Genomic DNA, 251,495 nt, shown 5'->3' on the forward strand with positions numbered 1-251,495 from the left:
TGTCCCGCAACACACTGCAGCTTATGCCAGCCGCCTCCTCTCTCTGCGCACCCTCTGGGGCCTCCTGGAGCACCCAAGGTTCTCCTCAGATGCCCGGGCAGTCCCTGCACAACTTTAAGTCCCACTTCTCGCCTCCTGTGTCTGAACATTTTGCCCTCAGGCTGGTCCTGCTTTCTCCCCAGGAGTGGGGCACGGATGCAGAAAGGGAAGCCCCACACCTCAGCAAGGAGAGGGAAACTGAGGCATGGATACGTCCAGGTGCCCCTGTCCCCAGGTCTATCAAGAGGCCGAGAGCTGCAGGGAAAGGCAGCAGGCAGAGAAGCGGTGCTCTTTTCTTAAGCTCTCAACTGGGAATGAGAACACCAAATCCTCTTTGAAAAAACAGAAAAGGGATTTAAAAAATATCAAGATATTAACCTTATGAAACTGGACATCCCCCATATAGAGATTAACTTCTTTCCTAAGCAGTTTTTTTTTCTCATTTCTATAAACATCTTAATTCACACTCACATCACGGCCAGCCTGGATTAGGGGTGGTGGAGAGACGCACGCCTCACCTTGGTCACGCATGCGCGCGTGGACACGAATGTATGCTCTCAGGAGTGTGAGCGCGTGTGTGTGCATGTGTGCCCCTGGACTAGCAGAAAGAGCATCACAGGAGGGACCTAAGGCCTGGGCCAGCTCTGCCACTGGACCCTGGACCTCAGTTTGCTCATCTGTAAAGGGGGTGTTCGGACCCGCCGTTTCCTTAGTATCCCAGCCCGCTCTCTGGAACTGCCTGGGCTGGGGGCGGGGAGGGGGAGGCTCCCTCTCACTCCTAGTCTCTCAGGGCCCTGCCTCCTTCTTCCAGAACTTCTCTGACAGCCTTAGAGCCTGAATAGCAAACACTGGGAGGGAGCGGTGGGGAAGCAGAACTCAGCTCTCTGTGGGCCCAGGGACTCTGCAGAAACCAAATCTGTTTCAAAGACACCTGTTCTAAGGATCCCGGGAACCTGTTCCATGGATCCCAGGAAACTGATGACTTTCCAGACTTCAGAAAACCAAGGTCAGGGGCAAAGCACCTGGAACAATGCCCAATGCCATATTGTGGGACTGGGCCCAGGGGTCCCCCTTGCTGCCACCACTGGGCACAGAGCTTTAGCTTGTCCGTCAACTCCCCTGGGCCTGGACGCCGCCTCTAGAACCGTCACCATGGCAACTCTGGACACAGCTGTAGCTGCTGCCCACACCCTTGCCAGAACAGGCTCTGCAGAGTCCCTGCTTCTTTGCTTTATCAGTCTGGGATTGATTCAAAGTTGGGGAGACGTCTCATTGGTGGCGGTCAGCGACTGGCCCCTGACCCGGGAGAGGCTGGACAGTGTGAATCAGACACTTTAGCTTCTGACTGGGAGGCGGCCTCGCCTTCAAAACACCGGGAAATTTTCAAACATAAGAAGGGAGAGCAGAGGCTGAGTGGCCCCAAATGAATGAAAAAAGCCCTCGGCACCTCCTTGGGGGTTGTGATGCTCCAAGCATCTGGAGATACTTGGGGGCAGATACTTCTCAGCAGGGGTGGGAGACACCCCACGTTTATAACATCCAGGTCTCTCCCCACTATTGCCAGTAGCACCTCGCTACTGTGACAACTCAAAATGCTTACTTCCATTGGCCCTGAAGACAAAGTCACGCCCAGCTCAGAGCCTCTGTTCTAGACCTGCGGGAAACTTGAAGATAGTTGGAGCACCAGGACTGATTTCATCTGGTTTCTCAAACGCCTTTGACCTTGAAACAACTTTTTCCTCTAACATCCTTTGGCTTTATTTCATAGAACTTACTCTGGGAAATGCTGGACTGGGAACCGGTGGTTCCCAATTCTAGGTGGTTCACAGAAGCAGGAGGTTGCACAGGCCCAGCAGCTCTCAGTGTCCCTGTCATCGCTGTCGTCACCAGTCCACCTCTCTGGACAAGGTGGGAGCTCCTGGAGGTCCAGCTCTGTGCAGACCCACGCTTGGAGGAACTCGTGATCACTCCAGGAAATATTCCCAGGCCCAAGGAGGAGCCCGCAGAGTCCCCTTCCATTGTAGAGTCAGTCCTTCTTGCTGTGAACCTGCCTGCAGACACAGCTGCTGTCCTCACCACGAGGGATGCTACCTGGGGACAAACCTCCTGCCTACAACTGCCTATGAAGTCCCTGCACAGGTCGACAAAAAGCTGGTAAGACTCAAGCTCCAACCCACTTGGTCCCCCAAATGTGGATCCAGCTTGTCTGTCTCTATTGCACATGTTCTCCAGGTCAAGGCCCTTACACATACTCCAGACACCTGGGCCAGGGTCAAGTTTGCCCACCTCGGGAAACACACCATGGCTGTGATGTGGGAGGAGAGGTCACCATCCTTGAAGGTGGGGTCACCACTACTGGTGTTGCTTTTGAGAAGGTACTCTTGGAGCTGCTGGGCCAGGACAAGGGTGGGGGCGGGGGGGGGAGAGAGAGAGAGAGAGAGAGAGAGAGATCAGCAACTCAGCTGTCCATGCTGGGGACGCCCTGGGCTTACGGTGTTTCTCAGTGATCTTGGCTCTTAACCTTGGGGAAATGGAAGAGTGGAAATATAATAATATCAGTGGTAGACAAATCTGGGTTTGATCTTGGTTGCCCCACTTAGAGATGGCGTGAACTTGGACATGCCACCCTTCTCTCTGAACTTCAACTCCATCTCTGTATAGATTTTTTGAAAGTACTTCCTGCTCCTACGTTCTAGAATTCTTTATCTTGGGTTCTAACAAGGACTTCTGGGTGGTGGAAGGTGTACTCCCTTGAGAATTTAGGGACCCAGGCACTGGACCTCGGGGTGCATCTTCATGGGACAGGGGAGACAACCGCAATGAGAAAAAAAAAAAACCCTTAAAAATGCCTTGGATCCCAACCAGCTAGAGGATGCGCAAATGGAAAATTCCTGCTGTGTGTCAGAGGCCCACCTGGCCCTGGTGACTGACAGGCAGCCGAGCCAGACTCGCAGGCCCCACTGCGTGTTTAGACAGCACTTTCCTGCCCTGGCCAGAGTTCACCCTGGCCCTTACCAACCCTGTCCTGGGAAGGCAGAGAGGGCCGTGGGTCCTCGCACCAGCTCAGGAGAGCTGCCTTGTCTAGGTATCTGTGCTGGGGCCAGGGAGAGGTAGAGGGAGCCTTGAAAGGAAGCATTTTGAGTTCAGGTTCCATGCCAGTTCCTGCCCTGAGCCTTCCCCGGTACCCAGGAGCGGCAGGACCTCCTGGTCCTCAGGGTCCTCATCTGTGTCATGCCTGGGTGGACAGGGGGTTCTGTAGCTGTGTTTTGGGCAAGGCCAGGGCCCTTCCATGGGCAGAGACTGAGCTTCTCTGCCACAGAGCAGTGGCCGTGTTCATCCGAGCCACAGAGACCGTGTGTGCCCTGCCTTGATCCTCTTCAGCAGATGAGTTGGTTGAGGCCTTGGGTTAAGAGAAGCTAAATGGTATATGCAAGGTCTCACATCTAGAAAGAGGGGGAGCCAGGATCCCAAACCCCACCTCTGATTTAAGTTCATTGTCTTTGAGCCAGGGAAGCTGGTGTGGTCGAGGAAGGGGCTTGAGTGTTCAGGCAAGCAGCTTTCCATCTCGCCCGGCTAGTGCGGACTGTGTAAGTTTGGGCAGTTTCCAAATCTCAGTTTTCTCATAAATAAAGTGAACAGAGGCAGTGATGTGCTGGAGTCAGCTCATCTTGGTTCCTAAAAGCCAATTGTGTGTATTTCTTTTCAATTCCGTTCTCAGTAACATGAGGTTGGTTAGCGTGAAACAGGCCCTGGCGGAAGTCTTTACACCGCAGAAATGAACAAATGCTACAAGTCAGGGCTTTTCTTCCCAGAGGGCCGGTTGTCAAGCTGGTTGTTTCCAGAACACCACCAGCTACAGTTCTCACTTTCCACAACTGTGTGACGTCTGCACAGAGCTCACCACACCACCTAGGCTAGAGCGGATGCCACGGACGAGTAGATTAGCAAGAGCCCATGTTTTGCCTTTTCTTCTTCCTTATCATGGGTCACCCTGTTATTCACTCAGAAAAGTCATTTGCGCCCATTTTAAAGATGAAGACATGGAGGCCCCAAGGGCCTGGATGATTGAGTACAAAACTGGTCAGGGGTGAGCCTGGATCTGGACCCAGACCTCTGTGCTCCTCACCCTGGACCACAGCCATCACCCTCTGCTGCCCACCCACAGTTCCGCTGCTTCAGAGTCCCAGGAATACATCCATCTTGAGCCGGAGGGAATGTTTGGAACTGTCTGTCAGAAGTCCAGGTCCCTCATGTCACAGATGAGGAAACTGACACCCAGAGCGGGAAGAATGTGACAAGGTCTCTCAGCCAGTTTGGACTGAGCCGGGGACGTGGAGCCCAGATCTCTGCATTCCCCATCTACATCTTTCTCCACTGGACCCACCTGCCTTTAGACTTCTGAACTGGGGATCATCCTATCTGGAAAACATGACTGATGCCCAGTGAGGAGGGGATAGGATGGTTACTGGAGGCGATGGCCATTTGGGGAGAGGACATGTAAAATAGTGTTATCTCTGTGACTTTTGTGAGGCTGCCTTGTCCATGTAGAAGTACTTCGTAATGCAAATCAATGACATTTTATCAACCGGCAAACATTTAGGAGCCAGAGGCCCACAGAAGCCCACAGGCCAACCTCTGGGCTTCTGCAGGCAACAGAAGGCTGTCTTTGATGGTTCAGGACTGATCCAGCTCCATAACCCCCATGGCCCTGCTCATTTCTTCTCTCTCCTTTCTACCCCACCAGCCTCCCTACACCTTCCTTCCTTCTTTTTATTTAACAAACTTTCACAGATTGCTAACCTTCTGCCAGGCCCTAACTTGGTGCTAAGGAAGCAAAAATAAGGTAAAGGCTTTTCCTAAAATGTTTCATAGAAGAGAAAGAGAAAACAAACGTGAAAAAGAACTACCAGGAGTCTGTCCAGGGACCAGAGGGCCTCCAAGGCACTGTGGTGGTCAATTAGGAAAAGGAAAAGATACCTCTTTGCAAAAGCAGCAGCTTCCAATGCAGCAGGGAGATATGAAATAGCCTGGAATGTTCTGGAAACTGTAAACATGGACTTGGGATTAAATGTCTAAATTCTGTTTTGGAGTCACACAGGCGGAGTTTGGAAGCCTGGCTGTGCTGGGCACTATCTGTGCAAGCCTGGGCAAGTTATCAAACTTTCTTGCCGATTTGTAAAACGGAACAATAATTTTTAGCTCACAGGGTCATTGTGAGAATTGAGTTTATTTATTCAGCAAATTATCTTTCGGGTGTTTACTATGTGCTGGGCATCACTGCATGGGTGAGCACACTCGGTCAGGTCCCTGCCCGCATGGAGCTTGCCTGCTAGGGGAAGGGAACGGACAGTGAACCAGTTAAATCAGTGAAGTGGTCGGTGACCGTGAGTAATTGAAAATAATAAAACAGGTTTTTGGGATGGGTTTCCCAGGAGCATTCCCTGAGGAGGTTTGTGAGGGGGCTCCTTGTGTCCCCCAGGAGCATAGGGTTCAGGGGACAAAGTAGCTGGGCAGCATGGAGGAGGCCAAGCTAGGCTGTAGGCAGACACAGAGACACAAAAATACAGCGGCGGCCTAGGCCTGATCCCACGGGGCCTCTGGAGTGCACGTTATGCTAAGAGGGGTGCCAGGCAGACAGAAAGACTCTGCGAGTTAGTATGTGCTTAGGAAGGCTCCTGCTGGTCACCACATGAGGACCCCTCTGTCCTCGTCAGCCATGTTCTCTGCACCCACTCCCTGCTGCCTCTGCCTCTGTTCAGAACTCCAGAACAACTTGTGATTTCCCTGAACACTCCATGTCCTTCTCACACCAGGTACCTCTACCCACGCCGTTCCCTTCCTGGAATGCCACTGTTCTCTCAGGAAAATTCTTAGTCATTCTTTAAGCCTCAGTCCAAAGGCTGCCTCCGTGTCTGTGAAGAATTTCCCTGGCACTCCTGGGGGTTTTCTACTGTATAGCCTCTGGTCAGGACCAACGAGTCCCACCATTTTGCAAATTTTTCTTGTTCTCTCTAAGACAGTAACAATTTTCTCTTTTTCCAATTCATTAGTCCAGCACAGTGCTGTGCTTTCAAGCTTCGGGTCTACTCCCAAGCTATTTAGCCAGTCCCCAATACGAATGGGTGCTGGTAAAGATCCAACATTGTGAAGATGCAAATTCTCTCCAAATTAATCTATAAATTCAGTGACATCCCAATAAAAACTTAATAACAGTTTTAAAAATGGAACTTTACAAGCTAATTCTAAGTCATGTAGGAGAGAAATGGACTAGGATAACCAGGCAAATTTTGACATAGTAAAAACAATGAGGATATAGCTCTTCCACATAAAAACATTTGCAGTCACCTCCATTATCCATGGGGGACGCATTTCAAGACTCCCAGTGGATGCCTGAAACTGGGTAGTACTCACCCCGTGCACAGTATGTTTTTCCTATACATAAATGCCTATGATAAAGTACCAGATTAACAAGCAATAACTAATAATAAAATTGAGCAATTATAACAACATATGTAAAATTTATGTGAATGTGGTTTCTCTCTCTTTTTCTCAATATCTTGGTTGACCACAAGTAGCTGAAACCATGGAAAGTGAAATTGCAAATGTGGGGACTACTGTACCATAGAATGGTCAATATTGAGTGATATTGGTGTAAGAACATGTAATCCAAACAATGGAACAGAGCAAAGAGACAGGTCCAGGAAAACCTAGTATATGCTGAAAGGGCATTTTAAATCACTGGGAAAGGACTGATTATTCAAGAATGTTTTGAAGACAATAGATTATCCACTTGTGAAAAATAAGTTAGATGTTTTAATAACATCTAAAAGAGAATTCATTTTAGCTATTTTAATCAGGAAGGAATTTATGGAAGGTATGTATAGCTGCTGGAATTGTAGGGGGTATTGGAAAAAAAGATTTTAGGTCGAGCATACCAGAACAACTTCCAAAGCCACAATTTGGAACTGAGCCACAAAGAAGATGGTGTTGTTGCTACAATCTGGAAGCTGCCAGAAGGCAGGAAGTTTTTGCTACAGATGCTGTTCTAAAATCACACCACCTTTGCCAGGATCTGTGCTAGTAAGATGGGGCTTGGGCTGCCTGTTTCCTCCCCATTTCCAAAGCTTCATGTGAGCTGTATCTGCATAAGTCTTCCAGTAAGCAAACACTGGGATGCAGTTAGAAGACTGGAAATTTGGGGGAGGGTAAAGTTTGTGAAAAATAAAGGGGGTGGGGGACAGGAGTGTCATAGAAAGCTTTCAAATGTGTTATGGGTCTGATACCTATGAAAGGAAAGGGAGGACAGAATGTTGGGCAGAAAAATCCTCATATTGGTGCAGCTTTGAGAAAGTCTTGTTTGTCACAAGGATTGCCCATGGAGGAACCCTTCTGGGTGGGGAATAAGTGACCATGCACAAGTTCCCTCTCTGCGCTTTGTCACTGGAGCAGATTCTGAAGGTTCTATCTGGGGGAATCCCCATTACATCTGGTACCCTAGCTGCAGGAGAGTCTCTGGAAGATGGAAGACACACCAAAAAAGCATTGATAAGAATTTTGATCTGTCCGACCTATTGTATCTATCTACTACAAACTCCTACCTCACACCATGTGCAAAACAAATTTCAGATGGATTGAAGAGGTGCAGTTAAAAAAAAACAACAAACCAAACTATACAATTATTGGGAGAAATCAAAGAACATGTAAAGATCTATTTCTATAACCTCGGAATAGGGAAGACCTTTTTAAGCAAAATGTAAAATCTAGAAAATATAAGAACATTTTAAATTATTGTTTTTAAGAATAATTAACGCTAGCATTTTTTAAAATAAATTTTATTTTTATATTCCCCATACAATTGCAACCCCCTTATTTTGACCCCAATCCCTCCCCTCCCCACACCCTACCCCCCATAGAGTGTCTCTGGTTCATAGTTTTTTATTGATTTTGATTTTCACTTTCTTACAGTTATTCATTTTCCTGGTCCCTTATTTAGGTTTTCTAGATTCCTGCTATGCGTGAGACCATCCGGTATTTTTCTTTTTCTTTCTGGCTTATTTCGCTGAGCATGATCCCTTCCAGCGCCATCCATGTTGCTGCAAATTGCATGTGTTTATCTTTTTTGAATGCTGAGCAATATTCCATGGTGTATATGTACCGCATCTTCTTGATCCAGTCATCTATTTTTGGGCATTTGGGTTATTTCCAAAGCTTAACACTAGCATTCTTAATTGTGAGAAACCAGATGCTTTTCCTTTAACATTGGGAACAAGGTAAGAATATCTCCCCTCACCATTCCTATTCAACATTGGGCTGAAAGACCTACTTAATGCAGTAGAACAAGAAAAGGAAGTAAAAGATATACAGAATGGGAAGAAATAACACTGTCTTTGTTTGCGATCACGCAATTGTCTATGTAGATCACAAAGAATCAACAAAAAACTCCTGGAATGAATGTTTATAGCAAGATTTCAGGATGTGAGGTTAATATACAAAAAGCCAATTGCTTTCCTATATATCAACAATGAATACTTAAAATTTGACATTAATAATATGATACATATAAATCTAACAAAATATGTGCAGGATATATATGAAGAAAATTAGAAAACACTGATGAAAATAAAGATCTATATAAATGGAGAAATACATGCTCGTGAATAGGAAGAGTCAATATCATTAAAGATGTCAATTCTTCCCAACTTGATCTATAAATTCAATACAATCGCAAGCAAAAATCCTATAGAGCTGTTTTTTAGATATTGATAAACTGATTCTGAAATTTATGTGGAAAGGCAAAAGACCCAGAATAGCCAACATACTATTGAAGAACAAAGTTGGAGGACTGAAACTACTTGAAGATTTATTACTGTAAAATTACAGTAATAAAGACATTGTGGTATTGATGAAAGAATAAACAGAATAAAGACGCTACAAATGGACCTACAGTCTTAGCAAACATCTTTGATCAGCTGTCTCTGATAAAGGAATTGATCCAAAATATACAAAGAACTCTTAAAACTAAACAATAGGAAAACAACCAACCAATACCAACAGTGGGCAAAAAATCTGAACAGACAAGTCAACAAAGAGGACAAACATATGGCAAATAAGCATATAAAAAATGTTTGAGATCATGTCATGGAAATGCAAATTAAAACAATAAGATACTAATATATATCTCTAAAATGATGAAAATCTCAAACACTGACAACACCAAAGATTTAGTTAAAATATGGGGCAACAGAAACTGTCATTCATTCCTGGTGGGACTGCAAATAGTACAACCACTTTGGAAGGCAGTTTGGCAGTTTCTTGCAAAACTAAAATAGGCTTATCATAAAATCCAGCAACCATGGTCCTGGGTATTTACTCAAATGAATTGAAAACTTTATTTACATAAAATCTTGCACACTCATATTTATAGCAGCCAATAATTGAATGCAACCGTGATATTCTTCAATAGGTGAGTGGATAAACAGAATATGGTACATGCATACAATGGAATATTATTCAGCAGTAAAAATAAAGGAGCAATCACAACCCAAAAAGACAGGAACCATAAGCACATACTTCGAAGTGAAAGAAGCCAGTCTGGAAAGGTTTGATCCCAGCTACATGATATTCTAGAAAGAGCAAAACTAGAGAGACAGTAAAAATATCAGTGGTTGCTAAGGATTCTGAGGAAGAAAAGAAGGGATGAAAAGATGGAACAGAAGGCATTTTTAGGGCAGGGAAACTTCTCTGAATGGCTTGGTAATGGTGGACACATGACATTGTGCATTTGTTAAAACTGATGAAACTATATCAAAGCCCATCCTAATATAAACTATGGACTTTAGTTAATAATAATGTATCAACATTGGTTCATCAGTTGTAACAAATGCATGACAATTATGCATAATGTATAAGAAAAACACTGTGTGTACATGGCTATTAAAATTTTCATAAGTAATTAATATACCTGGAGAAAAATTTGGCAGCAAACATGACAGCAATGGTTGGATGGCTAATGGTCTAGTTTTCTTGGGATATTTATGGCTTATACCTGTTCTATGTTCTGCCTGGTTTTGTGTTGTCATCAAAAGCATCTTGGTTTAAATGGTAAATTAGATGGCCACCATCGACTGAGCTTGGTTTTTTTTTTATTGATAGTAGGCAAAAAACTCTTTTTTTTTTTTTTTTTTTTTTTTTGTGGGACCCTCACGGACAGCCAGGGAACGAACCGGCCCTGCAAAGGCTGCGGGCAGACTTGCAGCCCAGCACTCAACTGCGGCGCCACCAGGGGAGGCCCAACAGTAGGCAAAGAACTCTTATAAAGCCAGAAGGAAAAGATAATCTAGGTGAATAATGGATGGTATATATGAATGGGCATATTTGTTTGCCAGGGCTTCCATAGCAAAATATCACAGATCGAGTGGCTTAAACAACAGTTTTTTTTTCCTCACAGTTGTCAGGTTTGGTTTCTTCTGAGACTTCTCCCCTGGGCTTACAGATGGCTGCCTTCTCACGGTGTCCTGACATGGTCTTTCTTCTGTGTACACACAAGTCTGTGTACTAATCTCCTCTTCTTATAAGGACACGAGTCACGCTGGATTAGGGCCCATCACATGATCTCATTTTACCTTAATGATTTCTTTAAAAGCCCTGTCTCCAAATATAGTCACATCTGAGCAGCTTAGGACTTTAACATATGAATTTTGGGGGGACACAGTCCAGCCCATAACCATGGGCAAAGTCACAGAAGTAGTACAAGTGGTCAATAAATACATGTCAATATGTTTAATATCACCGACACCCACAGACATAATGATCTTCCTGACCATCTTCCCCAACAGAATAACAAAAACAATAATAAAAGAAGGTTGATTCTTTCTAGGGTTGGCAAGGTGCAGAGAACTGCTATTTGTTAGTGGAATAAATTGATACAGCTTTTTTGGAGTGCAACTTGACAGCCCCATGAAAAGTGTATAAACTTTGATGTAAAAGTTTCCCTCTGAGCCCTCACCTTACAGAAATACAGATGTACAAAAACACATACATAAAGATGTTAACTGTATCGTCTTCAAAATAATATTTAAAAACTGAAAAATTATTTAAATTTCTATTGATAGATAAACTATGGTATATCCATACTATGGAATACTATACTGGGGATAATAAGGATGAGGTAGACCTATAGTGAATATTGTATGATATTCTATGAATAAAGTAGACCATTGATAAAATTGAATCATAAAACCTTTTGGGAACTTTTTAAAAAAGGAAACAGAACAGAAAGAACAGATGGGATATATAAAACACAGATGGAAAGTGATAAATTTGAACTCAGCGATATCAACAACTGTATTAAATGCAAACATTTTGAACATCCCATTTAGAGGCATAGAGACTGGATTTTTTTTTTTTTTTGAGCATGATCCAGCTGATGGGATTCAGGGCAGGCTGCCCCCTAAACATGCCACGTTGATATATTCATCGTTTTGAATTATAGTTACTTGAGGAACTGTCTGCAAAAAGGACACTCTAACCCTTTGAAAGGAAGAAATAAACTTCTCATGGGAAAAGTCTCTTCCCTCTACCAGGAGTTAGAGACTCATCCTTATCATTAGAGACAGGGATTCAGGGCTGAGAAAGCTATGTAAACAGACCCTGCTTACTTCTTTACTAATTAGAACCCAACCTAAGTCTCTCTTTGTTGTCAGTCTCACAAAATTATGGTTTCCTAGTCAGAAAGCTACAAAAACTTCCTGCTTTTGTCACTTGTCAGAGCTCCATATTTCTGGAATCCTTGTATTATAAAATTAAAATAGTTTTTTCTCTAATTAATCTATTTTGTGTCGATTTAATGATTAAACCAGCCAACGAACCTAGAAGGGACTGAAGGGAAAAGATTTGTCCCTTATATAACTATATTGCTTACAAGAAACCCACTTTCAATACAGCCAGAAATGGGCTAACACTATTCAAAAGAAAATGACTGTCTTACTAAAATGCAAATCAGATTTCAGAGCAAAGAATATTTCCAAGGGTAAAGAAGGTCATTTCATAGTGGTAAAGGGATCAAATGAACAATGTTTTCCAAAATATATAAAGAACTAATAAGAATGCTTTAAACACACAAAGCAAAACAGAACTGAAAAGAGAAAAATCCCAAATTATAGCCACAGTTATAAGTACTCTTGTTCTTATTTCACAACATTCCGTGGGCCTTTATATCTTGAAACTCTTTTTTTTTTTTTTTTTTTTTAAAGATTTATTTATTTATTTATACAAGCACTGGGTACAGTCAGAAGTGAGGGAGGGTGAGAGAATTCACCAGAGCCAGAGCGGGGAGCAGAGCAGGCAGAAGGACCGAAGTACACTGCTGAGGGGAGCAGCGGGCGGCAGGAGAGGTCTGCGCGCCATGTGGGACCCTCCTCCAGTGGCCGGGGAGCAGCCGGGGATCGAATTGGCGCTGCAGAGGCTGCGGGCAGCTTTGCAACCCAGCGCTCAACCGCTGCGCCACCGGGGAGGCCCTATATCTTGAAACTCTTAATTAAATTTTAGGTCATTATGCAGTCTCTAGTTCCCCTGGTGTGAATACCCTCATTTGTTGGGTCAGTGAAATAGTTTCCCTTGCCACTGGACAGGGAATTCTAGAATTTTTTTATTGCTTTATTTTTTTTTTTATTGTGAGCTCATCAGCAGCAGGTGCTATTTTTCATAAGAGTGTTATGATTCCTTTGAGTTATTTTTTTTTAATTTCTTTTTTTTTTAATAGAGGCATGTTTTATTTATTTATTTATTTATTTATTTGTTTATTTGTTTGTTTATACATGCACTGGGTACAGTCAGAAGCGCGGGAGGGTGAGAGAATTCACCAGAGTCAGAACAGGGAGCAGAGCAGGCAGAAGGACCGAAGTACACTGCTGAGGGGAGCAGCGGGCGGCAGGAGAGGTCTGCGCGCCATGTGGGACCCTCCTCCGGTGGCCGGGTAGCAGCCGGGGATCGAACCGGCGCTGCAGAGGCCGTGGGCAGCTTCGCAACCCAGTGCTCAACCACTGCGCCACCAGGGAGGCCCTCCTTTGAGTTATTAAGGTCTCCTGCAGGTGATTTCACCACGGCCTCCTTTTTGGGGATTTGCCCCTTCTTACTCTCTAGTGGATTGTAGGTTTCTGTTTCATTTCTGATGCCTAGAAATTTTATTTTTCTTGATTTTTGAGCTTAGTTGTGTTTTAAAATAAAATTTTAAAGAATTATGCAATATATCACTCTCTGGAGCAGGTCTGGAAAATTCCCATGACTGATTAGTTTTTGGTTTTGATCAGATGTCTCAATGGGTCTCCCATGACAAAACTTTGTAATTTGACTTTACCCAATCTCTCTCCTTGTTGTCCTTTGTCCTGGAACTATAAATTACTTTATAACGAATTTATAAAAAGTTGGCTTTTTTAAACTGGAAAAAATCATTTTAGGATTAGAAGTTGTTTGCCTTTTAGGATGTAAAGTAAAATTTGCTTTATGGAAGGTGTTCCTTTGTTTTGGAATATACTACTTGAGTTAGCCCTTTCAGCTATGCTAATATAAAGCAAGGAGCTGTCTATCATTCTTGGTGAGTGTGGGAGAGCACTGAAAGGGACCTAAAGGAGATTTCTTACTCTGAGAAGTTAATATCTTTTAGTAATATACATTGAATGAATTTGTAGAATTTTACCTCTGAGCATTGTTTTATTTAGAGCACCACTACTATCCCCTAATTTGGAATCAAACTACCCTATGTCTGAAACTGGCATGTTCTTACACGTGGTGAACCAGTAGCTGTGGCCAAAAGATTAGGTGCCTTCCCTGGGGTCAGTTTTTTGCACAAGATGAGGAGCTAGGATGGAGAAGTAGGTGGGAGAGAAAGAGCTTCCCCACCCTCATTCACAGCCCAACCCAGAGCTGGTCTTTCCCACGTGGAGCTACCTGGTTATAGTTTGAGGCACAGGACCCAGCCAGGTAGAAACAGGCAGTTGGAAGAAAGACAAAGATCCCTGAAGACATTGTTGAGCTACTGGATTCAGCCATTCCTGAAACCTTCAAAGTCCTTACTTTTACATGAGCCAATCATTTTTTTCTTGCTTAATCAAAGTTGTTGCATCGCTCTCACTTATGAGTTTTCACTAACGATTGTGTGTTATCTCTAATTTGTTCTTCCCTAGACTTGATATTCCCAATTCATTTGGCATTTGAGGTAGTTTCTGGATCCTTCCCTGTTCCCACCATGGTCATCTTCCTCTGTGCACGCCAGTGTCCCCAGGGAGCCTTCTCCCCAAGGGTTGTACTACAATAAAATACATGAGGGCTTTCTCTGGAGAAATGATAGTTTTACACCCATGGATCAGGTGCTGGGGGGAGTCCTTGGGGGGTAATCCTGGTCATGGTAACATGTGATTTGAGTATTCACCCTTCTATAAAGAACAGCAACTTGGGGAGTTCTCAATCAGCACCGAGTTACTTCGTTTCTAAGTGGGAGGGAAAGTAGGAAGGAGTTTGTCCTCGTTTATGGCCAAAAGGACCCCGGGGCTGCCCTGAAATATAGATGAAACTACTTAGTCATCTTAACTGGCCATTAATGAGCTGATCCATAATTTAGAGGAAATGGCACAAGGAGGGGGGCGGGGAGACACTTGGGTCAGACAGGCCCTTATCGGCAGTTGTGATGAGGGTGCGTGTGTGGGCGTGTAGACGGGAAGAGTGAGCTCACTCCTGCCCGATTTCACCTTGGTCAAGGTGAGCCAAGGACCTGCCTCAACAGGCCAGGCCTGGATTTAGATTCCCAGGTGACATCTCAGTTGCTCCTAGCGCCCTTTCTGAACCCCAGCAAGCCTTGCTCTGTCTTTCTTCTCCCGATGCCTTAGTAAGTTACATACACGTTTAAAACACTTAAATCTGCAAGTTTGGATGCCCCCAATCTTGTGGTCTCATGGAGTCACCTGATCTTTAGTACCCCAGAGAAAATGGATCAAAGCTTCAATCCATAATAGAGGGAACCCCAGGGGTTCCTGCAAAACTTCTCGGGATTTGTTCCCAATCCCCTCTTAATCTGTTTTAATGAATTTCCTCCTTCCATTCTCCCCTCCTCTTCCCCTTCTTCCTTTTATTCTCCCTCCCCCTGGCTGTTTTCTTCTCTGTCTTGTGTCAAGACAAATGTAAAACTCAGATCCTTTCCCTTGATTTCCCCAAAGTAGCCCCTCCAGCTGTCCACAAATTTATGAGATATTCTGGGTTATTCTTCTTTCTAGATTAGAAAGTCTACATAAGTCTGATCACAAAGCCATCCTGGTTAATATCCTTCAATGGCTCCCCATGGCCTACAAGATAAATTCTGGTTGCTTTCAATGCCTTGCTGAGCCCCCTTGGCCCCAGCTCCCTGCTCAGGTCCCCCTCCTGTTCTTCTCTGCCCAGCACCCTCCCCTCAGCACCACTGCACCCAGAGCCAGGCCGTCCTCAGTGCCTCTGCCCAAAACCTGGGCCAGGCTCTCTCCTAATAGGGCACAAGGCACATGAGACACATTTTCCTACATATACTTGGGAAAGGTGCATTCATCTTAGCACAGAAAATGCCTTGAAGATGAATATGAGATATTTCCTTGGCCACAGCCTGCCCCCACCCCCCAACCATCACGTCTCCTTGGGCACACACAGGGCATCACTCGCTCCAGCAGCAGCCTGTCGCTCTTCTCCCCGCTGCCTCTGGGCCCATCTCTGTCCAGAAAACATTAAACCAGCTTTGAAATGACTTTTTGCTTTGACACAGATTATTTGACTGAACAACTCCCCCTACCCATCTCTTCAGGCATGTAAAGATTCCTCATCCCTTGGAAGGCTGAGTGGCTAGGATAATTTTGTTAGTTGTTTAGCTCACAGATTTTCCTCCCCTGCCGCTCAAGTTTAACTCTTACCCAGAGCCCTTTTCATCAGCTCCACCTGCCTGATTTGATATATCCTGCCACTGGCTCCACCTCTCCCTTGCTAGCAGCCGCAGTCCCTCCCTACCTCCCCAACAGCCCAGGCCCTTATTTCCCAGATCTTGCTCTGCCCAAGCTAGCATGGCACTCAGGCAGTCTTGGAGGAAGGATGGATTGGGGGTGGGGGCATGCTCACCAAACTGTAGCCAGTTTAGGTGATTGAGGTAGGAGCCCCAGCCTCCCTCCCAGAGACGTCAGGTAAGACCTGGCGTGGGAACAAAAGCGGGAGAGCCACAGCTGGGCAGTGGCACTTGGCTTCCCACTGGATCATCTCAGGGGCAGGACACCCCAACTGTCAGTGGTCTGACCCCCCGAACCGACTTCATCGGCTGCCCCTTCTCTGCAGCAGTGAACAACAGCTCCCAGCTGGCCCATCAAAGCTCAGGAACCCTTTCTTCTGAGAGGCAGTTCACACTTGGCTTGCTCTGCTCCAGCTCCCAGAGGCCTTTGGGTTGATTTGCTGCCTTGGGGCCCTACTGGCCAGATCTGTCAGGTGAGACTTAATCAGCTGGGTTTAGGACTGGAGTAGCAGCAGGGTCCCGTGGAATGGGGGAGAGAACTGCAAAGAGGGCCTTGGTGTGAGAAGGTGGGCAACTTGCTATATAAAATTTAAATCCTTGCCCTAGTTGCTGCCAAGAAGAGAGAAGTGGCTGATGAAAACCATATGTCTCTGAGTAAGTGGAACGAGAAGCCCTGCTTTGTGTGCGCGTGTGTTAGAGATGTGACTGTCGGTCTCCCATGCAATGGAAAAATCTCTATTTTAAAGAATACAATGTTAAGAGGCACTCTGAGACAAACCACATTTCGCAATTAAGTAGTTTACAAGGTCAGCAAAGGAAGGACAGAATAAGCCAGCTGAAAAAAGGTCTTGCTCAATACCAAAATTTGTTTAAAAGTTCAATGTTACAGTCCAAAACTGTTACATAGGCTGGTCTTGTAGATTTTTTTTTAAATTAGCCAAAAAGATGAAACTCTTCCAAGATACAGAAACAATGAAACATTCAATACTGGTACGGACGTTGCATTTTCTGTTTGGGGGAAAAGAAAAAAAGGATAATTTAATGCAAACGACACCACTTTTTACTTTTTCTGAATTGACCCCAGCAAAGTGAACAACAGAGACACAAACATAACTACCGTCCACTTTGCTGGGTAGACCTCTCCATTTCTCCATCGGACACCTCAAATTCCAAGCAAATGTGCTTCCTTCCCCCAGTGCCTTCCCCTGCTGTCAACACACACACACACACACACACACACACACACACACACCACCCCTCCCCCACCCCCAACTCTCCATCCTGATGCCCTTACCTGCCCCTGGGGTACCCTTCCTCCTGGCTGTCTGCAAAAACAGTCATTCTTCAAGGGTATGAATTTCTATATTTTCTCCATTCCACTCTAATTTTCAGTGACCTCTTTTGCATAGATTCTGGTTATCAGGTGAAAGTCTTCACCTTGTTCTCTATTTCCTTGACCATGGTAATCAGTTATTTGAAAGTCTGCATCAGATGCACCAATATCTGGATCACCTGTGGGTCTGTTTCTATTATGGAGATGCTTTTTTTTGGCTCTGGCGGGGTTATTTTTCATCGAGAGGATTTATTGTGGCTTTCCGGAAAGCAGTTCGAGTGTCGGAAGGCCATCCCCTTCCAGCCGGGGCTCGAGCTGGCTTGAAGCTTGTTGCCAGGCTCAGCAAAGGCCACACTGTTCTGTCCCTTCCCCAGCACCTCACCCTGGGGGCCCGGGGTTTTCCAGGAAGTGTCTTCTTTGGTGGGGCTGTGGTTCCAGGTTTGTTCCCTAGCGCCCTCCAACTGCCCAGCTCCGGCCCCTCAGCTGCACTTCCTGCTCCACCCTTCATGGCTTGCCTGGATGTTGCCCATGAACTGACTGATGCCTTCTGGGATAAGGGCTTCGGAATTTTGAACTAACCTAATGTGCTTCTCTTCACCCAGACTTCTTAGCTCCAGGTCTGGTTCGCCAGGGCATTTTGGCCTCCAAGTTTGTCTCTGTACCACGAACTCCCCCAAACCTCCAAGTTAAGTTCTTGGTTTCTTCTCCACTCTCAATTTGGTCTTTAGTCTCTTGACCCCAGGGATGTCTTAAGAGGAAGAATATCACGGAATTTCACCCCCATCTGCAAGTCCTGGTTGCCTGCAGATAGCTTTTGACTTTGTCCACCTCGTCCTTGGTGAGAGGCCTGGTCTCTAATAAGTTACTCTGACCGAAAGCGGCTCCTCTATCAACTCTATAGAATATAAACCCTCTGAGGGCAGGGGCTGGTCTCCATCACTGCTGGGATCCCTGGCTGATCTCGTCCTGTGCTTTAAATTTTACCTACCTCACACTCCAAGACATTGGTCACTGACACTCAGATCCTAAAACTTGGGGTGAAATTCAAGGGGTGTGCAATGCAGTTCTGTTGCCTCCCTGGTGGCTGGAGAGCAGAATTCAGGCACATGAAATTGACCTCAGCCCCTTTCCCCTGAGTACTGGCTAGCATAATTTTAGTCTTAAGAGAAGTACATAACCTTGCCTACCCCCTGACAAAACCACCCAACCCTCGAGACAGCATCACTGTGTTATTGTTAACCCAGGAGCCAGGCTTCGTTTGCGTGTTTGCAATGCCCTGCATGTGATGTCTGGGGAGCCACGTCAGTCCTCTGGGGGTGACTTCAGCCATAATGTGTCATAACTGCAGTCTTCCTCAGGAAGAAAGGAACCAGTGAGTCCAAGAGCCCTTCTACTCTCTAAGTGTCTTTGCAGGTGAAGGTGTCTCCGGCTGAAGGCAGGCCTATCCCAGCCAGTACTTGGAAAAATTAATACATAAATTCCACCTCTACCTGGCCATTCCTGATGTCTACCTCAGCCAGAGCTCTGTGCTGAGCTTTTAGTCCCACGTGTAAAATGCCACTGGTTATCTCCATGTGTCTGTGGCACAGAAACACCACACACCCAAACCTTCTCCCCCCTCTTCAAATCTGTCCCTCTCTCAGGCTCCCAGCTCAGGAAAAGGCATCTCCCTTTTCTACCAGCAACAATTTCTGCCAGAAACCCCAGTCACAAGGACAGTACCTACCACCTGTCTCCCACACCCAACCTCCCTGAGACATTCCACTTAAAATGTCACATGACCTCATGCAGCTCCATGCTCACCACCCCAGCCCCACCCAGGACTGTTCTCTCCGTGGCTGCTCAGTAGTCTCCTTACATCCCTCCCCAGAGCCGGCTGGCCTCCTTCCCACAGGTGCACCAAGCACCCTAGGACCAGTGAGCCTTTGAAAACAAAAGGCCAATGAAGTCATTTCTCCATAAACACCTTTCAGTGCTATCCCTTTGCTTTGGAGAGAAAGTTTCGAAGGTAAGACCTCAAGGACCCAGGCCCAGGCTGGGCCACCCAGCCTCAACTTGCCTTACTCTTGTCCTTGACACACATCCATCCTCAGGGTCTTCTAAGTCCTGCCGGCACCATGAGCTCCTCTCGCCCCTGGGGTCTTCACACAGGCCTTTCCCAGGCAGCAAACACCTTCTCTCGTGTCTGCCTCTTTTCTGCCTCATTCTTCAGGTTTAAAAGTCCCCTCCTTGGGGGAGCTTCCCTGCCCCCCAGGATTTTTCAGTTGCCCCTGAGAATTCTCTGTGGGTGTGACCTGCCCTCTGACCCTAGCCCTTGGCCAGCAGGATGGTGTAGTGGGCCAAGTGGTCATTGAATGTCTCTCTCCACTACACTCCAGGCTCCTGAGGGGGACTCTGGGCTTGTCTGCACCACTACCGTAGGTCTACCACTAGCAAAGTGCCTGGACATCTCAGAAGATTCATAGATTTTTTTTTGAATAAGTGAATAAAAGAACGAGGAGGAAAACAGGCCACACCCACCCAGCCCCAGGCACCCAGCAGAAAACAAGATAGGGAGTGCTCGGTGGAGAGCGGGCAGCTGGGGTGGGATTGCTGGTTAGCAAGTCTCCAGGTGCTTGACCATGAAAGTAAGGAATCCCACGTTGCTGCCTAACGCGGCCTTCTGCTCGCCGGGTTTAACGCTCTGGGCCGGGAGCCGGGGCTGGGTTCCAGCCCCACACCTAGTACCAGTCATGACACACAGCACTTTTATGATGCTCCACAGTTTGCAAGTCATTTCCACAGAAAGGATCTCCTTAAACAGGCTCCGTGGCCTCAGGCAAGCAGCTTTTAGAGGCTCGTTGGAGGAGGAGACCAGGAACCCAGCGGGCATCGCTACCCACGGACTCTGGGGCCAGTTTCCTCTCTGGCTGAGTCTCCTCATCTGTAAGATGAAGGGGTTCAACAACCAGGGTGCACCTTGTGGGGTGCTGCTGGGTGAATAAGTCAAATTGAGAAATACGATGCCGTGTGATTTCAATCCTACATGGAATATAAAGAAACAAAGCAAGCGAACAAACAAAACAAAACAAAACGAAACCCTTGGATACAGAGGAGAGATTGATGGTTCCCAGAGGGGACGGGGGCTGGTGAAAGGGGTCATTTACATGGCGATGGATGGAACGGAGACTTTTGGGGGCGGGTCATGACGTCCTGTATACAGATGTTGAATTATAATGTGGCACACAGGAAACTTAGATAAGGTTATAAACCAATAAAAATTTATTTTGAAAAAATAAAGGGCCTAATGAGGTGATCTTTAAGGTTCATCTTAGAATTTAGAATTAAAAATTCAGGACTGTTCCAATCAGCAAATAAAGTCTTTGAGGTGCCCTTTCATCTCAAACATCTCCTCCCCACTGTGAGCCCCAGTAGTGGGCAGTGCCCCCAGAAGCCCTGAAAATCCCATGGGTACCGCAGAGAGGTGAACTGAAATCAGGGCTTTGGAATAGGTGGTTCATTCGAGAGCCAGGCCCAGGACAAAGTGAGACAGGGAGAGAGGCCAAGGCCGGGAGGGAGTGTGCCCAGGTCACTTGTCTCCAAGGGCCATGACCTTGCCAGGCCTGCTGAGAAGCCACAGAGCCCCTCCCAGAGCTGGTGCCCAGAGCAGAGCTCCCCTCCCCACAGGGGACAGCCACCCAGCCGTGTCACCCTGAACTTCTGGGTGTGTTTACTGGCAGGCTGAGGAGGCTTCTTGGCAGAGAATGCAAAGAGAATCCTGGAGGTCACACCTGGAGATGGACCAAGCTCACTAAGGCCTCCCCCAGGAGCAGCGACTGAAGTCAGGCTGGATGGGGTGTCTGAGTCAAGTCGTAAAGGGCCTGGGGCACCCCTGTCCAACCCCAAGCAAGAAGGGGTGCTGGGACTTTCCTCCCACCCCCACCAGTCCTCCACTCTGATTCCTCCCTCCTCTCACTGCAGAGCTTTTTGGTGGCCTGGACAATTGAAAATGGGGAGAGGGCATAGTCTCTCAGCTTGGGGGATTCAGATGGGGCTCAGCAGAATCTGGGGAACAGTAGTTGTGGCTCTGCTGGGCCACCCTTGAGTGATGTCGGGCTAGACTGGGGCCCCACAATGAGGAAGCGGATGGTTCGTGAGACTCAGTCCCTGGGAAGTGAGAGGTGCTCCCGCAAAGGCACTGGTGTGCTCCCCACCCAGCCCCCGGTGGCATAGCGCTTCCTCTCTGTTGTTTCATGAAACTCAGACCTGCTTCACTTTTGAGTCCAAAGTGTGTTAATTAAAAAAGGAACACTGGCCGCTTCTAGTTTTCCTCCTCAAATCTACTTCTCTCCAGGCGATAAGGAATGGAAATTAAAGAGAAGAAAGCCTCTCTTGAGAAGGTGGAGAAGCACAGAGATTTTAATTTCAAGATATTGTCTGTCCACACTCATCCTCTGGGGGAAATTTTTAATGCCCAAATAAAGTTCACTCTCGTCGGGAGAGAATGGGGGACTCTTAATTTTCAAAGGGTTGGGTGGAGATCTCAATTTCTCTAGCTGCACCTCCCTCACCCCAGATTTCCTAGTGTTTATAATGAAGAATTTGGGTGGCTTCTGTCCCTGGTTCCTGGGAGGTAACCTCTAAATCCTTGGGATTTCCCAAATCATAGAAGTCTTTGTTATTCATGGTGGTCTGCTAGGACCTCCGCTGAGTCCCCACTGATGAGGTGACTCAGAATGGGGGCTGCCTCGCCAGGAAGACCAGCCTGTGATCAGAGGGGCTGAGTCAGATGGTGATGTCAGCCTGGCCTCTGGGGAGGGGAGGGAGGCCAGGGATGAAGCTCTATCACATGACTGATGATTCCATCAATCGGGTTTTCATCATAAAACCCTAATAAAAGCTCTGGACATGGGGGCCCGGGTGAGTTCTTCCTAGTTTGATGTGCCAGGACCCTAGGGCACCTCTGAGACCCTCTGAGGTCGCCTGCTCCGTGCCTCTTCCTTCGGGGGCCCTGATTTGTGACCGTTATAATAAAACTGCAGTCACAAGCACAGCGCTGCCCTGACTTCAGTGAGTCACTCTAGCAAACGAGCCCAAACCTGTGGGGATAGCGGCCACTTGGTCAGAGTTATGGGTGACCTGGGAACCCCAGGCCTTGCAACTGGAGTCTCAGGTGAGGGGAGTCTTATGGAGGACAGTGATGCTATCCCCTGTGAGGTCCCCGCCAACGCAGGTAGTTGGTGACAGCTTGCATTACACCTCACTATAGCTCTCTGCTTCTTGATGCTGCCTGGGGAGCCCTCATCTGCCTGGAAGCTCTTTCTCCTCCAAACACAGGCACATTCCTCAGCCTCCCCCAGGAAGCCAGACCCAGACAAGAACACTGTCCTTGACGCGGACCTGGTGGGTCTGCTTCAACTGGGGAAATCCAGCGAAAACCTCACGGCCCTTTGGAGCAGGGCAGTGATCGGCCCCAGCACCTACTAACGCAGCAGATGGAGCTTCCAGCTACGAGATTCACAGCTGACAAAGCCCTGAAAGCACTTCAGTACACAATGCCTCATTTCCCTGTTCTTCTAATAATATTTTTGGGGGGATCGACTAAGTCTCAGGCACTAAGTTAGGACAGAAACATTCATTGGAATTATTTTTAATAACAGTTTTATTAAGATACACTTGATACACCACACCATTCACTCAAACTGTACGAGTTAATAGTCACAGAGCTGCACGATCGTCGCCATCATCTAATTCTGGAGTATTTTCATCACCCCAAGAATTATCCATTAGGAGTAACCTTCAGCCTCCCCTCCCCCAGGCTCCTGACAACCATTAATCTATTTTTGTCTCTATGGGTTTGTCTATTCTGGACATTTCATATAAATGGAATCTTAAAATATGTTGCCTTTTGTGACTGGCTTCTTTTATTTAGTGTCGTGTTTCCAAGCTTCATCCGTGTTGTGTTACGTATCAACACTGCATTCATGTTTATTGCCAAATAATTCTTCACTGTCCCCCTCCACTCCCTAGAGGGCTCTTGCAGGGGCAGATCCTGCAGTGGAAGGAAACCTGGGCCTGTTCACGGCTCAGTTACACGCCTTTCAAACCCCTGGGAAGAGGAGCCTGGGGGGATTTACTGGGCTGCAGCAGGGTAGAGATGCTGGTGGGTGGCAGGATTACAAGGGGGTTTGTCTTTCCTTTTAAAGGAGCTTTGGCTTTTGTTTCTTGAGCAAATAGGAAGGTACAGAGAAAAGCATTTGTAATTACAAAAGGATATGCAAATATAAGGTGATATTATTACCATTGTTATTTGTAGGAACCAATGAAAACCCTTTCCAGAATGAAATCATAGAGTTCATGCATTGTGATTGTGTGTGTGTGTGTGTGTGTGTGTGTTGGGGTTGCTGGGGGGTAGAATGTGAAAGGATGAAAACTAGAGGAGAAAGGAGGAGAGCAGATTTTGCAAACCTTGCTTATGAGAGAGTTGTGGGCAGAGTGATTTCTAGCATATTCCTTTACCACCTGGATAATTATTATTTTCCTTTATGTGAGTTCCTATTGCTTTTCATTAAACAGATACATTTATAAAGGAAGGTTTATGTCACATATGTTAAACGGCAAACCTGTATCATTTACCAACTGTAAGATACCCTATGAACAAATATAATGAAAACCAAACAGTTATTAAGTTCCAGCTGATACTGTTGCCTTGTGGGCCTGGAAGATTCTCCCAACTTCTCAGCCCAGCTCACCTGTCCTTGTCATTCATGCGTCTGCTTACATGGCACCTCCTCAGGAAGGCTCTCTGCCCACCCCTTTCAGGATCCTCTTCCTTGATTAATGTCTTTGAGGGTACCATGGCCAACTAAGGTATTTTCTCTGCATATGTCCAGTTCCAGTTCCAGGGCAGGGCCTGGTCTATCTTATTTACTCTCCACGGCCTACTTCAACAAATAGCAGCTAAAGAAGCGGCAGAAGCACTGGGCTTCAGGCATTAGCTCTGGTGTGTTTTGGTTATCCTTTGAGTGAGCATCTGTTCGTGGTTCAAGAATACTGTGGGCAGCGCCAAGCTGCCACTTCACTTCCGTATGGCAGGAGGACTGAGCAAGACTTAAGAAGGAAGCAGCCTTGGGGGTGTGATCCATGGTTCTGCCTGCACTATGGGGACCCCCAGGCGGCAAGTGCCATCCAGGCTTCTGGTTCTCCCTTGCCCACTTCCCAACCAACGGTGAACCTCACCAGCTTCTAAGCCTTCCCCAGAATAAAGGGGCAAGTCCTGCTGACCTCACAGAGGTCACACTGTGAGCCTGGCAGGCGACAGTTGTATGGGCACACCTGGCAGAGACAGTCTACTCGATAAACAAGAGGAAAAGCTCAAAGGCCTTAGCAGAAGATGGGACTGAATTACTGACTTGCCTTCAAAGTTCCACCCTTTCTTCCAGACCCAACTTTAAAAGTAATATTATTCACCCACTATTGAGAACTCATTGTGTACCGGGTAACTTGCTAAAGAATAGCTTTATATTTTATCCTTGCAGTAATCCTACAAAGATTGGTTGTCCCCATTTTACAGATGAGAAAACTGAGGCTTAGAAGTTTTATGACTCATGCAAGATGAAGCAGCCAGACTGCAACAGGAAAAACCGGGGGGACCAGGTGTGACCTAGTAGGTGGGTTCTCACTTATGGGCTTACAACTGTAGGACGGGACACAAAAGCAGACACAGAGAGAAACAACAATAACTGATTTACATAGGGGTAAGAAGAGAGAGAGAGAAATTGACTGCCATGTGGCCATATGACTGTCACTTGGCCAGGTATCATTTGCTGAGCAGAAACCGAAGTCCAAGCCAAAACCTCATGCCACAGGCTGGCTTCTCCATGGCCACCCCGCCTCACCAGTGGTTTAACTGCCCAGGTGCCAATCATTTACTGCCCAACCCCTGTGGGCCTTACCTGACAAAGTGCCAGCCCCACCACTATTTCCCATCAGTCTCACTCAGGGGTGCGAGTCTAGAAATCTCCACCTTCTACACTGGAGTCAGCAGTGAGCACTACCCATTGGCGTGGAGGTTACTCCTCACTGTTCCTCTTAGAAGACAAATTCTTCCATTATATGTATTTATATATATCTCAACCACTTCAATGACACCACCTACAAGAAGACTTCCTGCTGGGCAATCTAAAATTTTCTATATGCTCATAACTGCATTGTTACTCCCTGATGACATCTGCTCCATCTCCCGGTATGTGTGCAAGTGCTCGTGCATGTGTGTGACATTTGTGCACAGGCTCACTGCAGACACTCCACCTGTCTCAGTGTCTGAGGGCTCCTGGGTTTCTTCTCCATCTTCCGTGCAGGACTGACGAAGGAAAACTAGCAGTTGCACCTCCAGAGATACAAACGAGCTCCTTCAGGAAGGCCTGGATGTTTACTGGGAGAGTAAGTGGAAGGAGCAGTTCAGAGGGTGACTCGCAGGCCTCCAGGGAGGCAGGGGCTGGAGAGGGTTTCCAGAGGCCTCGCCTGGCCTGCAGCACTAATAGCTGGGAAGGGCCACTTCTCTGTCTTTCTAGATTGACTTCCTCCCTGCTCTTTGTTACAGCAGGAGATCTGCAGGGGTGAGAGGAGAGAGACACTGGGCATTTACTTCCAGGGTTAGTGGGGACCCTCCCCTTTGCTCTGTGATTCTGTCAGACTCTGCACTCTCCTCTACACCCAAACTTCACTCTGGGGCGTTCCCCCAGGTCAAGTTTGTAGCCCCTCTTCTAATGCTCCTAATTTGGTTGTGCCTCTGCCCCTGCTCTATACTGTTGGGGTGCAACATCCTTGTCTGTGCTCTTTGGGTCACCTTGAGGTCAGGTTCTGTGCTTGTCTGCATCCCCACTCCTGGCACAGCGCTTGGAATGTGGTGCTACCAGCCAACACTGACTGAGCATTTGATGTACCAAGCATTGCGCCCGTGTTGACTCAAATCACCCTCAAAATTTCACAATCATCATTTCCATTTTACAGTTGAGGAAACTAAGATGCAGAGGTTCAGTGACTCGCCCATAGTCACGCATCTGGTCAGCATCTGGTAGATGGGGTGGGAACGCAGCATGACTCCTAAGCCAAGAGTCTGCTCTCAACCCCCTGCTGGGCTGCCTTTCTGCTGGTTGTTTGGGGGATGAGGGGTGATGTCTTCTGTGTTGGGAACCAAAAGGCCCTGTTTCTTTGCCTACTCTGGAGCTCAGGTAGAATGTGCAGAAGGTGGAATGTAGGTCACCATGGCAACCAGATCACCTGGTCGCACATACCAGGCACCAGTTGGTGAGCCCTTGGGCTGAGATTCTGCTGCTGGCAAGAGGAGTGGGGTCGGCATGGGGCAGTGTCTACGGCACCAGATGCACTGGGAGGACCTGGAGGAATACCAGGTGGGCAGGCCAGGGGGTGGCTCTGGGCAGAGATGGGAGTTTCCTGAGGTGGCGGGATTGTTATAGGGCAGGGAGAGGGGCAGCCCAAACCCCGCAAACCTGCCTATTCTAAATGGGTTCTGCCATCCGCCGCATCACCATGCGCCTCCTCCAGGTCTCTTGGCTCCATCCTGCTTCCTTCCTTCCTCAGTCTCTTCTGCAGCTTCTCTCTCCCTGCTCAGCTCCACCCTCCCTTGGGTGGGGCAGGGAACCTCCCCCTTTCCTGGGGACCACCCTGTTACAGGATGAGTGGAACAACTCTTGCTTGAAGGTAGTGTAGGCCCCTGTCTCTGCTAAACCTGCAGCCCTGGGGAGCAGGCCAGTTCTGAGACTCCCTTCCCTCTGCCTCCTTCTCCTGAGTCCAGGATTTTGGTCTCGTCTTTGATCCCCTCTCCAGGTCTGTGCCAACATGTTCCTTCCCCAGGCCATCAGGCACCAAATAGGTGCCTCCATTTCCCTGGCTGTGGGATGACAACATGGGCTTTTCCTGCCCAGTCCCCAAGCTCTCCACTCTCCGGGGGTCGGGAGAGGGCTGCATGGAGTGGGCAGGTCACTCTGTGTGGTTTCTTGTAGGCTCTGACCTTCTTGACCAGAAACGAGATCCTGTGGTGAGTAGAGGGGCCCTTCCCCTTCCCCTGAGCTGGGGTCCTGCCCTGGTGCAGTCCCTGCTCAGAGTCACCGAGCCCTGGGCATGAGCTGGCATAGGTCAGGAAGAGATGGACCCAGCCCCAGGGTTCAAGGTCATGATTCCCAGCCTGACTGGAGTTGGGTGAAACCTCAGGCTTTGGGCTGCTGTGGGATCCAAGTCAGGGCCTCCTTGTAGAACAACAGGGGTGAACAGGGCCTCGCTGGGATGAGAGCAAGATCAGGAGTGAACTTGAAAACAGGTCTGAAGCCCATCCTGGCTGTTTCGTGGCTGACTCAGCACCTCCCCTCCTCAAACCTCTCTTTGGGGCCTGGCATATGGCAGACACTGTGAAGCCGCCGGGAGGACCACAGTAGACAGGGCACAGGCCCTGTCCTCAAGAGGGCTCTGTCCAGTGGGGAAGCTCCAGACCCAAGTACTGTCCCAGCAACCCCTCCCAAGGGCGGAGAAAGTGAATGGTGTGAGGTGTGTGAGGGCCCAGCCTGGCCCAAGAATTTGGCACGAATCTAGGAGCTCACCAGGACATGTTGGGTGGGGGTGGGGTGAGAACATTCTAGACCCTCAGGCCTGGGACCGCTCCCCTCATCATCTCTGCTGGGGCTCACCCTCCCTAGCCTGGAAGTCCCACTTTCCACCCTATTCTTGGGCAGGGTAATGCCTTTGCTGCAAGCTCCACCTGCCGAGGGATGGCGGGGGCCCAGGGGGCTCTGGTGACCAGAGCCACATTGTTTTAAAAATACTATTCACTCATTTTTTTTTAAATATAGAAAATGATGACAACACTCAAAATGACTCATATCCTAATATCCATATAACCCTCATTGATATTTTCTAAAAAGTAGCACTTGAATAAAGATGAAAATTTGAAAGTAATAGGTAAGATGGCTAGAACATAGTCTAGAATGTCCCCCTGGAGCACTGGAAGATCAACCGGGGAGAGGTTATAGTTTGGCTTCCTGGAAGTCAAAGGTCTGTGTTCGAGGCCCAGGTTTGCCACCTATTAGCTCCGTGACCAGTTCTGTACCCCCATGAGTCCCCATGTCCACACCTATGAAACAGTGTGATGTGAGGGTGATGGCTCTCACCCCCCCGAGTTGTTCTGAGATCAGATGATCACATGCATGGCGGGAGCACGTGGGTCATTTTCATGCTATTATTTCCTTCTTGCCAATGAGACCAGCTCAGAGAAGTGATGTGGTTCGCCCAAGGTCACACAGCTTGGAAATAACAGATCATGGGACTGAAAGCCACATTTTCAGACTAAAGATAGAGCCATTCATAAAACACCTGCAGGTTATGCTACCCGGCAAAAGACTCTAGACCCCAGGAGTGGGGGTGAAGCAAGGTCCCCGCGCCCTGGCTGCGATGAGAGGCGTGGAACTCCAGGCTTGCACGGGAGCTGTGTTCTCAATCCTGCCCGCTTCATACAAACCCGGACTTACAGAGCCGATGGTGGCCTGGACCCCACCCAGCCCAGAATCTGCAGGGTGGGGGTGGCATAGATCCTTTTCAACACGCCCCCCCCCACCACCCCCCACCCCGCGATTCTCAGATGGGACCCAGGAGACAGTCATTGAATTAGGGAAGAAAAAGGCCCAGGAGGGGCTTGGCAGGTCCAAGGTCCCCCAGGGTTTGAGCCTCAGACCTGGTCTCCTCCCTGCCCCAGGGCCTGCAAGGCCTCAGGCAGCCCCACCCCTCAGCTGGGCTAGGTGTGGAAGGCAGCCGCAGCTCGCACTGCTGGATTTCTGGCAGGCAGAATGTGTGAGTTTTTCAAATGGCTTTGACTTTTGAGTCCATTAGTGATTAATTCAGAGTTCCATTTAGAGCCGGCTGATCCATATTTAGAGGAGAACATTTCGTGGCAGCCGGAGATGCAGCCACGATTCATCTGTGTGCAGCCCACCCACTCGGCAGCCTGGAAGGCCTGCAGCCTGGGCAGCCCCCTCCCTGCAGCCCCCCTCCCCGAGGGCCCTCTGGCGTGGGGCCAAGACTCTCATCCGGGTGGTGGTCCTTGGGATCACCGCATACCAGCAATTGACAGTATTCCCCAGATCCCTCCCCTGAAGGCTGCTGGACAGCCCCTATGATAACATGATGGCTCCGGGCCTCCCTGCTGTCCTTCAGTGTCAATTCCCCCGCGCCCCAGCCAATACTCTTGTGGAGAATGTTACTCCTGTTCTACACCCCACTCTTCAACTCCTTCCCAAGCTTGTCACAGTAGCTCTGGTCGGGACCCCTCAAACTTCCGCCACTACAGGTCCCATTTGTCAGGCCCTTCTCACAAGGCAGCGTGGCGCCCCGGATGGGGGTTACTTCCCTTGGACCAAGTCAGATCTTAAACCCAGATCTGTCTACTTAGAGCAGCCAGACAACTCGCCTTGGGTCTCACAGCCAGCAGGACAGGGGTCTGGCCCACTGATGTGGCAGCGTCCAGGCAGGAAGTAGGCAGCATTCAGCAGAGGCTAGGCAAGGTCCAGGCACTAGCCAGTACCATCTCTAAGATCCGAGGCACGCTGTGGAGAAAGAGGTGGTGCTGTGGAAGACGGCCACGCTGTCTGCAACAGGAGGGATACAATGGGACGGACACCCCAGCACCTGCTGAGATGGGGAGGGGGAGGGAAGAGGGGGAACCCTGATCTCTCTCACCGCCTGCAGCCTCCGCTGTGCCTCACTTGGGCCAGAGTCATCTGGAAGCCAGAGGCAGCGGGCGCCGGGATGCGGCCAGGAGACATGAGTGGAGAGGCTCAGCGCGGGGGTCTGGGAGCTGGGGAGTTAGTCTGGTGAGCACACATGCTGACTTCCTGTCCATTCTCCCAGGGTTGGGCCCTGAGGGACATCTTTCCATTCAGCCATGAAAAGATGAGTGGCCAGATGGGGAGCAGGTGGGGGCTCTGGGTTCTCCTGGAGCTGGGTCCTGGAAGGGTCCCCTCCTCACCTCCACATCTCTACTTGTAAAATCACCCTCCAAATTCTGTACTTAGTCTCATGTCCCTGAACCCCACCAGAGATTCATCTGAGGCAACAAACCTGGCAGCGACAACGAGGGGCCTTTGGTCTCTCCCTCCTGAGTCTCGTTTGATCCGACAACTTGTCTGGTTGGACGGAGGAAGGGGAGAGGGGACAGAGTAAAGGAGAGAGAGCTCGTTGCGGGGCATAAGGGCCATCGGGGAGAGACGAGCAGGCCCAGGCCAGGTGGGACAGCTCCCACCATCATGGTTCAGGTGTGGACAGAGGACGCAGACACCTGGCGCGGGACAGGAACCCAGGCAGGGGGCAGACAGGCTCGCCTGAGGGCCTGTGAGCTACAAGCACTCATGTGCCAGGCAGGTGCTGGCGTTTGGTTCCCCTCCTCTTATTTATGCCTCATATCTTGTGTGTGTGTGGGGGGGGTTATTAGTCCCCTTGTAGGGAAGAGGAGACTGAGGCTCGGGGGGAGTCAGACCTGCACAGGGTGTCAGCTCTACCAAGGGGCAGGGTTGGGCTTTGAACTTTGGCTCTAGATGCCGTTTTTACCTCTCTCCTCCCACCACACACGCACGCGCATCCTCAAGTCTTGTTCCCATTGAGCTCCCGCCACAACCCAGCTCCACGGGAGCTATCGCTGGTGCCCGTTTCCGAGATGGTGAAACGGAGGCTCAGGAGTGAAGTGAGGTCACCCAGCCCTGCAGGATCTGGAGTCCTGGCCTCCCGGGTCTCACGTCACCACGTCTCCTCTCCGGCTGTCACTGGTCCCTCAGACCCCAGAGGCTGGGAGTGAATCGGGAGCTGGGTCCAGGGTGGGGCCGGAGGGACAGAGGTGAGGGCTCGTGCGCGCTGATCCGAGGCAGGCTGGAGACGGCCCTTTCCCTCTCAGCGGTCACACGGCCTTCCTGCTCTCCGCCTGTCATGCAGACAAAATGCCCCAGACCGTGTGAGACTGAGACCCCTTCCTCCGCAGAGGGCCGGCGGGAGAGGGCTTCCTGCCCACTCCGCCTCACCTCTCTCCTCAGCATCCACGACACCTTCCTGAAGCTCTGTCCCCCTGGGAAATACTACAAGGAGGCCACACTGACCATGGACCAGGTCAGCTCCCTGCCGGCCCTGAGGGTGAGTCCCAGACGCCGTGTGTGTGTGTGTGTGTGTGTGTGTGTGTGTGTGTGTGTGGAGGGGGTTGGGGGGGAGGTGCCCAGTCGCTGGAGTCTGCTGAGCTGCTGAAGATGGGGAGGGGCGCCTGGTGCTGACCAAGGGGCTCCTAAGCCTCCAGGTGCAAGGGCGCTGGCTTCCAGACACTCCTCACATGCCAGAGGCAGGACAGGTGTGATAGTGTCACCACTTTTCAGGTGAGATGCTGAGCTGCACAGAGGTGATGGGACTTGCTCAGTTCTTGCAGTTGAAGGTAGTGGCCTCAGCTGGAGCTTCTCACCAGCTCTGCCTTCATCCCCATTTGCCTGCAACCCCCTTTGAGCTCAGCACGCAGCGCCCGCCCCCCAAGTCTCCTTGCTACCCATTTAATAGATCCATCTCCCAGCAACCCTACATGGGCCAGCTCCCTTTGCTGTCTTTTGCACCCCAAACTAGGCTAGTAGGAAGGTAGGGGCTCCCTACAAACCATTCAGGCCTTGGGGAAGCCTAGCTGCCAGGCCAGGCCATCTGCCTGGCCCCTCCTCAGTCTTTTCTTCTGCTCAGGGTATCTCTGCGGGATAGGGCTTTTCTAGAGGGGTGGAGAATTTTCTCAGGTTCTGCCCTGAGAAACCGGGAGTAAGACTTGGAGCGTGGGGACAGTCCTGCTAACCTGTCGCCACATGTGAGGACAAGAAAGGACACCCAGAAGAGGAAGCTCTTTTCTCTCCCCCTTCAATCCTCCCTGACTTAGCCTGTTAGATAAGAGGACTGAGTTGAATGCTCATATCCCCCTTCTGAATTTCCCCACGTGTTTGCTGAATCCTATAACCACATACCCAGGACACACACGCCCTGCCCTTGCTGTGAGGCTACCCTTGTGCAAATCACCCTGGGCCTCCATTTCCTGACCTGTGCAATGAGCGAGGTTGTGGGGATGACAAGGTTGTGGGGATGACAAGGAGTTTGCACTCGCTCCTGAGGCCTTCTTGCACCCTAAGGGGGCTGTGCTTGGGGGAACACCTGCACCCCATGCTTTCGGGACATTCTCTGAGCTTGTGTCCTTATTGTCAATAGGCCTTGCCCTTCCCCCAACAAGCTTGGAAGTGCCCAGAGGCGCACAATAAAAGAGCTCCCAAATCACTCCTGAGGTTTTTAATTAAAATGTGGGCTGCGCATAGAAAGGCGATGTCAGGTAGCAAATCACAGCCGTGTCAGGCTTCCTGGTTTATCAGGATCTCAGTGAAATAATGGTTTGAATTTGTCGTTGTGCAGTGAAAGCTATCCTCACCCCTGTCTGGAACAAGATGGGCTCAGAGAACTGTGGGCACCTCTTGGAGGGGGGCCAGGACCAGGGTGGGGTGTCCTGCGGGAGGTGGGAAGGTGCAGGGGTCTAAGATAGAGGCAGGGCAGAGATAACAGAGGGCTGAGAAGGGGTGTGGAGGGAGGAGGGGCAGTGGGATGGGAAGGAGTAAATTCCTCAGAAAGGTGAAATAACTGGAGAATGTGCCCAAGTATAATGTGGGGCGTGGATCTCTGCTACCTGCCCGCCCAGCACACACACATGCCCCCACCTCATGCACACGTGCATACATACATGTGCTGAAGCATGCCTCCGCCAGTGGGGGGACTTCTCTCCAGGCCAGCCTATGGCCTCAGAGACCCTGGGCTGGAGGCAGCCCAGAGGGGACACGGTGTGTCAGGTGTGGAGGCCCACACCGAATGGGGGTCTGTGCCACTGGTCAGACTTAGAATATCTGCATGTCCAGCCTGGGAGGAGACTCAGGGCATGCAGTCTAGTCACTGCAAATGCTCCTCGCTGGAGTTTTACCCACCAAAGACTGAGGCCCTGGAAGGGATCAACTTCATCTCCCCGGGGTCCAGGTGGTGGCAGGAGGACCCTGACCCCCCAGGTCCTGCCTTCCACTTCTCATGGGCTTCTCTGGGCTTGGCTGGATGCTGCTGCCTGGAACTTCAGGGTCCCTGAGGCCACCAAGAGAGGGCACTACCCTGGAGCGTGGCAGGTGGCCCCAGCACTTGGCATGCCCTACCTGGGAGGGTGTGAGGGTGGGTGGGCTGGCACTGGACTAGGATCAGGAGAACCGGGTCTGGGCCCAGCTCCCTCACACTCCATGATGACACATCGCCCCTCTCAGCGTCGTTTCCTCTCTGTGAAACAGTCTGTACCGCTGTGCTGTGCAACAGACGGCGCAGGGGTGAGGCATCGTCCTCCTGACCGCCCACTCCTCTCTTCATCTGGGGGAGGGAGTCGTGTGGGGTGGGGGCTGGGGGCAGACCTACCGGAGAGGCCTGGGGTCTGCAGCGGGCGATCAGCAGGGGGTCAGGCTGCTCTAGAGAGAGGGTGAAGAACCATTCTGGGGGCTAGAGCAGGCCATGACCACAGGGCGGGGCTGGGATCTGGGGGGCTGGAGCCCCAGACCCACAAATGCTTGTTCTCTGAGGTGAGGCTGGAAATTGAAAAGGGGTCTGGGGCGAGATTAACTGTCTTGTCTTACTGCATCTCTGATGGTCACGGTTTTCACCTAGCAAGCCAGCAGCTGCCGTTGTAGAAAAACTGGAAAACACAGAAAAGCAGCAATACAATAAAGATGATAAAAATCCTCCGGTGGTCAGGACCATTCTGCCTTATTTCTTTCTAGATCCTTTTTTTCCTATGCAGAAACATGTTTGCTGGGATCACATTGACTTTTTGTTTGTGGCTCTCTTTAAAAAATGTGGTTTCTTTTTACCTTTCTAACTGGTTCTGAGCAGCAGGACCCCGCTCATGAAATTGAGGGTGTGAAGGTTGCCCACTAGGGAACACAGCAGGACAGCGTCTCTGGGGTGGCGCTGACTTGCTGAGAAGAGATCCCAGGTGGGTCACTTCACAGAGAAGTGATTGGGGTGGAGAGAGGGAAGGGGAGGCAGCAACTAAATCCAGCCAAAGAAATTGGGGGGAGAGGTTGGGGGTGGAGCCTGTTTTTCTGTGCAGAGAAGAACAGAGCTACCTTCAGGTGCTCCAGGCAGACGCCCTGTCCCTGTCCTGGAACGCAGCTTTCTTGAGCTTCCGGTCATTGAAAGGCATCGAGGGAGGGGAGTAGACGTCTGGCCCCGCGTGCAGCACACGCTCACACCTCAGGGGACGACTTGCTGCGCTTCTGGGCCCAGACTTGATCTTGTTCTGTGTCAACTTATATCCCAGACTTTGGACTTTCCAGAGCCCAATAAAATTGCCCCCACCCCCACCCCAGCCACCACCACCCAATTTCTTTTGGAGGAAGGACTAGAGATGCCAACTTTCCAATTTTGCCAATTAAGGGCACTTAAAAAAAAAAATGTCATCCACAATCACCATCATTTTACTTTTTTCCAAAGGTTCATTTTAGAACAAAAACGTAAGGCAGCTCCACTCCCAGAAGGAAGAGAGTTCTTTCCACACATGTCCCTTTTTGTCGCTATTTTTCTCCCCTTGTTCCTGGTTATCAGGAACTTTGTCACTGGTGGTCCCTGATCCTCAGACTGGCTCTTGGGAATTTAGAAGCAGCTCTGACGCTCCTTCTGGTGTGTTTCTAGGCCTGCGCGAAGCACAGAGCTTGCGTCCCAAGAAGAGCACGGACAGGCTGGGAGGCGGGAGCCCGAATGTCCCTGTGTCCTCTGCAGCTCCGCGCCTGTCGCTGCATGAGTCACACTGCCCAGAACACATCTCTGGAAAAGACTTTGCGAACTGGGCCCCAGGGAGCAGTGGGTGCTGCTGTAACTTGGCTCAGGGGCTTGAGTGGTCTGGGAAGAAAGTTCTGTTTTCTTTACTTGGGTTCACTCATGTGAAAAGTGGGTTGGTTGATGTTGGGAAGGGTCTGCCTATCGGGGGCGGGGGGCTGACCCCCAGAGCGTTCCAGGGAAAGTCTGATGACAAGAATGCCTTGCTGGGCCTGTCTATGGTCCCCTTTTCTGATCAGAAATTTGTTTTCTTTTTACTGCTCTATTCGGTGTTTTTAAAAGTGAACTAGCTTAGTGTTTCTGTTCTTGTAAATAACGATCTTGCTTTCTGTAAACATGGTTGAGTAGTGGCGAGTGTGATCTGTTTCTAGTTTCCGGTCCAGGATGGTGGACGGCAGGACCTGAGGGAAGGCCTCAGGGGCTCAGGACCAGCCTGGTGGAGGCTTACATAGTGGGCCTTTCCCAGACCCTCTCGCCCCCTTTGGGTCTCCCGCAGACAGACGGTCAGTGCGCATGGTCAGTGTGAGGTCCACCCTCTACCACGTTTACCTGAGCATCAATGCTGTAGATGTCCTGAGAAGTTTGGAAGCCTGAGCTCCCAAGTTCATCCTGCTTGCTGTCTATCCCCAGTTTTTCTGAGCTTTTCTGAGGCCTACTTATTGGCTGGGTCCCTCTGCTTAGAATAGCTTACAAAGGACTCACTCCCAAAGCTTTCACAACAAAAAGTCCTGACAGTTATTCAGCCTCTTGGGAAATCACCAGGGTGGAACAGAGTAGAAGGGGTAAGGGTAGAAGTGTACTTTTAAAAAAATTTTAATTTGGGGGGTAGTTTTTAGATCAAAATGGTTCATACATGCCAAGAATCAGGTTATCCTAGCAGGGCTCCTCCTACCCCTGCGCCCCCTTTCTGGGGGCAGCCACTTCAGCTCTTACCTGAGGCTTGGTATTTGCCTCCATACATCTGAAGAGCTCACTCGGATCCCCCTTCTGGATGTCTCAGCTTTTTTGATTCAGCTCTTTCCCCTTCCCCACGTCCATCACCCCCATCCCCTCGCCATCCTCCTGTCCTCTGAAGCTCGTTGTATAACCACCTCGGATAGATCACTCTTTGGTGCTTACATCCTGATGACTGCAGATGCTTGCAGCACTGAACCATGAAATAAACTGTGGTTACTTTTCTCTTTCAGTACATTTTGGGGGTGGTGTTTTCTTTCCTGGATGTAATCATTGTTTTTGCTTAGTGTTCTATGAGCTTATCACTAAGTCAACACCAAACCTCTGCCAATCATCTAAGTCTTCTCTAGCGCACTCGGTAGTGAGGTGGTTTGTACACACGACATTTTCTTGGCAGGATTTTTCTTGGAGCCTTCTAGCAGCTGGGCTGCCTCTGGGCCTGGCCCTGGCACACATTGTCACCCTGAAACCTTCCACTGCCATCCAGACTCTCTGTCCTTGGATCTTCCATTTCCTGTGTTCTTTTCTTTTTTTTTTGTGGAACCCTCGCCGGAGGCCGGGGAACGAACTGGCGCTGCAGAGACTGCAGGTAGCCTCGCAGCCCAGCACTCAAGTGCTGTGCCACCAGGGGAGACCCTCCTGTGTTTTTTTCTTTTTGTTTACACCCTTGTTTTGATGGAGCAGATCCTCTAGTAGCTTCCTGATAAAGGATGTATGTTTTGATATCTTAGATATCTGAAAGTGTCTTTAAGATTCTCTGCTCACACTTACGCGTTTACATGGAGTTCAGTGATAGGTTGGATATCATTTTTCTTCTGAATTTGGAAAGCACTAGTATTGTATGTTAGCTTTCACCGTGGGAATGGAGAAGTCCAAAGCTACTCTATTCCCTGGGTTTTTGCTTGTGTGTGTGTGTTTTATTTTTCTTTTTCCTTTCTTTCTGGAAATTTGCAGACTCTTCTCTCTGATTCCAGCATTCTGAAATTTCCATCGATGTGAGTTGATGCGGGTCCTTTTCCTTGTATGCCAGGCACACAGAGGACCCCTTTGGTAGAGAAATTGGGGAATATATCAAACTATTTTCTTGGATAATCTCCCTTCTGTTTTCTTTGTTCTCTTTCTGGAATCTAGGATGCTGATGTTGCACATCTTGGTTGCTTCACTTTTCTAGTTTGGGCTTCACTTTTTGCTCTTCTCTGAGTTTTCTTCAACTTCATTTTCAACTCTAATTCAGTTTTTCACTACCGCCGTCATAATGTTTAACTTCAAAGAGTTCATTTTTGTTTACTCTTTATTCCCTTTTTAAAAACAGCATCCTCTCCTTCTTCTTGGACACAGTGTGTTCCCTGATCTCCTCTCCAACATCCTTTTTTTCAAACTTGCTTGTTTGGGTCTCTGTCGTGTGGTGCATTCCCTGGATGGTTCGTAACCACCTGCTCATAGTCAATAGGCAGGGCTGGTTGCTAAAAACCCTCTGTTTTAGCTGGAGTCTCTGGGTGGGGTTTATTGACTGGGAGCTTCCCTGGAGAGTGAGCCAAGGAGCCAATTCTTGGAGGAATCCCTAGAGAAGCAGGGAGCAAGCTCTGGCTGCCAGTGCCCTAGAGCTAGGCAGGAATGAGGGCAGGAGGGGCTCTCAGGGTTCAGGCACATGTATTGATTGACTCTACTTCTCCGTGTGACTGACAGGCCCAGCGCAAAAAGCCTGTCTCCTCAGACAACAACCCTCCAACCTTCTGCAGGAGCTGGGGAGAGGCTGGGGCTCAATGAGATATTTCTTAAAACTACAACTGCTTTTCTACACGTTGAATCAAGCCTTTTTCAGTTGACCTGCATTTCTAGTGGGACCAGGTATCTCCAGTTTAGAATCGTCTGGAGGACTCTGGGCTGTAGAACAGTTGCCACCACAGTTCCTCGGCTTCCCCTGTGTGTGTCAGGGCTGCTGGCTTTGTCGTTCATGCTTCCAAAATCCCTCTAACTTTAGGGTCAGTGTCAGAGGAAGCGAAAAAGATGCAATGTTCAACCTGTGCCCTGACCCAGGAGAACTTAGCCGATGTCAGCGGGACATTTCAAAAACACCCTGTCCGCCAGGGCTGTCTCACAACCTCCACCAGACAGCAGCTGCCCCACACCACCTCCCTCCCAAGGACTGCTGGGACCTGGCTCTCCTTGTCCCATTGATTTCACTGTCTGAGAAAAAGTTCCAGAGATAAGAGACGGGCAAGCTGACCCCAGATCTGAGGCACACAGCAGGGGAGGGGGCGGGAAAGGGGCAGAACAGAAGGAAGGAGCACCAGGGACTGTGGTGATGGACCACGGGTGTGTGGTGGTGGGACAACCACAGGGACTACACCTGAGGGAGAAACCCAATACTGTCCCCGGATGACCAGTGATGTAAGGAAATAAACAATTTTTTTTCTAAAAGGGGATATTTGTGGAAGCAACCTGGTAAATAGGGTTCTTGTCCACTCCCCCTCTACGTGGCCCTTTACTGTGCTTTGTGCATGAAGTCAGGTCTTGGGAGCCTTTACTCAGAAGACTCTGGGCAAAGGACAAACAGGAGAATCACAAATGCCAGGCCTTTGCAAAGCTCAGGGGTTTGTTTTGGATTTTGCTCTCCTTACATTTATTTTTATTGAGGTAGCAGCTCTGCACATGTTCTAGGAGTGCAGGGCCACGCCTCCTCAGATGGAGGTCGCCACACCACACCCGCACCAATACCAGCCCCCTCCACCACAGCCCACCAGGCCGCTCCTCTGCTCCCCCTACCCCTTCCTGTGGCCTCAGTTCTGCAGCCAGATTCCAACGGCTTGTTTTGGTTTGGCTTTCTCTGTTCCCACGCCTCACTTTTGTATTCCACATATGAGTGAAAGCTCATATTCTTGACCCCAGCGCCAAACACCCAGGCTACCCGGCGAACCCCATCCTTGTAGAGAGACCCAGCCCGAGACACCGTGGCCATGCCCATCAGCATCTGCTCCCCGCTTCTTAGGACACAGAGTGGCAAGTCTGGGGTAGCATATATCCCTGAGGCCCCAGAAGGAAACCCCAGTATTGTCTGTGGCTGGGCCGGGGCTGGGCAGGCCACAGCACACCTGCTCCCAGCCCTCCACGGCCTCAGCCGGCTGAGTTACCCGCACCTCCAGCTGGGGAAGCAGAGGGTGAGGGGGGTTAAGCGCTTCACCCAGAGGAAACTCTGCTGTTCTGAATGACCATCCTGCTGCTTGCAGAGGCCGGGCTGGAAGGGGCCCAGGAGCTTTTGGGTTTCTGAGCCCCTTTGGCATGGAGATGGCACCGCTGGGGAGACAGTGCTGGGAGGGGAGGCAGTACCTGGCTCTAGGGGTCTTCTTGGGGCATTTTTGGATCAACTCTGTCCGAGCCTTTTCATGGCCACCACTTCACTGCACCTCACAAAGGTTGGGAGGCATTTACAGACGAGAGGCCTGCAGACAGGCAGGAACCACTAGGTCTCAGAAACTTCAGAGGCTGAGCCGAGGCTTCTTCCATGCACCATGTTCTGGGCTCCACCATGTTCTGAGGGTGCTTTGAGGCAAGGCTCTGGCTGCCTGCTGCTAAATCTGCCTCCTGGCTCCTAGCCTCTGAGCCACTTTCCGCCAGAGGGCAGAGCGGATCACCAGGGCAGGGCAGCAGCCCAGGAAATTTGGGAGGGTGGGGAGGTCCTTTAATCACCGCAGCGCAGGCCCTGACAGCTGGACCTGGGATAATCCTCATTGTATTTAGGCCACTGCCTCACACTCAGATATTCTCCTGGGCTTGCTGGAAAAAGTAGCAGACTGGATGGTCAGAACGATTCTCCAAACTTGTGAGATGACCTCAAGGTCACCCAGCAGGCAACATGTGCATACACGTACGTATATGTGTCTGCATGTATACGCACACGTGTGGCAGGGGAGGCAGGAGGGGAGCAGGAGAGGTGGCCTGCACGGCTGGTGACCAAGGGGGACTGGCTCTCCTAGCTCTGGCTGGGACGCCCGGCAGAGCCTGTGCTTGAGCAGCAGATTGCACACGTAGGTCTGTATACTGGGGCATGGGGAGCTGTACCTCACTCCATTTCACTTGGCAGAGACGCCCCATCTCCCCGCAAGCCTAGCCTCTCAGGCTCCTGTGGCAGGCCTGGGAATCGTCTGATTCCCAAGTCCCCAAACCCGGCCCCAACCTTAGTGCCCAGACTCCCGAGTGAACAAACATTCTACTGAGAGAGGAGAGGAGAGAGGACGGGCCTGCCAGCCTCCCAGGCTCCCACCTCGAGGGCCTTCCTCCCAGGGCGGGGGTGACCCCAGCCTTTCATCCCCTGGACAGATGCACACTGGCGCTCCCAGCACCCCTCTCCCAGGAGAGATACTGGGGCGAATCAGACACCCAGCGCCTCCCTGAGTGGACATGGTGAGCTCAGCTCCCGCTCACACAGGGCTGTGGGCGGGGCCACTGCAGTCCAGCCGGACACCTCGTCCATCCCACCCTCCCAGGCTGCCCTGAGATCTGCTCTGTGCCGGCCACTGCGCTCACTTAACCCTCCAAGTGACCATGGGAGGAGAGGGCTACGAGCCTCATTTGCAGCTGGGAAGCAGAGGATCAAAGGGGTTAAGTAACTCTCCACTGTCACACGGTTGATGAAAGGCAAGAGTCTCAACTTCAGCACCTCCCAACCCCCTGGGGGGGGGTCCGGTTCCCTGATGCAGAGTCAGAGCTGGGAGGGCAATCTGGCAGCTGGCTCACTCCCTGCATTTTCAAGCATCATTAGATCTTTTTCTGACAACTTCATCAGTTAGCAGGGCTCGGAATTGGCAAAAATCCTTATTTAGACATTCAGCCAAAGAATTAAGAAGTGGTTAGTTTCAGAAAAAGCTCGGTGATGTAGGACGCAGTCGCTGCTCTGGGCTAAGCAGTCAGCAGCAGAGACAGGCCCTGGCCTCCCACAGCAGACACGGCACAGACACTGGAAGCCGGGCCCGGCCCTGCTCTTGTCAGGCCTCAGTTTCCTCATTTTCCAAGTGATGCCTCCCAAGCGGGTAGCTAGGAAAGCCTGGCCAGCCAAGAAGAGCTCCAGGTCCTTGCTTAAGTGTTTCTTCTGCCTTGGCTAATTCCTTCCTTCTCGTTGGCCTCAGTGTCCTATCTGGACCCTGGGGCAAGGCACAGAAGACCTGTGGCCCTAAACTGGGGTTGATGAGGGTCCGAGGGCCTGCAGGGATGGTCAAGGGCAGCTGTCTCCCCGAGCATCCTGGAAGGAGAGTTCTGTACCTGCTGCCACCTAGGGGTCGTGCTCCTAGAGGGGGGCCGCGTGTAGGATTCCCACTATTTGCTGGGTTGTAATTTGCTCAGTGGTGTTTTAACGCCTCTGTCAGCAGAACTGGAGAGGGGTTTGTTTGCACTGGCACAAAGCTTGATTGTTCCCTGCCACCTCCCAAGTCCCACGGGACCCTCTCATTGACCCTGGGAAGTAGCTATTTATTGTCTGCTTTTCAAAGAAGGGGAATTTTGGGTGTCTCAGTGACCTGCCACGGTCACCCGGCAAGTAAGCGCGAGGACCAGAATCAAACCAGCACTGCGGTCCTCGTATCCCGCGCTCTGAGCATCTTGCCACACTTTTTGCTTCTTGGGAGGTATTTTTCACTCAGCCAAACCCACTCAGGCCGCTAATTGGTTCTGTCAATGATTCATGATTTCTCTCCAAGCTCCCAAGAGCAGGATGTCTAATTCTTGCTTGGAGCACTTGAGAGGCAGTTTGGCAAGTGGAAGGCGGGTGGGCTCCTCAACCAGATGGGCCTGAGTCTGATGCTTTGCGTGCGGGCAGGCGAGTCCCTCAACTCCTCAGAGCCTTGGCTCCACCTCACCTTTAAGACAGGGATGACAAGCCCCCTTTTCAGGACCCCGAAAGGATTCAGTACCCACCCACCACCACCACAAAGCTCACATCATTTCGTTGCTTCTCCTTGTGGAGGTTCCTGGGAGGCAAGGCAAGAATGACCGGTCCCCTACAGATGAGGAGCTGGAGGCTCTGGCAGGTGGTAGAACCAGCAGTGCCAGGGCTGGGATGGGGCCCTGGGGAGCTCTGGTTCCGCCAGGAAAACCATACATGTGCTGGAGGTGAGAAGTGAATCTGGGCTTCTTTCCAAAGGTGGAGCCTTCTCCCTACAGACAACACTGAAGGGATCATTTTAAAACTATTGCCCACGCCTGAATTCCCCAGTGGCACTGAGGGAACAGGCTGCAGAGGGCTCAGGGACAGGCATGCCCAGCACCCTGGCCCCAGTCCTGCGTGCTCAGAGTACAAGATAAACAAACCCCATCTCAGATTTTCAAAAGTCCTGGTCCCAAGGGCCCTTCTCAGCCTGCTGGCTTGAGGCTTTATTCCACTCATGTCTTCTCTGATAACTTCATTTGTGCCCCCAGAGACCTCAGACTTGTTAAAAATAGAAAAATAAACAATATTGTTCCTGACATGCCCCCTCCCTGCTTTGGGCCTCCTAACGAGGTGCTGGCCCGGCTGCCTGGGGCTCTGTTCCCAGGATTCGCAAGCCTCTGTAGGCCTTGAGCCTGCTGCTGCCTCCATCCACAGGGACAAGACAGCCGCAGCCCAGAAGGACTGCCCAGGGGCTTGAGCCCTGAGGTGGGGCAGCTCCGGGCCACCTGTCTGGAGGGTAGGCAATGTCAGCTCTGCACGGCTGGGATGTGCTAGAACATTCACCAGGAGCAGGACGGGCCCAGCCCAGCACAGGCCCAACCATGGAGGGACCTGCCAGAGGCCTCCTCCTCTTAGCTCTGGCCTCAGCCCCAATGAGCCAGGTTTCTGTGGCCGGCACTGGATGAGGCCCCCAGGACACAGCCCCTCTAGCCTCCCAGGCTCTTGAGATTTGTTGCTGAAAGTCCTGGACTGTAGTCTGCAGCATGTGCGTGACCTCAGTTTCTCCCAACTGAAAATTGGGCCTGATAATAGCAGCCATGCCTGCTCCTGGGGCTTATGATAAGAATGGATGTGAAGGTGCTAAAGCCTCCTGGGAGGAGAACAAGATTGAAGTGTTGGGGAGCAGCGACTGGAGGTGGGGGCAGGGGGCAACACCCCCAGGAGTGATGGCCGGTCCTTAGATGTATCAACTTTATACTGGAAGGTCAGAGGGAAGGGGCCAGGGTCCCTAAATTGCCACCTGGCTGGTTGGTGGAACCCAAAACCGCACCACTGGGAAAATGACTAAGAGGCAAGGGGTGAAGGGAGGCAGGGGCGTTGAGTCTGAAGACAGACTGAGGAGGACATGGCCGTCTCTATGTCCATGCTGGTGGGTAGAGGAGGAATTAGATTTGACCGAACAGTGGTGCTAATGCGAGTGGGAGAAAGGACACTGGGGTCAGTTTCAGTTGGCCTGCAGGCAAAAAATTCCTGAACAGAAAGCACGCTGGAAGCAAGACTGGGCTGGTTCAGAGAGAGCAAGCTTCTGTCCCCGGAGGCCCCCTGGCAGAAGCTGATGGCACAGTGCAGGGGGTGCAGGCTGCAGGTGGGGGCGGCCCACTAGCCCCGGATGTTGCCTCAGAGCCTAGAAGCAGAAATGAGAGGTGTCCATCCATCTGTTGAAAGTCCCTGCATGCAGAGCCCCCGTCAGGTTCTGGGAGAGGATTCACCCTCCTCCCCCTTTCCAAATGCCAGAGGGAGGTGCTCCCAGTGGCCTTGCGAGCATCAGGGGGAACTGACGCATATGCCGTGACAGCGCATCACCGCTCAGGCAGCAGCGAAGGCCAAGATCAGAAGTGACTCCCCTTTGAGGACTAGAGAGACCCATTTCATCCTGCCCAAGCCCTTGCTCACCTAGAGCCCCCCTCTCGTCCCGCTCCCTATCGAGCCCCCAGGACTCACGCAGCAGCCGTACAGCCCCGCCATCAGGGAGAACAGCCGGCGGGGCAGCTCTGGGCCATGAGCACTGTCCGGCCAGCTGCCCCTGCCCTTTCTGTCCTGGGCAGATGGTCTCCAGGAACAGGGGGGGGCTCACTGGGGAGAGGGGAGGCTGCCCCACCAGGCCAGGTGGTTGAGGTGGCCCCGCCTCCACCCTCCAGTGCCATCCTCTGAGCCAGCCAGCACCCTCCCCAGGGAGAAAGGGAGGCTGGACCCATGTGTCTCCAAGCCAGGAGGGCAGGATGGAGGCTCCAGAAGTTGGTGGAATTATCAGGAATAGAGAAAGGTGCTCACTGCTTGCTGGTTACCAACCTGTGGCTCTGCCCCATGGAACGTATCTGGGGAGGTACAGAGACCGTCTGGTCTTCCCTTCTCCTGGAGCAGCTTCTGCCCGGCCAGCAGAAGAGCCTCCCCATATCTACACACGGTCTGGAGCCCCCGACCAGGTTTGTTGGGCGCAGACCTCCTCGCCCCACAGAGAGCAGAACAGAAAAGAACAGCAAGAGCGCCTGCCTCCACCCCGCTAAGAAGGAAAGTCTGATGGCCTAACAATTGTCTTTGGAATGTACTTTCTTTTTGAACTTGTTTTTATTTATTGTTAAGCCAGTATGTCAGCATAAAGATACATTTTCTTAAAAGTAATTCCTCAGCAACCAACCAACCTCACATACGTTTTTATTTTTCCTATTTCCTTCTGCCAACTTTCCCAGGTCACACTTTACATCAAGGTAAACACATACATATAATTTTACTTTGCTTTTTTCCCCATTAGGCATCAATTTTTTTGGTATTGTTTCATAGTCTGTGTAATTATCATTTTAATGGCTGTGTAATTGCATTGAGTTCTGATTTACTCAACCATCTCCTCCTCCCAAGACATTAACATTGTTTCCAGTTTTGGGTTGATTTTTTTCTTTTTGCTACTATAAATAATTTTGCAATAAACATCCTCATGTATTTTTTCTTCATTTTAAAAACTTATTTCCTTAGTTTAGATTTCTAGGTTCTCCTTGGAGGCATGAGATAGATAGGGTCGTCCATTCTGGGAATTTGAACTATGCAGCCATTAACATGGCAATTATACTGATTATGTAGCAACATGGAAAAACTTTTATGCCTCATGAGAGAAAGAAGCAGAAAATAAAAAAAAAAAGCTGGGTTCGCAGATAGAGCTAAACCAGGAGTGGGAAACCATAGAGACCTGTGATATTCCACTGGAGATCCGCTCCAGGCGGACACAGATGCCTCAGCAGGACTCTGCATGTCCTTCTCCAGGAGGCACTTGCACGTGCGCACCTGTGTGTGTGGCCCATTCCATTTCCCCACCCTCCACGTGCAAGGGCTCCCCCCAACTTGCAGAGCTGCAACTGCACAGCACCCCGCCCTGCGGGCCCCGGCTGTGGCAGCTCCTGGATCTACACTGGGTCCCCTCCTGGCTCTGCTGTCCAGCTGGCGCCGTTCTAGAGAAGCTGCTGGGGACCCGGGTGCAGAGTGGCACGTGACTCCTGCCACCCAGCCTCTGGGCAGCCTGCCCCTCCCAAATGTGGGCTGCTCAGGGCAACTCTCACCCCTCCTGCAGTCCTCCTGGCGCCGGTCGGTACTCGTGGCAGCTACCCCTGGGCGCGCAGCCTGGGCCCCTCGCTCACCCAGGAGCTCGACACCCCCATGTGCATTTTTCCTATTTCAATGAAGCATCTTCCTGGAAGCTTGGGGTTGAGGGTCGGGCAGACGGGCATGAAATTCCTGCTCTCATTTGCTTAAGTTATTTCACCTCTCTCTTCTTCGGTTTCCTTCATCTACACAGTGACTTTCCCAACATCTGCCGCCTGGGTTGCTGTAAGGAATAAATTGGGTAATGTGTGTGATTGTCGAACATTGACTGTGTCGGCCACGAACACTGGTTTCCCGCCTGCCCACCTGTGGCCAGGAGCAGGGCCTAGAGGTCTGGCCTAGAATGCCTGGGGCTGTTGGCCGGCTGGCAGGCCCGACAGGCTGCTGCGCCTGGGGCAAGGCTCCCAGGAGGCAGGACAAAGAGAACGCGGAGTTGGGGGTTTCAAAAGCCCAACTGCGCAAAGTGTCTGGGACGGAAGCCATGAAGGAGCTTTGGTTTTGGATTTCATGGTGTTTGAGGAGTCACTGCGGTGTGGCTGTGGGTCGACTCCAGATGCACGGTTGTCACTTAGATAGACAAAAGAGACATGTTTGTCCCCACACAGAGAGGCAAATGACGCGCTCACAGGGGAACATGTTCCCAGGGTGTCCTGGGGTGGGGGGGTCTCCCCAGCCAGCTGCAAAGCAGCCCTGACACCAACCAAATGGCCGCTGCTTCCAGACAGGAAGGCTGCTTATAAACAGCGGCCGAGCCGGGAGCGGCGAGGGGCGAAGCAGAGCCCTCTGCCCTGCGCAGTTCCCTGAACTGTGGGTGCCTGGTCTGCTCTGGTGTCCTCACTATGTTAGTCACCACTTCCTGCTTTCACAAAGTGCCTTTAAAGTACAGGTACAGATTGTGTTTTAACGGGTTTTTATTTGGCTGCTGGGAACTTGTTTGCATTTTCCACAGAGAAGTGTGTAAACTGTTGTCAGGTTCCCAGCCTGAGCCACAAGTTGATGCTACTTGTGGGGCAACAGTAAGAAAACAGTCCTGCTGCAATACTCAAGCAGCCCCGGTGCACCCAAAACCAGGTCCAGGTGGCTGGGAATCGCCTCCTTTCCACTCTACCCTGTGAGAGGACAGAGCTCTCCTCCATTTTTTTTGGGGGGGGGCCTTGCATAGGACAGGAAAGGGGCTCCTGTGACTCCATGGCCCATCTGCCTCCATATCCTCCACATTTGCTTCACTTCCCATGTCCCCCCACGGCTTCTTGACTGATGCCCACAAACACTCCACCTGTGCCTGGCACTGTATGAATTTGGGGGAGCACCAAAGAGGGAGGCCCATAGAGGAGGCCCCCCCTCTGCAGCCCCAGGAGTGGGGCAGAGTCTGATGTCCTGTGACTCTGACCTGGCCACTTAGTCCTGTCTCAGGATTGGCTACATCAAACCCACCGGGGCAGCTTGCTAAGGTAGATTCTTGGGCCCTCCCCAGAGGTGCTGACGCAAAGCCCAAGGTGGGATTCAGGGACGTGAGAGCCTGGGTGGGTGCTCAGCCCATCTGCCCAATCCTACTGCACAGCCGCTCATCACCGGAGTTGCTCTCCTTTGAGTCCTCTGGAGAGCCGCAGGCACTTGAATGTTGGATGTGTTGCAAGGCATCATAGAGTTGATTGCAAGCTGTAGAAAGTGGTAACGTGCAACTGTAAATATTGATAAACAAGGGGGGCCAATTCATCTTTTTGGTTCCTTTTTTCTTTTGCCTGCGCAAGTTGTACTATTGAAATGATGACATGGGATAAGCCCCAAAAGTTGCAAGTTATCAATATATTGTAGAGGTCAAATCAAGAGTTTATATACTAAGCTTTTAGAGTCAGTCTGGCTCCAGGGCTTCTGCTCCTTCCACTCCCTACCCCAAGTCTCCCCCAGTACATCACTGAGCCCCAGTCCCCAAAACTCAGGCCCTCAGTCCTCTGAGTACCTCTGTCCTGGCAGGTTGCCCTTCTGGAAGGTTCCTCAGAGTATTGGCAGGTACCCGTAGGCCTGGAATCTGGGGAGAGACTGGTCTGGTGGGTGTGAGCCAGGTTCAGGCCACGTGGTCCCATAGATGTTTAATAATATTTAACATTTTTACTGCCTTTCTCCCCTATTTGTTCCATTAGTGATCTGTCTCCAGCTGCCGGCAGGACACATCCTCAGCCTGTCCCTGCCAACCCATCTGTCACCAGGAGACAGCTCCCATACGGGCCTCTCTGTTTTTAGACTTCAGGAAGGTTGATCATCTAAAACGGAGACTGTCCCTTTCTTATAAACAACTGGCAGGAAGGGTGCCTCGGGGCCAGCCAGTGGAGGGTTGCATTCACCTAAATGAACTCTCATTCCCTAGATTCCTGCCTCCAACTCCCCTGAGAGGAGAAGTCAAGGCTTCTCTCCACCTGCTGAAGATCACACCAACCAATCTGGCTCTTGGAGGGGCTCCAGAATCCAGATTAAGCACCGCCATGACCTCTCTCCCCCTCAGTTGACATTTTATCCAAGTAGGAGGCTCTGTGAAGAGGGACAGGAGAGCTCAGGAAAGGGGAGTCCACCTGCCCTGCCTGTGTCCTACTGCCTGGCCCATGGCACCCCCCATCTGGCCTTGGTTCTTGCCTCTACCTGTCTTCTGGCTGGTTTCTCCTTCCCAGCCCTTGTGGGTCTGGCTCCCAGTAATGCTACCTTATCTAGTTATTGTCATGTCAGTTTGCTTGTACTTGACACAAGCACGTCCCCCACTCTGCCTGTTTCTAGAGATTTCTGTAAGCAACTAAGCTGAGTCCCGTGGACAGAGACAGTGTCTCCACCTTCGCCCTGCACCCAGTTCAGTGCCTGGCTCACAGTAACTCAGCCTCATGCATTTGCTACAAGAATTTAAAGGTCAGGTATGAGCTATGTGTCTGTCGTCCCAGCTGAGGCAGTCAGTCCTGCTGGCTTGTTATCTGAGTAACTGCCACTGGCAAGGGCATGGCCCTTGGGGTAATGTCTCGACCTTGATATTCTATATGTGTAGTCATGTGATTTTGAGATACTTTCTTGGGAAAAATATCATACACCTTTTGTGCAAGTATGCACAGGGCAAATTCACTATGGATTGGGGCAGACAGATAAAGGAGGGGCCTAGTGGATTTTTCAGGCTTACTGCTCTCTTGGGGAACCAGGTACACAGGCACGCCAGGCAGGGAGGCTGGCATGCAAGGAGGCAGGCACAAGTCGGGTAGGGGGGCTGGGAGACAGAGGCAGGCAACTGGGCCTCCCAGCTCCCCACAAATCTCCACACTTGTTTTCTGCCATTCTCTTGTGGTCTTTTCCCTCTGTAGTCAAACAGCTGCCCTCTCTTAGCCACCCACCTCTGAGTGACGCCGTCCTTATAGCCCTGACTTTTAAGCCGAGGTGTGCACACTTATGCATGCCCACACCCATGCTCCAGGTATCCACATTCACGGACGCGTGCCCCGTGCCCACGCTCCCAAGCGCCTCCTGCAGCAACACGATCAAGGCTGCAGGTAATAGCCACAGAGTGGTGAAAAGCCTGATGAATTCCATTTACCCTACAGTACCCCATGGAGTCCAGAGTAGCTCTGTAGACAAAGCACTGAGTTAGGAGTTTGAGTCCTCCTTCCCAGGCTTTAGCTTCCTCTCTAATGGTAATGGTTATCCACCTGCCTGGGAGACAGTCACCTGCCTGGGAGACAGTCACAGCCTAGCCCAATGCTTTTGCACACAGTAGGCGCTCACTCAATGTTGGTAAACGGACTGTCCCACCCCAACTCAACATTGCCACCTTCTGGTAGAGTTACTATAGTGCAGAAGGTGATGGCTCAGGTCCAGGCCTTGGGATTCTTCCTGGCAACAGGATTGCAGGGAGAGCAGCCTCCGTGCAGGGGTAGCCTGTTCATCTGCTCTCAGTTATGCCGGAAGCGCCAGTCATCTGACTTCCAAGCAACTGCCCCTTTATCAAGCTCCTGCATGTGCTCAGGGGTAGTTACTTGCCAGATGCAGGCTGTTGAGGGGCAATTAGAATGGGCTCTTCCTGAGTTGACATGCAATTCCTGACTTCTCATTCCTTCCGGGGACCAACTCACACAAATGAATGAGGACCTTTTATTCACTGGCATAAATACTTCACTCCTTTCTTTTCTAATATAAACACTTAATGCTGTTCGTTCCCCTATATACGCTGCTTTCACCGAACACGACCAGTTTTAATATGTTGTGTGTTCACTTTCACATACTTCAAATTATGTTCTAATTTCCCTTGTGCTTTCTTGGAGGATTTAAGATATCTTTCCATCATTGACTTAATTTTTTTGTGATCAGATAACATTTTTGTATTAATTTTACGTTTGTTGAAACCCGCTTTATAATCCAGAAAACAGCCTATTTAGGGAAATGTTCCAAGTGCACTTGAAAAGGATGTGTCTACTACTGTGCTGAGTGTTCTATAAAACGTTCAGTAGGTTGAGTTGGTGGGCAGCTTTTTCAAGCTTTTGATATCCTTGATATTTTGTCTACTTGTTCTATCAATTATTGACAGAGGGGGCCCTCCCCAGTGGCGCAGCGGTTGAGCGCTGGGTTGCGAAGCTGACCACAGCCTCTGCAGCACCGGTTCGATCCCCGGCTGCTCCCCAGCCACCAGAGGAGGGTCCCACATGGCGCGCAGACCTCTCCTGCCTCCCGCTGCTCCCCTCAGCAGTGTACTTTGGTCCTTCTGCCTGCTCTGCTCCCTGCTCTGGCTCTGGTGAATTCTCTCACCCTCCCGCGCTTCTGACTGTACCCAGTGCTTGTATAAATAAATAAATCTTAAAAAAAAGGTAAAAAAAAATTGACAGAGGGATGTTGAAATCTCCAGCTACACATGTGTACTTGTCTAGTCGAAAGGATTTAAAATGAGAGAAAAAGGTCTTTTTAATTTACATGCTTAGTTATCATTTCTGGTGTTCTTCATTCTTTTGTACAGATTCAAGTTTCCTTTTGGTATTTTCCTTTTAATTTATATATAATTAAAATATAAAAATTTCCTGTGAGCTTCCTTCTAGTCAGTTTCTCCTCCTCCACCAACAGCTGGCAAGTACCAGTCTGTTTTCCACCCCTAAAGTTTTGCATTTTCCAGAATGTCATACAAGTGGGCTCACACAGATGTAGCCCTTTGGATCTAACTTCTTTTACTTGGCAAAGTGTGTTTAAGAATCACCCACATCATTGCATGAATCAATAGTTTGTTTTTTATTGTTGACAAGTATTTCACTTTCTGCCTGCACTGGTGTTTATCCATCCTCATATTGAAGTACACATTGATATAACTAGCCTTTTCATTCTTTTAGTGATATTTTCTGAACAACAAATTCTCAATCTTAATATCCTCCAATTTATGAATATTTTCCCTCATGATTAGTGTTTTTTGCATGTTGTTAAAGAACCTTTGTCCCAAATCATGAAGATGTTCTCCTATGCTTTCTTCTAAAAGTCTTCTTATTAGTTCTCCACATTAACAATGATCAATCCAAAACTGATTTTTTTATATGAGGTTGGAATAAATATTTGTTATTTTTCCTCCTATGGATAGTACTAAATCCATCACTGCCTATTGAAAATACCCTCCTCTCCTCAAATCCATTGCAATGTCATCTTTGTGACAAGTCCAGTAGTCATAAGTGTGGGTCTGTTTCTGGAACCTATTATAGACATTGTCTGTCCTTGCACCAACACCACAGTGTTAATTACTGCAGCCTTAGCACGGATCTTGGTATCTAGCTGGCTAAAAACTTCAGCTGTTCTTCTCCTTTAGGATTGCCTTGGCTGTTCTTGATCCTTTATATTTCTAAAGATTTTTTTAAATTTTATTTATGCAAGAACTGGGGTACAGGCAAGAGGTGCGGGAGGGTGAGAGGATTCACCAGAGACAGAGCTGGGAGCAGAACAGGCAGATGACCGAAAACACTGCTGAGGGGAGCAGCGGGAGAGACAGGAGAGGTCTGCCGCACCATGTGGGTATCTCCCTGGCAGGCTGGGAATCGAACCCATGCTGCAGAGGCTGCGGACAGCTTCACAGCACTGCACTCAACCCACTGCACCACCAGGGAGGCCCTTGATCCTTTACATTTCTATACAAAATTTGGATCAACTTGTCAATATCCACAAAAACAATTGGAAGACCTGAACTAGAATCATTAACTCTAGGAATCAATTTGGAAAGAATCAACATCTTAATATGAGTCTTCCTATCCATAAATATGGTATATCTGAGGGGAGGTAGTTTTGTTACACCTCTCCCAGGACAAGGGGCCTGCTCACCCAGTCTTGCATCACTCTCAAGCAGCACCTTCCTCAATAAGATCCCACCAGTAAGCTGAAGCCTCTACTCAAGACCTAAGAGGGACTGACCTCTTAAGTACCCCCACCAAAAAACACCTCCATCCACTCCTTGACAGGTGTTTAGAATGCTTAAAAATATGAACATTAATCATATTTTAATAAGAGTAGCAGACAAAATGAACAAAAGCATTATTCACAAATAAGCACTATTAGGAAAGTAATTAGCAATGAAAAATGTTAAATAATATTGTTTAACTTTAAAAAAAAAATCTTAAAAATCAAAGTACATCAGTGATGTCATTATTGAGTCACTGCGTATCTTTGTGTGAATTTTTTCCAGCAACTGTAAAAAGCTCTTTTTACTATGTGCTAGTTGGAGAAATGGTGAGGAGATATTTTTAAGCTAAGTCCAAATATTTTCCTTCTGACTTTCATCTTCAAATCAAATCTCTTGTTCAATAACTTTGAGAAGATCCTTTTTAAAAAGCTTTCGGATTTTGGCAGAGACTGCAATCTTTATTGTCAACAAACTGTAGTTTCTGTTTCCAAAAAAGTCCCCAGCATTTGGAGGTTATTTTCATCGTTAAGTTTCATCATGCAGAGATGGAGACTGAGCTGCTGAGTTACCTGGATACATTTCTACGCCCCGACATTTAATATCCCCCTTGATCTGAACACCGTCACACTAGGATACACCTTATTCTTGAATCGGAAGTGTTGCTTTGTCAACTGTCATCTTCCTCCTCCTCTGGAGGATTGAAGGCTTCTAAATGAGTGTGAAATTGAAGCCAGACTATAACTCTCTGGCTGGGGCCCCAAATGTATTGGTTCAGATTTCAGATTGTTAAAGTAACAGCGACAAAAATCTGGAACACAGTAAACTGTGGTCACTAATGAGCCTTGCTCCCTGCCTCTTTCCTGCTGTTGCTGTCTCACTGGCTGCTGAGCGGGACTTGAGGACAGGGCGGAGCTGGCGCTCAGCTCAGGGTGGAGAGCAGGAGGAGCAGCGAGGCAGCCTCTCCCACGCCCTCAGACACTCTCCCTGCAGCACCTTCTGGTGTCCCTTCGCTTGTGCTGCATATGTGCTAAAGATACGTCGTCACAGAGAGGTCTGTGCCAGGGCCCCTGGTGACCCAGCCGAGCCCTGTGGCCCAACCTCTGCCCCACAGCCCTCTCAGGAGCAGCCTGCCCTGCTCCTCACCCTGGTTCCCCCACCACCCCAAGCCTGATGGTTCCAGGGAGCAGTCATCTTTTGGCTTCTCCCTCCCCCTGCATTTCTCCTGTCCTCCTCCAGTGAGCCCCACACTCTCAGTGGCCGCCATGAAGGGACAGACACAGCTCTCCCAGGGCACAAGCCACTTCTTCCACCTCAGCCGAGAATCCATTTTTGCACTTTGTGTCAAAAACGCTTTTAAAATTAAAGAATTTTAAGAGGGTTCCACTTCCAAGGTTTTCTGCATTTTAATGGTCATAGGTTTGGTCTCCATCACCAGCTTCCTCTGGGAGGTTTATTAGACACACCACTGGAGCTGGGGTGGGGGTGGGGGGTCCTTAGCTGGCCCTCCCACTTGCTTGCTGAGTGACCTGGGGCTCATCACCCTGCTTCCCCCAGGGCCTCAATTCTACCTCTGTGACACGAGGGGTTAATTTTGATCCAAGATCTCCTAACATCTTGGATCATGCACCCCCCAGCAGTGAAAAAATGTGCATAGGGCCTCCCTGGTGGCGCAAGGGGTTAAGCACAGCACTACGAAGCAATCCGAGCCTCTGCAGTGGGAGTTCGATCCCTGCCGGCTGGCCAGAGAGAAACCCACATGGCGAAGCAGACCTCTGTCTTGCCCGCTGCTCCCCTCAGCAGTGTCTATCAGAAAAGCTGCCTGTTCTGTCCCCCACTCTGTCTTTGGTGAATCCTCTCATCCCCACATCTCTGGCCTGTACCCCAGCTCTTATATGCATAAATAAATCTTTAAAAAAATGAAAAAATATGCATATATTTATACTCATATCCTTACCACAAGGCTAATATAAACATACTGAAACAAATTAAAAGTTAAGATTACATAAAGTATTTTTCAAACACATTATTTTGTATAACAAAATTTCTACCTCTCATTATTTCATTGTTTACTAACAATTGACAATTGTGTCAGGGAAAGCAATGTCACTGAATGCCACTTGACACTTTGCTATCAAGCTGTTCATAAGTCTGGTTCTAGTGGAGTTTATTTTTAATGGCTGTCAGAGCTGATCCAAAGAGAAGAAATGTACCATGGCTGCATGGATTAAATTATGGTCTTTATTTGCAGCCCCATTCACCAATTAGAGACTTTTTATTGAAACTAAGCTAGTAGATGTTCATCTTCCTTTATGTCAATCAGTGGCTCTTACAGACTTATCAGAAGACATTATATTTTTATATTTTTAACCAATAAACTCGAAATCCATCAACACTCTTCCTTTAGATGATTTTCAAACAGATTAGAAAAACCTTTCTGCCATATTTTCAGATACGTGGATATCAGCATTTTTATAGATAAGATTTTTGTTGTTGAAAATGTGTTATTTTCAAAATACTCTCGTGAAAGCATGAGTTTCTTTAGAAAAGTGAGGATGTGCTCACTCATTGTTAAAATAAATCACTTCCACTTTGAAGAGTCAGAAGAATTTGAGTTCATTTTTTGGTGGATTCTGCTGGGTCGAAAACTGCCAACAGCCACTTGTCATCATTAAAAAAACCCTACAAATTTGAAGTGCTTGTCTTTTTTGTGCAAGAAATGCAGATGATTCCTCTTGGAGCCTGATTATTCCTCTTTGAGCCTCTTTAAATGCTCTGTCAAGAGATCACCAAAAGATAACCTCTTTGATCACCTACCATCCCCAGCAGTGAAAAAAATGTCATTCATGCTTCTGTGATATGCATATATTCATTCATCAATATATTTCATTTTGATGAAACTTCTGAGTGATTCAAAATTTTCATGGTCACTTCCTTTCTGATTAGAAATCTGTGTGTGAGCTAAACAATACTTCCAACTCTTTTTCAAAGAAACTAACCACATCAGTGTAGCACTTCAGACACTTCTGGATGTAGCTTTGTGACTGCAGTAGTCTGCAGGAAATTCTGCAGGAAATTAGATTCCCTCCTGTTGCCATCCCTGCTCCTTTCCCGTCTCTGCTCATCAAGGGGCCCCCCTCAGTGATCACACTGAGGCAGTTTTCCCATAAATGGTGTTTTTATAAAAGCAGTAACGCACCGCTTAGTCCATAGCGCCTCTTTCCTTCCGTGCCTCACAGAAATGTGGTTCTCGGTGTCGTTCATTACTGAAACAGAACCAAGGAAAACCCTATTAGAGACGCCTGTACATTTCAACTATTTGACCAACTTTCCACGGTGTGAAATTTGTTCTAATGCTTTATTTCTCTAGAGCAGTACTTTCTCTGTCTCTGCCTCTTCCCACAGAATCAGAGTTCACCATGGTGTGCACCGTGCACTCTTTTCACCACCAGCAGTTAAGGCACCAGCTGCCCCTTCCCCACCTCTAGGACTAGGTGGGCTGGCGCAAGCGTACATGAGGGTCACATGACATGGGTGATAGGGGTGTGGCTTCCCAGCAATCACTCTCTCCTCCCCCACCCCCCACGATGACCTCATACCCGCAAAGCCCAGAAATGAGGAGGCCCTCAGGGAAGGGAAGGTTGGCGGCTGTCCCCTTGCTGGCCGTGTGGTTTGGCGGTGAGCTGGCTGATCCTCCTCGCACCTCTTCAAGTCCAGGAGGAGGTCTCGTTACACCTGACTGGATTCTCAATATCTGTCTCATAGAAGAGAACCCATGTTAGGAGAGGTCGCTGCCCTGACGTTTTCTTGTTTACTTGCATTTGCATTGCAAGCATTATCCCCAGCAGTGGTTTCCTTGCAGGACTCTTGTTAAGCCACCTATCCATTTGTGAGAACGAATTTGATTAAATTTGCCAGGTCAATCTGTAAAGCCACTTAGGTACATGTGACCTGGGACCAGCAGAGCAGATATCTGAGGCCCTCCAGGCAAGTATCTGGGAGGGGAGAACCAGAAGGAGTGGGGACCTTATCAGGTTCTGGCAGTGCAGGTGGCAAACCTGCGGGCCTCAAGGCAGGAGGGCAGGGAAGCAGCCAGGCAACCCAGCCTCCCAGACCCCCACGAATCTTTACTCTTTTTCTGGGTCTCTCTGGTGTTCTCTCACCGTCTCACCTCTCTGTCGTCACATAGCTGGGCTTCTCACGGCCTTCCTTTATACTCTGTCTGCTAGGTAGCTGTGCACACTTGCACATGCGCACACACCCATGCTTGGGAGTCCATCATCAGGCACTTGTTCCCCACACCCATGTGCCTCCTGCACTAGCACAATCAAGGCCACAGGGGATAACCAGAGGCCGGTGGCGTGAAAAGCCTGATCAACTTCAGTTACCCCACACAGGGCAGCCTGGATTCTCCCGCCCCCTGGCCACACTTGGGACATGTGTGTGTCTCCCTGTAGGAACTATCCCTGTCACCCGGGGGTCTTCTCTACAATGCAGAGTCCTAGATGTCTGGGTTGCTAAGGCTGCTGTGACAAGTACAACTTGTGGCTTCAGCAACAGGAACATGTTGTCTCACAGTTCTGGAGCCTGAAGCAGGAGATAAAGGTTCCCTCTGAGGGCTGTGGAGAAGAAGCTGTTCCCTGCCTCTCTCCTAGCTTCTCCGGGGTTTGGTGGTCCTCTTTGGGCTTCCTTGGCTCAGACATAGCACTCTGATCTCTGCCTTCATCTTCACACCTTGTCCTCCCTGAGTGCTTGTATCTATGTCCAAATTCCCTCTTTTATGAGGACACCAGTATTAGGACGCCCTTCCTTCTTCACTCTCGTCTGAGCTCACATCTGCCCACCCTCCCGCCCCGCCTGCCCATCTCTGGAGACTGGAGGCAGAGTAGCAAGGCAGCCTCAGTGAGCTGCTTCTGGGCTGGTGGAGAAGTGCCAGAGTCTGCTTTGCACATGGGGCCTTTGTGTGCGGACCCCAGACAAAGCCAGTTTAGGGGAAGCAGGGGTTCTAAAATCATGTGATCCTTACTCGTTGGGGTGCTGACTTGAGAAATAGTTTGGTTCAAATGTGCAAACTGCTGCTACCTATAGTAGTTAAGTAACAGTGACTAGCTACCCTGTGTTGAGTGGTATTTATTTATCCAACACTGTGTGACTTGAAACCAATCCTGTTTAATCCTCCCAACAGACCTATTAGAAAAATGGAGTATTATCTCACCCTGGCTTACCGATGAGAAACCTTAGGCTTGGAGATTATGTAATTTGTCCTCAATAAGGTCACTCGCTAGCAAATAGCGAAGCCCCAGGTCCATCTGGCTTCTACATCAATAAGCTGACAGTGGCTAACTCTGGGAGGTGAAGGACATACAATTTTTATCCCAGTCTTTATGCATTTTTGGTATTTTTCCACATTTTATACACAAAGTGGAGAAAATTTAGTGACCATTAGAAAGAATAATAAAAAATGGATCCTTGGGGAAGTGTGAGAGGAGATGTGAGTGGGGACAGTGATGCCAAGCCCAGCCCCTCGTTCTGGTGCCCAGCATCCTGGCCCATGGGCCCAGGCCCTACTCCAGTATTTTTTTTTTCTTTTCTACACATTTTTTCTATATTTTTACATCATTTTTGCATAATGTATGCATTTTCATCTTGGTTATGTTCCCCATACAATTCCCACCCCCTTATTTTGACCCTAATCCCTCTCCCGCCCCTGTAGTGTCTCTGGTTTATAGTTGCTTGTTGATTTTGATTTTTACTTAGTCTTTTTCATGGTCCCTTATTTAGGTTTTTTAAATTCCTGCTATGCGTGAGACCATCCAGTATTTTTCTTTTTCTTTCTGGTTTATTTCGCTGAGCATGATCCTTTCTAGCTCCATCCATGTTGCTGCAAATTGCATGAGTTTATCTTTTTTGATTGTTGAGTAGTATTCCACTGTGTATATGTACCACATCTTCTTGATCCAGTCATCTATTTTTGGGCATTTGGGTTGTTTCCATAGCTTAGCTATTGTGAATAGTGCTGCTATAAACATAGGGGTGCAGGTGCCCTTTGGAATTAATGTTTGTGTCCTTTGGGTAAATACCTAGGAGTGGAATTGCTGGGTCATAGGGAAGCTCTATCTTTTGCAGGTTGAGGAATCTCCACACAGCTCTCCATAGCGGTTGGACGAGTTTGCACTCCCACCAGCAGTGTAGGAGAGTTCCTTTTTCTACACATCCTCGCCAACATTTGTGGTTGCTAGTTTTTTTAATATGTGCCATTCTCTCTGGTGTAAGGTGGTATCTCATTGTAGTTTACTCCAGTATTTAGTGTGTGGCTCTTTTCTTTCAAACCCACAGCACTGTGCATCAGAAAGGTGAGCAAGCCTGGGGAGGCACAGCCTGACCTCTCTAGAACGTCTTCCTCCTGCCCCTACACCCACAGGTCAACCCTTTCAGAGACCGAATCTGCAGAGTGTTCTCACACAACAATGTGTTCTCCTTCGAGGACGTGCTGGGCATGGCCTCCGTGTTCAGTGAGCAGGCCTGCCCCAGCCTGAAGATTGAGTACGCCTTCCGCATCTACGGTAGGTCGGTGGGGCTGGGGGCACAGAGCAAACACCACATCTGGAATCCACCCACACTGAGTCCCTGTGGGATGGTGTTTCCTGTGGCTTTCCTCATTGTTTGTGGTTATGTAATGTTTCTTGGGTGCTACAGATCACAAAAAAGGACTGAGAACTACTATTCCAAATGAGTACCGCTCCTCCCCTCCACGCCATCGGAGGCAAGTGGAGTCACTGGTGTTGATATTTGATGGTTGTGGGGTGTGCAGGCCAGTGAGAGAACATGCTATATTAAAGAGTATGAAGAAAGCATGCTTGTTTAATAGAGGAAAGGTTGGAGCACTAGAATTGACTCAGTATATAATGGAGACATTTAACTTTTCTGGGTCTTCGTACAAATGAAAATCACACACCCAAGTTTGGTTGGTTTAGTCATCCCCACCGCTCTACTGGTGTTCCTCCTTCACCCCAAGTATTTCCAGGAGTCCCCAGGTGTTTCTTAGGGAGCCAAGGAGTTCCAGCCCCCTGGCCATTGCTAGTCTCTGCTGGAGTGTGTCACCATCTCAAGCCTCTACCTTCGCCCGTGCCCACTCTCCTGGAGGGGCAGCTCTTCTGCATGGAGAGCACTGGGTGTTCAGGTCTTAACCAGGAGTCTGCAGGCTGCATGGAACAGAAACTCACCGAGAGGGGAACAGCAGCGCGCCAGCTTCCCATCGCTGTCACGAGGCTAGCGGCGCTCAGTGCTTTTACATGATACCAATTTACACTCTTAGTTTCCACAGGTTAGGAATCCAGCTGCAGCGTCACTGGTGCTCTTAGGGTTCCCATGGGACAGGCAAGGTTCTGGCCAGAGGAAAAGAATCCACAGACAAGCCACCTAGTCTGCTGGCGAAACTCACTTCCCAGCGGCTGCAGACTCGGAGCCCCTGGCTTCTGGCTGGCTGGAGGCTGCCCTCTACCCCCACACGGGTCCTCAACATGGCCACTTGCTCATTTACAGCCTGGGGGGAGAGTCCTTTGAACCAGTGCGCTGGCAAGATGGAACCTTACATGACATAATGTAATCACGGAAGTGACGTCCCATCCCTGATGGCAACTACTTTTGGTTAAAAGTCAGTCACAGTCCCTGCCCACACTAGAGGAGGGTATGGATCAGACAAATGTGTGAATACCAAGAGGCGCATCGAGGGGAAGGGACACTCGGGCTTGCCCACCATAGCAGTGTGGAGCCCGTGGTAGGACTGGAGCAGGCCTCCTGCAGCCTCGGATGCAGCTGGTCGGGAAGTGAGGCAGCTGTGTCCTCCTTTTCTCTCCACAGCTGCCCAGTCTCAACTCTCCTCCTCCCCGTGCACCTTCTTTTACTGCAGGTCTGATTTCACGACCCTGAGCCTACAGGCCCAAGATGGCTCCCCTGGCCCCACGTGGCCTAGCGAGCTTCACTCTGACCGACTGGCCACAAGCATCTGTCACTTCTGTCTTCTCAGGAGATGCTGGTGGCTCAGCTGGACCAACGCTCTAGTGGCCCCTGGGTCAGGTGACCGGCCTTGTTCAACAAACAACTGCCAGGGAGAAGCAGTCACCTAGCACATGTGGCTCCTGGTGCCTCCCGTTGGGGGTGGGGGGGGCACTTCTCAGAGACGGCGAAGTTTAGACTGGGCAGATTTCCCAAAAGATGTCTGCCTCAGCTGTCTTCCCATGGTTTCCCGAGCTAAACAAAAACACCCAAACTCTTCAGGGAGCAGGAATAACAGCAGGTTTTCTTCAGGCTTCAAGGCACAGGAGCTCAATTGCGTTCAGCTCAGAACTGGGTGAACGCCCTCCCTCCCAAGAAGTCAGACTGTGCCTCCGGTCAGGTCAAGGCCTAGACGCCACCTGTCTCCACGCTGGCCTTGTAGCTTCCTCCCGCCTCTCCCGGCCCCCTCCAGAGGGTTCCTTCCACCTTGAGCTCAAACACAAAAACAAAAGGAGCAAAACTTGCATGCAAATCAGCCGTGCAGATGTGTGCCTGGGGAGTCGTAAACGCCAGGGCTTCCTCTGATGCGCCCAGACAATTGGCATCATCTCTGGGCTGAGAAGATTTGTTTCCTGACGGAGCTGTGAGCAGAATCAAGGCAGGACATGCGTCTCTCCCCTGAGCCTGGTGCCGGCACATGGTGGCTGTTCAACAAATTGAGGCGGTGGTGGTGGCCGTGAAGGAAGAGGACGACACAGGGAACAAACAGGACGCAGCGGGAACGGAGACAAGGGTGGTGGCGATAGAGGTCGTGGTGGTCATTTTTAGCCAAAGTCCAGAGACCTGAGTCAGTGCCCCAACCCCTAAGACTCCAAGTGTGGCCGCAGTCCCAGCAGCATCAAGGTGACCAGGAGGCTCCTTAGAAATGCAGAGTCCAAGGCCTCACCCCCACCTACTGAATCAGAATCTGCATTTTTAACAAGAGCCCCAGCCAGTCCCTCTGCACTGTGAATTTTAAGAAGCCCTGCTGGATCCACACTTCCTCCCCCATGGAGGCCACAGGCTGGAATCAATTGCCTGGGGCGGAGGGGGTGTTAAGAACTGGCAGCTCAGCCTCAGCTGCCAAGGTTTGAGGTGACTTGATAATGGCGCTGGGGAAGCCCTGGTTGGTAGGTGGTTCAAAACTGCGTAGAGTCTGAGAACGGCTGCCCTCACCCACCGCCTCAGTGAGGATCACATTCAGTTCCGTGCAAGAGCAAAATCCTGGATTCAAGGGCTGCTAAGGCCGGGAGAGAGAGGGGGCAACCGCAGCCCTCCAGGGAAGAACAGCAAAGCGAGCCCTGCCCGCTCGCCCCGTCCATTGTGAGGAGTGAAATATGGCAGCAATGTTGGGATGATAAGAGTTTGTGGGGATCTGAAGATTGCTAGCTCTCTAATCTCCCCTGTTGCGGGGCAACAGCAAGCAGAAGCCGCCACCTCCACCTCCCGGACTGGCCCAGGCCTGCAGGTCCTGACGCCACCGAGGCTGCAGACAGGCCGTGGCCCAGAGCTCCCAGCCCCCAGCCCTTTCCCAGGCTTCTCTGCCCTTGCACCCCCAAAGGAGAGGAACTGTCCAGGACTACATTTTACTCCAACAAATTATTCTGTTTCCAGACGGCTTGGGCCCAAAGCCATGTCACTTTTTTATGCTGCAGTCTCTGCATGTGGGAGCTGAGCCAGCCGGGCGCCCGGGGACACTGCGGGGTCTCTGGGAAAGGCTGTGGAGCTTCTCAGCAGTGCAGTGTCATTGCGGCTGCCCGCTGCCTTCAGGTCTGGTGCTACCCCCCAGACCCCTCCACCTGTGCTGAGCCATTACGCACGGCTGATGAGAGCAGCGCCCAGAGAGAGCTGGGGTGAGGCCTCTGGCCCTGGGGCTGGTGTCGGCCGGGGAGAGGCACCTGGCTCCAGCTGTGGTCCGTGGTGCCTCCTACATCTCCTCCTCCATCTGCATCCTGCCAAGTACATGCTGTTGAATCCTGAATTTGTTTCTCCAGTCTGGGCTTCTCCCTGAGCTTCAGGAGCGCCTGCCTTCCGGCCTTCTCCTCTTGGAGGCTTAGAGGCCCCTCAAACTCAACACCCCCAAGCCCCCTCTGCCTGTCCCCCAGCCTGCTGCACTAGAAATCGTGTCCTTTTGGCAAATAGGCAACTCCACCCCTCTAGAGATTCGGCCAATAAGCTTGGAGTCATCCTCAACTGTCTCCTTCCCTCCTCTGTTGGCGCAGGGAGGATTTGCTGGGCGCGTGCCTTAGAGGGGGTGAGGGAAGGAGACACAGAAAACTGTTCAAATAGTTGGTGTGGGACCAAGCTGGCCGGTCTATGTTCCCTCCCTTCCATTGGCTGGCAGTGTAGACAAGTCACATGGCACCTCTGTGCCTCAGTTTACTTTTTGTAAAGTGAGACTAATAAAAGATTCAGTGACTTAAAATAGATGAAGCTCTCTGGGTGAGCCTGGACAGGGGACGCAGGCTCCAACCTTATTTTAAGTTTTGTTTTGTTTTTTTCCGGATCATGTTTTCAGCGGCCCCTTTGTCAGCAGCCTGCCCTGAGGCTGCAGCTCCCCCACCCCTTAGGTCTCACTGAGTCCCAGTTTCCAGGCTCAGTAGCTCCCCCAGGCGCTGATGGGAGTCTGTGGGCCCAACCTCCTCTTCACAGACTTCAACGAGAATGGCTTCATCGACAAGGAGGACCTGCAGAGGATCATCCTCCGACTGCTCAACAGCGACGACGTGTCAGAGGACCTGCTGACAGACCTCACCAACCACGTGCGTGCCAGGGCGCCCCCAAAGCCCCTGGGTAGCAGGCAGGGTGAAGGGCCCTGATGGGTGGGCACATGGCTGAAGGCAACACCTCCCACCTTCTGCCCACCTTAGTCATCATGACTCCCTTCCAGAGCCCCCCAAACAGCATCCCTGCACCACCACTCCAAGGTCCCCCCACCAAAAGGCCCCACTAATAATGTGCCACTGCAGGCAGGTGGCCCGACAGCAGCTCAGCACAGACACATGCTAATGTGCCCTCCCCACACTGCCCTGAGTGATAATCCAAGGAGTGGCAGGACACAAAGCCAGATGCACAAACCCAAGGGAGGCCCGAATCCCCAGGACCAGAACCTTCCAGTGATGTTGGTCTGGATGGGAACTGAGAACAAAAATAAAACCATGAGGGGTCATCACTGCTCCCTGACCTGACCGCACCCCTTGCAGGGCAGAATCTCCCCACCCCCACCTGTAAATGACTAGCAGCAGATGGTGGGGTATCACCCTGTTCACCCGCATCCAGTCTCACTGCCAAGTCTGGGCTGGAGTCACCAAGAGGACTTCCCCTGAGACCACCCCTCACAGGGACTCAGACCTCAGCGCTGAGCCTCTCTGCTCTCCTGTGTCCTTGTTTGCGGGGGGCTGGCGCCGGGGAGGAGAGGGGTATGGGGACGGGAGGGGGTAGACGACCACACCCCCAGGGAGCCTACCCTGGGCCTACAGCGCACCCAGCTTTTGTAGTTTCTCCCCAACCCCCCGCCCGGTCCTGACACACCCCCTCTCTGCTCCCCCCACCCTGTTCCCCACCAGGTGTTGGGCGAGTCGGACCTGGACAACGACAACATGCTGTCTTTCTCAGAGTTTGAGCACGCCATGGCCAAGTCTCCAGACTTCATGAGGTAAGACGTGTTCTGGGTGGGGGACGCTTGGTCCCAGGCCCCGCAGCCACCGCGGGGGCCCCGCAGACACAGCAGCGTGCTGCTCCCGGGCCACCGGCTCCCGCGGCCCTGGGGCGGCCCTGGCTGCTGCGAATCCTGCTCCCCACCCCCACCACCTCCCTGGTGGGGGGATCTGCAGGAGGGTGAAGATGCTGGTGGGGAGTTTGAGAAGAATGCGGGCATGTCAACCCATTTCGGACAGGAAAGGGCCTTAAGGGCCTTCCCTGGCCCAAATGCCCTCGAGCTGACTGGCCGTGTGTATGAGTCCTGTGGACTGCACCCCAGCCCACCGTGGGGTTTTCTCTGGTCTCTCCTCCTTCCCTGGGGTCCAGCACCACAGGTGCTGACCCCTCTGGATTGTAAAGATGCTAAAGACACCTGATGAAGGCCCTGGTGGGTGTGGGAGAGCCGCCCACCGGCCAGCACCCAGGGGAGGTGGCTGGGGAGGCCGGAGGAGAACTGTGCAACAGGGTGAGCTGCGCCGTCACAATCAAGGGCTCCAGGTGGCTCGTGGGGTTCTTTCAGCTCCTTTAGAATTCACTTTTGGGGATACTGATGTGGCCACAGATGCCTGATCTGGCGACCTTGAGGGGACCAGTGGGGCTTGGAACTCAGCCCTCTCCAGCGCGGGGGCTCTCATCACAGTGTGGCTGGTACGCCCAACACCCCCTGCTCCCCCCGCACCCCCACTTCTATGGTGTATTGTTTATTTAATAAAACAAAAGAAAAGCCTTTTCCTTGTCCCAGTGATCCATGATTTTTGGAATTCAGGGTCACACCGAAGTACTTTTTATTAAGAACTGCTCACTCCACGGGCCTCCCCAGTGGCATAGCGGTTGAGCGCTGGGTTGCGAAGCTGCCTGCAGCCTCTGCAGCGCCGGTTCGATCCCCGGCTGCTCCCCGACCACCGGAGGAGGGTCCCACATGGCGCGCAGACCTCTCCTGCCGCCCGCTGCTCCCCTCAGCAGTGTACTTTGGTCCTTCTGCCTGCTCTGCTCCCCGCTCTGGCTCTGGTGAATTCTCCCACCCTCCCGCGCTTCTGACTGTATCCAGTGCTTGTATAAATAAATAAATAAAAACCTTAAAGAAAAAACTGCTCACTCCGGGGCTTAGGTTTACCCACAATGCCAAGCAAGCTGGACGGCCAGTCCTTCTGAGGGCAGGGGTCAGATCCCAACCCGCTGCACAGCCAGGACCAGGCCAAATGGGATGAAATTTTCACCAGGAAATTATGTCCTCTGTCCCTCACTGGAGCCCCCCACCCGCCGAGGGCCCCTCTCCTCCCGTCTCTGGTGAGGGCTGTGCAGACATGGGTGCATCTCGGTCATTCCAGCTGCTGTCTGGCGTCTGGTCCTCCTGGAGGAGAAGATCCCAAGGCCTTGGGACGTGACAGTGTGTGACCAGCCGTCAGGGTTTATTTGCTTTGCTCTTCAGCCAAGCCCTGCAATGAATTTGGCCACCACGGGGACCCTCTGGGGCCCAGCTGGTCAGGGACTCCAGGACCCTGGAGAAGCCCCTGGGGGGGGGGTGTCTCTGAGAACTGTCAGATGCCTACGTGAGAGGCCCATGGTTGTTCCCAGCTATGCTGTCCTCAGAGGAGGCATCTAACACTGGCTCATAGGAGGTCTCCTTGGCTTTACGCCCCAGCTCACCCATTCAGGGACAATAGGGCCGCTTGATTGAAGGAGTCCCTTGACCAAAGCCAGGAGGTGCTGGAATGTTGGAGAATCCTGTGGTGTGGGTGCACACCTGGGATGGGGCATCTCAGATCCTGTCTACTGAGGGGCTGTCCTGGCCCCTGCAGGCGGGAGGCCTCTTGGGAGTGATCATGAGCCAACACTGGACCCTGCACCTCAGTTACATGACCCAGAACCCATTCCCAGGGCCCACTTGTGGCCAAAGGCTCCTGAAACAGATTCCGGATGGGCAGCTTAGTCCGGGGTCACTCCCTCCTGGGCCCTTCTAGAAACAGTCCCGGGGGTAGACAAGTCAGCATCCATGCTCACGCCAGCAGAATGCAGAGCTTCTCTCAGGCACTGCAGGGCCCCCGGGACCCCAAGCGCTATGTCGCCTCTGCCCCTCAGTCTCCACGCATGGGGGTGGGCGGGGGAAACCCAGGGGCTGGGGGTCAGACCTGGGTCCAGAACCCGCCTGTGTGAGCCTGGGGAGCTCTCCCGCTCAGCCTCAGGCACTAGCAGTGCAGTGGGGGTGACAGCGCCTCCCTAATGGCTCGGCTCTTGTATGGACTGAGCGACGCACAGCCAGGGTTCCCACGGAATTCCTCCCATCTGTGTGGAGCCCCCACCTTTGTACCAGTGGAAACGGGGGGTAGGGGGTGTCTCTGCCCGTGAGGGACCTGTCACCCAGACGGGGAAGTCCTACAGTCCTCAGGGCTACCTGCCACCTCCCCTGGGGTGTGGGGCCGGCAGGCCTCTGGGCACTGCTTTCTTGCCTCGGACCTTTTGAGGCACAGCTGTGAGGCCCGCGGGCTCTCTGCACGGCCATGTCCTAGGGCTCAGGAGGGGAGGTGGGACAGTCAGGGCTAAAGATTTTATTGCAAAAAGCCAACCTGGTCAGTGCCGTGGCCCTCAGGTGTCATGCTCTGAACTCAAAGTAGCAGTCCCTCCTCTGCCGCTCCTGTGGGGACACCCTCTTCCCAGATGGAAACGTCTGGTAGGTCTTCAGGTTCTCAGGGGATACCCTTAAAAGGTGCCACTTGTCCTTTGGGCTCAGAGGCGGCCTGGAGAGGAGGATGAAGTCAGTGTGGTGCAGTGTGCCCGAGAGGAGGGCGGAAAATGCCCAATATAGACCCCCAGACCCCTTCTCGCTCCGTGTGGACGGGGCCCTGCTGACTGCTCACCAGCTTAGCATCTGAGACAACACTTGAGCCAAGAGTAGCTGTGTTTGCCCAACAGTCCCATGGTCAAGAACAAGCATGCGATGCCAGACAGACCTGGAGGACTCTGGACCAACGCTTGACAGAAGCGTGCCCTGCGCCTCCCACCCTTAGCTTTGTTCTGAGGAGTAGATGAGCGAGTGAATGTAAAGCACTTTATGGAATGCTCGACACAGCAAATATGATGAAAATGCGGGTGATGCTAATGGGGGTGGTGAGTGATGATGGTGATGATGATCGCGGTGATGGGATGATTGTCGGTGGAACTCAGGAGAGTGCAGGGACTTTCCCAGGGCCACAGAGGCAACAGGGAAGGCCTGAATGCAGCTCTGACCCTCTTGCTCCCAACCACCTGTCAGTCCTCCCTGGGGGACGTGAAGCGTTCGCAGCAGCACAGGCTGCCAGGTAACTTGGAGAGGGAGTGCAGGTGTGTGAGCCTGAACTGGGGTGTCTGTGGCTCCCCCAGCCGCATGAGGTACAGATCTGCCCAGAGCAGTCTCCAGAGGTTTTTCCCAGGAGAGGCCCACACCGTCTTCAGGGACAGACTGGCTCAGCCTCGCCAGCGGTGGAGATGGCCAGCTCAAATCCCAGAGCCCGCTTTGGGAGACCTGAATTCCTCTAAGTTCTACCTCCAACCAGATTTGCCCCCTGGCGTGCCAGAGGCCACCCCTGCGTAGCCAAGGGGCCCACCTGTCGTGCAGTGAGACCTACAGCAGCAGTAACAGTGAGTTGCGGGGCCCTTGAGGAAAACAAGGGGTCAGTGTAGACCGGAAGCCTGAGATCTGGCCACCTTCGTATGCCCATTCCCCAAACACCACCTCAGCACCGGGGACTCTGATCTCCCTGCCTGGGTGGGTGGAGGAAGAGGAGGAAACTGCCAAGATTATCTAAATGGGCAGAACTGACCTTCCCTGGGAAAAGGCGTTCTCCCATATGAAAGCAGAGAGGGAGCATCGGGGGTGTTTTGTTAGAAGGACATTTTCTGAATCTGGACAGGACTGGCGGGTACCAGGTCCTGCTCTGTGTAGTGCCAGAAATTTCCACCAGAGGGCAGCAGTTCCCTGCTGCTGGGAGTAGCAGCACCTGTTTGGGTGGCATGGAGGTTGCTGCCGCAGGGGAGCCGGTGCGGATTCAGGCCAGCACAGATGTGATGCCCTGCTCCCCCAAACTCCCGGTGCCTCTGGCTGAGAAAGTGCTCTTCCCGATCCCTCCAGAGACTGCCAAAGCCCTGACGCCTGACCCTGTTGTGGGTGAAGACGGGGCAGGCACTCACAGGTCGGTGGGGATGGGGTACCGGTCCCACTCCCTCACAGGCAGCATGAAGTAGGGAACCCGGGGCACCATGCCGGTCCTGTCTTGGTAGTTCATCCGATGCTGCTGTGCCAGCTATATCTCCACCGAGGAAAGGATGGCAGGTTATTTGTATCGGGGAGTGGCCTCCGCACCCACAGTCCCTGCCTGGCTGTATGGGGGAGGGGCATTTCCCCTAATACCTAGAGGGGAGGCCTCAGCTGGGTGTGCTCCCTGAGCCTCAGCTCTGCCTCTCTCTCATGGGGCGAAGATGCCCCACACCCGCCCTGCTGCAAGGACTAAATGGACCAGGCGCTACAGAGGTAACACATGTGGAGCTCAGCAGGTCGCACAAGTCTTTTCCAGCCTGCCTGCTCCCCCTCCCCGCCTCCTGGAGGGGAGTCCCCAGTGAGAGCCAAGATGGAGGGCGAAGCCTTCCAGGGCCACTGAGACGGCCCCCAGCATCTCCCCGGGCCGCTGCCTTCCATCCAGTTCTCGTCCTGGGGACCTAGGCAGGCGGGATGCTGGCAGGGGAAGTGAGGGGGCAGTGGGTCTTCCAGGGGTGTAGCAGTGGGGCCCTGGTCCCCACGAAGGTGGGTGTGTGCCCACCCGAGTGCCAGCAGCCCCTGTGAGAGGTCCAAACCCGAGCCAGGGGCCAGAACAGGGACAGTGGCTAGGGGCCCCCCACCTTTCCTCCAAGGGCAGGGAGGGTCCAGTCAGGCTGAGGGTGATACGGACATCCTCAGAGGGGGAGGGAGGGGTCAGAGGGCAGTTGACAGTAGACTTGGAGCCGGACCTGAGGAGGGGCTCAGGAGGCCCAGGTCCAGATTGTCCTGCCAGTGACTCTTAGGTCTTTTACTCAGGTCGGAGGTACGTGCGGGTCCCGAGAGCTCTGGGCCTCACCGGCAGGAGACAAACACCACTGCAGCCCCTGGGGGTCTAGGGGAGACTTAGGGAATCAGATTGAGTCCTTGGTCCCCTGCTCTTAGCTGAACTCACTGGGGGGTCCCTGCTGGCTCAGGGGCTCTGAGAAAGCAAATAAAGACACTCTGAAGGGTGAGAAACCCCCAAGCCGCCCCCCCAATGCAGGAGGGTGGGGGGCAACCCACCTGGTAGAAGTGGGTAAGCTGGGTGGAGCGGCCGCTGTCCAGGTTGAAGCGGGTGAAGCTAGGGGTGCGCAGCTGGCGTTCCCAGGAGCGGGAGGCCAGCACGAGGCTGGGGTTTGGGGAGTAGATGGTCGGGAAGTGGCCGCCTTGGTAGAAGGGAGTGTGGCTCTTCTCCAGGGCTGCGTTGCGGTGGTCCTGGAAGTACTTGAAGGTGGTGGTGCCATAGGGGGCGCCGAAGGAGAAGGCCACCCCCGGAACATGGCCTTGGTACCTGCCGTGGTGGGGGAGGGCAGGATGGGATCAGTGAAGGGCTCCAGAGCCACATCCAAGAGTGGGGTGAGAGGCCCGGCCCCCCTTGTCACTTCCGGGCCTTCGCAGGCTTCCTAAGGTGCACTGTCCAGCTCGGGGATTTGGGGAAGGGCAAGTGAGAGACTCTGGGCTCCTTCCTCCCCACGGACCCTAGGAGGGTCACCTTTCCAGACCAGGAGCTCACACAGGGGCGGAACCATTCCAGGCTGCAGGCAAAGCACTGTCCACTGGAGGGCAGTGGGCCCATGAGAAGCGGTGCAGGAAAGGCATCACCTGGGTCTGCACCCCCAGCCTCACTCTGCACAGCTGCCCCCCCAGGCGCCCTGCAGCTGCTGGAGGCCCAGAAGGAGCGCCATCTCCTCTGACCACCCAGGCCCAGGGAGGGCAGAGCATGGCAAGCAGAGCCTCAAGACCCCTGGGGGAGCAAGACTCACTGCCACACACTTGTGTAGAAGCAGAGGGAGCCATGTCCAAGGAGCCCGGGGCTTGAGCAGCAGTTGGGGGGTGGACGCTCTTCTAGCTGGGGGGGCCTTCCCGCACGCCTCACCCTCAGAAACCCGGCCCTGCCTCTCCAAGCCACCACGGTCACTCCGGCAAGGACGCCACACACCTGGGCAGCACTGGACAGGCGACCTCTTCTGAGACTTCTCTCTGGGGACTTGTCACCCCGTCCTGTTTTCTGTTGGTCTATCCTACTTCTCTGCCCTCCCTTCTCCTCTGCCCCATCCTCCGGCGCTGTCCCGGCCTACCTACACCGTGACCTTAACCCTCCCCTGTGGGGGGCTCCCCAGATTACTTTCTCTCCACCAAGTTCCCTGAGCACAAATCAGTATTCGGGGGAGCCCCCAGAAGTGCGGGGAGCACAGAGCGTGGAGGTCTTTGGCCAGTGCCTCAGTGGCTGCCTCTGAGGGCAGCTTGGGGCCCCGTCCCCGCGCTGGTACAGCAGGCTGGCCTTGGACCTCCGGCCTAGGATGCCCGTCCACGAGCGCCTTCTGCTGGTCCTCAGAGGAGAGGCCAGAAAGCCAAGCACAGTGGCAAGACACCCCTTCCCAATGCGCCCACGTGGGCCAAACAGGAAAAGGCTCTTCTGGCTCCCGACCCCGCCCTGTTCCTGGATCACACAGTGCTGAGGTGACAGGGGCAGAGCAGGGAGCGCTCAGCCTCTCTCTGTCCTGGATGCCAAACCCCAGCTGCCTCGGTCTTTCCACCCTCCTCTGCCCTTCTGTGGGCCCCCCGCCCCGAGTTCATGCCAGTGGTCCTGTCCTGGGCGCTGGTGGGATTGGCAAGTGCCTGGCAACCTGCTGGCTGATCCCCGTGCCCACTTCTAGGACAGAGTCCTCTTGGCCATGGCATCCCCCGGGCCCCCAGGGGCCGGGAGTCCCTGCTCCTGACGCCGGCCTCACTCCCCAGCAGCCCCTTCATCCCTCTCAGCCTCTGCCTTCCTCTCCATCTCCCCAGCGGCCTCCATCCTGCCCCCAAACCTGCGCGAGCTCTTCTTGTATTCAAAGTCTATACGAGCCTCGCTGCTCTCGCTGCTTTCTCACCGTCGACTCCCCGAGCTTCCAAACTTCTCTGAGGAATTCTCTGTACCTTCATTTCTCCCACTCCCACGCTTTCCCTGACCCCCCCACCTACATGAGAGCTGGATTTTTCAGAGGTCATATAAGCTCACCCCGTTCTCAACCCCGGCGGCTCGCACGCTCACGCCGAGCATGACGCTTCTTTAGAAGCAGCGTAACCCAAGGAGCAGGAAGCAGCAGGCGCCCGGCGCTTCATAAAACACACGTTTAATAAATCAAGACGGTGAAGACATGCAGCAGGGACGTGCCTCTGCCGCCACCCAGAAGGGTCCTTGCCCGGGGAGGGCCCGTCGCTCTTCCCGGCGGCAGTGGCGCTGGAGGCAGCCCAGCCGCTCTTTGTACCCTGCTCGGGGGACACCCTGCCCTGGTCCGGCCCTGATCCTTCTGGGGTCCGGCATCAGCCCCAGTCTCCACCATCAGCTCTCGGCCCTATTTCGGGGGATTCAGAACAGAGGCAGCCTAGGGGGCATCGGGCGCTCCGGGAAGCAGAGCGGCAGGATGAAAACTAAGGGGGTGCGGGGCCCAGGCTCTTCCCACTGGCCGGGGCCGCTCGGGCCCAGGGGCAGCCAGTCCCCTCCTGCCACGACGGCCGTGCAGGGAAGTCGTGCTCGGTGACAAGATCCTGCCATGGAGAGACGATTCAAAAGAAAACCTGCCGGTCGTGCAGAAGCCCGGAGAGCGGCGGCGCTGGATTTCAGCACAGGCCAGGAATAGCAACTAGGTGAGGGGCTGGCTGCAGAGCAGGAATGTTATAAAACCCATCAAAGTAAAAGATATTTTAAGCAACAAAAATGGTGGGTGGGTGGGTGGGTGAGTGGGTGGAGGGGTGCTGGGTGTGCTCTGATGCTGAAGCGAGCACCTTGGCATCTAAAATGGAAAAGTGTCGCTAAACATAGCACAACCCGGGGGCTCCAGCCCCATGCTGCCTCCGTCTTCTCTTGTTCTTCTCTTACACACACACACACACACACACACATGCGCGCGCGCACACCCCTTTAGCTGGATCTTTTAAGAACTAACGTCTGTTGTGCTATAAATTAGCATTTATCTAAGGTAGCTCTTCCGCTTGGCTTCAGTACCTAAGTCCAAACTGAGGTTAAATCCCACGCTGTTCGAAACATGGCATGACCGCTTGTTTATAAAATCGCTCTGTCTTTCCATCTGTAACAGGGTGGTCCCCAGGAAAGGGGGAGGTTCCCTGCCCCACCCAAGGGAGGGTGGAGCTGAGCAGGGAGAGGAGAAGCTGCAGAAGAGACTGAGGAAGGAAGCAGGATGGAGCCAGGAGACCTGGAGGAGGCACATGGAGCCTAGAGACACGTGAAGAAACTGAGCTTGTCTTTTGGTCGTGGACTGGGTGACACAGATGTGGGTGAGACCCATGGGGAGGTGACAGTGGCAGTTTTTATTTTGATGTTGATTTTGTTTTTTTTCTTTTGGGCTTGTCTGGTTGTTTTTGACCCTTTTTTGTGGGTTTCCACTGGAAGATGCTTTAGACTTGTGGCAGGCTTTGGGGCCTTGTTTTGGGCCATTTTCATATGGATGGACTTTTACCCACGATGGGACGGGTAACTTTGAGTGTTTTATTTAGAAACTAGATTCTTTGCCTTACCTGTATTGTTTTTTAGTTTTATTAAAGTTTCTTTTTATTAAAGTTTCATGTGTTTTGTGTTGATGCGGCGGATGGCAGAACCCATTTGGAATAGGCAAGTTTGCGGGGTTTGGGCTGCCCCTTTTCCTGTCCTATAACAGATTTGTCCAACGTGATTTAGGACAGGGAGAGGGACAGCCCAAACCCCGCAAACCTGCCTATTCTAAATGGGTTCTGCCATCCGCCGCATCAACACAAAACACATAAAACTTTAATAAAAAAAAAAAACTTTAATAAAACTAAAAAACAATACAGGTAAAACAAAGAGTCTAGTTTCTAAACAAAACACTCAAAGTTACCCGTCCCCTCGTAAGTAAAAGTCCATCCATATGAAAATGGCCCAAAACAAGGCCCCAAAGCCTGCCACAAGTCTAAAGCATCTTCCAGTGGGAATCCACAAAAAAGGGTCAAAAACAACCAAACAAGCCCCCCCAAAAAAACCAAAATCAACATCAAGATAAAAGCTGCCATGGTCACCTCCCCACGGGTCTCACCCACATCTGTGTCACCCAGTCCACGACCAAAAGACAAGCGCAGTTTCTTCACGTGTCTCTCTAGGCTCCATGCGCCTCCTCCAGGTCTCCTGGCTCCATCCTGCTTCCTTCCTCAGTCTCTTCTGCAGCTTCTCCTCTTCCTGCTCAGCTCCACCCTCCCTTGGGTGGGGCAGAAAACCTCCCCCTTTCCTGGGGACCACCCTGTTACACATCCACCCATCGATCTGGACATCTAGCTCCATTCACTCGTAGAGAAGCTGGAGCGAAGCTCAAGAGCGCACGCGGAGGGACGCCGGGTGCCGTGACGGGGGCAGGGGTGCGGCTGTCTCTGCCCGTATGTGTACCACGGTGTGACGGGGGGCCTGTGCGGACTCAGCCCTCCTGGCTGGATCCTACTGAGTCACAGGTGTGGGGGGGCCGCTGGTGGTCAAGGTTGTGATGCTATTAAACACAAGGGGGAGGCCTGTCCCTGTGGGGCGAGCATGGGTGGAACCCCCCCAAAGGGGCTTGCACTGGGGTGAGGCTTTGAGAACCTCAGTGCAGAGGGCGTAAATGGAGTTTGGCTCTTGCCTTGCCATCTTCGAGGTTCTGGTGTTATCCAAGACTTCTCTTTTCAGGGGTCCACTGCCTCAGGGAAGCTCATCCACATCAGACTGTGCCCAGCTGTGTCTCAGGCCCCGACCCTTCCTCTCTCTCCCCTCCCTACCCCCACTCCTGCCGGCCTCAGGGTCAGACACCCAGCGATCTACCTGGGGCTCAGCCTCCTCCTCCACCCAGGTAGCCCTGCCCTGCTCGACGCCACCCTGTCCACAGAATCCCCTGGAACACACCCAGAACTGCCCTGCCATCCTCCCTTCTCCACCCGCACACCTGCCCTCTCCCCTGGGCCTGCTCCTGCTCCCTCCTTAGTGACTTTCCCGTTGCCCCCTCTGGCCCATGGCCGAGCTGCCCCTTCGCTCGGCTGGACAGACTCCGTTCTCCTAACTGGCCTCTGAGACCAACGTCCACCCCCTCCAGCCTGTCGTCCATGCTGACGCCAGAAGCATTTCCTCCAAACACACGTCAGGCGCCCTCTCCTTGACTTTCTTCTCATTCCCCTGCCAGAGCCTGATGGCCTGGAAGTGGTGTTAGGGGGAAAAGGCGGTCCCAAAGCAAATTCCATATAGGCTTTGTGGACTCCACCCCCACCCCAGGTCAAAGCCAAAGACACTGGGAACTCCAAATCCCATCACCACCCAAGGGAAGGTGGCTGGGACCTGAGGGTGGGGTTAAGCAGCCAGGTGGATACAAAAGGCAGACACGTGGGCTTTGGGGGTCTCTCTCTCTCCATTTTGGGCTCTGGGCCAGCGCGGAGCCTCCGGCCAGCTCTGGGAGTGGCTTTGGGTTTCCAGGTCGTCGGATCGGGTAGGACGCATTAAAGACTTTATTTCCCTATTTTCTCCCTGAGTTGTACATTTTCCTTATTTCCTTTTCTCTTGTAAATAAACCTTTTATTAACCCTTTGGCGTGTGTCTGTAGTAGAGTATTCATAAGTCCCTTTAAAGCGCGCGGGTGAGGACCCACAGCCAGGAACCCGTTTAATATCGGGGTTGCTCTATAACAGTGGGACTCATCCTCTGGGCACACCCCCACTCTGTGCTCCCCAAGCCTCTGAGTTTCCTCTCATACAGCTGGAGCGCCCCTGCCTTCCCTGACCCCACAGCCTGGACCTGGCATCCTTCATCCACACCGGATGCTCATTCGCTCCTCGCCTCTAATTGACTTCTCCCTCCTCCGCACCTGCACAGCCCCTGACACATGACAGGCCTTCAGTGGATGTTCACTGGGGGAGGCAGAAGTCCAGAAACTCTGGGGGCACCTGTGGAACCAAGCTTAGCCGAGGTTTCGCCATTTTGTATATCCTCCACCTTGCTATGTTAGTCCTTGTCAGCCGCATTCCGGAGATAGTTTCAGCAGTCACAACCCTCACAACAGCACCCTGTGTTGTAGGGGCTTGGCTGGGGTGTGCTGAGCTCACGGGGCACAAAGCATCCCCCCCACAGGGGCGTTTGTGCTCCCAAAGGAGATGTAGAAATGTGATGAGTTCCTGCGATTCTCCCCTTCAGGCTCTCTGCGGTCCCCCCTCCTCCGCAGCAGCTCCCTGCCTTCCCACCTTCTCTGAAAGCCAAGATATTTGCATCCCAATAGAATAGAAGCCCTCTCCTCCGCAATCCTCTCAGTTCTGCAGGATTCCGGCTTCAGGCTTCCGTTCAGAACTTGCTGCTCGGGTGGGAGGGCGGGGTGCGCTTCCCTGCACAAGTGCCCATTTAGCACTCAGCCGGCACCCCGGGCACCCCACGGCCGCAAGGTCCACACTGCCTGTGGGGGCCTTGCATATGGCCCGGGCGGTTCCATGGCAGAGCTTGCTGGAGGTCCTGTGCAGGCCCAGGTGGGGGAGGAACAGAGGGCCTGGCAGGGCTTTCAACAGCCCCTACGGCCCTCCTCCTCCTCGGCCCCCTCTTCCATCCCCTGCCCTCACCCTCCTGCACACCGGCCAGGGATGCTCCGCCTGGTCCCTGGGCAGCAGCCAGGCGTGCATCCTAAAGACAGCTGTGGTTTCTGAGCACACAGGGAGCCCCATAACAGCACCGCTTGGCCCCCGAGCTGACATTAAAATTAATCACCGTGAGCCTTCAGGGAGCCCATGAGCAGCCTTATTAGCTAATTAACTTGTTGCCTTTCAGCGAGTGCCGGTTCCTCACACACCCTCTTCACAATACTTCCTGTGCCTCCCCTGGGCACACAACTTCCTGGGCTCCCCATTGCCTACAAGAACACCCTGGGCAGGGGCTCAAGGCCCTGCTTGATCCGGCCTCTGGACAGCTTTCAGTTCATCACCCACTTTCCTGTCAGTTTTCCCTCTTCCCCAGTAGACCGTTGGCTGCCTTAAAGCATCTCCTGGAGGTACCCCCACCCCATGCCCTTCCTCTGCCATCCCCTCCATGCAGAGCATGCTTCTGTCTCCAAGTTATGACCATATCCATCCTTCAAGGTAGATTTCAAAGACCTGCATTTCAGGGGGCCTCTTCTGATCCCCCCGGCCCCCCATCATGGACCTTCCTGATCTCTGCTCTAACTGTCCTGTCTCAGGGGGTGGTCACCATTGGGCCCTTAGTCTAACCTTTCTTTCTAAAGAGCGAGCCATGCCTACTTGTATTTACAGCCTGGCACTCCCGGCACACAGTAAGTGCTTTGTAAATCCTTGACTTGAACTGACAGGTGGAGGCACATTAAGTGCTGATGATTCTTCTGGAGAGGAGGGCTCGCCAGTTCCTCAGGGTGGGGTGAGAGGCATCAGTCACCCCTTGGCCTCAACATTCTGCCTCCTCCTGGGCAGAATGCACTGGCCAACCTTGGGGGGCTGCAGCTCCTGCACCCACTGGGCTGACATGGAAGAGGTTTCAGAAATGCAGCTGCCAAACCTTTCCTCCCCTCACTGGCCAGCACCCCTTTCACCCTGTGAAGTGAAGTCTCAGCCCTGAAGAAGCAAGTGGGAGCAGGTGGCAGGGCCCGAGAGGTGGCTGGACCGGTTCACACTGGCTCAAGAGCACAAACTGCGAAGTTTGCAGGATTTTTCTGTGTTCGACAAGCCAGGATTTTTTAAGTGCAGCCAGCCTCTTCTGACGCTTGATACATTAAATATGTATTTATATATATTAAATTACATTAAGTTGATATATTAAATTACATAAAGTTGCACTTAAGAGACATTATATTAATAAAAAGATAAGTGCTTAGGTATTCATTCACTGCCAGGATGGCGCGCAGGCCAGACAGTGGCAAGGTGCCCAAGGGCTTTGTTCCTGGGGTGTTAAGGAGCTTCCTGACCAAAGAGTTTGGAGACCAGCGCTCCCCATGTGCCTAGAATCAGACCTTGATCACTGCGGGGATCTCGGCAATGAGAAGAGCTAAAGCTGATCCAAGCACCAGGCTTTTTACTTATTCACTGATTCAACCCTCTTGGAGCCTGAAGATCATTATCCCCAATTCACAGATAAGTGAAGCAGAGAAAGGATAATGCACCCAGGGTATGCAAGTGATGGAGCCAGGGTACAAACCCAGGGGGACCGGCTCCAGAGTCGGTCTATTCCAGCTGGACGGGGATGCGGGGCAGCTGGAGTGTAGAAGACAAAGACCTGGCTGAGCAGTTTGCTGAATGACCACACCCCTCTGGGTCTTTGTGAGGGTTTTTAAAGTTTGTAAAGAGTCAGCAAAGTGCTAGGCACATAGTAGATGCTCATGAATGGGGGCTCCCAGTGCTTCACCAGCCCCGACTCTTGCCCAGGTCTCCCATCTTCAGTCTGGGGCTCAGGCAAGTCCCTGAACTGGAGGCCCTGGCCACTGAATACTGTCTCTGTGAATAAAGCTGGTAAGGGGAATGACTGGAGCATCAGAAGAGGCAGGCTGCACTTAAAAAATCCTGTGATTAATGCTGGAAAAGAGACAATAATTATCCAAGTATGTGTGGTGGGAAATCTTGGATTTTCTTATCAACAAAACTGTCACTGAGATAGCTTTTAGGAGCATAAGACCACCCAATTCAATCCCTGTCCATGAGATTTAGAGAGACTATATCCCTCCCAAGACAACCCCACCGAGAAAGCAGGAGGTACAGGCTCAGGGTTCAAACTAGCCTAGCCCAGGCTTGGAGCTTTGATTCACTTGTTAGCACAATTGCTTAATCACATGACAGCGTGGTCAGCTGCAGACAAGTGGCAGATAGAGGAGCATCAGGGATTGCATCTGCAACCCTCAGCTCCCCCGCTTCCTCGCCCCCCCCCACACCAGACAGTAGATGAACCTCAAGGGATGTCTAAACTGGAAATGGTGGGTGGCGGAAGAGAAAAAAATCAATGTAAAAAAAAAAAAATCAATAAACACCCAGAATTCGGTGGGAAAAAAAAAATCACTGCCCAAGGCTGCAACCTGGCTTGCAACTACACCTTTTGGGGCCTTCAGACTGGGCATCCCTCAAGGGCGGCCCCAACCTGTTTGTCTCAACACAACACCTGGTACATTGCCAGCACTCAACATGCCTTTTCTAAAGGAATGTTTAAGAGAATGAAGGAACTAATAGGAAAATCCTAAGTCACTGTTTTTAACACATTTGACTTCAGGAAACGAAGTCAGCTCTGTCTGATAGGAACTGAAGCTGCTTTTGAGTTCCCCAGGACCCGGAGCAAGGTCCTGTCCACAATGGCTGCACTGAAGCTGCAGCCCCAGCCCTGGCTACGGGGCTGCCTCTGTGCACAGAAGCCATTTTTACAGTGCAGCCCCTCGGGGTCTTGCTGCTTCTGCTTCATGACAATCCAAACCTCTCACAAAACCCACTGAGGTCTTTTCTTCATTTTGCAGCCTCTTGTTTGCAAGAGCACAGGCTTTATTACCCACATAGAAGATCCTGCCTGAGGACCCTCAAGACATTTCATTCTTTCATTCATGGCTGTGCTGACACTGTACTGGTGGCTTCTCAGCACCCATTTCCTGCCAGGGCCCACATCCACTGGCAGCAAAGACAACCGTACGTCTGGGAGACGAGGCTGGAGTGGAGACTCTGGCACTTGGGGAGAAAGGGCCAGAGAACAGAAAGGGAAGTCGGGCCTGCATCTGCATCCTGCTTGAAAACACCCAGGGAAGGAACACAGCGTCTGAGCCTGCATCTGAAAGTCTGCTGCAGGCTGCGCTGGGGGCCGGGAAGCTGTCCCAGGCGGAGGCAGAGTCCGTGAGGCTCAAGTGGAAGAAGCCGCGGGGCAGGCCGCACCAGGCCCCTTAACTGCTACCCCTGCCTCTGCGCCCACACCCTGCCAGTCTCGGGGCCCACTGGCGCCTTCACTGCTTGAACTGGCAGATACTAGTTCCGAGCAGTCTGCACGTGCGGCGGGGAGGGCGTGAAAAGCCTCTCCCTTCCGCCTGGGCAGCTGCAATCACCAGCCCCACAGGTGTCTCCTGTTCTCGGGGTTCCCGGACCCCATGCAGCGGAGGCCCTGTTTATCCCAGGCTGGGTGTGCTCCCAGCTCCTCAAGGCCCACCTGCCTAGAAAGGGGGCCTGGGAGCCCCTCCTCGGCTCCCTCGCAGCCTGAAAATCCCGGCACCACCGCAAGGCCGGGTGGAAAATCGCAGCCCAGCTTCCTCCACACCCCACAGGCCCGGGAGCGGCTTTCCAGCAGGGGCGGCTTTTTCCCGAGGGAAAGGGATGGGGCAGGATTCTGACCGGGAGGCTCAGGCTGGGCCTGCGTGCGCGGCGACCTTACCCGGGCATGAGGCTGGGGGCACGTAGGAGGCATTGAACTCGGTCAGCAGGGTGCCCGCGCTGCGGGAGCCCATGGCGGGTCGGCGAGCGGCCAGAACCCGCCCTGCAGCGCCGTCTGCCCCGAAGGCACCGTAAACAGCCCCGGGTCGCCCAGCAACCAGCAACCTGCCAGGTCTTGGGGCCTCCCCACCCTCAGCGTTCGGGCCCCGCCCCTCGCCCGGCTCTTCCCGGAGCCTCCTGCGGGTCACGCTCAGGGATGCCCGGTGGCCGCCTGCCCCTGTGTGGCCCGACAGGTTGCCTCTTCCCCAGCCCCCCCGCTTTTCCCCCCATGAATGGCTACACTCCCGGCCGGGTCAGATGGCCGGGGTGGGGGGTAGGAGCGGGAGAATGGGGGAGTCTTTTGCAACCAGCCCAGGCCAGGTAGGTTCATAGTCATTTTCTTCTTCCCCGCCCCCCACCCCGTTTTTGGTTTTTTTTGGGGGGTTAGAACTGGAGTGGAGGCCAGAGGTGACGTGGGGGAGGTGCTGAGAGGGTTCACCAGAGACAGAGTGGGGGGCAGGAGACAGGTTGACTGAACACTGCTCAGGGGAGCAGCAGGACAGAGAGGTCTGCTAAGCCATAGCGATTTGAAAGAGAATTTTGGGGCCCTTAGCTTCGTCGTCACGGGTTTTAGTGGTAAGAAAGCAGGGGGCACAAGCCAGCAGAGCGGCGGCAGCTTGCGCCCCCTTCCCACCCGCTGACGCCGCCCTTTTACCCCCTCCCTCCTAGGCGCAGGTGTGCACGCTTGCGCATGCGCACACACCCACGCTCAGGTGCCCATACTCAGGCCCGCGTGCCCCACAGCCACGCGCCTGCTACGTGAACAAGATCAAGGCTGCAGGTGAAAGCAGGGGCCAGTGGCGTAAAAGCCTCACCAACTTCATTTACCCTTCTGGAAGGGTGGGCTGGGGGCGCCCTAAGTGTCCTGGCTGCTGCAGGACTTATGGTGACCCGCAGGGAACCCCTCGATTTGGAGGCCGCGCAGAGAGCAGCAGCCCCTTTGAGGCGCCACCTCCAGGCTGACAGCTGCTCTCCAGCTCCCCGAGGAACGTTGTTCTCAGTACTCTCTCTCCTCTTCCTGGGAGATTCCTTGTCACCTTGTCTCGCCCCTCAAACTACTCCATCAGCGTGGTTCATAAGAAGGAGGTCACCATGGAATATTACTCAGCAATCAAAAAAGATGAACTCATGCAATTTGCAGCAACATGGATGGCGCTGGAAGGGATCATGCTCAGCGAAATAAGCCAGAAAGAAAAAGAAAAATACCGGATGGTCTCACTCATAGCAGGAATCTAGAAAACCTAAATAAGGGACCAGGAAAATGAATAACTATAAGAAAGTGAAAATCAAAATCAACAAACAACTATGAACCAGAGACACTCTATGGGGGGTGGGGGGCAGGGAGGGGAGGGATTGGGGTCACAATAAGGGGGTTGCAATTGTATGGGGAATATAAAAATAAAATGTATTTTAAAAAAAAAAAGAAAGGGGCAAAAAGCATATAGTGGAAAAGTGTGTTTTACATTTACCCAAAGTTTGCAGCTTAGGTCTGTGGGCAAATCGCCAGGGTTGGCCTGTTGCCGGCCCAGAGGAGGTGTTTGTAGTAATGCCTCCCTCCTCTAACTAGTGTCCCCACATCCAGATTCCTCTGATGACACCCGCAAGGCTGCTCTGGGCTGTATGCAGGGCAGGGCAGGGCTTAGGTCTTTGGGGGGGCGGACAGGGAGCAGGGTGACTGCTTCCAGGTTTCCACCTCTTTGTGACTTGGCCATCCTGCCTTCTGGCTTCCCCACCCCTCACCCCATAGCATCCTGGTATCAGTAAGAACAGTAAGAAGGTGGAAAGGTTTCCCATGTCCCTTGCAGTCTGATTCTATGTGGTCAGAGTGAAGCAAAAATATATTATTGAGCAAATGAATGTAATAAAGAGTCCAGAAGAACTTCCAGCCCAGGTGCAATGAACACGCCAATGCAGGCATAATTAACCAGTTTGCTTACTTACAGCTCTTTCCCTTTCAAGATTCATGGCCAGGCCCTCAGCACTCTTATCTACAGGGTCGGGCAGCCGGCCAAGCTGGTCTTTCTCTCTCTCCAAGGCCATCCCCAAATGCCTGCATCTTGCCCCCCTTGCCTTGCCCCCCCCCCACCCCTTGTCTGGGGACTTTGCCGCAAATGGTTGTGCCTGCTGAAAAACGATGCTATCAATGCAACAGATATGGAGACAGTTGAATATTAAAGGAACCCTTGGTCTTTAAACGGGTGCTCAGACCTTATGGGGCTCCCCAGGTCTGGGACCTCATGCATGAGTACTAAAGCGTCCCCTGACCTCACCATTCCTGAAGTACCTCTTGTTCTTCCTCTGCCTGGGTAAAAGGCTAGAATTTATTTCTACAACAAGATGAGAGGTGTCATCTTCGCAGTTTGCATCTGTACATGGTGATGACCGGAAGCTGATAAACCAGAAACTAATGAGCTCCCGGGCTGCTGGTGCAGCCAGAATTCAAAAGTCTCTCCGACAACTAACACTGGAATGTGGGGAGCCACAGGCTACCAGAGACACAGGAGCAGGAACCCTGAGGCCTGGGGAGGAAGAGGAGCTGGACGTAACAGAGAGGCTGCAAAAGAGGTGAAAGGAATCCGCGCCCATCCTTCCAGAGGCAGCCACTTCCGTGTGCCCGAACTTGGGCAACTGAGAAAAGCCTGAGTAAAACTTATAAAAGAACATCCCCCAGTTCAGGGGTGCCTCACTCCAGGAAGGTGTCCCTAATGACCTCCCACCCTGTGTGTCTGTCCTGGTCCTTCTGTCTCCTCTGCTTGTACCCCACAGCGTATCACATTCACCCCCGAATCCCCAGCACCTGGCACTAGCGTTCAGCACACATTTGTTGAATAAATTATACATTATGAGTTACTGAAAGGGATGATAGGGGAGTAGAAATTAAAAAGCTGGGTCTGGGGCCTCCCTGGTGGCGCAAGAGGTTAAGCCTCAGCACTATGGAGCTATTGGCAGCCACTGCAGCATGAGTTAGCTGACCTGGGAGCTCCCTGGCCAGAGCGCTGACCCACATGGCGCAGCAGACCTCTCCTGTCTCCCCGCTGCTCCCCCCAGCAGTGTATTTCAGTACATCTGCCTGTTCTGCTCCCCACTCTGTCTCTGGGGAATCCTCTCACCCCACCCCAACGCCCCGCACCTCTGGCCCGCACCCAAGTTCTTGTATGCATCAATAAATCTTTAAAAAAAAAATCTGGGTCTGGTTGAGGCTTGGGATGGTCAGCAGGCTCAGCTGAGGGGTATTCTGTGTTGCCAGGTGGGGCTGCAACCATTTTATAGCTGTGGAAAGTGACATGAGCAAAGCTCAATACCCTGAGCAGCGGAAGTTCATGGGCTTTTCCCGAAAGATGCACAGGGCTATGGTGACCTCGTGAAGCCCAGGCCCTGCAGCAGAGAACTTCCAGGGCCTAGGGAGGAGGTGGACTTTTTTTTTTTGTATCAAGGTCACACTCAATGACTTGATGGACGGAACATGGTAATGAATTTAGTTTTTTTTTTTTTTAATGTGACATTAAACTTACCTGGTTTTTAAAAAACTTACACACCTGTATCTGATAAATACAATTTTTTAAAATATTTTTTAATTCAATATGACTAGATAAGAGTAAGGGAGGAGGAAGGAAAAAAGGGAGAAAGAACTAGAGAAAAATAGGGCAACATAGCAAAGGAAGCATCTAGAAGGAGGGGAGGAGGCCCGTATGACATCGTGTGGTCACTTGGACCATGGAATTCAAAGGGAGTAACCTCTTGTTAGCATCCTTTGAAAATTTAATTTGGAAAATTAATTTGGAAATTGAGTATTTCTCCTTTTGAACCTGTAGGCTATTCTAGATAGGTCACGAGCTCACCCTTTTATCTTGTCAGCCTTTCCCGGGCAGCCTTCCATCCACGGGCCGCAAGTCCATCCACAGGCTGCCAGTCAGGTCTCCAGGATGCCAAGGTGCCTGCTCCGAGCCTGGCGTGGGAGGAGCCCAGTGGCGCAGCCGGGTGAAACAGTGAGGGGGGCGGGCAGCAAAGACAAGAACCCTAACTGGCCACGGTGGGGGTGCAGAGGCGCCTCCGGGAAGCACTGGTGAAGGCAGGACTGGGGTCGGGCATTGCACACAAGCAAACAGCAAGGGCGAGGGGGCGCTAAAAACACTCCAAGTTTGAGAGTCTTGGCTCCCAGGGGCCCCTTCTCTCTGGGCCCCTCCTGGGGTATGTTGTTGGAAGAAAGGCCGCTGGTCCTTGGAAATTCCGCTGCAGACATCCCTTCTGCTACCCCTAGCGGAGGATCAGGGCAGAGAAGCTCCCCGCTTCTGCACACCCAGGCCCTGGGATGAGCTCGGTGAGTGCCTGGACCTTAAGCATCGGAGGCCTTCACAGTCCCCTCCAGTCAGGCTTAGCTGCTTCCCTCAAGCAGTGCCTCACCTTCCCAGATCCAGGGATCCCACAACAGGGTGCAGGACCCAGGCTCTTGCAGACACCGTCTCCCTGAGTGCTGGCTGGGGACGTGCACGGCCTTCTCACTTCCCAGGGACCGGCCAGCAGGGACAGCCCTGCTGTTGCCTAGTGGATGCCAATTTTCCAGCTGTGGGGCTCTGGGTGGGGATTTCTAGATGGCACAGTGTGACCCCCCCAGAGCAGCCAGACCCCCTGAGCTCATGGGTGCCAGCAACCCTGGTGGCCAACTTGATTGTGGCAGAGGCAGTTGTGGATCACCCCAAAACACCAATGCAACAGTCCAGCTTTTTTGCACACAGATGAAGTTCCTCCTCCCCCGCTGAGGGGGGGTGGCGCCCCCAGCCCCATACCCACCCTTCTAGGCTCATGCCCACTCCCATCTGCCCAGTCCTGGTGGCAGAATCCTGTTTGCCTACCAGGGTGCCTGCAGGCACCTGGCACCAGGAGCTGGGAGACACCTGAAGTTGGACAGGGCTTTTGTCTGGAAGCAGGCAGAGGCTGCTGAATAATGAATTCCGACTCTACTGCACCCCCTGCCAGGCTGCACGCTGGACGCACAGCGCACACACACATACACACGCACTGGGCTGACACTCGGAGGGGCGGGGGCTGGCAGGGCTGCGAGTCTCCGTGAGTGGCTGGAAGGAGCAGCTGCTTGGTTGCCTTGGTCTCTGTGGGCAGCATCGGAGGAGGCGTGCCCGGAGGAGGCAGCCTGCGCTAGGCAGAGCAGGGAGCGGTGTGTGAGCGGTGCTCCATCCGCCTCGCTGCTTCCACGCTGCTCCTGCAGCGCTCCACGCCAGCATGGCCCTGCTCGTCCACCTCAAGACAGTCTCGGAGCTGAGGGGCAGGGGTGATCGGATCGCCAAAGTGACTTTCCGAGGTAGGGATGCTCCTGCCTTAGGGGAACCCCAGCTCCGGGCTGGCTGGGATAGGGCAGGTGGGTGGGGAAAGTTCCAGCTTGGGTTGGGGTGATGAAGCTTTTCACATCTGCCCCTGGCTTGACTGGACATTGTGATTGCTGGAAAATAAGGGTCCCTGTGTTGTCATGAGTGCATGTGTGTGTCTCGCTGCACTCCCTGGTGGGGCCCTCTGCATGGGGGGGCTGGGAAGAGGCCGAAGGGAGGCCCCCAGCCCTGAATTCAGGTGGGGGAGCAGCCATGCAGAGCTTTTCTTGTCCCCCTCCTCTCGCTCTCCTTTCACCAAGTTGGTTTCCTTGGGCACAGAGTGGGGGTGGGGTTTTCAGTCTGGAATACCCAAGGGGGCTTCTAGAAACCAGGCAAGCCAGTACATCTCTGGGCCCCGGTGTGATGGGGATGCTACTGGCTCCCTGTAGCTCTATCCATGTGCAAGGATCCACGAGCCCCACTAGCCTCCTTTCTATTCATTCTCTTCCTAACTTCCTCCCCACTCATGCATCCAGTGACATTTCATATGATCCGTGTGCCAAGGCTGGGGGTTGAGCAGGACCCAGGCTCTGCCTAGAGGAGTCCACACTCAGGGGCAGGAGGACCAGTGGGCAGAAAATAGGACAGGAATGTGATGGATGAGGGGGGAACATGCAAGCTACAGAGGCAGCACTGTCACCCAGGCTAGTCAAGGAAGGCTTCCAGGAGGAGGTGACACCTCAGCTGAAACCCAGGGGACCAGCAGGAGGGAACAAGGTAGAGACAGAACAGCAGAGGAGACAGGATGCCCAAGGCTGGGAGATGAGCTAAAACTCAGGAACAAAAATGGGTGCGAGAGCTGATGTGGAAGTGACAGGCAGGGCCAAAGAGGCAAGGCTGGCCTTTACCCCATGCAGAGTAGGCCACCCCCAAAGGTCTTAAGTAGGGAAAGGCAGGGCTAGCCTTAGCTCTGCTTTTTAATCCACCTGCCTCTGCCTCTCTGCCTAGCACAGCCCTGGGCCAGGGCTGCCGTCTGGGCCAGGGGCATCTCTGGCAACATTTCTCCAAAGACCAGGCTACTCCTCACTAGACCTGACACTTCTTCCCAGAGAGGAATCCGAGGGTGGGTGGGGGTGCAAAGTAGGAAGGATCTGAGAGAGCCCCACCAGATTTAAGAGCAAAATGAGCCTCAGGGCCCAGGCTGGGCACACACCTGCAGGTGTGCCAGGAGGGAGAGGTGAGGCCTCAGGCGGCCTACTCCCTCCAGCAGCAGCCCCGGATGCCCACATCACCCCTCAGTGGGGCCAACTCTGGGCAGGAGGCCCTGAGTCATCCACACGGTGGCCTGTTGGGTTTATGGCCCCAACAGGCTGCTCATTGTTGAGCACACTGATATTTGTGGACAGGCTTGGGACACGGGGCTAAAGAAGACACAGCCCCTGCCCTGAAGGAGTGACAGACAGTCCTTTGGGTCAGACAGACACCAGAAGGCCTGGCCACCGGTCCCTGTAGTGCACGCAGGCCACAAGGCCTGGGTGCCTCTGCATCCCAGGAATGAGTTGCAGGACGGACAGGAAGGCGCAGTCCAGGCCGTAGCTCTGCACACCTTACCTGCTTCCTCTGCAGCACCTGGAGCTCCATGCGCCACCTGCAGGCTTGTGCTGAATTTAGAAAAAGCAAGTGCATCCTTTCACCTGTGGCCCTTGTCCCTGTGCTGGACAGACAGTGCATGGTGTTTCAGCTGCAGGTTGTGATGTTGTTTCTACTACGACAGGGAAGCTCCAGGCTGCAAGCGCAGTCCCGCTGCAGGCAGAGGAACCAAGGCTGACAGCGGGGAGATGTGCATGGCATTAGTGGACAGGCTGAGGCCCAGCGACCCCAGCTCATGAGACCTCACCCCGGCCCTGGCTGCTCCATCCTGAAAACCCCCTTTGTCCTCCGGGGCATGTGGGGTGAGCCCCGGTCTGTCTGCTGTCCACGCTTTTCTTTGAGCAGCCTGTCCCTGCAGCCTCCGCTGATCACACGGGGACTAGCCTCTTTGTGGCCTTGCCCTCTGGACGGAGCGGAGAGACCCATTTCAAGCTCTGCATCTGCGGCTGGTGGCCACAGGCAGAGCTCCTGGGGAGGGTGGTCAGGCAGCAGGAACAGGCACGTGGCAAGCAGGTTTCCAGAAAGTGTACTTTATAACAACCAGAGATGTCTCCGTCATTCAGCGCCACGGCCAACAGTTGACAACTACAGGCTCCCCCAAGACCAACACTAACAATTCAGAGAACTGGTCTATTCTAGAATGTTCCCCAATGTCTCCTGGCACACACAACCACAGGTGCCCAACCAAATGTGCTGTGGGGAGAAATAAGGAATTGGTGAAGGTAGGAGGGAGATGCTGGTCCCGAGTTTCTCTAATCCTTTGAAGTTCAATGTCAGGTGGGCTGAGGGAGCCCTAGGCCAGATGTACTTGGTGGTGGTGTTCTCAGGTAAACCAGATCAGCTGTTTGAAATACAACTTGACTTTCGGTGATAAGTCCCTTGGGTCACTTTGAAAAGAGGCCCATGTTGCTGTGGTAAAGAAAGTTCTAGATACAGGGTCAGAAGCCCTGGGTTCCACCACATACTTAACCTTACTGACCCTCAGTTTCCACATTTGTTAATGGGCATGTTGGTAACACCCATTGAAACCACAGGGAATTCCTGCCCTGCAGGAGGTAGGTCCACTGGCTCAGACAGAGATACCAGAGGCTTTGAGGACAGAGCATGGGCAGGACTGATATGTTGGTGAGGTGGCCACTCCAGTTGGGGCATGCAGGCCACAAGGCCAGGGTGCCTCCGCTTCCGAGGAACTTGTTGCAGACAACAGTCCCCATTTAGCTCACAGGCCTGAAGCCAGAACCGGGAGAGGGCTGTCTGGGAAGGAGCCACCTTGGCTGCTGTTCACAGGGAGGCAGTATTGGCTTAGGGTCTGTACTTCCCGGCGTAGATCACAGAGCTGCGGAACACAGAGCAGGAGGGGGCTTGGGGTTCCTCTAGTCCAACGTCTATCTGGTGCTCAGCTCCATTCAAACCTGGGGTCCTGCCAGGGTACAGGTGCAAGACAGCGAGAGGCAGAGAAGAACTCACCAGCTCTTGGTGATCTTACCACCCTGACTGATGACAGCAAAGCTACATCCCTCTCATTTACTCCCACCCCTGGGGTCAACCCGTGTCTTATTATCAGCCCTTTTAAATGGAAAGTCTTAAATATATACAAAAATAAGGAGAATAGTCCAGTGGCCCCCAAGTTCCCCCTATGCAGTATTGGCCAATCTTACTTCATTTGCACTCCATCCTGCTCCCACATCCCAAATTATTTGGCAGCAAATTCCAAACACCATATGTTTCATCTGTAAACATTAAGTACATCGCTAAAAATGACAAATACTAAAAAAAGCCCACATATATCACTCTTTAAAAAGTAACAACAATCCCGTAATACTATCAAATATCCAGTCAGTGATCAAATTTCTAACTGCCTCAGCAATGTCATAAATTTTTTTTCCAACTCATTTTATTTTTTTTTTTTTTTTTTTTTTAATATTAAATTTTATTTTTATATTCCCCCATACAATTGCAAACGCCCCATTCTGACCCCAATCCTTCCCCTCCCGCCCCCACCCCCCAAAAAGTGTCTCTGGTTCATAGTTTTTTTGTTGATTTTGATTTTCACTTTCTTATATTCATTTTCCTGGTCCCTTATTTGAGTTTTCTAGATTCCTGCTATGAGTGAGACCATCCGGTATTTTTCTTTTTCTTTTTGGCTTATTTCGCTGAGCATGATCCCTTCCAGTGCCATCCATGTTGCTGCAAATTGCATGTGTTTATCTTTTTTGAATGCTGAGTAATATTCCATGGTATATATGTACCACATCTTCTTGATCCAGTCATCTATTTTTGGGCATTTGGGTTGTTTCCAAAGCTTAGCTATTGTAAACAGTGCTGCTATAAACATAGGAGTGCAGGTGCTCTTTGGAATGGATGTTTCTGTGTCCTTTGGGTAAATACCTAGGAGTGGAATTGCTGGATCATATGGAAGCTCTATGTTTAGTAGGTCCAGAAATCTCCACACAGCTCTCCATAGTGGTTGGACCAGTTTGCACTCCACCAACAGTGCACAAGAGTTCCTTTTTCTCCACATCCTCGCCAACATTTGTTGTTGCTAGTTTTTTTAATATGTGCCATTCTCACTGGTGTGAGATGGTATCTCATGGTAGTTTTGATTTGCATTTCCCTGATTACAAGTGATGTTGAACATTTTTTCATATGTCTGTTGGCCATTTTCATTTCCTCTTCAGAGAAGTTTCTTTTTAGCTCTTCTGCCCATTTTTGACTGGATTATTTTCTTTGTTGTTGCTGAGTCTCATCAGCTCTTTGCAGATTTTTGTGATCAGTCCTTTATCATTAGTGTTGGGTGCAAAAATGTTCTCCCAGTTGGTGGGGTTTCTCTTTGTTTTTGTTATTGTCTCTTTTGCTGTGCAGAAGCTCTTTAATTTGATGTAGTCCCAGCTGTTTATCTTTCTCTTCACTATCACTGCTTTGGGTGATGTGTCTGTAAAGATGTCTTTGATGTGCAAATCCCGTAGTGTTTCGCCTATATTTCCTTCTATGTATTTTATGGTTTCAGGTCTTATGTCTAGTTCTTTAATCCATTTTGAGTTGATTTTTGTGTATGGTGTGAGGTAGTGGTCAAGCTTCATTCTTTTGCATGTAGCGACCCAGTTTTCCCAGCACCATTTATTGAACAAACTTTCTTTGCTCCAATGCATAGTCTTTGCTCCTTTGTCAAAGATTAGTTGACCATAAATCTGTGGGTTTATTTCTGGATTTTCTATTCGATTCCATTGGTCTGTATGTCTGTTCTTGTTCCAATACCATGCAGTTTTGATGATTATGGCTTTGTAGTATAGTTTGAAGTCTGGGAGTGTGATGCCTCCATTTCCTTCTTTTTTTTCAGTAGAGCTTTGGCTATTCGGGGTTTTTGGTGATTCCATATGAATTTCATCAATAATTGTTCTATTTCTTTGAAGAATGCCATTGAGATTTTGATTGGAATAGCATTGAATCTGTATATTGCTTTTGGTAGGATGGCCATTTTAATAATGTTTATTCTTCCAATCCATGAGCAGGGGATGTCTTTCCATTTCTTTGTGTCTTCTTCTATTTCTTTTAACAGTGTTTTATAGTTTTCTTTGTATAGGTCCTTTACCTCTTTTGTTAGATTTATTCCCAAATATTTGATTTTTTTTGTTTCGATAATAAAAGGGGTGGTTTTTTTGATTTCTTCTTCTTCAGATTTATTGTTTGTGTATAGGAAGGCCACTGACTTTTGCGTGTTGATTTTGTATCCTGCCACTTTACTGAATTGATTGATGAGTTGAATTAGTTTTTCTGTGGAGATTTTGGGGTTCTCTATGTATATTATCATATCATCTGCAAATAGTGATAGTTTGACTTCTTCTTTCCTATTTGGATTCCTTGGATGTCTTTCTCTTGTCTTATTGCTCTGGCTAGGACTTCCAGTATTATATTGAAAAGCAGTGGTGAGAGTGGACATCCTTGTCTTGTTCCAGATCTTAATGGAATTGCTTTCAGCTTTTCACCATTGAGAATGATACTGGCTGTTGGCTTGTCATAGATGGCCTTTATGATGTTGAGGTATGTTCCTTGTATCCCAAGAATTTCAAGGGCTTTTATCATGAATGGGTGTTGCACTTTGTCAAAAGCTTTCTCAGCATCTATTGATATTATCATATGGTTTTTATATTTCTTTTTGTTGATGTGTTGGATAACGTTGATTGATTTTCGGATGTTAAACCATCCTTGTGCCCCTGGAATGAATCCAACTTGGTCGTGGTGAATTATCTTATGGATACATTGTTGGATTCTGATAGCTAAAATTTTATTGAGGATTTTTGCATCAGTGTTCATTAGGGAGATTGGCCTATAGTTTTCCTTTTTTGTGTTGTCCTTATTCGGTTTTGGTATTAGTGTAATATTGGCTTCATAGAACGTGTTTGGTATTGTCCCTTCCTTCTCAATTTTTTGGAAGAGTTTGTGAAGGATAGGCACTAATTCGTCTCTGAATGTTTGGTAGAATTCATTTGTAAATCCATCAGGTCCTGGGCTTTTGTTTTTGGGGAGGTTTTTAATTACCATTTCAATTTCGCTGCTTGTAATTGGTCTGTTTAGGTGTTCTATTTCTTTTTTATCTAGCTTTGGGTGATTGTAGAGTTGTAGGAATTTGTCCATCTCCTCTAGATTGTTGAACTTGTTTCCATATAACTGTTCATAGTAGTTACTGATTATTCTTTTGATTTCTGCTGTGTCCGTTGTGATTTCTCCTCTTTCATTGATGATTCTGTGTATTTGTGCTTTCTCCCTTTTTTCCTTTGTGAGCCTGGCTAGGGGTTTGTCTATTTTATTTATTTTTTCAAAGAACCAGCTCTTGGTTTCATTGATCTTTTGGATTGTTTTTTTAGTTTCAATTTCATTTATTTCTGCTTTGGTTTTTATTATTTCTTTTCTTCTACTGGTTCTGGGGTTTTTTTGTTGTTCTTTTTCTAGATCTTTGAGCTTCGAGATTAGGTTGTTTCTTTGAGTTCTTTCTTGTTTTTTGATGTGAGCTTCTATTGCTATATATTTTCCTCTTATTACTGCTTTTGCTGCATCCCATACATTTAGGATATTGGTGTCCTCCTTGTCATTCAATTCAAAGAATTTTTTAATTTCTTCTTTGATCTCCTCGTTAGTCCAGTGGTCTTCCAGTAGTGTGGCTTTTAATCTCCATGAGGTAGGATAGTTCCTTGCCTTCTTTTTATGATTTATTTCTAGTTTGATGCCTTCGTGGTCAGAAAAGATGGTTGGTATGATTTCAATCTTGGTGTATCTGTTGATGTTTGTCTTGTGCCCCAGTATGTGATCGATCCTGGAGAATGATCCGTGTGCGCTTGAGAAAAATGTGTACTCCGTTTTTTTTGGGTTTAGTGTTCTATAGATGTCTGTTAAGCCCAAATGCTCTAGGTCCTTATTTAGAGCTTTAGTTTCTTTACTTATTTTTTGTCTTGTTGATCTATCCATTGTTGATAGTGGTGTGTTGAAGTCTCCCACTACATATGTGTTTTCTCTGATGTCTGTTTTCAGAGAGGACAACAGTTGTCTGATATATTTTGGTGCTCTTTCGTTTGGTGAGTATATGTTAATGAGTGTTATTTCTTCTTGAAGTATTGCCCCCTTAATCATAATGTAGTGACCATTGGGGTCTCTTTTATTTTTTTGAGTTTGAAGTCTGTTTTATCTGATATAAGTATAGCTGTTCCTGCTTTCTTTTTTGGCCCATTTGCTTGTAGGATTGTTTTCCATCCTTTGACTTTGAGCCTATTTTTATCTTTTGTAGCTAAATGTGTTTCCTGGAGACAGCAAAAGGTTGGGTTTTGTTTCTTAATCCAGGCTGCAACTCTGTGTCTTTTTATTGAAGAGTTTAGTCCATTTACATTTAGAGTTAATATTGATATGTTAGCATCTGTATTTGCCATTATGTTTGTCTTTCCTTTGATTTTATTTATTTATTCTTTTAATAACTTTTTTTTTTTTTGGTCTTCTTTCGTTGTTATTCGTCCCTCTGAGGTTCTGGCTTTAGGATTCCTTGTAGTATTTTTGGAGTGGGGGTTTAGTCGCAATGAAATTCCGGAGTTTCTCTTTGTCTGGGAAGGTCCATATTCTTTCTTCATGGAGGAAAGAGAGCTTTGCGGGATAGAGTATTCTTGGTTGGCATCTGTTTTCTTGGAGTCTGTTGACTATGTCCTCCACTCTCTCCTTGCCCGTAGTGTTTCTTCAGAGAAGTCTGATGTCAGCCTGATTGGTTTTCCTTTGAATGTTATCTGTTTCTTCCCTCTTGTCAGCTTCATTATTTTTTCCTTGTCCTGGATTCTTGGGAGCTTTACTATTATGTGTCTTGCTGTGTTTTCCTTTCGTCGTGGAAGTTTGGTGTTCTTCTTGCTTCTTGTATATCAATTTTCAGCTCCTTCTTCTCATTTGGGAAGTTCTCTTCAATTATATCCATGAATATTTTCTCTGTTCCTACATCTCTCTCCTCTCCTTCTGGAATTCCTATAACTCTTATATTTCCTTTCCTCATGGAGTCAGATAGTTCCCGAAGTCTTTCTTCATTCTTTTTCCTTCGTACTTCTCTTTCCTTTTCTGTTTTGGTTCTTTTTATTTCTGTGTCTTCAAGATTACTTATTCGTTCTTCCATTTCATCTATTCTGCTTTCATTGCTTTTCCCAGAGTTCTTTAGTTCCTCCATTAATTCTTTGATCTCCTGCATTTCTCTTACTTCCCTCTTTAGGGACTCAATTTCCTTCTTCTGATCTATCACTTTTTTAATCATGGCAATTTTAAATTCTCTTTCTGGAAGGCTCAGAAGTTCTTCCAAGTTGCTGTCGTTGCAATCTGGGGAGTGGTTTTCTTTTGTGGTGTGCTTCTTTCCTGAGGAGTTTTTAGGTTGCGTGTGGTTCTTCTACTCCCTACTGTCTGTTTTCTAATTTGTCGTATGCGTTGGGACACTGTGTTGCTCGGACTGACTGACATCTTGGGTGAACTTCTCCGCTCCCCTCTGGCTCTTCCAGGAGCCATCTCTGTCTTCTGGGGGAGCTTTCTGCTGGTTTTAGGCAGTTTTTACTGAAGAAATGTCCCTGTTCTCAAATGGCGAAGCGGGATGCAGTCCTGCGCCTCCGGTTTCAGGCACACTCTTCTGCGCACCCGGTCTGCCCCGGACGTGGGTGCCTGCTCCCTCTGTGGGCTCAGACTGCTGGTCGGAAGGGGCCTGGCGTGGAATAACTTCCCGGCTGGCCACTGGGTCCTCCAGAAACCTTCTGCCCTTTTCAAGCAGACTTAAGAAATGTCCTGTTTTATAGGGTGTTAGTGACTTTTTTTTTCCTGGTCGCTAGGTGGCGCCAGAGAACTCTCCTATTGTCCTTGGGGGGCTGTTTTTCGCCTCCCCCCACCCCGTGGGACAGAGAACAGAGCGGGAATGGTAGGGTACACCTCAACAGCTTTGGGGTGCTGTGTCTGCCTTGTGCCCCACCGTCGTGGAGAAACCACGCCCCGAATTTTCGTGCCCCGGGTCTCAGTTCAAAGCCCTCAGGTCCAGGACGCGGGCTGTAGCCCAGTTCAGTGGCGCGGGAATGGCGCCTTTTGCACCCGGCTCCCGTGCCTGGGCGCCTGGTTCCTGCTCACTCAGGGAGGGACCTTCACCTCAGTGAGGACCTCCGTGCGTCTCCCCGCAAGCCTAGGTCGTCTCCCCGCAAGCCTAGGTCGCAGGCGCGGGGACCTGGGCAGCTGCGATCCAGGTCTGCACTTGCTTTTCAAGCGCGCCAGGCGCGCCGCGTTTCCCGCGCAGGCTTACCGGCAGCCCGGGCTGTGTGCGCGTCTCCCGGGGTCTTTGTTCTTCTCTAATGGCGCCCGGAGCCGTTCGCTCACCGCCGCGGCGGATCCTGCAGGGTTCGCCTCAGCTCCCGTTCACGGGGTGTGGTGGCTGCAATAGTTCCTTTCCGCTCACAGTCCCGCTTGCTGCGTCGTTTGTTCTTGTGGGTTGTTTTGGTTTGTTGTTTCCTCCTCTCTGCCGGTCGGAGAGTGCCGCCTCTGTGGGCGGGGGAGGGGAGCAGGGTTCTGCGCTTCCCTCCCTTCTAGTCCTCTTTTATGGCCACTTTCTTCTTCGGGCAGTTCGCTGGCGTCACCCGTTTATCTTCCGTGTCCCAGTTCTCACTGGGACCTGCCGCTTTTCCTCCCTATTCACTTTTTTTAATGGGAGATCTTACTCGCAGCGTCTCCTCGCCGCCATGTTGCTCCAGGAAAGTCTCCCAACTCATTTTAAAGCTACACATCGATGTGCTTTTTGAGTCAAGTATTTAGTCACCTGTTTGCTCATTCTTTCATTTATCCAGGTAATAAAATTCACTGCAGGCTAGCTATGTGCCAGGCACTGTTCTAGGCACTAAGGTGGCAGTGGGAAATGAGACAGACGTGGTCCCTGCCGTCGGGGGCAGACAGTCACTGCACGAACCCTCATGAGTGGGACATGCATTTTGAAAAGAAAGGTACAGGTGCATGGCAGCAGGAGGCAGAGGAGATCTCTCAGAGCAGGAGGTCTGCAAGCAAGACCAGGGGGCGAGATCAGGGTTCCTTGGAACAGATAACAAGGGAGCATAAGAAGGGAGGTAGGAGCTGGCCGCCCTGGAGCCACGGACATGACTCTGCAGAAGAGTACAGGGCCCAGGAGGAAGTTTTACTGGGCAGGAGACAGGACAGGCACTTCGACCTAACTGACTTTTCTAGTATATTACACTCTAAAACTATACACATTCTTCGCAAATGCATATGGAACACACATCAAGATGGACTATATGCCAGGTGCTAGACAAGTCTTAGTACATTTCAAAACATTGACATCTTATGAAGTAAGCTCTCTGATCACACTGGAAATTCAATTAGAAGTTAATAGCAATAAGAGTTATTCAAACCCTCCAAATATTTGGAAAGTGATAAATATCCTTCTAAATAATCATGGTGAAAGCAGAAGACAAAAAAAATATATACAGGGGGCCTCCCTGGTGATGCAAGGGGTTAAGACGCAACCTTGTGAAGCTGTCCACAGCCTCTGTAGCATGAGTTCTATCTCTGGCCCGCCAGGGAGCAACCCACATGGCGCAGCAGACCTCTCCTGATTCTCCCGCTGCTCCCTCAGCGATGTATTTCAGTCAGTCTGCCTGTTCTGTTCCCCACTCTGTCTCTGGTGAATCCTCTCACCCCCCACACCTCTGACCTGTACCCCAGTTCTTGTACGCATAAATAAATCTTTAAAAAACCCTATATATATATATATAAACCCTATTTTATATATATATATATATATATATATAAAACACTTCCAACTGAATGGTAATGAAAGTCCAACATATCAATATTTATAGTTTTAAATCCTTACTTTAAATCCTAGAGCAGAAACAAAGAAAGTATAAAATCAATGATCTATTTTCTGCCTTAAGAACCTGCTAAAAGAGGAGCAACTTAAACCCACGTCCTGAAAACATAATGTTAAGTGGATAAGCCAAACACAAAAGACCACAGATTATATGATTTCATTTCTATGAAATTCCCAGAATAGACAAATCCATAGAGACAGAAATTAGATTAGTGGTTTCAGGGGCAGAAGGAGAGAATGGGGGTGACTGCTAATGAGTATGAGTGTTTTGGTGGGGGAGGGATGATGAAAATATTCTGGAATTAGATAGTGGTGAATTATATTTCAATAAATAAAAATGAAAACAACCTAAGAAAAGCTAAATCCAAGGCAAGTATAAGAAAATAAGTAGAGGAAAAACAACATTGAAAGGTAGCAAAGCCAAAAGTTGGTACTTGTCGGGGGGCGAGGGCAGGGACTAGGTAAATTGTAGAAGACTGATCAAGAGAAAAAAAACAAAAACAAGGAAATACAAATCACCAATATCAGGAACAAGAGAGGGAATCATATCACATTCAAAGGAAAACAAAGGGATATTATAAATAACTTTATCTCAATTTCTACAACTCCCACAGGATGGACAAATTCCTTGAAAAACAACTTACCAAAACTGATCTAAAAAGAAATACAGAATGGGAAGAGTTCAATATCTATTAAAGAAATAAAATTTGTAATAACAATTATGATGATGGTAATGACACTACACCACCTTCCCATAAAGAAAGCTTCAGGTCTAGATAACCACACTGGTGAATTCCAGAAAACATTTAAGGGGCAAATAATACCAATTTTAAACAAACTTTCAGAAAATAGAGGAAAGAGGTTTTGATAACAAAACTTGATAAAGATCCTACACAACAAGAAAATAAGAGCCCAATATCCTTCATGATGATATGTGTAAAAATCCTTAACAAAATATTTGCCAATAAATGTTAGTCAATTAAGTAGAAATATATGAATGGAATAGCACATCAAGTTTTATCCCTAAAATGCAAGTTTAGTTTAAAATTAGAAAATCAATCAAGCTATATCACCAAATCAACATAATAAAGGAGAAGAACCATGCGATTATGTCAATAGGAATCAAGACGTGTGTCATGAACCTTAGAACAGGTATACAGATCAAAGAAACAAAAGCAAGTGTCCAGGAAACGCCCCCACCCAGTTAAGTGATTTTCAATTTAGATGTTAGCTAGAAGAATAAATACCTATATGGGAGGGAAATGAGTATCAGAGTCCTATCTTATTCCACATGCAAAAATTATTTCAAGATGGATTATAAACTAAATCAAAGAAATATAGAATATCTCTATTAAATTCTTGGATTAGACGAAGATTTGTTAAAGAAGCCATAAAAACAAAAAGTATAAGAAATAAAATTTGCCAAAATTGATAACTTGGAGTTATTAAAAACACTACTCCTTGGACGTCCCTGGTGGTGCAAGGGGTTAAGTCTCAGCACTATTAAACTATCGGCAGCCACTGCAACATGAGTTTTATCCCTGATCCCCGGCCAGGGAGTTGACCCACATGGTGCAGCAGACCTCACCTGTCAAGCCCGCTGCTCCCCTCAGCAGTGTATTTCAGTAGATCTGTCTGTTCTGCTCCCCACTGTCTCTGGTGAATCCTCTCACCCCCCACACCTCTGGCCTACAATTCAGCTCTTGTATGCATAAATAAATAAAATAAATCTTAAAAAAACACCTACTCATTAATAAACACATCGAAGACTATAAGAAAGCATCAGATAAAAACACACATTTAAAGACTAGTAGACAGAGTACATGAAGAACCCCTACAGATCCATAACAAAAAAGATAAATGAGCAAGAATTTTAATAGGCAAAAGACTTGAGTATTTTCTCCAGTAATTATACAAATGATCAGTATACACACAAGTCATCCACGTTGTTAGCAAACCCAGAATGAGATGCTATTTCACATGCACTAAAATAGAAAAATCAATGTCGATGAGGATGTGGGACAACTAAAACTTCTACACTGTGCCCAGGATTTGTAAAAGGTCTAATTGCTTTGGAGGACTGGCAGTTTCTCATCAAATTGAACAAGCACCTACCCTGGGTCCCAGAGAACCTGCTTTCAGGCATGTCCCCAAGAGAAATGCAATTCTATGTCCACAGAAATACTTTCACAAGAATGTTTACAGCAACTTTACTAGTAATAGCCCAACACTGGAAGCAACTCCCAACGTATCAACAGGTTGTGGTCTCGTCATTCATAGCACGGAACGTTACTCAAAAACAGCAGTGAATGAATCATTGACACATCGACTATAGGGATGAATCACAAAGCATTACATTGACGCGAAGTAACGAGACACCCGAAAAGTACCTTCTGTCTGAAACCATCTATGTAAAGTTTAAATCAGGCACAACTGATCTTTGGTGATAAAAGTCAGAGCCCTGGTTGCCTATTGAGGGTGGGGGTAGAGATCAGCTGGAAAGTGGGGGACCAGGGACATTTTAAGGGAATGGGAAGGGTCTACATCTTGTTTGTGTGGTGATTATATAGGTTTATAAATGTGTTTCTCGAAACTCATTGAGCTGTTCACTTAAGATCTGTAAGGGTAAATTTTACCTCATTAAAAAAAGAGCTCATCATACCTAAAATACCTAAAACTGGAAAAAACATTATATAAGATGAGGGGGAAAATTGTTCCTGATTACCTATTACTAAAAATAAGCTACAAAATGTCATTCATAATAGAGGAGACCATTTTTGTATTTAAGACATAAATGTCAAAAGGAAAAACAGGACTCCTCCTTCGTAGATTCATTGTCATTTTTAATTGGGTAATGAGCCATGCAACAGGAGTTTAAGAACTGTCATTTCCTCCATTTAATGGGTGAGGAAACTAAGGCAAAGAGATGGTCTCTTCTCTGGCAAGTGGAAGAGCAGGGGTTTGAACCCCGGGCTGCTTAGTACCTTACCACAGCCCTCTGGCCCCTGCCAGATGCTCTAAGCCGCTTTCACTGAGCGTGTCCCACGGACCCCTACAGTGGTTCCACGAAGTACTGGTCACCATAATTGCCCCCAGTCACAGATGATGACTGGGAGACCCCGAGGGACTGAACGGTCGGGTCCAGGCCCCCAGCCCTTGAGCTGCATCCCAGTCTCCACACCTGATTGGGCCCGGGCCTCTTGGGCGCCGCCTCTTTTCCTGCAGCCCGGTGCCCTGCTTCCTGGTGCTTGTTGGAGCAGCTTTCAAAAAGAACAGGGCGACATGAACTGGGGAACTGGGAGGATGAGAAGCGCAGGGCCCCCGTGAGGAGCCGGCTGGCTGTGGGAGGGAGAGCAGACTCAGCTACGACAGTACCGCAGGAGCCTGTGCTTCACCCGGGCTCCAGTGGGCTTTGAACACCGCCCTACCCACCTGTCCACCCCTCATCCCACCCCAGTCCAGCTCTAGCAGGTGAACTGTCTGGAGGAGGAGCTGTCAGTGCAAATGAGGTATTTGTTCCCTTAAGTTACATTATCATATAAGCCAGCACTTCATCCTGGGTGTGAGGCGGAGCAGAGCTGAGCTCACCATCATCTTGGGAGGTGGCTGCTCTGCATATATTTGAAAATGGAGAATGACTCAAAACTTACTATGACGTTTGGGCTCCCAAACCCCTCTTTTGGGGTAAATCTGATGGCCTGGCCCTTATGCCATTGTGGGCACTGACTCTGCTGTCCTAACCGCATTTATTGACTCAGGGAGTTTATTTCAAACAGCTCAGCCTTCCCATGAGCAGCTGCCCCTGGAAGGAGAGAGCTGGTGCAGCCTCACCTCATCCCTGGGCTCCTGCCACAGCAGCCTCTCCCCAGCAGAGAACAGGCTATTTTCTTTCTCTCAAGTCTTTCTCGGTCTTCTCTGTGTCTTGAAAGTGGATTGGATTTGGAGATTTTTAAATGATTTTGTCTGAAAGCCGCTTAAAAGGCAGTTGAAATGTCAACAAGACTGGTGTGGCATGGAGCAGGTGTTAAGTGGAAAGAGAGGGGCTAGCAATCCCCTCCTAACTTGAAAGGGGTGAGAGAGGTACCCTGGCTCTGTCCTGATGAACAGAAATGGACACTTGAATGACCCTGCCCTGGTCATACAATCCCTCTGAAAAGGAAGCTTTTCAAAAACCCTTAAGAAGGACATTTTGTTTTCTTAATAAGTTTGCCTTTTGCACTGTTTCTGTACAATTGATTTGATTTGTTTTTTCGTATCTAGTTAAAATTTGGCTCATCCTGTTTGACAACATTCACCACATTTAAATACCCATGACCCAAAGCAATGATGTTTTCCTGCTTTTCAAGACAGAGCCCTGATGGATCAATTGCACAGTGGATAATTTCACTGCATTTCACACCGTCTCTAACAAGGAGCCAGGACATGTGCAAGCAGGGCCGGCTTTCAGTCTCGGTAGCTCGGGGGAACTACTAAAGCCATCATGGACAGTCCCTCCCTCCCCTCCCTGGCTGGGTGGCTTAGTGTTCAGTCCAGGAGACCCAGGCTGGTCCAGGTCTTGCAGGATGGAAAAGACCCTTGGGTATTCCGAGCCCCAGGTCCTAGGGGAGCCTCAACGCACAAATATGCTCACCTGAGTCTCCATCTACACTGTGTCACCTGTGGGGAAAATCAAGAGGGGCGCAGGCACCATCTTTCCTATTTCTTTCTTTTCCTCTGGCTGCTTTGGGTTTGTTGTTGAGATGTTTTGTTTTGTCCCCGGCTAGTGCTAAAGAGTCCTTCTTGCCCATCTGTCTACTTCACATCTCTTTTCCATGTGTACAGCTTCTGCTTTACAGCTTCTTCCTCATTTTCTTGGATGCACCCCACCCACCCACAGGCTGCCACCCTCCAAACACACACAGCTGTGCACACAAACACATCCACACACACTCGTACACACACACCCTTCTTCAGACCCTCCTGCCTCAAACCCCTGGCCTCCTCATCAGGAGGCAGTTCTGTGTAACTGGGACTCTCTCCTGAGTCCCGAGAGCCTGGCAGGCCCTGAAGCAGTCAGCCCAGGCCTCTTGCCTGGGAAGGCAACAGGGGCCAGAGGAGACAAGTGGCCCCCAGGGAGACTGTGCCCCACTGCCATGAGGGCCCAGTGGGCTCCTCTCCAGCCCCTCCCTGGCTTGGGGCTAGTCCTACTGGGTCTCCCAGATTTTCTGTGGGGAGAAAAGCACAGTGTGGCCCCCAAGTCCTCTGCTGGGTCCCAGCCTGCTCATCAGCAACAACCCAAAGTAACCCTAAGAATGGGACTGAGATCGACCTTGAGATAACTGTTTAGTGGATGACCTGCTGATTTAGGCTGGAGGGGACTTGAAAGCATTTTTCTTTTGATTACAGAAGCAAAGCAGGGTCATTGAAAAAAACTGCAAATTCAAGTGTCTACAACAAAACATTCAAGTATGCTGTTTTCTATGTCTTCTTACTCCTCTTGCCTAGAAATAGCTATGATTTTAAATCTTTGTCTATTCACATATAAAACAATTGTGTTTTGGGGTGTATTTGAAGTCTTTGTCTATTCACATGTAAAACAACTGTGGTTTGGGGTGCATTTATAAAGAGAATCCTATTATAGAAGCTACCTTTTTCTTTTCCTTTCTCTTTAGTGTAGACTTGACAGATGATAATAAATTAATTCTAAATAAAAAAAAATGAACCCATCCCATCTCTGGATTTCTCCTCGTAGAATTACAACCCTTGCCTCTTTGCTCCCACCCACCCCAAACCAGTATTTACCCTTCCTTCTCCTGCAAAACTGCCCCTTGGGGTATGTATTGCACAGGTGACCTGCCCCTGCCTTGCCCTCCCAGGCCAGAAGCTCCCTGGGCGCAGGCACCTGTGCATGCACCACCCCTCTGCCCCGAGTCCCAGGCACGTGGTCCTCAGCACGGAGGCCAGTGAGCCTTCTCTAAGTGAGCTGGACTGGCCCAGGCATCCCTCTCATTGCCACCACTTCCCCCACCCCAACCTGCCTCCTCCTCTCCTGACTAAGGTTCTCCCAGCAACTTGGGCCAGTTCTGACAGAATGGGCCAGGAAGGCAGCAACTTTATGTCTGTCCTGGTGGGTGGCATGGCATGTGAGTGGTGAAGGGGTCTGGAAACATGTGTCCCATCACATTCTCGGCTACCTGCCCCAGAGGAGAAAAACTCAAGCTTGACAGAAAAGTGACTGCGAGTGTGAAGGGAGGGTCTTGATTCCCTGGAAGAAAGCTCAAGTGTGGTTGACTGTCCTGGATCCTGGCTGGGGAAGCACCGGGGCCTGGCAGCAGACAGGGTCACAGAAAGAGGGCTGGCAGCAGGGGTCCACCCCCGTGCTAGCACAGGCTTCTGCAACCAGGAAGGCCCACAGACAGAGAAAGCCAAGAAGGCCATTGGGAGCCATGCTGGAGAAAAGAGGCCGCCCCACTCTGTCTCGGACCAGCCTGGTGCCCCCAGTACTTTGGGATCCTCATTGTGCAGTGGAGCTAATGCCTTTGAACTGCTTGCCCCACAAGGCTGCTGAGGGGTCAGATATGACAGTATGGGAACCTGCCCCCTCTGGAATTGCTGCCCAAGACACACACTCCCAGGGTCATAGTCGTGCTGCATGAACCCAAATGCTGGAAACCCAAAACCCAGGCAGAGAGCTCTGACCCCACGTGTGTGTCCAGGGAGTTCTGACTCAAAACTGTCCTCTTTCCCCCACAGGGCAATCCTTCTACTCCCGGGTCCTAGAGAACTGTGAGGATGTGGCTGACTTCGACGAGGTAGGATGCCCTGAGCAGGCAGGGAGCAGTGCCCTCCCTGCCTCCTGCCCCCACCCATCTGGTTTGCTTCATGGGCGACGGGAGGGTGTGGAGGAGACTCCAGCTCCCCCTCCACGCGCTGCCCCTGAGGGATTTCTGCACAAGAGACCCCCCTGTGACGCGAACCACACAGAGCAGGGCTGTCCAGACCAACCCACAGCCCTGTGGGAGTCTTTTGTGCTCCTGGGAGCAAGGGCCTGCCCCACCTGTGCGGTGTTGTAGTCCTGAGAACAAGCCACCAGCTGAGGGTCCAACAGGGCCAGAGGAGAGGGGTTCCCGGGGCAGTGAAAGACCCAGGCTAACCCCACCTGGACTTCCAGCAAAGCCAGTCTTGTGTGGCCCTCATCCCTTTCTCTTTAAGAGCGACTGGGGTCAATTTTCCACTGTATCATCTTCAAAAACTTTTCTTGTTTTAAGCCATCAGCTCATAGGACTGAATAAACCGTTTATCTCAATTTAGGGCACATTATCCGTTTGGTCCCAACAGGCCCTGCTCTTGTTTTTAAGTACGTGTGCTTGCAGGGATGTGTGTGTGTTTTCTTTTATCCTCTATTTCTTTCCCTCCATTCAAATGTATTTAATGTGTCTCTTCTGATTTCCCGTGTAGTCCTACAAAATTTGTCTTGCTGTCTTGGAGCATATAATTTTTGTTCATTTAAATGGGCTTGTGTTATGTGTTTCTTTTGGTTTCCCACACAACAGTTTGCTTCATGAACATTGGTGGGGATGGCGGGCATGTTTCCCATATTCCTGCTACTAAAGGGACAAAATGTGTCTACGGTTTCTCATCGAACACAATTGTTGTAGTAGGATCTTATTATTGAACGCTATCTTACTAATTTACTGAGCTGTTATTATGAAAGATTGTTGACCTGTATCAAAAGTTTTTCTGAATGGATTCAGATTATTATCTCACTCTTTAGTATATCGTGTAATGTATTACCTTTAATATACTGTTAAACGCAATTGGCAAATGTATTTATTTAGGAATTTTGCAGCAATGTTCACAAAAATTTTTGACCTAAAATTTTCCGAAACAACACACATAGAATAGGAGTTTACTCTTCTTTGACATTTTGAAAGAATAAAATGTAAAAATAGATTCATCTGGATAGTCTGGGGAGAGGAGCTCTTTGATGCCCTTTTGAATTTGTCTTCTTGTGCCAATTTTGGATTTTTATGTTTTTCTAAGGATTTTACGTTTCACTTAGGTTTAAAAACTTATGAGCACAGATTTGGCCATGACATTTTTAAGAGTTTCAAATCTTTATTCTGCCTATAGTCATTCCCCTTTTTACTCCATATTTCATTTATTTGTATCTTCTCCCTGTTTTCCTTGGTCATTTTTGCTAAAGACCTGTATCCCATTAATCTTCCCAAAGAATCAGCTCTTGGTTTCATTAATCTCTGTTGTTCTTTTTGCTTCCCATTTCATTGATTACTTGTTCCCCTTTTCTCTGTTTATTTTATTTTGCTCTGTGGGATCCCCCCACCACCAATTTCTTGAGTTGCATCCTAAGATATTATTTCTTTTCTTCTCTCATTTTTTTAATGTGTATTTTAAACTATAAATTTTGCTATACATACATTTTCTGTATGGTTTTCCTTATTATTTACTTTTAAACATTTCTTATTTTCTTTTAGACTTTTCTTTTAAACTTGAGCTATATAATAATGTTATATTGAACTCTATATAACTTTTTCAGCTCCTTATTTTATTTCTATCTAGTTTTACTACATTATGATCAAAAATCATAGTCCAGAATATTGATCCTTTGGAATTTATTGAGACTTCTATAATGCCTAATCCACAATCATAAATGCTCCCACTGCCGAAAAGAGATACGTTCAGTGGCGAGTTCTATAAATAGTGCAATCTAAGTATGAACTTATTAGTTATGTTACTCAATTCTTCAAATTTTGTTTTTCTCTGTTTGATCTATCAGTTTCAAGTAATTGTATTAAAATCTTTAAGGATAATTCTGATTTTTATATCTCTCCCTGTTCTAATAGTTGTTGCTTGATGTAGTTTAAAATTTTTGCTAGTTGCCCATATGTTTATGATGGTTATCTTGTCTATTTTTCCTTTTATCAGTATTTAATATCTTTGTCATTTATGATGGTTTTTTTTTTTTTTTACATTCATTTCTAGGTTACCAGCTATTAATAGTGCTATCTCAGCTTATTTTGGTCCATTTTTACTTACATTATTTTCAATCTTTTTATTTTCTTAGTATCTTTTTCCATGTCTTTATTTTCAACATTTCTAGGCACCTTTTAAATTCATGTTTCATCTTAGAGCATTTATTATTAGATTTTACTTTGTTACCCAATATGAGAGTCTCTTTTAATTGATTAGTTTTATCCATTTACATCTATTGTAGTTAATTTTACTATTGTCTTACTTTTACCACTATCTTATTTTATATTTTCCATTTACTATACATTTTGTCTTTTTTAATCCTCCTTCCTATCAAGCCATCAGATAGGTTGGGTTTTCTTCTGTAAAAATTTTATGTTCTATTTTTGTTTTTAGAGTAGTCACCCTGACTATCTTTATACATCCCCAAATGAATCAAAAATTATAGTTTCTCCCTAATTTTTATTGTGTCTCTAACAATTACTATTTTAATATTCTTCTTTGCCTCTTTGATCTCCCCACATCCTCATGCTGATATTGTCTAGTTAGAATTTTAATGCTAGGTTCTTTTGAATATGTATTCACTTTTACTTTCATTTGTCTTACTCATTTTATTTTTTTTTTAAAGACAACAACCATCTTTGCTTTACTTCTCATATTTTTTGAAGTATCTCTTGGTATTGTTTTTCTTCTAATTTGAATACTTCCTCCAAAAACATTTTTAATTTGGGTGATGTGCAGCAAACCTTCAAAGCTTTATAAATCTGAGGATATTTTTCCTATTTCTTTAAATTGTTTCAAATTCTAGACATGGAATTGTACCTTCACAAGTTCAAAAATAGCATTCCACGTTGCTGCAAGAAAGTCTAAAGACAATCTGATTCTTCTAAGTTTGGGAGGGATCTTTTCTTTCTTTCTGGAAAATAGTATATGATTTTATCTTTGATATTCTTAAATTTTATTATCATGTGTTTATCTTCCCCCTTTTTGTGCCATTTTCTGAGACCTTCCAAATCTAAGGTCTTTCATCTTTGGTTCATTATAGAAAACTCTATCTCCATTTTTTTCAAACATCCCTTTCATTTGCCTTTTAAATCTTTCTTTCCTCTGCAACTCCTATTGTCAGATGTCAGTACCTATTTGCTATTGTCTTCAAATTGATCTTCCATTTTTGCCATTTTGTTTTCTTATGATTCCTTTTCCCTGCTTTGCCAGTGTATTTCTTTGTGGTCCATTCATCTAGTGACCCTGCTCCAGCTGGCCTGTGCTGTTCAGGGTGCTGTCTTCCTTCTAGGGAGAGCTTCTGTCCATGCATCTTTTTTTTACTGTGCCCTCTTCAAACACCCCGGAATCAGCTACTCTGTCCAGTAACAGGTATGGGGACACATCAAAGGCCTGTCTATCTCAGTTCTTAGGGTTTGAAGGGCAGGCGTGAGCAGCAAGGCCCACCACCTCCCCCAAGACCCGGTCACCCTCTCATCTCTAAGCCTTTAAGGAGAGATACTGGATAGAAGGCAGTCTAGATTTTTAGCAAACTAGCTTTGGGGGCTAAGTGAGCTGTAGAAGGCGTGAGCAGCTGGCTCATCAACACCTATTTTCAGTTCTCATCAGTCCTCATCCCAGAGCTACTGTCACTATTTTATCCATAAAGGTCCTGGCAATGGTTGCCCCAAGGTATCCCAAGGAGAGCAGAGCTCACAAAGATCTCTTCCGACATGCTCTACCCCTGCGGCTTCTACTCAGCCCTGGCCCATGCTGAGCAGCCTCTCCCCTGCCCTCCCTGCCCAACCCCCCATAACCCAACAGCAGCTCAACAGCCCTGGCCCCCCAGTCTTCTCACTACCCTTTGTATGTTTGTCGGCTTGTTGCTTCCTGGAATCCACATACTTTCTTTGGCTTCTCCAGTGTCGACTTTGGGGTGAGAACCAGCAGTCTAAGTCACATTTTGGCACGTTCACATCTGTTGTGACCCCGCAGAATAGCTGACCCCTACTTTCCTGGGCTTTGCCTCTCATCTGGCTCTGTTGGGGCTGGGAAGGGCCACTGTTCCCTCTGTAGCTGGGATTTAGTGGAGCACGTGGAGGCTTGGGCCACGCTGCTCCCCACCCCCAGACCCATCACACAGTGCACTTGGTCTGTGGGAGCTTCAGATTCAGGGCAGCAAGGCCTCCCCTTCTCACCTGGGCTAAGGAGCAGCTGTTAACCACTGCAGCCCCAAGCTGGCGCTCCTCTCTGCACCCCAGGGACACAGTTGCTCTGCCTCCCTCCGGTGTCCCCACAGCTCAGGGGACATTCAAACTCACCATTTAAAGGGAGTGAATTTTAAGGTCAGGACCAGTAAAGGGAACATATTTTGACAATTACCAATATTTTATGTCTGGTAACATAGAAGGGCTTAAATATATCTACCATATGTTTTAAAAGAAGCTTTGAAATTAATTGAAAAACATTTTGCTACTACAATGTAAAATAGTTTTAATGAGTTCTGTTTTATCGTCTTTCTTGGTTCCAAAGTCACAGATCCTAAAGTTATGACACCTATTTCTGAAGGCATGCTGTCAGGAATGCTGCTTGGGAAATTTGTTTTCCTGAGTCATATTGGAAGTATGATTATAAAGTTTGCCTCAACTTCAAAAATATATAAATAAATAAAGTGAGTGGCCAGAGCTAGGAGGGCTCTGTCCAGACATCTCCCCATCTGGCTCCATGACTTTCTGCTCTGTTTCTAAGCCTTGGTCACCCCATTTGTCAAGTGGGCTGGGTATAAATTCTGTCTGCAAATGATGAACAAAGTGCGGGGCTGTGGTGATGGCGGAGACATTGCTGCATCCTGAACCAGCTGTCCTGGCCTCAGGCCTCCATGCAACAACCTGCCAGAAGGGCTGATTGGAGCCTAGGCAGCCTGGCCCTCTCTCTCACAGTCCTGTCCCCCTGGGCCTCTCCCCCTAACCAGGCAGGAAGTCTGGCTCCTCTATGTCACTAAGTCTCCCTGGGGACATGTCCACCAAGGCCTCCTGCCAGTGAGCAACCTGATGCCCCTTCCAAGGGCATGCCACCCCTTTCCATTCACTGTGCCCGGACACCTGAGCCACAGGTGTACATGACATTCCAAGTTAATCACCATGTCCTTCCTCTTCCCAGTGCTGCTCAGCGCGGGGCAGGTGGAGAGTCAGCACCTACTGTGTGCCGGGTGCTGGGGTTCAGGGAGAAGCAGGCTCAGCAGCACACGAGGATCCAAGGGTCAGCGCAGGAACTTGGGCAGCGGGGAGCCTCGGGGGCAGCAGCCAGAGGCCAGGGAAGGGGCAGGAGCCAGGGCATTAGGAGAAAAAGCAGATGGAATCAGAGTGCAGGAAAGAGCAGAGTCCGCCTGGGGAAAGCTCTGTGCACCGGCTGGCTGGCAGGGAAGTCTCCAATTGTCACGACGGGAACCCACAGGCATTTAGTGGAGTGGGGACAAGGAATGGCTTGCTGTGCTGAGGCCCTCCCACACCACAGCACGTGCCCATCACCCACTGGGCAGCCCGCAGGAGATGATGACAGCCGCTCCCAGCAGCAATGCTGTGCTGCTTCCTGAGTGAGCGAGTCTCCCGGGCAACCCACAGATGAAACTCCAGCTCAGGGAGCACACGTCCTTCCCCGGGAGACAGAGCTGTGTGTGGCTAAGCCAGGAGGCAAGTGTGTGTGCTTAGGCCCCCTCTGGGTGCAGCAGGTGGAAGCTGCTCCTGGGCCCACGCCTGCCAGACCTCACTGGGGTCTCTGCATGACCCTGCTGCCACATCTCCTCAGAGAAGCAGTCCAGCCTAGTCACTGCTGTCCTGCAGGATGCCCCCTGACAAGCAGGGGAGGCCACCTTCCCACTCCCTGCTCAGGGGCCCAGGGGCCTCTCCCCTGAGCTGGGAACTGCACCCATGCTCACACTTGTGTCCCCCTGGGGTGGACAAGCCCTAAACTTCCCTGGCTGGTCTCTGAGTGAAAGCCAGTCTGTAGGCAGGTCCAGAACAAACTCAGAAAAGGAGACTCCTCTTCCCCTAGCAAAACCTCTAAAGGAAGGTCTCTTGGCTTCCCAGAAGGCTGCATGTCCCTCCCTTAATGCACCCAGGCCTGCAGGGACCAGCGCAGTGAGGTAGACAGCACATTCCCGGGAGTCCTGAGGCCTGGGCCACAGTCCTCACTGCAGTATGCACCAGCTCTGTGGCCTTGGGCTGGTCCCTCAGCCTCTCTGGGCCTCGGCTTCCCCTTCTGTCAAACTGGGGATACACGTCTTGCTCTGTCTGCCCTGCAGGACTGCTGCATAGCCGAAAATGAATTAAAAGACATGAAAGCAGGTGTCCTTCCCTCCACCACTCAGACCAGAATGACAGGGGACTGCTGTTGACCAGGCTGAGTGGGGAGGAAGAGGCCGTGGAAAAAAGACAATGCTCCAAACAACAATGGGTGGAAAAGGAGCCTGGATGTGGTGTCTCCTTTCCCAGAGGCTGGAACCTGAGATCCTACATTTAACCTACAATGAGAGAGAGTGGGAGGGAGGGAGGGTGAGAGAGAGAGAGAGACAGAGGGAGAGAGAGAGAGAGAGAGCAGCCAGCAGAGGCCCCTGTCCTGGGGACACCAGGACAGACACACTGAGCCTCAAGCCTACCTTCAGCTCTAAGACAGGCCCTGTGGACTGTCCCTTTAAGGATGCTGCCTTGCTAGCAGGATGGTTCTAGACCCAGTCAATGAGCTAGGTCAAAATAATCCAGGTCATTCTCCAACCTGCAACAGGGAAAGCTTACTGTGGAGTTCTAGATCGTGGCACTGATAAGGTACAGAACTCCGCCATCCTGCCAGCACCAGCCAGATCAAGGCCAGGAGCTGGTGAACCCCATCATGACCCATTATGACTCTATGTGCCCAGGGCTCCTCAGACCCCACCAGACAGAGGTTCCTCTCCCCTCCTCCCTCCCTAATGTCAGCTGCCTTACTTCTGACAATATTCCTGTCACAGGCTGCAATTTCAGGTCTCTAGAACAATCCAGAAGCTCCTAAAGGACTGGGAAACACTGGGGCCACAGTGTCATGCATAGAACCTGGCACACAGAACGTTTGCCCCTGAATGGGGCTTGCTTAGGACAACCTGAGGGACTTGTTTGGCTCAGCTACTACCTAGTTTCCTGGAGCGTTTGGAGGCTGGTGCAGAATCAGATCTTAGATGAGATTCAGGTTCTCCTGGCCCAGTCTCTAGGCCACAGATTTTCAGGGCACCTCTAGAAATAGAGGGCAAACCCTCAGCTGCTGTGGCCTCAGGAAGAAAATCACATCACTCAGAGAGAGGCCCTCTGTCCCCAAAAGCCACCTGTCATCCTTATAAGTGTCTGTCCCCAAGGGCACAGGCTCCTGGAACTACAAGAGCCATTACAATGCACTGCAATGCACTACCATGTCGATCAAGCACTTGCCCTGTGACAGGCCCCGTGCTGAGTGCTTCTCCCCAAGAACAGTCCAGTGGCCATCACCCTTTCTTCACTGAGGTGTGAGAGATGGGCCAACCTGCCCAAACTCACACCGCCAGCAAGGAGCAGCCCCGTGCCACTTGAGTCCTCTTTGCTGAGTGCCTACTGCATACTAGGCACTGTGTAGATGCAAGGACATCAGTGAGGGAGAGAGCTGGGCCGGCCACCTCTGCTCATGCCAGAATTGCTCTGAGAGCCACCATCAAGCTGGCCCTGGAGGAGTTTTCTTGGCATGAACACAGGGAAGAAATGGAGCATAGGGTGCTGCTTTATGTTAAGGAGATACCTGCCACCCAGCCCTGCCAACGGGATTCTGATCCAGAGAGAGCCACAGGCAGCCTGGGGGACATCATAGTGATCTAGTGCCCTTAACACACCACCCCAATACTCAGTGGCCTCAATCACAACACTGTAGTGTTACTCCTGATTCCGCGGCTGGGCTCAGTGGGGCAGTTCTGCTGGGCAACCAGCAGGGAGCTCAGTTGGCGCTGATTGTTGAGTGAGCATTTTGGGCCTCCTGTGGCCTCTCCAGCAGGGCTGCCTGGGCATGACAACTAACTTCCCAGAGGGGCTGGCTCTTAACTACTAAGCTAGACTATTAACTAGTTTAATTATTCTTTGGGCAAATCCCTCCTGAGCACCCTATAAAGTGGGGATTAAGTTATATAATATATGTAAAGTGCCAGTGTCTTGCAGCTTAGTCAGCACTCAAGAAATAAGTGTTCCTGTTGCCAATAATCTAGAAGGATAGTTAGGGCCTGAGCTGCACCCCGCCTCTAAATTCAGCCTGGTTTCAGGAGAGGGTCCCGCGTAGTGAATTAAGCCTGAGCTAAGCATCCAGAGACTGGCGTTCAAATCCTGCCTCTCACCACAGGCTGTGGTCTCCAGGAGAAATATCACCCCCCTCAGTGCTCCCCACTTACAAATGATCACATCTTGCCATGTGGCTGTGACCCTCGTGTATTTATGAGAAGTACCTAGTTATGCCCAGATGTGCTCCCAGCTGTACTCTCTGGGTTCTGATGGGGGGGTGTGAGGCCCCAGGAGCTCCTGAGCCCCCAAACCTGCCCATCAGGCCTTGCTGCATCCCCTGCCAGTGTCTATGCACATCACTTTAACTGGTGGAAAGGAAACAACAGCAAAAATAAGGAGACTGTAAGTGAAATTTTTCTGATGAAAGAGAAATGGGAAATTGCCAGACCAAGGCAGAAGAGGCGGTGACCCGGCACTGGGCAAGCAGGAGCCCAAGCAGCTCCCTTCTGTGGGTGCCTGTCCCTTTGCATTCACCTACCACATGATGCTGCTCCACACCCACGCCCTCTAGCCCTCTAACATGCCATTCCACTGTTACCTCCCTCCTCTGACTCTTTGTCTCCTTCCAGCGCCAAAAGCCCACACACAGACCTTCGGGTGGATCAACCCCTCTGCCCCCTCCATCCCCAGAAACTAAAATTTTGCTCTCCCAGTCCTCTCCTCAGCACATGGCTAATGAGTTAGGCCTTCATGAGCTGTTTATTTCCCCAAAGCCTAGTAGAAGCAACTTCATTAAGAAAACCACACACTCGGCTGAGCTGGAGGCCTCAGACAGCAGGAGCCAAGCTGTTTAATGAGGTCTGCAGCCACCAGGGCTGCCCTGCTCCCCTCAGTGCCCCTCATCCCTCCCCTCTTCCTCTGCATCCAGGACTGCCCAGCTCGCCAGGCTGGGGTGTGGGGGGACTCACCCTCTCACCCCCCTCTGCCTCTTCCTCCCCCATCTGCCCCCTCCAGCTGAGCCATCCTGGATTTGAGGGGCCTCCTGGAACTGGGCCAGCCTGCAAAGAGGGCACATGAGCGCCATCTTTTTGAGATAGGCCCTGCCCACATGGGACAGTGACCTGCCAGGCTGCCCAATGTCCTCCAAACCCCTGAAGTCTGAGAGAAGGAAGTACAGGTTTGAAACGGCAACCTGTAGGGTGGGCTCTCAGAGGCCTCCCCAGGACCTGCTAAGCCACCACTGAGCCTCTGAATCAGGTTACATTCTGAGCGCTAATTTTTCTGACTGTCAAGCAGAACACATCCCAGCCTCCTGGGCTGCAGTGAAGACTAAGTGAATTAACGTAGGTAAAGTAGGTAACGTAGGTAGCCTTCAGACTCCTGCCTAAGAAGTGTTCTCCATAAATGGCAGCCATACTACATGTCGTCATTATTACTATTATTATCACTGGTCACCAGTCTGCTAAGCAGTTGGAATTTGGTGAGAACTAAAAATGAAGCTTAAAATTAAAAGGTCACTCCTTTCTACCTGCTTTGTCAATCCCCCCTCACTCTGCCCCCGCCCCCCATGGTCTCTCAATGGCATCTTGAACAGACCTCAGAGCTTTCTGGTCATTTTCAGTTATTTGAAGTCCAGTGTAGAAGGGCCGCCTCCTCTGGTCTGGCATCCTGTTGTGCCCAGACTCCCTTATCTCACTTGTGACTCAAGGCAGGGAGCAGGACAGGGCCCAGGGGACAGCCTGGGCTCAGGGGACAGCGAGTCCCCAGGGAAAGGTCACTGGGACCTTGCCTGGCTGGTGCCACCCCCCCACCCCACCCGTGTGTGCCTCAGCCTGGAGCTCATCTCCCAGGAAAGTGCCCGGATGTGATGCTTTTCACTGTCCCCCCAGCCCCCATCTTCTTTCTCATTCCCGGGAGGAGGGTTGAGGGAAGGTTGGGGGTGGCAGGCCTCTGAGGAAGCCCCGAGGGAGGTGCGCCCCTCACCTGGTAGCAACTGTTGGCAGATCTCTTTTAAGGGATGGGGTACTTGGCACCTTTGACCCCTATTTTGGGCCCTTGTTGCCATTTCTAGGGAGTCAGGAAAAGTCCCACTCAACTTCCTATTTACGTTATTATTGGTTCAGACAGAAGTGGTGAGGGTAACCTAGAGATGGTGGGTGGGAGACGGGCGGTCCGTGGGCCTACCCCGTCACACTTCACTTAACAGCTAAAATCTGTCTCCAATGTTCCCATGGCCAGTGTGATGCATGAGGCCAGGAGTGACCTGAATGGGGGAGTCTGAGGCCATCACTCAAGACAGAGCTTGAATTGGTCAGAACGACCCTAACAGGAGTGAACCGGAATCTTACATCTCCACTCGCACTGAGCAAAGACCAAGCTCAGAGTCCGAAAACCTTGCCCTGGAGCCTGCCCCACCCTGGTGGCAACACCCATTCACAAGGGCCCCCCAGTATGGGAAGGCCCCTGTGAAGTGGTGGGAGGAGAACTGAGCCGAGACTCAGAGGTCCTGTCTGCCGAAAGCTCTTCCACCTTCCTCCCCTCTGCGCCCTGGCCTTGGGCTGGTTGCCAGGCCTCTGCAGAGGAGTGGGCCGCGATACCCACGCTGGACGTTCCAGGAGGGAACTTTGTCCCTGCGGAGTGCAGGGCCAATGTGAGGGCCCCCTTACTAAGGACCCCCACTCCCCACACTCCCCCCGTCCTTTCTACCTAAGGCCATGTCTGTCCCTCTGTCCCCAGACCTTCCGGTGGCCGGTGGCTAGCAGCGTTGACAGCAATGAGATGCTCGAGATTCAGATCTTCAACTACAGCAAAGTCTTCAGCAACAAGTAAGCGTGGGGTCCAGAGGGCCTGCAGGCCTGCCCCGGTCCTTGGGCTGCCTTACCATGTGAGCACTGTTACTACTGGGGGTTCCTTTCTGGGTGGCAAGCAGAACTCCGAAGAACTGGAACGGTATGGAATGGTGGCTAACTAACATAAAGTCCTGCCTTCAGTCCCAAAACCACCTGCTTTATACAAGCTAGAGGAGGTCATGGCTGAACTTCAGCCTGGCCACATCCCATATTCCTGCAGGGCCAAGGAACCCTCTCTGCCCTAAAAACGCTAAAATGCCCACATCCCACACTCAGCCGAGATTTTTCAGGCTCCCAATAAAAGCTGCAGAATGCTTGGATCCCATGTAGTTTGGCTCCTCCACAATCTCACGGCCCACTCTCTGTGCAGATGGGGAAACCGAGACTCAGAGAGGACATAAGGCCACATGGGTAGACAGTGGGGGGCTGGGGTTCCAATACCTGTCTTTCTCCCCCTTCCGAATCCTGAGCTCTCAGAAACCAGAGTGAATGAGCAGTGAAGGTAGAAACCAAGGATGGGGGAAAGACTGGAAAATCCTTGGCAATGAAAGCCGCTAGCCCCAACACCGAAATGTTGGCAGCACCCTGCAAGCATCAAAACTCCTATAATGAACAAATCAGAAGCGTTTGTTAAATTGTTTGGGAAACTGACTACCATGACAGTGACTATACTGACATTCAAGACTACATTAGTTTTCTTTTTTTTTCCTTAAAGATATTTATGCATACAAGAACTGAGGCACAGGCCAGAGGTGCAGGGGGTGAGAGGATTCACCAGAGATAGAGCGGGGAGCAGAACAGGCAGATCAACTGAAATACACTGCTGAGGGGAGCAGCGGGCGAGACAGGAGAGGTCTGCTGGGCCATGTGGGTATCTTCCTGGCTGGAGATCCAATTTGACTGTGGAGCTGGAATGGAAAAAAGGAGTGGCGAGCAGAGGGCCCCCCCACACACACAGCTAGGGGATAGAAGGCGAGTGCTTGAGTCAGGTGGAACTGTGGCTCTGTTTCTCAGAACCTTAGAAAAGACCCCCCTGGTGTCTGCCTGGACCAGGCCAGGGAGGCGGCTGAGGTCACAGCCCTCCATGCGAGGTCACAGCCCTCCACGCCCAGCGAGGCGAGGCTCAGTGACCCGTCTTTCTCACAGGGCAGCTGAGTGAGGGCAAACCTCTGGGGCTCGCACTGGGCTTAGCTACCAGCCAAGCCTCTCTTGCTGCATGGCGGGGCGCCGGGGGAAGAGGTGCTGGCACCAGCAGACCCCTTTGTCTGTGGTGTGAGGGGATGAGTAAATGCCCTGTGGGTCAGGAGGCAGAGTTGACAGGGTGGGCAGGTCTGGGAGCAGGAATCCCAGTGGCCCTTCTTCTCTGGAGAGTTCAGAGCACTCCAGGGTGAGAGCTGAGTCGCATGACTGAGTCATTTGGGGAAACTGAAGTAAAGGCAGCTGGTATGAGAACTGGAACCTATGGGCTTGATCCCATCACCATCCATCTCAGAGAAAGGGATTTGTTCTAGAGGCAGCTTAGAAACTGCCCCTCACCCACCGCTTCTGGGGTTTCCCAGGACAGGATGTTAGTAGAAGGGAAGCGTGTCTTCATCAGGGACCAGGAGACCCCCGATCTGCCTGCCTCGAATGAGGTCCTCTTTCAGGCACCTTGGGTATCCCTGTGAGGCCCAGGGGATCTTGTACGTCCACTTATCCTGGGTGTCCACCTGTCCTGGGGCCTCCCCAGGGCCCATGATGGGGGATGGCCTGCTGCAGGCACCCCGTCTCCTGTGGTCCCTGAATAATTCATGAACCAGGAGCACAAGGGAGGCCTAGCCAGGCCTGAGGCACTTGACACCAGCTCCCAGGGGATAAATTATTGACAGGGCCTGGTGCCTGGTTGCCACTTTTTTGTAGTCAGTCTGTGTCCTCCCTCCCCCTGCACCTGAGCCCCCACCTCCACCCCTTGCTGGCTAATTACCCAGGAATCCTGCACCTGCCCAGCCACTGTATATGGGCACTGTGGGCTGCCCTTTTGTGTCTGCGGCCTGGCTGGGTCACACAAGGGAGGTGGTCAGAGGACAAGTTAGGTCCCCTCACCTAGCCACCCGGGTGAATCTAAGGCCCAGAGAGGGCCTTTGTCCCAGGTCACCCAGCAGGGTGAGGACTGAACCAAGTTCTTATCCCAGACCTCCTGACCTGGAGGGCAGCACTCCTTCCTGCAGAAGGAATAGCCTCGCACTCCACGTTCCAGGGACAGGACCCTGCTGTCCATGGGGCATGACAGCCTCTTCCTCAGTTGCCCTGAGCAACCCTGCAGCCCTGGCACAATGACCCACCCAGGAGGAGCAGGGGCAATAGGTAGACCCCTGATTTGCAGCCAGATTACAGACAAGGAGGCCAAGCAGGCCAGAGCTAGGTCTTCCAGCGTTTTTCTGTAGTCTACACTGCCTCCTGTTGGGGTGATATTTAGCCTGTGTGTGTAGGGCTTGAACCAGGGTGTGCAGAGCAGGGGGTTGCCAGGACCTCCTCTTATGTGGAATTAAAGCGGTGGCAGAATGGACGAGCTGTGAGGGGAGTTATGAAGAAGTGACGTCCCCATCGCAGGGCGTCTAGCAGGGGCTTGAGAGCCATGTCAGGGAGACTGCGTGAGGGGCTTCCTCTCGGACAAGTCTCAAGTCCCTCCAAAATCTGAGATCTGAGACACTGACTTTAGTTAAGCCAAGGTACCGGGTTTCTCTGAGCGTTTCTCTGCAGGGGAATAGCTACCTCCTGCCCCCTGGGGGCATCTTGTCACATTGCACCAACTCATCATCAATAGCTGATCCCAAGGACACCGCCCTCCTTACACCTGGGCATCCTCTAGATGCCTCGCGGAGGTTTAGTGCGTCCGCTGGGGTTAACAGGCCTGAAGGTGCAGTCGGCAAAGGACAGCAGTAGAACAAGACTCCCCAAAGTGTGCTCAGTGTCATCAGCATCGCCTCAAACTTGTCAAAAACACACATTCTCTGTTGCTGCTGCCCCACCTGCTGGCCCAGACCCCCGGCCCTCAGGAGCAGATGTGCACATCTGTCCCCACTCCAAGTTCAGTGGCTTCACATTGGAAGCTTGACCTTGGCCATGGCGGGAGTATTTACAAGCTGGAAGCTGCAAGTCAGCACCACCCTTATCCTCTCCGACTCAGTCCTGAAACATTCCCAGCGCCACCTGGGCGGTGGGTCCCAGTCATCTGTGTCTTAGCAAGCCCTCCTGATGAATCTGTTAGGGCTGAAGTCTGAGAACCACTGATTTAGAACAAAACTAAGTGAGAGAGATGAACAGGCCAGTGTGTTTTTCACGCCCCCAGTCCATTGTCAAGTGTCTCCACCTTGCAGAAGCTACGCATCCACCCCCTCATTTTCTGCAGCAAGGTGAGACTGGGGCAGCAGCTCCAGGTCCCCTGGCCTAACCCTGTATTTCTCTCAATCACAGCCCAAGGGGGAGAGGCCAGGATGCAGCTACAACTGGGAGGGGGCTTCCAGGGGCTAGGTCTGAGAAGCACCAAGCTCCATCATGCCCCTGCCCCAATGCGTACACCCCCCGGGGGTCCTCACTGCCCTTGAGTGCTCCCAGGGATGAGTCTCACACCTGTAACCATTCACAGTCCTGGAGGCTCACCTAACATCCTGGATTTGCCGCCCTGGCAGACCAGCCCTGGCTCCAGGTCACCGACCCCACGGCCAGCCTGGGGCCGGAGCGAGCCTTCCCTCTCTCCAGCCTAGGCAGTGACAGCTTCTTGGGAGGTCAGCCTTGCTCCTCATTCTGCCACGCCCCCTCTGCCATCCCCAGGCTCATCGGGACCTTCCGCATGGTACTGCAGAAGGTGGTGGAGGAAAACCACGTGGAGGTGACCGACGCGCTGATCGATGACAACAATGCGATCATCAAGGTGGGTGTGGCCCGAGAGCCCCTGCTCTTGTCCATCATGGTCGCCCACGGGCCTGCTTCATGCAGGCTCAGCCTAGAGGTGCTGGCCTGGCTTGGGCAGAGCAGGGTCTGCTGTCAAATGGCAGACACAGCAGCTCTTCCTGCAGGGATGGGCAAGAGGAGAGCAAAGGGGGCACGAGAGGTCCTTCCGTTTGGATGCCTGCTCAGGAATCGCTAAAGAGGCTTCTCATCATCTGAGGGCCACAATGAGCCCTGCTGGCTGCTCCAGGGCGTGACCTTCGAACACGGCCTGGGCTGCTCCTAACCAGCCGTTCCGTGGGGGCGGGGACCTCTATTCCTCTCATCCCATCCCCTCCTGCACTTTCAACACGAGCACAAGGAGTGATGCACAGTCTCTGGGCACTTAATACGTTTTAACAAAGGAAATAAACCGACCTGGATGCCAGACCTCAGGCTCTGCTCTGAGGCACGGTCCCCTAGACAGAGCTGACCGCACACCTTTGGAGGGCACTCAGGGCCTGGCTCTTCTCCGTTGGGCAGCCTCATGCCCTCACATCTCCAGTGAGCATCAGGAGTAAGGGGTGATCAGCCCATTTCAGGCAGACCAGCCCTCAGCTTCGCAGGCAGCCCCGGGTCAGACAAGGGGGTGGTCTACTCCCTGGAGACACTGACTGTATACAGTGGACTCAGAGTCCACCACGCCCCTTTGGGTTCCAGGATCTGGAGTCAGAGCCCCTTAACTGACTGAGTCTGAGCATGTCAGTCTTTCCGAGCCTCTGTTTTCTCATCTGCAAAATGGGAGGGGGTTTAAAAGCTCTCGGTGACCCCCGGCGAGCAGCAGCACACACAGGGTCATGGCTGCTGTTGCAGCCCCAGCTGCTCACTCCCCGCCTCTCTCCCTCCAGACCAGCCTGTGCATGGTGGTCCGGTATCAGGCCACAGATGGCACGGTGGGGTCCTGGGACGACGGGGACTTCCTGGGGGATGAGTCCCTTCAAGAGGAAGAGAAGGACAGCCAGGAGACAGATGGGTTGCTCCCCGGCTCCCGCCCCAGCTCCCAGCCGCCAGGAGAGAAGAGCTTCCGCAGGTAACAGGCTGGGCCTTCTGACTGCCCACTGCCCCCAAAGACACAGGGAGGATCTGTGGGCCCTGGGGCCCCCAGAAGGCCCCTCTGGGTGGTCTTGGCCCAGAGTCCAGGGCTGAGTTCTAAGGGACATAAGAGGGGGGCAGTGGTTTCTGCAGCAGTGCCCCAAGAGGGCCCTGGGCTCTGCAGCTCACTGGGGAGGGAGCAGGGAGACTTGTGCCTGGCTGATGGGTCAGGCATCTCCCTCACCCCGACCAGGAGAAGCAAAGTCTGTGAGGTTGAGCCCTAACATCGGGGAAGAGGCTACCCTCCTTCTCCTCAGAGAACGGGAGGCACAGACAGGAGGGGGGCCTGTCTCCTCTCTATTTCTGGTCCCAGACCAGGCCCAGGCAGCCTGGCCTCCACCTTGACCCAATGAAGGCCCAAGAGGGGGAAGCCAAAGGCCCTGCTCTGACCAGCCTCTCTTGTGTCGAGAGTCTCACTGCAAATGTCCTGCCACACATGGGGACAGGGGCTGGGCAGTCCTGCCCACTCCCCACGCACTGTTCATACCCCCAGAAGAAAATGCAATTGCGCAGTCCTTAGAGGCCAGAGACATAGAATCTAGGCTGGCGGGTGGCTGGGAATAATGTGAGGAATGCAGGTAAGTCCACGGTGCAGCTAAAGGACCAGGAAGGTTTTAAGAGGAGAGGGCGCTCCCCTCCCCTTGAATCATCTCCCAACAATCTCCTGCCACCTGTCCTTTCCAAGTACAGGGAATGCAGTGTCTGCTCTGAAAAAGACACACATTCTAAATCAGTGTGAATGAATGCATACCTTTGGATTGGGCAAATATTTTTCCTCTTTGCACCTGAACCCCTCCCCCCGCCCCCACCCCCCAAACACACAGATACAAGTTTAAGAGACCTGAGAAGCTGGTGAAGGGAGGAATAGGAATAAGGGCGAAGATGCTGCCCTTGGCCACCAGGCCAGCAGGGGCACGGGCAGCATCGCCAGGCCACCCTGGGGCCCGTCTTCTTGGGACTTCAGGCCTGGTAGGGCACAGCATGTGCAATTTGGCCTCAGGAAGCCCAGGGTGCACCTCAGCTCAGCCTCCCCTTAGAGAAGGGGTGAATCACTAACCCCAGTGGTGTTTTGTTCTTAGGGGCACAGGATCAGGGTTCTGGGCCCTTGCATGTCAGTGTACATCTACCCCGTCCCTGAAGAGAGAGGAGACCGTGCCCTTGAATGCACATGCATGCACACACCAGTGCGTGCACACACTCACACGCGCATGATGCCAGCGAGTGGCACACACCACTGGTTTCTGGGTCTGCTGCCATGCGGTTGTAGGGGAGGCACATCTTATAAAGGACAAAAGAGCCCCAGCTTTAATCCTGCAGCTGCACTACAGAGATTGGGGTTTTCCTGAGTATTCCCTGAATTCTGCCCCCTTCTACCCGCTCTCCTTCTCATTTTCTCCTCCTGCCTGTCCCTCCTGTCCTCAGGGCCCACCTCCTTCTGCTACCCATCTCCACTTTCTGGTGTCCTGGGAATATAAAGGTTCCTGCTGGGCCTCTCTGCTGGGTTTCATCTGGGGAAAGGTGGGGGGAGCACTCTTCTTGTTCTCCTATGTATCATCTTCCATTCCATGGAGACCCAGGGGGCCAGCGCCCTCCCTCCTACGCCTGTGGTTAGGGGGAGCAGGGCACAAGTACCTCTCCCACAGAGCTGTGCGTGGAGTGTGTGCCACAGGGCATGAGCCAGAGTTGTGCATCGGCAGGTGTGCATGGGGTCAGGACACCCAGCTTGGCCCCCAGAGTTCTGCTTTATCAAATCCCAGTCCCTCCCCCACCTCCCTTCACCTGGCTGAGCTCCAGGGCAAGCAGCCCAGAGGAGCCAGGGGCAGGGATTCGGGGTAAAGTGATACTCAGGAGACATTTCCCTAACCGAGCCACTTCACCTGAGGTTGGGGGTCCCCTCCCACCAGTTCCCCAGCATTGAATGCCCAGGGGAAGTGCCAGGGTCCCAGCAGGCCACCATATTGAACCTCTCACCACATGGCTGCTTTTCCCAGCACCAGGGAGGCATGGGAGGGCAGCTTGAGGAAGATACGAGGAGAAGCCAAGGCCCAGGGTGGGGCTAACAGAGAGAGAATGCTGGGAGGGAAATCAAGTCCATCCAGGGCTTCACAGGAGGTCCCCTAAGAGCCAGAAGAGCCCAGAAGTCAAACCCCAGTCCACCTGCTGCTGAGTGGCTGAAGGGAAGCTGAGCCTTGGCACCACCATTTGGAAAGTAGGATGATGATGATATCCACCCTGTGAGACACAGAGATATGACAGGCTGAGGCCAGTTCTCAGCAGAGGGTCTTGCCGTTGTTAGTAAGGTTGGTAGTCATCGAAACAGTGCTCGTAGCCAAAGTCACAAGAGTATTATTTTCTACAGTCCTTTTCCCATCTCCCTGGCCCACTTCCACACTCAAAGTGTGCATCTGTGTGTGGGCCCTTGAGGACACAGAGGCCTGGAACGTGGGTGAATGGGGTGAATGGTGTGCTATGCCCAGGTTGCAGGCACCTGCTGTGCCCTGTTCGGCTGTGTGCCTGAGAAGTCCCCCAACAGGCCCACCTAACACCTCTGGCAAGTTCAAAGCAAAGCCCAAAGGGAAGGAGAAAAGAGCCTCTCCTATTAGTATTCAAGTACACAAATTCCACCCTACTGCCCTACCCTGCCTACTCCCAGGGAACACGCTTCCCATTCTGGTTTTCATCGCAATAATTCTCAGACTTTTTAGGGTCACACAGATCTTTTTGGTTGGTGGGTGGGTAGATGCATGCGTGCATACGTAGACAGAGATTAGACAGACAAACTGCCGCCCAAACCTGGATTGGTGACTCAGAGAATGGGACCAGTAAACCTCCCACTCAGCCCTCAGTTCTTGAAACCTCATTGGAGCAGGGCTAGTGCAGGGGCAGAGGATTCCAATGGGGCCCAGGCCTGGCCTGCCATCAAGAACAGCCAGGCACAGGGCAGGGCTGCTAAGACCATCTCCCTGTCTCTACAGTGAGCTGTTCTCAATGGTCTCAGCTGATTTTGTTAGAGACCTGAATAATGTTCACTTGTTTGAAAGAACTGAAAGACCAGCTTGCCTAACAGAAAGATTAGGTGGCCAAAGCTTGGCCTGTCCAGCCTTCAGGCCCTGTGCTGCTGGGCCTAGAGTTTCATCTACCAGGACAATGTCTGTGCCAGGACAGAGTGTGAGGAAGGATAAAAATGCTAATTGTTATTCCTTTTCTTTTCTTCATTCTGATTGCCACAGCATTAGGAAAGCATTGAGAGAATATTCCAGAGGATTTTTCTGGATACTTCTCTAGAGAAGGAGAAGACCATTCTTGCCCTGCTCTGAGTCTGGGAGTGGTAGTTGCTTACTGACACACACCCAGAATCTTCTGGCCCCCTTTCTTCTCAGAGACCCTTCTAACCTAGGAGCTCCCCACTCTGTGGGAGGGATTGGAAAGCGGGGAGAAGCAGATGGCCCAGCCCCAGGCTCTCCTAACCTTGCATTCCCTGGGAAGCTGCAACCCACTTTCAGAAATAACAAGACCCAGGCCTGGGGACAGAGACTAGCTGATACCCTGAGGCTTCCCTCCGCCCCACAGTGCCAGGTTCTCCTGGGCTTCGCATTGGGATCGTGGCCACCCAGCCCCACTCCTGCAAGCCCTCTCCTCCTGCCCCAAGGCAGAGCCCAGTCAGCATATCCCTGTCCAGGAGGCTTAGGGGTGCTGAAGTGATAGGATGTGGGGTGAGAGGTCCCTGGGACAAGGAGGCCCCAGGGATTGTGGGGGCAGCAGGGTGAGGGGTAAGTGTGCAAGTATCTCTGGTCCACACCCTCTCACCCATGTCCCCTTGTCTCCTCATTTCTTCCCCCCACTCAGCAAAGGCAGAGAGAAGACCAAGGGAGGCCGAGATGGCGAACACAAGTAGGTGTCCCAGGCCAGGGCAGAGCCCGCGCTCAAAGGCGCCTCCCCACAGGGTGCCAATGGTCTGTCCCAGGGGGAAAGCACAGGCTGTCCGGGGGAGCCAGCACTGGAGATGGCAGGGCGAGGGCGGTCACTCCATCCGGCCCGGGGCGAGGGGCAGGGAGGTGTTAGGATGCGGGCGGCAGGTGGCCAGGCCTCTGGTTTCCACTCCCTCCTCCCTCCTTTCAGTGTCTTGATTTCTCCTCCACTTCCCTGTTCAGCTCCCCACCCTTGTGGTCATGGACGGAGGCTTCCCAGTGAAGGAGGATGTGACCAAAGGCAAAAGAAGCCAATGGCGCCTCCCCAACAAGTCCAGGAGGACCCACCAGAGAGCGTGACTGGAGCATAAAGCCCCAGAAAGCTAGAGAGCGGGGACTTCTTTCTGGCAGTGCTCACCACCTCTCTGTCCCCAAAAGGCTTCCTTGTCTGGGAGAGGAGAGGCGGTGGCGACCCCAGGTGGGACAGGCGAGCTACAAGGGGCTGGAAGGGCTCAAGGCCTGGGGCTGATGAGTGAGAAAACTTAAGACTCGAGCTCTGAAAGAACCTGTGCTCCCTGTGAGCAAGGGAGATTCTGAGTCAGGCTGGTTTGGGAAGATGGAAAATCAATTCCATGATACTTTTTGCTTAACCTTCTAAGGGGTTATGCCACCAGGAGAGCTGAGGAGTCAGCATCCCCAGCAAACCAGGGGCTAAATACATAGGGTTTCCCAAGCCCCCTGGGCACATGTGCAAACAGAGCCCTTTGGAGCCAGGTTCTTGTCTGAGGGGTCAGCAGGTCCTGTCCAGATGTGGAAAGACACTCGCAACCATCTGAAATTCAATGCACTTGGGAAGATGACTGTAAGCTGCAATTAAGAACTTGCCTGTACCTGGGGCAAGGAAAATAAGAGAAATAGGCCCTCCTAAAGAATATGCTCCATGTTCTGACAATTTGGCCATTGTAAGCAATGCAGGCGCGCCACAACCCAGCCCCTGAGGCCTGAACTCGGGAGCCATGGAGGCAGACATGGTCTGCCCAAACTCTGCCCATCCCAGCCGCAACCTCTAAGTCATAACCTCCAGAATAACATATTGACCTGAATTTGTGAAACACCCAGCTCGAGAAACTTAGTTTGGCAAATGTTCCCAAAGCCCCCAAGGACCATCACCCAACCACAATGACATCCTTCAGAGAATTCATCGGATCCGTAAGTGAAAAGAGAGCGCACAATGAGCACAGTAACTTCAGAGCCTGTTCTCTGGAAACCAGCGGCAGTGTGAGGTGCAGTGCGCGTCACTCTGACACATGGCACGGGCCTGCCCCCTCAGAGGCCTCACAGGGAGGCCCCGAATGTGGCCCTGCACCCCCAAGGTGCAGAGAGGCCTCCTCTGCTGCCCTCTGTCCCCTGCCCTCATGCAGCCACGAGAAGGAGCCCTTGGATGCACAGTTGTTTTGCACCCAGCTTGCCTCTGGCTCGTCCCCTCTGTTTCTCACTGCCTTCGATCTTTAGTAATTGCAGCATCCAACGAGCACAAATGCAGATTAAATTTAAAAACTCAGGATATAGATAACTTAATCAACAAGTTACTTTTTGAAAAAACTAAGTCTCTAATACAAGTGTATAATCTTCAAAATTCCCTGACTAGGTAACCCTTTGCTGAGAGACACAGGCTTTCCAGGGACTGGTGCTTTCCAGGGACTGGTGCTGCGATGGGCAGAAAAGGCTTTTTCTACAGGGAACCTCTGTGTGTCGCCCACCAGCAGATTACAAAGGGCAGAGACGCCACGCTCTGCTGCCCTCCCTTAGGGTGGACTGAACGCAGGTCTGGGAGAAACAGGCACAGGGGTCTATCATAAGAATTCTGGGAATTACTTTCAACCTACACATTTTGCATTTTCCCAAAGAGAGAAACCATCATTCTGAGATCTCCCCAAGCACACAGGGGTATCACCAGTGAACCCTGACATGTTTAAAACTATTCAGGATTTGAGGAGAAGGGTTTCTCCTTCAAATTGCTTCAGGGTGTGGTAGAGAATGGTTGGGTGTCTTTACTTCCAAATAAGTTTGTTTACTTCCAAATAAGTCTTTACTTCCAAATAAGTTTGTTTTAAGGAATAAAGTGGCTTTGGAACTTGAGGATCATAACAGCCCATGGGGAGTCCCAGCCCTTATTCACAGGGGTGGGTCCCCAGGACCAGCCTCAGAAAGTCACAGTTCCTTATGACCCAAGGCCTGTCTGGGCCCCAGGCAGCAAGGTCAGGCCTCGGGGGCACAGCAGCTGGCCTCTCCAGGCAGGGCGTTTCAACCAACACATGGCTTGGACCTGCCGCCTCAGAGTACTTGGGGTAGGGGTCCGGGAGGCCAGGGCAGGGGAAACAGGAGGAGGGGCCTGTGCAGCATGTAGTTCATTTATGGAGTGGGGCTGGGGACTCTAAAGATGGCACTGCCCAGAAGTGGCCAAGTGGTAACTCTGCAAGTCCAGCACGGCCTTCCAGGAGACTCCTGGGCACTGCAGGGAGGCTAGAGGCTGCAGAAGGGCCATCCAAAGACTGAGGCAGGGAGCAGAGTAAGGCCCACACCGGCCCCTCTTCCTGTTGCAGGGTGCCAGTTACCCATGGCCCTGCCCTTAAGGCTACCAGGCAGAGAGAGAACCCACAGGGTGGTGAGGTGTAAACTAGGCAGGACGGCGCTGTTCCACCCCCACACGACTGTGTCCCGTGGGGTCACTGACCTGCTCGATGTTTCATCACAGTACTGCCATCCTCAGAGCAGTCTCTTCCAGAACATCGATGCTCAGATTATTTCTGGATGGGCCCCTTCTCAGTAAACACAGGCTGGGTCCATGGGACTCATCACAGAGGACACCAGCCCTGGCAAACCGAGTGGTCCGTGCCCATTCCTGCACTTCTACCTGGAGATTCCTGTCCAGGGTGGGGCTCACACTCAGAGAAGTACAGTGCCCCGGCATGGAGGACACAGTGGAGTCGCTGGCCTCAGACACTCATGTTTCATGCTTCAGTCCCATGCTGAGCCTCAGCCTTTCGAGGGGTGAAGGGGAAGCAGATGATCCCTCCCACGACTGCTGTGAAGAGGAAATGAGCAAAGAGCATGAGAGCCGTCGGTCCCCATGCTTCTCAATAACATGTATCCTCTTGGTGGTTGCTGTGTGCAATATAGCCCTTATTAGAAGGGGGGCTATATCCCTTTAAATGTAATTCCAAAGGTGCCATTTTTATTTTGTAGAGCACCCCCTGTCCCACGGCTCCCTCGTCCATGGTGCTGGCTAATGCAGGGCATCCTGTCGCCTGCCTAGGGCCTTCTAGGAACTCATGAATGACCAGTATTTCCTAAACTGGTGCCTCTTGGTGGCTCCCTCACTGGGCTGTGGACACACCCCTCCATGTCTCACGAGGCACATGGAGAGTAAAGAACAGGCCAGGGGTTTGGACAGGGCCAGACTTGGGGGATGAGTTTGGCTCACACTCCCAAGTAGAGGAGTCATCTCTACGGTGACAGAAAGGTTTTCCCCAAGCTCACACTCCCCAGTGTAAAGAGCAGTGGGTCTTGGGAACCATTTCATGCCTCCCCATGAGAATGCATGACCCAACGATGTGTAGGCTCCCCGAAGGTGAGCTCAGAGTTGGAACCTGTATCTTATCCCACCTGGGCCTACGGGATGACAGAGCCACGCCTGGGGGGAGGGAGAATGGGAAGAGGAGAGTCAGGTATCCAGGCATGCAATATTGATGGGGTAAGGGAATACCACGCGTCACCCCTGCTGATCCTACTCCTGGTCCCTCCTGGCACCGGGGACCACAGGATCGGCTGCGGGACACCACTGGAGAGGGAGGATCCCTGCCCCCTTCCCTCAGCCCCCCTGACTGCAAGGTCCTTCGCCCGAGGGCACAAGGCCACATCAAGCCGGAGGAAGAGGTAGGAACTATGGAGTCTGCCATATGTTCCTGGGGGTTGAAGGCTGGGGGATTTGGCAGTGAGAGGGGACAGGTAGAGGGAGCAAAGCCAGGACCAAAGACAGGTAGGAAAGGACCTATCTTGTCCTTGGGGACAAGGAGAGTGCCAAGGCGAGGAGGGGATGGGCAAGGCAAGGCGGGCTCTGAGCACCACGGCCATCTGCGAGCTGGGCAGCTAGTTTCAACCACACCTCGCACCCCTCCTCGGTCTCTGTCGCCGAGTCCTGTCCCTGACCTTGTGTTCTGATGCTTTCTCTCCGTCTGGTTTTCTTTCCACCCAGCTGAGCTCCAGCGGCAGGGAGGACTAGCTTGGGTGCTGGCAGAGCGAGGAGCTCTGAGAAGACTGGACTGAGGGGGGCTGGGATCCGCCCAGGGCCCCGGGGGGCTTCCAGTCAGAAGTGCTCTTTCCAGCGAGGGCAACCTTCTCTGCTCCTCAGGGCCCTGAGCCTGGGGGAGGGAGAGGTGGGGTTTCCTTCGCCCTGTGGCCCTGGTGGGGGATGCTCAACGGCCCTGCTGCATCCCAGGCCCGCAGGGGAGGGCTGGGGTGGAGCCCGCGTCCCTGACGCTTCTCTCGGGCTCTGCCTCCCTGTGTCTGTGTCTTCCTGTGTCCACCTCCCTCTACCTGTTTCGGGTGCCCCGCGCAGAGCCGGGAGGAGCGTGTTCTCCGCCATGAAGCTCGGCAAGAACCGGCCCCACAAGGAGGAGCCCCAGAGACAAGGTACCGGCGTGTGCGCTGACCACAGCGGTCCCCGGGGGCCCTGGGCCCCGACACCACCAAGCCCCGCCCCCAGTGGGCGGCGCCCAGAAGGCTCGCCTATGATTGGCGGGCGGGGCCACCTGGGCGGAGCCTCACTTCCCAGGGGCTGGTGCAGGGGCCCAGGTGACAGTGGGCCTTGGGCAGGCATCGGGGTGGGGGTCGGTGTCTGGGGTGGGGTCTGGGAGAGGGTCTGTCCCAGAACTGAGCAGAGCCCGCTCAGTTTCTGAAAGGCTCAGCCTGCCATCTTTTTTCTCCATACAAAACAGTACCTTTTTTGAATTAGTGGAGGGAATAACAAAAAAAAAAATTCCCTTTTTGTTGTTTGGCCAATTTCCCGTTTCTGGGGGGGATCCAGAGTCCAGAGAACGCTCAAGGGCAGCTATCACCATTCTACCTTTCCCCGAGCCCTCTCTCTGGTGGAGAGGGTGGGCCCTAGGAGACTGGAGTGTTCTGCAACACCGGTGTCTGGCACACAGTAGACCCTCAGTAAACCATAGCACTGTTACCAGAGGTACATGAGAATGGATTCTTTATTCCCTTCCTTCTTCTACAAAAATATCCAGTGCTTAATAAAGTAATGATAATGAAAGCATCACATTCAATTAAAATATAAAAGATATAAAAGCAATACCAGATATACTATCAATGAAAATCACAGATAATATTAGGTAGAAAATACTGCATATATACAGGCCATAATATTCTATGGAGATGCTACCAAGTAAACCTGGAATTAGTTCAATATGTAGGTACTAAAGCAAAGGAGGAAGGAGACACAGTCACTGTCCCACCATGCAGTCCACCTAACCAGGTTTGCTTCTTCCCCAGATGAACCAGCGGTGCTGGAGATGGAGGACCTTGACCGGCTGGCCATCCGGCTGGTGGATGGGCTGGATCCTGACTCTGTCTCTCTAGCTTCCGTCACAGCTCTCACCACCAATGTCTCCAACAAGCGGTGAGTAGGCGGGAGCCCCACAGCCCCATGTATCTCTACCCCATCAGGGAGGACCCAGCTTGTCATGTTTGGAATTTGAAAAGAGAGCATCAGAGCCCACGGATTGCTTCTTCTTAATGCCGCCCCTTTGCTCTCACCTCTCTCCTGCAAAGGCAGAGCACAGTAGCTGCAGACCTGTCCCTAGGTAACTGAACATCGCCAGGCCCAGGCGACTCACAGAGTGCCAGCTGCACTGGAGCCTCTTGGTTTAATCTCTGTTTCCTGTTACTTCTGCCTTTGGTTAGTCCTCTCTGTTGGGGCCTCTAAGAACCAATAATCCCCATCTATCTAGTAGGCCTAGAGTGTTTGAGGACTGTGATTTTGTCCTCCTGTCCTTCTTCAAGTTCTAAGCAAAGCCCACCTCCTCCCTGCTGCAAGCAGTCCCCTTAGACCAGACCTGACAGTACATTCTGCTCCTCAGATCCAAGCCAGACATTAAGATGGAGCCAAGTGCAGGGCGGCCCATGGATTACCAGGTAGGTGGGGCACCTGGAGACTCACACCTTTCAGACTCTGCTCTAGTTGGGGTGGGGAGCGTCTGGTCAGACGTGCATGATAGCTCTGTGGGGGCATGGATCAAGGGTCATACAGAACCACAAGCTGAGTATAAGTTCCCAAAGTAAGCTTATGCCTGGGAAGCACTCATAAAAGGTCATGCGTAGGGATGCACATACCCAAAGGAGAGTTTGAGAACATTGCTGGTGCTGGCCAGAGCACAGCCAGGGCTGTGTAGCCCTGGCCTTCGTGAAGTAAGAGGTGCCTGGAAAAGCCATAAAGAAACCAAGCACAACCAACACACACACACACACAAACACAAAGAGAGAGAGAGAGAGAGAGAGAGAGAGAGAGAGTTCAAACACTTAACATAAGAACCTCTTTAAAAAGGGGTTTTTGGGTATATTTTTTAAAAATCGTTTTGCATTATTTTAATGCTGGAACTAAGGTCAGTCCTGGTTATCTACAGATGGTGAGAATATGAGTGTGGGGTTTTTGGTTTGTTTTTTTTTTTGATTCTCCATATCTTCCTTAACTAACACTTAATTTTTTGTTTGTACGTTTCTAAAATTGGAGACCACGTGTCTGAGATAGAAATTTATAGCTGTCTGATTGCTGCTAGGACAGGGCCAAACAGGGTGACTGTACCCCAGTACTGCCCTTCCATCTTGGGGGGCCTGATCCTTCTTTGCAAAGCTACACCTTCAGTCTTTTCTCTCCAGAACTAATCAGAGCCTGAGAGACTGAGTTACACTAAAACAACTCATAATAGACTAATGTACAGGCCCAAAGCACCTGATACCTACTTATAAACAGGAAGCGGAAAGAACCCAGAGACCATCCATTACTTTAGAACTTCCCTTGGGGCTGAGACATGTTTTAAATTAAAAAACTGCTGGGCCTTCCTAGCACTGAATGTGTATGTTGACTGCTCAGGGGGACAAGCCTCCAGGAGACCCTACCTGTTGGCCACTGCACTCTCTACCCTAAGTACTAATACCAGGCTGCCAGACTCTGAGTGTGCCCTCCTCCCAGTTACAGCTTTATCTCTGATGCCCACTTCCCAGGCCCTGTGCACATTACCCCTTCTTTAAGAATAGCCCCACTCTCCTCACTCAGGTGGTGATAGAACAAGCTAGATGGCACCTTTCTTTGTATCTGGCATTTCTGGCCATGTTTACTGAAGGACACACCTAGTCTCCCTTAATTCTCAGTTCAGTATGTTTTCATTCAGCCCACGGCCATCTTCCTGGGTGCTGGAAAAATGGCTCCAGGGGGGTCAAGCGGCCCTGCCCGTGGCTTTAGACAACCTCGGTGGTTGGGCTCCTAGGAGGTGTGGGAATGCCACCCCTCACCTCTCTGCCAGAACCGAGACACAGTCCTAACTGAGGCCTACTGCAGGGGATGGGCTCGGGGCTTTCTGCTCTTGCGCTGAGAACAGGAAAACCCTAACGAACAAAGACCCCACGGTCAGATACGTTCCCTCTGCAAGAGCACCAGCCAGTCACAGAAAACAGACTTTGTTGTGCTGTTACTATGACTGTTGTTCGTTGAAGGCTCACTATGTGCCGGGCACTGCTCGGAGCAGCAGCAGGTGTGTTTCGTATTAGTGTGACGGTACAACCTCCAAATGTAGGAGTTACTGCATCTCACAGGCGAGAAGCTGACACCCAGGAGGGGGGAGCTTGCCCCTGGTCACAGTTATTCAAAGATAAGGCCAGGGTTCAAGCCCAAGTTTGTCCTGGCACACAGTCAATAATTTCTCTCCAGTTAAGCCTTACAGACAGTCTGGACCCCATTCACCTTTAGCTTACGCCCTGCTGCGTGTTTCCAAATACTGTTTCGAACTGCTTCCTCTCAGAGACTTTTACTAAGTAAACCAGACAGTTTTCCTCCGAGATTTGTAAACAGTTTGAATTGAACCAAAAAAGTTGTTGGACTTAACCTGATAACACAGTATTTCCTGACTCGTTCATCCACATCTCAGCTGCAAGTGTAACACACTTTGAGTGAGAACTATGAAGAAGCAAATGTGAAGTGATTCTTGCTTCCAATAAATGCAACAGATAATGCAAGAAAGCCTACCAGAAGGGACTTGACTCTCTTGGAGAACTTGGTTTTGCTGAGTTAGAAAGACCTCAGAAGGTGAGATGCGAGGGAACTTAGCTGACCTCTGGGCTCCCGAGGGCCCAGAACCATCCTGAAAGTTGGGTGGTACTGAGAGAAAGTCCAGCAGTGGAAAGGCAAAGGCATACCCAGCTCTGTGTTCTGTTTAGAACATATGCAATGAGTAAACCCTTTCCTGAATACTGGCATCTCAAAAACAAGATGCCACAGTCTCCTCCCTGGGACTGTGGGGGTTTCCCCTGCAAGCTCAGAGATGCTTCTGGAGTCTTCAGTCTGTTCCTTGCCCTCTGTTTCTGCCACCAAGACGAATACATTTTTACCTCTGACATCTCTCCAGTTTTCACCTCCATGTCATCTCCACTGACCCTGCACCCCTAACTTCGACTTCAGGGTTGCACCCAATTCCTGTCTGGTCTCCCTGACCTCTTATTGCCTCTCCACTCCATCCTCTACACCACCCCCGAGGATCTTCCCACAGTGCAGCATGGCCACATCACCTCTGGAGATGAGGGAAGGCAAAGGACGTTTCAGAAGAGCAGGGTCGGAGCCCCACCACCCTCACCCCAGCTCCCAGCTGGCATTCTTGCAACATGATCAGATCCTTCAGAAGCAGGTCACAAAGCACCACTGCTCTTTGGTTCTCCAAGACAGAGGTGTAGGGTTCCCCTTGGTGTTGTTCCCTGTGACGGCTTTCACACAGCCGCCTGGCCTGACATCCTTTATCTTGGAAGGAGAGGGTGCAACAGTCAACTGTCTCCCCCACCTGCTGGCGAGTGGGTCCCTTTGTGGCTCTATTTGCCTCTTCATCATGCACCCTGAATAAACCAAGTGCCCCGCTGATGGTGGTGCAGGGAAAGGAAAGAATGACTGATCCCCTCCCTCAGATTTACTTCAATTTCAAATCCAACTGTTACAACTTCTCCACATTAAGCCCTGGGGCGGGGGGTGGGCAGCAGGGATGGCATCCCCCACCCAGCAACACCATGCAGTGACGTCAATCCTGCATTTTCAGGATTCCCCTTGAGGTCACCCCTCAACCAGCAAACAGAGCCCTCTGGAGCTTCTTCCCGCACCCAGATCCCTCTTTGCCCTCCTATCCTTTCCACTTCCTACCTCTTGGGTGTCAGAGCTTCCAACCAGGGTTGTCTGCCATTGCTGGCTCCACTCGGTGAGGGAAAGTAGAAACTTTGGTTCCTGAAAAGAAACTGGAACAAAAGAATATCATCATGGTCAGGCCACTGGTCAGAAGACAAAAACCAACCAACCGCTCACATTGAAAAAGTTAATTTCCTGATGACATGTCTGCTGAACCTTATTATACCAAAGCTGTGTTGGTCTACTTCCCAATCATGAGTTATAGAAAGCCTTTATTTTATTTTATTTTATTTTATTTTATTTTATTTTATTTTATTTTATTTTGGAGAAGGGTATGGATTATTGGTGGGGAAAAAGCATGGATTTTTTTTATATAAAATATTTCATAGAGGTTAAAAATATATAAACTACTACACAGAGAATATTCTGGAAGGACGTTTAGTGTCTGTTTACTCTCCTCCTGATGCTGAGCTCTTCTCTTTGGTGCTTCAAGCTGGAAACAGAGATGCTTGCAACAGCCAGGGTCCCAGTGTTACCCCAATTAGGAAGTGCTGGTTTCCCATCTCTAGTTGTCTTTCCCTTCAACATTCTCATTGGCATCAGAGTTGCTACTTTTCTTAACATCATTAGTTTTCTGATGTGTAGATTTTTCTGGACCCTCAGAAGATTTATAAGTCATTGATGGATACAGTGGATGGACTTTTATTGGTTATTTTTTAATGAAAAGGGAAAATAATTCTCTTGAGTAAAATTCTACTTAGAAGTTGCATCAAAGCCCAGCAATTAAAATACCCAGTCTCCAAGATAAGAAGCATAAAGAACAACGCAGTTTCATTAGAAGAATGTGCTGAGGTGAATGCTAACTCCAGCTTAGGAAGGTTGTTTTGTTAAAACGCAAGTTGACAAGTCAGCTGAAACAATTGTGAGCGTCTTATTTGCCCCACAGAGCTGGGGAGCCCTCACCAACTATCCTATCTGAGAAGCCGTTCATGACAAGAGCTCGCATGTTTTAGAGCTTGCTGTTCTCTAAGAAGCACTTTCATGCACGTTATCTCACCCCTCAGAAAACTTGTTGGTTTTCACACAGGGTCTCCACTATAGCTGAGAAAATTGAGGCTCAGTGAGCTGACGTGGTCATCTGCTGTCACAGTTGAGAATGTGGCAGGTCTGGGGCTCAAGACCAGGGCAGCAGCCCCAAGTCTGGGCCTCTTTATCATGACTGCTGGAGGGGGGACTGACACCTCCAAATCCAAAGCAAGAGGTGATGGCTTAAATATGAGGATTCAGGAAAAGTGCACACACCCACATTCCCACACCCACCCACATCCCCCTCACACACACACACACACACACACACACACACACACACACCTCTCTCAAATCATTTGCGTGTATTTGTGTAAATATGCAAATATTTGTTGAATGAAGGAACAGCTGAAAAAGGGCTCCCCAGCATAGTAGGAGACCTGGGAGACTCTGGAAATACTCAGAAGCCCACAAACAACAGGCACCAAGCCCAGGGAGCCGGGTGGACACCAGAGCCACCCAGACATTCAAACAACAACAAAATTAAGCAAAAGGGCACAGGACTACGGGAAGGGGAACCACACCCCAGATAGACATAGACATATCAGAGGCCTGCAGAGTTTAGATGAGAAATGCCAGAGCTGGAAATTAAATGCACATTAACAGAGACTTAAAAAGCTTGATTGCCGAGTGCATGATACCTGGAAAGCGGGTTTGCAGCCCTCTGCAGGGCCTAGCCATCCGTGCTGGGCACAGTTCAGAGCCTCTGGGGCCTTTAAAATTACTGACAGCTCAACCCCACCCCTGAAATTGGAGGGGTTTTCTGGAGTGTGGCCTAATTCACACTGACTTAGAGGTTATCCAGCCCAGACCCTCCTTTAGAAATGAGACCAGGGCCACCTGCAGGGAAAGAGCCAGGGCCACCTGCAGCTCCAGGGACCTTCCAGTGTTCCCACTGACTCCAGCAGGCCCAGACCCAGGCTCACGTGGTTTTCCCTCTGGCACCCTCTCTCCTGCCCCCAGGTCAGCATCACAGTGATCGAGGCTCGGCAGCTGGTGGGCTTGAACATGGACCCTGTGGTGTGCGTGGAGGTGGGTGACGACAAGAAGTACACGTCCATGAAGGAGTCCACGAACTGCCCCTATTACAATGAGGTCAGTGGCCCGGGGTCTGAGATTGGGAAAGGAGCCTCCCAAAATGCGGCACGACGCAGGGCCCCAGTCCCACGCAGGCCCAACAGGAGGAGCAGGAGGGAGTGAAGGGGCACAAAGGGCTACTAGCAGGGGTGACCTGGGCCCACGCTGTCACACCCCCGTGCACACCGACATGCACTTCCATCCTCTGAAGCCCGAGTCTAGAGCCCAGCCTGACATCCATCTAAAAAGACCAGCCTCCCTGACAGCCTTCCCCCTCCCCCAGTTTCTTGAGTGGACCTGCAGTCCCTGCACAGTGCTGCCTCATTCCAGCCCTGGCCCATTAGGGCATCGGCCCCTGAGCGAGCCCTGACCACTGCCAGTTACTCTTCTAAGTGACTGAGGGGCACCCCTTTTCCAACTCACTACTATTGGGGTTGTCACCATTAACCCATGACACACAAGGGGACAATGGCGCTCCTGGGGAAAGTGTCAGAATCTGGGGTTCTGTGCTCACCCTCTCTGCTCAGCTGCGTCATGGGTGCTGGAGGAGTCCTGTGGGGCTCCTTCCAGGGCACTGGCTTGACTCTCAGGATGTGAGAGAGAAAAGGCCTGGTATAGCCCCATTCTTTGTAGCCTTTTGGGGTCACAACAAGGTCATAGACCCTCAGGGACCATTTAGTTCTATCTCCCCATCTTACAGCAGAAGAGACTGAGGACATGACATGGGCAGGGCCTTGCCCCAGATCACAAAGGGGTTGAGGAATCAGGGCCCAGCCCACCTGACATCGGCTCAGAGCTCTGTCTGCTATTTTTGGATGCCTTCCTCCCCACCAGACACAACACCTTGACCCCTGGGCTCCAGAGGGGAGCCAGTCTTTATCAGCACTTATCTCCCTCAAATGTCTGAGCACACATTGGAGCAACCCGGAAGTCACTGACCTCACTAGTCTGCCTCCCCGCATAGCTCCAGGTAGTGTGGGCTGCCAGGTTGACCCAAGGAGGGCAGCTCTGTCCTGAGGAGTGGGGAGGGCTGAGGTGCCCTCTGCGACTTGGGGGAGGCCATCTCTGAGGCAGCTGTGTACCTCCATGAAGAAAACCCAGGTGCCACAGCTCACAGGACTGGGACACTCAGGAACACCCCACTCCCACCCAGCCCTGTGTGGCAGCCTCCTGGGGAGTCAGGAAATTCAGACTCTGCATCTCTGAGTTAAGTCAGGAAACATCCCTGCGTGGAAAAGCCTCTGATAAGCATGTATTTTCCCCTGAGGCATGCGGAGGCAGGCACCCTTGGCCTCCCATGGTTATCTGATAGTGGCAAAGCCACAAGTGGCTGACAGGAGGACTCACCTTGCACCAGGCCCTGCACCTCAGGTTTCATTCAGATTGCACCCTCTTTCCCCAGCAAATAGAGCTGCTTTCCCCACTCTGGATTCCTGGCAAACTCCTACCCACCCTACGGGACCCAGCTAAGATATCCTTCCACTGAGCAGCTTTCCCTGCACTCTAGGTTAGAGATCAGCGCACTCCTTTCTCCATGACAATAATGTCCCTGAATTGCTGTTCATCCTTCGGGTGTCGTCTCCCTCGTAGCCTGGAGGCCTCCAGACTGCTCTGCTGTGGCCCCACTCAGAGCCTGGCATGTGCTGGCGGGCTGGGTGGTACTCTGCTGAAGGGCTGCTTCTCCAAAAAAAACAACTGCCAAGCACCAGGACCACGCTTGGTGACATGGGGCTGCAAGGTGACAGTGTCTGCCTAACAGGCTGTCTCCTGGTTCCAGCCTACAAACCACTGTCTAACCTCCATTTATAATTTATTCTACTTCTCTCTGGGCCATCTTAAATTTGTTCCTGGTTACATTTTTGTTCTTTTTTACAATCCCAAATTGATTTGTTCAGTTTCTGTTTCTTCTAAACCAAAATTTCCAAATTGAGCCTTTTGGCTAGTTAATCCAGAAAGTTCTTTGCTGGAAGAGACTGTCCTATGCAATGTAGGGTGGTGGCAGCATCCCTGGCTTCTAGATCTACATGCTCAATGCCAGCTGCAATGCCCCGCCCAGCTGTAGCACTGAAAATGTTTCCAGACATTGCTGCCAGGGGTTAAATGTTCCCCAGGGGTTAAAATCAGACCCCCCCCTTTGAGAAACACCACTAAGCGACCCCCCTGAACTTACTTCCCATGATCTCCTGGCCCCCAGGAACGCTAGCGCTTTCTTTCCCTTTCTTTTCTTCTTTCTCCATGCTCTACTCCTCTTCCTTGAAGTCTATCCCCCTCCCTGGGCGTACTGCCTCTGGCTAATTCTCTGAGTGGGTGAGAACCTCCCTGAGGCTCCATCATCATAATAGAGGGAGGTGAGAACAGTCACCAACGTGACTGAGCAGATTTCTGAGTGATTACAAAGAGGAAAATAAGCTTCAGAAGCACAGGAATATACCCGTAGACAGCTCCGAAGTCTAGCTGAGCCAGCTGGCACAGCTCCAGGCCTGGCCTTTCCTGCCTCCGGGCCTGTCTGTGTGTGATGATCTTTGCCCTCCCAGAACAATCTGAAGTTCACATCCCTGGCATTCCCCTGTGCATGGTGACCCTGTGGCAGTTCAACATGGTGGCCCCTACCCCACATCAGACTGAGGCTCGGGAAAGGAAGGGACTGGCCCGCCTATCGGTCTAAGGCCAGCTCTTGCGCCTCAGTGCTCAGGGTGAGCCTCCAGGCGTGGGGACAGAGCCTCCTCAGACATTCTGCCTAAGCACTCTGGCACCATTTCTTCCTTCTCCCTGCCCACGAGCTCTCCCTGTCCCTCTCTGCCCTCTGCCCCGCACCCACGCACCAAGCACCCACGCACCAAGCCACGAGAAATGCGGCAGCTCCCACCCATGGCTCCAGATTTCCTCCCCGTCTTTCCTCAGCCCTAAGGGCAACCTCATCTCACATTTCAGCATCTCTGAAGTTGGGACGTGTCTCTGAGCAGCACTGTGGTTTCGTGGCATTGTCTGTGTGGCTCGAGTCACTGCGGGGCATCTCCCCACACCTTGTGGGTCATCAGGCCCATATCAAGGCTGAGTGGGTGCCCTCCTCCCCATTTACACCGCAGGAAGCTGGGAGGCAGACAGTCAAGGTCACACAGCTCAAGGTTACACAGCTCCCACCTGCCCGGGCTCAGAGAGGACCAGTAGTTGACTCTGCTGCTCATCTGAAGAATTTGGGGTTCAGGGGAAGTGGCCCAGGGTGCAGACAGGCACTGCTGGGAGGGAAGGGCCCAGCACTGCCCTAGGCTGGCAGCCACTGACCGCCAGGTGACAAGTCTGCATCCTTCCCCTCTCTAGTACTTCGTCTTCGACTTCCACGTCTCTCCTGACATCATGTTCGACAAGATCATCAAGATCTCGGTGAGTCGGTGACAGGGCCACCAGCTGCAACTGTACCTTGTGCAGATCTGCAAGGCACCCCTCTGTGTGGCCACCCACAAAAAGACAACCGTGCCTGGACCCCAAACTGGGCAAGAGGGCACAGGCTGACTCTGGGGCCTTCTCGCCTCTTCAGCGGGTACCTTTGTATAGTGTCCACCTACTGGCACCGTACCTGGCAGACAGCAAAACACAAGTGAGGCCAGAGGGGCTGATGCTCAGTGAGCCCCCACCTCCACCCCACACACACACACTGCCAAAAGTCCTCCCACTTAACTATGAGCCCAGGTCCCCAGAAAGACTAAGAAGGTGCCACCTTGGGTGGGCCTGGCCCCGCTCCACAGAACCTCAGCCCCTCCCAGCCTGACTGGCTGTCGGGGGTTCTGCCTGGAAGGTGATTCACTCCAAGAACCTGCTGCGCAGTGGCACCCTGGTGGGCTCCTTCAAGATGGACGTGGGAACTGTGTACTCCCAGCCTGGTGAGTGGCTGCCCCACTGGTCAGCTCTGGGCCTGGCCAGGCCCGTGGGCTCCCTTGGGGCTGCGAGGACACAGCCATTGGGTATGCAGATGGGTGGGTTCCAGGAGCCTCGGGGCATGTGGCATCCCCCCTGAGGGGGTGCCTGAGGCTGACAGACCCCCCCACTGACTGTGGGGCCAGCTCAGGAACCACTGTGCACACCCAGACCCGGAAGTGAACCTGCTATTCGGGTACAGTAATGACCCCCTTAGGCCTCACGACAGTAACAATACAATTTCCCCCGGACTGTCACATTTGGCCCTCACAAGGCATTGAGGTAGGCTTCCTTCTCATTTCACAGTGAGATAAATGAGGCCAAAGGCTTTAAATGGCTTGGAGGTGGCCCTAAACTATGGGGGTGTCCGAGGCAGCGGTGTCCTGCAGTTCAACCTAACAGACTCCACTGGTGCCGCTTCTGTGACTCAGGCCAGGGAGTCTGAGTCCAAGGCCCAAGACTACGCACATAAAAATCACAAAGCCGTTTGAAGCACAAGAGATCTTAAAAACACCTAGTCCAATCTCTGCAAGATGGAGAAACTGAGGCCCAGGGTGGTGAAGGGATTTGCCCCAAGTTTGGGAGCAGAACCCGGGTCTCCACACTCCTGGCTCATGCCTTCCCTCTGCCCCGCACGTGCTGTGGGCTCAGTCTCTAGTGGGGTGGCCCGGAGACCTTCATGCTGAGGGAAGCAGAAAGCCCCACCCCCGCTCTGCTGCTCCCCAGGAGGCAAACACTGGGGGTTGGGGGGCACTGGTTGGGATGACATTGGCAGGCCCATCTCCCCCAGCTCAGAGGCTGGCAGGGCTGTCATCCCAGGTTCCAGGGCTGTAAGGACCAAGGAGTGGGGGTCCCCAGGAAGCGGGGGGGGGGGCGGCAGGTTCAGGCCTCCCTCCTCCAACCACAGAGCACCAGTTCCACCACAAGTGGGCCATCCTGTCGGACCCTGACGACATCTCCTCTGGGCTGAAGGGCTATGTGAAGTGCGACGTGGCCGTGGTGGGCAAGGGAGACAACATCAAGACGCCCCACAAGGCCAACGAGACAGACGAGGATGACATTGAGGGGTGAGGCTCCCATCTCCCCCCAGTCCCTGGATACCTGCCTCCCCCAAAGTCTGCCTGAGAGTGGGCTGCGCCCAGAGATCCTACCTCCCATCTCCCTGTGCTCCATTCCTGCCCCCCTCCACCTCCCGCAGAAAGCCCAGGGCTTCCTGGAAAGGGCCAGCTACAGTGCCCAGGGTCTCCTCACAGGAGAGCAAGTTTGGAGGTGGCAGGGATGGGGCTCGGGGGGATGGAGGTCAAGAAGACAGCCCTTTGACATCCAGACCACCTGTGAGGAACGTGAAGGAAGCGGAGCCTCCACTACTGGGCGCTGAGTCCAGGCCAGGAGAGGAAAGAGATCTCACTTCCTGCACCAATGCCAGGCAGCTGACAGTGGCCCTTCAGAGATATTCTGCGACCTTGTGTGGACTCAGTGGGAGAAAGTGCTGGGACCCATGAATCATATCTTCCCAGCAGCAGGGCGGGGAGACCACAGCATCTCGTGAGCTTTAGTCTGCGGGACAGAGAGGGGGTCATGGAGCCAAGAAAGTAGAGAATTTACAAAGCTCTCACATATTTGAACCTATTCAAATATTATCATATTCCTGGGTGCTGGATATTTTTACTCTTATCTTAAAGGAGAGGAAACCGAGGCTCTGAGAGGTGGGGAGACTTGTCTAGAGTCCCCCAAGAGAGCAGTCCCCAGCACAGCCTTCTTAGCCATCATTCATGCCTTGTCCTAGCTCCCAGGGTAGGCAGATGCTAGGGCAGGAGTTGGGGTGCCAGGCTTGGCCATCAGTCCTGGCTCTCTGTGCTTGCACATGCCTGCAGGAACTTGCTGCTCCCTGAGGGGGTACCTCCGGAGCGCCAGTGGGCCCGGTTCTATGTGAAAATTTACCGAGCGGAGGGGCTGCCCCGTATGAACACAAGCCTCATGGCCAATGTGAAGAAGGCCTTCATTGGTGAGAACAAGGACCTGGTGGATCCCTACGTGCAAGTCTTCTTTGCTGGCCAGAAGGTACTGGGGTACAAAGTGCAGGAGGTTGGGGTGACGGGCATCAGAGGTGAAAAATGATGCCTGTAGAAGCCTGGGGGCAGACATGAGGCAAGATGGGGAGCCTCAAGGCTAGGACTGGCCTTTGATTGCCTTGGTGCATTCACGAGGGAAGTGGGGAGAGTGAGAGGTGAGGGTGGGGCCAACTGAGAGCAGCTGGAGGTAAGGTCAGTTGCAGATGGGCCAGAGGGAATCCTCGACCTCCAGGCCCCAGAGACCAAATGCTGAGGAGAAGCACTGGAAGGGAGGAGGGTCTGAGAGGCTGCCTCTGAGAGGCAGGCATATGAGGAGAAATATACATACACACACCCTTCAGGTGCACACAACGCATACACACATACCCTATAGATGCATGCATGCACACACACACCCCCTACAGGTGCACACACACATGCACACATAAATATGCATGCACGTTCTTACATCTGTGCATGTATATTCACACATGTGTGTACATGTATACTACGTGCCCCTGTGTGTACATGTACACATACATTCACAGACACATACAGGCCCACACAACAACACACCCCCATATCCACAAACCAAATCCTCGCTCTCTCCCCCCAGGGCAAGACCTCAGTGCAGAAGAGCAGCTACGAGCCACTGTGGAATGAGCAAGTAGTTTTTACAGACCTGTTCCCCCCACTCTGCAAGCGCATGAAGGTCCAGATCCGGGACTCAGACAAAGTCAACGACGTGGCCATTGGCACCCACTTCATTGACCTGCGGAAAATTTCAAACGATGGAGACAAAGGTCAGCAACAGGAAACCCAATGGGCCCCCCCACACACACACAACTTGACACTGCGAGACCTTGTCAGCAGCCCCACCACTGCGGTTCTGGTCCCGCACACAGCTGGTTGGGCCCGCCTGAGCCAGGCGACCTGGATTTGAACCCAGTTCCGACCATGAGTAACTGTGTGGCTTTGTACCTATTTTCCCATCTGTAAATGGAAATATTGACTTGATGCTTGTGGGGGTTCACATACATATCCCACGCGTGTGCTGCAGCCACAGCACCTTGCGCTGGGGACTGACCCCTTCCAGGACCCAGGCACTGTGCTGGGTGCCAAGGACGCAGAGGAGAGTCAAATCCAGCCCTGTGCGCCCAGTGCTTGGAGGATCAGGGAGACAGATGTGCTGCCAAATGCTCCCGCCCCAGGCAGAGGCACAAAAAGCCACATGCAGTCTGAGCCCATTTGCATGAAACGTCCGGAATAGGCAAGCCCTAGAGACAGGGCAGAGCAGCAGCAGCAGGGGCTGCGGGAAGAGGAATTGGTGCGGCTACTCGCAGGCATGGGCCCCTTTCGGGGGGGCTGGAAAGTTCTGCAACGAGGTGCCCGAGGCACAACTTAGTGAGTGCACTGACACGCCCTGACGGTCACACTTCAAAATGGAGCGTTTTATGTGATATGAAGATTAGTGCTATTTTTTTAATGCTATAATTTTTTTGAAGACAAGCAGAACGAAACACATAATGCAGAATTGGATATGAGCTACACATGAGGCCCAACCCAGCCACAGCAGCAGTCACTTGGGACAGGGAACTGGGAAGGCTTCATGGAGGAAGAAGCTTTAACAGGCAGAGGGAGGGCAGAGAGGAGGGTCTGCGGTGGGAGGGGCATCTACACCGATGGCAAAGGGCCCAAAGGCATGCTAAGGAGTTGGGGGGAGCTGGCATCTATCCTTAAGCCAGAGTGTAGGCAGCCCCCTCTCCAAGTGCCAGGAAGCAGGGAGCATGCCCTTGCTTCCCCACAACCAGCTCAAGCCCCTGCAGAATAAGCAGGCCCGAAAGAATGTTTCAGCGGCGGAAGGCCACCCACACCTGCCCACACACAGCAGACTACACGCTCTGCAACCCACCCAGAACCCTTCTCCTGCTGCAAATGTGTCACCCACAAGGGCTGGGGTCCTCAGCCCAGCAATCAGGACCCCCCCAAAGAGGTCCTTCTACCCTGAGTGAGCCCTGGGGTGTGACGCAGGCCCTTCCTCCTCCTGCCCTTGGCCACAGGCTTCCTGCCCACGCTGGGCCCAGCCTGGGTGAACATGTACGGCTCCACACGCAACTATACACTGCTGGACGAGCACCAGGACCTGAACGAGGGTCTGGGTGAGGGTGTGTCCTTCCGTGCCCGCCTCATGCTGGGCCTGGCTGTGGAGATCCTGGACACCTCTAACCCGGAGCTCACCAGCTCCACAGAAGTGCAGGTGGAGCAGGCCACGCCCGTCTCGGAGGTAAGGCCCAGGCCACCCGGCTCAGCCCCCTTCCTGCCTTGGCAGCCTGGGTGTGACCTCTGCCTGCTGCTGTCCTGTTTGTCTCAGGGGCCAGACCCCAGGGTGAGGCCACCTTCCCCAAGATTCCGAGGCCCCCCACTCTGTCCGAAGGTCCCAAGATGGAGCCTCAGCTCTTCTCCTCCAGGACATCAGGCTGGTCGGCAAAGGGAATTAGGCCTCTAGTCCTTCAGGGACTGTCTGCCTAACTCCACAGCTGGATGGGCTGCCCCTCACCATCAACCCGGAGGGCCCATCAGTTAGCCGGCAGGAGGAAGCCCAGCAACCCTCCTCAGGTCTGAGATGATCTCAACCGCCTTCCTCACAGAGCTGCACAGGGAAGATGGAAGAATTCTTCCTGTTTGGGGCCTTCCTAGAGGCTTCAATGATTGACCGTAAAAACGGAGACAAGCCCATCACCTTTGAGGTCACCATAGGTGAGTGTGGGGTTCCCAGAGGCTGCTGGGTAGTCCCTGTTGGGCCCTGGGGCAGGGGCTGGGCCCACTTCCTCTGCATGTCCTCAGGCACCCGCGCAGCACGCAGTGTGCACATGAGGGACAGGCCCATGGCGGTGGACCCTGGTTCCACCTCCAGAGCTGGGCATGTGCGAGGCGTGGGAGGAAGGAAGCTCCAGCAGGAGGGAGAGAGGCCCTGGGCTGGGGAGGAGAGAGGGAATGTTGGCCATGGCCTGGGCTGGACCTACCTCGGCTGTCAGGGCTCCGGTCAGATCTTAGCGGGATGGGCGCATGTGGCCCCTCCTCTGGCCGGTACACTGTCGTATCATAGCACAGACACCCAGCACCTTCCCTGACTTCCCTCCACCCTCCCACAGGCCTAAGGCAACACCTGGACTGGAGGGAGGGGGAGGACTCTAGGCCCCCTCGTGTCCCCTTCTGCCTCCAGGCAACTATGGGAATGAAGTCGATGGCCTGTCTCGACCCCAGCGGCCTCGGCCTCGGAAGGAGCCAGGGGACGAGGAGGAAGTAGATCTGATCCAGAACTCAAGTGACGATGAGACTGAAGAGGGTGGGGACCTGGCCTCAGTCTCCTCTACCCCACCCATGAGGCCCCAGATCACAGACAGGTGAGCCAGGGGCACGGAGGAACCTGGGAGACCCTCCCTGTGCCTCCCAGATTCTTGGGCCCCAGACCTCAACCTCCCACCCCAGGAACTACTTCCACCTGCCCTACCTGGACCGCAAGCCCTGCATCTACATCAAGAGCTGGTGGCCCGACCAGCGCCGCCGCCTCTACAACGCCAACATCATGGACCACATCGCGGACAAGCTGGTCAGAGCCCGGCTGGGGTGGGAAGGGCGGCGCTGGGGGTGCCTCTGAGAACCTTCCCTACAATGCAGCAGGCCCGGTGGCTTGCTGGGGCAGGGGCGGGGAGAGCGCTGCGGGCGAGGGGCCAAAAGGACCCCTGCTCCCCTCCAGTTCCCAGGTCCCAGAAGTGGGCGGAGGGCCTAAGGGTTGACCATGAATATATATAATCAGGAATCCCGGCGCGTCCAGTCCTGGGGCTCCCTGGGGGTGACCACCAGCCCTGCATGGGGGCTGCATGCACACACCCCCATCTAGCCCTGGGTTCTGCCTGGCCCCTTGACCCCATCAGCACCAAAACTCAGAGCCCAGAGGTGGCTGCTTTCTGCAGGGCCTGAATGCCCCAGGCTCTGAGAACAGAACCTGGGAAGTTGGTGGTTTCCCTGTGATGGTGGGACCCTGCGGGTGGTGCTAAAGCGAGGCGCCTGGCCCCTCACTCCCCTGATGAATGGGGGAAGACGTTTGGGGAGGCTGAGGGGAAGGGCTGCATCTCAGTGTGCACCCCCCTCCTGGTTCCCAGGAAGAAGGCCTGAATGACGTACAGGAGATGATCAAGACCGAGAAGTCCTACCCCGAGCGGCGGCTGCGGGGTGTCCTGGAGGAGCTCAGCTGTGGCTGCCAGTGAGAGGGAGGGCTGGCAGGGCGGGAAGTGGAGGCCTGAACAAAGGGCACCCAGTTCTGGGCTGGCAGGGCCTTCTGCTGGGGTGGGTCCCCTAAGCCTGCTCCCCCGCCCCCAGCCGCTTCCTCTCCCTGGCTGACAAGGACCAGGCACACTCGTCCCGCACCAGGCTGGACCGGGAGCGCCTCAAGTCCTGCATGCGGGAGCTGGTGAGGACGCGTGGACGGCACGGGGACGGGGGAGGGTCTGGAGGGGCAAAGGGGAACCTGAGGTGGGGACATCTGTCTCTGAGGTCCCAGCCCCCCAGGGCCAGCCCCCTCTGTCATGCCTGAGCCCCATTACACCCCCGCCCCCGCAGGAGAGCATGGGGCAGCAGGCGAAGACCCTGCGGGCTCAGGTGAAGCGGCACACGGTGCGGGACAAGCTGCGGCTGTGCCAGAACTTCCTGCAGAAGCTGCGCTTCCTGGCAGATGAGGTGCTGCCCTGCTGGTGGGGGTGGGGGTGGAGGTGCCTGGCCCCAGCCAGGATGACCAAAGTGGGGCGCAGGAGGGGCTGGGCTGGCCACGGAGGAGGCCCCTCCTGCTCCAGAGGCCATGGGGGTACAAGATGAGCAAGGCCTGCATCCTGCTGTGTTTTTCCGGCTCCACCGGTGGAGGTGGAGGAGGAGGGCCACCGTGATCTGGGGTCCCTCCTTTTGCAGCCCCAGACCTGGACCTCTGGGCCTGAAACGGGGACTCTGGGGATCACTCAGGTGCCGGGGGCCCCAGTCAAGAGGCTGGCCCTTCCCTTACTGGCTCCCCGTCCAACCCCAGCCCCAGCACAGCATCCCTGACGTCTTCATTTGGATGATGAGCAACAACAAGCGCATCGCCTATGCGCGGGTGCCCTCCAAGGACCTGCTCTTCTCCATCGTGGAGGAGGAGCTGGGCAAGGACTGCGCCAAGGTCAAGACGCTCTTCCTCAAGGTGCCAAAAGGGAGAGGAGCCAGGAGGGGAGGGAGGTGGCCAGGATGGGGGGTCAGCCCCCCCCTTGGAAGAAGCATTTCACACCCAGCCCCATACCCACTCTTGCATTCCCTGGTCTTGCCTGGCCTGCGCTGAGGGGACGGAGCCTCAAGCAGCAGGTGCTCAGAGAGGACTGTACAGGAGAAGGGGGTAGGGGCACAGGATGGCCCCAGACTACCCATTACCCTCTGCCCGCTTGCGCTCCCGGCCCTGCCCCCATCAGCCCAGTGGGATGGCTATGGAGGGGCAGGGGCATCTCAGAGCAAGACTTCCACTGCGCTGCCCCTTCCTGGCCCCATGGGGCCGGCAGCTGACCCAGTGCCCACCCCAGCTGCCGGGGAAGCGAGGCTTCGGCTCTGCTGGCTGGACGGTGCAGGCCAAGCTGGAGCTCTACCTGTGGCTGGGCCTGAGCAAGCAGCGCAAGGACTTCCTGTGTGGCCTGCCCTGCGGCTTCGAGGAGGTGAAGGCGGCCCAGGGCCTGGGCCTACACTCCTTCCCACCCATCAGCCTGGTCTACACCAGTGAGTGAGGACTGCTGGGCCCGAGTGGGCCCGGCTCCTAGCTGTCACCCGGGGGATGGGCACCGGTGGGGCCACCAGTTCCCGAGCCTCAGCCGGCTCTTCCCTGCAGAGAAGCAGGCCTTCCAGCTCCGCGCCCACATGTACCAGGCTCGAAGCCTCTTTGCTGCCGACAGCAGTGGCCTCTCTGACCCCTTCGCCCGCGTCTTCTTCATCAACCAGAGTCAGTGCACAGAGGTGAGGTCGCAGGGAGGAGGGAGTGGCTTCAGTTTGAGAGCACTGGGGGGCCTGTGAGCTTGTGGGACTTGGACATATAGATCAGCCGGCACCAGATCCTGCAGAGCGTCGCAGGCCACGCTGGTAAAGGCTGTCGTCATGGTTATAGTCAACACTGAGGACAGGGAAGGCAATGGCAGGGGCCACAGAGCAACCGCATATTAGCCTTCAAGATTTCAGAAGAGTCGGGGGACAGGATGCTCCTGCACCCCAAGTCCTCTGGGAAGCGCAGTGACAGGGGGTGACTTCTGCTGATGTATCTGCCCACTCACCACTATATATTACCTGCTTCCCCACCGCATGCTGCAGGTGCTGAATGAGACCCTGTGCCCCACCTGGGACCAGATGCTGGTGTTCGACAACCTGGAGCTGTATGGGGAAGCCCACGAGTTGCGGGATGATCCCCCTATCATTGTCATTGAAATCTATGACCAGGACGCCATGGTAGGGTGGGCTCTGGCTCGGGGGCCTACGCCTTCTTCCTTGCATCAATGGCCATCTCCCCCCCCAGCAGCCCAGCACCCCCCCTCACGGTTCCTTGGCCAGGGCGCTTTTAGGAAGCTGGGGGTCTGAGCTGCTGACCAGCCCCTCCAGGCGACCCCAGATGTCTCTTGCCCTGTGACTGCAGCTTGACCCTCCGGATACTGTGGGGTCTCAGGGAGGAGATAGGCCAGGGCACCCCTCCTCCAGCCAGGCCCAGAGTCCTCAGATGTGCCACCAGCTTCCCCCACCCCAGGGACCCCTGCCCACTCTACCACCATAATAGCCTCCCCATGGGAGCGCTGCAGTAGGGAAGTGGAAATCAGGGTGGCCCCTCCAGAGATGGGGGTCCACCTCTGCTCCTGGGGTACCTGAGAGGGCCCTGGCCTAGAGGGAAAAGAACGTCATTTCAGTCCTAGGTCGCATCTGCCTTTCTCTGCCACAGTCTCGAGCAAGTCTGTCCCGGGCCCTGTGGCCCAGGTTCCCCGTGTGAGAAAGGGGTGACCACACCTGCCCCCTTTGCTCACGGGCTTTGGGGGAGACTGATGATGATCCCAAGTGAGAGCAGCTTGGTGAACTCAAGTGCTGCTGAGCAGCCACCCTGGTTGTTTGTCGTCAGGGCAAAGCCGACTTCATGGGCCGGACCTTCGCCAAGCCCCTGGTCAAGATGGCCGATGAGGCGTACTGCCCGCCGCGCTTCCCGCCCCAGCTGGAGTACTACCAGATCTACCGCGGCAACGCCACGGCCGGAGACCTGCTGGCTGCCTTCGAGCTGCTGCAGGTGGGGCCAGGGGAATGGGGCCGGGGCCGCTTCCCTCCCATCCTGCTGGGAAGCCCCTCTGACCAAAGCTGGGGTGCAGTTCCCCAAGGCCCAGCCTTCCCTGTCTCTCCAGCTCCCATGACATAACTCCTGGGGAGGGAGGGCCTTCTCCCTGGGAGTGACACTGTGACCCCCGCTCCCCAGGTTGGGCCGGCAGGGAAGGCCGACCTGCCGCCCATCAACGGCCCGGTGGACGTAGACCGAGGCCCCATCATGCCCGTGCCCGTGGGCATCCGGCCCGTGCTCAGCAAGTACCGGATCGAGGTGTGTGAGGGCCCTGTCCTGCCACCCCTGTCCCTGCCCACCCCATCCCGCCACCACCCGTCCCTGCCAGGTCCCACTGGGTCCTCACTTCCTCCCCATCAGGGGCCAAACAAGTGTGTAACACAGTTGGCAACAAGCTCAAGGGGTCCTGGCCACCTCAGGCCATGCCTCATTTTTCAGATTAGGAGACTGAGGGTCCTGGAGGGGAGATCACTCCCGAGGTCACCCTGGAAACAGCCCCCCCAGTGCGGGCCTGCCCCCAGCTGCACTGAGGCCCGCTGCTGCACCTCTCAGTCTCCCCGTCTGCCCGCACCCCATGCCCACCCTCACCCTGCAGCCCCTCGAGGACACTGGCCCTCGTCAGCCCTCCTGGCCTGCCTCTTGACTGCCCGGGTCCTTCCCAGGTGGCCCGGCCACCCACAGCCGCTCCCTTGACCACGAGACCCCCCTCCCACACAGGTGCTGTTCTGGGGCCTGCGGGACCTGAAGCGGGTGAACCTGGCCCAAGTGGACCGACCACGGGTAGACATCGAGTGTGCAGGGAAGGGGGTGCAGTCATCGTTGATCCACAATTATAAGAAGAACCCCAACTTCAACACACTCGTCAAGTGGTTTGAAGTGGTGGGTGTGGGCCCGGGATAACGGGCAGAACTGGGCATGGCTGGTGCAGTTGCGCATGGCCAGCTCCTTGGCCCCCCTCGCTGAGCACAGGCTCCCTTTGGCCAACACCCTAGGACCTCCCTGAAAACGAGCTGTTGCACCCGCCCTTGAACATCCGCGTGGTGGACTGCCGGGCCTTCGGCCGCTACACCCTCGTGGGCTCCCATGCCGTCAGCTCCCTGCGGCGCTTCATCTACCGGCCCCCGGACCACTCGGCTCCCAACTGGACCACCACAGGTAGGTCCGCAGCCCAAGGTCCAGGCCTGACTCCACTCAGGCCATGGACGGACCCCAACTTACAGTCCAGCCCACACAATTACCAGCCTGCCTCCCCAAGGGCCTCCCCAAGTGGGTGTGGGGGTGGCCAGCAGGGAGGTCCTAGCCTGAGGCCAAGGTTGCCCAGGAGCACAAGGGGCCAGCACTGGACATGTCCTTAGACGCTTCTTGGGCCACTTTGGCGACGACCAGGCCCAGCACCCCCTGCCTGACTCCCCTGCAGCTCACCAGCTCTTTGGCTCACCTTCTGCCTCTCACGCCCAGCTTTTCTCCCTCTACTGCCCCGTCCATTCCTCTCCCCTCAATTTCAAAATCAGTTTTAGGCCTCGGGTCCTTCGGGCCACCTCTGACTCTACTGTTACTCCTGCTCCTCTCTGTGTCTGCCCGTCTGTCCCTCTCTGACCAGTCAGGCTCCTCCGGGGCTGCCGTGTGCTGTGCAAAGGGGGCCCCTCCTCTCACCCCACAGGGGAGGTCGTGGTGAGCATGGAGCCCGAGGTGCCCGTCAAGAAGCTGGAGACCATGGTGAAGCTGGATGCGGTGAGTCACGGGGGTCAGTGTCTGCCGGCCCGGAAGGCGCCACTGCTTGGTCAAAAGTGACCTTCCCTTGGCCCCGAATCCTTGACCCCCGGAGAGCCCCGGCCAGCAGACTGAGTCAGCAGTGGGCATGGCTCTCGGGCAAGAGCAGCAGACCAGGCCCTGGGATGGCACAGGCAGAAGCCGTCCCCTCTTCCCCTTCAGCTCCACCTTCTGATCTCCTCCCTGAAGACCCTGATTCTGCGGGGGGCAGGTGTCCTCACTTCAGGCCACCGTGTTGGAGACGGGGAGGATGGCCCTGGTCTAAGCCTTCCCACTGTCCCTCAGCCCCCAGGCTCCGGTGGGGCATCCCACAGTCCTCTTCAGCTATGCAACTGTGTGTCTACTCGGCTTCTAGGGTGCTTGTGAGGGGGGCAGTGGGTTGAAATTGACCTCATTTCTCCAAGATTATGCTGTGTCAGCTCTTCTTCATGACCCTGCCCCCACTGCAGTCACCGGGGAGTTCACAGCTGGTACACCCCTACGTGGGCTCAGCAGAGCCCTGGCGTTGATTACCTTTAAAGGCTGCCTAGATGATTCCAACATGCAGCCAGGCTAGAAACTTCTGTGAGGTCCACTGTGGGCAGGTCCCCTGGCACTGGCAATGTGCTCGTCAGTCAGAGTTGGCCTCACAGGCTCAGGAGCTCACTGCACCCAGCAAGGGTCCCTGTGTGAGCTTCTCCTGCCTACCCTGCCCCTATTGGATGCTGCCAACCACTGAGGCCCCAGGTGACTAATCCTGCCCATCTCCTTGGTTCCCCTCTACAGACCTCTGATGCTGTCATCAAGGTGGATGTGGTGAGTGCAGGGGCCGTCCGGGCCTCTGGAGAGAGAGGACCCTACGCGGCCCCAGGGCGTCAGGCCAAGGGGCCCAGCACCAGGGGAGAAAGCTGAGTGGGCAGCAGGGCCCTGGTGCCAGCCTTGCCTTGGCCAGAGGCTGCACTGGCTGGTCACAACCCTCCCCAGTCATGCTCCCCCCGGCTCGGTGGCCCCAGATCCTCAAGCAGCCCAGGGCCTCCCAGGGAGCAGAGGTCAGAGTGGAGGGGGGACCCCAGATTGCCCAGGGCTCTGGGAAAAGTCCAGGTTCAGGATGAACACGGGACTCTGGACCTGGCATACCCTCCAGGCTGAGGAGGAGAAAGAGAAGAAGAAGAAGAAGAAGAAGAAAGGCAGCTCCGAAGAGCAGGAGGAGGAGGAGCCGGACGAGAGCATGCTGGACTGGTGGTCCAAGTACTTTGCCTCCATTGACACCATGAAGGAGGTGAGGCCACCGGCCTGGCTGGGCCAACAGGGAAGGCAACCCCAGCTCTACCTCAGCTCCACCTCAGCCCCTCCTCTCCAGCTTCTTGCCCCCCACACCAGAGCTGCCTCCTTGACTCCACGAGCGTGAGCTCGGAGCAGGCTTCTCCCACACAGGGCTCTAGTTCAGGGCTCACCATATCCTCTCGGTCCCGTGTTTCAGGGCAGGCAGGCGCAGGGCAGGCAGGCTGGGGGGCAGGGGGGCTGGCAGCAAGCTGGCGCCCAGCCCCAGCGAATCTTTACTCTTTCTCTGGGCTCGCTCTGGCGTTCTCTCGTGATCTCACCTCTTCTGTAGCCACTCGTCCTCCTGTAGCCATCCTTTCGCTGAGGGATTGACGCCCTTCTAGCCCGGCCTCTAGGCCCAGGTGCACACACTTACGCATGCTTGCACCCGCGCTCCAGGTGTCCACAATCAGGCACACTTGCCCACACCCACACTCCCAAGCGCCTTCCGCATCAACACCTTCAAGGCCGTAGGTGATGGCCACAGAGGCTAGTGGCGCAAAAAGCCTGATGAATTCCCGTACCCTACATCCAGTCTACCTGTCCTGACTTGGTTTTCTTTAGTCCGCTTTCACTCATTCCACAAACATCTCTTGAGTATGTGATGGGTCCTAGGCGTTATGGGAGCCAAAAGATTAGGCCATATCAGCCCTCAGTTTACTGGGCAAAATGGGCCTGTCAGCAGATACAGCACAAATCAATGCCTGCAGGAGCCAGGGAAGGCTTCCCAGGGGAGGTGACCTTTGAGGAAGAGGAGACCAGGTGCTTAGAGGCCAAAAGGGAACCATAACTTCTCAGTGGCATTTGTTTATCTTCAGACTGTTTTATTCCACACATCTTGGTCACTCGCTGTGAAATGTGCTTCCCTTAATGCATGCACGTGGGTTCTGCCTGCTGAGCCAGATTCCAAGTTCCAAAAAGTGTGTTTCTCCTCTTCTGTGTTTGTCTCTTCTCCACACTGCCTACCTACCTCAGGGCAGTCCCCGGCTGACCCAGTGACCAGGAGGGACATGTGACTGCCCTGGTGTTCCCTCAGGAGGACCCGAGCTGGTCCAGCCACTCTCTCTCCCCAAGCCCTTTCTGCAGCCCGTGCTGTGTTAATGTTTGCCACCCATACTAGTCAGAGCATGGGCCGACCCGCTGGAACAAGTTAGATTGGTGTGGAACAGGCAGAAGTTTCTTCCTCCCACAATGTCTCGGGGGTGGGGGTTAGGCTGGTAGAATGACTCTGTGGTGTCAGGGACTAAGGCATGTCCTCTTGTAACTGGTATCTGTGGTTGACAATGGCTGCCAACACTTCCTAATACCAGGGCATAAGAAGGGGTAGAAAAAAATAGAAAATGTAATCTTTAGCTAGGTGGTTCTGTGCCCAGGGAAAAAAACTTTCAAATTGCAGTAGAGCAGATAATCGGGGCTTCCTTAGTAGTATCTTCTACCTCATCACCTCTTGGGTTCAAGTTGGCCAGGCTGCAGCTCCAAGAGGCAGCTGCTTGTCTCACCTCTACTCCCGTCATTTGCACAGACTGCCGCCAGGTGGCCGAGGCACCATGGTTACTGCCAGGTGATTTACTTTTCAATAAGTGTAAGAAAATAAAGCACATTTTCTCAGTTATATTTTCTACATTAAAATAATAATAACCCTAAGAAACAGCATTAGAGGTCACTACTTTTAGATGATACACAATTTAAAGAATCATGAATTCCTGAGTATATAATCATGTTACACACCATATCCTTTTTTAAACCCACTTAAGCAAAATATGGCATGGATTTGAAACCCACTAAGAAAAGTGTTTCTGCTTCCAAGCATTTAAGACTGGTCTGAGATCACAGGGCAGGAGCAACCAACCCCTCCCCAGGAAGCCCACTTGCCCTCCTCACTCATCTTTTGACAGCAACTGCGACAGCAGGACGTCTCGGGATTTGACTTGGAAGAGAAGGAGGAGATAGACAGCACCGAGGGTGAGCCCGGGGCCCCTGGCTCTCTGCCTCCTCACACCCACCCCTGGATGGCCAGCTCCCCGCCTGCCAGAGGCTGCTGCTTCTCTTCCCCTCCCAGCGCCCCCCACAGCCTGGGCCAAAGGCAGATATCAGTCACCCCTGGGTGCCGGGGAGCAGGCTCAGACCCTTGTCTAGAGTGGCTTCTACCCTAACCAGTTCTGTAACCGCCGTGATGGACAGACATTGAGAGGCACAGAAGATGAGAGCATCCCATCCAGCATTTTCCAGTCTCTTCCATGGAACAGTATTAATGGGTATTCTGGAGGGGAAAGAGGCTTTGTATTCAAATGGGTTACATAGGACCTCTTAGTGCCTTTAATATGCAAAAAATATTCTAATTCTCTGAAAGGACCAGACAGCAGAACATATTTCCCCGTGTTATTTGACCACAGTATCCTTCCTCCAAAAGCATTCCAAGTATACCGACACCCGGTGTTCCACTGAATGCAGGTTGGAAACTGCTGAACAACCCTTTTAATCCAGAAGGTAGACTGAGTTAGACAGAGGCCAGAAAGGGCCAGAAAGAAAGTGAGCTGGTCCAGTGCTTTGCAGTTACAGGCCTCTGGGCCCCAGACCTATGCTCCTTCTGTGGCCGCTCTGCCGAAGGACACCTTGGTACACATTCCCAGCAGGCCCTGGCCAGTGCCCTGCACCTGTGTGAGGCCAACATCCAGACATCCACGTCACAGATGAGCAGATAAATCAGCAACAGAGCTGGGGCTCCACCCCAGCCTCCCTGCTGAGATCATTCCCTGCCCCAAACTGACTAGGGCCTCCTTTTCTGTTTCTGGCCAGGTTTGAAGGGGCTGGTGAAAGGCAAGGACAAGGCAAAGGCCACGAAGGAAGAGAAGAAGAAGAGAGTCCAGGGGCCCAGCCCCAGCCAGGCATCTGAGGCCCCCGAGAGGAAGAAAACCAAGATTGATGAGCTTAAGGTATGGGTTCGGGAAGAGACCCCAGTGGGAGCCTGGGGCCATGCCGAGGGTGACAGATGGGTCAAAATGGAGACCAGGAGACAGGCCTCATCCTTCTGATGGCCTGGCCTGGTTTAGGTGTACCCTAAGGAGCTGGAGTCAGAGTTCGACAACTTTGAGGACTGGCTGCACACTTTCAACCTTCTGCGGGGCAAGACAGGGGATGACGAGGACGGCTCCACGGAGGAGGAGCGCATCGTGGGCCGGTTCAAGGTCAGGCAAGGAGCTGGGCCCAGGCCCTAAGCCCCTGCACCCTGAGCCCTCAGCCAGCTCGTCTAGCCACTCCAATCCCGGGCACACAGTCAGGTGGAACCATCGGCTGTGCTGGTGAAATACTTCCTTGCTGGCTGATAAAGAGCTTCTGCTCTGCGTCCCTCCCAAGGCCCCTCCCCTGCCCCACCACCGCCAGCGCCACAGCTGGACCTTGACATCCAGCAGTAAAAGGCAGAGACCCAGCTGCAGCAGGGCGCACGCCCTTGGCGCCTTGGCTCTCCTAAGTGCCACCCGCCGGGGCCTCTGGGAACCTGCACCCTGACCCACGCTTGCCTCACCCACAGGGCTCCCTCTGTGTGTACAAAGTGCCACTCCCAGAAGACGTGTCCCGGGAAGCCGGTTATGACCCCACCTATGGCATGTTCCAGGGCATCCCCAGCAATGACCCCATCAACGTGCTGGTCCGCGTCTACGTGGTCCGGGTGAGCCTTCCCCCCGCCCCACCTCAGTCTCCCAGTGCTCTGCCCGGGAAGGGTTGAAGCAGTTGCAAACAGCCTCCAACTGAGAGGCCCAGGTTGGTCATCTGGTCTAGTTCCTATCTTTCAGAGAAAAGGAAGTTAGGGTCCAGGGAGGGAGCGTCAGCGACTTGCCCCAGGCCCCACAGCACGTCTCCCGATTCCAGTGCAGTGCTCCCAGGGCAGTGCTCCTGAACGACCCCATCACGGGACCCTCACAGAGTGGGCAGGGGCACTGAGTGATGGGGAGGGTGTGGGAAAGCGGCTCAGGAGCACCCCTCCCCCATCCCAGGCCACAGACCTGCACCCTGCAGACATCAATGGCAAAGCTGACCCCTACATTGCCATCCGGCTAGGCAAGACGGACATCCGCGACAAGGAGAACTATATCTCCAAGCAGCTCAACCCTGTCTTTGGGAAGTAAGAGCCCTGGTGCCCCTCCCCACCCCACCCCCACGTCCCTGCCTGGACCACCTCCCACCCCGCCTCAACCCTTCTCCTCACCCCGCCCTCTAGGTCCTTTGACATCGAGGCCTCCTTTCCCATGGAATCCATGCTCACGGTGGCCGTGTACGACTGGGACCTGGTGGGCACCGACGATCTCATCGGGGAAACCAAGATCGACCTGGAGAACCGCTTCTACAGCAAGCACCACGCCACCTGTGGCATCGCCCAGACCTACTCCATGTGCGTGGGCCGGGCGGGCAGGGCCCTGCCTCTCGCTCTAAAAACAAGATTCACAGCGTGTTGCCGGGGAAGGTGGACGTATTATGGCTTCTCTCGTAGGCCAGATGTCCCCTCCGCACACCGTGGGCATAGCCTAAGGGGCCAGGATTCCAAGACAGAGAGAGCCAGGGCCCAGAACAGAGGTGGCAGGCTGGAAGCAGAGGCGGCCCTGCACGCTAGGACAGCCATTAGGGTCCCCTCTGCCACCAACAGCCTGAGCCCTGTCACGCCCTTTACCTCTTTGATTGTCAGTTTCCTCGTGGGTGTCTCGAGTCCCCAGGCAGAGGCACGGTGCAGGGAGGAGGGGGCTACACCGCGAGGCTGGTGCTCATCGCTGGGGCCGTTGGCCTGTGAAGCCAGACCCCAGGGAGGATCAGTCTCCAGCAGCCCAGGATGGGGCCACTTGCCAGCTTAGGGCAAATACCAGCTTAAGAAAGCTGGCTGGAGCCGCAGCCTCACCCGAGCCCCACCACGCCCGTGTGCCTCCCCCACAGACACGGCTACAATATCTGGCGGGACCCCATGAAGCCCAGCCAGATCCTGACCCGCCTCTGCAAGGAGGGCAAAGTGGACGGCCCCCACTTTGGGCCCCCCGGGAGAGTGAAGGTGGCCAATCGGGTCTTTACTGGGCCCTCGGAGATCGAGGATGAGAATGGTAATGGGGAGCTGGGTGCAGACAGAGGGTATCAGAGTCTCTGGAAGGACCACACTTCCCTGGGCGGGATCTTTGGGCCTGGCCTGGGCCTCCTTAGACCCTCTGCTCTTCTCCCCAGTCTCTGCCCTCCCACCCCAGGCTCCACCGTGCCCAGCAGCTCCCTGCTTTCTCTCTCCCTGCCAATCTCCCTGCGGGTAGGGAGGGCTGCCTCATTTCCATAAGGGACATAACCAAGACCCAAAGGCTCTCATTGACTTCCCGAGGTCCTGGGCTCCTTAAGAGCAGAGTGAGGGAGTGGGCCCCCAGCCTGTCTAGCTCCAGCCCTAGGCTCTCCCCAATCCTGGCACTTCCCAGAGCGCCGGCAGGGTCTGGCTGGACACATGTGCTGGCCACGTTCAGACGCTGGGACCAGACTGGATTCTTCCCCCACCCCACCCCACCCCACCCGACCTCACAGCCCGGCAGGATTCTCTGGCCAAACTCCCCAGGCACCCAAGGACACAGATCCCTCCGGGCCCTCAGGACAAGCCACTTCTCACTCTGTGGCTCAGTTTGCCCAACAATAAAATGGAGGCAGGGTGGCGCGCTGCCCCGGCCCAGCACAGGGCTCTCACTCTGCGAGCCTGCGTGCAGCTGACCCCGCGCCCACAGGTCAGAGGAAGCCCACGGAGGAGCACGTGGCGCTGTGCGCCCTGAGGCACTGGGAGGACATCCCCCGGGTGGGCTGCCGCCTGGTGCCGGAACACGTGGAGACGCGGCCGCTGCTCAACCCTGACAAGCCGGGCATCGAGCAGGTGACGCTCGCCTGGCCGGGCGCTGAGGGCGTTTTCTGTTTCGCATCAGGGAGTCCCAACCTGGGCCCATAAGCAAATCCTCATGCCATCTGCTGCATCCCCCAAAGCCTGGCAGGCACTGCCCCGCATGGCCCTTCAGGGTGACCCCCAAATGCGCATGACCTTGCTCTGAACAAGAGTTAGTCAGCTGGGGTGGAGGCCTGGGCTGTCTCCCTCAGAAGCTGTGATTAGCTACTGGTGATGTCATAGGAATTCCTGGCATCCATGATTGAAAACTGATGAAATGGGTCCTTGACAGGACAAAGGTTGGGGGGAGAGGAGAGTTGGCCTTCCTGGGCACAGGGAGGAGTTCGTGGGGAGATCTGCCATCTCCCTCTTCCTCAGGGCCGCCTGGAGCTGTGGGTGGACATGTTCCCCATGGACATGCCGGCCCCGGGGACGCCTCTGGACATCTCCCCCCGGAAGCCCAAGAAGTGAGCTGTTTGGCCGACACCACTCCCTCCCCGCCCCTCCCCGCCTTCCCTGCTCCCCCATGGCCTAGATCACCTTGGTCAGTAGTGTCCCCAATGACCCCTGATGTGACCTAATAGGGCAAACAAATCAACCCATCAAGAGCGTTGTGGAGGCTGCCCTGGCAGTTCCCTTTGCTGTGACAGGGGTCACACCCCCAGATCCCCTACACCCCCACTCCCGTCCTGGGCAATTAATGAGGACAGTGAGCTCACCCATTGTCCTCCAGGGGACTTTCAGCTTCACAAGTGCATTCTTGCACACACACAACCACACCAACACACACACCCCCCACACACAGATACCCTGCCAGCCGGCTCTGCTCCCAGACAGTCCCCACTCCAGGCTGTCTTAGCTCTGCCAAGTTTGATCTCAAGCGCATGCCCCTGAGGTGTGCAGGAGTGAGGAGAGCGGAGGGGCTGCAGTGGGGAGGGCACTGGAGTTGCGGCCAAGCCCCCGCCTCTCCTAGCGGACCCTGACCAGGTCCCTTTGCCTCCCAGATCCTTCCTTTCCCATGTGTAAAGTGGCAGAAGCAAGTCATTATCAGTTCTGACACCCTCAGTACCTGGAATCAGGGCCAACAGCATGGGCATTGGAGTCACCCTGGCCCCACACTCAGAGATGAGCCCCAAGTTTATTTCTAACTGGTTTTTTTTTTTTTTAATTCTTTACAATTTTAAGCAAGGGTCTCTGCATTCCCGTTTTGCACTGGCTCTGCAAATTACGCAGCCGGTTCTGCCTGGAACAGCCTCCAGATGCCAGGCCTTGGGCATGCTGTTCCTGGGCCTGCTTCTCAGGGACACTCAAGTCTGGGCCCCCAGGGACTGAACACCACCCACAGCCACGTGCCCGTCAGTCTGTAGTGGATGACTCAACCGCACTTCCAAAGGTTGAAATGCAATGATCTCATTTACAATCTTTCCACGTGGAGAAAATCTTTGGGGCCAAGAACGTAAAGGCAGACCTCCCTGGTGGCCTGGGGTTAAGTCTCAGGGCTGTCAACACTATAGCCTGTGTATGATCCCCAACCAAGGAGCTACCCACTTGGCGCAGCAGACCTCTCCTGTCTCCCCGCTGCGCCCCTCAGCAGTGTATTTCAGTCAGTCTGCCTGTTCTGTTCCCCACTGTCTGGTGAATCCTCACCCCCTGCATCTCTGGCCTACACCCCACTTCTACACAGGAGAAAAAAAAAAAAGAATGTAAAGGCTACTGGATTCTATGGACGCCAGATTCCATGGGCATCCACGGGGGGCCGCTCCCGGCTCAACTATAAACTTCTGTTAGAATCAGAGCAGAGCTTCTGGCCTTGAGAGGGGAACTTATTATGACTTGGGGTCTGGTTTTAGCCAGCTGCACCCCTGCCTGCCCGAGTCAGCCTCCCTGCCCAGGAGTGCACTCTGGGGCCCAGCGCTTCCACCAGGCTCTCCTCACAACCGTCATGTTCACCGACCCCGCCCCCTCCGCCCACCCAGGGACCCCACTTTTCCATATCAGCTTCTCCCTGCCTCTGCACACTCAGCCCCAGTCCGGCCCAAGCCCCAGGCTCACCCCACGTCCAGACTTCTCTTGGTCGTCTCCTCTCCAGCCCCTGCCCCCTCCTAGCCCAAGATGCCGGGATCCCCACCACCGCCAGGCGGCTCCCCAGCCCTCTCCCCGGCACAGGTACGAGCTGCGGGTCATCGTGTGGAACACGGATGAGGTGGTGCTGGAGGACGACGACTTCTTCACGGGGGAGAAGTCCAGTGACATTTTTGTGCGGGGGTGTGTGAGCGGGTCCCTGGCTGGGAGGAGGCTGGTTGGGTGGGCCCAGCTTCCCGGGAGGCAGGGAAGGAAGGGGGAGCAGGGGTCAGGTGCGGTGCCCCTGCTGGCCCCGGTCTGGAGCAGGTGGCGCCCCGCAGGTGGCTGAAGGGCCAGCAGGAGGACAAGCAGGACACGGATGTCCACTACCACTCCCTGACCGGCGAGGGCAACTTCAACTGGCGCTACCTGTTCCCCTTCGATTACCTGGCTGCCGAGGAGAAGATCGTCATCTCCAAGAAGGAGTCCATGTTCTCCTGGGACGAGACCGAATACAAGATCCCCGCGCGGCTCACCCTGCAGATCTGGGACGCCGATCACTTCTCCGCCGACGACTTCCTGGGTGTGGGCCTGGGGACGGGGGCACGGGAGGGTGCAGCTCAGCGAAAGGTGGGGGGTCAGTCCTACCCGATGATCCGCAGAGCTGACTCTGAGGTTGCCACAGGGGCCATCGAGCTGGACCTGAACCGGTTCCCGCGAGGCGCAAAGACGGCCAAGCAGTGCACCATGGAGATGGCCACGGGGGAGGTGGACGTGCCCCTGGTGTCCATCTTCAAGCAGAAGCGCGTCAAAGGCTGGTGGCCCCTCCTGGCCCGCAATGAGAATGATGAGTTTGAGCTCACGGTGGGCATCGCCCCTGCGCGGGCAGAGCGAGGGCTGGGTCAGGCTGGGGTGCCGGGGGCCCCGCACCAGCAGGGCACAGGACCACTCTGTTCCTCGTTGCAGGGCAAGGTGGAGGCTGAGTTGCATCTACTAACAGCAGAGGAGGCAGAGAAGAATCCAGTGGGCCTGGCCCGCAATGAGCCTGACCCCCTGGAGAAACCCAAGTGAGTGCCCTGCCCACTGCTCCCACCCCTGCCAGGCTGGCCCCTGGGGCACTGGCACGGGAAGGAGAGACCAGAACCAGCTGATCTTGTCTCCACTCTGTCCCTTCCTGGGGCACAGCCTCACTGTAGGGGAGCACCCTCCTTGCTCAGCTTCCCCCCAGAACCCACCACCTCCCTGGAAAGCAGAGCCCTAGGCTCTCAGGACTGATATGGGGCACCTCACCCTGGGAAGCCCCATTTAGCAGAATTCAATCCTCTTCCTGGGTTTTGCCAAAGGCAGTAGCTGCAGTGGTGGCTTTGCAGCCCCGAGGGCTGGGGCCTGCACTCACTCAGCCCAGGGCCACCCCTCCTGGCCACACCCAGCCCTCATCCCATGTATCCTTTCTCCGTGTTCCCTCTGCTCCTCTCACTGCTCCAGTCGGCCTGACACCAGCTTCATCTGGTTCTTGAACCCTCTCAAGTCGGCACGCTACTTCTTGTGGCACACCTACCGCTGGCTGCTCCTCAAACTGCTGCTGCTCGCACTGCTGCTCCTGCTCCTCGCCCTTTTCCTCTACTCTGTGCCCGGCTACCTGGTCAAGAAGATCCTGGGGGCCTGAGCCCCAGAGAGTCCTGGGTCTGGTACTCCGCCCTTCTCCCCCTGGACCTCGGGCTCTAGGGCTGGGCAGCACGCAGATCACACATGTGCACACACACATGCATGTGCACACACACATGCACACACACAAGCATGCACACACACAAGCATGCACACACACACAGCTACTTTCAAGCTTTCCCACAATATTTGTATTTCCCACAGTATTAGGCCAGGGAGGTGAAGTAATTTATCCAAGTTCCCACAGCTAATTAGAACTGGGACTCATACCCCATCATGCAAGTGAGGAAACTGAGGCTCAAAAAAGAGGTACCTGACTTGCCTCTCACAGCCGGATCAGAAGCCCAGCACCCTGTGACTCCACTACCCCTTTGCAGCCCCACAGCTGGAAGGGCAGGTGTTTGAAAAAGCATATTGCAGAACTTTAATTTATATCTTGGCATTTTATAAAACCACTGCTTTGTCAAAGAAATGGGAGATAGAGCGGACAAGCGCTTCTCAGTGGGGGCTAGGGTGGTGGGCCACCCTGACGGTGGGCAGGCCTGGCAGGAACAGGGTTTGCTCCGAGGAGAGGGAAAGAGGCTGACCCCTCTGAGCATGAACTCGGGGCGACACTGGGCTGCTACAGTGAATAGCTAAATAGAGGTGCTGCCTCATGATCCAACTGCCAGGGGCAGGGGCTGCCTCTTCCAGCAGGGACCTGCCCTCCACGTGCCCAGGCAGCAGCAGGGGGCTGTCTGAATGCCAGAAAGGCTGTCCCAGTCTTGGGATGAGATCTGAGTGCAAGCAAGTCCGGCAGAGATGACAGGCAATGGAAGCCGGCCTTACTTTTGGGATTGGAGACATGACAGGGCCTCTTGGGGTATAGAAGGGCTGAGGGAACAGGGTGCCCTGGGAGATGCCACCACCTAACTCCACTCCCCCACCCCCAGCCGACCCGACACCGCCTTCGTCTGGTTCCTCAACCCCCTCAAGTCCATCAAGTACCTCATCTGCACCCGGTACAAGTGGCTCATCATCAAGATCGTGCTGGCCTTGCTGGGGCTGCTCATGCTGGCCCTCTTCCTGTACAGCCTCCCTGGCTACATGGTCAAGAAGCTCATAGGGGCGTGAGGGCCCCACGGCCCCTGCCACTCCTCTCCCAGGCCTGCGTGTTCACCCCTCCTTCGGCGTGGACTTTCTCATCTCCCTGGGGAGTCTGAAGAGCCTTAGGTCCACCCTTCTGGCCTCTGGCCCCAAGAGCCTGCCCCCTGCTTGCTGGACTACGGACTCCCCACTGCCCAACCTTCCCGGCCCAGCCCCCTGCGGGCCTGGCCCCACTCCATGGGCCCTGCCTGAGCGTGGGAAGTGTGGGAAGGGGTGAGGGGTCTGCCCCACCTTGCTGAGGCACCTTCTTCAGACCCTGGCTCCAGAGGAAGGTGCCCCAAACCCTCCCCCAGGCCCACCAGTCCAGGTTAAAGGCCCTAATGAAATGAACCAAGACTGGTGTTATAGGTCAGTGCCCAGAGCTTTAAAAAGAACAAGTAAGCGAAAGTGTCGCCCTCCCCTCCCAGAAGGGGCCTGCGAGGAGAGCCACCACCACCAGCATCTGCTCTGCAGAGGCGGGCCATCCCCCACCCCTCGTCCCTGTCCCAGAGCTCCCTCTGTCCAGGCGGTGCCTGCAGGCCCAGAGGGCAGAGGGTGAGCCCCGGGCAGCACAGCAGGAGTCTGCACAGGGGAACCGTCCCACCTGTGCGAGCTCCTTTCTCTTGGCTGTTTTCCATTCTTGAGTGGTTATTTTTCTCTTAATAAAAGAAATCAGAGACTGAAGCTGACAAGCCTGCTTGGTCAAGGAAGGGGGGAACTACTGTGGGACGCAGGGTCAGAGGACACTCTGAGGTTGGCAAGCCCCCTGGGGCCCTTTGTGTGGTCTCATGGCGCAGGGGTCAAGAGGGACCTAAGGCACAGGGCCACCTGCCCTGACTCCAGGAAAAGTCTCACACCACAGACCAGGGGGCGCACTGGGATGGATGGGCCTGGGGTCCTAAAAGTTCACCTAACAGATTCTTCAAACCCAAGGACAGTCTGAAGGCTTAAAATGGCACAAGAGCCCCAAAATTCCAGCCTCTATCCATAGAAACCAAAACAAGAAGAGAGCCCACGCCACCGGCCGTGGCCTTGACAGATGGGGATGCACCTGTTCTCACACCACATCCGAGGCCGGACAAAGCCCCCTCACCACATGGGAGGGGCAGGGCCCATGGCATGGGAGCCGACATCCCACAGAGACTCGGCCACAACTTTTTAAAAATTTTAATTATGACTGAGGGGTACAGGGAACGCCTGTCACCTTATTTTGACAGGCCCTGTAAGAGCAGCTCTGAGACGCAGAGGGCGGCCAGGCAGCCCCGCTGATATGTGCCAGCCCTGGCATCAACACCCGTGTCGGCCCTCAAACAGCAGCCTTTTGAGGTCTGGCTCTATTTTGTGGGTACCCGCAACACCTGAGTTGGAGGAACTTGCAGTTCAGAGTTTATCTGGAAAAGAAAGAGCAAAAGGCTCATTACGCTTCCCCAGGGCCTCGGGCTCAGGTGCACATGATGGTTTTCCCACAGGCCTCCAAATCTCCAAAACACGCCCTCCCCAAATGCTTTCAGGTGCCTGGGAAAGCCCATCACCCCCTTCCTTCAGAACAGACGCCCTGGGGCTTCTCTTGGGCTCCTGCTCCAGCCTCTGGAAGCATCCGAAGCCCACACCCTGACACACTCCCACATCGTCCCTCCTCTCCGCTTGGCCCCTGATGCGCCCTCCTCCCCCCTCCTCTTGTACACAGCAGCACCAGCGGGAGCATGGACCACATGGCCCCCAAATGCCCACGCCCCGTCCCAGGCCATCCTGACTCCCAGGCTCACATGTCCCCTGTTCAGGCGTGGCCTGGGGCCCAAGACGTCAGTGCCCGGGCTTGTGGCTGGTGGGGTGCCTCTCCCATACACCCTGGTGATGGAGGCCCTATGCTCAGCCCCGCATGTCCTGACCCTCTGTCCACGGCCTCAACATGGGGTGCGGGAGTCCCCCTGGCGGAGCAGAGCCAGCACCCATGTTCCCTCTGGCGCAGAGACTTGTGCTTTCTCCTCTCGCCAGGCCTTGGGGATGCCACCCTGAGTACACCCCAGGGAGGCCCCTGGCCACCTCACAGGCCAGACCACCTGGGCCGGCAGAGTAGGAAGAGCAGGGCTTTGGGCAAATCCCAGTCTCTGCGTGCAGGGACTCCTCTAGGTGAAGAGGGAGAATGGCTTCTGCCGGCTGCCTCACCGAGCAGCTCTCAGGACCAAGGCGAGACTCGCATGAAGAGCTGCGAGAGCTGCCGAGCTGCTGCCGGCCATGGCACAGCTTCTGCTTGGCCACCACCCCTGCAGACCGTGGGAACCAACAACCTGACCACGGCCCAAGGTCCTGAGGGTCTTCGAGAGAGGCCCACCCACTCGCCCAGTGACTGCCTCGACTCGGGGTACAACTTTGGGTTTTCTGCTGTCATCTCTGGGAGCTCCCCTGCGTCTGGCAAGGGCTGCCTCATTTCCTAATGCCGGCTACAGGGCCACCTCCTCCCCGGCCCCTGGCCTCCTCAGAGGGGCCCATCACCCACCTTGGACTCCAGGTACTGTTGCAGCAGCATCTGGAGCTCCGTGTTCTGCTGCTCCAGAGAACTGTTCTCCATCAGCAGGTTGGCCCTCTGGGTCAGGACTTGGCTGTGGGCCGAGAGGCAGTTAGCGGCACTGAGTCCTCCAAATTCTACCAAAGAGGGGCTGGGAAGTCTGTGTCTCTGGCCCTGAACAGCCTCACCCTGCCTGCCCTGAACGAGCCAGGCTGGCAGGAATAGAACAGGGAGGGTAGGCCAGGGGCCGCCAGCCCATAGTACTTCCCGGCGGGAGCTGCCAAAGCTTCTCCAAAGAGCTCGTGGCTGTATGGCCGCTCCAAGCGGAGGCTGTCCCCACCAGCACGCCCGGCTGCTCCTGCCACCCAGGATGCACACACTCACTGGTACTTCTCCAAGGCGGTGTACAGCGCGTCCCAGAGGTTCAGCGTGGACTGAGGGATGACCGTGGCCAGGGCCTCCCAGTACTCCGAGTCCTTCGACTTATCCCGCTCGTCCTTCCAAAACCTCACCAGCATCTGCCTGACCCTGCCGGTCAAGGACACTCAGACCATCCTCTCCACCGGGCACCACCCAGGCCTCCGGGCAGTGGGGGCCGCAGCGCCTGGCCCGCACAGACAGGCTGTCTGCTTTCCACCTGACGCCCCCACTCCGCCATACAGGCGGGTCAGTTTATGGCGGGTCCTCAGGAAGCACAGGGGCTTATCTCCCAAGTCCCCAACTTGTCACCTTTGTGAGAGCATCACCGGCATTTCCGTCACCCCCTTTCTCACAGTCAGTTACGTCTCATTGCGACGCCCTTTTCTGTCTCTAGCACAAGCAAAACAGCTCTCACAGCAGCTACACCCATGTCTCCCCGCCTCCTCCTGGGCAAACCACGACTCTCTCCTTGTATCCCCCATGACGTCCCCCTGTCACCAGCAGGACCTCCCTAAAATGCAAGTCTCCTCACGGCTCCCCCATTGCTGATGATCCTTCTCCGACTCTGGACAAAAGACGAGCATCGTGGGCACATGGGCAGGACTGGCCGAGACCGGGCCTGGCTGTCCTTCCCAGACCTGGACGCTGCAGCCACCCCTCTGTCACGATTCTTTCCCCGTATCCTTACGACCTGAAATGCTCCTTCCCCATGATCCACCCAGGAAAACCCACGTCTGGGGTCATTTCCTCCTGAAGCCTCCTGAGATGCCAGGTGGAGCTGATGCCCCCTCCTCGGAGCACCTTACAGATGCTGTGACCACTGTTCTGACCGCAAAGCGTTTCCCCACAGGAAAGACACAGAGCCCTCTCGGATAAATATCTGCCGAGTGAATGAATAAGTGAATGACGAATGGAAAATGCAAATCAGGCCTGCACTGCATTTCCTTCGGCACAATGTCCCGTGATGCTCTAGTCCTCCCTTGGGTGCGCCTTTCCTCACTGCCCCAGGTCCTGCTCAGCACCTCTTCTCCACTCCCCAGCACCTGCTCAGCTCCCATCCCATCAGGTCCCCCATTCCTAGGCCAGCCCCCCAGCACCACAGCCCACCTGGGCTTCCTCAGACCCATGACAAAGGCCTCCAGGATCCTGAGGACATCGTTGGGGTGGATGAGCCAGGGAGAAGGGGGCGCCTCCTGCTCTCCCGGCTCCACTCCCACGTGGCTTTCTCCCTCCTCCTCTTCCTCCTCTGCCTCCTGCCCTTCCCCCTCCTGCGCCTGCTCCTGCTCCTCCTCCTCTCTCTTGAGGTCGGTCTGCTCTGGTGGCTCCACTGCTGATATCAGGCTTCCTTGTTCCTGGCGGGACAAGAGGCTCAGCTTGGTTGGAGAGAGGACCTGGGTAACTACAGCGCAGGGGTAACTCAAGCATAAGTGTACGAAGACAGTCGGGAAGAGGAAAATATTTCTACCAAAGTGATCTTGTCATCTTATCTTAAGTTTGCTTATAGGGATTTCCACTTATAGGAATTTTTTAATGTAATCAAATCTATCTTTCTTTCCCCTTTATGGCTCTTTTTAGAAGCATATCAGGATACTCACCACTCTGGAATTAGTAATATTAAAAACATTTTTTTAATTAAAAAATTTTTTAAACTAAATTTTTATAACATTTTTAACATGATGATATCTTGAGAACAGCCCATTACCATCGAGACGTATTATACACAGGCCCCGCTTTGCAGGAAGGGGTGATAGATCAAAATATTTAAAAATCAGCAGGCCTGGATCCCATAGCGGTGAGACCTGGATTTGAGGAAAGAACCCCGTGGGCCTCAGCATGAGAACAGCTACCCATCCCGGGCTGCTCTTCCCTTCACCGGCTAAAACCCAATAGCAGTAACAAGGGAAATGCTAAGTTAGTGATCTCTGGCATAAAACCCTCACTATTTATCCAGAAATATTATTCAAAGACAGCAACACCCTCTGGGAGGGAATTCAAAATGCTCTTTTGACTGCATTTACCTTACCTGGGTGGACAGTGAGTGATGGACTCGGTATTTGAGAAAGAATTTCACCAGCTTATACAAGTCATCCTCACTTTCAATTCCAAGGGCCTGGGGGAGAACCAGAAAGATTGTTCAAATCTCCCACGAAGGCGTCCACCGGCTCAGGGAGGCCTGGCTGGACCCTCTCAACGCCCCCGCCGCTGCCCGGCCCAGAACAGACCCTTCAACACTGGGAAAAGCCGGCAAGTAAGGACCCCTGCCTGCAGGCCTGATGGGTGTGAGAATGCTAGAGGGGGCTGGACACACATCCGAGCTTAGGGTTTGGCGGGAACCTATCATCCGAGAGCGGGGCCAGGAGAGAGAGACTAGTAGAAAGGTGACTCTTTAACACTGAGTGAATAACGGAGGGACCTGCGCCCAGGGAAGCTGCAGGAAGCCCACATCTACTCCCGGGGCCGAGGCAATGTTGCAGAAACACGGGCGGCTGGCTTAGGACGCGCATGCCCTCCCTCCCCGGCCCGTCCACTCCGCCCGGTGAGACTCACGGAGAAAATGGCATCCAGCCGCAGCAGATAGCTCTCGCTCTGCTCCAGGGGGCGGAGAAGGCTCAGCAGCTTGCTCTCTATGAGGAAACCCTGAGGACAGGAAGACGGAGACAGGGAGGAGTCCTTGGTCTGCAGCCGTGCTCTGTGTGCCCAGCCAGGATGGCCAAGGAGCAGAAGCCCCCAGATAAGATGTAGAGCCACAGGGCCCGAGGGAGGCCTCTCGGGGTGCCTAAGAGCCATTCCCAGGGATGAAGGCAACGCTCATCGTGCTGTAATTCCCCCACCCCCGAAGGGTGCTGACCCACCGCACCTGGAAGCCAGTGGGCAAACACCTGAGTTCCCCACTGAGGTCCAGACCTAGCCCAGACACGGGCTCCTGCGCACCCAGTGCCCCTTCACTCAGGTGCTGGCCCTTAAACTCTACAGAACACAGCAGCAGGCACTGGGCCGGAGGAAAGGGAGGCATGAAGTGAGAACAGGGTGCACAGGATGTCGGGGTGGAGGAGCTGGGTGGCCACTCAGGGGAAGTGCCTGAGGGAAGGCTAGAGCACACCTGTGAGGGGAGCCGCCCAGCTATCTCTCTCAGCAAGAGCTGCCCTCAGGGGAAGCAGCCACCCCTCCCACAAGGGGAGTGCACTGAGGTGCAACATCTCTGTGAGCTGTCCCACCCCAGGGAGAGGGTCAGAGGGGTCCTGTCCCAGCTCTGCCCTGAGGGTGGCCCATTCCTGCCCAGTGGGGCTGGCCTGTCCTCGTGACCATCAGGCAGCAAGGGTAGGGAGCCTCGAAGCTGCCACCAGGAGCCCCTGCCGCAGCCCCGGCGGGCCTCACCGACTCGTCACACAGGAGCATCAGTAGCTTTCTGGTGGTTTTCTCTGAAACTTGCTTTGGCAGGTCCAGGTAAGACTCTGCTTCTGAGACACCCTCTTCTGTCCCCTCCTCTTCTGCAGATGGGTCAGGGAGAGAAGCAAGAGAGGGAAAGAAAAAGAAGATAATTCCTGGGCCTTGTTTACTTTGAGAAAGAGCCAAACGACTTTCCCTGGGAAATCAGACCTCTGAAAAGGCCCCTGGAAGTCTCTGTATGTGGGACAAAGCCTCCTATGAGGTGGGAAAGAAAGGTTAGGGTCAGAATAAGAAACCACCTGGAGAATTCCACCATTTTCAGCCAGTCTTATCGCCTGACTTTTCCCAATTTCACCTACCTGGAAACATCACCCAAAGTCCAGCCGTGACCAGAAAGTGGGAGGAAGTTGGACTCTCGTTATTCTCGTCTTAGGGCTAAATCTAGCACTATGGCTGTGTGGCTTCTAAACCTGCTGCCAACCAAAGGGTGGAAAGTCAATGAAAAGCTGCTCGCAGGAGGCCATCACCAACAAGAACTGGCAGCGGACAGCCAGAGCCAAGAGTTTTCTCCTAAATTTTAAAGATGTTTACACTACAGTCCTCATCTGCCAGTAGGAATAAAAACCATTTCTCTACCAACGTTTCACTGGCTCTTCAAAAGCTAAGACGAGAGAATATCGAAAAAGATATTGGAAGGTATAAGATACCAAATTGCCAAGTGGGACTGCAAAATGGTGTCATCTCCACAGAGCTGTGTCCAGCAAAACTGCAGACACGTTCGCTCTTCCAGCCGAGGCCTACTTCTCAGGATCTGTGCCAACAACTCACTAGCAAACAGGACCTAAATGCGGTGACCGAACCACACAGAAACTATTCCAAGTGGCTAAAAGATGCTAACTTTTCTGTACCTCCATCATGGGGCAGGTATGAAGTAAAAAAAGAACTGCAAAAAATGCTCAAGCTATTTATAATCACTTGTCAGTGGTAGGGCTGAGATGTCTTTGGTGGGAAAAACATATGAGTAATACTTGTGGAGTCAGTGAGAGGAACAGATTTCCAACTTGGAGAAAAAAAGAAACATTTTGATAGGAGGTGAGGTGGAAACCCTGGCACCTGTTGATTAGGAATTATTAGGATGAACTCCTGATTTATTTTATCTTTAAGACATAATCCACCCTAGACTTGTCTTCTGAGTGGCGAAGCGATGAGCGCCCAACACCCAGGCTACGGATTCAAAACACCGTCCCCATGGTAGGGGTCAGGGCTCTGGGGAGAAATGGCTGTTTCCAGACTTGAAGCAGAAAAAGCTTAATGTGAGACTAGGCTATCTGGTCATTTTGGAAATCCAGGAAGCTATAAAAGACACCTGGGGTGTGTCACAGGAGCCCAGAAGCCAACACAAGGGGACATGACCAAAGACGGAATATGAGCACCGGCAAAGATAATGGCAATTAGCCAAACACACCAAGTCTGTTTCAGTGTTTAAAAAACATCATCAGGGCCTCCCTGGTGGCGCAAGGGGTTAAGACGCAACCTATGAAGCTGTCCGCAGCCACTGAAGCAGGAGTTCGATCCCCAGCCAGGGAACTACCCACATGGCGCAGCAGACCTCTCCTGATTTGCCCGCTGCTCCCCTCAGCAGTGTATTTCAGTCAATCCACCTGTTCTGTTCTCCACTCTGTCTCTGATGAATCCGCTCACCCCCCACACCTCTGGCCTGTACCCCAGTTCTTGTATGCATAAATAAATAAATCTTAAAAAAAAATATATCATCAGTCACCTCTGGAAAAATACTAGACACCCAAACCGCCTACTCTGAAAAGCGGTAAGTAGAAAAAGATAAGCCCTGTTTTTCCCTCTAAAACCGTATCTCAGGGTGACAAATAGCTGATGAAGGGAAGGTTCTCACTTCAGAAGTGTGAAAAGAATAATAAATAAATGAAGACACAATGACGGAGTTTAGAATACCGCCATTTTGCAATCACTAATGCAAGTACTGGATCTTAGATTACGATTACCAGAGGCTGCAAAATCCAACTGAACATGAATCTGATCGAGCTTCTAGATCTAACTCTCAGTTTACAACAGTTTGAGAGGCAAAGCTGTAAGGAGGAGGCTTAGAAGCCAGGTCAACCAGCTGTGCTCTCCGGCCCTCCTACCCCTGCTGAGCTTCAGTTTCCTTATCTGTAAAGTGAAGGGGGCATCCAGGTGACCTCAGAGGGCCCTGCCAGCTCTCAGGCTCCGGGACCCTAGTCTAGTCACCTGTTTGCATCAGCACTTCCTCTAGTATCTGTGTGGCCGTCTTCTGCTGCTGCTGAGAGATGGGCCCCACATTGTTCAGGAACCAGAAATCAGGGGCTGTCCAGGGGAGCCCCAGGTGCTGGACATGGATGATCCTGTCGACATCAAAGGCTGTCTGGATCAAGCCCTTGGCCTCCTCCTCATTCATCAGCCAGATTTCCCGAAACCGCTTGTCATCAACAAGAGCAAAATGCCTGTGAAACGGAGTTAGGGAGCATGATCAACTGACCCCAGGGCCCGGCCAGGGTAAGAATCGAGGCAGAGCCATGGTAAATCCTGGTCCAATCTCTGGGTCACTGACCCTTGCCTAGGAGAGACCAGAAACTGTCCCCACAAGTCTCAAGACAAGGCAGGTGACATGCAAATAAAGGGACAAGGATGACAACACAAGGGGTTCTCTAGTGCCCTGGTCTAGTCCCCCAAAGGTGGGTGACATCAAAATCTAAAGATGACACGGCTGCTCCCAACTCCACCCACAACCTCTAGTCAAGGGCATGTGCCTCGGGGACCCGCGCCCCTAAATACCTCATGGCTCTCTGGAGCTCCTTGAACTGCATCACAAGGCGTTTATAGTCTGAGGTTAGTGACCAGTTTTCCTCCTGAAACATCTTTACCTGCTTGGCGTATTTTAATCTCAAATTGTTGAGTATATCGTGCAGGCTGGGGTGAAGAAGAAGAAAACGTTGGTCTGATGCTAAAGGTGTGATGTATGCTCCTCGCATCTACTTCACTCCTCTACGACCCAGGATGAGCAGGTGGAAGGACAGAAAGTCGCCACATGTATCAAACAGCTCCAGGTGCCATCCAGGAAAGAGGCGGGTCGGTGGTCACGGGGTGTCCAGAATGCAACACATTTAAAATGGCCCAGGCGCACAACCCACCGAAGAGGTAGGCTCCTGCTCAAGAGAGTGTGGCTGAATCTTCCTCAGCGCCCCGCATGTCAGTGCCCATCTCCAGGGTTAAATAGTCCCCAATTTAAATCACCCACCTCAACTTTCAAAACAAGGCAGAGAGAGAGGGGAAAATGAAAACTGCATACCACAAGCCTATAATACATGGGTCCTCCATTCTCAAAGAGCTGATACTCTCAGCAGATCCAATAATTCATACATTCGGTCACTCATTAACTCACCAAACACAAAAAGTCTCTCTTGCACCAAAAATACATTTGAATACAAAGACAAACACAAGGATGTGCTTGAATACAAGGCATTCATCATCTAGTCAGATTAGTACAGGATGAAAAGTGGAAATATTCCAGCACAGTGTAAAAAACAAACAGATGTTTACACAGAGCACCAGGGGCATGTGCTTACCCTGCTTTCAGGGGAGGGGATTGGGCAGTTTCTGGCCCAGTGAGAGCCAGTTATCACCTGGCTGACTGCACTATGGCTCAGACATGCCACAGCTCCTGTTTCACTGGCAAGGGGAGCTCTGTGCTTGGAAACATCTATGAAATAAATTAGCAGGCACAGGGTTTAAGACCTGGACCATACTTCAGACTTTAAACTGCTGAAGAGATGTCTTATGTCAGGATCCTATTTACATAGAAATAGAGAGGTATTTTAAGTTTAAAATTTCTAAAAACAAACAAAAAAAATTTCCCTCTTAAGCATTATTCTGAAAGTCAAAAGGACCCTAAAACACACTCATCATTCATACTTTTATCCTCAATAACATGCAAAAATTATTTAACAAAGGTAGACTCAGCAAGAAGTCCTGATGGAGTTAAAGATGAAGAGGAGAGGGTGGAGGAGTGGAAACCTAGGCAGGGAGGCCAGGCTGGTTTCAGAAACAGTATGCAGGACATGATGGTGACAGTTTTACAGGTTCATTGTTTTACTCTGAAGTTTTTGATCTATTTGAACTTTACTTGAGCGTACATATAGTTCAAGGTATGTCACTGGCATAAAGAATCAAGAGTTGGTTGTATTTTTAGAGAGTAACATGGGAAAAGTAATCCTGTAAGATATTAAAGCATATTATAGTGACCAAATTATTAAAACAGTGTGGTATTGGCCCCTGAAATGACAAATGGAACAGAAAAGACCTAAATACAGAGAAAAATTAAGTAATAAGATTGTCATCTCTTATCAGTAAGGAGTAATACTGGGGTAATCATTTAGCCATCTGGGGAAAATTAAAGAGTTAGAGTCATACCTTGAACTATATGTGCACACTCAGATAAATTTCAAATAGATCAAAAGTTTAAGTGCCAAAAAACAAAACTATAAATGTATCTCTGGAAAACAAGGTAGAAGTCCTTTGTAAACTGAGTCAAGACCCAGAAGCCATAAAGGAGAACAGTGACAAATTCAACAACATTTAAATTTAAAACATCTGCAAAAATCCACAAGCAAGGTCAAACAGAAAACCAATTTAAGATATTCGCAATTTCTATAATAAAAGGCTAATATTTTCTAATATATAAGGAATACCTAAAAACTGATGAGAAAAAGACCAACAACCCCAATAGAAAAGGTATATTCTTATATAATATACAATATACAATTTCTATACAAGAAAATACCAAATCTTTCACACATGTATAAGACTATGCTTATTTCTTACACAAGAGAAACACAAAACAAAAATACATTAGACACTATTTCTCACTTATACTGACACAAATCCATAGCTGTAGGGAATTAGGTACTTGTGTATGTTGCTGATGCTCAGATCAACACGATCCTTAAGGAGAGCAATCTGGCCATAACTACCAAAGTGACACGTGCACATGTTACTTAATTCGTAGCTAATCCAAATGTTACTAACAATGGATCAACCAGATAAATATAATGCACGTTCTATTGCAAAGTAATATAAAGTACACACCCTGGTCTATGATATTTTCTGGCCAAGAATGTGTCAACTGAATCCATAAATCTGTAGTTACAATTTACAATTTATAGGAAATAGAGAGCCAGAGAAACAAGTAAATATAAACAATTCCTCTTTCAGCATAGAAGGGCCAAAAGGAAGATGTCCGCTCACGTACCGATTGAGCTTTCTCTTCTGCTGGGATCTAATCACTGTACTTTCTTCATCTCTCTTCTTCAGCACCTGAAAGTTGTACTCTAACTTCTCTTGGTTTAGCTGATAAGTTGCTTTCATCTGCTGAAGCTGTTGCTCAAGAATCTGAAGTTTAAAAATATAATATTTATGCTCTTCCCTCCCCTGTTTTAACCCTTCTCCCCCACCCCTACCCCTTGCTGTAAGCCTCAGATCTATGCTTTGCCTGCGAGTTTTGTCTTTTTCCTAATCCCTTTTTTGGTTTCCCTGTATTTCCCCTATAAATGAAATCATCCAATATTTTTCTTTTCCTTCCAACTTATTTCACTTGGCATAATCCCGTCCAGTTTCATCCATGTTGCCACAAATGGCATGAGTTTATCTCTTGTTGATCGCTGAGTAATATTCCACCGTGTATATACACCACATCTTCTTGATCCATGTGTCCGTTTGGGGCATTTATGTTGTTTCCATATCTTAGCTATTACAAATAGTGCTACAATAAGCACAAAAGTGCAGGTTTCCCTTCAAGTTAGTGTTTCTGTGACCTTTGGGTATATTCCCAGGAATAGAATTGCTGGATCATATGGTGATGGTCACAGGTGCCTCAGAAGTGGGGGAATTATGGGTACTACACATGAGAAATCAAATATTGTACAAAGATGAACAACAATAAAATTTTTTTTAACTTTTTAATTAAAAAATAAAAATATAATACTAACTGACCATGCTTTGTGGTGCCTCAGGGTCCCTGGCAGTTCTCTCTGGAGACACATCAGAGGAACAAGTGCCTTCCCCTCAATTCTTAGAAAATCATTAGAGGCAAATTAGAAAAAACAGAAGCCATTCAGTGGCAAGCTGAGGCCTGCGGACTCGGGAGGGAGGACAGAGTTGGAGCACTCAAGCCCAGCACCCCCTGGCACTCTGCTCCAGACCTTTGGAGGTAGAAGTAAACCCCACTGACACACCGTGAGCGTTAATGTCACCATGGAGACTTGCAACATCCCACACTTGCCTGTCAGTCGGTGGTGCTAGAGTTTAGCAAGCTGTATTCATTTTACAGCACAGACACGCCATCCTTACTTTCTGAATTTCGACTAGCTGGATTCATTCATTTAGCAGTTATTTACTGAGTGCAAAAGGCATAGCCTTGCCCTGACTAGGAGAGGGACAGATGGCCAAGTATCAGGGGATAAGGATGGGAAGGCACGGGGTGGGGGGGTGTGTGTGCATGGGGTCCTTGAAGAGAGCAGTTCCTGTGACTTGAGGGCCAGAGCAGCATCCCCAAAAAGAGGGCATCGGTATATCTATCTGAGAGCCTGACAATCAGATGGTGTTACTCAGGGGTGGGGAGTGAGCACCAGGAGAGGCAAGAGGAGTGAGGAGCTTGGGGAAAGCAATTCAAGGTGTGAGGTGTGAGGCAGGGAGTGGTCGGGGTTCAGGTTGACAGAGCAGTAGGGCTCACAGGCCAGGACCTGAAAGCTTTGTCCTGAAGGCCACGGAGGGAGTGGGGCAATGAGTCCAGGCAGTAGAAGGAGATCACTCAGACAGTGAGAAAATGAGGGAGGGGTAAGGCCCTGGGTAAGGCAAATAAGGACAGGTTTGCTCCCGCCTTTCTGGGTAGAAGCTTGGTAGAAAGGCAGGAGCAGAGAATGCAATTAAGTATAATCAGACCTTGAGAACAGCAACATGATGCCCAACATGCAGGACTTTTCCAAGCCTCCTTCCTGTCCCCTCCACCTTGGTGACCTTGCCAAGGAGTCAAAGAGAAAGGGGTTCCAGGCAACTGGGGGATTCCCGGCATCTATCTCGTCCCCCAGCCCCACTCCTGCCTGAGTCATCCTCCAGGATGGGGCTGGCGGGCAGAGAACAAAGGAGGGAGAGTCATTTCCAAGGTCCACGTGGAATCCCGGCCACCCCCACGCTCTGTCCTAGGGACGAGTCAAGAGTATTCTGTTTCATCAGCCCAGAGCTTTTTAAATCTCTGCTATGGGACAAGTATACAGACGTCTCCTTCCTAACAGAAACCCACGTGAACTCTTCAACCTGCGGGCACAGGAAAGTCATCTTGGCCACGGGGAGGGTAACTCATTGTTCCTCTCGAGGTCTCTGCGTTAGTCCAAGTTTTATTTACTCTCCCTAGTTGGTATGCATTTCCTCACAGAAAAACTTTCTGGTGGTGAAAGTAATATTTGCTCAGAAAGTACACAAAGGTTATGCCACCTCCCAGAGGCAAGTTCTGCGAACATACCAGGCATGTTCCTTTCCACTGCTCGTCTCCCTGAAATCACAGCCTAAGAATTCTCCACGTCAGTAAGGTTTTATGAACATGATTCTAACAGTGCTGATGTATTAGAGAATCATGTATTGTCTCTGAAATAACTGTGTGATGTATAGAACATAGTATTTCACCACTTCCCCACATTTGTACAGTTCTATGTTTTTTCAATACTATAAAAATAATGCTGGGGGCCTCCCTAGTGGCGCAAGGGGTTGAGATGCAGCCTATGGGGCTGTCCACAGCCTCTGCAGCACCAGTTTGATCCCCGAGCAGGGAGCTACCCACATGGCGCAGCAGACCTCTCCTCACTCACCCGCTGCTCCCCTCAGCAGTGTATTTCAGTCAGTCTGCCTGTTCTGTTCTCCACTCTGTCTCTGGTGAATCCTCTCACCCCCACACCTCTGGCCTGTACCCCAGCTCTTGTATGCATAAATAAGTAAAAAAAATCTTTAAAAAAATAATGCTGGGAAAAATTATATGTAAAATTGGAGGTGGGGGGCGAGTTTGTTTATTTAAGGTAGTTCTCAGAAGTGAAATTTCCAGGCCTAAGGCTCTCCACAAGCTGCTTTCCCAACAGCTTATCAAACCACCCCTAGTGTCTCACCACGTTAAACATTAGAGTTTACAAAACCTTTTGGTAAGGCTTACAAAACTCTGAACTCTGTTTACGAAACTCTAAATTGTTATTTCTCTGTGACCTGAAAGAATTTAAATCTGTGCTGATTTCATAGCCAAAAACACTGTCACTGATTGTTCTCATTTACATTTACTTCTCCGCTTGTGTTTGTGGCTGAATGTTAGCTGATTTGATTTCCTCCTGTGGAAAACGCCCGCTCTTGCTCTTTGCTAGCGTGTGAGCCTCAGGGGCCACAGTGGAGGGAGGAGCGGATGGCAGTGCCTGGGCTGACAGCCTCCACCAGGCCACAGGGCAGCTGCCTACTCCTCGGTCTGCCCGGAGCCAGCCTCTGCTCACTGTGCCCCTTGGAGTCGTACACTTGTTACAGCGGACTCTAGCACAGATGATACATGAGCTACACCAGCTTTTCATTGGTCTTCCACACCTTATGCTAAGGATAATTCCAGCATTGATGACTCCACTACTAACTTTATCTCAAGTTTTAGTCTCAATATAAAGCTGTCCTTGGTTGTCATATATTGACTATATATTGTCTTAGATTAAAACATTGTGACTGATTTTGTTAAAGGCTTCAACTATCCAAAGATAGTGTGCAGAATTAGACTTTATGTTCCCAAGATTAATGGCAACACATAGGGCTTGGTTCTTGTCCTTCACTGTTAGAGCTGCTGCAGGTATTGCTCACACACCTTCCTACCGTTTTCCCTGGGGGGGAGCTGCTTGTGCCAGCTGCCATCAACACCCCTGCAGAGTGGAAATTTGAAACAACCTTTCCCTCTGGCCTTCTGCTGACCCTGGAGATCCCAATGGACCTCTTTATCACCAATCTCAACCCTGGGATGGAACCCCTGGATTCCATTTTGCAGCCACAGACTAGCAATTTCCTATCTAGCCGGCACTCTTGCTTACTACCCCTTTCTACCCCATCATTTATTCTTTTATATATTACTTACATAAATTCCTCTCTCTCTCCTATTTCTTCCCTTCCTTTCCCTCCTTCCTTCCTTCTTTTTTTATTTTTTATTTTTTTAAAGAGTTTTTTTTTTTAAAGATTTATTTATTTTTATGCAAGAGCCGGGGTACAGGCCAGAGGAGCGGGAGGGTGAGAGGATTCACCAGAGACAGAGCGGGGAGCAGAACAGGCAGACAGACGAAATACACTGCTGAGGGGAGCAGCGTTCCAGACAGGAGAGGTCTGCCGCGCCTTGTGGGAATCTCCCTGGCCAGCTGGGAATTGAACCCGCACTGCAGAGGCTGCGGACTGCTTCACAGCGTTGCACTCAACCCACTGCGCCACCAGGGAGGCCCTCTTTTTTGTTTTTTATGTAGTTTTCTTTCTGACCCAAAAGATTTTAAGTTCCTTGAGGGCAGGAACTTATGTGCTTTCCACAATGTAAGCTCATGATACTAGTCAAATAAATAACTTGTATTTAATTTTTTGTGATTGATATTCTAAAGGTAACAGTCACTACCATTGAACTAAACCATTTTTACAATTTTAAATGAGCATGTAAAAGCCTGAACAAAAACAACTGCTTCCTGTCCCAAGAAATCTGACTCTTGAAGCTAAATCTGCACTCCATGTTTATTTCAGCCTCATTCATAAAACCGAGGTGTGGAAAAACCATCCAAATGTCTATCAGTGGGCAAGTGGATAAGGAAAATGCAGTGCACACATACAATGGAATATTATCCAGACTTTTAAAAGAAGGAAATCCTATCATTTGCAACAACATGGACGAACCTAAACGACGTCATGCTGAGTGAATTAAGTCAGACACAGAAAGACAAGTGCTACATGTCCTCACTTACTTGTGGAATCCGAAATAGTCAGAGCCATTGAAACAGAGGGTGGAACTGGCTACCAGGGACTGCCAGGAGTTGGGGTGGGGAAAGTGGGGAGGTGTTGATCAAAGGGTACACAGTCTCGGTTATGCAGAATGAGTAAGTTCTGGAATTTACTGAACAACACAGGACCTATGATTGACAGAGCTGTATTGTATACTTAAAAATGTGCTAGGAGGGTAGATCTGATGTTAAGTGCCCTGACCACCCAAAGGAAAAAACAAAGCCAAAGAACAGCAAAAGAACATGAGGCTCCATTATGTTGCTGTTGGGACCCACGGTATGTAGTTTTGGCACAGAAAGGATCGTAGAACCAAGACAACTTCAGAAGACTCAACAGTAGCCGTTCTCAGCCCCAGGGGAATGCACACACCCACAAGCCCAACTTACAGACTTGCAGTGTTCTTAGTCTCTCGTTTCCATGACATTAACATGCGAAAGACCCAGAGAGATGTTCAAGACTGGTGAGAATAATTGTAACTTAATGGGGTTTTTAATTTAACCTTATTATATAAAGGCAACAGAGGAGTAAGAACTGAAATCCTACCAAAGGCTACATGGAAAAGCTTCAGTCTCACCCGTTTTTCCAGATAGAGGCTGAAATGAATAGACCTGCCTTGAATATTGAGGTGCAACTACATTACATCTAAATGTAATTAGAGGGGCCTCCCTGGTGGCACAGGGGTTGAACCTCAGCCTTGTCAAGCTATTGCCAGCCACTGTGGCCTAAATTTGACCCCTGGCCAGGGAGCTAACCCACGTGGTACAGCAAACCTCCCTTCTTGCCCGCTGCTCCCCTCAGCAGTGTATTTCAGTTGATCCACCTGTTCTGCTCCCCACTCTGTCTCTGGCAAATCCTCTCTCCCCCTACCTCTGGCCTATACCACAGTTCTTGTATGCATAAATAAATAAAATAAAAATAAAATCTTTTAAAAAATAAAAACAAATGTAATTAGAGGTGATTTTTTAAAAACTGGAGTTGAACATCACCTGAAGCAGTGACAGTGAAGGCAAAGATAAACAGCTGGGACTACATCAAACTAAAGAGCTTCTGCACAGCAAAAGAGACAATAACCAAAACAAAGAGAAACCCCACCGACTGGGAGAACATTTTTGCACACAACACTAATGATAAAGGACTGATCACAAAAATCTACAAAGAGCTGATGAGACTCAACTAAAACAAAGAAAATAATCCAGTCAAAAATGGGCAGAAGAGCTAAAAAGAAACTTCTCCAAAGAGGAAATGCAAATGGCCAACAGGCATATGAAAAAATGTTCAACATCACTTGTAATCAGGGAAATGAAAATCAAAACTACCATGAGATACCATCTCACACCAGTGAGAATGGCACATACTAAAAAAACTAGCAACAACAAGTGTTGGCGAGGATGTGGAGAAAAAGGAGCTCTCCTGCACTGTTGGTGGGAGTGCAAACTGGTCCAACCACTATGGAGAGCTGTGTGGAGATTTCTGGACCTACTAAACATAGAGCTTCCATATGATCCAGCAATTCCACTCCTAGGTATTTACCCAAATAACACAGAAAAATTAATTCCAAAGGGCACCTGCACCCCTATGTTTATAGCAGCACTATTTACAATAGCTAAGCTATGGAAACAAACCAAATGCCCAAAAATAGATGACTGGATCAAGAAGATGTGGTACATATACACCATGGAATATTACTCAGCAATCAAAAAGATAAACTCATGCAGTTTGCAGCAACGTGGATGGAGCTAGAAGGGATCATGCTCAGCAAAATAAGCCAGAAAGAAAAAGAAAAATACCAGATGGTCTCACTCATAGCAGGAATCTAGAAAACCTAAGTAAGGGACCAGGAAAAAGATTAATTAATACAAAGTAAAAATCAAAATCAACAAGCAACTGTAAACCAGGGGGGCAGAGGGGAGAGGAAGGATTAGGGTCAAAATAAGGGGAGGTGCAATTGCATGGGGAATATAACCAAAATGAAAATGCATACATTGTGCAAAAATGAAAAAAGATGTTAGAATTATAGAAAATAAAATATTTTTAAAAATTGGTGTTGAAAAAAATTGTAGGCTTGGAAAGAACTTTAGGAAACCAGAAGGCTGCCCTCTTTCCCACCACAGGAGTCTTGCTTCCACACTGAAGACAGACAAGTCACTCAGCCTTTGATGCTTTATAAGCTAAAAGGCTCTTCATTTGACCTTTTTTTATATTGAATGGTTCTAATTAGCAGAAGCTTCTTTCCAATGGTGAATCAAAGTCTGCCTTACTGCAAAATCCGGCTGACAGTCTGGATGGGACTGTTTGGAGTAAGAGGAAGGATGTGGGGATGGAGCCAGAGAGAACGGGGGTGGCGCCGGGGTTCACCATTAAGTAGCTAAGCAGCTTTGCCTCTGACCTCAGCGTCCTGACAGATAAGATATGGCTGGTGGTTTCACCCTTCACATCCGTGTGAGACTTGGAGACACCGTGTGCTGAGCGCCTACGACGTGGTGACGCCCCAGCTTTGGCCTCTGACCCGCCTGAGGGATATTTCCCAGCTAGACTCTCAACCTCCCAATGACTCCTCACATGTCAAGGTTTCCAGACCCCTTCAGCACTGAAACCAGCTGGCAGTTCCCCACTGGTTTATTCAAGACCTTCCTCCATGTAGATCGTGTGCATGAGCTTCCGATACAGTAATTTCAAAGAAATCAGACAGTTAGCAAATATTCCTCAAACAGACTGGTGCTGGAACATTGTGGGTGGCTGCTAAGGGCGGAGAGCCCGCCGCGCCCCACCCCCGACACCCCTCTGAGCAACAAGTCGCACCTGCACGTCCTGCTCCAGCTTGATCTTGATCATGTTATACTCTTCCCAGTCCCAGATCCGCTGCTTGTTCAGCTGCTTCTCGTATTCCTCTACTTTCTTCATGCGGTTCATCACATACTCCAGCTAAGAGCACCAGAAGACAAGGGGCAAGTCAGGTCCTGCCCGGTCCTTCTGGAGGCTTGACCGGTGTGACACAGTGAACGGACTGAGACTGCGCTGACCCTGGAGGGGCTGCTGGCCCTCAGAAGCTCCTGGGACGCAAGGTTTGAACTCCCAGGCCAGGGCATGTGTTGCTTCCTGGGGTCCTCACTCCAGAAGCTCCCAGAGGATGCCCCGCTAGAACCTAAGCGTGGGCCCTGCAGGCAGATGTTTTAAATTCTTAAAACAAAAAAAATTCCACTGGACCTTGGTCCAGTTATTTCTTTGTACTTTCTGTCTCTGAAATAAAGAGACAACTCACATTCTTTAAAGGATGTGCCTTAAAACACCTTTTGGGGCAATAAATATCCATGACTGGGGTAAAAACCAGGGAACAAATCACCCCAGACTCCACAATCACCCTTCACATGCACACACACATGTACACAAGGATGCGTGTGCGCGCTTGCACACATACACACATCTCTACCCCCCCTCCCCCCGCCACCCCTTTACCTCCTTGGCATTGTGAGCCTGCAGTGCCCACTCCCATTTCTTCTTATTGCTGCTCAGGAGCTCGTGTCGTTCCATCTCAAATGCTTTCTGCACAGCAAGAAGGAAAAGGCTCTTGTGTCTTTGTGTCCGTGTGATGAAGCAGGCCACAGTATTGAACTCGTGGCAAGTCCCAGTGGCCAGCCTCACGGACAAGGTCAAAGCTAAAAGCAGACTCACCAAGTTTCATGAAACCAAATGGCAGAGGAAGGAGGTGCATGGAAATCCGTGTTATAAATCAATGCTTCACACACATTTTGAGGGGAAATGTGGCTCAGCCGCTATCGCTGGCAGGGAGCCGCCCTTGTTTGCAGCCAGGACAAACACTGGCATGGGTTTCAGCCTTGACCAGAGCTGAGGCACTGCTATGAGTGGGGTCCCCAGGAGGCAAAGGCAGCAGGGGGCATGGGAGGGCGGCCTGGGAATGCAGACCTGAGTCCCCAGTGATCCCGAGAGGAGGGCCCCTCCCTTCGGCTCTTTTCCACTCTGTCAAGGCCCATCTCAACCTCAATCCTTAAAATTTCATTCAAATTCAAAGTATTGATTCCTGAATCCTGTTTGGCTGCCCACTTTGCACCCCCCTCCTGACTACAGGAGTAAGTCACATTACCTGACTCACGTGTGGGCAAAGGCTCACACGTGAGCCTTTGGTTTTGCTTGGTTTTGCTCATGGTTGTATCCCGGGTCCCTGGTACAGTACCTGATACACAGCTGACACTTGCTGACTATTTTTCGGATGAGTAAATAACTTACTAGTGCAGAGGCAGAAATCAAAGGCCCTAGACATTTGGGACTCTCTTTAGGCAGCAAGGACAGGCCTGGCCCCTCCCAGGGGCTCCCAAGGGCAGAAAGCAGCTCTTTTATACCCTCTACCTCAATGTAATGAAGCTCCTGTTGAAAGGTCTTCATGGCCATCTTCACTTGTTCTTCCATCCTCTCCACAAGCAGGCAGATGTCATCTGACTGCTTCTTCAAATCCTTCACATACTGGTCATCCTTTGTTTTTAACTCCTACAAAAGAGCAGGTAAAAGGCTGGTGACCAGCTGAGACAGAAACAAGAGGTGCCAGGCACATACCAGCTGGGCCCCTCTCATCAGCGCTGTAAACACTAGGAATTAACTGTACAAAGGGAAAGCAGCTTCAGAGGCAGGAAGGAAGGCCCAGGAGAAAAAGCAGGGAGTGGATGGGCCTCCCCAGTGGCACAGCGGGCTGAGCACCCTACTGTGAAGCTGTCTGCAGCCTCTGCAGTGCGGGTTTGATCCCACATAGTGCAGCAGACCTCTCCTGTTGCGCCCGCTGCTCCCCTCAGCAGTGTATTTCTGTCGTCTGCCTGTTCTGTTCCCTGGTCTGTCTCTGGTGAATCCTCTCATCCTCCGCGCCTCTGGCCAGCTGTTGTACCCCAGCTCTTGTACAAAAATAAATAAATCTTTTAAAAAAAAAAAGAAAGAAAAAAAGAAAAAGCAGGGGGTGGAGCAGAGTGTGCTGCACTGGGGGCAAAGCTCTGACCAGGCTACGTGGGGTGAGCCCCCACACTAGTGCCTGCTGCAAATCCCCTGAAAGCACCCACAAAGCCTTGAGCAACCCAGCTAAACAATGAGGGTCCAGGTTCCAGCAAGAGCTCATTTCCACTGTGGACCAGATTCCAGTCCTTAAGTTGAAAACAAAATCAGAAACTCTTGCTATGAAAAGTCTTCTTACTAAGTAGCCAGAAACTGTAAAATTACTACCCAGCTTTTCCTTCTGGCCAGAAGTGTATCGCCTGCCTTGTGCAGCGCTCTGAGTGAGGAAGTGAGACCTCCACCCTTCTCCCGCTCAGGAAAAGCAAACCCGTCACCCAGCAGCCACCCCAGCTCCTTGCCTGCTGCAGCTCACTGATGAGCTTGTTCTTATCTTCAATCAGCCCAGCACAGTGCACCTGCTGCGCGTTGAGCATGTCCCACAGGTCCTGCGGGATCCTCTTCTTTTTGCCCTCCTCCCACTTCATAGAGATCTCATCAAATTTGTCCTGGCTGGTCTTGACTTCATTCTCCAGCTTTTCCATTCTGCAAAGAGAGCGATGCCAACCAGGCCAGCTCAGCCCGGATGCTGCTGCCTTTCAACAGAGCAGGCAGGTGCCCAGGGCTGGGGGCCAAGCACTGCTGCATGCACCCACCCTAGACAACCAGGCCCTGAGCCTGACAAGACACAACTGAGACCAAACAGGCGACACTGGGCAACACTCACGCACAGCTTGTCACATACTTCTGGATATGACGGTGGCACCCAGGGACAAAATGCTTGGTCACTGGAGTCACAGAGCCTGTCTTCACATCCTGACTTTGCTACTGACCCCCAATTTTAGACACAGTGCTTGACCTCCACAAGCCCTACTTTTCTCATCTGTAAAGCAGCAAAGACGACAGTCTCTAGCCCCTGGCTGACATTTGGTAACAACTGGGCCGCTCTGCTGATTGAGCTTTCCATCGCTGGGCAGCCTGAGGCCTGGGGGGATGGTGTGCTGCAGCCTGGGTGGTGGGGGCTGGAGTGGGGGCCTGGGGGGATTCCCGTCACTCCTCCAAATCTGGAGCCTTCCAGGCATGGAGCCCTGACTATCCTCTGCTCCCTGCTACATTTGCACCTCTCCCTGCAGGCTTTCTGGGTGCGGTCATTCCCACTAGCGTAGACCCAGGACTGCCCAGCCCTCCTTGTGAGCCTCCACTCTGCTTCCACCACCAACCATCCTGCCCAGTCGCCCTTACTATCGCGCCGTTGCCCGCATCGCCCGCAAGTCACGGGATCTCAGGCCTCGGCACCAGCTGTCTCCACCCAAACCCAGCTCCTCCACGCCCCCTCCCTCACAGCCCCACTCAAATGTCACTGGGGAGTGCTCTCGTCTCTCAGGGAGAAGGAAAGCCCTGCTCACGTGTGCTTCCACAGCCCTTTCCACCTACGTGCCTGTTCACACAGGCCGTGGCTGGGTGTTTCCGTGGCTACCTCGGCTACACGGTCAACAGCCCAGCAGAGGCCTCTCTCCACCCTCCTGGGCACAGGCAGGACCTTAGCACCTCAGGCAGAGAGGAAGGAGCAGCAGCGAGGGAGGGAGGGAGGAGGGAAGGGCTCAGGAGGGGCAAGAAGAGGGTTCCCCTGGCTACTTTCCAAAGACTGAGGAGAGTTGAGGGCCCCAAAGAGGAGGGTCTGAGCCCGCGGCTTTGCTTTGGGGGTGCCTTACCTCTGCCGCTGTATGTCCTCCTCCTCCACCCGCCTGTGGATCTCCCTGATGTCTGTGGCCACCTGGATATTGGTCACCAGCTCCGTGCCACAGAGCAGCAGCTTCGTCAATTTCTGAGAACAAGTAAGAATTTACGAAGTTAGAAGACTTGGCAAAGAGTTCATAAATTTCTAAAATTGTTTACAAAGAGGCCTCTCTTTACATACATCCATATAAATACATCTTTAGAAAGGCAGATAGATCTTTAAATAGAGGGAGAGATAAATTTACAACCTCATGAAGAATTTATAAACTTAGAAACATCTTGCACAGCTCTCTGCAGCTCTCCTAGCCAGCCAAGCAGGAATAAAAAAAAAAAAAAAAAAAACACCTTAAATCTCTGAAGCACAGCTTCCCTTTAGCCTCCCTCCATTGGCACATCGCCCCTCGTGTGGCAGTTCACAGCCGAGCTGCACAGGAGATCCTGCGCTGCTTTGGTTTGTTCCCAGAGTGGGGGCCAGTGGGCCAGATGCTGGCAGGCCTTCCACAGACCCCTGACCCTATCCCCCAGCAGACAGCAGACCCCAGCAACTGGCGCTGCCAGGGTCCTTTCTGAGCATTCTCAGTTTTTGTTTTAGTCTGAGGGAAGGCAGGAGTGAGGGAAATAGTGGTAGTTATCCTCCAAGGTCCGTTTCCCCCTGGGCACTTGGAGTAGACCAAGATTAAACAGGAAACAAAAAGAAGTGCCATAAAAAAAAGATTGATGGGCCTCCCTGAGGCACAAGGGGTTAAGTCTCAGAGCGCTGTGAAGCTATCCACAGCCGCTGCAGCACCAGTTCAATTCCCGGCCAGGGAGCTACCCACATGGCGCAGCAGACCTCTCCTGGCTCACCCGCTGCTCCCCTCAGCAGTGGATTTCAGTAGATCCACCCGTTCTGCTCCCTACTCTTGTCTCTGGTGAATCCTCTCACTGCCCTACCCCCTCTGGCCTACACCCCAGTTCTTCTACACACACAAAATATCTATAAATACATGAAATTAAATAAAAAATGATTGGCAGGTGTAAGACAAAGGGCAGGGACCCCTCCTGTCCAATAATCAGGGCAGAAGTGGTAGTTAGTCCCTTGACATTGCAGATGGCGGCATGTTTAAAGTATATTTCCCCTTAATACCACGACTTTTTGTGATTTTAGTCCTAAGTGAAAGGAATCTTTAAAAGCTGCTAATGAAAACATTTTCTTTGGTTTTATTCTCGATTAAAGAGTGCTCAGGATGAACTCTATGTCAGTAGTTTCAAGATTGTGTAAGCAAAAAATAGAAAAGGGATACAAAATCCCATTTATCCATAAAGATCGACCCTTTAGAAAGGTAACCTAAGTACAAATCGGGGGTGACGTGGCTCATCTACTTCCCAGGAAGCAACAGATCTGCATCACAAGTCCACGGCAGCCCCACTTTCCCCCCACCACAGTGGAATATTTTGTCTTTGACACCGTGCAGAACAGGCTATTCAGTGATCCCCACAGCGCTCTGCTCTATAATAATATTTCGCTAATTTGAATATTTGTTCTCCCAGGAAGCACACCTCAGTGTGCTAAGCTCCAGCTCAAATCCCACTCTCTCCATATAACCTCCCTGATCCAGTTTGGGAGCTTTCTCTCAGTGCCTGCATGCTCCCTGCGCCATCCATCCAGCAAAATGTGGCTCTTTGCCACCCTGGGCCTGCTGTTGTTTTGAGCTGCTGTTTAGCCCTCCTGCACCTCGGTCCCAAGTACTTTATCAGATACTCTGGGGCTCTGTCACTGCCGGGAGAACAATGATTTTCTTTTTAATGTTTATTGAGCATTAACTATGTGCTTCCACAGGCACACGGAGAGGCTCCCGCTCTCATTAAGCTTACAGCTCCCCAGGACACTGCACACGCACACGCACACGCACACACGCACATTTGAAAGGGGCAGGGAGACTATTTGCACTTTATCCCCAGAATGGTGAATGTCATTAAAAGGATTATGAGCAGAGGTGAGACAGCATCAATGTAAGAAACGATAGCAGGAAAGCTCGTTATTCCCAGAGAGCTCGGGAGCTGGGAGAGAGTCTCATTCAGTTCTACCTAGAGACAGGAACACGGAATCTCCCAGGAGATTCCATCTCTATCGGGTTTCTTCTTGTCTAAATACAAAATACAAAAACCATGACATTTCTTTGTCTAAATACAAAATACAAAAACCATGACATTGACCCAGCTTGCTGGTCGTACAGAACCAACAGCGCCCCATTCCTACTAGTCTGCTTTCTTCTTTCTGTTTGTAGCTCTTGCTTTGATCTTCTTCACTCTCCTTCTTCCCATCTAAATATTCTCCAAGTGCTTCCCTGTGATGGAAAAAGGCAGAGAAACTGAAGTTACTGCTAGCGGCCAAGTGCTACATTGAAAGATTCTGCAGTAGTTTACACCATTGGCAAAAAATACATTCCATGTGGACAGATATTTAAACGTTTTTTAAAAAACATTAATTAAACCCTTCGAAATAAATGCAGGAGACAGCCTGTCTTAGAACAAAAACAAGGTTAGTAAAAAAGATTGAAAGATTTTACTTCCAAAAATCACAAAATTTTATCCTTGAAAGTCAAGGGATAAACTGGGAAAAGATTTTGGACAAAATTTTGCTATCTGTAAAACAGAAAAATCTCCTTTAAAATCAATAAAGAACAGGGCCTCCCTGGTGGCGCAGGGGTTAAGACACAATCTATGAAGCTATCCACAGCCACTGCAGCACGAGTTCCATCCCTGGCCGGCCAGGGAGCAACCCACATGGCGCAGCAGATCTCTCCTGACTCGCCCACTGCTCCCCTCAGCAGTGTACTTCGGTCATTCTGCCTGTTCTGTTCCCCACTCTGTCTCCGGTGAATCTTTTCACCCCCTGCACCTCTGGCCTGTACCCCAGTTCTTGTATGTATACATAAATAATCTTTAAAAAAATCAATAAAGAACAAAATATCAAACAGAACAACTGGCTAAGGGGATGAACATTTTTCAGAAGAAATACAAAAATGCCAAAGAGACATTTGGAAATATATTCAAGTTCACACAGAACCTGAGAAATGAAGCTGAAAACTCTGTGAGGTAACATCACCCTCCTATCAGAGACACAAAAAACTGGTAACAGATGTGAGTGGAGGGTGTGCATGCCCAGCTATTCATACCCATCAGTGGGAGTGTGAGGTAAGAAAGGAAACCTGACAAGATATATCAACAACTTAAATGTGCCTTTCCTTTTACCCAACATTCAGGAATGTTCTACAGAAAGCTTTCACAAGTACACAAAGAAATAAGTGCAACACAGGCCTCCCGGGTGGTGCAGGGATTAAGCATAGCACTATGAAGCTATCCCTGAGCACGTGGGGCAGCAGACCTCTCCTGCCTCACCCACTGCTCCCCTCAGCAGTGTATTTCAGTCAGTCTGCCTGGTCTGCTCCCCACTCTGTCTCTGGTGAATCCTCTCACCACCATCACCCCCTACAGCTCTGTCCTGTCCCCCTGTTCTTGTATGCGTAAACAAATAATCTCAAAAAAAAAAAAAGTGCAACAATGATTGCTATAGCACTAACTATACCAGCAAGAACATGGAAACAATCTATACAAATATTAATAGCTGCCTGTTAAATAACCAGAAGGTAGCAGTACAAGAAAATATTTTGCAACCCATGAAAAGAATAAAGTGGTATCTACTAGCGAGAAAGATGTCAAAATATTTGAGTAAAAGGAGGCAGCTGTAAAACAATATGCAAAGTAGAATGTAAATTTTCTGCTAAAAATAGTCTTATCTACACACAAGGAAATTTGGGGATGGATTTATGACAAACAGGTAATAGTTTTTAAGGAAACGAAACTTCATCGAGGATTGATATTCTCTACATTTTTGTTGCGCATGAATTTTACAAATAGTGTGTGTGTGTGTGTGTGTGTGTGTGTGTGAATCAGAAAATAAGAGTACAGAGAGGATTATAACATTCCAGATGGCGGGCCTCTTCGGAGCAGGCGCTGGGGAATGAACACCCCCCTCCCCCACTTGCATCCTCATCATGGAGGCCTGTCTACTCTCTGGCACAGACTGAGGGTTCCCAGTGCTGCCTCAGGGAAACTGAAACCCCCCACCTCATGACTTTCTCCACAGCGAAACAAGCAGATCCCTGTATCTCATTCTTTCTAGACTTTCTCTGGCACTCCACCCCCACTCCCTGCTCAAAGTTCAGCGGGGCCACAGCGGGGCCACCGTGTTCGGCCACAAGTGAGACTTGGAATTGTGATCAGCCCACTCCCTCCCTAAGCCCGGCCCTTTCCTCTAGTCGTCATGCTCACTTCCCGGTTCTTCTCGCACTTACTCTTTGCTTTCACTAAAAATACAAATTGTCCATCTACTATGTCTTCAGAGGTTGCCAGGCTAATGCTGTTTATTATTGCCCGCAATGCACTCCCTCTGCTGACCTGCTAAGCCCACCTAGAGCCCCCCGATTAATTACCAATTTTATCTAAACAGCCCCTTCTAGTTGCTTCCTGGAGCAAAGATCAGTGCTTCAGATGGAAAAATAACTGTGCTGCAGGTTCTAATTGTTTCCGTTTCAGCTTGCATCACATCGCCGCCTTTCATCTGTCATCTTTGACCGCCTCGTCCCGCACCGTTCGACAAGAGCCACTACCCAAATGTGCCCGGCTGGAATTGGGATGTGCTGAGTGTAAAATACGTGCTAGATGGATTTTGAAGACCTTCAAGCCACTCCCCCCATGTGAAACAGCTCATTAACATGATGTATAGAGGTCTCATGTTGAAATACCGTTGATACACTGGATTCAACAAAAGAAATTGTAAAATTTATTTTACTTTTTTTTAAACATGGCTCTTAGAAAATGTTAAATTGCCTATGTGGCTCACATTATTTCCATTACTCTGCACTGACCTAGCACATTCTCCCAAGGGAGACACACACATATACACACACACACACACACACACACACACACCCCTTTCCTCAGGTTTGACTGAATTCCTCTTTTGAGAAATTGCTTCCCCACGGCTGCCACACCAGGGGCCTCAAGCGGAGCTGCATCTCCCCAACCCCCCTCCCCACCCATCAAAGTCTTTTCTCAGGATTTAAAACCTTGGGCACCTTGGACTCCGCCTGACTGTCTGGGTGGGCTGAGAGCTCTAGGTGGGCCATCATCTCCCGCAGGATGTGGCTTCTACTTTTCAGTGTTGTAATTTGTTTTCTTAATAAAAGCAAAGAGAAGGTGCAAGAAGAATAGGGACATGAGCGTAATGACAAATAGCAAACCAGAAGTCATTCTGTTTATTAAATCTTTGTGAGGGGCAGGTTTCTCGCTCCCGTCTGGAAGCTTGTAGGACCCTTCTCTCTGTGCTCTGGGACTGGGTCTTCACTCAGGCCATTGCTGACCATTTCCAGGCAGGTGGTCCTCGCCATTCGGGAAACACATGATCTTCAGTCCTGAGAAATGGTCTTCAACCTCCTCCCTTCTGTTTACTGTCTTTTTTTTTTTTTTTTAAGATTTACTTATGCATACAAGAGCTGGGGTGTAGGCCAGAGGTGCAGGGGGTGGTGAGAGGATTCACCAGACACAGAGTGGGGAGCAGAACAGGTGGATCTACTGAAATACACTGCAGGGGAGCAGTGGGTGAGACAGGAGAGTCTGCTGCACCATGTGGGTAGCTCCCTGGCCAGGGTCTGCTGCAGTGGCTGAGGAGAGCTTCATAGTCCTGAGACTTAACCCCTTGCGCCACCAGGGAGGCCCCTTTGTTTAGTGTCTTGTGGATCTAGAAAAGGGATCTTCCAGACTAGTCCTTGAATTTTTACAAACTCTTTTCTGGCCTAATTTCTATTGTTTTCTTTTCTCTCCTCTAGGCGATTCCATCAACCCTTCTGTTGTTTATCATTTCTATCATATTTTTAATTGCTAACAGTCCTATTAGGTTCTCTAAACACTCCTTTTTATAGTATCTTTTCTGTCTTATGGATGAAGTATCTCTTATTGCTAGAAAGATCTTAATAATCTTTTTATTATATTAGTGTTGTCTTTTCTTGCTACATAGTCTCAACTTCTTAAATTGCTTTTTCTGTTTGGTCATTCTGTCATCTCCCTTTCATGATAAAGACTGTCTTCAGACCTCTAGAAATCCTGACAAGAGCAAATGGCTGAGGGTGGCAGTGAATGCAAGGGTGTGGTTAACAACTGGGAGTTTCTGTGGGGGGGATCCCCCTGAATTGTGTGGTGGGCAAACCCAGATGCCAGGTCTTCTTTTGGCTCTGCAGGTTCTGCAGAGATTCGTCCAGTCTCCTGCAGTGTGAAGGTGAAGGTGGAAGGGCCAGCACTCCAGGGCCGGGGACTCAGCAGGTGTGCATGTGTTCAGGGAACACCCTTGCTTCAGGTACCGTGTCACTGTCTCACGCCTGCCCAGCAGGCCCCAAACCATAGATCCTCCACTTTACTTTCTCCAAACCTTCTGCGTCTTTTGTGCAAAGTGAGTCATGGGTTCTCTTATTTCTTCTTTTCCTCTTTCCCAGAGTAATTTAATCATCCCCATGGTTTTAAATATAACCATAATGCTGCTGACTCTTTACACTGATATCTCTAATCCACAATTCTCATCTGAATTTAAGATCCATATCCAGCTGCCTAATGGGCATCTCCATTTTAATGTCTTACAAAACCCAATTTCACTTAATTTTCCCAGAACCAAATTTTTCATTTTCAACTCTTGCCTCTCTACGCCCACCTCACTGCCTTAACCATCTCAATAAAAGGCACTGCCATCTCTCCAGCTGTCCAAGTCATTCTTGTTTTCCCCACCTTTTACCAGCATATCCATCAATCAGTCAATTTCAAGTCTAAACTGTCTGGAGTACAACTGCTTTTTCTCCAAATCCACCACTGACTAATCCAAACCAACCTCATCTCTCACCTCAGGTGAGAGTTCTTGCATCTTTCCCTGATACAAGTGCTTCCTGATTAGTCTCCTCACTGTCACCCTGGCTCCTCCAGACCAGTGCCCAAAGAGCAACCAGACTCAACTAAATGGTACAAAACAGGTCAAGTCACTCCCGAGGCTAGCCCTTATAGCGCTTTCTCATTGCACCTACAGGACACTGCACATCTGTCAACAACCTGGCCACTGTCTGCAGCGTCACGCTTCTCGTCATCCTCTGCACAGCTCACCGGACTCCACCAGACAGGGCTGGTCTCATTCCTACAGCAAAGAGCCTCCCTTCTACCTCCAGGCCTTTGAATATGCTGTGCCATTTTGACCATAGTCTTTATCCATTCTTTTTTTTTTTTTTCTGGATTTTAAAATAAACTTAAAAATAAAAAGAGGGCCTGAAAACATCAGCAGTTGCCTGAGGACAGTGGGAGGGACAAACTCCAATGGGGAAGCAATGGGGTGATAGAACTGCTCTATATTGATCGGTTACACAACCAACAGACTGGACACTAAAAGATGACTTTACTGGATGCAAGTTCTAATTCAGTTTTGCTTATTTTTTTTAAGAGCTAAAAGATAAGAGCTGAAAATTTACCCTGTGGGGGGTTGGGGGGTATGAGCTTATGGACAATAAGCTTGTGGACAATAAAAGCTATTACACTGAACATGCAGAAAGGAATAGTACAATGTAAGACAGCTTCAGTACACAAGGTGTTTTTAAAAAATATGCTTGTGCATAAGTAATATTTCTTTTTTGCACTTAATAAATTGCCTTGAAGTTTTTCTCTGGGAAGTGTTAGAAATGCTTGTTTTTAAATTTCTCAAACATCTCAGGTAGGAAGCAAGACATTAGAACAAGAGAGAGCGTCAAAACACTCCACAAATCATTTTACTTTAAAAATATGTACCACTCTCTAATAGAGAAGGCAATTATTTCATTACAATAGAAGATTCCTGAGGGCAGAGACAATCTTTGTCTTATTTGGCATCACATCCCCAGCACAACGCCAAGGTCAGAGGGGCAGCCGAAGGGCTTAACTCACAAAGGCTTTCGAAGATGGTTAATAGATTATGACATTGCTCACGGCAAAGCGGAGCTGCAGCCAGCATGCCTAGAACTCACACAGGCTGGCCAGAGAAAACAGCAAGAGAAAAACACCAGCCTGGGAGTGGGCGTTCTGACAGAAAGCCACCATCCCTTGCCCAGTGCCTGAACTAAGCCAGTTTCCAGACTCAGAATCAAGTGACTCACGAGGTGGCAGGTCCCTGCGACATCATGGTGCATGCGCTGCCTCACTGACCCCGTCCTTGCCAAGGGGCCTGTGGTCACTGGCTCCCGGGCTGGACTCAGGAGCTGAGGAAGGGGAGATGCCCAGACACCGAGGACCATCACATCCTTCCCCCAGCAGCAGAGGGCAGACAGGGGCCCAGGCCTGCTGACAGGGGGGCCACTGGGTCCACGGACTCAGCCAGTGGCCCTGGTCTGACCCTGAAAGTGGAATCTGGATTAACATATGGCAAGTTGAGAGACTCCCGCATCACGGTGGGGAAGACCTGGCACCATGGTGGACACTGGAGTGGCCCCTTGCAGAGGCCACTGAGGCCAGCAGAAGTGACAGCTGAAGGCCACTAAATGAATGGCGAGGAGGGAGGGAGGGAGCGAGGAAGGAAAACATTTTCTCGGTAAAAACGAAAAGATTATTTCCATCTTTGACTTTACTGTTGCTGAATGTTCTACTGTCCCATACTTTGCTTGAAACTTCTGGAAGGAATGTTCACTACCTCAGCCCCCTCACACCGGGGCTCGCTGGCCCTGGTCGCAGGGACCGTCACCCTCGGGAGCCCTCCTCCTCAGCCGCCTCGCCCCGCCCGACGCCCCCTCCTCTGGCCGGGCCGGGGTCCCCAGCTCACCGCCGCCGGGCGTCCAGGCGCGCCGCGATGCGGAGGCGCCGGGCCTGGATCCGCTCCTGCGGGTTGTCAGAGTTTATGGAGGGCCCGAGGATCGGGGTGGACACGTGCTCCTCCTGCTTCTCGTCCAGGACGCCCAAGGGCCCCGACGGATTCATGGCAGAGGCCTGACGCTCCGAGGCTGACCCCGCAGACCGACTGGGGTCCGTTGCTAGCAACAAGCCGTTGCCAGGGAGTAGCGGTCACCTGAGCAGCAGCCGGCGCCGCCGCGAGGCTCGGCCCCGCCCCCCGGGCCTGGGCTCGACTCCCCCCTCAGGCACTGCCGACTGGGGGGGCCGGACTAGGACCCCATGAAGCCCCAAGATGAAAGAAGTGCGCCACGTTGTGGCTCATGGCTTTCCGACCCTGGTGATTAATTCATCATTCATTGAGCAAGTGACTAGTCCTTAAAATGATACCCATGAAGTGACCAGCTCCCCCCAGGCGCTGTGCGGCGGGCCGCGACCTTCCCTCTTGGAGGGGACGGGATAGGTACGCTCTGAGCCTGTTGCTTCTTTGGAAAGCTTTTGCTTCCATTTGTCATTCGCTCATTTTTGAGGTCCTACTCTGTGGACGGCCCCCTATGCGTCCAGATAGTGAACCTGCCCTGCTGTTGATGGAATTATGTCCAGCAGGTGGATGTTGTCGCCTGCAGCAGAAACCTAGGCAATCCCGCCACCCCCACCTGCAACAAGTGCTTAGAGAAAGAGCAAAGGAAGAGCGGAGGAAAAAGCGGCAGGCGAGTGGGAAGGCCTGAAAATTAAGAGAACAGAAGCACAAACTCTCAAAGAAACACTGTGCCTTGAAAAGGAACTCTTTCGGGCCTCCTTGGTGGCGCAGGCGGTTGAGCGCAGCGCTGTGAAGCTGTCCGCAGCCCCTGCAGCGCAAGTTCAATCCCCAGCCGGCCAGAAAGCAACCCACACGGCAAGCAGACCTCTCCGGTTGTGCCCGCTGCTCCCCTCAGCAGTGTATTTCCGTCCTTCTGCCTGTTCTGTTCCCCGCTCTGTCTCTGGTGAATCCTCTCACCCTCCCACGCATCTGGCCTGTACCCTGGCTCTTGTACAAATAAAATAAATCTTTTTTTTTTAAAAAAAAAAAAAGGATCTCTTTCCTGAGTTTTTTTGGTTTGTTTGTTTTTGGTATCTGTCAACAACAACAAAAGTTCATGTTGAATCACCTTACATCCCTTAAAAAACAGAAACAAAAAAAACCCACGGAGACCATTTGCCAGGGTCTTGTCCCACTGGCCTGTGAGAAACTTGGACAGGGCACTGGAGGAGTAAGAAAATGCAGGCCCTGGATCTGCCCTGCAACCTTGGTTAAGCCACAACTTCTTGAGGATGATTTTTTTTCAGCTGTTATGTGATGCTATTTCAAATCACAGGCAAATTGTGAAGATAAAAAAGACAAGTCCCTTATGAATACGACATACCCAGAGGCAAATGGAGTTGTTTTTTCAAACTCATTTTACCAAGTCTGAAATTTAGGAGTGCCACAATCGTGGAACCACCAACAGCAGAACAGCTGCCTGCATCCTTGTCTTCCATCCAGCCTGGACAGGGGGTAGGGCTTTTGCTCCTGGGCTTCAGGGACCTCTGTCAAATCTCTCTCCTTTAGTTGTAACCTCAAGCATTAAGCTTCCCTAGGGGACATGGAATCAGAGAAGGTGTAGTTCTGACCACGAACTCTTCCAGATTCTGGCTCACATTTCCAGCCATTGTGAGAAGAGAAACGCATACAAGTGTGTGCCTCCTATGGCTGGGAGTAGGCTGCCAGAAGTCAGTGGGAATCAGCTGTTGCACAAGAGATGGGTGGGAGAGCAAAGGGACCGTAAAAATCCAGGAAAGGCGATCAAAGAGGTGGGCTAATGCTGTTCCCAGATACCATGGTTCTGGGCAGTGTTTGTGGTAAGGAATATGGCTCCTTTTTTCACTGTGTGATTGCTCACAGCTTTTCAGCCTTATACAGTTCTTAGCCTCTGCTCCATACCTGGGCATCTTAAAAAAAGAGAAAAGAAAAAAGCTCGGTGTCCTTTGGTGCTGGCAGGAGAGTCCAACCATGTGCTGAGAGTACCTCATCCCAGATGCCATCCCCATCCCTGGCCACTCTAAAAGCCCAAAGTCAGTCTCCTTTCTGGGTCTCACCAGCCATTTTCCAGCCACTGGCCTGCCTCATCACAACCAGTCTCTGTTTCTAAGTAATAAATCTTTCGCAGGCATGAAAAAGAACTCACTCAATGCTGGAAAGTCACCTTTTTACAATGATTTCCCAGTATCTATTAATGGTTTAAATGAGCATGTTCATGGACTAGACAAATCTACTTAAAAGAATTATCCTAGAGAGAGACAACAGGTCTAGATTGTAGCTCTGTGAAACTGTAGCTCTGGGTCAAAATTTCATCAGTTTATTTCAAGTGCCAAACACAATACCCGATATTTATCAACAAATATTTTTTAAGTTATTTATAATATTAAAAAAGTGGATCTAGTGAAGCCACTAGGAATGAATGTGTAATGTGGAAAATCATCTAAGATAAACGACATGAGGAAAGGAAGATGCAGCCAAAATATAGAGCATGACCCCAGATTTATCTAAAATATAGGCAGTATGTATTATTCACAAGAAAAACAGGGGGGCCTCCCTGGTGGCGCAAGGGATTAAGCACCATACTATAAAGCAATCCACAGCCTCTGCAGCCGGCCATGGAGAAACCCACATGGCGCAGCAGACCTCTCCTGACTCGCCCGCTGCTCCCCTCAGCAGTGTGCTTCGATCAGTCTGCCTGTTCTGTTCCCCATTCTGTCTCTGGTGAATCCTCTCACCCCCCACATCTCTGGCCTGTACCCCTGCTCTTGTATGCATAAATAAATCTTAAAAAAAAAAGAAAGAAAGAAAAACAGGGGATGAACACCAGCAGTGGATACCTCTGGGGATTGGGTCTATGGGTGATTTTTTATTCTCTGTTCTATAAAAAAGTTTACAAAAAAAACAAATCACCTTTGATGTAATAAAAAGGTTATTTTTTTTTTTTTTTTTGAAGAGTGGTACTAGGAGACCCTATGAAAGAGACGGTGGCAGGCAAGAGCAGGGCTGTCACATATGAGAGAGAGCTGGGGAAGGATGTAGGTGTCCACCTTGATGACCACCGGTCTCCAGAGTCTGGTCCTCAGCTGTAGGAAGTACTCCGTAAGCTGATCGCCTTTTGAGAACTGACACGAATGGACTCTCAAGAGGGAAGCATGCAGAGAACACACTAATTTTAGGTAGAAACTCCAATTGTCACACAGGGCTTGTATGTGTATGACTTGTGACCTGCACATCTCTGTGGCTGACCTATAAAGAGGATCAAACTATGATTGGGAAGTTTCTAGATGGGGTATGATTGACTATAATGCATCCAGAGGCCCACATCAGGTATAATTTGCCACAAAAACTAGCTAAGTTGAGTCCTTGGGTTATGGCACCCCTGTAACTGGGCAAAGTTAGGGTGTTAAATGCAAACTTTCTAGTTAGATAAGGCTTCCTTTGCTATGCTACAATCTGGCCATCTACCTTCAGCTACAGTTTTTTCCAGAAAAAGAATGACAAAGTGATTAGGTTTTAACATATTGAGTCAAATCACATCATTTCTACATCCACAAAGTGGGTACAGCAAATCACCTGGCCTGAAGTTTGCAGATCCATCAAACATTTAGGCAATTTCTTGGTTTATTCCCATCATCTTCTAATTTGGATGAATTCTACTTAAGAGTCTCAGAAGGCAATCTTACATTTCATTTCTACTTAGCACTGGAGCAGCCTCACCATCACCTTCATGCCTATAAAAAGTACAAGGGAAGAGCAGAGGAGAGTGGAGGATGAGCAGGTCATGTGGCTTAGGAAAAGTTTAGAGGTAAAAAATATAGAACTCAGTATTCGTAGAAACTGAGCACCTACTTCGACCACTCCCTGTGCAACGTACTCTACATGCATTATTCATAATAGAACAAGTACCTGGCGGTAATACTATTAATTCCATTTTACTGATGAGGGAACTGAGGGTTAGAGAAACAAGCAGCTTATCCTGGGTCAAAGCTTGCACAAATGAACATGACTAAGCAACAAGCATTGCATTAAAAGCTTGGGAAGACTGGAGAAATTTTGAAAGGAAGGAAAAATGTAAGAAACAGATAAAACAATGAGTTTTAATGAGAGCTTGTATGTAAACCATAGTTTGGGTGGTCTAAGTATGGGCTTCCTGGGATTTTGTGGAATCAGCCTGGAAAATTAACACCATACATTAACTTTCTTTGTATGGGGAAATAACTTCTGAATAAAACCACAACCACACCTGCCAAAGTCCTCTCTCTGCCGAGGACTTTCTGAAATAAGTCACAGGTTATAGCACCTAGGGCCCAGCAGCTGATCCTTCTGAACAACAACAACAACAACAAAAAAAAAAACTCATGTTTTGTTCCAAAATAACCAGCAACCCTGAGACAAGCGGCTGGTCATTTTCTCCCCATAGCTCCCTCCCCTTTTTCATCTGCCAAGGAAAAACAAAGAAGACAAACTGAAAACAATTAAAAGGATTTAAAAATTACTCTTTACTTTTATTACAATAAATATTTATCAATAATAGAATTAAACAATTTTAAATTAAAACCTACTGTATTACTTTTGGGTTTCACAGCAGCAGAAATAAACATAAATCCAGTTGAAAGGACAAGGCTTCCAGAATCCAGTGGCAAGAAACAGTCAGGTCTTGATTATCTGAGTTGGCAAAGGGGAACAGTAATACCAACGAGGCAAAAAGGGACAGTGGAATGCATAGTGTGCTCTATTTGCACATCAAACTGTCTACAACTTGACACATCCCAGTGAAGGAATTTAAGCAAGTTGTGAAGCCGGTTTCTGCAAGTCAGGTTGTTTCCTCTGCCCCACAAGGCTAGGAACACAACTGGCTCTCAGAGTTGCCTTCTGGCCAGAATGGGCCCCATCGTCCATTAGACCCAGAAACCTCAACCCTGGTGGAAGCAGCCATCTTTCTCAAAAGCTTAGTTTTTGGCTCACACAATCCCTGATAAAAGGGAAATAGAAAGTTACAGATTTCTTCAGGACTGAGATAAACTGGAAGTAGGAGAGAGAGTGGCACCAGCGGAGGAAGAGGTTTCAGAGTTAGGGGCTACATGCAGATTAAGTCAATATGAAGAAACAGTCTAATGAGGCCTTACCACTTTGCTGATAATCAAGAGTAGACTGCATGTATATATGAATATATCATACATATATATGCAAAGAGGATATATGTATACATATTAAAGATATATATATACACACACCACACAAAACCAGATTAAATAATACATTATTTACTATGATCTCAGCAAGTCCTAGACAGACCCAATTACTAGTATGTTCAATTAAGCTACTTGACAGGGAAAATAAGATTTTTGTGCTCCTCTTTTTCTTCCTCTCTAATATATTCTACTTTAGTAAACGTATTCCAGCTGCTCAAGTGGTGGTGTTTCTAGATACCTGAGAAGGGATGAAATCCTTTTGTTTCAGAATTCTAGAGCGAGCAAACTGCAACAGGGCCAAGCTGAACAACCCAATAACTGATCCGCCATGATTCCTGCCACCTATATTTAGTCTCAGGGCATTAAACTTCACTCAGAAAAGAATCAATTCTTTTTCTACAACTGGCTACAAATTTCATCTATTATGTTAGATGGGAGGGGGAGGGGAGAAAGTGGGCACAGGGAGTTTATACATCCAGCAATTATTTACTACCTTTCCCTTTACCCAGAGAAAGAACTATTTTTTAAAAATAGCTTGAAAAAAATTGAAATTTGGGGTTTAATACTGAATTTGGCTTTCTTGGCACATTCCAGAATGAGTAAGTCACTACATGTAGCTGGGTCTTTGTCTTCTGAATGGCTGCTCTAATGGGATCTAAATAAAACACATACAAATAAGTTAATATTACAGGTAGCCTTAGTAGTTATTAAATTCAAAGGCTGATAATTGAATGATATCAGTGATTCAAAGAAATTTATAATGCGGCACTCACAGATCTTGCAAAATTAAAAGACTCCTCCCATAACCTGCTTAGTAAGATCAAGTACTGACTAAGTGTGTTCCTGATCAAGAATTTACTCCTTAGAGATTAAAAAGTGCTTGTCAAGAAAATTAGAATCTAGAATTCATGGTAAATTATGTTTTAATGAAAAACTAAAATCGATTCTAATTTTGACTGTTACCCACAGAAATTGCTCAAGAGAAGAAATTAGACAAAGAGCCAGAAGGCACTGAGTGTGTCTCCAAAGCCATCTGATGTCAGTGTTGCAGGGATTCTATGTACAGTACACTTGATGTGCTTTAAAAACAGCATCACTCTGACTTAGCCCAGCTCTCAAATAATGAGTGTTACAAATAAGACAACATGAATGGGGCCTCCCTGGTGGTGCAAGGGCTTAAGCACCGCACTATGAAGCAATCCACACCCTCTGCAGCACAAGTTAGATCCCCGGCCAGGGAGCAACCCACATGGCGCAGCAGACCTCTCCTGTCTCACTGGCTGTACCCCTCCACAGTGTATTTCAGTCCATCTGCCTGTACTGTTCCCCACTCTGTCTCTGGTGGGTCCCCTCACCCCCCACATCACTGGCCTGTACCCCAGCTCTTATATGCATTAATAATCTTAAAAAAAAAAAAAAAGACAACATGAATGGCCTGTGGAAGAACAAACAGTGATTCTGCTATGTCCAAATGGACCTTCCTACAGAGTCAAGCCCTTGTTGAACTATTCTAAAATCACTTTCCAGTTCTGGGATCCCAGCCTTTTTGACCAAGTGTTTTATATCCACCTCTCTCTGGTCACCTGTGAGAGGGCTATAAATAACAGATCTTCTGCTACCCTAAATATTAACTCAGTTCGATTACTATCCCTTGCATATTTTCTATTAAATAGCAAAGCAAATTAACTAGCATGCAGTTTAAAAGGTTACATTTCTTTTATATTCCAGAAACACTGGAGATGACTTAGTCAATTAAACCACTTCCCATAGCTCCAAGTAAGGAAGAAGCAAACCTACTGCCCCTTTCTCTGGAAAACTTAGACAACTGTGATTTCCCAATACCCTAAAATAATTGCCCACCATTTGTACCACTGTCAAAGAGGAAAAGTAAAATATGCAAATCACATGGATTACATCATCAATAAAGGAAAATCAGAAATTTACTTGTTTCCTAAAATGTACAGAGCATCACTTTCAACATTCACAATGATGAACTTAATACCATTTTACTGTTAAAACTGTCACTTTAAATGCACATGTTAATGTGCTTCAAATGCAGCATACTAATTTAAATTCTTCCTGGAAGGTTCAAGTACTGGCAGTAAGTTCCTCACCCACAGGGTGTTCAGGAAAGGGCATGCTACCTTACAAAGATACCTCATAGGACAAAGAAAACTCTAGACTGATTTCACAAATTTCTTAGAGTACTTGGTCGAGTCTAGAACTGAGGTCAAGATAAAGGCTACTCTCATTCAACACAGGAATCAACACAAAGGTTTCTTTATCTGTCTTTGGCTTATGTGGGGACCCAAAGTCAGAAATTCTAGTCTACCCAGTTTTACCTTTGTTCTCTCTGGCATATTCCCAGTCCTGGACTAGGCAAGAGATCTGAGGCCATTGAGGTTATTCAAACGTGGAAATATCTAAGAGCCACAAAGCTAGGGGGCTAGCTCTGTCCTAGGTGGCGGCTAGTTAAAAGAAAACCCTGGTGAAGAGGAAAAGTTACAAAAAGGCTTCTAGTTGAAATATAAAGGGAAAAAGAAGACTTTAAGTCAAATACCTTCCAGTTATCTTTTCATTCTTATGTTATAGAATCAAAGTTTACTCTGGAAAGAAAAAGTATAATCCAAATACTTCTGACTGACTGTGAAATAAACTAATTCTTTGAAAAATGAACACTTAGACCTTCAAATTCACAGGACACTGAGTACTAAGGGGAGTGCCTCTTCCCTTTAAAGTGGATACTATGCCTATTTTTTTTTCTTTGCATACTCCCCATTGCCCAAGCTCTAGGCCATCATCAATACTCTTTTGGTATCTATTTAGAATGTGGGCAACTCTAGGCATCTACTCTTCCTCCCCATAACTATTACACTAAATGATTTGTCAGTAGTAGTACTAAAACATTCTAGACCATTATCAACAATTAATTTCTTTTTAAAATTAAAATTAAAAGTATTTTAATCATGATATTATTAAAATGTCAAGGAAAACTATCTCGTTTTTTAGTTGGAAGTTACTGTCTTAACCTGAAAACTAAAACCCATAGACTACACCTATTCTGCACTAGCGGAAGAATGACAATTCTAATTGTGATCATTTAAAACTGCAGTGCACTAAGAACATAATTATTATTATTAAAGAATCATAAAAGGCAGAATTTAACACACTCTATACAGGTATTTTTAGAGTTTTCTATCCCATGCTACCCTTGAATATAGGGAAATTATTTTCTGACAAGCAAGAAAGGACGTTTTTCATACCATAACCTGAAAAGAAGCTTCTCACAGGTCTAGGTAACTTTGGTCAGCAGAAACACAAAGCAAACCTCTGGCCTGACTAAGGCACGCTATTCTGAAATGTACAGAAAATATGTGTGCTGCTCCCCAAAACGCAGCTCAGTTTATGCAAGGAAAAAGGCTGGGGTGTGACCTCACCCCAAAACATCATGCATAAGCCTAAAATACCTTTTTTATTTTGGAAATATTATGGTAAGTGGCATGACATGAACCCACAGAGCTACTTGGAACCAAGTCCTGCTTCGGCTGCTTTATCCCCACACAACAAAGAGGGCTTTCACGATGCATTTGAGATGGCAGCCAACCCAGGAAACAGTGGGCAGTGCACTAACAGAGTCCAATAGTATTCAAAAACAGTTAATTGCTCAGTTTTACTTTTATCTGGTTTCATCTAATGATGTCAATAAAACTGAGTATGGCATAATTCTTTACCACCATAAGGAAATATGTTACAAAGCATAGGCACAAAACAATTTTCAAATAAACTTGATGCAACAGAGAGAGAACAGAAACACACTCTGAGGTAAAATAGCCCCAAAATTATAGGATGTGACAGTATGTCCCAAAAGGGTATTTTTTAACTATACTGTACAAGGTGAAGAAAGCCTGTGGTCCAAATTTGTCATTTTATAAATATTTATCAGTTATTTTCTTATATAATACAAATTAATCTCATTCTTGTATACAAGGTTGACAAAACAATAAAATAATTAGCTTAGAAATCTTAAAACAAAACTTTGCTCCCACCCAAATTAACATTTCATCCAGTTCAGTTTTACAAGTGATGCAGAACAAGGTATACAAAAAATAGTTACCATGACTTAGCTGGTTCATTCTCTGACTTCCATGATGGTAATTTATTAACAAACATGGAATGACCCATATTTTCCTCATATCAACTTCTCATCTATTTTCAGTGCTTATTTTTGCCTTAGAGAAAGTCACCAAACATACCTCAATCATACAAACAACTTTATAAAATGAGTATAGAACCGTAAGTCAGCTCCTGGATTCCTCATTCCTAGTAACATGAATGACAATGATTAGAATTTACAAATTTAAAAACTGAAGTTTCAATTACAGTTATTTTTACAAAGCAGCAAACTGAATGAAATTCAACAAAGAAATACATTATAATTAAATTTAACGGTTGTCACATTCATAGATAAATAATAGCTATGAATTTAATTACATATCAACACAGTGGTGCCTATTTTATCCAAGTGCAATCTGTCCAAAATAAAAGGGTTTAAGATACACTCTTCATTCAAGCACAAACTTCATTCAGTGGAAAATAAAGAGAATCAGCAAGTAAATTTCACCACCACCAAACTAAATGGAGACAAAGGAAAAAAAAGAAATAGAAATATCCGGTGAGATGTATAAAAACAATCACATGAAAGCCAAAGGGGTATTTGTCAGTAAACCTCAGATTTTACTCCAAGTTATCAAAGGGAGTACAGACTCAGTAAGGCATATGTAGCAAAAATGTTCTTCAAAGTGGGGAAGTGGACAAGCCAGGGAAAGAGAATTTCTCTCTACTTCTTTGTCCTATATAGAATAAAAAACATAGCATTCCCTCTTCCACAGAAAGAGATAAAGGGGGGAGAAGGGAGGAAGGAAGGAAGGATAAACTGAATTAGAAAACTAATTTTGTAGAGAGTTTCACAGTAGTAATTCCATAACAAGGTTCATGAAATTCCTAACTCCCAAGTGAATTAGTCTTTAAGGAGGTTTATCTGCATTCTTCACAAGTAACTATTAAAGAATTGGGACTATTACACGCATTCATATAATCGTAGTTCACAGGCACCAAATCTTAACAACTTGCATCTGAGAGGGAAAAAAAATGCCACATTAAAACAATGAAACAGGCCAACAGGTAAGCTACAATTACAATCCATTCTCTACTAATTCTCAATATAATGTTTCCTTTAAAAGAAAATTAAACGATTTATCAAGATCTGTTCCATAACAGAGAGAGCCAGAATACTAGAGAATCTAAATATATATATATATTAGCTCTCTTAGTATGTGAAGACAAAAGGCATTTCCATGGGAAAGAGAAACCAGTATTTGGCAACTGTTTATTGTTCTATGATCATTTGGCATCTCTTGCTGAAGGTGACTTGCTCTTACCGCTTCCCTAGATTATATATGGGCTACAGAGCGCTTCCACAGCTAAAGACCTACTACTAAGTACCTGATATGAAAACTTATTGCAGTTTCTAAATGTTATCAGCGTTCACAAACCAATTTTGGGGTTTTAAAAACAAAAACAAGGTGTCTTTAACTCTGTATGAACCAAAATATTATGGACGCATGAAGCTAAAATCACTAGAACCTTTATCTGGTCCACATTATGCTTAACTAAAATGTCACAAAGTCTTATAAAAATTAAAATAAAATAGACTGGAGTTAGTAGGTCCAAAATTCCCCAAGTTCAGATCAAAAGTATCATCCTTGCTGTCCGAGTACCACATACACTGAGTTCCCATGTCTGTCAAGCAGATCAGTTTAGTTCAATGGTGATGGATGAAATATTTACAAGCATCTTATTTACAGTACTTCTTTCTGCAGATTACATGCCGATATTCTTTTCTTCCATTCCTAGTCAATCTGAGTTAGGCTTCCTCAATGAGAAGGGGTAAATCTGAAAATGGTTGCTAAGCTGTTTTACCTGTAAAAAAACAGAACATGAGAAAACAATAAATATGCATCTTAAAAAAAAAAAAAAACAGCACACAGTTCACTCTCTGGAGACAATTTACATGCATGCAAAAAATCATCAGAAATAATAAAGATGTTTTTCTGAATTAGGGTAGCTGGAGAGCTAGATGGCTAAAAGGGAACACTAGACCTATGCAAGGAGAGTCAGGACTTAAAACTGGGTCTGCGGGCCTCCCTGGTGGCGCAAGGGGTTAAGCACCGCACTATGAAGTAATTTGCAGCCTCTGAAGCAAAAGATCGATCCCCGGCTGGCCAGGGAGCAACCCACATGGCGCAGCAGACCTCTCCTGACTTGCCCACTGCTCCCCTCAGCAGTATACTTTGGTCAATCTGCCTGTTCTGTTTCCCACCCTGTTTCTAGTGAATCCTCTCATCCCTCCTGTAATCCCCCACATCTCTGGCCTGTACCCCAGCTCTTGTATGCATAAATAAATCTTAAAAAAACAAAACAAAATTGGGTCTGCCTAACTCAAAACCTAGTCTGGCCAGAGACCTCCAGGCCATGCAGATTTACATATGAAATCTGAAAGATTTAGGGTAAAGTTGACTTATAATATCTAATAAATCAAATATATATAGAGAGAGTTACTCAACATTCAACTCTTTGTAAAGATTTATTTTAAGTATGCATATAAGAGTTGGGTGTAGGCCAGAGGTGCTTGGGGTGAGAGGATTCACCAGAGACAGAGTGGGAGCAAAACAGGCAGATCTACTGAAATACCCGGCTGAGGGGAACAGCGGGCGAGACAGGAAAGGTCTGCTGCGCCACATGGGTTAGCTCCCTGGCCAGGGATGGAACTCATGCTACAGTGGCTGGGAATAGCTTGAATCTTTAACCCCTGCGCCACCAGGGAGGCCCCTCAAGTGATTTTTTTTCCTCAGTGGCTTAGCAAGTTTTACCTTTTGATCAAAAATTGTAGAAGTGGTAAGAGCACAAAGAGGAAAATAATGATCCTGGAATTTTTTCCATTTAAGTTGAATTTATTTTTCAAATGTTTAACAATGAAAATATCATGCCTTTTAATTACAGAAAAACATGTTTTGATTTGGTATATGTATAGTTTTCTAAAGGTATGCATCTGAATGATTATATTAAATTAAAACAATATGAAAGATGCTGCCAACTGCTATTTTATGCATAGGACTGGTAAAGTATCAGGGCAAAGGCCTAACAGTTGCTATAAAGCATATATCTGCATTTTACTTGTACAAATAACAACAAATGCATCATGTCACAGTTCATAGACTTAAAATGTTTTATTTTTTTTAAACAAAAATTTCATCTATTTTGTTTCAACAAATGTGTGTACTCTGAGGAGGAACACCATGGGAAGAAACCTAAGTTCTGTAACATACGCAAAGTATAAGCTTGTCACCAGCAGAACAGATGCTCCTATTTTAAAAGCACAGAAAACAACATAAAAGACAGCTTATTTATCAAATGATCACAACAGGGTTTCCTTTCAAAATAAGCATACCAAATAGAAGTATTTAAAGAATTTTTAAAATGTGAATACCTCTTTCCATAACAGCATTGCTATGATATTATCCCTAGATAATAAAGCAGTAAAAGAAAAAAAATAGTAGGGCCTCCCCGGTGGCACAACGGGGTTGAGCGCAGCGCTGTGAAGCTGTCCACAGCCTCTGCAGCGTGGGTTCCTAGCCGGACATGGAGATTCCCACATGGCGCGGCAGACCTCTCCTATTACACCCGCTGCTCCCCTCAGCAGTGTTTTTCGGTCGTCTGCCTGTTCTGCTCCCCACTCTGTCTGTGGTGGATCCTCTCACCCTCACACAGCTCTGGCCTGTACCCCAGCTCTTGCATTAAAAAAATAAATAAATCTTAAAAAAAAAAAAAAAAGATTCCAAATTTTTCACTTCAACATTATTTCTAATGGTGAAAAATTGAAAACAACCTAAATGATCAACCTATCTGGGTCATGATGAACTAAATCTGGCAATTGTTAAGTGTGGGTGTAGCATATAAAGCTCCTTTCAAGAGCAGGACTTTTATAGGCCTGGGGCAATAGGTATAAATCACGAGGCATGACAGGGAAGGGGGGTGTTGAAGGATGTACTTTGTGCCCCAGGGACTGATAAGTGGAAGGCCTTGTTATTAAGACTGGAGCCATGGGTGGGGGTCAAGAGTATATCAGCAGACTCACCCTCCCTATAGGCCTATATCCAGTGTTCAGTTTGACCAACCTTTTCTCTGTCAATAAAAAGTCTAGGACCTTGCTCTTGAGCAGCGTCCGTATCCTACAGCCTGCACCACGACTCCTGTTTCTTTTCTTTATTAGTGCAGTGCTGCCGATGCAACAATTAAGTAATCTCTCCACTATGGAATATTATAAAGCAATTAAAAAAACCATAACTATGAGACCATGTTAAAATTCACAAAATAATTAGATAAGAATGCTAAGTATGAAAAAAAATGTGCATGATTATGATTTTGATTTGATCTCTTAGTCCATGTGTTCTAAAACCAGTCTTTTATTTTAAAATATAATATTAAAGTTTACAAAGTACTTCTTTAATTCATCCTCTTCAATATTTCCTTATTTCCTATTTCTCCTGATGAGAATTTAGGGATAACACAGATGAAGTAAAAACCTCAAATAGTGCAAAGGTCTTTCTTTACTCTGAAGTTTTAAACTTTCTTTCCCACAATGCTTGGGCAGAGGGAGAGATGGTGGCAAGGAGTACTACAAAACCCACTGAGTTCTTTTCCAAATTATGTTAATGAGCAATAAAAATGGCCCTAAAGCTAAAGAAGTATAGGAATGAGATTACGTGGTCCCATATAATTAAAAGAAGAAGAGTTTCTAATTCTATTCACTGAGAAAATCATTTACATTTTTTTTTTAAAGATTTATTTATTTATTTATGCATGCATGCAAGCACTGGGTACAGTCAGAAGCGCGGGAAGGTGACAGAATTCACCAGAGCCAGAGCAGGGAGCAGAACAAGGAGACTGACGAAGTACACTGATGAGGGGAGCAGAGGGCGCGGCAGGAAAGGTCTGTGAGCCATGTGGGACCCTCGCCGGCGGCCGGGGATCGAATTGGCGCTGCAGAAGCTGTGGGCAGCTTCGCAGCTTAGCACTCAACCGCTGAGCCACTGGGGAGGCCCACATTTCTACCCATTCAAAAATAAGAAATTTCTCATACCAATTATTTATAATTACACATTCATAAGAGAAATAATATCTGAAATTACACACCTGAGTATTATCCAAAATTTAGAGACTATCCCAAAATTTTCCAGCTACAATAATAAGTGCAACTTTCTTTGAAATGTTCCCTCCATTTTACTATTTATAAAAACCAAATGGAATCAGTTTTGTTCAAGGTTACTCACCACTCGCACTCCGTAATGGATGTGAGCCAGAGTGAACACAGTTGTTACCACGTACAGGAGAACACTCTCAACGTAAGCAGTTACTCCAAAATTTACCACCATAACCACTAAGAAGAGAGGAAGAAGCAGCAGCCAATTCAAAGTTGGGCACCGGGTACTGCTCATTTGACAAACAATCAGGTGACACTTGAAGTTAGTAAAAAAGAAGAAAAACAAGAATGAGTGAACATTTAATTAGCAAAGCCCTTCAAAAACCAGTCACATCAACATTTAAAAAAACAGTCAAATACTAAGCCAACCAATGTTACATTATTAACATTCTCAACTGCTCAGAAGCTCCACAGGACTGCCGGCCCCACCTCAAAAACCATGGACCCTCAGAGAGCATAGAAGCAGCTAGAAGATAGTTTAGTAAGGATGGTATAGAAAACACTGTTTGATGGGTAATGATTTGAATAAAAGAAAGTTTAAGATTCTCTGATATCTGAGGGGGAAAAATCAAAACAGTCTCACACACCCCACACAAGCAAATTCCTTCATGGCAGTAAGGAGACGCTACCTCCAATTCATCCAGGCTGCCACCGTAACACCTCAGAACCCCTTGGGAAAGTTTCCTTTACTTTCAAACCCTTCCTCACATACAGTTTTACTCTTTCAGAGACTTTTTATACAATGCATTAGTTTTTCAAATCTTTAAACCCTGTGAAATCAGTAGTACTAAGGATATTAAAAACATTGTACAGACCTGAAAACATAAACTGTGGTTAAGTTATAAAATGAAAACTTACTAAGGACCTGCCTGAGTCAGAGCACAGGCTTGCTGGCTGTCAAGACGGTCAAGGTGTCTTTTCAACTCCTTCTGACCGCTCCTCCCTGTCTGCTGCCTCTTGGGTCATAGCAGAGAAAAGGACTTTTTAAAATATGTCTTATTCATTACTAAGTTCATTTCATGTTCTTTTTTTTTTTTTTTTTTTTTTTTAAAGATTTATTTATTTATTTCTACAAGAACCAGGGTACAGGCCAGATGCGCGGGAGGGTGAGAGGATCCACCAGAGACAGAGTGGGTAACAGAACAGGCAGATGACCGAAATACACTGCTGAGGGGAGCAGCGGGCGCAACAGGAGAGGTCTGCTTGCCATGTGGGACCCTCACCCGCCGGCCGGGATGGAACCGGCACTGTAGAGGCTGTGGACAGCTTCACAGCGCTGCGCTCAACCGCCTGTGCAACCAGGGGAAGCACGATTTCATGTTCTTAACTTAAAAATCAGTTGACTTTTAAAAATGTTTCATGTGCATGTGTTTTCTTTCTCCTCAAAAATCCCTCTAGAAGCTCCTTAAACTAATCATTGGGTCTGTGGCCCAGTCAACCACACTGTTAATAATATTTAGAGTCTGACGGCAATCTACAAATTATTACATGACTTCCTCAGCAGGCAGCCAAACCAAAGTGCCTTAAGTGGTTCCATAATCACTTACAGTTCCATAACACTACTGGAGTCTCCAATACTCAAAGTTCCTCAATTTATGTCACATACTCCTTATCCATAATATGATTTTTTTAAAAGAGAAAAATCTTACTGTGCTGTTGGCAAAGGCTGTTCCAACCATTAAGTAGAACACTCTAGGATGTATCTCTAAAATATCTGAAGGTGACCGGAGGATCCACACTGTAGACAAAATGAATAGCAAACATGGAGAAAAGAGGGGAACCATAGCTTCATAGACTGAATTGTGTTTCAAGGTGTTATTTTTATAGCTTCTGGAAAAAAAAAAATCAAGCAATACAAAGATTATTATTACATATAACACATACATTATACTTGTAGTTTGTAGTTTTCAAAGTACTTTCACACTTGTACTCACAATAACCCTAGAGTATAGATGAAACCAACTTCATGAAACCTTTTTCCCAGACAGGTTAAATGAGGATATGAGTATTTAAATTTTGCTACAGAGTGGCAGGTGAGAACTAGCTCTTAAGTCCTATCCCACTGCTTTCCCTTAAATCAAACCAACAACCATTGTGTTAGGAATGTAAAGATAAATAAAATTCAAGTCTTTGTTCTCCGATTATATATTAACCAGGAGAATAAAATGAACACAAAACAGTATTAGAAGAGTATTTCACGGTGCTACTATGATACAAACTGACACAGAACTACTGAGAAAAGAAAACTCAGATGCACACTCTGAAGTGAGAATGTGGACAGTGTATCTTAGTGACCCTAGGCACATGAGGTGGGGGGGGGGGGAGGGTGGCTGGGGCGGGGGTAATCCAAAATATGTTTGCTCAACTGCACAAAGCCCCAGTGTTAGTCTTGGCTCTGCCTTGAGCAAGATGCTGCCCAATCAGGATTTCATATCTAGAAGGAAGAAACAATCCAATCTCTAAGGTACTTTAAATTCTAGGGTTTCTATGAATGATTGCTGGTTGCCATAGTGGGGAAGATCTGAGAGGTGAAGGCTGAAGTGGGTTTGAGAGCTGAAAGATCAAGTGCAAAGTACAAACAAGTATTTCAAGTAGAGGAAAAACGGTGAGAGCAAAATTACTGAGTTTGGAAAGAACATATATTCAGGTTACAATAAGTCAATTCAGTGTGGCTGCAGAGATGGAGAAGTGTACAGATGAGAGAAACCGGAGCAACTCCCCTCCCCACCCTCATCCTACTTGCATGCAGAAATTTCTACTCTGCTATTTGAAGAATGGGTCTAGGGTGTGACCCTACACTACACAAGTTCAGGGATTTTATGATTACTACTAAACTTAATGATGACCAATTCATAAAACATGTCAACATAAATATAAACATGTCAACATACAAGGGAATATACTCCCTCCTGGAGATTGGATTTACTGACAAAAAATGGAAAATTAGAAGGCCAACCAGGCCAAAACTGTAACTAAAGAGCTAGTAGCTTTGTGCTATGGTCAAACTGACTGCACAACCCATCAGAGACGCCCTAAATTATCCTAACCTCATTCTAGATTCCCATTACATGTTTCATGACCTTTTGAAAAGTCCAGATTCAAAAGGAAAATAGGTCCTAAAATATTTCTAACATGACCATTTCTACAGATGTTCACATTTCTAGGCCAATTAAAAAATAAAATACTTACCTGAAAAAATTTGATAAGCTCATTGGAAGAGTCACACATAATGCACAACCTAAAAGAAAGAAAATTTAAATTATTATGAATTATTATTTAAATGATTTTTACAATAACTGAATACACACAAAATATGTAATATTTTTAGACCTAAGAACTTTCAGGTTCAGATTTACTTCAATAATGAAATTCAGTACATTTCTGAACAACATTTACAACCACAAGAGTTTGTGATTCAGAGCAGAGACTCAAAGGGCCAGACTGGGCTTGAATCTCAGTTGTGCCACCAACTGGTTATATGACTTCAGAGGAGTTAACCTGTTGGTGCCTCAGTTTCCTTTGTTATAAAATAGAGATAAAAGTAGTATTAAGCCCAAGGTTTTGAGAATTAAATTAATTTTTTACACATAAGTCCCCAGGAACAGTACCTGGTATATAATAAACAACATAGTAAATGTAAGTTATTGGAATAGGGACAATTAATGGATCCTGTTTATACTTGCTTTTACTGCTCCAGCATTTCAACTTCTACCCACCCACCCATACACTAGTTCTTTCCCCTATAACCTAAAAACAAGGATGGTCAGTCATTCCAAGAAACGTTATTATAACCTCTGCTGCCCTCACTATCTACTGTCTTACTCTCCTATCACTCCCAAACTTTTCTACTGCCCCCTCATTCATCACTCTTCTATTCATTCTGCCCCCAGTATGCAGAAATCGTATTCTTTAAATTTACCAGCCTTTTTTAGTCATCAAATTAAATATCCTTCCATCAGCCCTGATTTCTAAGTAAGATAACTCCACTGACTACCACTAAAAGCAAATTCTTTCCTCCTTCTGCTTTTGTGATTCCATTTTTCTGATGTCCCTGCTAGCCATCCAGCCATTACATTTTGTGTCCTTAAAGCTTCTACACTCTACACTGCATATTCCTGACCAGGCATTCAACTCTGCTTCTCTGCTCCCTCAGAGAATCTTCTTTACAGTTTTCACTACAAACTTCCTCCAGATGACTCCAACATTGGGTTATGTACTCTTGGACAAATCAGACAATCTCTCTGAGCCTCATTTCACAGTTGTACAATGAGGATGGGTGAACTGATTTTCTAGTGTCCCTTGCATCGTTAAATTCTTTGATTTTATGGTCTACAGAGATGTAAATTCCTGATCTAAATGCCAATATAACACCCATACGAACTTTATGAACTTCATTTGGATAGTTCATTAACATTCAACATATTAGCCCTAATTTGTCCACTCCAGATACCAAAGACTACATTTGACTACATTTGGGGTGATGGGAGGTGTTAATGCAGTTATGATTCTAGGGATCAAATTTAGAAATTCAAAACAATTTCTAAGACATTCTGCCACAGATAAAAAGACTGGAATCCACCAATAGAAATCTCACCTCAAAAGATGTATTACTCTGCTACCTCCAAGTCCAATGGGAACAAAGTTCCCCAAGTTAGAAGATATTAGAGGAAAAGGAAGGAGAAGATAAGCTTGTGTTCTCAGTAATTTTAGCAGCTGGGAACATTGGGGAATATTGGAGAGGAACCAGGGCCAAATGAATTAGCCCAGAATCACCTGTAGGTCTAGGATGTTGGCAACAGATTAAGAGAAACTTGCAAAAGAATTGCTGTACCAGGAGTATTCTCAGTTTAAAATATTGGGTAATAGTTTTATCTTAAATATAGCAAGTATATAGAATGCCTGGCTCACATTTCCAGGCTTACTTATTAAATAGAAACTTCAATTAGAACCATCAAGTCAAAAAGTACTTTTTTACAAAAAGTAAAAAGAGATAAAAAGGAGGAAATTTTGATTTACATCAAAACATAGGATTAATACACCTAATATATGAAAAGCTTCTAAAAATAAAGGAAATGGTAAGCATCTTACAGCAAAAACTGACTGGAGATTTAAAAAGTATGCAGAAAAAATACAAATGACTCTTAAATACTATAAAAGCTCATTTGTAATAAGAGAAATGCAAATTAAAACTATACAGATACATCATTTTTTACCTATCATACTGAAAAAAATCTGAAAGTTTGACAATATACCATGCTGGTAAAATTTTAAATAAATGAGCACTTTCACACATGGGTGATAGAAATTCAAAAACCAAATAATCTAGATGAAAGGGAACATGGGGATGTCTAATGAAATTGTGTAATTTGTCCTTTACCAGCAATTCTACTTCTAGGGATCTTATCCAAAATGCCCTGGGCAAAAAAATGAAAAGACATATATATGTATTATCACTGCAGCAATTTTTATAATAGCAAAAGACTGGAAATAACTCCAAAGTCTACCAGTAGGAGGCTGGCTGAATAAACTGTGGTACATCCACACAATGAAGCACCAAGCAGCTCTACAAAGGAATGAGGAAGATCCTTCTCTATCACTGTGCAGTGATCTCTAGGATATATTATCAGAGGGGGCGAAGGGGCTGTTGCAAAGTATATACAGTATACCACCATTTGATAAAATAACACACACACACACACACACATACACACACACACATTTACTTATATTAAGAAACAATAAAAAGGGCCTCCCCGGTGGCGCAGCGGTTGAGCGCTGGGTTGCGAAGCTGCCCGCGGCCTCTGCGGCGCCAGTTCGATCCCCGGCTGCTCCCGGCCACCGGAGGAGGGTCCCACATGGCGCGCAGACCTCCCCTGCCGCCCGCTGCTCCCCTCAGCAGTGTCCTTCGGTCCTTCTGCCTGCTCTGCTCCCCGCTCTGGCTCTGGTGAATTCTCTCACCCTCCCGTGCTTCTGACTGTACCCAGTGCATGTGTAACAGAACAAACAAATAAATAAATAAACATGCCTCTATTAAAAAAAAAAAAAAAAAAATTAAAAAAAAAAAAAAAAAGAAACAATAAAAAGATAAACCAAAGATTTTAAAATCTAAGAATGATTAGGAGGAAAAAGATTAGGGAAGTGATAGCAGCTAGATTTCTTTCAAAACACCTTGTTTCATACATAGATTTGACTTTGTAACCATGTAGATATTTTACATACTTAGAAAGGAAATATAAACTTTAAAAGAAAAAATAATCCCTAAAAATCAAAAGTAAAATGAAACAAGCTTAAATGTACATATCCACGGTTGATAGGAAAACCACAGTCAGAACTTTAAAATATCAAAATCTGACTCGGTTTCTCCAGTGGAATAAACCACAAAGACAAATGGGAACTGAAAAAAATCTTAAAACTATTTTCAACAATCCTATTATTAATTGTGGTACTGTATCCTGCAACTGTTGTTTTATGGAATAAAACAAATAACTATGTTGTATCAGTGAAAACAAAGATTTGCAAAGGACATGCAAATGTATGATCAATGAAGTTGAATAAAAATTCTGTATTACTGAATTTGGTTTCAAATTATTAGTATAAATTTATGAGGTATTTTATCGAAAAACTTTATTAACCTAGCTATTCACCAAATAGATTCCTAAGCAATGTTCATCAATGTCAATTAATACCATTAGGGGACGAGCTAATGCAGAACTTTGTACTTGATGGAACAGACATGCAATACTAAACCCTCTGATCAGCATTAACATCACCAGAGACAACTAGATAATGTGTGACTCCTAAGGATGCAATGTGCTACACATTGTGTATCTGTGTATCTCTCAAACTTGTATCTAAATCTATTCCTCCATTGTTAGTTCACAGAAAAAATAAGAGGAATAGGAACATGTTAAGTGATATGACGAGAACTCAATCAGCACAAAGTAGAATTCAAGAGTTCTGTTGGTCAAAGGACTCACTTTCTTCAACAAATAAATTGCAAAGCAAAAGAGGGTAAACTTACAAAGATTGAAAAAGACTAAAAAAAACCTATCAACCAAGTACAAGGTATCTGCTCTACTTGGTGACTCCTATAACAGACTGATTATAAAAGAACATTTGAGACTACTATGGAAATCTAAACACTAGATACTTGAGGTTATTAAAGAATCACTGTTACCTTATTTGGTGTGGTAATAGTATTATAAATACATTTTCAAAACAGGAATCCATATCATATAGAGATATAGTGAAGTATTTACATATGAAATGAAATATGTCTGGGATTTGCTTAATATAGTCCAAAGGGAGAAGGATGTCTGATAATAGTGGCATAAAGAAGTAGGGTGAGTACTCTCACAAAACATTAAAAACCATGTAAAAATATTAAAAATAACTACATGAAAACACTAGAAAATAATCAAAGGTAGGCAGAGGGGTTCCTAGAGTGTGTATGGTTTAAAGCCACAGAAAAAGGCCCACAATACTCCTTTTCTGAAAGTCAGTGCCAAATGTACCATCTTCTCAAGAGCATCCAGGCCTTACCTAATTCCCAATCCATAATCTAAGTGCACCAATAAGAAGAGACAGAGTTAGCCAAAGGAACAGAGCAGTAGCCGAAAAGTATGCTGTTTTCCTTCTACAAAGATGCTTATGACACTGGGCAGCACCAGGTGCCTCTTCTTTGCCTCTTCCTATAGCACTCTCTCTCCCCTACTCAGTCAATCGTCCTGCAGATATGCCCTTTGGATACAATTAAAAGGGAAACATTACCATGATGAAAAATTACCAAGCTGGGCCCCCCCTGGTGGCGCAGCGGTTGAGCGCTGGGCTGTGAAGCTGCCTGCAGCCTCTGTAGCACCAGATCGATCCCCGGCCACCTGCGAGGGTCCCACATGGTGAGACAGACCTCTCCTGCTGCGCCCACTGCTCCCCTCAGCAGTGTATTTCATCAGTCTGCCTGTTATGTTCCCCGCTCTGGCTCTGGTGAATTCTCTCACCCTCCCATGCTTCTGACTGTACCCAGTGCTTGTATGAATAAATAAATAAATATTTGAAAAAAAAAAAAAACAAATTACCAAGCACTCAGTGGCTTACAAGGGTCTGAGAGGATGAGAGGCACAATGTTCAGGGTAGATGTATTTATAAAGTAATCTCTACATTTCATCAATTCTATTGCCTACAAACTAACAATCTTCAACTCTGAGACAAGTATTAAATTTACTACATCCAGTGTCCCCCTAAATGTGGACCCTGTGATTCAAGCTGGACTAATCTGAATCATTTACCAGTTTTATATGATCTATTTTGATATCTCCCTGTCATTCAAAATAGCTTGGTACTGAACAATGAGAGCAAAACAAAGGAATCTTATGGTCCCTTAATGGCTTGTTTGAAATCCTGATGGGCATCAAGGAAAGGGGTAAGGGTGCTGTTGCTTGTCATAATCAAATACTGGCTTTGATAAAAAAATGTTGTTAAAACAGTCTTCAACATGGTGCTTCTTACCAATAATCATTGTAGTGAATAGGTCTCTATATAAGAAATTAAACAGGAAAGGTTCATACCAGGCCTCAACTCCCACAATCGCAGTCACTATGTAGACAAAAGAAATAGTCTGGAAGGCAAATGCAGACAATGCATACAGAGACATTAATAGTTGGAAAGATCAGAAGGTCAATAATGCAGTGTAAGTCTAGTTAAACAGTTTTAGTAAAAGCAGTTTTGCAATATGCTTAAATTTAATATGAAGGCAAGACTTCCTGCCTTTAAAAATATTTTTTTCCAGCCAACAATGCCATAAAACAGCTAACTTCTAGACAATGCAAGCAACTGGTCCTCATTTGGAACACTTTAAGGTACTTTATAAGTTGATAAAGTCTTAAGATGATCCAATTTGCCTACCCAATCACTTTCATCAACCACATTCCCATTTCTGATTTTTATTGGGGCCTTAGATACAAATGGGGGAAAAGACAACATAAAAAGTTGGGATTTAAAAGCAGAGAAAGTTAATAGCAAGTCTAAGTAAGAAAGCAAATCTCTACTCACTGAAACATTGCCAATGAAGAACAAATAAAGCCAAAAATTTAATGATAGGTGCACACCTTTCCTTACAAAAATCAATAGTTCAAATGACTGAACATTTATTAACATTAAGAAACTTCTTTATTGGTGTAATAGTGGCATAGTGATTGTGTTTTTTAAAAGGAGCTCTTACCATGTAGAGCTATACAGTAAAATGCTTATCACACAATGCCAGGAATTTCCTTTAAAATGATTGGGGGAGGCTGTGGGTGACAAAGGCACACACGATAAGTAGATAAGTCATGCGTCGGTAATTGCCGAAGCTAAGTAATAGGGACATAAAGGGTTCATTACTCTATTCTCTCTACTTTTATATGTGCTTGACATTTTTTCATAAATGAGTAAAAAAAAAAATGAAAAAGAAATTATTTTAAAAGCACACATCAGTTTTAACCAAAAAAGCATTAAAGGCGATAAAGACAGACAAAAACTCTCCCCAAATTCATGACAATGTTGAAAATTTGAGGCAAAACATATACTTACCACCTGGCTAATATCATATCCCCATGGCAGGAAAAGAATTCCTGTGTTATACTTTTCCCAGTGGGATAGGATGAAAGAAAACAAAACTACCCACAGCAGGATATAAAGAACAAAAACACTGACACCAGACGGTCCTCGTCCAAAGATGGAATACACAGTTACAACAAAGTACACACATGACCAGCTATCCAGGCCATGGTCAAAAAGCTCCCCTAAGGGGGTGCTGGAATTCGTTCTGCGGGCTTGCTTTCCATCCACACCATCTGCAAGAAAAACACATCACCACAGGAAAGGTCAACATCTGCACTAGTATGGAGAAAGTCTCCTTTCATAAACTGGAGAAAACAGCTCATGTTACAGGAATGTGAATTAACAAAAATATTCAGTAGTTGTTCATTTAACCACTCCTTGGTCTGGGATCCAAAAACACTCTGTACTGCCACCATAGCAACTATTTCATCTTGTTTCATGCTATAGTCACTTCTTTACAGATCTACCACCTCTATAGTTTTAGACGTTTTCAGACAAGGCTTTGCACATAGTAGGTATTCCATAAATATAATTAAAAGTTATTCAAATAGAACGAAAAGTTATTCAAACAGTGCACTGCATAATTCTTCTTGTAGTGAAGATTACAAGAAAGAAGACAAAAGGTGATAATGACGGCTATAATGTCTCAGACACCACAGAAGAGTACAGAAAGGGGGCAGATCTTCTTCAGAGTAAGAGTCTAGCATGGCCTTCCAGACAAGATGAAATCTAAGTAGGGTCGTAATGCATGACTGGAGTCCAGTGGGTGAGAGAGAAAGGTATGCCATTTCAAGGAGGGAGCACTATCGGCAGAAACCCTGAGATGGGAAAGCACACCCGTGTCCAGAGAAGGCCCATAGTCATGAAACTGCTAGAATCTAGTGCTTAACAAGGGCAATACAAAGAGACTGACAGGGAGGTTTGAATCAGTTTAATAAAAGTTTTAGGGGGTGTGAGCAGCTCCCAAAAGTATCTAAGTGGGGCACGACAGGAGTGCAAGCAAGGCAGTGCTTCGGGAAGATCCACCTGGACGATGGGGTAGGGAGCAACACTGATTAGAGGAAGTCAGACTGAGCCGGAAATGCAGCAGGAGTGAAAAGGTGGAGGCAAATGAGAGAGTAAGTAAATAAAAATGGTAATGCAGCAAAGGATGAGACGTGAAGCCAAGGGACAAGAAAGTCATCTCTGGGGCCTCCACGGAGGCGCAGCGGGTTAAGCACAGAGCTGTGAAGCTGTCCATAGCCTCTGCAGCGCGGCTTCGATTCCCGGCCCACCAGGGAGATTCCCAAATGGTGCAGCAGACCGCTCCTGTCGCGCCCGCTGCTCCCCTCAGCAGTGTATTTCAGTCATCTGCCTGTTCTGTTCCCCACTCTGTCTCTGGTGAATCCTCTCACCCTTCCATGCCTCTGGCCTGTACCCCAGCTCTTGTATAACAATAAATAAATCTTGGGGGGGGGGAATAACATTAAAAAAAAAAAAAAAGGTCATCTCTGAAGTCTCCAGACTGCATAACCAAGACAGTAGTGGTGCTAACAGAAAAAGGAAAAGTCAGAAGAAGCAAAACAGAAAATATGCTGAGCATAATTTCAGAAGCTAAAATGGAAGTGTTGACAGGATATTCACATGGTAATATCAAATAAACTAAGGGTACTTACCGGCAACTCAGAAGATAAGTAAAGGCTAGGTAAAAACACGGAAATCATCTCAATAGTGTTAAGAATCAAGAAAATCAAGGTAATGGGGAAAAGGAAAAAGCTAAGGGTAAAGTCCAGTGCAGCACCTTCATTTAGAGGCAGAAACAGAGAAGCCAGGGAGGGAGGGAGATAGTAAAACCAAGTTAAAAAGCAGAGTTTGAATTATAAAAACTTCTCCACACATAAGTCTTGTTAACTAGGTGTATCAAAATTAGGTTAACTATAAAGATTCAGATATGGGAATTAAAAGCCCCTTATAATTACTGTGTTTACCTGCTCACTATAGTACTATCGCCAAGCTCAGTATGCGGCCAAAAGGGCCTTTAAAAATATAAGTATTATTAAAACATATTAGTATATTAAATATACTAATATATATTAATATATTAAAAATAGACTATTACAAAACGAAGAATCCAAACTCCTGCCCAAATACTTCAGAGTCTGCTATATAGCTTGAAAACTTTTCTTCCTTTAAGTAACTAAAGTATTTCCTAAAAGTCTTTCTCTCACTATAGCTAGCTTAATTGACTACTTTCAGGACAACAGTTATTACAGATACTGAATTCATGAATTACTTATTAATTTTTGTACATGTTCTCACTGAACCCATTCTAGCTGTACAAGTCTCGGGTCTCAGTAAGTTTTCAGAAAAAGAATTTTAAGAAAGGGAACTCAAGGCATATTCTAAATATTCTCAGCACTCCAGAAGGGCCTAGAGTGGCACCCTATAATCAAGCACATTAACATTTGTGCAGCAAAATGTAAGAATAGTCACATTAGTAGAAGGTTCTTCGGCCTTGCTGCTTAAAGTCAGTGTTCGAGGACCACCCTCACCTTTTCTCTATTCCTCCCACAGTTCTTGGCAACCAAATCCTGTAACAGGATTTTAAAACCTGCTTATTTTTCATAACAACGGCACAAAAGGCTTTACCTAAATATGTAACTTTATACTAAGCTTCTCCCTAATTCTTCTAAACTTTACTCTCTTTCTTCCCCAAACTCCTGCAGTTCTACACATCTGCCATGTCAGCATTTACTCATGTGCTGGATTATACTGGTTTTATGAATGTAAGTCATTTTCATCTGAAGAGATCCATGCACCTTTCAGTCAGGGTCTATTATTTCACCTTCACTTAAAAACTGCGCACTACCTACCTCTCATGTTATGCACTATTCGAGATGCTACACAAGTGAACAAAACAGATTACTCGCTGCCTAAGAACTTAGATTTGAGAGCAGACAGACAATAAGTAAATTAAGTAATACATAAGGGGTCATGTGGTTTAAGTGTTATGGAGAAAGATAAAAGGACAGGAGAAAAGGAGAATGCAGAACAAAGCATGTAAGTAATCCCCCCAAAAACACTGCTGGCAGAACACACAGCTCAGCCTAGCACAGATGCCCTGAAGTTCACTGCCTCACAAATCAGAATTACTCAATTCCTTATTTGTTCTCCCACTGCACTCTATTATAAACTCTCTCTCAGTATTTGCGATTGTTTGATATGTCAATATTCTCAAACAAGGCAAAAATGATGTCTCATTCCAGGGGGTGGCAAATACTTTTTATAAAGAGGCAGTTGGTAAAGTTCAGGTATTTGTGCCATGTAAGTCTCCGATGCAATTACTGACCTGACTTTGTTGCAGGAAAGCAGCCACAGATCACGTGTAAAGGAATGAGCACAGCTGTATTCCAATAAAATTTTACTAACCCAAACTAGGTAACAGGCCAGATTTGGGCCCCAGTGGTAGCTTTTCAACTCCTATCTTTTTTGAATCCCAACCAATGAATGACAATATTTTTCAGAGAAACTCAAAAACATGTACATTAAACTCAACAGGATATTAACAATCTGTAGTTAAATTAAGTTTAGGAGAAAATGCTAATTTAGTAGATGGCAATCCTTGCTGAGACTCACCAGGCTTTGACCAAAATGATAACTGCTAATTTCTTACCGAGTGTGTAGGCTATGAAGTTGAGGATGCCCACCACAATCCAAACCCAGTCAGGGACGTGCTTGTGACCTGGTGCTGCAAAGGAAAGCACCTCAGATTTTAATACAGTTTAAGTTCGTCATTCTTACCACAGAACATACTGCTAATGAGAAATGTCCCTACTTGTTAAATAGAAGTGAAAGTACCTTACAATATATTTTGAAGGCAGAACTAGATCAATATTAAAATATATCAGCAAATTGACAAAAACCAAAGAAGTATCACTCTAACCTCTCATAACAAATAGGCACTTATCTTGAGCTTTAGTCATAACACAAGGTTGCATATCTCTACTTGAAATTTATTTATGTGCCTAGAATGAAAAAAAATAACATTTTGGGACTTTAACAAATGCTTAACCTGATCCATGCTGTTTATGATTACACTGCAAACATGCACTGAGCCTTCAAGTTATAGCCTTACATTATATCACTAATCAGCTAAACAAAAAACCTTCTGATTGCCTCATCAGGATGATTTTAGCATCTGGATGATTTTAGCATCAGAATCATTCTGAAATACCGGGACCTCACTTGTCCCCCTTAAAATAGAACAACTAACAATCAGGTCTGGGTTCTGGTGCTGGCTCTGGAGTATATAGTATTCCATTTCCCAAATATGCTCGAAATAGATGGTACATCTGGTTCTTCCAGTTGTATTAGATATATATGTGATATTTATATATTTTTAGTTCTCTTTAGTTCTCTTAATATTTACATATTTTTAGTTCTCTACATAAATAATCTTAGTCAGAGAAAGTAACATTTCTAGTTATAAAGATAAACTTTTGAGGATGTCCTGAGATTAAAGTACAAATTAAATACACTTACTATCAAAATCATGCTTAATAAAGTTTAATCTTACTCATTCATGTGGAACCTTATAATCTTCAATTTTTTTTTACATGTAAAGAAGCTATGGCTACAAATTTCAGTTAATAAAGTTAGGCACATGCATAGTTTCAACAGTCAGAATTTCTATAAATATCAAAAATCATAAGGGTTTGCAACTCCAAATTTTCCTACAAAAACAATGTCGTCAACGATTGTTCCTTTCTCCAAGTCAGTCCATAAAAGTCTGCTGACTGCACAACATAGGTGAATTATAATACTAAAACTCCTGACTACATCATTTATAAGTATTCTTATTGGAAAATATATTCTCTAACTTAGAATGTAAAAAATACTTATCCACCTCGATCTTTCAAAACTCCTCATAACAACAAATTGTGAAAACAATTTAGATTTCATATCCAATTCAACATTTTATATGCCCTTAAAATATTTGAAACCTTTCACAAACACAAGCATCTTAAAAGAACCAAAAATAATCTTATCTCATTTTTCTCTAGACATTTAAAATTTTATATTAAAGTAAAAATCCTACCTGAAGCATAAAAGTCAGGATCAAAGTATGCCATAAGTACGAAATTGAATACAACCAGCAGAAAGCCAGAAAAGGTTATCAGATTTGGAGCCAGCCATGTAGGAAATACCTATTTTTTTCCAAAATAATTAGAAAATAATTAATTTTATTAGAAAATAATTAGAAAATAATAATTTCTCTGTCCATTACATACCACAACATGCAAGCTTAAATCATAATAAAAAATATAAATTTGAAAAATCTTATACAGTGTTATATACATTAAAATGTAAACCACAATCTAGCTGATAAAAATACAGATTTATTTTCCTTTCTGTTTTCTATATTTTAAATAATTCTACAATCAACATACTTTTATAATCATAGTGTTATCTTTTATTTTAGAAAAATTTTAAAGGCATTTTACAAAAATGATAAATTCCAGAGTATAAACTTAGATTTCAACAATGAGACAAAAAGATAAGTGACCAAGGGAAGGAAGGTGGGAGGGGTAGCTCCTCTAGATACACTATCGAACTGATACATCTGCAACACTCCACAAAGTAGTTTAAATATTTAAAACTTACTAAAACTTAAGTTCATGCCTATTAAATCACCTTACCTTGACTATAGTGTTCCAAAATGGATGCATGACATACAGGGAGAGTGGGTTGGTATCCACTGCGCTGTACTGTTAAGAAATGAAACATTCATAGTTAATCCTTGCATACTAGCAAGTACAACAATATTTCTCAAATGAAGGTAGCACAGAATAACTTGGAGAATGTGTGTTTATATGATGCCAACTGAATAACTGAAAGAGCAATATAAATGGGCAAAGACAAACGTAGCCAGATTTTTTAAATCAACTTTTATAATATTATAATACTTCAATAGAAAAATTTATATTGCATGAAAGTTCTACTTTACAATGAAACATCAGTAACGAACACACTGTGTGCATTCAAACACTGACCATCCTGATTTTCTCAACCTCCTTCAGCTAATAGGAATCTAGTTGTTAGAGCCCCTGAGACCATCACTAATGTACTTACTAACTGCGTCACCTTGGGTGAATTACTTATCCTCAAGGCCTTTGTTTCAACTATAACATGAGGTGATAACCTTTACCTCAAAGGACTGCTGTAAGAATTAGCTAAGTTCATAGTATACATGAAGTGCTTAGGCCAACACCAGTAAGTGCTAAGTAAGGGTGATATAACAGGAAATAGTGTCTCTGCCCCAGTTCCTGGCACAGAGCTCCTTCTTGTAACTTGCTAAGTGGTAAATGCATTCTCTTGTTCTAATATGTTTTGTTGCCATCCCTGACACAGGACTCCTAAAACCCTTACTCCACAGAAACAGATTTTCCTGCCTTGGGACCCTACCAGACCTCCATGTGCCTCTTCAGCTGGCTGTTCACCTGTGTCCTTTATCATATCCTTTAATAACCTGGTCAATGTTACTGTTCGAGTCCTGTGAGATGCTCCAGCAGATTAATGGAACCCAAGGTGAGAACTTCAGCTTGTGACCTGCACCTTAAGTGCATGTGCAGCAGGGAGCAGTCCTGCAGGATCAAGCCTGGGGTCTGCCACTATCTTCAGGAAGATAAATGCAGGATGCCCAGCTGGTGTCCCAGAGAATTGCCTTTTAAGGGGAAAAATATCTCCATATTTGGTGACCAAGTGAAGTGTTTTGTGTAATACAGGAGACTCACAGAGAAGAAACACAGAAGGAAGAAATTTTCCTTTACAACAAGCATTAAATATTATTAGTAAATGTGTTTTGAGAGTCAAGATAATGACAGATCCCTTTACAGCAAAATGGATTGCATAAAAAAAAAAGTATTATGTAATATAGTCAAGTTCATTCTCCAATGACTGAGCTATTTAGAAAAAATTTAAAGAAAATTTTAACAAAGATCAGTATATAAATATGTACAACGTTAAGAATCACATCAAAAGTTATTCATCAGACACACACCCACTGGCGTACCTGTCACGTAGAAAGCACTCCACTACGTATGGGGAAGGAGAGATGCAAAACTGATAAGGGACAACTCCCTTCTCAAGGATTGGGATGGTTACCTAATTCATCCAAGTGACATTTAAGCGACATTATGCTAGTCAAATATTTTAAAAGTTTTGACTGTTTTGTGTATAAAAATAAGTATTTGGATATCTATTATAGTTTTTTAAATCATGATTAAAAATTAGATTTTCTTCCTGAATGTTTTATGAATATGCAGTATCATCAATACTTTTTTTTTTAATATTTATTTTTATTTATTTATTTATACAAGCACTGGGTACAGTCAGAAGCGCGGGAGGGTGAAAGAATTCACCAGAACCTATCTTCTCAATACTTAAAGTGTTTCAAGACTTAAAGATGTGATGAACAAAAAACCAAACTGAACGTACTGGTAGCAAAGAGAGTCAACTAATAAGGCAAATGCTGATTCAACATACTCCAATTCTCCAACCAATTCTGACTGAAAAGGGATGACTTACTTAAATCTTGGGGTGTAGTTAGAAAATGGTGACAGAAAATCACCTCTGCAGGCTGGAGTTAGAGCTATGCAGCTGCATCCAGACGCTCACTGCCGAGGTTTACTTAAATGAGGATCACTGTTCTTACTAAAATCAACTTTTACTCGAGTTTACAAAGGTTTTCCGTACAATAGATGCCGCTACATGTGAACTTTTGCAGAATGAAGGAGACAGGAATTGCCTGAATTTAAGTCTTCAGACCTGGGACTGATAAAAAGCCCTAATGGCTGCCAATGAATGACAAGGTGGGAGCGCCCTGGTCTCTTCCACTTTCCTAAAGCCCACCCAGAAACGCGTGATATAGCAGCAGGTCATACAAACTGGAAAACCACACGTTTCAAGTCCATCCTCTACTCCCAGTGCAAAGGTTGTAAGAAGTCCAAATTCAGAAGAAAATAATTTAAGATACCACATGAATACATACATAATGTATTTGTAATGCAATATGCAAATTACAATAGTCTTAACATCTTATTCAAATGTTTGCTAAGTGAGTTTCATACCATAGGTTTTCACACTTTGAACTTAGATCTCTGAAAGGTCCTTAACTGATACCATTTTTATTTTAAAAGCTTCTATTTTAAAATTCTGAGGTTTTATATCTAAATCTCAACTTCAGGAGACCAGAGAAATGATTGGACTATACAACAAAATAAAAGAATGTCAAGTTTGCCTAACTGGATTTTTTACATTGAATAACAGTTGATGAGCTCATGTATAGCAAGAAAATTTAATAGGAGATTACAAAAGACAGCAAACAATAAACCTAAAGAACACTCTGTCCTCTAGCCTTACACACCTGAGTCTTTTTCTAGGTTACATTTCACATGGAATAAACAAAGAAACTTGAAACTGTCCTGTGAATCAATAGGAGAAGAGCAGAATGATTCAAACCTTTCACATGCATGAAAAAAATAAAATATAAACTTTGAAAGGTGTTACACTACATTTAGTTTATTTGCTGATGCTTGCTAAATACATCTTTATTTTCCACTGGAATGTTGTTCTAGAATAAACCAGAATATCTAACCAGGTAGATATCCATAACACACTTCACAGCCTCCTATGGCTTGGTTGGCTGTATAATCTGCAGGCCTGGCTAAAATAGCAGCTGAAGAAATGCTTGAGCACCACAGCCTGAACAGTCTAAGGCAAAATCTCAGAATCACAAGAGAACTCAGAGGATGCCTTGATTCTCCCATGCCTGAGCCTCGTCCATGAGGACAGGTAAATAATTATCTGGCCTCATTTGATTCTGGTTTAAAAAAAAAAAAAGCTCATTACTTCCAGAAGCAATCCAATCCAATCTTAAAACACCTTTTCTAAACAAAATCTTTCCTTGCCCCATGTTTTCTATCCTGTCTTCTTCTGCCTAACAAATTACACAAAGGTCTAATTTTTCTTCCAAACAATAGTTCTTCAAATATTTGAGGATAGTTCTATGACAACCAAATCTTCTCTTCAGCTAGTCAACCATCCCATGTCCCTTTTGCTGACAGAGATGCGTCAGTCCCTGTCATCACCTAGGTCTAGACCAGAGGGTGAAAAGTTTCTTCTGGAAAAAGCTCAACAGTAAATACTTGGGGCTTTGCAGGCCATACGGTCTCTCCCTAACACAGCAGGTAACCTGGGAGTTTTGTTTGATAACCTGTGCTGCAATTTGTTGTTAATACCTACACAAGGAAATTTCAAGTGAAGCATCAGTAGAAAGGTGAACCCTTCCTCAGCAACCACTTTCTCTGATACTTAGCCTATTATTAATTTCCTGTGACAAAATCACACTGCAGATTTCACACAAACGCACAGTCATCTAAATCCCTCAGGCCTTTCTTACATGGACAGCTAACGTGCTAATATGAGGCTAGTCATTGGAACCCAAATGTCAGACTCTTCATTCACCATCTTAACATTTCGTTTTGCACAAGTCAACTCACCTTCCCATCCCCTCCATATCTCTTCAGATTCAGATTCAGTTACCCAAGGTGATAGCATTGCCTCTCCAAACTCTCAGCATGTAAATCTGCCATGCCAATACCTTCACCTGAGTCTTTGTAAATCATTGATCAAGGAAGAACTTCTGAATATACTAGCAAGAATGATATTAGTACACTTAATAATTTTCATTTCAGTATAGAATTCTATACTGTTACCTCTTTGGCAATCAGTTGCTCTTGCCTACGAGAAAAGATTTTCATTAAAGTCTCCGCGAAATCCAGAATCACCTTAGATAATACTTTCCCCGACTTTCTCAGAAATTTTCAAACCTTTTCTTTCCCCCCTCACTCTAGTACAAGAGAGTTCATTCTTCATTCAACAAACATTTATGATTGAGTGCCTATGATTTTACTAGAAAATTATGCTGGTCAAAGAAGACGGGTAGAGAATGCCAAATGAGACCAAACGTTTCCTGTGTTCACCAAGTCAACCATCTAATGTGAGATGGGTGGTAAGTTAAGAAAACAAGAAATAACCACAAGCTATGATAATTCTGTGGCAAAAATAAGAAGGTTGTTGTGTAAGAGGACAAGGAGGCAGTGAGAGAGCCTCATTGTAGCAGTCGGAGAAAGGTTCTCTAAGGACAGGACCCTTCCACTGAGTCCTAGAAGATGAGACGACTATCAGGTAAAGCATATGTGAGAGGCAGCGCCGAGTCAAAGAAAGGAGGCACTAAAGGGAACATGCTGCAATAGATTCCATTTATGTGACGTTCAGAAACAGACACGATATGGCAAAAGATGTCATCCCAGTAATTAGGTGATTGAATCAGGGACTTTTAAGGTGCTAGAAATAATTATGTCGACCTGGATGTGGTTACATGCTTCTATACCTATGTAACTACTCAGTTACACACTTAAAAGTCTATGCAATTATGTATCATTTATACCAAAAAAAAAAAAAATGGGAGAGAAAATAAGCAACATAAGTAGGCAGTGTGTGGATACAGGTGCTGGAGGGAGGGGAGTCCATGTGCAAAGACCACAAAGCTAGAACTACTTGAAAGACTGGAGGAAGGTCAACGTAGCTAGAGCTTAGTAAGCAAGGAAAAGTGTATGAAATGAGATTACAAGATGTGGGCAGATACCACCCCGGCAGGACCAGAGAAAGTCTGATTTTAGTCTAAGCCCAATGCATGTCCTAATTTATATTTTTAAGGGATAACACTGATGGGCCTCCCTGGTGGCGCAAGGGGTTTAGATGCAACCTGTGAAGCAATCTGCAGCCACTGCAGCATGAGTTCAATCCCCGGCCCGGGAGCAACCCACACGGTATAGCAGACCTCGCCTGACTCGCCCACTGCTCCCCTCAGCAGTGTATTTCAGTGGATCTGCCTGTTCTGCTCCCCACTCTGTCTCTGGTGAATCACCCCCACACATACACCTCTGGCCTACACACCAGTTCTTGTATGCATAAATAAATAAATCTTTAAAAAATTAAAAAAAAAATAAAGGATAACACTGATTACAACAGTGTAACAAACTGGACATGAGCGGGACAAAAGTGCAAATGGGACTATCATAGTACCTCAGATGAAAAATGATCATGGGTTAGACTAGGAAGAGTACAGTAACTTCTAAATTAATTCCAAAATATGCTGTAAATTACCATTTTTTGGAAAAGGTCATTTGAATGTTGAGTCTCCTTTTGACTGAAACAGGAAAACAGCTCTAATGAAAGGAAGACTGTGGAACCACCTCCCTGGCCCTGCAAGTATTTCCTCTATGCAGGTGCTGTATTTCAAAGCTTTCATGTACTGTTATGAACTAACACACCCTCACATTAAACACTGAGCTTTGGACAACGTATTAGACAGAGGTTACTGCCCAAAGGAACGCTCTACTAGCTGTCAGCAGCAGCACACTTGCCTTGCTTGTTTTCTAATCAATACAAGGAGAATAAGACTCTTACTGTCAAATGATTTTTAACACAAGGCTTGTCTTTACCCATCTGAAATATAACCTTTAATACTTGTAAAACATATTTTAGTTAACTGTGGAAATACATGAAATATGCTGTGGTACAAGCTAGTAATAGTTCATAAACTGCAGATGTGATTGCTTCAGATGTAAGCAAATTCAAAATGATATTTGTGATTTTTAAAATTGTTTACAAAATTCTTGAGTTCAAAGACAGCTGCATTTTTAGGAGTAGAAAGCAAGATAGCCAAAAAGAACCAATTCACAATGGGGGTCCACCGTACGAAACTACAGTATTTATTGCTCATACCAACTTTCCAGACATCACTAAAATGAAATAAACACATTATCAACTTCTCTTAAGAACTCAGAAAACAAAAAAGAAATGCCAGTTCTCTCTCTCTGCTCCCCCTGCACTATGACACCGAGTGACTGAAGGTACTAAGTCAGTCCTCGAGGACAGGTCACATGACTCAGTTGTTTCAGGTCTTTAGAGGGGCAGAACCCATCCTGGCCAACACTACCTCCCCACTCCTGGAGCAGAGCTGTTTGGCAATGACATTCCAAGCCTCCAGGCGAGGCACTTAAGCACAAAACATAAAGCAGGGATTTTAAAAACTGTTATGCACTCGAGTATCTGTCAAAACAGCTGACTTTCACACACAAATGTGTAATTCAGTGAGCAATGGCCTATAAAGAAAGTGTCAAAAAAGTGAGAAAACTTCCCAACCTGATCCTTTCTGCTCAGGCACACAGCAGGAGCTCAATAAATATATTTAAATGTTTGCACATATGAATAAATAAATGCACAAACTACTCTGTATGTGGATTTAAGCACTGACCTACCAGTGATGAGTGATGACTACTCCCTTCTCCACATCTGCTTCCCCTGAGGAACTAAACCACAGCAACTTGTTACTCATGAGGGAAAGTTAGTCATTCATACTCTATTTATCAGGTTTACATTTGTATGTTTTACATTTGTATGTTTACATTTGTATGTTTTACATCGGTATGTTTTATAGTTTATATATCAGGTTTACATTTGTATGTTTTACATCTGTATGTTTTATAGTTTCCAAAACACAATTATATCTGTTCTTTTATTTAATACTATAAAAGAGATAAAGTAGAATATTCCTCCCCATTTTTCAGATGAAGAATCTATAAAATCCAGAAATTAACAATTAATATTAACAGGTAGGTCTAAATTACAAGATATTTCTGAGCCGTCATTTGTGAAACAGATCACTTTAAACCAGAATGCCCGGCTCAAACACAGTAATCAGCTACCTGATTGAAATCAATATTGAAATCAATATTCCCAAAATATACTCAAAACTACATTTTTCTGTCTTCCAAATGTGTGGCAGACACATCCTAAGGTGATCTTCAACAAGTCATATCCTTGTATAATCAATCCCCTGCCCTTGATAGCTCCTTCCCTCCTTGAGAGTGGAACCTGTGGCAGTCTTAATTAGTACACATTCTGTAGCAAAGGTGTTGAGATGGCACTTGCAGGATACATTTCATTATGCAAGAGTTGTTCTTAGTAGTTTGGAGAAGAGTCTCCTGCTGACTTAACAAAGACAGCAATGGCGTGACTTGCCTATGCAAGGCCTAGTAGTGCCGAGAGCCTCAGCTCTACAACGGGCAAGAACTGAATTCTACCAACAACCATGAGCCTGGATGAGGACCCCAAGCTCCAATGACAATGCAGTTCTACTGACACTTCATTGCAGTTGGCAAGAGCTTCACAGAGAGAGGAGCCGGCTAACTGGAGCCCAGGCTCCTAGACTCACAGACATTGTGAGATAACAAAGGTGTGCTGTTTTATGCCCCCAAGCCCGCGGTTATTTCTCACCCAGCAATGGAAAACCAATATAGGGGATATCCCTGGTGGCACAGGGTTCAGTCTTAGCACTATCACGCTATCACCGGTGCTGCTGCCTGAGTTGAATCCCTGGCCAGGAAGCTAATCCACTTCTTCTGTCTCACCCACTGCTCCCCTTAGCAGTGTATTTCAGTAAATCCTCCTGTTTCGCTCCTCACTCTCTCTGGTAAATCCTCTCACCCCTCCCCACCCCGCACCTCTGGCCTACACCCTAGTTCATAAATAAATAAATAAATAAATAAATAAATAAATAAATAAATCGATCTTTACAACAGAAAAGGAAACCAATACACAATCCTGAAAACATTAAACCATCCACAAAACCAAGACTATCTGATGCTTGAATGCACACATATAAACATTATTCCTTTACTTTCTTTTCTTGGTTTTATTAACTGTTCTTCAAGTTGAAATATAATGAAATAACTCTTAGATGAGGTGGTGCTCAAAACACAGTCACCTAATGTTAACAACACTTTTACAACTCCTCAGCTGAAAGATCAGCCACACCAGCAATGTGTATAGGTCAACATCTATACCTTCTTTTTTTTTTTTTAAAGATTTATCTATTTATTTATACAAACACTGGGAACAGTCAGAAGCGCGGGAGGGTGAGAGAATTCACCAAGCCAGAGCAGAGAACAGAACAGGCAGACTGATGAAATACACTGCTGAGGGGAGCAGTGAGCGCGGCAAGGGAGGTCTGCGCGCCATGTGGGACCTTGGCCAGCAGCTGGGGATCCAACCCGCGCTGCAGAGGCTGTGGGCAGCTTTGCTGTCCAGCGCTCAACTGCCGCGCCACCGGGGAGGCCCAACACCTATACCTTCTTAATGTGCCCCTATTTCGAGATTAAGAGCTTTTTTTTTCCCTCTCTTTTTTTTTTTTTTTAATTTTATTTATTTTATACAAGCAGAGCCAGAGTGGGAAACAGAACAGGCAGAGTGACAAAATACACTGCTGAGGGGAACCATGGGCACGGCAGGAGAGGTCTGCACGCCATGTGGGACCCTTGCCCGGCGGCCAGGGATCAAACTGGCGCTGTAGAGGCTGCAGACAGCCTCGCAGGCCAGCACTCAACCACTACACCACCAGGGGAGGCCCAACACCTATACCTTCTTAAGCTGATTTCAAATAGTGCACTGCAAGCAACAGACATATGTAATAAAATTCAACATATATTAATTGTGCTCGCAACAGGGAATGTCAATAAAAACACCATATGCAGGCTCTTAGTTCCTCCCCATTCGAAAGACATCATCTCTTCTCATGCAGTGCCAGCATCCCTGAGATGCCATGGTGAAGGTAGGAGTGAATGATTTGGCCAGATTGAGTGCCTGACCACCAGGAATGCTTTTAACTCTGGCAAAGCGGATGTCATCACCATCAAAGACCCCTTCATTGGTCTCAACTATCTGGTGTACATGGCCCAGTATGATTCCACCCATGGCAAGTTCAACGCACAGCCAAGGCTGAGGATGGGCAGCTTGTCATCAATGGAAAGCCCATCTCCATCTTTCAGGAACGAGAGCTGAACAACATCAAATGGGGTGATGCTGGTGCTGAACATCATGTGGCCCCACTGGTGTCTTCACTACCTTGGAGAAGATTGTGGATGTGACATGCCCCCCTGGAGAAAACTGTCAAATATGACGACATCAAGGTGGTGGTGAAGCAGGAGTCACAAGGCCCCCTCTCAGGGGCATCCTGGGCTACAGCAAGGATCAGGTTGTCTCATGTGATTTTTAAGTGATACTCACTCCTCCACCTTTGATGCTGGGGCCAGTATTGACATCAATGACCACACTGTCAAGCTCATTTCCTGGTATGATAACGAATAAAGCAACAGGGAGGGGAACCTTCTGGTCCACACAGCCTCCAAGGAGTAAGATGCCCCTTGACCATTAGGACCAAGGAGAGCACAAGAGGAAGAGAGGTACTCAGCTTCTGGGAAGTCCATCCCCCACTCATCCAACACAAAGAATCTCCTGTCCTGTCACAGATTCCCCTGAAGAAGAGGAAGAGTTTAGGGAGCCTTACCTAGTCATGACCACCATCAATAAAGCACACTGTACCCAGCTCCAAAATATTAAATTAAAAACACCAAATCTAAACTTAACACACACACAAAACACACACACACAAATGGGTCCTATTAACCCTGGGTCATAAATTTAAAGTTTCTTAAAGTACTTTTTATCAATACAGGACTTTAGGAACTACACCCACAGAAAACACAGATTCAGTGGGTAATAAGATCTCATTTCAGTGATTATTATCATTTCTATGTGCTAACATGTCAGAGAGAACAGGGTGATGAGAGAAGACTGGACAAGAACCAGCAAGCCATTAAGGCAAACAGGTTTGCTTGTGAGACTTAATCTATAATAAGCTCCAACAAGAGATGAGGAGACAACAGGAGGGAGTTTTTCAGCGATGGAACCTGAAATTCTTGCTGAAGAATCTGAATACGCAACACATGAAAAGAAAGCTAATGCAAATTCTTAAGTAGCAGAGTGGTATTTGCGAACACTTACTCTGCTGTTGTATGACTATATGTGATTAAATAAAGGAAGAAATCGAAAGTGAAAGACTTTCCTGGGAACCAAGCTAGACAGACCTCTCTGTTATTATTTCCATTTGTCCATTAAGTTGGTTTAACTTCCTCTCCTAAAGTATACTTTCTCTTAATATCACTTCCAAGGTGCGGGAATATGTTACACGCTAGCTAATGTTCACAAGCAGGGAGGCACAAAATGTCAAGTTTTGATTTTTTTTATTATTTATTTAGCACTAATGTAAGTACTCCGAGCCAGGCATATTACAAATATTAACCCATTTAATTTTGATAATGACCCTATGAGGTACATATTACTCCATTTCACAGATGAAGAAGACTGGTTAAAGAGATTAAGTTACCTGCTCAAGATCACACAGCTAGTATGTGGGTTCTTTTTTATTTAGTATTAGTCCCAAAGTGAATTATTTAATCAAGTGTTTTATCTCAATTAGATTTAATAGTGAATGAAATGTTCTTGACATTCAACCAAAGGTAAGACTACTAAATATAATCATCCACCTACCCCTACTAATAATTTAAAACTAGGGGAACAACAGAAAACAAAATCAGTTCCATCCTTTTCCCTGTGCATTTCACCTGTTAACATTAAACACAAACCCAATTAAGTATGTCAGCGAAGGTCTTTATTCTAATGTTTGAACCACGAAACCCAGTAACTACAAGGCAGAGTTTATATTTCATTCGTAGATTTGAGAGGCGGTATAGCAAAAAGAACAATGGACTCAAAACCCACACTGTTTAGAGCCAAATATCAGTTGTACTTAAACTGTGTTCCAGTAAAGTGAGAGCAAATAATATTGTGTTGTTGGAAAAGCTATAATGTATTTTTTCTATGTTTTTCAATCAAAAATCCATCATGACTTTTCCAACAACCCAATAATAGCCCTACCTCACAAGGCAATTGGGAAAGTTAAATGAGAAAATAAGCATAAAGCACTTAAAGCAGTATCTGGCATATAGTAAATGCTGCATAAATGTGTGCTATCAGAATCATTTTTAATACTGATGACGATGATGATTCAGTATTTTCAGTGATATTGCTCTTGCCACTGCAACTTTCCTACGATGAGTGGGCCGGTGGTCCTCACACACATCCCACTTTCTTGTGCCTCTAAATCCCCATGATCTTTCTGGTCTATGTCTTGGTTTCCCATCAGTCTCTCTGACAGGAACATCTTTCCCCAACTCTTCCTTATGCATTGGGCAAATTCCTAGTCAGCAAAGACATTCTTAACATTTAAGATTACAGCAGCCAGAAAAATAAGTCATCCTCAGCTAACCAAAATCTCAGAAAATAGAAAAAAAAACCCATTTGAGGATGTTTCCTCTAGATAGTCCTTAAGATGTAGTAACCTTTCCCCCACTACTTAATTTCTCTTACTCTGCAGAATTTCCCATCCATCGCTACTTTCAGTCCTTCTGAAAGACTCCTCTGTCTCCGCCAACTGCAAAAATAATTCTATCAATATCAATAAAAGAGATATCAATAAAATCTGTATGAGACCACTACGATGTTTTTCAAGCCTTAATAAGGTAACTATAGGTGGGAGAGGGCAGTTCCCCAAATCTACTCAAGGAGACTAAAGCACAACAAATGATAAGCTATGCTTGAATCAACATGCAATATTATCTATCTAGATGATGCCTTAGGTAACATGCTGTACTCAGAGTTGCAGTCATAAATGAAAGTGAGAAGATCAAAAATTTCTTCTCCATGATGGCACAAGGGGTAAAGTCACTTCACTATCAAGCTATCCTATCTGAGTTTGATCCCCAGCCAGGGAGCTGACCCACATGGCACAGCAGACCTCTCCTGTCTCACCTGCTGCTCCCCTCAGCAGTGTGTTTCAGTAGATCTGTCCCCCTGCAACCTCTGGTCTACACCCCAGCTCCTATATGCATAAATATATAAATCTTTAAAAAAAAAATTCTTCTTTCCTATTGTGGCTCCAAGGGAAAGTATTCTAATCTTCGAAATCATTATGTGACTATTCCTCTAATGAAGTACAATTCATCCACAAATGACATTTCTTAAAAATATAGTTTTCTGTTTTTCCAAGTCCACAAAGTACACCTTCACCTTTAGAAGTGTCCTGCACAAAGATTACTGTTACCCTGCAGATTCAGCATCATTTCTCGTCTAAATTATAACTGTGCTTAGTGTTCTCTAAGGATCAGTCAGTCTCTCTTCAGCTTGGATATCCTGAGATACAATACTAACAATACCTCCTCACGGGGCTATCATGAGGAGTAAATCTTAGATTCAACAAATGTTAGGTGCTATCGTTACCAAAGAACCTTTTGGAGTTAATGTTTCACAAAACCCCCTCCTCAGTGACTGCCTCCTCTATGCAGTCACCCTAGGGGAACCTGAGTAATCCCAGATTCCATCTTTCACAGTATCCTCCCCAACCCCTCCAGCTAGTCACTCCCATATTCTGTCAATTTTAAATCTTAAGTCAGGGATCACAAACTCACATGTCCACAGTAATAAAGAGGGTAAAGTGAAAAAGGCAGATCTGCAGGAAGCACAGAGAATGGCAGGGAAAAGGCAAACAAGAAAGCAAATGTCCCCCCACCCCAGTCCTTTTTAACAATGAGGTAACAATGGCTTACTACACTGTCTGTTTCAGGACAAATACTCCTTTTAAAAGGGGCACAATTCCGCTTCAGAGGATTCTTGTCAAGAAGGTCTGGACAATGTTGTCCAATATTCTAGTTTTTCAAGAGAATTCAGAAATCTGGACTTTCATAGGAAAGAGACTAGTTTTTAAAACAAAATAGGTGGGGCCTCCCCGGTGGCGCAGCGGTTGAGCGCTGGGTTGCAAAGCTGCCCACGGCCTCTGCAGCGCCGGTTCGATCCCCGGCTGCTCCCCGGCCACCGGAGGAGGGTCCCACATGGCGCGCAGACCTCTCCTGCCGCCCGCTGCTCCCCTCAGCAGTGTACTTCGGTCCTTCTGCCTGCTCTGCTCCCCGCTCTGGCTCTGGTGAATTCTCTCACCCTCCCGCGCTTCTGACTGTACCCAGTGCATGTATAAACAAAACAAACAAACAAATAAATAAATAAATAAAACATGCCTCTATAAAACAAAATAGGTGTGTGCCAAATGAAACAAATTTGTTGGCTAAACCAAGCGGGCAAGTTTTGAACTCCTAGTTCAAATCTACTTTTATCCAGAACTAATCCTAAAATGTCTCCAGATGACCCAAACCTCAATCCATTCATTTTCTCAAACTGCCAGTGCTAGCTTTCTAAAATTAAACCTTGGTCCCATTTAAAATTAAGTGGTTCCACTACACTGTACCTAAGGACCACCTGAGGTATTTAACATAATACTAATAGCAATCTGGCCAACCTGAATCTCCCAAAATGGACCTAAGATGCTGCTATTTTGACACTTTCCCCAGGTGACTCTGATGCCAACAGCCCATAACCACAGAAACACTGATCTACAGGGTAAAAACCAAAAGTCCTTTCCATCAAATTAGTCCCTCTGACAGGGCCCCACCTCCCTCTCCAGTCGCCTCTGTCACTCCAACCATTATGCCTAAACACCTCTTCTTGTGGTTGCCAGAAATACCATCTTAGGTCCCCACCCCTCAGCATTCCACTGCTCTTTATTCTGTAATGCGGATGTCCCCCTTCACCTGGTAACAGTGGGGGCCTAACTCAGTTTCCCTCTTTTCCCTCCATCCCTTCTCTGAAGTCTTCTGGGCTCTAATGCTCACACCCTGGAAGCTGCTTCCTTCTCCTCTCCCACAGCACACAACACTAACCCAAGCACATTTATTAACTATTTATAACTATTTATTTACTTGTCTAAAAGCCACCAAACTGGGTTCCTTGAAGGCAGAAATTTTAGCCCAGCTTAATTTTGCAGCCTCAATGCTATGCCTCATACAGAGTGGGCCCTCGAGAAAATCTTAAATAGTATCAAGTAAAATTAAACTGTATGAGTAAGTGTAGGTGAAGGCCAGATTCTAGTTTTTCAGCATTTACCATCAAGATGCACCCAGTCTCTTTCCAACCTCTTTATTGTGATACTAATGAATTCACAATTATCACAATTCTTATAATTAGACTGTTGTTGACAATTGAGTTAATTACCATAATAGCAGAAACCAATTCATTATAAAATTATATTCTTGAAACCAAACAAGATATTTCACAGAACACTTTCGCTCTGAAGTAAATGATACAATTTGAAACTAACTGCTACACTGTCAGGACTATGCCTTCCTTGGAACATTAGGTGAGGAAGCAACAGAAGTTTCACCCTTAGATAAACTGGAAAATCCTACAAATCCAACAACCTGACCAAAGAAAGGCCAGGCATAGGGAACAAATGATAGATAAGCTTCATGAGTAAGATCCCTTCAGACACAATTGTCTGAAGCTAGATTAATAAGCAACAGAGAACGGTGGTTAAACCCCTGCCATTTTCACATTCAAAATGCACAAGTATCCTTCCCATACCCAGAAGCTGCACAGCCCCCTTTTACCATGCTTCCACAATGGTTTATATTCTTTACACTTTCATTCCTGCAATAAATGTTTGTTAAGTGCCTACTCTGTTCCTGTGCTAGTCTTTGGTCAAGTTGAACAAGACAGCTATATAGCCCCCTGCCTCTGAGCTCACAAGGTAACAAAAGAGGCAGACAATCAACTAACTATTCTAACTGTTTAATGTAATTGTGCTAACACAACAGAGAACACGAGTGTTGAGACAGCATATAACACAGAAGCCAACCCATGCTTTCTTCCATATTGCAAATCAATTCTCACAGTTTCTTACTCCAGAGAACCTAATCACCCCTCTATGCGTGAACCCCTCCAGCTGTTATTCTGAATAATTGTCAGCTTTCCAACTGTAGCTCTCAGATGTACCTCTAGGGAACATAAAGAAATTAAAGTGGTTCAAAAGTAATTTTTCTAACCACTACTTTTGTAGTCGCAACTTTTCTCTTTATCTCTTTGCTCTAATAAGCGGGGCCACCTAGGGAACAAACTTCTTTTAAGTCTCTTACATCTTTACCCTCTTACGGGATGATCTTCTTCAAACACTGCTCTCATTCAGCAAGCATTCATAAAGCACCTAATGCCAAAGACCACATGGTGGGAATGCGTGATCCAAAAAGAAAAAGGTCTCTAGGTGCAACTCAAGCCAGTAAAACAAATCATTCATATTTTTCCTTTAGACCTTTGGATTCATATATTTTAATAAGAACACAATAGTGACTAAAGAACCCTCTACTAGAACTAGTGTACATCACAAACTTGTGGCCCTCCCCTTAAAAAAAAAAACCTCACTACAACTAAAGTAGTATCAACGAACTGTATTTCAGTGAACACTGGACACTTGCTAAATTGATCTTTGTTTTCCAGGATCACAGGAAATCTGCTGTCAGACACAGGAACTGAGTCAGATAACAGAAGCGGGGAAAAGATAGGACCAGAAAGTCACACTAAAATTTCCTGTAAATTAGGACACCTATCTAGTTGAAAATTTTAATCTAGGGATGCTTGCTCATAAGAAAAAGAAGATTCCCTACCAGTGACACTGCTGCAAATGAACATTTATACTATTGGCACTTACCCAGGAAGTCAGATCCTAGTAGAGAAGCAAAAGTTTCATGTCAATATTTACTATACAGAACAGAAAACAGAAAGGGGGTAGAGTTTAAGGCAAAACAAGAGATATGGGGGTTAACAGTCTTCTTTGATAAAAGTTGTTCAACCCTGGCCTGGTTACTAGGAAAGTCTGGAATTTGTTCCCACTTAGAATTTTACGACAAGACAGCACCTCAGTTCAAAGCGGTATGCACAATATTGATTAAAAGTAGAAGACTGTACCATGTAACCTTAGACAAAATACATTGATTTTCTTCAGTTATTCATTCACCCCCCAAGTGTCTACAGAGGAACTAGTATGCCTAGCACAGCAGCACAGGGCTCAGGCCATGGAGGTGCATAAGACAAGTCTAACCACCTGGGCATTATATTCTAGTGGGGAGACACTGAAGAACTAATTCCACAAAGGAGCACCACCTTACAATAAAGGGAAAGGGGACTAGTGGGGAACTAGGGTATTAGTCACCCTCTCTAAGTTTAAGATGTGACTATAAACATAAATGGGAGGGGCGCTACACCCTTGGCATACATAACAATTCTTGACAATGTGGAAAAAAGGCAGGGGTGGGGGAGAAGCTCAGCAAGTGGCATGACATGAAGCTGATGACACACATAAAGATTGGATCATGTGATAGATTTTTGGACCTCATTCTAACAATACGACAGTGGAAGGTTTTAGGCAAAGAAGTGATGTGAACAGATCACTATGAAATTCATAGATTCCAGTTCCAGAAAGAACTGGAAAGGGCAAAAGCAGATGTGGGTAAGCAATAAAATTTAATATGGGATCACAACCCAAAGTATAAGCAAATATCCATAAATACATACTGATTTTATATCCATGAAAACATACACTGGAAAGAAAAGACAGAACCCCAAATAAATTATATCGATACTTTGCCCTCAAGGAGGCTACTTCTCCACTCCTTAAGTTCAGGCTGTGCATTGTGACTGCCTTCCCACAAGAGTCAATTTACAGAGAGAAACTTGACAAAGGCTATCTCAGTCTGGTGATCAAAGTCAACACCAACAGAGGTAAGTCATGGTCACAGCATGTACTCTTCATAGCATGCAGTGAGACTGGCACTTTATCTCCGTGATCTTCCTCCCAAACACCCATAACCCTTGTCTACTCATGCAAAAGATACCAGACAAATCCCAATGTCAGACATTCTGCAAACTACCCAACCAGAACCGCCTCAAAACTGTCAAGTTTAACAAAAGCAAAGAAAGTATGACAAATTTTCCTCGCCAAGAAGCGCCTAAGGAGATAGTGACTAAAGTAATGTGGTGTCTCAGATAGGATCCTGTAACCAAAAGAAAGAGCATTAGGTAAAACTAAGTAAATCTGAATAAAGTATGTACTTCAGTTAGTAATAATGCGTAAATATTGATTTATTAATTGTAAGATGTTAAAAATAGGGGTAATTAGGTATGGAGTCCCTGGGAACTCTGTTCTATCACCCCTCCAGATTCTGTCAAGCTACTGTAAGACATTCTGAAACTATTTTTAAGTAAAAGATTATTTAAAGTGTCTGCAGGGGTAGTGATAACAGAACCACTCTTCTGCAGAGGCTACAAATGACAGAACACACAGGACAGCACCTGCTGATTCACTGGCTAGTGGGTGGGTAGGAAAATCAGAAATAAAAGTGACACGGGTAACAAAGATGAAAGGTTACTGTCCACATTCTCGTGCCTGGACACTGGACGGTCGGCGGAGTCATTCACTGATAAGGGAACAATGCAGGAGAACCAGATTTTGAAGAAAGTTAACCAGCATTTACTGGAGAGGCCCTAACGTGCGAGGAGCTTCTCAAATTCTGATAATCATTTTGCACAGTAGACTATCACTTGGCTGAAAGCCAAAAAGAGAAAATTAGATTTTGGTATCAAGTTTTTAAGTACTCCAGAGCCGGCGGCGCTCTTTCCACTACGCAGTTCCTTCCTGTGTCCATTTACATCTGGCAGCCCAAGTGGCACCAGCTACTGTCGAGGAAGCCTCCTTAATGGCAGCGAAGTGGGGCGCCCCAGCCGGAGGGGGCTCTAGTCTCCCCCCTCCCCGGGCCTCATCTGCCCAACGATCTTCTTTCTCCATCTCTGAAGTTGTATGCAAAAGAGGCGGGTAAAAACTTCATTAAAAGCTGACAATTAAGACCCCACGGCAGGGCGCTGCACCTCCTCTCAGCAGGCTGCAGCAACGATGCTGGCGACCAAGTGAAGAGAACGGGGTTCCCTCGCCCCACTCCCGTCCAGCGATCCCCCGAGAACCAGGCGATCCCGCGGGGGCGCCGATCCCGGCGGCGGGCCTAGGATGCTCCCAGGCACGCTCGACCCCCAGCCCCCCAGACGCGGCAGGACCCCGGGGAAATGCGCCCCAGCCCGCCCGGGGCCACGCGGCACAAGGTGACACGGGGCGCGCCGGCCCCTCAGCTGCCCGGAGAGGCCGGACGGGCAGGGAAAGGGGCGTCCACGGGGCTCGCACTACCTTGTACTTATCAAAGCCAGCCAGCTGCTCCGAGCTCACGTATTCGTAACCAGCCATGGCGACCCGAACACCACGCGGCCGCCGGGCTGCGACTCTCCGCGGCAAGGCAGGGACGCTCGCGCGGCGCACCGGGGAGGCGAGGCTGGGCGGACCTGGCCCGGCAGGGAGGTAAAGAGCCGCGCTCCGCCCACCGCGCACGCGTCGCCACCGGGCCACTTCCGCCGCCGCCCTGCGCGCATGCGCCGCCCCCAGTTCTCCCCGCCCACCGAGGGAGGGGCGCCAACCCGCTCGCGCGGGCCGCCCCCTGTCATCGCCCAATCAGCATGGATCAGGCAACACCAAGTCCCGCCTTCCGGGTCTCCTCGTCGTTTCATTTGCTAGCGTCAAAATTGGTGAGTTGAGGTAAGGAGGAGGGAGGTGAAAGGTCAATTTCCCAGGGGGCGTTGCTCCTTGTCCCCGGGGAAGGCGCGCTAGTGTGAGGAGCGGGCGCCCGGGTGGCGATTTGGGGGTGCTCTTGTAGTCTTGGGGAGGGGGTGGTTCGGCGGTGTTGGTCCTGGTTCGGCGGTGTTGGTCTTGGTTCGGTGGTGCCAGGGCAAGGGGTGATTGCCTTCAGGCGTGAAGGGACGGAGAAGGGCTGTGCCCCGCCCGCTCCCGCTCGTGACCTGGGGAGAAGCCCTGAGAGGCCGGGGAAGGCGTTGTCGTCGGTGAAGGGGCTTGCAGGGGCGTTGAAGGCGAAACCCTCAAGTCAACATCGTTAGTGACTCCTGGACCGCCGCGCCACAGTCCGCACTATCACTGTGTTCCAGAGGGGGGTTGCCTGTGTCTCCCCACCAGATGACGGCGCTGAGCGCTCGGGCTCCAGGGGCCCTTCGCCCCATCTGCAGGAAGAGCGTTTCTGCAGCAAACTGGAAAGAACACTAGGTCAATGGCTACTGTGTGTCAATCTAGCAATAAAATTAATAGTAGTGGTGTTACTATTTATTGAGCATCCTCTGTGTGTTGAATTTTACATAGATTATCATCAAGCCTGTAACAAGGCTTTCAGGTGGAAGGCATTTTCCCTGCAAATTAGGCAATCAGGGCCTCCCTGCAGCGCCGCCCGCAGCCACTGCATCATGAGTTTGATCCCCCCGGGGCCAGCCAGGGAGCAACCCACATGGCGCAGCAGACCTCTCGTCTTTGCCCACTGCTCCCCTCAGCAGTGTATTTCATTATCTCTGCCTGTTCTGTTCCCCACTCTGTCTCTGGTGAGTCCTCTCACAGCTCCCCAACACACACCTCTGGCCTGTACCCCAGTTCTTGTATACATAAACAAATTTTTTAAAAAATATTTTTTAAAAAAATTAGGAAATCAGAATTCAGATTGATTCTGCCCAACTTTACTTTTTTTTTTAAGACTTTTTTTTTTATTTTGCCTAGAAGAACCGGGGCATAGGCCAGAGATGCGAGATGTAAGAGGATTCATAAGAGACAGAGTGGGAGGCAGAACAGTCAGACTTACTGACATACACTGTAAGGGGAAGAGCAGAGGAAACAGGAGAGGTCTGCTGTGCCATGTGTGGGTTAGCTCCCTGAGAGCACCATAGTGGTGATAGCACTGAGACTTAACCCCTAGGGCACAAGGGAGGCCCTGGCCAGCATTACTTAATTGCACAATTTGGAAATGGTCAACCCAACAGGACGTAGCCCTTTGGTATGGAAAGGTACTGCCTAAAGAAACCTCTCAATCTCTGGGTCTTCAAAACAAGGGCAGGGGCCTCCCTGGTGGTGCAAGGGTTAAGAGGCAACCTATAAAGCTATCAGCAGCCACATGGTACAGCAGACCTCTCCTGGCTTGCCAGCTGCTCCCCTCAGCAGTGAATTCCCGTCCATTTTCCTATTCTGTTCCCTGCTCTGTCTCTGGTGAATCCTCTCACCCCTCACACCTCTGGCCTGTACCCCAGCTCTTATATGCAGAAATAAATAAATCTTAAAAAAAAAAAAAAGGCAATTGTTTTTACTCAAGTTTCTTACATTGGTTCAGTCAAAAAACATTTATTAGGGGCTCAAAATATATGCCTAGTATATTATAATTTCTGTATATGTCTTATTTCCCCTTCTAAAGTATTAGATTGTTATAAGGTAAGAGAAATAAAGCTTTTTTCATTATACCTGGTACATGATAGATGATCAATAAACTTACGTGTCACTTTCCTCTTTGCTCCAGAGGAGGATTTGTATCTGACACATCGTACTTTTCCTCATGTCCTACACCCACCTCTCTGGCTTGCAAATACATTTTTTGAAGGAATGAGCAATGACTTCTGTAACGTTCTGTGAAGTGCTCTATTTTGAGAAGGAAGTTAATCTGAATCTCCCTTTAAAAAGGAAATTGACTCAATGAAAGGAAAACTATGAAACCACCTCCTTAGACCTGAAAGTAGGTACATTTTAAAGATGTGTGATTGTTTTTCTGTTATAATAATTACTCATGAACATGAACATCAAGTTCATGAAGCTGTGGACAGCTTCAGAGTGCAGCACTCAACCACCTGCGCCACCAGGGAGGCCCTGGTCTTACTATAATTTTAAAAGGACATAAATGGAAGTTGCAAGGCCTTTCAAGGTCTAGTAAGTCACACAATGTCACTTCTGTCTCATTCTACCAGACAAAACAAATCAAAATGGCAACCCAGATTCATAGAAAGGGAAATAGATTCCACCTCTATTTAATGGTGGAATGGCAAAGACTCCTGGCAATGGGACCTACATAAAAGGATGGGGGAAATATTGCAATCTTTACACACAAGCTACCACTTCACAAGCTATAACTACAAGACAAGATAGTAGGGCCTCCCCCGTGGCGCAGCAGTTGAGCACTGGGCTGCGAAGCTGCCCGCAGCCTCTGCAGCGCCGGTTCGATCCCAGGCTGCTCCCCGGCCACCGGAGGAGGGTCCCGCATGGCGTGCAGACCTCTCCTGCCGCCCGCTGCTCCCCCTCAGCAGTGTACTTCGGTCCTTCTGCCTGCTCTGCTCCCCACTCTGGCTCTGGTGAATTCTCTCACCCTCCCACGCTTCTGACTGTACCCAGTGTTTGTATGAATAAATAAAGAATAAATAAATCTTTAAAAAAAAAAAAAGACAAGATAGTAAATTAATTTCATTAGGAAGAAATCTGGCAATATCCCAGATATGAAAACAACCTGAATGTCCCAGAGCAGGTGGGATGTGGTACATATACATAATGGAATATTACTCAGCACTCAAAAAAAAAAAACTCGTGCCATTTGCGGCAACATGGATGAAACTGGAAGGGATTATTCTAAGCAAAGTAAGCCAGAATGAGAAAGATAAATACCGGGTGGTTTCACTTATATTTGGAATACAGGGAAATCAAACAAAGGGTAAGACAAAGACAAACTGTAAGAGTGACCCTTGAGGGCCTCCCCTGGTGGCGCAGCGGTTGAGACCTGGGCTGCGAAACTGCCCGCAGCCTCTGCAGCACTGGTTCGATCCCCAGCCCCTAGCGAGGGTCCCACATGGCATGCAGACCTCTCCACAGACCCCTCCTACCGCATCCGCTGCTCCCCTCAGTCTGCCTGCTCTGCTCCCCACTCTGGCTCTGGTGAATTCTCTCACCCTCCCGTGCTTCTAAATGTACACAGTGCTTGTATAAATAAATCTTTTTTAAAAAAAAAGTCTCTATTCCTTTGTTCATGCCTGGCTAGATCCCTTTCATAATTTCAAGATCCACCTTAAGTTTTAGTTTCCAAGAAGTCGTTTTTTGTCCCAATCCTCAACCTACTCCCACCTCCATTTATTATAGTGAATTTTGTTCCTCTGTGTTTCCATAGCATCCTGTGCATAACTTTCTTCCCACTCACGTTATGAAATGATCTATTTTCTTAGATATTTTCTATTTTCTTAGATCTATTTCTTAGATCATAGTTCTTACCCTCGAGTAAGAACTGTATGTTTGCCTCTAAACCTAGCACGATGCCTAGGACAGTCTTGTGCTTCATTACATTTCAGTCAACAATGGACCGCATGTATGACAGTGGACTCTGTAAAGCCTAGATAGGTAGTAGAGCACACCATCGAGCTTGTGTAAATAAACTCCATCATGGTCACACAATCACTCCATCACAAAATCACTCAACAATGCATTTTTCAGATCTTTACCCTATCATTAAGGGACACATAATCATACTCATAAGTCCCAAGTTTTTGTTGAATTAAATTGAACTGCAAGGGAATAAAGATAAATAAACAAAGCATTGAGCCACAGTGCTATAAAGCTCTTCATCTCCATTGATTTAGTAACCCCTCTTTAGAAGAATATACTTCCAGGAAATAAGAGTCTTTGTTGCAAAGATTTATAAGGAGCCAGCTTTATAATTGCAGAGGGGAAAATGCAAGCAATCAAAATGCCCAATGAAACAAGAACCCAAATGGCAAGCAATAGCATATCAATGTGTCAAAACATAGTCATTTAAAAGATAAATGAGTAGGTACAAAAACACAGGCGAAACCCCAGAAAATAAGTATTAGCAGCGATCAAGAGAAACTGGAATCCTTGCACCTTGCTGGTGAGATCTTTAAATGGTACAGCCTCTGTGGGAAAAAATGCCTGCTAGTTTCCCAATAAGTTAAACATAAAGTTACCAAATGACCCAGCAATTCCACCCCTAGGTATGAACCCCAAAACTTAAACATGAATGTTCCAGGTAGCATTAGTCATATAGCCCCCAAATGGAAACAACCCAGATGTCCATTAACTGATGAATGGATAAAATGTATACATCCACAGGGCCTCCCTGGTAGCGCAACTGGTTTAAGCACTGCACTATGAAGCAATCTGCAGCCTCTGCAGCATGAGTTCAATCCTCGGCCTGCCATATGCCAGGGAGCTACCCACATGGCACAGCAGACCTCTCCTGTCTCACCCGCTGCTCCCCTCAACAGCGTATTTCAGTCAGTCTCAGTCTACCTGTTCTGTTCCCTGTTCTGTCTCTGGCAAATCCTCTCATACCCCCCCACCTCTGGCCTTTACCCAGCTCTTGTATGCATAAATAAATAAGCCTTTAAAAATAAAAGGCAAAATGGATTGTTAGTTTGACGTTAAAAAGAAAAGCACAAAATGGCTCCTGACAACCAAAAATATACTGACAGCAGAGGAGAGAGACAGTTACAAATGGGTGGATCTGATCCTAAACATTATACCACAGACTTTGAGAACTGTATTAAAGGATAGATCATCACCCAGGTCCCAGACTGGCCACTGGGTGGCACAATATGCAGTAAATTAAATAGCACTGCAAAGACGGAAGAGCTAAAAACACAATCCACATTAGGCTGGTCAGAAGTTGGGTCCTGAACCAAACCAAACCGGGTCAATTGCAACAGATGCAACAAAATTACCAACATTCTCCATAGGATTTAAATAAAATAGTCTCATCATACTCAAATATCCAGGATAAAATCCAAAACCACTTGCCAATGAAGAACCAGGAAAACCAAGTTGCCTGGGAAAAACTATCAACAGACACCAGTGACTCGGGTGTTGACTTAGCAGAAAAATACACCAAAGCAACTATTACAAAAGTGTCATAAACAGGAACACTCTTGAAATGAACAAAAAGATAAAAAATCTCAGTGAAGAAATAGACATTTTCTTTGAGAAATTTTTAGAACTGAAAAATACAATGACCAATTTTTTTTTGTCACTGCATAGTTTGTTTCGTATAGCTGCTATTTAAAAATTATTGTAAATTTAGTGACCTAAATAAAACAAACGTGGCACCTTACACTTCTGCGGGTCAGAAGTCTGAAATGAATCCTACAGGGTGAAAATCAAGATGTTAGCAAGGTGAGGTTTCTTCTAGAGATTCCAGGGGGAAATGCATGTCTTTGTCTTTTCCAGCTTCCAGTGGTCCTACACTCCTTGGATCATGGCTTCTTCCTCCATCTTCAAAGCACATCACTCTAAGCTCTGCTTCTATTGTAGATCTCCTTTTTTTCATTCACATTGCTGTCTCTCTTTTATAAGAGCCCTGTGGCTACACTGGGCCCACCCAGATAATCCAGAATAATTTTTCTTAATCATGTGCAAACTGTCTACTTCCATAGTAAACCCATGATTATGGGTGGGACACAATTTTTTTTAAAAAATATTTATTTTGGGGTAAGGGCCAGAGGTGTTTGTGTGTGGGGGGGGTGGGCGGTGAGAGGATTCACCAGAGACAGAGTGGGGAACAGAACAGGCCGATGAACCAAAATACACTGCTGAGGGGAGCAGCAGGCGAGACAGGAGAGGTTTGCACCATGTGGGTAGCTCCCTGGCCGGGGATCGAACTTGTGCTGCAGTGGCTGCGGATAGCTTCATAGTGCTGTGTCTTAACCTTTTGCGCCACCTTGAAGGCCCCCATCAAGGTTTCAAACTGAATAAACAGCTATGCATTTTCCCCTCCTCTCTGCACACTGCTCTATCAGATCCCCTCCATCTGTAATGCTTGTTAGCAACTAACAGAGATAGTACACTCCGTAACAGCTGTCACGATCTCTGTGCCCAAATCTTATCTTGGCAAATGCACCAAGATACCTTCAGCCCACACTACCACTGAATCTCTAGGACCTGGCATAGTATCTGGCAATGGTGTTTAATATTCATTAGCGACTAGATGAATGAATGAATAATGAATGAACAAACAAACAAATGAGCGAATGGATTCCCTATAAGAGTGCCTTTAAATTTTAGGTATTTCAATAGCATTGAAAATATACTTGGATTTACTACATTGGAGTTATACTACTCGAATGGAACATCTCCACAGATTAACTAATGAGTGGTTCCCAGCTCTTAATTGTGGTTTTCATGGCCCTGTGCAATCTGACTCATGTCTACCTCTCCACACTCATTCATCATTATATTCCTTCAAAAGATTTTCCCAGGAAAAAAAACAAGTTTAAATGTCCTTCTTGGTGCTTTGTGTTTTATTTTTTTTATATATTTTTTAACTTTTGGAATTTGTTTTCTTCTTCTTCTTGATGCTTTGTATCATGTTGCATATCCCTTACACTAATAGTATAAAATTCTATTTGTATATGTAGTTTGAAGCAGGGGTCCAAGTTTATTCTTTTGTATGTGAATGTCGTTCTGCTCTTTCCGTAACCACCTCTTTTTTATATTATATTCACTTCCTCTTCTCCTTAGGAAAAGAAGCTGAGATGTCTGAAGAACCACCTTCTTTGTGGAGCCAATTTCTATATTATTTTGAAGTCATTCTTGTAGCCAGAAGATGCTACTATCCTATATTTAAATTGACATATCTTATTACCCTCTCCCTAAGTTCCTGGTTCAAAGTCAGACAAGCTAGCTGTAAGCTTTGGCTCCAGCACCCACTGACTGTGTGATCTTTCGCGAATCAGTTTCCCTTCTTGGTTCCTTCTCCTTTTCTGTAAAGTGAGAGTTGAAGTTGATGATGTCTCAACAAAGGTCCTTTCTCATTCTAGCAATCATTTCCTATTTCTAGTGACTTAATGCCATGTCAATTGGAAAGAGAAAAAAAAGTTAAGACTCATGGGATAAAGGTCTAAGCCACCTTTACTGTTTAGTAACCTATTAGTGGTTTACAGAGTAAAGGAAGTTTTCAGAATACCTGTTTGGATACAGATAAGAGAAGTCAGGGATCACAAACCTTTGTTATCAAAGACCTGCTGACATGGCCTGTTAGGATCAAAGCACAAAGGAATGGGAAAGGAAGTTCCATGGTGCAACCTGGAAGCTCAGCAAAGCTGCCAGCAGGAGTAAAAAGTATTGGTTTCAGAGTATCATTATGTATATAGACAGACAAAGGCCAATAGCCTTGTTTCACCTTGGACTTGGGAGCGCATAGGTGGCAGCAATACGTACCTGTTTGTCTGAACCTCACCCTCACCTGATTCAGTCAGTGGGTGCTTCCTGACAACTGGTGACACCGAGGCAAACACTGACAGACTCTAAACCCAGTTGGTCTTTAAGAAAGAAGTTGAGACTTTAAGATTTGATTTTTTTATTAGTATTTTTTCCATTGTGAAACGTTGGCTGATCTGCCATCAGCAGAAACAGTTGGGTGTGGTTAACAATCTGTTGAGCTTGTTTTCACAGTTTTTACAGAAGCAGCAGGATGTGATGCCCACTGTGAGCATGCATCCCGCGTGCACGGAAGAAATGAACCTTAAACTACACTTTGGGAACCAAGAGACAACCAACATGGAAGCAAAAGGACAGCAAAGGAAACCACCCGGATGATATCTGCACCAGGAAAAGGACCCTACTCCCCCCAAATTGATATAAACCTGTTTCCTTTCTTGGGCTGGAAGGCAGATTTTAGGGTTGGGGGAGAGGTTCTTTTTTTTTTTCAATTGAAGTAAAAACACTGTACTGTTTTACAACACTGAATCTGATTTGGGAGTATGGGTTCACACCTCTTCAGAGTTATCTGACCACACCATGTCCACCACCAGAGCACCCATAATCCTTCACCATAATCCACGGACCCCCCCACCCCCCGCTTCACCTCAATTCTATAGTTGAATTCCTAGAGTTTGTTTTGGTTTAGTTTTGTCAGTTCCTTTGTTTCTTTATGTTTCACATATGAGTAAAATCATGTTATTTGTCTTTCTACTTCTGACTTATGTCTCTCACCCTAATTCCCTCCAATTTCATCCACATTACCACAAATGGCAAGATTTTGGTCATTTTTTATAGTTGAGTAGTATTCCATTGTGTAAATATACCACATCTTAATTCATTCATCTGTTGTTGGGCCCGTAAGCTGTTTCTGTGACTTGGCTAGTAGATAATGCTGCAGTGAACATAAGTCAGAGCATCCCTTCAAATTAGTGTTTTTGCATGCTTCAGATAGATCCTTAGAAGGAATGCTGGATCAAATAGCAATAATATTGTTAGAGACCTCCATACTGTTTTCGAGTATGGAGACTGGTCCAGTATGGGCCGGACCAGCCTACATTGCCACCAACGGTATAGTTTGGTTTCCTTTTCCCCACCTTTTCTCCAACACTTGTTGTTTCTGGTGTTTTTGACACAGACCATTCTCATAGGTGTGAGGTGGTGTCTCATTGTGGTTTTGATTTCTATTTCCCTGGTAATAAGTAATGATCAGCATTTTTTTTCACGTGCCTGTTGGAAAGGCAAATTTGAATTTTAACTCGTCTTCTGCCAGTTATTTTGCAGATAAACCATTCCTTCTTTCAAAATGTCAATGTCAGGGGCCTCCCTGGTGGTGCAAGGGGCTAAGGCTCAGCACTATGAAGCTACCTACAGCTATTGCAGCACAAGTTCGATCCCCAGCCAGGGAGCTGATCCACATGGTGCAGCAGACCTCTCCTGTCTCACCCACTGCTCCCCTCAGCAGTGCATTTCAGTAGATCTGCCTGTTCTGCTCCCCACTCTGTCTCTGAATCCTCTCACCCCCACCCCATACCTCTGGTCTGTATCCCAGTTCTTGTATGCAAAAATAAATAAATCTTCTAAAAAATGTCAATGTCATAAT

The 251,495-nt window shown here is 49.2% G+C and overlaps 5 protein-coding genes across 7 annotated transcripts; 2 read left to right on the plus strand and 3 right to left on the minus strand.

Annotated features, from left to right (window-relative positions):
- The first annotated feature begins 26,642 nt into the window (after positions 1-26,642).
- Positions 26,643-64,571, plus strand: CIB4 (calcium and integrin binding family member 4). Its single transcript, XM_037528384.2, has 7 exons — positions 26,643-26,773; positions 27,386-27,420; positions 31,448-31,544; positions 58,539-58,680; positions 62,804-62,913; positions 63,718-63,806; positions 64,371-64,571. Exons 1-7 carry the CDS (start codon positions 26,720-26,722, stop codon positions 64,399-64,401), a joined length of 558 nt encoding a protein of 185 aa, XP_037384281.1. The 5' UTR covers positions 26,643-26,719; the 3' UTR covers positions 64,402-64,571.
- Positions 64,572-66,332: 1,761 nt separating this feature from the next.
- Positions 66,333-79,575, minus strand: FAM166C (family with sequence similarity 166 member C). The gene is given in 5 exon segments (XM_037528383.2): positions 66,333-66,585; positions 68,015-68,127; positions 69,141-69,408; positions 79,459-79,471; positions 79,474-79,575. Coding segments are annotated over 5 exon segments (597 nt in total). The 5' UTR covers positions 79,532-79,575; the 3' UTR covers positions 66,333-66,440.
- Positions 79,576-84,716: 5,141 nt separating this feature from the next.
- On the plus strand, positions 84,717-162,320 carry OTOF (otoferlin). Of its 2 annotated transcripts, XM_037528390.2 has the most exons (47): positions 84,717-84,870; positions 102,618-102,676; positions 113,834-113,922; positions 117,757-117,856; positions 118,761-118,942; positions 122,851-122,895; positions 127,531-127,604; positions 128,472-128,598; positions 129,059-129,113; positions 134,404-134,535; positions 137,836-137,898; positions 138,311-138,395; positions 139,337-139,496; positions 140,304-140,490; positions 141,097-141,283; positions 142,541-142,764; positions 143,129-143,237; positions 143,704-143,884; positions 143,970-144,090; positions 144,644-144,744; positions 144,861-144,951; positions 145,101-145,217; positions 145,555-145,707; positions 146,078-146,267; positions 146,377-146,501; positions 146,850-146,984; positions 147,640-147,801; positions 147,985-148,104; positions 148,564-148,725; positions 148,839-149,001; positions 149,507-149,577; positions 150,382-150,411; positions 150,740-150,874; positions 152,811-152,877; positions 153,712-153,848; positions 153,966-154,100; positions 154,445-154,582; positions 154,908-155,035; positions 155,132-155,302; positions 155,836-155,996; positions 156,648-156,790; positions 157,175-157,263; positions 158,963-159,061; positions 159,199-159,440; positions 159,543-159,721; positions 159,824-159,924; positions 161,455-162,320. In XM_037528390.2, the coding sequence occupies exons 1-47, from the start codon at positions 84,792-84,794 to the stop codon at positions 161,633-161,635; spliced, it is 5,985 nt and encodes a 1,994-aa protein (XP_037384287.1). In that variant the 5' UTR covers positions 84,717-84,791; the 3' UTR covers positions 161,636-162,320. The 2 variants fall into 2 exon arrangements, with proteins under 2 accessions (XP_037384287.1, XP_037384285.1); XM_037528388.2 differs by lacking the exon at positions 122,851-122,895 and having other exon boundaries at positions 149,447-149,577.
- A 484-nt stretch (positions 162,321-162,804) lies between these two features.
- DRC1 (dynein regulatory complex subunit 1) lies at positions 162,805-193,850 on the minus strand. The gene is made up of 17 exons (XM_037528359.2): positions 193,621-193,850; positions 187,003-187,090; positions 184,739-184,851; positions 183,389-183,572; positions 182,403-182,540; positions 181,494-181,580; positions 180,840-180,962; positions 173,260-173,399; positions 170,787-170,921; positions 170,223-170,455; positions 167,949-168,061; positions 167,121-167,210; positions 166,597-166,683; positions 165,681-165,925; positions 164,538-164,681; positions 164,145-164,247; positions 162,805-163,038 (listed from the first exon to the last, which is right to left on the minus strand). The coding sequence occupies exons 1-17, from the start codon at positions 193,773-193,775 to the stop codon at positions 162,982-162,984; spliced, it is 2,235 nt and encodes a 744-aa protein (XP_037384256.1). The 5' UTR covers positions 193,776-193,850; the 3' UTR covers positions 162,805-162,981.
- Positions 193,851-198,244: 4,394 nt separating this feature from the next.
- On the minus strand, positions 198,245-242,099 carry SELENOI (selenoprotein I). Of its 2 annotated transcripts, XM_037528368.2 has the most exons (10): positions 241,964-242,099; positions 223,530-223,598; positions 222,929-223,037; positions 221,504-221,578; positions 217,822-218,084; positions 216,760-216,868; positions 211,444-211,492; positions 209,904-210,084; positions 208,325-208,510; positions 198,245-204,914 (listed from the first exon to the last, which is right to left on the minus strand). In XM_037528368.2, the coding sequence occupies exons 1-10, from the start codon at positions 242,018-242,020 to the stop codon at positions 204,816-204,818; spliced, it is 1,197 nt and encodes a 398-aa protein (XP_037384265.1). In that variant the 5' UTR covers positions 242,021-242,099; the 3' UTR covers positions 198,245-204,815. The 2 variants fall into 2 exon arrangements, with proteins under 2 accessions (XP_037384265.1, XP_054557233.1); XM_054701258.1 differs by lacking the exons at positions 198,245-204,914; positions 208,325-208,510 and adding an exon at positions 208,542-209,210 and having other exon boundaries at positions 241,964-242,093.
- Positions 242,100-251,495: the final 9,396 nt, after the last annotated feature.

This window comes from Talpa occidentalis, unplaced genomic scaffold, assembly GCF_014898055.3.
Source record: "Talpa occidentalis isolate TD23 unplaced genomic scaffold, MPIMG_talOcc4v2.1 talOcc4.5, whole genome shotgun sequence".
Taxonomy (NCBI): domain Eukaryota; kingdom Metazoa; phylum Chordata; class Mammalia; order Eulipotyphla; family Talpidae; genus Talpa; species Talpa occidentalis.

What these genes read in the sequence shown, in the direction of transcription:
- OTOF (XM_037528388.2), top strand. Translation starts at nt 84,792, where the DNA reads ATGGCCCTGCTCGTCCACCTCAAGACAGTCTCGGAGCTGAGGGGCAGG. An exon ending in GGAGGAGCCCCAGAGACAAG is followed by an intron (nt 127,605 to 128,471) that starts GTACCGGCGTGT and finishes CTTCTTCCCCAG; the next exon opens with ATGAACCAGCGGTGCTGGAG. An exon ending in CCATTGACACCATGAAGGAG is followed by an intron (nt 150,875 to 152,810) that starts GTGAGGCCACCG and finishes ATCTTTTGACAG; the next exon opens with CAACTGCGACAGCAGGACGT.
- DRC1 (XM_037528359.2), bottom strand. Translation starts at nt 193,775, where the DNA reads ATGAATCCGTCGGGGCCCTTGGGCGTCCTGGACGAGAAGCAGGAGGAG. An exon ending in CGCCTGGACGCCCGGCGGCG is followed by an intron (nt 187,091 to 193,620) that starts GTGAGCTGGGGA and finishes TTTCCATCACAG; the next exon opens with GGAAGCACTTGGAGAATATT. An exon ending in CAGAAGAGAAAGCTCAATCG is followed by an intron (nt 170,922 to 173,259) that starts GTACGTGAGCGG and finishes TCTTCACCCCAG; the next exon opens with CCTGCACGATATACTCAACA.
- SELENOI (XM_054701258.1), bottom strand. Translation starts at nt 242,020, where the DNA reads ATGGCTGGTTACGAATACGTGAGCTCGGAGCAGCTGGCTGGCTTTGAT. An exon ending in TTTGGAACACTATAGTCAAG is followed by an intron (nt 223,038 to 223,529) that starts GTAAGGTGATTT and finishes GGAAAAAAATAG; the next exon opens with GTATTTCCTACATGGCTGGC. An exon ending in TCCTGACTTTTATGCTTCAG is followed by an intron (nt 221,579 to 222,928) that starts GTAGGATTTTTA and finishes TTTCCTTTGCAG; the next exon opens with CACCAGGTCACAAGCACGTC.
- CIB4 (XM_037528384.2), top strand. Translation starts at nt 26,720, where the DNA reads ATGGGGCAGTGTCTACGGCACCAGATGCACTGGGAGGACCTGGAGGAA. An exon ending in ACCAGAAACGAGATCCTGTG is followed by an intron (nt 27,421 to 31,447) that starts GTGAGTAGAGGG and finishes CTCTCTCCTCAG; the next exon opens with CATCCACGACACCTTCCTGA. An exon ending in GCTCCCTGCCGGCCCTGAGG is followed by an intron (nt 31,545 to 58,538) that starts GTGAGTCCCAGA and finishes CTACACCCACAG; the next exon opens with GTCAACCCTTTCAGAGACCG.